Raw genomic sequence first — 255,648 nt, forward strand, 5'->3', positions numbered from 1 at the left:
CTACCCTACACAACCCCTTTGGGGTTTGTTTTGACCTGCACATTGTACTCAAGAAGTACAACCACCGGACTTCTGGCTCACAAGGTGTGTAGCATGTGACCTCTCTTCCACTTTGCATAGCCATGCAGGGGCATTCATAATCTAGCCCTAAACTGGCGTATGTAAACATTCATGTTAGCTTTGGTTTTTATCCTAGTTCCCAATTGGTGAAAAAGAAAAATAATCAATGAATCCATCTCTACTGCCAAATCAAAAAAACGCAACAAAACAACCTGTCACTATGATGGCATGTGGCAACAGCTCAAAAGAGTCAGGAAAGGAAATTAAAGACTGGCACATAACATGGTGTATAACGGAATGTAAATCCATAATGCCCTAATAAAGTCAGGACATGGGAAGGTAGTAGTATTTGTGGGGTTGACAGAAGACAGACTTGAAAACTTCCCTGTGATACTGAGCAGCTTTTCTTAACGAGAAACAGGTGCAGCTGTTTGAAGGCCGTAAGAATGAAGCAGGAATTAATACAGGGAAACCGTATGGCCTGTGGTCCGTTGGTCAGACTAGGAAGCAATTCAGAGTGTGTGAAAAATAGTTTTATTTATGTTTTCATAAAATGAGATAAATACATCAATGATTCCAGTATAAGGGACATAAAAAAACCTCGTAAGAGGAATATAACAGAGAAAAAATATTAAAAAAGGAATCATATGGTTTTAAAACAATGCCTTGTCCTGTGGGGTCTCGATCATTTATGCGGCTTCATCTCACATCAGCGTTTGTGTAATCCACTAGGATCTCAGCAGCCAAATATGGCCAACGTGACTGTAGCATGTTCAGTGCCATCCACATGCCAGTCGGGGAGTGAGATTCTAGCTCATAAAGGCAGAATGGCAGAGTCAAAAAACCCTGTACCAGAATATATAGCCAGAAAGACTATAGATCAAATGCCCAAAGAGCCACGGATGGGGACCAGCCCCGTGGCTGATGCTCTGCAGTACCATGCAAGGCCAGACCTAGGTTGGAGGGTCCCAAGGGGGATTGGTGTGCAGGCTTATTGGCAAGTGCTCTGAATTGCGACATGGGAGATAGCTATAAACTATATACTATCCCTCTCTCCCTGGACAGGAACTGTGAGGCAGCATGGAGGAGAGGAGGAAGAGGGGCTGGCATTGAACAGCTTCGAAAGCCTCCCATGCAGTCAACATCAGTAGGAGGAATGTTGGCTGTGGCCTTGAGAAGAGAGGTGTTAGGATGAGGCTGAACCTCATTCCAAGCAAATACATGAAGACTATCCCTTCCCTTGTCCCGCACAAGGATTTCTTTAAAGAGATACAAATCCTAATTAGACTGACATTCATCTGTTTCATTCACTGAGGTTGAAGCCACAGCCCAAAATGGCAGCTGGGAGTCTCCCCTAATGCATCCGTCTCCTTTTCTCTCCACCCCAAGCCTGAGAGTTCTGTTGCCCCCAGAAATGCTGTTTGATCACTGAATACAAAGGTAGTTGCACTGGTCCTGCAAGCCTCTAGAGGGTCTTTTCCAGCTAGTCTCCCTTCCAATTGCTCCACTTAACTGGTGTGAGGGGAAAAATCCTCCTTTCCTGTCGTCTAGCCTCACAAATCCAGAATACACTACAGGCACTCCAGATAATATGATCCCCTTGGGAAGTGACAAAACCTGGAGCCTTCCCCACTTCACTAGTTCTCTCCCACCTCTTCTCCCCTACACTCACTGGCCTGGCTATGCATTTCCTGGGTCTCAGAGTGCCTGCCTGAAGATGAGCTCCTTCAGTTGATCCAGCCTGTCATCTCTCAGTGCATCTCGGATGGAGTGGAAGAAGCTGAAGTAGTGCTGAAAGTTATGCATCATGAGCAGGACACCAGCCAACAGCTCATTGGTCACCAGGAGGTGATGGACGTAGGCTCGACTATGGTTCTGACAGCAGTAACAGGTACATCCGTGCACCAAGGGACCAAAATCATCCCGGTACCTAAGAAGGTAGAGGGGGTAAAAGGGCAATGGGAAAAAAAATTAATTGCAAGTAGTAGGGAGCACCCATAGTTACCACGTAGCAGCTGTTTGGTGGCCTGAGTCAAAAGGTTTGTGGGTTTCAGTCCAGCTCTTTGGGGTGTGTAGTCTGATGTGGTCCCCTCTGACACTAACTGCATTGCAAAGAGCACTACATGCAGGTTCATGAACTGAGCGCAGTAAAGCATTGTTTTAATGCCAGTTGACAGGCTATGTGAGCGGTGATATTATAGCCACACATGAAATAAGTCATAACAGCTTTGCCTGCATTACTGTATGGTATTATTAAATCAACAAATTACTGCTTTTAAAGTCACACCCCCACTGCATCACAACACACTAAAATGAACGGATAGACTGGGGAACAAGGGAAATAAACACAGTTTCATTCATGGATATAATGTGAGAGCAAACATTAAGGGCCTGACCCAAAGCCCACTGACATCAGTGGGAATCTTTCCATTGACTTCAACGGCTTTTGATTCAGGCCCTAGTCCAGTGGCTCTCAAACTTTTGTACTGGTGACCCCTTTCACGTAACAAGCCTCTGAGTACAATCCCCCTTATAAATTAAACACACTTGTTTATATATTTAACAACATTATAAATGCTGGAGGCAAAGCGGGGTTTGCAGTGGAGGCTGACAGCTTGCGACCCCCCCCCATGTAATAACCTCACCACCCCCTGAGAGGTCCCGACCCCCAGTTTGAGAACCCCTGCACTAGCTGAACAGAATAGTGGTTGCAACTAAGTGTGTTCTGAGGGTGCTACACCGGTGATATTTTAATCATTTTCCACATGGGGGACCTTTATATCCACCTCTGAAACGCAGGATTCTCTGGGATGGCAGATTTCATCATCGCTACGTTCACCATTTGTGTAGTGGTAACATAGCTGATATTATGGCGGGTGGAGGGAGGGAGAGAAGGAATATAGGCCAATATGTTCAGAAGTGTGGGTGCCTCCATTTTTGGTGCCCAACCTGAGACACAAAAAAGGTCTTGATTTTCAATGGGTGGGGGCTCAGCCACTAGCTGAAAATCAGCACCCTTCAATGAGTCTCAAGTTGGCCACAACATACTGTGAAAATTGCCATAGGATTTTTAGTAACTAAATGGTCAGAACCTTGGTTGTAAGTCATTTGAAAGATGACACATTCAGCAGTGCATTGCCCCCCCAGTATCAATCTGGGGCATTTGTCCAATACCAACTCAGAGGGAAGAGGGCCACCCATTTAGTGACCAACATTTCCTGCAACGCCCTAACCGTTCAGTGGATATTCCGTCCAGGTGTGACCCTGCATGGAGGATGAAATCACAGCTCCAAGTGTGAAGGCTACAGAAACTATTTAAAAGCCACCACACACAAACCCACTTACCTTTTCTCCTTCAAAAATATCTCGAACAAAGTTATTTCTGGGTCAGCTTTTGAGGTTTCATTTATGTCTTTTTCAGTGTCATTTTTTCCTGCATCCTGGATCCCATTTTGTTTAATGACTGTAACAAAACAGTATCACTTCATCAATAGGCAGAAGCAGACAAGTAAAGGTGAAAAATATTCTGACAAGAGGCATCTCAGCTGCCCCTTGTTACAGACTGAACTTCCATCTCCATTATCTTCCTTTAATTATCATACAACAGTTAAGCCAAATAAATTGTAAGTGATCAAACTCAGATCTAGAAGAGTGAGGTGGGAGGGACTCAGCTAATCTGATAAAAATTCAGAACTGAAATAGCTGCACAATTTTTTGCTGATCTGAGTTTAATTCCTTTTATTAAAGTCATTAAAAATCCTTGCAGTCTAAATTGCATTTTGTACAGTGTGTGATCACCTGGATTACTGATATTTTTAACTTAACGTAAGAACAAAAGAACAGCCATAATGGGTCAGACCAATGGCCCATCTACCCCAGTATCTTGTTTTCCAACAGTGGCTGGTGCTAAATGCTTCAGAGGGAATGAACAGAACAGGACAATTTATTGAGTGATTCCTCCCCTGTTGTCCAGTCCCTGCTTTTGGCAGTCAGAGGTTTAGAGAACATGAGGTTGTGTCCCTGACCATCTTGGTTAATACTCATTGATGGACCTGTCCGCCAGGTAATTATCTAATTCTTTTTTGAACCCAGTTATACTTTCGGCCTTCACAACATCCCATGGTGATGAGTTCCACAGACTGACTGTGTGTAGTGTCAAGAAGTACTTCCTTTTTCTTGTTTTAAACCTGATGCCTATTAATTTCATTGGGTGACTCTTGGTTATTGTGTTATGTGAAGTGGCAAATAACACTTCCTTATTCACTTTCTCCACACCATTTATGACTTGATAGACCTCTATCATATCCCCCTCAGTTGTCTCTCTTCTAAGCTGAACAGTACCAGGCTTTTTAATTTCTCCTCATATGGAAGCTGTTACATACCCCTCATCAATTTTGTTGCCCTTTTCTGTGCTTTCTACAATTCTAATATCTTTTTTCAGATGGGATGACCAGAACTCAACACAGTATTCAAGGTGTGGGTGTACACTGGATTTATTTAGTAGCATTATGATCTTTTCTGTTCCTTTCCTAATGTTTCCTAAAATTTGGTTAGCTTTTTGGACTGCCGCTGCACACTGAATTGATATTTTCAGAGAACTATCCACAATGACTCCAAGATTTCTTCCTTGAATTGAAACAGCTAGTTTAGACCCCATAATTTTGTATTTATAGTTGGGACTATGTTTCCAACATGCATTACTTTGCACTTATCAACAATTAATTTCACCTGCCATTTTGCTGCCCAGTCACCCAGTTTTGTGAGATCACTTTGTAACTCTTTGCAGTCCACTTTTGACTTACCTATCTTAAGTAATTTTGTATTGTCTGCAAAATTTACTCCCTTTTCCAGATAATTTATTAATATGTTAAACAGCACTGGTCCCAGTACAGATTCTTGGGGGACCCTGCTATTTATCTCTCTCCATTGTGAAAGTTGCCCATTTATTCCTGCTCTTTGTTTCCTGGTTTTTAACCAATTATTGATCCATGAGACACCTTCCTTCTTATCCCATGACAGCTTACTTTGCTTAGGAAATTTTGGGGAGGAACCTTGTGAAAGGCTTTCAGAATGTCCAAGTATACTATATAACTAGATCACCTTTGTCTGTGTGTGTTGACCCCCTCAAAGAATTCTAACAGATTGGTGAGGCATGATTTCCCTTTACAAATGCAGTGTTGATTCTTCCACAACATCTCAGTCACACAGATGAGCACGATAACTCTGTTCTTTACCATAGTCTACTATAGTTTCAATCAATTTGCCTGGAACTAAAGTTAGGCTTAATTGCCAAGATCACCTCTGGAGCCTTTTTTAAAAATCAGCATTACATTAGCTATCCACCAGTCTTCTGGTACAGAGGCTGATTTAAACATTTACATACCACAGTTTAGATTTAGATTCTGCTGGAGTTGACAAGGGATTCATGCGCATCCAATCCACTTTTTTGCAGTTGCTGAGTTTGATTTTTTTTTTTTTTTTTTTTTGGCTGAACAATTTAAGTCAGAAAGTCTTGACTGTTGTGGCAGCGATAATGCAGTTATGGATGAAGGTTCCACACCTGGATTTTCAGCAGCACATAACTTTCACAAATCATTACCTTGGCATCTGAAATTTCTCAGGCTTGCTCTCAAGTCAGAGGGGATGTTTCTGGGAAATTATTACTATGATGTATTATTTGCATTGGGATAGTGCCAACGAGGCCATGTCATGGACCAGTACCCCATTGTGCTAGGCACTGAAGAAACACAGAAAAAAAGAGGTCGTCCCTGCACCCAAAGAACTTACAACCTAAGTATAAGACATGAGACACAAGGATGCAGATGGGTGGAGGAGGGAGCACAAGGAAACAATGAGACAACAAATGTGCTGAAAGTCTATTCAGCTGGTTTGAATTACCCAGGCATGAAAAATAAAACTAGGATTCCAGCCATTAAGAGAACTGTAAGATACTTTTTTGTACTAAAACACTTATGTATAGGAAGGATGACAGTCTCTCTGCATTGCTCAGACATTTGGTGGGACCATGTGTAATACCAAGCCTTTACTTACTCATTTAAGCAGATACCTTGTGTCATGGGGATTTGACTAACCTGCATTATTTTGGCAGCATTTATATTAATCAAGGGAGCAAACTGGGTGAAGGCAAGGAAAAAGAACTGCCCAAGAAGACTGGCTTCCCCAACACCTCCCAGCTGGAGAGGGAGAGAAGAGCTACATTACACACTGAATTTGACACTGCCAGGCCTTCAAATCCCATTGAAATGTATAGGCCCAAGCCTGTCCTGCTGACAGTAAGGGCAATTCTGCCATAGACTGCAGTGGGCGCAGGCCCAAAGGGAGAACCAGGGACTCAGCACATGACAGGATCAGGCATACAAAGGCTTCTGTTCAATGAACCTCAGAGGATGTATAACCATGTTTTGGTTAACTGGATTTGGAAAACCCAGGTCCTAAATTAAGGTCTCAAGTTCTCTTTGCTTAACTTCATCCCAAGTAATTTCTCCCCTGGAACGAGCAGGACTCAGCTGCTTTTCTCTGACTTCAGTGGTTGTAATACTTTTTCCCATGACAAATGAGTTACATGGAAGATGACTGTGGAGCATGAATTATGTTGGGCATGATACCACTGTTACATCATCTTACGATCACAATGGCAAGGCTATCATGAAAATCTACCTGCAGCTTCAGGGTCAGGATTGTAATTGTAGCTGAAGGATAGGGCACAGCCCCGCTCTGTCACCTGGTAGGGAAAAAAGCTCTCAAACACGTCCACTCCTCTTTCAATGCACTCGAGTACCTCGTCCGGCTTGCCAATACCATGAATGAGTCTAAGAGAGAGATAAAACAATATAGGTCCAAAGTGTACTGAATGGAACTTACTGGGTCATTGCAGTCTCTCTCCAAGGAGAGGACACAGGTACATAGGAATTGCCTTAATGGATTAAACCTGAGAGTCAACCAGTCCAGCATCCTGCCTCTCACGGTGACCAGCACCAGATGCTTCAGGAAAGGTATAAGAAACCCCAAGAGTGGAATACACTAGAATGTGTTTCAGCCAGTGAAAACAGTAACATGTGAGCCCTACAGTTATTAAACAGGGTGAAAGTTGACACACGGTCTATCACCAATCATGAGACCATGCTTCTCTCACGTCCCATCTGTCTGGTATACAGCAGCACAGTTGAATTCCCCTTACCTCCCAGTGCCCACTGTTCTGCCTTTGTTTAGACCAGTCACAAATTAACTCAAGAATAACGTCAAAACATTATAAATTGTGTTTAAAGTGATTTGGCTCCCTCAACACCCATGTACAATGATTCTATCTCACGATCCATCTCACACCTTACGTTCTGGGTCAGACACTTTGTTGCACATTCTATGCCCTGGGTAGCAAATGATTACCAGGTACGGGGATTTATTTACTACATGGGACTCCTAACTAGCAAAGCACCATTCCATGTGTTGGAGGATCCTTTTGAACTCCAGCAACAAAGTCACAAATCCACCCCAAGGATGGTGGGTGGAGTTGGATTCCCAAAACCGGAACCCACAAACACATAGGTAACGTGAGTGACTTTACTTGTGTGTAGTCCTCCTTAAGGCAGTGGGACTATTCATGCAAGTAATGTTACTCGTGTTTACAGAATTGGGTCCTCAGAGCAAAGAAAGGAATTCATACTTATTTCACCCTACTGTTCCATCACGGTGCATAGGAGATAATCGACAGCTGATCCTGAGTAGAAGGTATTTGGAAGGCTACGGGAGTAGATTCCAATAGGTGCAAAGGGTATTAGCAGATGATACATCTCAGCGGGGAGGGGGAAAGGGGGGAGAGAAGCACATATTTACTTTATAAAGTGTTTGGGATCTGTCTGCATGAAGAGGCACTAATGTGAAAAGTCACTGTGGGAGGGCTCAGTTTTCCTCCCCCTTCCTCCCCTCCCCATGTCCAGCTCAAATGTGCCCAGTTTACACAAGGGGATTTCCTTTTAGCTGATTTTCCTAAGAGGCAATTTCCCCCCAACAGCCAGCACTATCAACTCCCCCGGGACTTGGCAATCCAGCTGGGCTCTTCCTGCCTCTTAAGCCATCAGTGGTAACACAGATACTGCTCCTGTCCTAATTTAGCTGGCAGCTTTGTCGAGGATGGGTGAGGCAGAAGAGAATATAATAGTCGTGCTTCCCCCAGGTGCACTGGCTGTGCTGACAACAGTAAAAGCTAATGTATGGCCATGAACAGATCACTAGGAAAATACACAGAGACTGAGAAGTGCAGTAATAAGGTGCGATTTTTAGTCATTTTTCTGACCATAATTACATAAGATCTGTATGAGCACAGAATGTGGATAGGAAAAGCTTACAAGATGATTTTGTTACATTCCTTGCTCCAGATAGGAAGAAAAAGCTATTTAATAGTTAAACAATGAGTACTTATTATACATGTGATCAACTCCCTGACTGCAATGTTTCTTACAGAGGGCAAGGGTATACAACCTTTCTTGCAGATGCTGAGATTTCTAAGAATGCTCTGGTTACAATGAGAAGACAAAACCTTCTAAGCAATAGGTTTAGGCAGCATCTTTCATCCTAAAAGATCCCAAAGGGCTTTAGAGACTATGTACATAGGCTATACTCCTTCACCATAGAAAAGCAGCCATCTTTGGAGTGGGACACAACACCTGTTCTTCACCAACTACACAACACATTTTTAATAGGGGCATCCGTACACGTGTGTGTGTGTGTGTGTGTGAAATAGCTTCTACAACTAAATGTAAGAAAATGGGATGTAAGTACCAAGTGAAATTCAAACAGGACCCCCAGGGCTAACACCTTTACTCTTATAAAGAGCGGTCAGGATCACTTGTCTGAAACAGAGAAGTAAACTATTTGATAGATGAGGTGGATGTACTTGTACAGTCACTCAGGTTAGCTGGACTAATGAGACTCTACAGCTCATTGGGGAACCTATTTAAGGTAGCTTGGATGGCAGCAACATGAGCTATGGAGAGCTCCAAACTCCAGGTACCTCTGAGCAAGAGATAACTTCAAGGCTAGAACCATGCTCCTGCATTTCCCTTCCCTTTGATCACCATAAACTCAGGGTTCAAGTCTTGGAAGGTGGCCAGGACAAGGGGGTCCTGAGAGGGAAGCTCAGCCACAGGAGGTAGCAGAGCGTGAATCATTCTCCTCAGGAAACACTGGAAAAGACAGCATTCACTGAGTCGATACATGAGCTCCATAAGAGCCATAGAAGAGTATAAACGAGGCATCTGTGTTTACCCCTTCCTCCCAAAAGACTCCAACTACACCATCTTAGCACTCTTCACATGCACTGGATTGTGTTTTCTGGACCCTCTGGCATGTTTATAAACATTTTTGGGAATCTTGAATGAGGCACAGTTCATACAGGCAATGTATAAGTGTTCCCCATCCTCATCTGCCAATGCCTGATCTGCAGCCCCCCCGATATTACAGTCTTCTGAGAGGAGACAGCTACAGCAAACCAGGTCGGAGTTTTTACTAGGTGGATAAACATTCACTGCAGATTGCAATGACATGTTTTAGCTATGTTCCAAGTTAGTCATGATCCACAGAGGCCAAAGGTGAAGGGCTCGTACCAATCCCACCCAGGATTCTGTCTAGAAATAGGTTTGAACCCAAACTCTGAATCCTCCCCAAAGGAAGAGATCACATCCATACTGTGGGCTGTTCCATATTTCTCACCCTGTACCAACTATTCCTTAAAAGTAAAATTGGGGTCATCAAAGTCAGTATTTAAATAGCAAAGGACTCAGAATTTGGCTCACTCAAGAACCTTCACGAGTATAAATGAATTACTGTGGTCATTACCTACAGTAGAACACATGGGTTTTGATCTGTCCCCCCTTAAATCTGACCTTGGTTTATCCTCGGGCAGCTCCGCTGTGACAGAGGCTATCAGTTTCAGCTTGGTCTCCTTGGCCATGGCTTGTCCCTGAAAACCATCCAGCAGGAAACCACCCACAGGTCGCTTGGCAGTCTCTTTAGCCGACCTGAGTCTCTCCTCCAACACGTCCCCGCCTTCGATCACTCCAACCATCACACTGCCCTGCAGCTCCTGGCCCAGGTGAAAGTTGCAAATATAAGAGAAGTGCACTTCCCCAAACAAAGCTGTTCCAGGAAAGCCCACCACCACCCAGGAGTTGGTGCGTTGGCACAGAGTCTGGCCACTTGGCACTCTACATTTGCTTCCTGGGCACCGCTGGGTTCAGTGGTAGTTGAACCTTCCTTGGATGTATCAATTAGGACCGAGTAGGACGTAGTGTAGTCTAGGGTTTAGAACAGGGGAATATGAAGGTTCTGTTTCTGATGCTGCCAGCAACTCATTTCATCTCTGGGTCTCATTATCTCCATCTCCCATAAAGAGACAATATGACTGACCCAACTTGGCAACCTGCCTTGTGTTTCTTAGGCAAACGCACTAAAGAAATGTCAAGTATCAATGCAGAACACATTAGGGAGACCCTACCCCAATGCCTTACTGCGACCATGTCTGTCACCCACCACTATGCGTATCTCATGGCGTTTCAAGGGATTTCTAGCATCAGTTCCTGGCAGCCCCAGGCTAGGTCTCCTCGTTAGTCCAGGTCCAGCCATGCCCCCCAACACTAGGAACAGGGGAAGTCTCGCAAACCCACTGGAAGGGCTAAGGAGTAGTACTGACGAGTCCTATTCAGTTCCCCTCAGCTAGGCGGACTGTGGTTGCAACACAGGGCTAGACAGGGTTAACGCTGGAAAAAATAAAATGGAAAGGCAGGGTAGGTGGGATCTCTGATTTCTGAACAAGGAGAAAATCCTATCCCCTGCTCTACCCAGGAATACAATGTGATTCTAAAGGATAGGAGACCACTGTTCTGTGAAAACAGAAGGAATTAAAAGCCATGGAGGCTGAACTCCTCCTCACTCCTAGAGGTTAGTCTGTCTGGGTCAAGGGTGAGGCACAAGGACAAGGGCAGCATGAGGGAAGTTTGCTAGGCTGCTGCCCATGTTATACCTGTGGATAGCCTAAAGACTTCCATCTCCACTCCAACCCTAAAATCACTCAGGTCTAACCCCACTGTGCGCACTAGGTGTTTTTTTGCTCACACACTGGGACCTTCACAAGGCTCAGCACACACAGAAAAGCAGCTGCAGTGCTGTTGCCCCTGATACATTTGGACCTTACCGGTGATTTCTCCTGCAGCTGAAGGCACTCATCCAGGAAGGAAAGTGAACGGTCCACAGACTTCTTGGCCCGCTTTCTGGAGGTTTCACCAGAAATAGTGCCTCCATCAGAGAGGCACTGAAGCCAATCTGGCTGGAGAGCACGCTGCATGCTCATGAACTTGGAAGCTGTCATTTCCATTCGCCCTCCATATCCCCATATGGACACTGTCTGTCAAACGCAAGCAAAGGGAACACAGGGATGGATGTTAATTGAAGAGGTTAAGAGACCTTTCAGGGGAACAATTGGTTCTGGTAAAATGCCTGCCACTGCAATAACATTCCCTGGACAAACTCTCAAAGGGACACAGCTCAGAAAACCAACCGCTTCTAGCATAAGGCATGAAGGTCCAGTGGTTTGAGCAGGGGACTGGGAATGAGGAGTACTGGGTTTTCTTCCTGATTCTGACACTAACTCCCTGTGAGACCTTTGGCAAGTCACGTCATCTAATGCCTCAGTTTCCCCATCTTTACAATGGGGATGGCAACACTAATCTACCTCCCAGAGATGTTGGGAAACAGGCTTGAGAGCTGAAGTGACTTCCCCAGGGTCATCCAACAAATCAGTAGCAGAGCAAGAAAACACCTAGATCTCCTGACTCCCAGCCTGTGCTATACCCCATGAATAGTTGCCAACTATGGCAAAAGGAATTGCAAGTCATTTTGCAGTGCCTACACAACAGTGAACTTATACATACACACACTCCTGAGGGTAATTCCATCATTTCCCAAGTGGTCAGATGTGAGGCCTGAAATTAAGTTCTCTCACATGTTTTCCCATTCTTCCTAGTATGTCTGTGTGTGTTGGCCTTCATCTTCCATTTTCATTATTCTCATACTATCCCATGTAGGCTTTTTATATTAGGAAGATAAAGCACTGGCCCAACACGGTCATTCTTGCATGCAAGCTTCTGAGCAAACAAAGGCGTTGGTCTTCAAGTGCCAGCCTTCTTCAGCTTCACGCATGGGCCTGAACGAGAGTTCAGGAAGAGTTATTGAAGCCATCACCACCATGGGCATAATGTATTTCATCTCTTTCTGTGGAAAATGTAATTACGCTGTCTGGGCTGCCTGGCAATTGCTCCAGCTGAGTTGTTATTGTTCTTGCTACACTTGTGATCTTAGGTTTTTAATGGACACCCAAGTAATTTAGGCCTTTACATTTAAAAAAAGAGGATTTTACAAAATCTAACATGAATACATGTGTTTTCATGATTTTGTATTACTTTTTTGGTTCATTGAACAGCTTTTCTGAATTTAAATATAAAATTCACTCTTCTGCTGCACTGGAAACCCATAATAATCAGCATTGTGTTAGTGCACAAGACCCACAAAGTGAAACTAATCAGATTTGTTTCACTTCTCAAGGTGATGTGGAAAATGTAAACACAGTTTTGTTTTTTTACCAGAATGGCTATTTTATTTAATAAAACTAAACCATGCGGAAAGAGATGGCCCAGATGACTGGTGAAAGACTACAGAGCCTCACACCAGAGGTTCAAATCCAACCCGGGACATTGATTCTGCAAAGCAGATCTTTATGACTAAAGTCTCAGTAACTTTAAAGAGACTTCATACCAGGGTGGGCATCTGCCAGTGCAGATCCAGTTACAGTATCGGGCCCTAACAGCCTGATCTTATTCCCTTTGAAGTTAAAACTACCACTGACTTCAATGACAGCAGGATCAAGCCTTAAGTGAGTAGCGACAAGAAGTTGTTGCCATTTGCCAACATTGTAGCTTGTGTGAAATGAGTAGGGTGGGATTCAGCCCAGTTCCCAGGCGTCCTCTTCACAAAAATCACCACCACAAAAAGAAAAAATAATTATCCCCTTTTGTTGACACCTTCACCAGATACTTCCAAGACTGAATGGTTCATGAAAATTAAACTCCCTCCCGCAGCCCCTCAGGGGTGGCTTCCCTATGGTTGAGGCACGACAGTAAGCAGTAAGGGCACAGCAGAGTGTGTGCAAGGAGCCTGAACTGCTGCTGTACATTATCTGTGAATATACACAAAACTTCCTACTCTTGGGCACTCACGTCAGCACCTTCCACTAGCACTAAGTTTCCCTTCACGTGGTCCTCCTGAATGTATGGCTGTACAAGTGAGACTCAACATATGATGTGGTCTCCTAGGGCTCCATGTTTATTGCCAATAAAACTGGAGAAAATTTGCTCAATTTACAAGCCACGACTTTTTAACTGACCTATAATCAACTGCACATGAATCCAGTCTGCTCATCCATATTTGCGTGGCCCTACAAAGTCAGCAGACAGGACAAGAGCACCCAGGAGCAGGTCTGGTGCATAAAAAAGTGCCTCTATCAGACCATACCCCCACTTTAAACCCCAACGGAAGATGGTGGGGAAAATCTGGACATTGTATCCTAGCATACACTGGTTCACTTTCCTATAACCCCAAAGACGGCATTCTGTAGCTGCTAAGCAGGGCACACACAATGGCATCTAGGAGACATAAGTTTTGTGAGGTTTAAGTTGGACTCCTCATAAGCTTTTACACTTGCTGTACCTTGTTGTTGTTGTAGCCAGGTGGACAGGGGGCACCGGGGTCATGGAGAGAGCAGTACAGCACTGACTCTGGCATACCTGGAGGCACAACAGAAAAATAAATGTCAGCTGTAATCTTGTAGACCACTACGGCTATGTTGGCAACTTGCTAAGAGATGGCTAGGAATTTACAAAAAGGGTAACCCAGGAATAAATGCACACACCTGACATCTTCGTCAGAGACAGACATGGCTTGTTTGATCTCCATAGCAACAACACATTCAGTTGGACAGCTCTGTCCACATTCTACTAGTTACAGGGAGGGGCGAAGAAAAACACAAGAGTAGCATTATATAACACCACAACCTATGTGTAGCCTTTGGACTGTTTACTTGATTAATGCTACTGCTGCCAAAAGTAAACCAGACGCAATGACAGCTGACTCACTTGTCCGCTGAATGAATGCTCTGGGGACATCTGAAACTTGACATCGTCTAGGCTGGGTGACATAAACAGTCTCAGACCTGGAGTTTAAAGGAAGGGCAATGTATACACCAAGATAGTAGAATGAGCTGTAGCAATGAGAGATTTATGATCATTTCACAAGACACAGAACAAGCTAGATGCAATGAATGCAATAAAGGTCTCTGTTTTATAGATACTGATAGAGATTTTTCAAAGCCATCTAGGGCAGTAGTTCTCAACCAGGGGTCCGGGGCCCCCTGGGGGGGCACAAGCAGGTTTCAGGTGGTCCTCCAAGCATGGTCAGGGTTAGACTTACTGGGGCCCAGAAAGCCAAAAGCCTCACTGCATGGGGGTGAAGCCCAGGGCCCTGAGCCCCGTTGCCTGGGGCTGAAGCCAAAGCCTGAGCAATGTAGCCTCGTGGGGGGCTCTATGGTGTGGGGCCCCAGGCAATTGCCCTGCTTGCTACCCCTACCTGCCCTGGCTTTTATATGCAGAAAACCAGTTGTTGTGGCGCACATGGGCCATGGAGTTTTTATAGCATGTTGTGGGGGCCTCAGAAAGAAAAAGGTTGAGAACCCCTGATCTAGGGGATTTGATGCACAGGCTGGGACTTCCAAAGGAGCCCAAGGAGTTAGGTACCCAAATGCCACTGAAATTCACTGGGAAGTGAATTTCACCTAATGTCCTTAGACTCCTTTGAAAATTCCAACCATAACTTCCACTACAATTAATGAAAATTGTCTAAATCCTCTAACTGGGCATTCTCTGCACTCAGAACTCCCTCCAGTAGGCATTTTGGGTGCATAAAGAATGCAGAGTCAGGTCTTTACTCACATAAATATATTCCTAATCAACACAGGGGACATGACAAATTTGTGTATATACCATAAAAAAACTACATCAGGAAAACTCAAAGGTTGCAATGTTAAGAATTCTAGAACCAGGAAATGCCACAATTAAGGTTTCATGTGCAAACAACTCCTTTAAGGAGTCCTGGGGACCACAGAGGATAACACTGGTTCAGTGCTGCTAGATGACTGTGATGCAGTGGGGAAAGAGGAAGACAGAAAGTGTCTGTTTGTCTAAGGTAGATAAGTGGTGCCTTGGTGAAAGGCCCTGGAGCCCTTACTTCTCTTTCCCTGGCTACCTGGGGGGTGAAGGGCACAACTGGTCTAAACTCCTGTGTGTGTTTCTTCCTGAAACAAAAGGAGCATTCCTGTAGCCAGCCAGCCACCATGGAGCAAAGCAAAAAAAGACGGAGAACAAAGGGAGCAAAATAAGGAGAAGTTTGGTGGGATAGGTAAATGTGAGCTCCCCACTGGTCCGAAAGGATGGCAAGATTAGTTTGTCCACATTCTTAAGCTTGCCCTTCAGGGATTTCTGCAGGCTTGTAACATGGTTCCTTCCCCAGACAGCCACCCAAAACAGTTCCTTCAGTTAACAGAACAGATCTGCTCTAGTGACAGGAATACCCGTCAAGAGATCCTACCACTTTTCTAAGTGAGACTGACTGTTCTGTGCTGCTCTGCACTGCTGAGGCTGAATGAGGGCTTTGTATTAAACTAAACTGATTTTGTTTTGTGGGTGAAATAACCTAGCCCAGATCAGCAGGGACCTGAAAGCTGTTACCTTCTGGGGACTGCATGAAGAAAGATGTTCTTTGTATTGTTTCTGGTGGGAGAGGTGTTAAAAAAAAAAAAATCGCCAAAAAAATCATCACAAATGGCACTTATTAACACTCAGCACAGATGTCAAGGACTGAAAAGTCCAGGGATACTCAACTCCCTTCTTAACCCAGAGTTGGGTCCCTCCAAGTGAGTGCTGAAGCCCATTGCTGGAGCGTTGTGGGGGAAGCTGTAACTGTGAATAAGAGAACTTCAGTTTCTATTGTAGTGAGTGTAATAGTTTACAACTGCATTAAATCCACTTTGAATAGAAAAAAAAAAAGAGCTTCTCACACAACTCACTTGGGATCCACAACAGATTTGCACTCAAGTTTCTAGGGATGGACAGTTTGTCCCCTAATTCATTGCACCAAGCAACATGGAAGTGTAAAGGATGCATTAGATGGGATCAGACTACATCTAAACACACACACAGAATTTTACCTATAAATTTCCCAATTCCTTCCTTATATTCCTCCATGACCTCGTGAAGTTCTACCCTGTGTCCAAACATAAAAGAATACACATTAGAAAAAAAAATAATGAGAATGAACCTGCAGAGAGGACTGTGGATGAGCTAATTCCTCAGTATGTTAGAAGACACACTCCAATCTTTGCAAAAAGAGCGTGAAGTTTCAGCCACAGAATGGAGTTGGAGGAATGACATAGTCACTACACCAAATCTCACAAGATCTTGTTGCTCCTGTACCTGCAAGATGGAGCTGTCAATATAGATAAGATTCAGGCTTCTTCACTAAGTGTTGTCCAAATTTGGATTAGACTAGATAATGGTAAAGAAACCTAAACCCTGTCTACACTACAACTTCCACCATTAGTACCACAGTGGATCTGCACAAGTGAGGAGTTACAGGTCCCGTTTTTGTCAAGGTACATGCAGCCTAAGAATACAACTTTTAGAATTAGATTAGGGTGATGAGAGGTTTCTCATTAGAGAGTTTTACAAAAAGTCATAAAGAAACGGGGAAAGGCCATTTACACCATCCTGTTCACTTTTCAAAAAAAGGCTTCCCCTTACATACATCTGCTCTTAGCTCTCACCTACAATAAATGCGCAGCAACCCATCCATCCTCAAGAAATCCAACCATAAGGTAAAGAGTGTGATGGTCAGCATCTTGGCCAACATACCAGGGACTGAATCAGGGACTTCCACTGGTAAAAATCATGAATGGCTACATCTTGAGCTAAAATGCCAATACTCTCTATCTGGGGCTGTAACAGTCTCACATCATGTGGTCTGAGGTGAAATAGCTGTATCTCTATAATTTCATTGTCCTGATGAATTTTAATGAGGTAAGTCTGAAACCCTTCTGGTGAAGCAAGGAAGTATTGTTTCTTCTTTCCAATGGAGAAACTGAGAACACAAAGCTGTTTTCAGGTAAACCTACAACTTTGGGACAAGTGATTCAGACCCTGGATCTGTGTTAGAGCCAGACAGGAGTGGCTGGCTCAGCAAGACAGGGTGCTGGAGTCCTGAGCTGGCAGGGAAAACAGAAGCAGGGGTAGTCTTTGCACATCGGGTGGCAGCTCCCAAGGGGGTGCATTTAGCCGTATGGAGTGGAAATCCATCAAGCTATATTAGGGTTACCATACGTCCTCTTTTTCCTGGACATGTCCGGCTTTTCGGCACTCAAACCCCGGTCCGGGGGGAATTGCCAAAAAGCCGAACGTGTCCAGGAAAATGGCGGCTCTGCTCCTCCCCTGACTCTTCGGCTCTGTTTAAGAGCCGAGCTGCCCGAGCGCTATGGGCTTCAGGCAGCCCCCTTGCCTCCGGACCCCAGCCGCCAGGCGGGCACTTCCCCTCCCGGGTTCCGGCGGCACAGGGTCCGGAGGCATGGGGGCTGCCCGAAGCCGGTAGCGCTCTTAGAGCCGGGCTGCCCGAGCGCTACCAGCTTCGGGCAGCCCCCATGCCTCCGGACCCTGCGCCGCCAGAGCCCGGGAGGGGAAGTGCCCGGCTGGGGGCGCAGAGTCTGGAGGCAAGGGGGCTGCCCGAAGCCCAAGTGCTACCGGCTTCACGGTTTGCCGGGCAGCCTCCAGACCCTGCGCCCCCGGCTGGGCGCTTCCCCTCCCGGGCTCCAGCTGTGCTGGGCTAGCGCCGGCCGGGGGCACAGGGTCTGGGGGCTGCCCGGCAAACCGTGAAGCCGGTAGCACTCGGGCAGCCCTTTCCCCATGGCTGGGAGTGGGAGGGAGGAGGGGGCGGAGTTAGGGCGGGGAAGGGGGGGCTGGGGCGGGGCTGGGGAAATGGGCAGGGCCAGGGCCTGTGGAGGGTCCTCTTTTTTTATTTAATAGATATAGTAACCCTAAGCTATCTGCATCCGAAGAAGTGGGCTGTAGTCCACGAAAGCTTACGCTCTAATAAATTTGTTAGTCTCTAAGGTGCCACAAGTACTCCTGTTCTTTTTGAGAACACAAAAGCGGTGTCCCAGCTAGGCTTGATACTCACAGAGTTGAAAGCGTGAGCTGTACAACAGCAGGAACCCCTTTAATTGCCGGCAGTGTGTCATGGGTGAGGTGTGGTGGGGATCCTGTTTTGGTATACAGTAGGCAGCCTGGAAGCTCCATGGTTTGAACCCCATTCTTGCCAAGGTTTGTCAGTGTCCCAAGACGACACCCACTGACCACTTTGGAGAGACTCAGCTTCATCCTGGTTAACTGGTAGGCAGCGTCCAGGTCCTTTAAAGAAAGATATTATTTAGGTAGGTCTTTCTCCATCAAGATTTTGGGTTAATATTTGTATCTGTAAAAGCTTAGTAATTGATGGAAATGGAAAAGTAAATTGTTTGTTTCTAAGGCTACTGGGGATTCTAATACACCTGCAATGGATCCATTAGTAGCAGTGGGGGAAGAGGTAGCTCACAAGAGAGGTATTATGGTATGAACTTTCACTCAGGAGACAAGGGTGGATACAAATCTATGATTTTTTTTTTAATCGAATTTTTTTGATAGGTTTTTTCCTCAAAAATAATTTTATCTAAAGATAGAGATATATATTATAACTCAAAGATACCTCATCATGTAATAGGGATTATGAATTCTAATTCTATAACATGAGACAATATATTTATGTAATGTTTAAGAAAAGTGTTGTAAACGAGTTCCAATAGTTCATGGATTAGGGACCCAATCTTACGGGGTTCCAGGGGGCTTCTGTATAGATTATTTAGGTTAATCTTTCTACCTACCCGATGGGACTCAGCGCTAAGTCTAGAAGATACCATCAGAGATGCTTAGTTTTGCAATTCTCAAACTGTGGATGTGTGTCTCAAGATAACATGCTTGTTAACAGCAAAAATGTTTTTAAATAAATAAATATAGAGAGAGGTGAGAAATAACAGACCTCAACCCTACTGTCCCTCTGCAAATCTGCATACACAGAGGCAATCCCTTCTCTCTCTAAAAGGTGCAAAGTTTCAAAAAGTTCAATGAATAGAAGATTGTTGGAGGCAGAATAGATCTGGACAAGGTGAAGAAGTCTGAAGATAAATATGAGAAGGGAGGGACAGGCAGGACAAACAAAAGTGAAAATGTTTGAGCAGCATATTCCAGAAGTCTTGAGGTCTTTCTGAGTGTAGCCTTCATTCATTTGAGATCTACCATACCATTCTCTCACTAGAAGGGAAAACCAATAACGGCAGCAGGCCATAAAAGAGACCCAGTTTGGGTCTTATCTATCTCTGAGTTGTGAGGAATATGTATTAAGGTTATAACAACCAACAAGAATGCACTTTTATGTAGAAATCCATGATTAAATTGAGTCTTCCTGACTAGTGATTTAAACCATGATATAAATCAAATCCAACCTGCAGGAGATCCTTGATCTGATCCTAATTCTGTCGCTGTGTGACCTTGGGTAAGTCACTTCATTTCCCAGTGGTGCCATCTCCTCTCCCACCCTTTGCCTGTCTTGTCTATATAGATGGTAAACTCTTCTGGACAAGAACTGTCCCTCACTGTATTTGTATAGCAGTTAGTGCAATGAGACCCATGTCTTTACTGGGGCCTCTGGGTGCCAATACAAATTATTATTATTAATATTTAGATTAGTCAAGACTAAGGAAGATTATGAGGAACTTAATCCAAGATAGTACAATGGCAGATAAAATTCTGTGTCCATAAATGCAAGGTAATGTACATTGGGAGTAATAATCTGAACTATTCACAAACATGGTAGTGGGGAGGGGAAGATTCTAAGTTAACTGTAAACACCCAGGAAAAAAGATCTGGGCAGTTCAAGGAAAACCTCTGTTCAATACATAGCTGTGGTTTAAAAAGGCGAATAAACTGACTGATAAAGGAATAGGATAACTTGGGCAGAATTGCTGACTTGTGATTTTTAGGTATCACAATTTGATGTAAAAAAACCAGGAGTACTTGTGGCACCTTAGAGACTAACAAATTTATTTGAGCATAAGCTTTCGTGGGCTACAGCCCACTTTATCGGACGCATAGAATGGAACATATAAGAAGAGTATATATATATATATACACATACAGAGGATAATTAATTAAGATGACCTGTTACCAGCAGGAAAAACACTTCTGTAGTGATAATCAAGATGGTCAATTACAGACAAGAGGCGTAAGGATAGTTATCATATGGAAAAAGATTCAAGTAGTGTAATGACTCAGCCATTCCCAGTCTCTATTCAAGCCAGAGTTAATGGTATCTAATTTGCAAATCAATTCAAGCTCAGCAGTTTCTCCTTGGAGTCTGTTTTTGAAGCCTTTCTGTTGCAAAACTGCCACCTTCAGGTCTGTTTCTGAGTGGCCAGAGAGGTTGAAGTGTTCTCCTACTGGTTTTTGAGTGTTATGATTCCTCATGTCAGATTTGAGTCCGTTTATTCTTTTGCATAGAGACTGTCCGGTTTGGCCAATGTACATGGCAGAGGGGCACTGCTGGCACATGATGGCATATATCACATTGGTAGATGTGCAGGTGGATGAGCCCCTGATGGCGTGGCTGATGTGATTAGGTCCAGTGATGGTGTCACTTGAATAGATATGTGGACAGAATTGGCATCGGGCTTTGTTGCAAGGATAGGTTCCTGGGTTAGTGTTTTTGTTGTGTGGTTGCTGGTGAGTATTTGCTTCAGGTTAGGGGGCTGTCTGTAAGCGAGGACTGGTCTGTCTCCCAAGATCTGTGAGAGTGAGGGATCATCTTTCAGGATAGGTTGTAAATCTTTGATGATGTGCAATTAATTAGCCTCTTAGAGCTGGTATGGCATCTTCTCTGTGTATATATATATATATATATACATATATATACACACATATACACATAAACACACACACACACACTCTTCTTATATGTTCCATTCTATGCATCCGATGAAGTGGGCTGTAGCCCACGAAAGCTTATGCTCAAATAAATTTGTAGTCTCTAAGGTGCCACAAGTACTCCTGTTCTTTTTACGGATACAGACTAACACAGCTGCTATTCTGAAACAATTTGATGTGTACCCCAATATTCAATATTGATCATGAAAAAAAAACTGGAATTATGCAAATCCCTTAGAATCTCAACTTTCATAGAATATCAGGGTTGGAAGGGACTTCAGGAGGTCATCTAGCCCAACCCCCTGCTCAAAGCAAGACCAACCCCCAGAGAGATTTTTACCCCAGTTCCCTAAATGGCCCTCTTAAGGATTGAGCTCACAACCCTGGGTTTAGCAGGCAGCCAATGCTCAAACCACTGATCTATCCCTCCCTCTTTAAAACTTTCATTTTAAGAAGTCTATTTCTAGCCCTCCAGAAAAGAGTTTGAAAATGGGAACCCTGAAGGTTCACAACTCAGAAGACAGGTGGGAACAGAACTCCCCCACATACATTTAGAGCTCGTGACTTTTAAGCCAGTCTCCTGATATGGGGGGGGGGGGGAGGAAGAGACGCAGGAATGGACATTTGAACGCGTGGGGATGACAACGCTGCAGGTGGAGCAGCCCGAGTTTCCACCAGGCCTTGCCACGCTCTTTCGCGCGCCAGGATCCGAGTCCCCCGCGGCCTTTTGCCACTTTCCTGCTATTTCATTTCACCCCCGGGGGGAGCCGGGCGGGTCTCGGGCCCTGCGCTGGGGGGGCGGGAGTTGCGGAGCGAGCCCGTCCCGCGCTCACCCCACAGCGGCGACTGCTGTCGCGCGGGCCGGGCCGGGCTCCCTGCCTGGGGCGCTGGGACCGGGCGGGGGGGGTCGCAGCCCCGCTCGGGTTAACTGGCCTCGACGACCCTGTCGTGGTACCGAGGGCGGCCGGGCCCAATGCGAGTGAGCGGCACCGAGGCGGCGGAAGAACAGACCCAGCCGCCGCAGCGCCCCCTCCCCCCTTTACCTGGCTCGGGCCAGCCGCCTCCGTCGCATAAGCGTCTCTTCCCGGGTCCAATCAGCATCCGACGCGTCATCACTGAGGGACGTAAGAGATCCTTGTCGCGAGGACGGGGGTAAAGGTGGCTGCGCCGTTGCCATAGAGAAGCGACCCTCCCGGCGCGGTGCATTCTGGGTCTTGTAGTTCGTGCTGATCCAGGTTTCCGTGCTCCCCGTCCAATGGGGAACTCCGTTTCCCACAAGGCTCCTCTCCCCCCGTGTGGCTGAGGCGGGGTGGGGGTGAGGATGCTGCTTCTGTCCGAGCCTTGGTAATGGCCTTCCCAGCGCCAAGGTCCCAGCTCTATCGCTGGCAGCGCCTCACCACCGCGGCCAGGCCCAAGGTAACGGAGGGGGCTTGTCAACCCTCCCCCCCGTGTCCCCAGCGCCCAATCCCGGAGCCTGCCCGGGGGCTCTCGCGGGGGTCACCAGCAAACCCATGGGGCGCCCCCGGTCACCAGCGCCCAATCGTGTTCCACCCTGGGGTCACCAGCGCCCAATCAGGGGGCTCCCTGGGTCACTGTCAGCCCCACGCGGGGCGCCCTGGCCAGCGCCTGCCAATCAGGGGGCTCCTCTCCCTGCCACCCGGGGTCAGTGCTGCTCAGCAGAGGAATCTCGGGGGCAGGCAACTGGGGCCCCTTGGGATCCCTGCCCCCGGCCTCCCTGTGGCGGGTCACGACCCAGGGTCTATGGAGGCCAAAGCCGGCAGGTGCCCCCTGGGCTTAGCTTTACCCAACTAGGGCATGTGGCCAAGCCCAGGCCTTCAGAAATCACGAGACTGGCTTAAAAATCATGAGATTTATTTTAATAGTAACAAATGTGGGTTTATTTTTCTTTGCCTTCGGGTTTCTGAGTGTTTGGGTTCACTGCAGTCATGTTTTCAAGCTTTTTTTGGCCACCATTAGGACTGGAATCCCTCATATTTTTGAAATGAGAGCAGAGATTCCTGTATAATCACTTGACTCCAGGAGCTGGGGCTTTAAGAAAAACATGAAATATAGTGAGGCATGTGATAACATCTCAGGAGTTGGCAACACTGTCAGCCCCAAACCAATGACACGGTGGATTTTAAAAAACAAGAATGGCAATTTTTAACTGGCAGTATTATTACTGTTATTGTTATTTGAATTATAGAGGCCCTTTCCAACCAAGATCAAAGTCCCATTGTCCTAGATGTTGCGCAGTCCCTGCTGCAAAGAGTTAACAGTGTAAATAGACAATACAGACAAAGGGTGGGATAAAAAGAAATATCTCCATTGTACAGATGGGAAACTGAGGCAAAGAGTGATTAGTTTCCAACCCTGCAAAGGTTTACAAATATACTTAATTTTAAGCATGTGAGTAGTGCCAGTGAAGTCCATAGGAAATCTGTGGCAGAGCCTGGAATTGAATCCAGATCTTAAGTCCTCATCCAGTGCTTTAACCACAAGACCGTTTGATTCAGAAATGAATGAGAAACATGGGGAGTTGTTTGAGGATGGGAGTAATATTTCTGGAGAAAGAGCACAGGCTTTTTCATTGTACTCAAGTGACTGGCTCTAGGCCTGGAAACATTAAAATGAGAGTTAAAAATGAGCAAAAAAGTATTTTGAAGTTAACATTTTGCATCTTATTTCCAGCCAAATTTTGACTCTGGTAATGTGGAGCACTGGATCAAGGTAAGGTCATTTGCAAATGAACTTGTGAAACAGAACAGTAATTGAGTCAGGGAACATGCAGGCTCAGTGGGATGGAAGTGGGACAGAAAGCCTTTCAGTCTTATGTTTGCATCCAGTTCAGGTTGACTGTGACAAAATGTTGGTACCATCTGATCATTGTTTGATGGATTCTAGGGAGTAAATTGATGGGTGTCTGGTTTCCCTATGTCTACAACAGGGGTTGGCAACCTTTCAGAAGTGGTGTGCCGGGTCTTCATTTATTCACTCTAATTTAAGGTTTTGCGTGCCGGTAATACATTTTAATGTTTTTAGAAGGTCTCTTTCTATAAGTCTATATTATATAACTAAACTATTGTATGTAAAGTAAACAAGGTTTTCAAAATGTTTAAGAAGCGTCATTTAAAATTAAATTAAAATGCTGATCTTACGCCACAAGCCTGCTCAGCCCGCTTCCAGCCTGGGGTTCTGTTCACCTAGGCCGGCAGAGGGCTGATCAGGGCCTGCGGCCGGGACCCCAGACCTGGGGGTGGGGTTCAGGGCAGAAGGCTGGGGTGTGTGTGGGGGGGTTCAGAGATCAGGGCAGAGGGCTCGGGGCTGTGGGGGGTGCAGGGCAGAAGGCTGGGTATGTGTTAGGGTGTGGGGGGTTCAGGGCAGAGGGCTGGGTGTGTGGGGGGGTGCAGGGCAGAAGGCTGGGTGTGTGGGGTGTGGGAGGTTCAGGGCAGAGGGCTGGGGGGTGTGGGGCAGAAGGCTGAGTGTGTGGGGGTGCAGGGCAGAAGGCTGGGTGTGCGTTGGGGTGGAGGGGTGCAGGGCAGAGGGCTGGGAGGTGTGGGGGGTGCAGAGCAGAAGGCTGGGGGTTTGGGGGGTGCAGGGCAGAAGGCTGAGTGTGCGGGGGGTTCAGGGCAGAGGGCTGGGAGGTGTGGGGGGTGCAGGGCAGAGGGCTGGGTGTGTGTTGGGGTGGGGGGGTTCAGGGCAGGGGGGTGGGGGGTATGCAGGGCAGAAGGCTGGGGTGCTCCCAGCCCCCTGCCCCGGGCGGCTCATGGCAGGGGGCTGGAAGGGATATGCCCTGTTCCACCCCCTTCCCCCAGGCTCCATGCCTACCTCTCTCTGTGTCTTCTACGGAGCTGTGTGCACGCTGCCGCTCTTCCCCCTCCCCCTCGCTAGGGCCATCAGCTGATTGGCGCAGGGAAGGAGAGGGGTAGGGCTGGAAAGCACCACACTGGGGGAAGAAGCGGGGGACGGGGGAAGCTTGGTTGCCGCAGAACCAAGCTTCTGCCTCCTGTCCCTGAGAGCAGTGGGCGGGGGGCTGAGTGGAGCTGGGGGCCGGGACCACGGCAGGGAGCTGCGTGCCACTCAAAATCGGCTCACATGCCGTAGGTTGCCGACCCCTGGTCTACAACATGCGTCTGCCACCACAGCTGGTAAACATCAACATACTAATGACTATAACTTAATTATGTATGAATCAAGTATCTTCAGACATGTCAAATGTAATAAGTCCATGAGGAATGTGAAGTTTCAAAAGAAAGCAAATTTTTGTGGCAGTCCATGTTCCTTTTTGTTGTGATCCTGTTAGTACTTGGTTGAACCAGTGAGTACTTGGATAAGATGCATCCAGAAAAAATTAGCTAACTGCAGAATGTGGTTTTCATGATTCAGTAGATGGTACTGTTCATTTAGAGCCCATACTATGCCAATGTCTGGCAAGATGCACAAGGTCTCTATGCTACTGGTGGTGCCTTCTTTTGTGTGAAATGTAAATTTGAGGTCCAGACTACTAGTGATTGTTAAAAAATCCTGTGAAACTGTTTGCAAGACTGGGTGTTAAACTCAAGTATCCTGGCCAAATTCCAGTTTGGCAATTACATTCTGCTTCCCTGCATTTTCCCAGCAGTTAGGCCTGCTTACAGTATTCTGTACATCCTATCCTGCACTGTTGTGAAGTGTCACTGTGGGTTGTCAAACAGCTGCCACATTCCAGGTGACAGCAGTTGCATGCAGGTGACAGCACTTGCATGATAAGAGCTCCCCTTAACATTTTGGCATGGGCTTATAAAACACGGATCTGTCTGCCCCAGCCCTACTTATAACACATCTCTGTTCCCTGTTATTACCCTGCTATGCTAAGAGTCAGCCTGAGAATTTGGGGGAGGGATTTCATGATTGCTTAGGACATGCTTTGTTATAAAAAGCATGTGTGAGTGTGTTTAGGTCCTTCTGCTATAGAAGTGACACCCCATTGTGCTTGTTTCCTCAATCCTATTGATTGATTTATGTTTTCAATGCTATCTTCACGAGGTCTAGAAATGCATTATTTTAAAAAACAAAAGCTGAAATTTTCTGCTACCGTTTTAGCTCCTCTAACACAGAAGGGCCTGCAGCTTGGGGTCAGTGGGGGCCTGGGGTCAGTGGGGGCCTTTGGCCAGCTCAAACCCCAGAGCGTGAAATGTTCCTTAGATACAATCTGTAAAGCCCTTTGTCCTTTTTCAGGGTGAAAGGTGCTATACTGATTCAAGACTAACTATTCATTTTCAGTGATCTGAGCATCAGAAGATTTTATGTAATCCTTCTCTCCCCTCCATTATTTATCTTAAAAACAACCAAATGGGATGTGCCTAAATCTATCTCTGTCCCAAACAAATCCACCACAGCCTCTGGCCTGAAAACAAACCTCAGAAATTTCCACCCCATGGGGTAACATTTTTTGGAAAGTTATAAGCACCTAAGGACAGGATCTGATCACGTAAGTGCTATCTCAGCCTTATCAATAGCATCATGCCCATGACACTGTAGTAATGCTTTGGGCTCCAGTCCTCTCTCTCTCTCTATATATATATGTATGAATCTTATTTCATGCAGCTCCCTCTGAAGTCAGTGGTGCTCTGCACACATGCAGGGGTCCACTCCTCCAGAGTATCTTACAGGATCAGGACCTGGAATCTGTAGCGTTTGAAACTGAATATGCGCAAGTTATAAGAAATGTTTTTCTTCCCTTATATATTTTAAAGCGAGTGGAACAAGCCTCCGAGTTTGCTGTTTCTGAAGCTTTTTCCCTTAAAAAGTCAGCTTATCCTCAAAGGCCAAGTGGTCCGGTGGTGGATCTGGAAACAGTAGAGCAGCTGCAGGATCATGATGAGGCTTATGCAGAAGGTGAGTTTGAATAGCACTAGCCCAGAGCTGCTTAAAGGAACCCTATGAAATCCAACTGGGCCAATGGGTAGATTTGTGTATCACCAGTCTTTTTCAAAACCTGAGACCAAATAGAAATATTTCATAATCTGGGTTAGATTTGAGCTCGTTAATCTAGAGCAGAAAGGCCTAATGAAAATCAATGGCTGGAAGCTGAAGTCAGACAATTTCAAATTAGAAATTCACATTTTTGACAGGGAGGCTGATTAACCATTGAAACAAACTACCAAGGGAAGTGGTGGATTCTCCCTGAAGTCTTCAAATCAAGACCAGATGCCTTTTTGGAAGATATGCTTTAGTCAAACACATGCTATTGAGATCCATACATGAATAACGGGCTGAAATTTTGTGTTATACAGGAGGTGGGACTAGATGACCTAAATGATCTCTTAAAATCTATGAATAATTTTATTTGATTTTTCATTCCCATTCTTTTTTTCCCCCAAATAAATAAATGTTCCTTGTGCAATGTTGCATCCCAAACCCTGCAGAACTACAAATCTGAAACTTAAATGTCTATAAGCAAAAGGGAAACTGTCTTCAATTATTTCTGTTGTCCAAAGTGAAGGAAATGCAAAAGTTAAACTGACAGTAAAAAGAGTTGGAAGCAAATTGGATTTTTATAAATATTTATTATTTTGCAGCACCTAAAAATGTGCTAGGCACAGTACTGAACAAATAGAAAGATAAGGTCTCAGAGTTCTCATTCTAATAAATTCAGTCAGTTCTTTCACTTGCAATAATATGAGGCACTATTAATAGCACAGATGAATAAATCTGTGTACACTCTGATTTCTGTATATAATGTCAAATGTCTCTCACAGATGGAGCAAACTCTCTGCAAGTGTCTAAAATATGAAAGATGCCTTCTTTTTTTCTTCCCCTGCCTTTGTGTGTTTCTTCTTTTTACATATAGTAATCTGAGTGTTCCAGAACTGCCTGTAAGTCTTTTATCTATGCACCACAATTATAATACATAAGAATATTGATTATCTGCAGTCACCCCACCATGTTAAGAAACATACTGATAAGGAAAGTGTTAAAGCTCATTTACTCCAAATATGAGGAGTCTGCACTCTCTTGTCCAAGAATGACACAGCCTCAATAAAATAAACTGACTTCTGTTTTTCTTATTGAATAAACTTTGTTATTGTTGTTGTTAAACTGGGCTAATTATAGACTGAAAGTTGGAATAAAAGGACTTGAAAGGGATTAAAAAGCCTGAGTACTTGTGTCTTTTTTGTTTTTTGAACTTTTATAGAGTGTTTAAAGAAGCCTACAAAAGGAAATTTTTGGTAGTGGTGTTTGTTTTTTTAAAAGGTTGCTTATATTTTTTCTTAGAAATATGTGGAATGCTAAGTTATATCCTCCATCGTTTTTATTGTATAACTTAGTTGCAGTACCAGAGAGACTTGGAGTGAGTGCTTTCTTAGTTCTTAATTAAAGGAGTAGGGTTTTGTATTTTTTTAAAAAAAAGCTTTTCTTCCAACTGTTTGTCAGGCATTTGAGTTAACTAAGTATTAGCAAACAAACCATGGCCTCATTTCTACTACCAGACTTACATATGGTTTTAGTTTTATGCCCATATGTAGTCCTGTTGAGGCTACATGTACATATTTGCAGGATCAGGGCCTGAGTGAAAAACTAAACGTTTTAAGGAGTCAGTTAAACAAAAAACACTTCATCTATCAATCAGGTTTCACCTTATTGGTATCCATGAGGTCATGATCTTAATAGTTCTCTTGTTGTCCAGAGAGTCTTGCAGGAAAAACAGACTGGACAATTTTTAATGCATATAACACAAAGAGAAATAAAAAAAACCCTCCACCTTTCAAGCCTACTCACATATCAAGAATGGGAGAGGTGGGAAAGCACCAACCCAATGAGTTTTTCCTTTACAGATCACCCTTCAGTCATTTTAAACAAACTGCATAGCACATTGCATAACGATCCTAAGAGGACAGAGTTTTGCCGTCCTACACTTACTGTGATATTTCTAATCCTAGTAAAACCCTTGATCCCTTTCTCGCTGTAGCCCAGGAGCTGCTCAATGATTGGATGAATTCCAAACTGAGACTGGAGCTAGAAAGTGACCAAGAAGAGAATGTTGGCGATGCTGCTGCTGACTCTACCCCTGCTGGCTTTCTGAAGTACGAGAGATTTGATGGTGAGAGCACAACAAAACGTTTCTTAACTTATTTTTAAAGACTGTTTGGGGATAACAGTGGTTAGTTCATAGGCTTGAAAGCCAGGAGTGATGTACATCCCAAAGTAATAGTCTCCTTAGGAACAACCAGGATCAGTAGAGCCCTTGGTTTTTCCCAGCTCTGACATTAACTTGCTGTGTGACATTACAGAAATAAGCCTAAAACTCTTTGTGCTTCATTTTCTCCTTATGTAAAATGGAGATAATATTTCCCTAAATCAGAAGGGCTATAAGGCTTGTAAAATTTGTGCAACAGTTTGAGATCCTCAGATGCAGGGCAGTAAAGATTGGGAAAGTATTATCATCATCATCTAAACATAGTGAATTTGAGACTGCTTTAGATTCTTGAGGCTAAATGGAGTGCAAGCAATATGGCTTCTTTCATCAGGATTACATTCACAAGCTGGGCAGTTTTCTGTTTAATCAGTTTATGCTTGATGGCGTTAGGCTCTGGGGTTTGTTAATTACAAACTAGTGTGAGATGATCTGGATTCTTTGTTATAGATTTGTGTGGTTATCTGGAAAAAGAAATGGAAAGTACCACTGTTCAGGATTTTCTGCAGCATCTTCTGCAAAATGAAGTGGTAGATAGTGGGATATTGGAAGACCTCAGGATTGAAGAAATCAAGGAAAAGAAAAAAACAAGGGACCCACGAATTACCATGGAGCTAAGACACAAGCAGGTGAGGAAAAGGCAGTACCTTGAAACTGATATGAGGAAACACTCTTTTTATGTAACATATTAACTTGTGGAACTCATTGCCACATGATATAATTGATGCAAACAGATTAGGACAGTTCTCAAAAGGTTTAGGCATTTCTGTGAATGAGGATAGCATTTGCACTAGCTCAGGGCTGTAATATCCATTTCCAACATGGATCTGTGCACTCCAGGAATGGACAGCAAGTGACTGTTCTTTGCTAGCCTCCCTGTTCAAGTCAGGAGTAAGCAGAGTGCTAATTGCATCTCCCTATTCAGTAACCAACCTCTTAAGCATTAAGGTCTAATCCTGCTGTTAGTACTCATCTCACATACCTGGGCAAATGGGTGGGGGAAGAAATCCTTTACCCAGGCTGCAAGGTGGCTATGTAGCTGTTCTACTGGGCAATTTTAGCCTATTTGCTGAAGTGTCCCTCTATGCTGCCATTTACCTGGCCCTTTTATGACAATGCACACAGAGGACCGCACAGCGTGGGGCTCTGTTCTACATATGGGATGCTGATTTCACATCACCCTACCTCTAATCCAGCCCTCCATTTGAACTGTGGAGCACTGATGTAGGGTCCGGGCCCTAGAAATCATATGCAACTTATACAGTTGTCCTGTAGGCTTAGTACAAGAGATTCACAGATAGCTACAGTGTCCATCATACTCTGATTTCAGAGGGAAATGTTCAGTCATTTCTGATTTTTAATGCTTCACCTTGCAATGGCATCAAAGGGAGTCCGTCCTACAGTTTTAAACCTCCTGTGCTCTGGGGCTGTGTGCCCCAGTTACTGGTCTGGTGGCCTTTGTTGTGCTTCTGCCACCATCTATTTCAAATTGTGCTTGCTCTGAAAGGCCGTCTACATTCTGCTTATGCTTTAAAAAAAATTTTAAAAATGAGAGGGTAGCACTGGTGGAAGCTACAAGACTGATAGCCCAAAATGCTGATGTCTTCATAAATCCACAGAAGAGTGTACACCACAGGCAGCAGGGCAAGCTTTCCCCACCAAAATACCTCAATCCTGCCCTAGGAGTTCCTTAGCAGTGTTTGGCTCTCGATTTCTGGACGTAGAATCCAGAAGGAACCATTGTGATCATCTAGTCTGATCTCCTGTCTAACACAGGTCATAGGACTTCTCTGAATGAATTCCTGCTTCAAGTCCAATAGCTGTGCTTAAACTAGAGCACATCTTTTAGAAAAACATCTAGTCGTGATTTAAAAGTTTCCTGTAGTGGAGAGTTCAACACACCTCTGGAAACATGTTCCAGTGGTTAATTACCCTGACTGTTAAAAATGTGTGCCTTATTTCTAGTCTGAGTTTGTGTAGATTCGACTCAGATTGCATTAGCTCTTTGGGCCACAGCATCACCCTGAGAGGTCATGTTCCCAACATGACCCCCAAGTTATAGCAGCATCTGTGAGTAAAGCTTTCTACCATCTCTGCTGGATTAGCAAGCTCCGTTCCATGCTGGTGGATGAAGACCTGGTCTCAGTTATTCATGCCTCTGTCACTTCACAGCTGGATGACACTAATGCAGTATAACTGGGCTTGAAGCCTCAGCCCTTAGGAAACTCCAACTAGTACAGAACGCTGCAGCACATCTCCTTAGTACACAGGCTACTGTGAGCAAATCAAGCCTGTCTCCCTTCTCTCTCTACACTGACTTCCCATAGACTCTTGAATCAAGTGCAAGGACTCAGTCCTCAACTTCAAAGCACTCCATGGCCTGGGCCCAGGATATCTAAAAAATCGTCTAACACTTTGGGACGATTACCATGGTCAACAACTACACTCCTCTGGCACAATGGAACTCTCAAGACCAAAAGTAAAGTTTGTCGGCCTGGGAGACAGAACTTTCTCTGGGTCTGAGACTGTTGAATGGACTCACCCAGGAACTAAGAACTATCGCAAACTTCACCACTTTCTGTTCCAAGTACAAGGTGTAGTTCTTTGACCTTGCCTTCTCTAATATAAACACATAGCAATGGGTACATTTAATTAAAAAAAAAAACATTATACCAGAACAAGACACTTCACTGCACATGCATTTCCCCCCAGGGGAGAGGATGACAGAAGTGAAGTCATGTTGCTTAATGCACAACTGGAAGGTGCTCAGATGTTATGGCAATGAATGCGGTATAAAAACCTATATAGACTAGAATAAAAGTCTTTTTCTGAGTACCTACTTACCGGGATAGAATCCCCACATCCTACAAATATGACCTCCGCTCTGTTTCTTGGTATGTGACCTTACATTTGGATATATTAAAACGTGTTTGCTTGTGCCCAGCTATCCAAATTGCTCTATAGCTGTGGCCCATCCTCTTCATTATTTACCATTCTGCCAGTTTGTGTATTAATCTGCAAATTTATCAGTAATGATTTTATGTTTTCTTTTAGGTCATTGATAAGAGTGTTAAATAGGGTAGGGTGAAGAACCAATTGATGCAGGACTCCACTAGAAACACCTGCTCAATGATGAACCTTGCTTACAGTTACCTTTTAGGCAAATTTTAAGTCATTTAAGGGGTGCCATATTGATTTTGCATTTTTCTATTTTCTTAATTAAAATGTCATATGGTACCAAGTAAAAGGCCTTACAGAAGTCGAAGTATATTACACTAGGGGGCTCACACTCTGTCTGTAGGTTGACCTTATTGCACACCACAGGCTCCCCTTGCATGCCTCCATTCTGTCCCACAAGCTCCCTGAGTGCCACCTTCCCATCCCCCCTCTATTTCAGGGACTCCCTGACACCCTCTACCCTTCCTTGCCCCTTTCCCTCCCTTGCCCCCACACCAGGCCCTCCATTCCCCCACCATGCCAGGGGCTCTCGGGTTCCAGCTGCAGGGCTGTTTAATTGCGGGATAGACTTTCTGGCTGGGGTTGCAGCCCAACCTCTGGGACCTGCACTGCAATTAAACAGCCCCTTAGGCTGAGCCCAAGTCAGCTGGCACAGGCTAGCCATGGATGTCTAATTGCAGTGAAAATATACACTGTGTATCTCTTCTTTTTCTTCTTCCTAAAGTACCTTTCTTCCTCCCAGAATGGAAGGGATGGGTGCACAGCTGCTGTCTTCCCCACCCCATGGAGCAGGCTTTGAGGAGGCTGGAAGGAAGTCTCCTTTTCTTTCCTCTCCCTCTGGCTGAGCATCCATCCCAAAGCTGTTCCACAGCTCTCAGCAGGGAGAGTAGTTATTTCTCAAAGTGTCAGCATGTTAAATTCTCTTGGGCGGACAGGCAGAGTTGAGATGGGGTGGTGTTATGCGGGAAGCTGTTGTTTGATCTATAGACCATTGCAGAGGTGCTTGAAGCTGTGGCTGTGCTAAAGAGATGGTAGGGGCTCCATATGTCTTCCATTTTCCCTTTTTGGTTTTCCTGATTTTCCTTCAGAAGCAGTAGGGTTCTGCCCATTGATGCCTAGAACACTTGCATACATTTTGGAATTGATCATTATTGCATTACATATATGCAAACACAGAAATGTCATTAAGTTGAGTGCAGTGTTGTAGCTGTGTTGATCCCAGAATATTAGACAGACAAGGTGTGTGACAAGGTTTATTGGACCAACTTCTATTGATGAGAAGTTGAGCTTACACAGAGCTTTATTGAGTTTACACAGAGCTCTTCTTCAGGTCTGAGCTCTGTGAAAGTGCGAAAGTTTGCCCCTCTCACCAACAGAAGTTGGTTCAAAAAAATATTGCCTCACCCATCTTGTCTCTCTCAAGAAAGTTGAGTGTATGGCCTCACAAGCTCTGCCCATCAATACAACTACCTTTATCAACCAAACTTGTAACCCTCCAGGGTGATCAAGTTAATTTGACAAGATCTGTTTTGCATAAACCCTTGTTGATTGGCATGAATGATATTACTCTCTTAACACTTTATTAATTGAGTCCCATATCAACCATTCCATTACTTTGCCTGGAATAGATGTCAGGCTGACAGGCCTATAATTAGTCAGGTCATTCCGTTTATCCTTTTTAAATATTGGCACAACGTTCGCTTTCTTCCAGTTCTCTTAAACTACTCCAGATTTCTATGACTTATTAAAAATCAACATTAAAGATCCAGAAAGTTCCTCAAACTTGGATGCAAGTTATCTTATGTTGTATCATATTCCTTATGTTTCTGATATACTTAAAAATATTCTTTACTATCCTTAACTGTTAATTTGCCATAGATTTTGCTGTGTATACTTTTGCTTCCCTTACCAATTTTCTACAGTTCTTCGCCTTTAATGTGTTATATTCATTACTGTCAACTTCTCCTTTTTTTTCCATTTGTTGCATGTAGTATCTCTTTATTGCTGCTTTCACTTTCCCTCAAAGTCAAATGAGGCTTTTTGGGCATCTGGTAGAGTGGTCTTAGGCAGTTCCTGTTATCATTCACTGTTTTCAGTTTAAATTCTTCCTCCCAGCTGACTTGTTTCATAATTGTTTTCAGCTTTCTGAAATTGGTCCTATTAAAGCACCAAATGTGTGTGTATGTGTATAAGTAATCCCAGAGTATCCACGCAGAGGTCACTCAATGAGGGTGAACTGCAAAGAATGGGCAAGACAATTCCCAAAGCGGGTGGATATTCCAATACTTAGGTTTACCAAACCAGCACAAAACAGCTTCTATAATACCTTACTGGTTACCCGGAAACAAACAGCTCAGTTCCCTTAAAGCAACCCAGCCTCAGGCATCCATCCAGACACCCAAGTCAAATATGATGAGGATTACTGAAAATCTTATCCCAAGAAATAAGGACACATTACCTCCCAGGTTAATTAATATTCCAGATCTTATCCAAATACACGCTTACAGCCAATTCTTACTAACTAAACTAAAATTTATTAAAAAAGAAGAGAGTATTGGTTAAAAGATCAATATTCATACAGACATGAGTACAATTCTGAGATCAGTTTCATAGTAGAGATGGTGAGCTGTGTAGTTGCAAAGAGTTCTTTCAGAATTAGTCCATAAATTATAGTCCAATGTTCATATTCAGGGTGAACCAGATTAGGACTGGAGATCTCAGCTTCTTGGCTTAAGCATCCCCTGCATGAAGCATCAAGCAGATCTGAGATAAAAAGGATCAGGACCTAAGGGATCTTTATACAGTTCCAGGCTTTCTCTTGACAGGTCGGAGTCCTTAGGCGAACAATAGGCAATCATGGAGACTTTGAAACACATTTCCTAAGCATCACCAGTAATTAGCTGCATGGATTAACATAAGGCAATTACTTGTTTTCCACCATTCGCAGGTGATTTGCTATACATTTCAAAGAGAGATGAATACAGCGATACCCTATGTTTTCAGTTCATTTAAATGTTAAGATTTCCTTTTGATCTCTGAATTAACAGAATACATCATAGACAGGGACTGTTTGATCGCATTGTTAACCTCCAACAATATATATGTAAACACACAAAAACACAAACATTATCTACCAATATGTTCCTAAAGGTTGAACTTGGGTCAAATAGCCTGCAAGCTGCTTAACACTTTCTGGCCATGCGTCACATTTTGTATAAGATTTGTTGCAATTATATAACAGTGGTAGTAACAATGATTTGAATGGTCGTGCTTTAATCAGATAACGTCACAGTGTATATACAGACATATACACACACTACTGGTTGGGATTTTACTCTGTGAACACAAGTGTAATCAAGTCATGATCACTTGCACCTAAGCAATAACTAATTTTCACTAGCTCTGTTCAGAATTTGACTCCTTTGACAAGACTACCACCAAGGGAGATCGTGACACTGATTCAGATATTTGATTACATCAGTTTTATACTGGTATAACTCCACTGACTTCAGAAGCATTAATCCTGATCCCCCGTGACAGAGGTGCCATCCCTGTAACCCTCTTATGACATGATATGGTGCTGCAGCCGTTCTGCTTCAGTTTCCCCAACAGAGTTTAGCACTCTTCAGTTAAGAATGTGGCTTAGCCCTACAGCCAAGTCACTGAGGGAGTTTTAACACTTTCCAGGGTGGCAGAGTCCTCAAGTCAAAGTCCAACATAAATACAAACCAAAAGAACCTTCAGCCCATTGGGCTCAGCATACAGCCCCATTGCTTTCAGGCTGACCCCAGCTGCAGCAGCTTGCCTTAATGCCCAAAGAGGATGGATCTACACTGTTCTCAGTGGTAGCAGATGACAGAATAAGGAGTAATAGTCTCAAGTTGCAGTGGGGGAGGTTTAGGTTGGATATTAGGAAAAACTTTTTCACTAGGAGGGTGGTGAAGCACTGGAATGGGTTACCTAGGGAGGTGGTGGAATCTCCTTCCTTAGAGGTTTTTAAGGTCAGGCTTGATGAAACCCTGGCTGGGATGATTTAGTTGGGGATTGGTCCTGCTTTGAGCAGGGGGTTGGACTAGATGACCTCCTGAGGTCCCTTCCAACCCTGATATTCTATGATTCTATGTTTAAATCACAGTCAGGATCAGGCCTATCCTCCCACAGGGAAGCTCTAGCAGACCATAGCCTCCAATCAGCTCCTGGCTACAACCAGGCTTCTCACACAATACAGAAGCTGCCATTCTGCTTCCCTCTTTTTAACTCCTCTTTCCAGGCCTGACTCAAGAACAAGTATAGCAGGGCGGGGTTCATTGTAGACACTGCAGCTTGTTAACCCCTTCCTGACCAGTATGGGGTTAACATACCCCATCCCACTCCCCTAATAGTGTGCCTAAGAACACAATCATATCCAGTTAATGCCAAATATAGAGATGATAGCTTCTTTATTATCATCATCATCATCACACCCCAGAAGCCCCAGCCAGGGACCAGGACCCCACTGTGCTAGGTACTATACAAACAATGAACAAACAGACAATCCGTGCCCCACAGAACTTACAGTCTAAGTGTAGGACAAGGGATAGGTGGAATTGGACCAATCAATAGGGAAGTACAATGAAAGAATGAGATTTTGTGTGGTGTGGCCATCTGTGTATTGGCAACCTGATTGAGATCCACCCTCTCAGTTCAAAGAGACTCCCAGAAGCCTTTCTTCAGATGATATAACTCTTGTCACTACCGCTGCCTTGACTCATTGCTGTGTCTTGATTCCCAGGTTAAAGAAAACTGTTTAAGGCGTCAGAAGGAGCTAGAGCTCCAGAGACGAGAAAAGACCCTGAAAAAATTAGCCCTGGCTGAGGCCAAGCAGCGAGTGCAGGAGGAGAACAAAAGGCAGGCTTTGAAGGCCAGGAAGGAGGAGGAGGAGATCCAGCGGGAGATGGTGAAGCTGCGGAAGGAGATGGCAGAGAAGAGGCACATCATGGGAGAAGCACGAAGAATGTAAAATGGGGTGGGGAGGGAGAGTGGAACTCAAGCTCCATCTAGTCATTTGGGCTACAGGGCCTATGAACCCCAAATGATAGGGAATTTCTTCAGTCGTCAGCTTCTGGCTGCAGTGAGCTCTCTAAAAATAGAAGACAGGGTAGTTTCAAAGGAAATCTGCCTCCTGGGGCCCTGACCTCTCATAACGTATATATTTTTAAATGACTAATCCTGGAGGCAGCGTCATTACTGTCTCTAGTTACATTACTGTCTCTAGTTACTTCACAGAAGCTGACAGATTGAAAGAAGGAATCAAATGCCGACATCTATCAACTTGTACACGTCAAAACTCTGGCATTTAAAATTGGAGACATCCTCTCTTTAGAGAGGGGAAAGAACGTGCCTGTCCGATGGAGCTCAAAGCTCTGCAGAGGCAGAGTCTTTGCTTCTGCTGAGCTTAGGAGCTCCATAGGGCTCATACCTTCCACAGTGCTGCAGTCCCCAGGGGGCACTGCGATGGCCACTTATCTCCATAGGCATCTATGAGATCCTAGTTCTCCATATGTGCTTTCTTGACATCCCAATTCCCTCTTACTGCTGTTTACTGGAACCCCTTCCTGACTGTGTTGAATTTGTGTAGCTCATGGGCACTGGGCACCCAAATCCCAATGCTACCCCTGTTCTCGATAAAGGCTGGGCTTCAGTAGCTATCATCTGTCAAAGCTACAGAGGTCATTCTCACAGGATTGGTTCGGAAGGGGGTGAGACCCATACTGAAGTACTCCCTTTATTTACTGTCTACCTTTGGTTCTTGGTGTTTGTCTTACTTGCAGAGAGAGGAAGAGGCAAGAATTAGAAAAAGCTCAGAAATTGGCAGCGGTGGGCCTGTCTCACACTACACCAAAGACCCAGAAGCAGGAGAAAGAGGAGAAACAAAGGAGATTGCAAGAGCTGCTGAGCAAGATTCACAGTGAAAACCAGAGAGTGAGCATCCTCCTCCTATATTTAGCACTCTGAGCCAAATTCTGCCCTCAGCTATGTGCTCACGCAACTCTCACTGAAGTCAAAAGCCCTGGCTGCCAGGCCTTCTGCCTCCTCCTGAGTGTCTTGTGTAGGGAGAGTAAGATAAAAGATCCATTGAGAGAGAAAGTAGAGAATGGCTTGGGGAACTGTTTCCTAGTGGTTAGAACAGGGAACTGGGAGCAAGGGACTCCTGAATCCTAATCCTTATTCTGTTGCTGGGTGTCCACGGGCAAGTCACTTAATGTCTCTCAGTTTCTCCAGTGGGGCTTCAAAGGGAGTTGTGGGTAAAACTTCGCTGTTGGAGCAGTTGTGGGCAGAGAGCAGCCCAGTGTGATAGATCAAGCAGACACACAGAGGGTGCCTTGAAAAACTCATGTTGAGATCCTCACCCCCAGTCCAGCCCTTCAGCATGAAGTAAAAGGTCTAAACTGGTATAAAGGGGCCCTAAAAGACCCACTTCTGCTATAAGCACTGTGGAGCCAGCCATAGGGCTGCCCTTTGAGGACTCCCTCATTCCTTGGCATAGGAAAGGTTGGGAGCAGGCTGAGGCAGGCCAGGGGGTGAGGTCACAGGATGTGCGGTTGTGGAGATTCCATGAAGCACTGTGGCCCCTTGGGGAAGCTCCAAGAGCAGTGGTGGGCAACCTGTAGCACGCGAACCGCACGTGGCCCATCTGGGTAATCTGATTGCAGGCCACGAGACATTTTACTGACGACCGTCTGCAGCTACGGCCCCTTGCAGCTCCCAGTGGCCATGGTTCGCTGTTGGACATATGCCCTGAGCACTTTCTCCCACCCCTCATAATTCAGAAAAATAATCCAGGACAGGAATGTTGACTGGCCATGAAGTTTCAGGTTTCCTGCAATGGCACATAATAAACCTGTCTCCTCACTTCTTAATGTCAAGTTATAGTTTTAGGTGATGCAACTTGGTTAAAACAGCCAATAGGAAACAATCTGTCTTACAGACTTGCCTGCCGAGACCAAATACACTTTGTCTCATGAAACACAGATGCAGGCACAGGAACTTCTATGTGTTTCCCCAGACATTTCCCTTGCCATTTCTGCTAACTGTCAAAGACAGAGTTTGCAGAGTGGAAGGGAAAGTCTTAAACAGCAAGACAAAGTCTGTGCTAAAAATTTAGGTTTATTAAACATGTGGAAATGAAAAGACCCTTTTGTATTGAACACCCTATAGAGTGAGTAAACATTATAAGGAATAAGGTTCCTCGTGTGGCAGCATGAATGACCCCATAATATATTTTTAATTAATATAGAAGGAATCATCACTTACATCATATATACCTTAAGCACATTTAATACAGAAGAATCCCATAGCACTCAAGTTGAGAAGCCCGCTATCCCAAAGGATCACTTTGTCTATAACTCAAATGCTACTGCTGCTGGAGGGAATGTGCACAGCAACATTACACCACAATTTAAGACAGGGAGCGAAGAGTCCAAATGAAACTACAGGGGGATTTATGACTGGTATAATCTGAGCTGTACATTTTCAAGGGCAGAAACTACAGCTGAGCAGAGATAAGCAATAATGAATCCTTCATTATTAACTTAAGTAGCTAGCGTGTTGACATTTTGTCCTCTTCATAATTCTCTGTTTGGATTTCCATGTCTGAGAATGTTGATACAATTAATACAGTACATTATGCCAGAAGAGGAACAGCTGACGAATTGTTATGAGCTGACCCACTTGGAGGATCAAAATGAACAGCATCTCCAGTGACAGGGCTAGAATTAAGAGGTAGATTAGATAGCAAATTGCTCTTCTGTCCAAGGTAAATCACTCCTAGAGGTAGCCAGTATGATTACTCCTTGGGAGAAAACTTTAGCTTCCCAGTGATGACAGTGAGTCTAGGTCACATTGTAAATTTTAGGACTGGGAATTGTCCCGTTTGTGCTTGGTCTTTAAAGAGCAGCTTATAGTTTATGGAGTAATTTGAAAAAGTTCTACATAGAGGGCAGTCTTCTCTAGAATCGTATGCTTTCTAGATTTAAGGACAATCCTGATTCTAGAATTTATATTTCTCTCTCATGGTTTATTCCTTTTTACTTGTAAATTGAGCACATTTTGCTTTGGAGTCACCTTGAAACAATAAACATGGAGTCCCGTGATGCTATTTTTACAGTCAGTTTTCACAGTAGAACTGCACAATAAGCATTGCTCTCTTCACATTAGTTCTCCACCCTCCGGAAGTGTTTGCTGTGGGGGTTTGAAGATATAAGGTTATTCAAAAGGAAAGGCCAAGAGAAGGATTGTGAGGATCAGCATTTGTGTGTTGAAATGTTCTTGCTCACTGGCTCTATACACCTTTTCACTGCAGTGCCTACAGCAGCATTTCTCCGCTTGGTACAAATTCATTCTGGATCATAGGATTAAAATGGGGAAAGCCAGGGCGCTTGCTGACTGGAAGTGCCAGCTGAAGGCCCTGCGAGCCTGGAGGGATTATACATGGGTCCAGAAGTTGAAGCAAGAGACTGAGCAGTTGGAGACTCATCTCAGGGATCAAAACAGGTAGTGGCCCTTAGCCTATGGAATGCCTCCTTCTCACACAGAAGCTAGCAGCCTTCAAACAGAGTCTAGTGCTAAGCGGAGGGTTGTGAAATGGTATGGTCTGTTTATGAGTGTGTGGAAAGCCTTGTTTCTAGTAAATCTACACGTCACCTGCAGTTGGAGACACCATGGCATAGACTGAAACAAAGCTGGATCTGAGCAGGGACTTGAACACCTCTTTCCAACAACCTCCAGTTTCTCTGTTTGGGTGTCCTTCATGGAACCTCTTTCATTGGCTCACTCTTTCCTCCAGGCCCCAAGCACATGAAGAGCCAAATTCATCCCTGATTAGTCCACTCATCGATTGGAGTTACATCAGCGATTAGTTAGGCCTGATACCTTCAAGAAGGAGCTTGCTGGTTGGACTCCCCATAGACAGCAGCATATTTTGCAAGTGGGGCTATCCCTCACCTCCAGACAGCTGGAGAGGGCAACAGTATATCCCTTTTACTCGTCTTATAGCACAAAGATAAGAATGGATGGGGACTGTAAAACAAGCAGGAAAATATATTTAAATAACTATATTTAAATAGTTGATGGTTTTCAAAGTCTTCCAGAATCAAGTGATATCAAGCAGAACTCGGAAAAATATGAAATCTTATGATCTGTTCTGGATTGCTCCACCCATTTGGTAAATGCCACCACCTGGCAAGACAGTGTTGCCTAATGGATAGAGCACTGGGATGGGACGCAGGAGACCTGGGTTTTTAGGCCCAGCTCTGCCACTAGCCTGCTGGGTGTCCTTGGGCAAGTCACTTCAGGTCTTGGTGTCTCCATTTCCCCATCTTTAAAATGGAGATAATGACACTCAGTTCTTTTGTAAAGCCCTTGGAGATCCACTGATGAGAAGTGCTAGATAAGAGCGGGGTATATTCATTTTAAGCAGGCTAGGAGAGAGGCCTGTTCAATGTCTGTTGTTAATGGAAGTGCTTTATTTTCCAGGAAAAAACAGTTGGCTATTGAGCATAATCGGAAACAGGTTTTACGGAGCTGCTTTATAGAGTGGCAGCTCTGGAGCCGAGCCGAGGCTGAAAAGAGAGAGCTACAATTGAAACAGGAGGAAACTAGGAAGAAGATGGCGCAGCTGCTGGAGGCAGCATCAGTGGGGAAACTTGGCACAGACGGATCATGGGATGTCGGCAGGACCAGGATGAGACAGGTGACCCAGAATCAATCTGTGAGGCAAGAGGAGGTAAATTTCTTTCCCATACGGTTCCTCATCCCAGTCCCTCCCACAGTGATTAATCATAGCTCTAAAAGTTAACCTCTGTGGTGTTTTATGACACAGGAACGGGCACTCTCCTAGTGCAGCTTCATGCACCTGCGATGTCACGTGCACATTCCAGCAGTAGTTCAGGCACTCTAGAAACAAGTCTTTAAAGATCAGAGGTGGATGGGAAGGTAGTAGACTTCAAAAAAATAAATCCGCCTCTTGTGCTTTCAAAGTATAATCCCACCATATATCGGCTACCAAATTGAGGCATGCGCCCTCGGGATCTCTTTTGAAGGGAGATTAAAGTCACTTTTTTTTTTTTTAAATGACTCAATATGCCAAAGAACCATGTAGGTTGACTAAAACCAGGGTATTAGAAGAAAGTGCTCAATTCTGCCCTTGGTTAAACAGAGTGCAACCCTCTCGACTTTAAAGAATGCGAGAGCTGAATTTGGCCCAGGAAGTGTCCAGGTAATGCACATCAAAGAAAAGAATAAGTGTGTGCACAATTGGATTGTAAACTGTCGGGCAGGACCATCTTCCTTAGGTGTGTATCGTTCCTAGCATAATAGGGCCCTGATACTTGATTGGGGCCTCTAGGTGCTACCATAATATAGATAAAAAATGAATATATACTCCTGTCAGGCCAGACTTTTCCTTCACTTACACCAGTGTAACTTCTGAGCTCAGTGGGGTTGAATGGGGATAAGTGAAAGCAAAATTCCCCAGTTCCATCTTTGCAACCCCAGTGGGACAGTTTCTTCACAGAGATACACCATTCTAATGGGAGCATCATGTTTGTAATTGAGGGCAGAATTTGGCCTAGGAAGTAGATCTGAGTCTCAAGTATTCCCTAATCATACAATTCTAAGAGGGAAGGCCACGTGTCTTAAAGTTTGGGCCTGGTTTGTCACTATGCTCTAATTCTATGACCGTGTAACTACTTTAATTTCAGTGCAGCTCTGTGGTGTAAAGCCAGAGTAGTATCATAGTGAATCAGTCCCTTTTACGTTTTCCTTAATTAGCCAGATAGATTGGTCCTGTAGACCACCTTGTCGCAGCTGTGTTTCTTTTAATCTTAGCCTTAATGCCTAATCAGAACACCTCCGTCCAAATAAGATGGCATTAACGTTGTTTGGGTTTAGACCCTCTCACTGAATTAATATCCCCTGTGTCATCAACTGCATTACAAAAATTCTGAGCCACAAGGCCTCCCCACAAGAATCCTGTCTGATGCCCCAGGAGTACATACCAGCCATAAACCAGATGGACTTGGCCAGTTCAGGAGTCTTGGATGGTGTAGAGCTACTTTGTAGCTTCTGTACCTCCTCCCACCCTGGGACAGAACTACTATTGGTAAGAATTGTATCGAGAGTACACACCTGAGGTTACCCTGCCTCTCAGACTGATTTCACGGTTGCTCCATTCAGAAAAATGCTCCTAGCTCTTCAAGGGCAGCAGAGGTCTTGACTTCAGTCAGTGCAGAATCCTTCCCTTGCAGGTGACTGAAACGCCCCTTCTTCAGGAGGAGCCCATCAATCCTGTAGAACCCTGTTGTCGGGGTGCTGGTCAGACCCCCAGTCTTCATTCATGCAAGAAGCCCAAGTATGCCTGGCAGGTTACCCTACAACATGCTGCTGTGAATTCACAGGATCACGCCGAATCCAGTAATCAAACAGTCAGTCCCATACAATGGTTTGGGGCACCTGGCAAAAAAGTGGCCCCTGCCTTCAGGGGCCACTTTGAGCATCGCCATGCCTTCCAGCAGCAGCTGATTGAGGAGCAGAGGAGGCAGCTTCAAAAACAGCAAGAGGTGATCCTCGAACTGCAGGGAAACCAACGGCTGAGGAGGGCTAAGCAAGAGGCGGAGCAAGCCACAGCTGTCACCATGGCACTCAACAATCCAGTCCCAAAAACTAAGGAAAAAATGCTGAAGAGAGGGGCTCCGTCAAGCTGCAAGAGTGTGTCATCTTTAAGGTACAGCCACCTTACTGAGCCATAGTGTGGGTGGACTGTACTATCCAGAGCACCTTACTCCTGTTCACAAGCCGAACAAGGTCATTTGGGTCAGCACTTGCATGGTAGACCTCCACGTAATGCCTCTGTGCAGCTGAAAGTGGTGTTAATGGTGCACTAGGTGTTGCTCTTCCTTTTGAGCCAGTCCCAAGCCTGGTGTTAGCTGGGCCAGATCCTTGATGCTGCTCTGACTGTTTTGCATTGCCCCAAAGGCATGTTAAACTTGTAAGGCACCTTGGGATGCCAAATGCTCTATTGTTGTTAAAGATAGGAGCAAAGTGGATTTATTTAGTACAACAACACTATCAGTACTTTGTGCTTCTGTAACATCCTTCAGCCAAGGATCTTAAAACACTTCACAGGCGCTAATTACTTGAGTCTCACAACCCTCTTGTGATGTAGGAATATGTCATTAATCCTGTTTTACAGATGGGGAAACTGGGACCGAGAGAGGCTGCGTGATTTCCCCAAGGTCACACAATGAGACTGCAGCAAAACAGAGAATAGAAACCATGAATCCCAACTCTCACCCTTGATTATTATACACAAGGCCTCCTTGCTATGGAAGGTGATGATACTAGTTTCTTTTTTCTTTCACTTCACAGTTCACCTGTGCCTTTGGAGCCAGAGAGCACAAAGACAGTGACCCAAAGCAGGAGGAGCTCAAATCTGACCTCAGCTCATCCCATACTGAAAGGTATCGTTCTGCTTGGTAGTAAAGGCCATTCCTGCCCTCTTCCCATAGAATAGCATCTCTTTCCTGTCCACATCCCTCCTCCATATGGGTGTTCAACAGTGCATGAGCAAAACCCACTCAATTCCCTCCCAGCAGGATCAAAGCTACTAAACAACAACAGGATGGATTGCTTTAAGCGTGCACTGGCAGCTTGTTACAGGGTCTGGCCCTTTAATATCCAAGTCAGGCATTTGGAGCATATGGGTCCTTGCAAGTTCTGTGGTTTGTGGTCAGTAAACCAAAGTGAGTGGTTGTCCCCAAAGACCATGCTCGATTTTTCCACAAGAAATTATAGAGCTGGCATCTTGTTCACTTCACACTTTATCCCTTTCACTGCAGGCTATAGCTGTAGAGACAAAAGCTATCTGGCTTCCCTTCCCATTTGCCATCCCATGTGATTTCACACCCTTCCCCCCTGCAGTCTATATCAAGTGGTGTGTAAATGTCATCAGAGATCAGGAGGTTGCATTTATTAAAGCAATATCAGGTTTCTTTAACCATTCCCAGGGCCTGTGCGTTGTATAAACTTAGGTAAGCCCTTAACCAGCTTGAAAGGTTTCCCAAAATGTAGCCATAGTAATATTTTAAACATACCAAGGAATAACAAAAATACAGTAACATAGTTTTTTGGCTGTGGTGCCTGCCTGGCTGCAGCCTTTTCAGCACCCAAGTGTGTCTTCAGCATCTTTAGTGCATGAGCCTAGATATTCCACAGTTTGCTTCACTCAGGGTATGTCTACACTACGAGAGTAGTTCGATTTTACTTAAATCGAATATGTGGAATCGATATTACAAAGTCAAACGTGTGTATCCACACTAAGGCCTGGCCTGATAGGAGACGCCTTTGCTCTACACTCCTCAAAAGTGATGAGTTTTGTCCTAAGTACAAAAAGACAAAGTGTCCAAGGATGGGACTGAATAGATTCACTCTCCCTGTGGTAACTGAAAACGGACTTACAAGGCCGGAGCAGAGAGAGAGAGAGAGTTGCCAGCATGACAATGAAGAGTCAATCGGGCACGGTCCCTAGGTTTTACTCTTCTATGCTCAGGCCAGCCACAGAAAACATACCTTGTCACCACGTGGCTGGCACTTTAAAAGGAGATGGGTCTAAGCCAGGGCTTAATTTGTGCCAGGGCTGAGCCCCAGCACCGCTAGGCATCCCAGTTCATAGCCCCGGCACCTCGGGGCTGAGCAGTTCGTAGCCCCGGCACCTCGGGGCTGAGCAGTTCGTAGCCCCGGCACCTTGGGGCTGGCTGCATCAGTTATACATGTAAAAAAATTGCTTGAGCCTCAGCACGTCTTTCATTATAAATTAAGCACTGGTCTCAGCCCCAGGTGTGACATGGCCAACTGTACTGCCCAGGTGGGGACATGTGACCGGTGGGTCATGTGATTCAATAAGGGCCTCTTGGATAAATGACAGAGAGGCCTGGATAGAGGGGTGACCCAGAGGTAGCAGGGGAGAGAAACTTCATCAGTGGCCCAGCTGCTGAGAGCAGCTAGGCTCTTGCAGGGACCCTGAGAAACCAGGAAAGCAGCAGAGGGGTTTGCCTGATGACCTCTTGGAGCCAGAGAATTGGACAAGACAGGCAGAGGCCTGGGTAGGAAAAGCCTGGGAGTGGCTGCTTCAATTATTTTTAGACCTTAAGGATGGTTTGAATTATTCTGAACTTTATGTTAATAAACCAGACCCCAAGAAGGGCTGCTCTTATTGGACATGTGACAAGAGTCCAGGAGGGGAAACTGAGGCAGAGTGCCACAGAGCTGCCACAAGGGGGTGCTTAGGAGGCAGCTCTTGCTGCAACCTTCAAGAGACAGCCTCTCCATCCTACAATGGCTGGGGCTGTTATCTCCCTTACCAGTAAAAACTGGCAGTACTCATCAGTCAGACTTTGAGAACAGTCCCATGGAGGATTTTTTTCCCTTGATCCTTCTGTTTGGGTGCAGAGGTGCAATGCAATCTCCAAGAGACCTGGACAGATTGGCTGGTGAGAGAGAGGACTTCAGGATGGAGCTCTTCATGTTATTCTGACTCTTGGGGTATGTGTTCAGTTATTGAGATGCCACTGCTTCTCACACGCCTTTTGTGAGATCATTTGAAATGCAGCACTCTCATTGGTCAGCAGAGAGGGTGAAATCATCATCAAGGTGTCATAGTGCTCATGACCTCATCTCTCCTGTATGTTCTGTCAGGGCTAGTCTTTGCCCCTCAGTGTCAAGAGTGAGGCAGTGACAGGTGCAGTCAACAACCAAAGGCAGTTCAGTCTTTTTATCACAATAAAGAAATTGCTTCCCCAGTTCTGCCAGGGATTTCCCAGCCAGGCGGTTTTGCTGTTGGAGATGGGCCCAAGTCAAATGGATCTGGATTTTGATCCCCTCCTTCAAAGACTTGCGGGGGAGGAGGGGGGATTGGTTCAGCCGCATCTCTAGTTGATACAGTGATAACAACAGAGCAGGGCAGTGGGAACCATCAGAAAAGCATCTCATCTTCCAATAGGTAAGTGCAATGAGTCACTGGACTGTACTTATCAGGAGTTAGTAGGGAGTGAGGGAGAGAAAGAAGAGGCTCACAGGTCTCCCTGAGATCTGACTAACTGATATACCCATAATAAACACTAGAGATGAGACTGGGGTGCTAAATTCAGATCCAGATTTCAAACACCACAGTGTCTGAATCCTGGGTATGGTTGGATTCATTATAGGGATTGCGGGGGTGAGGGTGAACAGCTCTGAAATTCTGGTCCAGATCCTGGTTCAGATTCCAAACCTCCCCAGAGTTTGGGAGTCCTTTGATCTGTGAATTTGGTTCAGGCCCCTCCCCAGTTAGTACAGCCCGATACTGGCTGAAATGGGGCAGCTTGAGAGAAAGTAAGAGACACGGGTAATGACCGAGGTGTTAAATCTATGCAACACAGCACAGAAAGGACCCATGGGCTGAGGGGACTTGATGAGTGTTGATACATTTCTGCCAGAGAACAGAATAAAGAGCGAACAGGAATTATTCACGGCTTCACATGGTAGTAGGAGCAGTAGCAACGGCCAAAGCCAAAGAGGGGGATACAGAGCTGAGACACTAGGGAAACATATTAACAGTGATAGGGATTGGTTATTGGAATGAACTAGCAGGGGCAGTTCCACCAGTGCAGAGATTCATGAACAGCTGAGGAAAGGCTTTAGCACAAATGGCATTCGGGTGGGATTTTTAATAGTCCCTAAGTGAGGTAGGAGCATAATCAAAATCAATGGGACTTGTATCCCAGGGCACTTTTGCAGATCCCATCCATAGTCATTAAGCAGGCTTCAGACACGATGATCTATTGTCCATAACTCTTTATCAATGTTTTTCTCTCCTTTTCTCATGTATAGTTTTCTCTCTTTCATACAGTTCCTTTCCTATCTGTCTCTCCCTTCATGCCTGTCTTGAACTTTCTGGCTTAGTGGATCTTCTATTCTATATTAGTTTTTGCCTCTTTTTAATAATTGCAAAGCATCTTGGTTAAGATTAATTTTTTTTTTTTTTGGCCCGAGGATGTTTCCTGGCCCTACTGTGCATGATTTTATGGACTCCGTTGCCTTGAATGGAACCAGAAAACTAGTTGTAAAAGGAAGAACAAGGATTCAATTCTGGTGGAAGTTGGGTGGTTGAATAGACAGGCACAAATAGTGGACTGGGGAAATGCAGCAACCCCATAGGGGAGCTGTAATTCAAAAGGGCTGTCTCACTGGGGATGTCACATTGGCGATGGCACCATATTTCTATCACTGTCTTTCATGTCCCAGGCCCTTGGGGTCAGGCTGGGGGATAGGGAGGCAGAGCCAAAACCACGCCAACTGTACCATTTTGCTAGACTAATTAAACTTCTCTGCACAGGTCTCGCAATGACAAGCATCTCCAACCGACAAAGAGGGAGAGGCACAAAGTGCTGCAGCAAGAGACTGGGGCCCATAAGCAAAGCACCCCAGGCCCCTCAGGGCAGCACCAGCCACTCTCCACAAAGAACCATCTCCCACTGATGCATGTTAAAGGGAATCAGGTGCCAGGACTCTGGAAAGTGGATGCTGAGAGATCTATGGAGCACAGGAGCTGGATCTAGCCAAAATAAATGCTGCCTTTCCCCTAAGGGGATTTCCTGCACATGCAAATGCAGGTTCAGGTATTACTCAGCTGGGAAGGAGGGGCATGGTTGAGAGCAGTGGGTCTGGAAGGTAACTTCCCATCTGGTGTGATCTTAGGGGATGGTCTGGAGGAACAAACTAAGATGGCCTGTATTGTTAGAGATGGAATAACATTAGTCCCAAGTGGCCTAGAACAGCCTTGGAGCTCCTCTGGGCTAAGCAGATGGCACCAGCTTATCCTTATTTGTGACCGTAGCAATGGTTAGCATGTGGAACTAGATTTGGAGTCTGAGGAGAATCCAGCTGTAAGTACCTACCAAAATCCGTGGTTACTTCCTTTGTCCTATGGTGGTACTGCAATGGAGTGTCCACCTCACACAAGGCAGAGCAGATTATTAGGACAGTTAACCTGACAGGCTGCAGCTGGGGGACAGCCAGGACTGAAAGACTAATTGATGATGAAGCCCAGTGGGGCAGGGGCAGGCTGAGCTTGTATACAGCCAGCAAGCTGAGACCAGAAGGGGGCTGCAGAGAAACAGTCTGCAGTTGTTCTCTGGAAGAAGGGAGGTGTGTTTGGGGCTACACAGTCTGGCGAGAAGTCAGAGGGGGAAATAGCCTCTAGTTACTCCCCGTGAGAAGGAGTAAGGGCTGGTAAACCCAGAGAAGGGGGGCCAGAGACTAAAGCAGGGAAGTAGGAAGGCATCTAGGAAAATAGCAGCAGTGTCTGTGAGCAAGCAGACTGTAGTTGCTAGACATGAGGTCCCTGGACTAGAACCTGGAGTAGTGGGTGGGTCTGGGTTCCCCACCAGCTGCTGGAAGAGTAGCAATGGACCTGCCCCTGGACTGGAAGACTGTCTGGAGCAGCATAACAACAGCTGGTCCAGTGATATTTTGATACTGTAGAAGGGGAGGACTGTACAGTGGCCTGACCGGAAGGCTCAGCCACGAAGAGGAAGAGGGAGTTCTGGGATGGGAGGAGGAGCACGGTGTGAGCAACTGTGGGAAGTGGGGGCATCAGACCGGAATAGAGCCAATCCCCAGACATGGCCACCAGATGTCCCCGTGGTGAGTAACGAACCCTGTGACAGGTATCAAGTATCAGAGGGGTAGCTGTGTTAGTCTGGATCTGTAAAAAGCGACAGAGTCCTGTGGCAACTTATAGACTAGCAGACGTATTGGAGCATACGTCTGACAAAGTGGGTATTCACTTATGCTCCAATACGTCTGTTAGTCTATAACGGGGGTCGGCAACGTTTGGCACGCGGCTCGCCAGGGTAAGCACCCTAGCTGGCCGGGCCAGTTTATCTACCTGCTGACGCGGCAGGTTCGGCCGATCGCGGCCCTCATTGGCCGCGGTTCGCCGTCCCGGGCCAATGGGGGCGGCGGGAAGCGGCGCAGGTGAGGGATGTGCTGGCTGCGACTTCCCGCCGCCCCCATAGGCCCGGGACGGCGAACCGCGGCCAATGAGGGCCGCGATCGGCCGAACCTGCCGCGTCAGCAGGTAAATAAACTGGCCCCGCCCGCTAGGGTGCTTACCCTGGCGAGCCGCGTGCCAAACGTTGCCGACCCCTGGTCTATAAGGTGTCACAGGACTCTTTATCGCTTGTGATAGGTATCGTAGATTGCTCTATGTTGTCTGAAGAACATCTGCTATTTTACACTCTGCAATGGAACAGGTCTGAGCAGCACCTGATCCTGCATTGTGTTCTCTTGATTATAATTTTAGTCACTGGGATGTCTGTAGAGAAACACCCATTAATGCTGGAGAAGTGCTTACCCGCCTAGAGCAGCAGAGAGTCTGAGGCCTGGTCTACACTAGGAGGTTATGTCGAATTTAGCAGCGTTAAATCGAATTAACTCTGCACCCGTCCACACAACAAAGCTATTTAGTTCGACATAGAGGTCTCTTAAATTCGACTTCTGTACTCCTCCCCAACGAGGGGAGTAGCGCTAAATTCGACATGGCCATGTCGAATTAGGGTAGGTGTGGATGGAAATCGACGTTAATAGCTCCGGGAGCTATCCCACAGTGCACCACTCTGTTGACGCTCTGGACAGCAGTCCGAGCTCGGATGCTCTGACCAGCCACACAGGAAAAGCCCCTGGAAAATTTGAATTCCTTTTCCTGTCTGGGCAGTTTGAATCTCATTTCCTGTTTGGACATCGTGGCGAGCTCAGCAGCACTGGCAACGATGCAGAGCTCTCCAGCAGAGATGGCCATGCAATCTCAGAATAGAAAGAGGGCCCCAGCATGGACTGATCGGGAAGTCTTGGATCTGATTGCTGTGTGGGGCGATGAGTCCGTGCTTTCCGAGCTGCGATCGAAAAGACGGAATGCAAAGATATACGAGAAGATCTCAAAAGCCATGACAGAGAGAGGATACAGCCGGGATGCAACGCAGTGCCGCGTGAAAATCAAGGAGCTGAGACAAGGGTACCAGAAGACCAAAGAGGCAAACGGACGCTCCGGATCCCAGCCCCAGACATGCCGTTTCTATGAGGCACTGCATTCCATCCTAGGTGCGGCCGCCACCACTACCCCACCACTGACCGTGGACTCTGAGGATGGGATATTGTCGACGCCCGCTTCCTCGGAGATGTTAGCGGACGGGGAAGATGAGGAAGGAGATGAGGAGGACGAGGCAGTCGACAGCGCTTACAACGCTGATTTCCCAGACAGCCAGGATCTCTTCATCACCCTCACCGAGATCCCCTACCAACCGTCCCCAGGCGTTAACCCGGACCCAGAATCAGGGGAAGGATCAGTCGGTAAGTGTTATAAACATGTAAAGATTTATTTTGAACAGAACATTAATATTAACAGTGGGTTTTTCATGATTACTTTGCCCTAGGCGCTTAAAGTTTTAGTCTTTGGCAGTGCAACTACTGCCAAAAAATCTAACAATGTCCGGTTTATCATGATTGGTTTGCCCTAGGCGCTCTACTGTTTAGTCCTTGCCAGTGCAGCTACAGTAAAATTCGGTCCATATGTCCGGGGATAGAGCTGAAATCCTCATGGGACATCTCCATGAAGCTCTCCTGGAGGTAATTGGAAAGCCTTTGCATGAGGTTCCTTGGGAGAGCGGCCTTGTTGTGTCCTCCGTAGTAGGAAACGTTCCCGCGCCAGGCTAGCAGCAAGTACTCCGGGATCATTGCCTTGCAGAGCATGGCGGCATACGGCCCTGGTCTTTGCAGGCTTTCACAAAGCATGCGTTCTCTGTCGCTCTCTGAAATCCGCATCAGAGTGATGTCGCTCATGGTGACCTGCTTTGAATTAGGGGAATGTTAGTATTGGGACTGCTTGCCTGTTCCTTTACAGAACTGTAACCGGCGGTTTACAGCCATGCGGTGGAGGCGGGAGAGGGGCAGCATACAGGGATCTTTCCCGGGGACAGCCCCGAGGGGGTGGGACAGGGGCAGAGTTCATGCTTGCCGGATTGCTGGCAGCAGGAACTGGCCAACGCTAGGAGCATTGCTTTGAACGTGAAAGTAGGGCAGTGCTATTATTACAGTTTTAAGCTGCCACAAGTCTACAGCTTACCATGTCAGCCTGCTACCCAAATTCCGCTGTCCGGCCGCGCTTGTCTGATCTGCACTGCAAGACCCCAGGCACTGAATGCGAAGGCCGAAAATTCGACCTTGTCCTGAGTGCGCATGTGATAGGTGCTGTGCATGGTCTTGTTCACAGAGAAAGACTATGTTCTTTGTTCACCAAAAAATTTATCTTTCTGAGGAATTCACTCCCTTTTTCCCATCCCACAGCTGTGACTGTCTCCCAACCTACCCTGGCATCACACTCCCAGAGGCTGGCGCAGGTTAGGCGTAGAAAGAAAAGGACACGGGACGACATGTTCTCAGAACTTATGGGCTGCTCCCGAGCCGAGGCAACCCAGCAGACCCAGTGGAGGGAGAACATGTCGCAATACCAGCGAGCACACAGCGAACGGGAGGAGAGGTGGCGGCAGGAAGACCAGCAGGCGACTCAAACGCTGCTTGGACTAATGAGGGAGCAAACGGACACGCTCCGGCGCCTTGTGGATGTTCTGTAGGACCGGAGGCAGGAGGACAGAGCCCCGCTGCAATCTATCTGTAACCACCCTCCCCCGCCACAAAGTCCCATACCCCCCTCACCCAAAGTACCAAGAAGGAGGGGCAGCAGAGTCCGTCAAAACTGTCACTCCACCCCTGCAGACTGCTCAAGTACCAGAAGGCTGTCATTCCCCAAAATCTGATAAGTCCTTTCCTTCCCGCCTCACCCAAGCTCCCAATCCCAGTTTCATCCCCTAATGGTGTAGTTGCTAATAAAAAATAAGTTTCTGTTAATTACTGTTTCCATCATGGTTTTTTTAGAGGACAGTCTGTTTGAACGGGGGGAAGGGAGTTGGTAATTGGACAGGACAGTCACCTTTACTAGGGTACAGAAAGTCACATAGCCCCCCCACACACACACACAGTCCCGAACAGGAGGGGTGGCAGGCTCCATTGAAAAAAACAGTCCACCAGTGCGGACCACTCTAGAAGTAGGAGCATGTCATTCCTCGAGTTTAGAAGCGTCCTTTGCATCACTACACCAAACCGCTCCCCACCACAGTCTGCGTCCCAGTTTCAACCCTAGTAAAGGTGACTGTCCTGTCCAATTACCAACTCCCTTCCCCCCGTTCAAACAGACTGTCCTCTAAAAAAACCATGATGGAAACAGTAATTAACAGAAACTTATTTTTTATTAGCAACTACACCATTAGGGGATGAAACTGGGATTGGGAGCTTGGGTGAGGCGGGAAGGAAAGGACTTATCAGATTTTGGGGAATGACAGCCTTCTGGTACTTGAGCAGTCTGCAGGGGTGGAGTGACAGTTTTGACGGACTCTGCTGCCCCTCCTTCTTGGTACTTTGGGTGAGGGGGGTATGGGACTTTGTGGCGGGGGAGGGTGGTTACAGATAGATTGCAGCGGGGCTCTGTCCTCCTGCCTCCGGTCCTACAGAACATCCACAAGGCGCCGGAGCGTGTCCGTTTGCTCCCTCATTAGTCCAAGCAGCGTTTGAGTCGCCTGCTGGTCTTCCTGCCGCCACCTCTCCTCCCGTTCGCTGTGTGCTCGCTGGTATTGCGACATGTTCTCCCTCCACTGGGTCTGCTGGGTTGCCTCGGCTCGGGAGCAGCCCATAAGTTCTGAGAACATGTCGTCCCGTGTCCTTTTCTTTCTACGCCTAACCTGCGCCAGCCTCTGGGAGTGTGATGCCAGGGTAGGTTGGGAGACAGTCACAGCTGTGGGATGGGAAAAAGGGAGTGAATTCCTCAGAAAGATAAATTTTTTGGTGAACAAAGAACATAGTCTTTCTCTGTGAACAAGACCATGCACAGCACCTATCACATGCGCACTCAGGACAAGGTCGAATTTTCGGCCTTCGCATTCAGTGCCTGGGGTCTTGCAGTGCAGATCAGACAAGCGCGGCCGGACAGCGGAATTTGGGTAGCAGGCTGACATGGTAAGCTGTAGACTTGTGGCAGCTTAAAACTGTAATAATAGCACTGCCCTACTTTCACGTTCAAAGCAATGCTCCTAGCGTTGGCCAGTTCCTGCTGCCAGCAATCCAGCAAGCATGAACTCTGCCCCTGTCCCACCCCCTCGGGGCTGTCCCCGGGAAAGATCCCTGTATGCTGCCCCTCTCCCGCCTCCACCGCATGGCTGTAAACCGCCGGTTACAGTTCTGTAAAGGAACAGGCAAGCAGTCCCAATACTAACATTCCCCTAATTCAAAGCAGGTCACCATGAGCGACATCACTCTGATGCGGATTTCAGAGAGCGACAGAGAACGCATGCTTTGTGAAAGCCTGCAAAGACCAGGGCCGTATGCCGCCATGCTCTGCAAGGCAATGATCCCGGAGTACTTGCTGCTAGCCTGGCGCGGGAACGTTTCCTACTACGGAGGACACAACAAGGCCGCTCTCCCAAGGAACCTCATGCAAAGGCTTTCCAATTACCTCCAGGAGAGCTTCATGGAGATGTCCCATGAGGATTTCAGCTCTATCCCCGGACATATGGACCGAATTTTACTGTAGCTGCACTGGCAAGGACTAAACAGTAGAGCGCCTAGGGCAAACCAATCATGATAAACCGGACATTGTTAGATTTTTTGGCAGTAGTTGCACTGCCAAAGACTAAAACTTTAAGCGCCTAGGGCAAAGTAATCATGAAAAACCCACTGTTAATATTAATGTTCTGTTCAAAATAAATCTTTACATGTTTATAACACTTACCGACTGATCCTTCCCCTGATTCTGGGTCCGGGTTAACGCCTGGGGACGGTTGGTAGGGGATCTCGGTGAGGGTGATGAAGAGATCCTGGCTGTCTGGGAAATCAGCGTTGTAAGCGCTGTCGACTGCCTCGTCCTCCTCATCTCCTTCCTCATCTTCCCCGTCCGCTAACATCTCCGAGGAAGCGGGCGTCGACAATATCCCATCCTCAGAGTCCACGGTCAGTGGTGGGGTAGTGGTGGCGGCCGCACCTAGGATGGAATGCAGTGCCTCATAGAAACGGCATGTCTGGGGCTGGGATCCGGAGCGTCCGTTTGCCTCTTTGGTCTTCTGGTACCCTTGTCTCAGCTCCTTGATTTTCACGCGGCACTGCGTTGCATCCCGGCTGTATCCTCTCTCTGTCATGGCTTTTGAGATCTTCTCGTATATCTTTGCATTCCGTCTTTTCGATCGCAGCTCGGAAAGCACGGACTCATCGCCCCACACAGCGATCAGATCCAAGACTTCCCGATCAGTCCATGCTGGGGCCCTCTTTCTATTCTGAGATTGCATGGCCATCTCTGCTGGAGAGCTCTGCATCGTTGCCAGTGCTGCTGAGCTCGCCACGATGTCCAAACAGGAAATGAGATTCAAACTGCCCAGACAGGAAAAGGAATTCAAATTTTCCAGGGGCTTTTCCTGTGTGGCTGGTCAGAGCATCCGAGCTCGGACTGCTGTCCAGAGCGTCAACAGAGTGGTGCACTGTGGGATAGCTCCCGGAGCTATTAACGTCGATTTCCATCCACACCTACCCTAATTCGACATGGCCATGTCGAATTTAGCGCTACTCCCCTCGTTGGGGAGGAGTACAGAAGTCGAATTTAAGAGACCTCTATGTCGAACTAAATAGCTTTGTTGTGTGGACGGGTGCAGAGTTAATTCGATTTAACGCTGCTAAATTCGACATAACCTCCTAGTGTAGACCAGGCCTCAGACTCTCTGCTGCTCTAGGCGGGTAAGCACTTCTCCAGCATTAATGGGTGTTTCTCTACAGACATCCCAGTGACTAAAATTATAATCAAGAGAACACAATGCAGGATCAGGTGCTGCTCAGACCTGTTCCATTGCAGAGTGTAAAATAGCAGATGTTCTTCAGACAACATAGAGCAATCTACGATACCTATCACAAGCGATAAAGAGTCCTGTGACACCTTATAGACCAGGGGTCGGCAACGTTTGGCACGCGGCTCGCCAGGGTAAGCACCCTAGCGGGCGGGGCCAGTTTATTTACCTGCTGACGCGGCAGGTTCGGCCGATCGCGGCCCTCATTGGCCGCGGTTCGCCGTCCCGGGCCTATGGGGGCGGCGGGAAGTCGCAGCCAGCACATCCCTCACCTGCGCCGCTTCCCGCCACCCCCATTGGCCCGGGACGGCGAACCGCGGCCAATGAGGGCCGCGATCGGCCGAACCTGCCGCGTCAGCAGGTAGATAAACTGGCCCGGCCCGCTAGGGTGCTTACCCTGGCGAGCCGCGTGCCAAACGTTGCCGACCCCCGTTATAGACTAACAGACGTATTGGAGCATAAGTGAATACCCACTTTGTCAGACGTATGCTCCAATACGTCTGCTAGTCTATAAGTTGCCACAGGACTCTGTCGCTTTTTACAGATCCAGACTAACACAGCTACCCCTCTGATACTTGATACCTGTCACAGGGTTCGTTACTCACCACGGGGACATCTGGTGGCCATGTCTGGGGATTGGCTCTATTCCGGTCTGATGCCCCCACTTCCCACAGTTGCTCACACCGTGCTCCTCCTCCCATCCCAGAACTCCCTCTTCCTCTTCGTGGCTGAGCCTTCCGGTCAGGCCACTGTACAGTCCTCCCCTTCTACAGTATCAAAATATCACTGGACCAGCTGTTGTTATGCTGCTCCAGACAGTCTTCCAGTCCAGGGGCAGGTCCATTGCTACTCTTCCAGCAGCTGGTGGGGAACCCAGACCCACCCACTACTCCAGGTTCTAGTCCAGGGACCTCATGTCTAGCAACTACAGTCTGCTTGCTCACAGACACTGCTGCTATTTTCCTAGATGCCTTCCTACTTCCCTGCTTTAGTCTCTGGCCCCCCTTCTCTGGGTTTACCAGCCCTTACTCCTTCTCACGGGGAGTAACTAGAGGCTATTTCCCCCTCTGACTTCTCGCCAGACTGTGTAGCCCCAAACACACCTCCCTTCTTCCAGAGAACAACTGCAGACTGTTTCTCTGCAGCCCCCTTCTGGTCTCAGCTTGCTGGCTGTATACAAGCTCAGCCTGCCCCTGCCCCACTGGGCTTCATCATCAATTAGTCTTTCAGTCCTGGCTGTCCCCCAGCTGCAGCCTGTCAGGTTAACTGTCCTAATAATCTGCTCTGCCTTGTGTGAGGTGGACACTCCATTGCAGTACCACCATAGGACAAAGGAAGTAACCACGGATTTTGGTAGGTACTTACAGCTGGATTCTCCTCAGACTCCAAATCTAGTTCCACATGCTAACCATTGCTAAGGTCACAAATAAGGATAAGCTGGTGCCATCTGCTTAGCCCAGAGGAGCTCCAAGGCTGTTCTAGGCCACTTGGGACTAATGTTATTCCATCTCTAACAATACAGGCCATCTTAGTTTGTTCCTCCAGACCATCCCCTAAGATCACACCAGATGGGAAGTTACCTTCCAGACCCACTGCTCTCAACCATGCCCCTCCTTCCCAGCTGAGTAATACCTGAACCTGCATTTGCATGTGCAGGAAATCCCCTTAGGGGAAAGGCAGCATTTATTTTGGCTAGATCCAGCTCCTGTGCTCCATAGATCTCTCAGCATCCACTTTCCAGAGTCCTGGCACCTGATTCCCTTTAACATGCATCAGTGGGAGATGGTTCTTTGTGGAGAGTGGCTGGTGCTGCCCTGAGGGGCCTGGGGTGCTTTGCTTATGGGCCCCAGTCTCTTGCTGCAGCACTTTGTGCCTCTCCCTCTTTGTCGGTTGGAGATGCTTGTCATTGCGAGACCTGTGCAGAGAAGTTTAATTAGTCTAGCAAAATGGTACAGTTGGCGTGGTTTTGGCTCTGCCTCCCTATCCCCCAGCCTGACCCCAAGGGCCTGGGACATGAAAGACAGTGATAGAAATATGGTGCCATCGCCAATGTGACATCCCCAGTGAGACAGCCCTTTTGAATTACAGCTCCCCTATGGGGTTGCTGCATTTCCCCAGTCCACTATTTGTGCCTGTCTATTCAACCACCCAACTTCCACCAGAATTGAATCCTTGTTCTTCCTTTTACAACTAGTTTTCTGGTTCCATTCAAGGCAACGGAGTCCATAAAATCATGCACAGTAGGGCCAGGAAACATCCTCGGGCCAAAAAAAAAAAAAATTAATCTTAACCAAGATGCTTTGCAATTATTAAAAAGAGGCAAAAACTAATATAGAATAGAAGATCCACTAAGCCAGAAAGTTCAAGACAGGCATGAAGGGAGAGACAGATAGGAAAGGAACTGTATGAAAGAGAGAAAACTATACATGAGAAAAGGAGAGAAAAACATTGATAAAGAGTTATGGACAATAGATCATCGTGTCTGAAGCCTGCTTAATGACTATGGATGGGATCTGCAAAAGTGCCCTGGGATACAAGTCCCATTGATTTTGATTATGCTCCTACCTCACTTAGGGACTATTAAAAATCCCACCCGAATGCCATTTGTGCTAAAGCCTTTCCTCAGCTGTTCATGAATCTCTGCACTGGTGGAACTGCCCCTGCTAGTTCATTCCAATAACCAATCCCTATCACTGTTAATATGTTTCCCTAGTGTCTCAGCTCTGTATCCCCCTCTTTGGCTTTGGCCGTTGCTACTGCTCCTACTACCATGTGAAGCCGTGAATAATTCCTGTTCGCTCTTTATTCTGTTCTCTGGCAGAAATGTATCAACACTCATCAAGTCCCCTCAGCCCATGGGTCCTTTCTGTGCTGTGTTGCATAGATTTAACACCTCGGTCATTACCCGTGTCTCTTACTTTCTCTCAAGCTGCCCCATTTCAGCCAGTATCGGGCTGTACTAACTGGGGAGGGGCCTGAACCAAATTCACAGATCAAAGGACTCCCAAACTCTGGGGAGGTTTGGAATCTGAACCAGGATCTGGACCAGAATTTCAGAGCTGTTCACCCTCACCCCCGCAATCCCTATAATGAATCCAACCATACCCAGGATTCAGACACTGTGGTGTTTGAAATCTGGATCTGAATTTAGCACCCCAGTCTCATCTCTAGTGTTTATTATGGGTATATCAGTTAGTCAGATCTCAGGGAGACCTGTGAGCCTCTTCTTTCTCTCCCTCACTCCCTACTAACTCCTGATAAGTACAGTCCAGTGACTCATTGCACTTACCTATTGGAAGATGAGATGCTTTTCTGATGGTTCCCACTGCCCTGCTCTGTTGTTATCACTGTATCAACTAGAGATGCGGCTGAACCAATCCCCCCTCCTCCCCCGCAAGTCTTTGAAGGAGGGGATCAAAATCCAGATCCATTTGACTTGGGCCCATCTCCAACAGCAAAACCGCCTGGCTGGGAAATCCCTGGCAGAACTGGGGAAGCAATTTCTTTATTGTGATAAAAAGACTGAACTGCCTTTGGTTGTTGACTGCACCTGTCACTGCCTCACTCTTGACACTGAGGGGCAAAGACTAGCCCTGACAGAACATACAGGAGAGATGAGGTCATGAGCACTATGACACCTTGATGATGATTTCACCCTCTCTGCTGACCAATGAGAGTGCTGCATTTCAAATGATCTCACAAAAGGCGTGTGAGAAGCAGTGGCATCTCAATAACTGAACACATACCCCAAGAGTCAGAATAACATGAAGAGCTCCATCCTGAAGTCCTCTCTCTCACCAGCCAATCTGTCCAGGTCTCTTGGAGATTGCATTGCACCTCTGCACCCAAACAGAAGGATCAAGGGAAAAAAATCCTCCATGGGACTGTTCTCAAAGTCTGACTGATGAGTACTGCCAGTTTTTACTGGTAAGGGAGATAACAGCCCCAGCCATTGTAGGATGGAGAGGCTGTCTCTTGAAGGTTGCAGCAAGAGCTGCCTCCTAAGCACCCCCTTGTGGCAGCTCTGTGGCACTCTGCCTCAGTTTCCCCTCCTGGACTCTTGTCACATGTCCAATAAGAGCAGCCCTTCTTGGGGTCTGGTTTATTAACATAAAGTTCAGAATAATTCAAACCATCCTTAAGGTCTAAAAATAATTGAAGCAGCCACTCCCAGGCTTTTCCTACCCAGGCCTCTGCCTGTCTTGTCCAATTCTCTGGCTCCAAGAGGTCATCAGGCAAACCCCTCTGCTGCTTTCCTGGTTTCTCAGGGTCCCTGCAAGAGCCTAGCTGCTCTCAGCAGCTGGGCCACTGATGAAGTTTCTCTCCCCTGCTACCTCTGGGTCACCCCTCTATCCAGGCCTCTCTGTCATTTATCCAAGAGGCCCTTATTGAATCACATGACCCACCGGTCACATGTCCCCACCTGGGCAGTACAGTTGGCCATGTCACACCTGGGGCTGAGACCAGTGCTTAATTTATAATGAAAGACGTGCTGAGGCTCAAGCAATTTTTTTACATGTATAACTGATGCAGCCAGCCCCAAGGTGCCGGGGCTACGAACTGCTCAGCCCCGAGGTGCCGGGGCTATGAACTGGGATGCCTAGCGGTGCTGGGGCTCAGCCCTGGCACAAATTAAGCCCTGGCTTAGACCCATCTCCTTTTAAAGTGCCAGCCACGTGGTGACAAGGTATGTTTTCTGTGGCTGGCCTGAGCATAGAAGAGTAAAACCTAGGGACCGTGCCCGATTGACTCTTCATTGTCATGCTGGCAACTCTCTCTCTCTCTCTGCTCCGGCCTTGTAAGTCCGTTTTCAGTTACCACAGGGAGAGTGAATCTATTCAGTCCCATCCTTGGACACTTTGTCTTTTTGTACTTAGGACAAAACTCATCACTTTTGAGGAGTGTAGAGCAAAGGCATCTCCTATCAGGCCCATAACCCAGCTTTCTCCACTCAATAAGAGATGCCCATCTTAATACCTTGGGTAGGAGCTTTGCTATGATACATGCATCAGGCCGACATTTGCTGAGAGGCCTTTTTAGCTTATGCTCTCTCTCTCTTAGTTCTTGCCGTTTTAACTCTAGCACTACATGGTAAGCTGTGACTTTGAACAGTAGAAGTCAAAAATCAGCCCAATCACTCTGCCATGGACCAACCTCTGGTCTCAAATCAATTGTTCACTCAGATACGTGAACCCCCAGGGTTTTTTGTGATCTTTGTGATCCCAGATCTGATGGGTGGAAGCTGACCATCTAGGCAGGGTTTATTTCCAATGTGAGGTCTCTCTTCTGCTGGCAGAGGCTTCAATGGACAAGCACATCCATTCAGTAAAAACAAAATTGCAAAGACATGAGGCCTTCTGGGGGATTGAGTCTCCTTTTGTATTAGTTACCCAGGTGTGGGTCATTTTTGCTGACTAGCTACATGAGACTGTTGTGGATGCTGGAATAATTTATAATCACATTGAATGATGCCCCAAGCACTGCAAGGAAGCATTGCGTATCTTCTCAAGCAAAATCAGTGTGAACACTCTGCTACACCTAAACTGGCCATTTCCAGGAATGGAGAAGGGCTGCTTGTAGAATGTCCTGTACCATTATATTGAACCTGCACTCTTGTACTAGCTGCTCAATATCCTTAGCATAGTGGTTCTCAAACTTTTTTTCCGCAGACAACTTGAAAATTGCTGAGGGTCTTGGCGGACCACTTAATGATCTTTCCAAATGTTGTTTGTACTGTTAGCTAACTATTGTAAAACGCTTTGGATAAAAGCTCTCTATAAAAAAAAACCTTAATAATAATTAACTTTTTTTGTTCTACAAATAAATGCACACAACTCATATTTTAATATCAGTAGTCTTACCTTTCTAATGCGATGGGTGTGCCCTCTCTCCTCCGCCACGGCAACCCCCAAGCTGATGCTGGGAAGGAGGGGGGTCTCTCCCCGGCAGCCACAGCCCTGGAGCTGGGGAAAATCGCCTCTTTCTCTGGTCACTTCAGCTCTGCATGTCCCAAATTCCCCCCACTCCTTCTTCCCCCTCCCACTTACCCCCTATTCCCTCCAAGGCCACCACCTCACCTTACATGTGCATCTTCTCCAGAGTCCAGGCACCTAATTAGTGGAGCCACATCTGCATGGCTCCATTAATTAGGTGGGTGCCCTTCATTCTCTTGTGTGCCGCCGCCCAGGCGCGCACCTTAGAGGGAACTATCCGGGAACCACCTGAATGGAGCTTGGCTATAGAGCTTCTTACTAAGGCCATCGTGTGTCTCATAGGGATGGGAAAGAGGAAAGGAACAGATTCTCTGCATTTACCTCCTTAAAGGTTCTGTGTTACAGAAACTCTTGCCATGGCTCCTACCAGAGCCCATCAATGTTGCTCTGAGAGGTGGCCACAGGGGGTCAGTCATAACCAATGTCAGGCACTCCCAACTCTTCCCACAAGTCCTCCACTGCACTGCCAGACTGAAGAGCTGGTGGGACCCGAGCTCCTCAACACTGACCGTGCCAAGCCAAGCTTGAGTGAGAGTTTGGAGACAGAACTGCACATTTGTCCTGTTCCCAAACTGCTACCATGGCCTTGTAGCTCGTATATACTAATCCTCGTGTCCCGTTGGTCCTAATTCTCTAGCCATGGAAGAAAGAGCAATTCACCGAGCAGAACGGAGGAAGGAACTGGAAGAGGCCAAGAGAAAAAGAGAGGAGGAGAAACTGGTAAGTAAAGCCGAGAGTTAAACTGAGACACCTCATCTGAGAGTGTGGCTGTGAAAGGAAGCCCCTCACAGTCAAGTACAGGGAAAAGCACCTCCTTCATTTACATGATGAACTTGAGCCCATTGGTAAGTGTCTGATAGACACCCCAAAAACGGATAAAAAATCCTATCACAACAGGACATCCCCCACACACAACCTGGTGAGTGATTGACCTCCCTGCTGGAGCACTGAAGGCACTCATTTCCCCCCACTTCTGCCCCTCTTCCAAGCCCCTCCATCATGCCTATTAACCTTCCAGCCAAGGAGGAATGGGTGGGATTCTCTTCAGAGCCCATCAGTTCCATTACCGAATGGTCCGCATGGGTCACCATTGAGTGATGTGAAATACTAGACTCTCTGCTTCTCTTCCTCCTGGGATGAACATGCTGCATCTTCAGCACTCCTAGAAATAAGAAATCTCTTATGCATCCGGGGAGAGTCCCTGAAAATCCTGGGCTCATCCAAAGTGTCACCATCTCTTCACCTGCCAATCCGTCTCTCCCTCCACAAGGTTCTTAAACCTAAGGAAAATGGTTGGATTTCTGATTTTTGTTATCACAGACAGGCTCAGATGGGGTTTTTTCCCCTGCTCCACCCATTTACATGCAGCCAGGTGTGTGTTTTTTTCCTACCTTCCTCTGTAACATCAGGACGACACAGAGCTTGACGGACCTTTGATCTGATCCAGTACAGCAAATCCTAGAGTTCTTTATTTAGTAGCAAATGTCTGCCAGCAAATAAGGATGATTTACCATGTATGTGTGTGTCTGTGTAATTAATGTGGTTAGCCCCACTCTACCCCGTGGAAAGTATTTTCCAGGATCTCCAACCTGTGTATCCTCAGGCACCAGTTTCAAACAAATGCCTGGAAGGTTAGAGGCAGGAAGGGAGTTGTTTAGATGTGAATTATCTTATTATAGGGGAAATAAATCCTGAAAGTCAGAAGATCAGATAATCCACATGAAATCCTGAGCCCAGCTGCTTTCAGATGAAGCAGCATCTCACCAAGGACCTGAGTTAGGTGGAATGGAAGGAGGCCAAGCCAGTCTCCATGGTTCTTCTATCACAGGTGCTCTCGTGGGTTTATAGTCTCTGCTGGAAACTGTCATAGATGTTCCTTTGACAGAGGGGCCCTCTTAAATGCAACCAACTGTTACTATAATGCTGAGGTTGCGATGTTAGTTCAGAATCAGGATCCTCCAGAAAATGATATTTTGCTTCCTGTGGGAGGGAAGTGGGTAGAAGAGGCTTACCCAAACCGTAGAGAAGGTTTTAAATGGTGGGCAGGCCAGAATCCAGATTGTTTCACTGTGTACCCAAATAGGTTTGCCCATCTGTGACTGACACGCCTTGAGGGCTTAGGCAGTGTGGTTTTTGGTTCTTTGATGTGTGTGCTCAAGGTGACAGCATTGTTGAATTGAAAGTGATTGCGCTACAGAAGGTGTTGGGAGATGGGCAGTTTGTGACAGGAGAGGGTGAATACTTGGAGAATGGTGCTGGGCTGGGTGTGAATGTTGCCTCAGTGGAACAACTTCCTTGATTTTTAGAGTCCGTGGCACATCAGGGAAATACAAATTGAGCCACCATAACACTAACTTCATGATGGTTTCGTGTGGGAGTAAAAGTAGAACATCCCAGAGCATAGAGGCAGCCTGTGGAACTCAGGGCTGAGTGAGAAATGGGGGCTGGATAACCTTCAATAATGTGTAAAGTTATTCAGTACCAGAGAAGGGTTGTCAAATGCAGTGTTTCAGACTGTACAGCGATCACTTGCAGGAAGCAGTGTCCTTCCCCACCCTAATGTACATCATTGCACAACAGTTGCTGGTCACTGCTAGAGGCAGGACTCTCACCTTGCTGGTCTTCTGTCTGAATGTCCTTTGTTCCTGTGAACGTTCAAATGTGGTGAATCTGGTTTTATCCCAGCCATGTCCTTCTTTCCAAGGTGCAGCTGAAGGCTGAAGAGGAAGAGCGTCAGAGGAAGGAGGCTGCTGAAAAAGAGGCCCTGCTGGAGAAGAGGCGGGAGGAGAGGAGACAACAGAAATTGGTGCGCAGAACACTGCATGCCTCTGCCCCACAACCACGACGGTAGAGAGCAAAAGCCATTACCCTCTGGCAACTGTTCAGTGGCCAGAATGAAAAGATTTGGGATCTCAGTTAGTGTACTGGTGTCCACAGAATAAAACCCACTGTCACTGTTGGATGCTCCCTTACTGGCAGTTTCAACAGAGGCGAGGATTGAATGGGTTGTGGACGCTGCACTCATTGTCCAGTTGATGGTCCCTGCAGATGCTTTGTCAGGTTTGAGGTGCATCAATGAGGCGGTGTGGGGGAAGCCTGCACTGTGACTGGCTCTGCTGTATCCACACCTCGTTCTGGGTTGCTCTTTTCATTCATGTCCTTATACACCAGTAACAAATATGTAGCCTAAACTAAATAAGCCCTAGAAAGAGTTCTATAGTGTGGCAGCTTCCCCCCAAAGAATGGAAATATCTCCTCTCGTACACCAGCAGTTTCTGCCAGGCAGGAACTGCCACCTTAAGGCTGTTGCTTGGGAATGAGCTGTGGCAATAGCCCAAGCAGCAAGATGCTTTTTAAATCCCAGAGATATGCTTCCTCTCTCCCATTCAGTGACCTAAACACTGCTGTAGCACTTCAGTGTAGACACCTCCTATGCTGACGGGAGGGGTTCTTCCATCAGTGTAGATAATTAACCCCCCCGAGAGGCTGTAGCTAGGTCAATGGAAGAATTATTCCGTTGACATAGCGGTAGCTACCCAGGGAGCTCGGTCAGTATAGGTGTGTCTCTCGGGTGTGAATTTTTCCACACCCCTGAGAGACAGAGCCATACCGATGTATACATGTGCTAGATTCTCCATTCCTTTGACATACAAGTTGGGGGTGACCTTCTCTAGTACTGTGGTCATTCTTCCATTTGGTTTCAAGCCTTCATGATTTCTTGAGGGAGACTGTTCCCCTTGCTCCACACAGCCATGGTTGGCTCATTCCAGTGGCAGCGGGTGCGTTTGTATGTGTCAGAGATATTTGGCCACCTTGTGGTAGTAACTAAACAAGCTGCAGATTCCTATTTCTGGCCAGGTCAGGATCCCCATCTACTCACTGTCTGTGGTTATGTGCCTTACCATCCATCTCACCCCAGATGAGTTAAACTGCTGCTCTTTGAATTGCAGAAAGAACTGGAGAAGCAGAGAAGGCTGGAGAAAGAGCAGCAGCTCCTGGCAAAAGCCAGAGACCATTACAAGAAGGTCCTGCTGAGAAAGAAGGGGCTGGAGCCCTGGAAGAGGCTGAGGGACCAAGCCAAGGAAAACATGGTGGTAAAATGCCTACTGAGGACAAAACCGAGGAAATGGGCTCTTGAGAGGGGAAGAGAAAGGGAGGACGCAGCAGCCAAATGGGTTGTGGGGGAGAAACTGGTAATGGACTCTGAAGTCAGAAGGAGATAGAAAAAACTATGGACTGACTGAGTCTCTCCCCCTGCAAGAGCAGGGCACTGCACCCTTCCTTAGTCCCTAAGGTGCCACAAGTACTCCTGTTCTTTTTGCGGATACAGACTAAGACGGCTGCTACTATGAAACCTTCCTTAACAGAGGATGTTTCCAATATTAAATTCACACAGCAGTGGATCCTCAAAGTATTTAGGTATCTAACACCAATTAATTTCAAGTACCTAAATACCTGTGAGGGTCTGTGCCTTAGTGCTTTGGAAAATTTGACACTAGAACTATTTAATCTGAAAGGAGAAGAGCAAGAGGAGACATGGTAGTTGTATATGAAATAAAGAAGGACAGACAAAACCTCAACCGGGTGCTCCCATGTTCCTGCGTACAAGAACAAAATGTCACACAGTGAAATAAAGACAGTAAATTCAAAGCTGATGAAAGCAAATAATTTCTGATTAGCATGCAGTTACCTGCAATACTCCCAGGATTTGAGGCTGATAGTGTGGTAAGGATCAGTGTGACATTCTGAGTAAGGAGGACATCTGCAGTTATACAAAGACAAAAATGACTCGCAGTCATGAGGGGCTTTCAGTCCTCACTCGTCAGGCCACAAATTTATCAGCCACTTGGTCAGAAAGACATATACAAGCCAGTGTAGAGCGTGGCACAGTTGGGCATGGTGCGTCATGGGACCTTTTACATTAAAGCTGCGAGGTGGTTTTGCAGTGGAGTTTCCATGGCTGCGGCCCTACAACATATTTATTTAGGTAACTGGCCCTTTTCTCTCCCTCCTAACTCTGCTCAGGTGGCACAAAAGCACCGCTGCTCGGGATTGCAAAGGAAGTGCCTGCTGGCCTGGCTGCGGCACGTCCAGGAGAGCCTCGCTGAGAAGATGGCTCGGGCTGAGGAATTCTCTTCCCGCAGGTTACTCAGAAGGGGGTTCAGGAGCTGGTTAAAGGTGAGCCCAGACCAAAGGGGAGGGGATGTTACTAACCCAACCAACTGCTCTCACACTCCAAACCCAATTTCACAGCCTACCACATGCACCCACGGGCTCCTTGTGAGCCTTGCATCACATGGACATTGCATGCTGCCTGGTGTGTCACACTGACCTCCCTTTCACATATGTCACTTGCCTCCTCAGCCCCTTTTTCTCTTTTCCCCATCCTCATCACCCCTTAATCCGCTCTGCTCCCTTCCTCCCCTTATCACTCCCCTTTCCTATTGCTCGTCTTCTCACCCTTTCAAGCCTCCTCTTGCTCCCCTCAGTCATTACCCCTTTATGCCACTGCCTGTTGCTCCTCCCTACCTGCCTTTCTCATTCCCATGCCCATTACCTTCACTAGAGGTTTTCTTGATACTCTTCTGTGGTTGTTTAGTGGGGAGGCCAGGAGAACATGCTTACCTCTTTCCCTCTGTCCATTCTCCAGTACAAGGATATTATCTCTGCTCTGGAAGAGAGAGCTAGCAGGCTCTATGCAGCCTCCCTCAAGAAGAAGTTGTTGTGGGCATGGTTTGACCTGCTCAACGAGGAGAAGAGTGCATTATGGGAAAAGCAGAAGATCGCAGCTGAGCACAATGATAGGTAAACATATTCCCTGAGTGGGAGTTCTTCTTACTTGGCATGTGTCTACCCTGTGGGACATTTTTGAGTGTTTGGCCTTTCCCCTTCAACCCACTATATTTAGACAATACCCTGCTGTTCTCTTACGGGTGAAAGGGAACTCTTGCTTGTGATGTTCTGGTCTCACAATATGCACGGAGCTGAGAGTGGGTGCAGAACATCTGAGGTAAGATGGCTCCATGCAGATTGGAAAAGGAAGTTTTTGGTCCTTAATCTTTTCAGCAATTCTGAATTCCCTGGAGGAGGGGCAGGGAGAAGATGATGAACGGTTGAGAATTTCAGAGTCAGTCAGTGGATCTGGCCACACAGCTCCTGTTAAAAAGCCAGCTTAGAAAAAAATGTTAAGTACAGTGATAGTGAGTGTATGGGAATAACATTGCAGGGTTTCCAGAGCTGTTCTTCTTGATGACCTTGCAGATTGAAGGGCTCAGTTTATGAATCCAAAACCGATTAGCTGCAAACGCCACTTGGGATCTGAGAATCCAGATGGTTCTTCCTACCTCTTACCCATTTCTGCAGTGGGAACTCAGCTGACTGTTTTGTGGATGATGAATGAAGCTGAATAGATTACAATGTACTCTCCCATAGCTGCGTTGTAGTGCAGGTTTAGCGGGACATTTGTTATAGTCAGTACAGTGAAGAGTTAAGTCTCAAAGTCACTGCAGGAAGCAGAGAAGTCAAATCCCATCCCCCCTTCTAACTATAATGGCATTTCAGCTGTGTAATAAACGTGGGATCGGTGCAGACAAGCTCCATCACTGGCTCATGGGAAGAGTCAATGAAATCAACATGGTTTTTGGTTTTAGTGTGCAAGTTTAGCTCACACTCCTGCATAGTTTAATGCTGAACCTGATTGACAGGGCTAAGGTCGGGATGGTGCCTGGTTATCGGTGACAGGCACAGTGAACTTGAGGAGAATCCAGAGAGACTAGAAGTGAAGTGACTAGGCCTGCAAGCCATTGAATTGCACTGAATGAGGCTGCTCTTCTCTCTCACTCCTTCCATGAGGGAGCCTCCCATGAAGAAGCCACCTTCACCTCCTCTTTCTCAAGGACCCTCGTTAGCCTTTATAGAACACCTTTCTCTTCAGAGCACTCAGCAAACACTGACTAATGAATCCTGCCAGTGAGACGAGTGAAATCTGGAGGGAAGGCAAGAGAGAAGGGCAAAGTGTTAGTATTCTGGGTTGACTGACATCTGTAATTAAACTGCCTGCACTGGAGAGTTTTAACCTGTCACTGCCCTGACTGTAGCAATAGAGGGGATGAATCCTGGGGGGTCTCTGGCTGCTCTAGAATAGAGCGGAGGCTTTTAATGGCCATGTGTGATGGCTCTGTCCATTTATCTCTTTCCCTCTCCCTTTTTTAAAGGAGAATAACACTGACCATGTTCAGGGCCTGGAGGCAGTACCCAGCACTGATGAAGGAAGAAAGAGAGAAAGAGTCAAGGAGAGAGCAGCTACGCAAGAGAGTAGCCGAAATTCTCCCTGACTTCCGAAGATGACAGGAAGGACTCTGGGCAACGCTCCCTCCTTGATGAGCAGAGTGGACCTAAGTGGAAGGATTCAGCTAGTGATGTGAGCTCACCCCTGTGAATGACAGGAGCTCTTCCTGGTTTGGTGCAGTGGGGGCAAAGGGAGCGTTCTAGGGCCCATGGCCACTTGTGTTTCAAGCGCCACTTTTAACATTCAGTCTAACCTGAGGAAGACAGTGAAAACTGGACTGTTGGCGTCACTCTCTAGCCACTAGGCTGCTTTCCCACCGTGGGAACATGCCAGAGCAACACCCCGTCAGATGGGCAGTGAGTGGGGCTAGAGCACGAGAATCAAGGCAGGATAAATTCCAGGCCAGATGCAAACTTTGCTTCCAAACCTCCCCCGGGATTTTTGCTGCCTTTAGCATAGGGCTGTCGAATTGAGACACTGTACTTCCTCCCTAAGGGACAGGAAGCGCAGAACCAAAATGTGCCTTTTTGTGCTGGAGCAGAGCCCTGGATGCCTTTCTGTTGTCAGTACTCTCGCCTTGTGGTTTGACACAATGTGGCTGTATCTGCGAATAAATGAATGGAGTCCTTTTACCCTCAAAGATAGCTGCATCCTTGAACAACCCATGTCCTGCTAAGCATTACACAAAGCCCTGCCCACATGAGTAACTATTACTAAACCATTGTGTTGGGGGAGGAGAGGGAGGCTAAACTTTAGAAGCAGGTGTTTTGCCATTGAGTTAGCTAACAGGATTTGAAACACAAACATAACACTTTGTGTAGACACTTGAACACCGTTAAAACCTTTAGTTGGTTGACCATCGATCCTAGCAGCGAGTCTAAATTATAGCACAACCAGCTAACTCAAGTGTATAGGCATGAAACTATCTACGCCTGGTGCTGAGTGGTGTTTCAAATCATGGCAACTAGGTCCATTTTTTAAAAAGCCCCATTTTTCCTAGTCTGTTCCTAGTGCCGCCAGATCCTTTGTTTGTATCCACACATAGGCCTTGTCTAGACTAGGATTTAAAGATGTATTGTCAGTTAGATCAAGCTAGTTACCATGATCAGATAACTTCTAAAATTCTAGTCCAGAACAAGGCAAACTGAACTTTAGCATAAACTAAACCGGTGGTGTTGAAGCCTGGGCTCCCCCCAGGTTAATTTAATTCTACCAGTTTAGCACATGCTGAAGTACAACTTCCCTTGTCTCGATTAGAGGTTTAGAAAATGTTTGCTAGACACTAGCTAACATGAGCTACCATCACCCCTTTATATCCTAGTCAAGATTAGGCCTTAACATGTCATAGGGTTGCAAGTGAGTTAAGAAATAGTGCACTAGCCCACTGGTTTTCAAACTTTTTTTCTGGGGACCCAGTTGAAGAAAATTGTTGATGCCAGTGACCCAACTGAGCTGGGGATGAGGGGTGTGGGGGGGGAGGGTCAGGGCTGGGGCAGAGCATTGGGGTTTGGGGTTGAGGGCTGCAGGGTGGGGCCCAGGATGTGGGAGGGGGCTCTGGGCTGGGGCAGGGAGTTGATGTGCAGTGCTCTGGGCTGGGGGTGCAGGCTCTGGGGTTGGTATTGAGGGGTTTGGGGTGCAGGAGGGGCTCCGGGTTTGCGGGGGCTTAGGGCTGGGGCAGGGGTTTGGGGTGCAGGGGAGGGGCAGGGCTCTGGGCTGAGGGGTGCAGGCTCTGGGGTGGGGCCAGAGACGAGGGGTTTAGGGCACAGGAAGGGGCTCCGGGTTTGGGGGGGGGGGGCTCAGGGCTGGGGCGCAGGGTTTGGACACGGGCTTACCTCGGGCGACTTCTGGTCAGTGGCGCAGCAGGGGTGCCAAAGCAGGCTTCCCGCCTGGTCCAGCTCCTAGGCGGAGGCAGACAAGTGGCTTCATGCGACTCTCGCCCACAGGCACCACTCCCACCCCACCCAGTCTCGGCCAATGGGAGTGCAGAGCCAGTGCTTGGAGCAGGGGCAGCACACGGAGCCCTGTGGCACCCCTGCCTAGAAGCCGGACCCGCTGCTGGCCACTTCTGGGGCACAGCGCGGTGTCGGAGCAGGTAGGCACTAGCCTGCCTTAGCTGGGCAGCACCGCCCACAGGCCTTTTAACAACCCAGTCGGTAGCGCTGACCAGAGCGACCCAGTGCCTGACATGCCATGACCCAGTACTGGGTCACGACCCAAAGTCTGAAAAACGCTGCTCTAGCCTACACATGGGGATTTGGTTAGTACAGTTGTTTAAAAAAGTCTCCTGTCTATATTAGTTGTGATTGCTGCGCCTGCTGAGATCTATCTGCTGGGGCATTCTTGCTAGCAGTCCTCAGCTCTCAACACCCGAGCAATGGAGACAGGCAGTTGGGAGACTGGAATTTGCTTCTCTCTCACTGCTGTAACAAAGCTGGAAACAAGGGCTCCTCTCTTCTCAGGCTTTTGCCTGCTTGGGTGCAAGGACTGACTGGAGAGCAGGGTGAGTTACAAAGCAGACCCTCTACCATGACAGGCAGACAGGTTCTCAGTTCTATCCTAACAAGTTAAGACTATCATTCCCTAATTTTCCCTCCCACAGCCTACTTCCCAAATGCTAAGGAATGCAAGACATGCCTGTTGCCCAAATCTTGGTTCCAGACCTGACTGTTGTCAAGTCATGTGGGCACTTTGCTAGCAAAGGAAAGGAGTTGGAAGTGTGTGGATGGAGGATAGGTGAGTGTGGTGGGAGATCAGCTGGAAGCAGTAAGGTCAGATTGTGAGAGAGAACAGCAGCTGGAAGGGGGTTGGGGCATCGCTTGCGTATGGGGGAAGAGGGTGGGCACTGCAGAAGGGATAAGATCTCCTTTGGAGAAAGATTAGCAGATAGGGGACATGAGCAGAGGGGAAGAGCAGAGGACCAACCTAGCCAGCTTCAATTCCTCAATCCAATTTGCAGACTCCCCTCCACTCATTGGTGCATTCCTGGCTAATGTGTGATGATAGAACAGTAGCAGCAGTGTTTGCCTGTTGGTGCACACTGGCCCCCGCTGAAATCTTGCCAGTGCAGTCTCTACATACTAGGATGCATTAGAGCCGGCCCTTCCGTTCTCAGGTTACCAGCTTCCTTTTTATAGAGAGAACATTTTAATCCTCTCTCATCCGGCTGTCTTCGTGCACCAGTCAGGAAGTTGCCATGTGGGAACGGTATGTTCACCTGCTCCCCCCTCTAAGGCTGGATTCTTGGTATAGGTAAAATTGCAGTTAGTGCGATGACAAAGGCAGGGTCACATTGAGTTTCTCATCAAGATAGAGCTGCAGGCAGCTGGCAACAGGACAGTTCAGGGCTTTAAAGCTTGAATTGATGCAGAATTGAATGGTAGAAACCCATGTCCTTGAGATTATGAGGAAACACTTGAGGAAGTTCAATCCTTTTCCCTCTGAGACTAGGAGTGATGGGACCAGGCAATACCAGATGTGATGATGGTGTTGTGCTATGGCTGCTTACTCACTGGGAATTGGGCCGACTCCCTCCAACATCCAAATTCATTTCACAGCCACTAGATGGGGGTAGCTTTCAGTCGCTACTGACCTGGCTGGATTTGAATAGAAATGCCGATCTCTGTAACCCAGTACAATTGGATGGAAGCATTCAGTTCATCTGCACTGTAACATAGTATAAATTAACCAAGACCACTCTATAGATAGTTTTTATTTATTTGAACTCATAATTACACCTCTCTGCAAATGCTGGGCATGTTACAAAGTGGCCACTCAATACAATCCTTTTAATAAAGCTCACACCTACAGCATTTCACATTTATTTAGGAAAAAAACATCAAGTTAGAAACAATTCTTCTTTCAGACCCTGTATTTTTCATTTTACTATTAAAACCATTTCCCGAAAGATGTAAACTCTTGGGAAGTCAGATTCCTGATTTCAGGAAGGATCTCACCTTGTCCCTTGCAGGGTTTTCACTTGACAAACATCCTTGTGGTGGAAGAAAGTTCTAGGGAGCAGATACCTCCATTGAAAACATAGTAGAGATAGGGAAAATACATCCATAATCACACACACATCCTGCTCTAATGAGGCAATATGCATTTATACAGAGAAGAAAGTCATAGAGCATGTGATTATTAAGACACTAGGCAGAATTCATTTGTCTAGAGAAGAAATTTTACAGCACATGATTTTTTTAAGACACTTGAAAGCAGTCTATTTTGAAGGGGAAAGCACCATTACAGCATGGAGTCTGAAATGTAATTGGAATCTCTGGCATTTCTTGGTCAGCAGTGACTTCAGTCATTTGGGTAAAGGTGAGAGTCAGGAAATGGTCTTAAAAAAAAAAAGTCACTTGTCTACCAGAGCATGAATGCGAAATTGACAAGTGGCAGTTATGGCAGAGTGCCAAGTTGTCGCTCATACCATGCATCTAACTGGGTAACAGCTTTCACTAAATTCACCAAAAAGCACACTGGTATCTGCAATTCTAGTAGTATTAGGACAGTCCTACCCCTTTAAAATTCTTCCTGGTCTGTAAAGTGAATCTCACTCAATAGCACAGAAAGTCTCTAAAAAGGATGCTAACCAGAGTGGGATATAGAATCAGAATATCAGGGTTGGAAGGGACCGCAGGAGGTCATCTAGTCCAACCCCCTGCTCAAAGCAGGACCAATCCCCAGATTTTTACCCCAGTTCCCTAAATCGCCCCCTCAAGGACTGAACTCTCAGCCCTGGGTTTTGCAGGCCATGCTCAAACCACTGAGTTATTTCCCCCCCCCGCCCTTTTTTTTTTTACATTTCAAAATGTTGAGGCAGAAAACCAGGAAAAACAATTTAAAAAATTGCTAGAGTACCCAGTCTTTTACCAGCTCTAGACATGCCTCTTCTGCTGCTCAGGAGAGCCTTTAAAGGGCCAGAATGGTAATGATTTCTTCATTGTTATGTGTATGCATGACAATTTACAGACAAGTAAGTGGCTACTCCCTGCCCCAAGGAGCTTACATTTAAGCATCTGTTGGACCCAGCTGGGTGCCCACCCTGCAGCTCATCTGTCAAATGCAGCATGCTCCCCATCTATCATTACTCACATGACTATCCCTCACCAGCCTGCCTTGCTTTACTGCATCTCTATCCCTTTTTCACAGCCCCAAGACACTCTCTTCATGTCCAGTACTATGGTGGATTTTAACATTTTGCTGCAAGTTTGCCCACCCTTAGTCAATGAGACAAGGTTAAAGCAAAGAATGTGAGATAATCCATGCTCAGTGGAAATGAAAAAGGGGGGCATTGCCTTCTTGGACTTTCTGTTGCACTGAGTTTACTCAAAGGAAACTCCAAACCCAAGTAAATCTGAAGCTCATGCTGTTTTGTCCTCTTCACGGTCATACTTCCTGCTATTAGTATTTATTTTGCTATAGTGCCTAGGAGCCCCAGTCATAGACCAGAACCCCATTGTGCTAGGCACTGTAGAAACACAGAGCAAAAAGTTAACATTGTGCTTTCCCCCTCCAAAGACATTCATGAGGTAATCCGCTCTGAGGAAGACTAGGACTGTAAACAAGAAGGTGGCCATTTAAGAGAGTGCATTTGCCACCAGAGTGCATTCTATGGCCACTTAGAACTTCCATGCAGTAGGAATAGAATTCAGATCCTCCTGCGGCAACAACACAGGCCTCTAACCATTTGAAGCTCTGTTTGGGCCCGACACGCAGTTGAGCAGCTCCAATTCCATCCATTAGATGGCACTGGTAAACACACTAGTTCAGAGTTTTATTCCCACTTCACAGAGGGGTGAACTGAAGCATGGAGAGGTTAGGTGACTTGCCCAAGGTCCTGGTTCCTAGTTCTGTGCTCTACACCACATGCCCTCTGGTGGCTTTTTTTGTGCCCAGAAGGCAACATTATCTCAACCTTTCCAAGTTCCCAACAGGACAGGTTTGTGAGAGATCACTGCATGACACAGAACCCCTCCATCTAGGCTCCCCACAGCTCCTCTAAATGTATTTCTGCTACAGACACATTTGCAGTTAAGTAGCATCGAGGCAAGCTCTTGATGTGAGCATAACTCCAGTCCCCAGAGAAGTCAGATCATCATGCTCATCCCCTGGCATGATTATTGTGATCCATGTGACTGCTTTCTCATTGAAATGGGGATAATAAAGGGCCAGAGGTCTCCACATCTCTTGATTTTCTTCTTTCCTTCCCTCTGATTAGAGACAGGTTTCTCCCTTTTAAAGTGATCACAAAAAGGGGACTGCACCATTCAGCAGCTCTTTCCATGTCACTGGGCTCCAAGCACAGCTGTTCCTAAGGCTCATTAATTATGCTCTGGGGCACAGAAGTTGCCACTTTAGCAAGCAACAGAACAGTGCAAAGAGGGGCATATCGACTTCAACTTGGGCATTGTATCATGAGTGGGTATGGTGATGGTGAAAGATGACAGACCAGCAGACTGGGGGCTGAATGTACAGTAAGATGGGGAGGGAAAGCTTGCCCTGCTATCTCTCCTCCCCCCCCTCTCTCTTTGGTAATACACTGTATCAACCCTCCCCTAAAGAGATGACCTCTAAGCAAGGAGAGGGGAGTTCAAGTCTCCAATCAGTCTTTGGTCTGTCTGCCACCAAGGGGGCCACTCAGTGACTGTTTTTGTGGAGTGGACACACAATAATTAGAGTGAGATTCCTCCCAGCTCAGCCTATGCATCTCAGTCCAGATCTACAATACTCCAATGCTCTCCGAGCCCAGGGCTTATCTAGCCAGGCATATCAAATTACAGTGGTGTTTACAACACGCACAAACAGGGCTTGGGATAAGATCTGCCAAATGACATCAGTTGTGATTTCAGCTAAAAGTGGAACCCACCTATGTGTGGTTGAGAGGCAGGTGCACTCAGTCCTCATGGGCCTCTAGCAACCCCACTGTAACCCCCGCCAACAGTTTCATTTGCGAGACACAGTGGGGGAGGTAATATTTTTCATTGGATCAACTTCTGTTGGTGAAAGGCATGGTTTTGAGCTTCCACAGAGCTCTTCTTCAGGTCACATGAGCTTGAAAGCTTGTCTCTCTCACCAAAGAGAAGATGATCCAATAAGATATTACCTCACTCACCTTGTCTCTCTAATATCCTGACTATACAACACGGCAACCAACATTTTCATTCATCAGTCTTCTGTGAGGCCAACAAACCCTCCGCTCATCCCCAGGCCTCCGAGTGGAATCTTGCCTCTCCAGTTCCTTTGAGAAACAGGTCTACTGGGGGTAGAGCACATTCTCAATGATTGCGGGAAGAGAGATCTGGGCAGCTGTACTTCAGCTGTGAGCCATCTCCCAGGAGTACTATTATTCCTCTCTCATCACAGGGAGGGGTATCACAAGCCAGTAGCAGCAGCAGACAAGGGTCTATTTACTTCCCACCTGGGCCACTGCCCCAGAATGAGTAACAGCTACTTGGGAACTTACAGCTTTCTTACTTGGAAAATATTTACCAGCTGTGTGATGCTAGCAATTGCTAATGGAACAAATATATTTCAAGGGAGTCAAGCCCTTGGATCAACTCAGAGAAGAAAAGGGAAGAAATCACTGGCACATAGAGGCAGGACCAGTCCTCCCCCTCACACACAGATGGAATAGTCCCTTTGGGGAGGGCTAAGAGAGGACAGGACCTCAAACAGCCCTATACATGTACTGCTCACAAAGGCACTTAAGAGAAGCACTAACAGCTGATGCAGCTTTATGGATAGGATGGAATGGAAGATTGAAAAATATGCCCACAAGAGAGAAGAGAGGTCCTAATTGGTTCTTGAAGCTACCATGAGACAAAGCCCCTTTTAAACATCTTCCCCTTGGTCCATTATAATTGCGATTCTGTCTCTTGGAATAGCTTGCTCTTGGTACACATAGTTCGCCTCATCAGCAGAAGGCATCACATCATTTGTGAAATGCTGCACATGGGTAAGAGAGGGGAGTCTGTCCTGACCCCTGCAGTGTCCAGCCGAGGCCTGAAGCCTGGCATTTGATTATCTTGGCTCTGAAATCCAGATGTGGAGTACCCACATTCTCAAAGTCTTGTGCTGTTGTTAATCTTGCTGAATTCTGCATAATTTCTCTGTGTGGAGGCAGGTGGGGGAGGAGTGTGATTTCGTCTCCCGGTTGGTGCATATGGCTTAATTCATTCTGCACCCTACTTTTGACCTCTGGTGTACGAGAGCTGTCTGTACTTTAATGCCTCTTAAGACACCGATGATGGGCCCAGCCTCCAAGTCAGTAGGGAATAGCAATGGGATCCCTGTGGAAGGAGCCATTCACTTCCACAGAACATCACTGCGATCAGTGGGAAAGGGGGTTCATACAATGTCTTCAGCAGAGCGCTGAGGAGTGGGTGACCCCAGGGTCAAGAACTGGCCCCAGTTGTACAGGAAGCCCCGGTTATACTTGCCCGTGTCTACCACAATCCCGCCCAGAAGCCTGCGCCCGGTGTCCTCCCGCAGAGCCAGCCGAGCTTCCCTCTCCGTCACGTTGTAGCTGATGTTCAATAGCTGGATGAGGAGGATGTAGCCCATCCCGGCCGTTACAATGACACAGTACCACACACACGTGAATGACAGAGCAGAGCTGGCAGTGGGGAAAGAGATGGGAAGGAAGCCATTTAATGTGGGCACAGCTGCTTTAATCTGTAGCTTCGGAGATTTAGAGAGAGATTTCCCCTGATAACAGATCTCCCTTCTGTCCCTTTCCACATCTGCTACAACAGCCCCTTTCATCAGATGATCCCAAAGGGTTTTACAGACATTAAAGCCCCACAACATCCCTAATAATGATGCTTAGCACTTACACAGCGTATACATTTCCAATAATAATACCCAGCTCTTGTACAGCGCTTTTCACCAGTAGAATGCCATGTGTTTTACAAAAGTCAGTATCATCTTCCTTTTACAGGTGGGGAAAGTGAGGCCCAGATTAGGGACTAATCATCCTCATAATAAAACTAAGCTCTCATCTAGTGCTTTTCATCAGTAGATCTCAAAGTGCTTTACACGGGAGGGCAGTATCAATATCCCCATTGTACAAGTGGGGAAACTGAGGTCACCACCATAGCCAGGATTTGAACCAGGGTCTCCTGAGTCTCAGTCCAGTGTTCCAGCCTCTAGGTCAGCACCGTATAAACATTAATGTTTTTGTCACTGTGCCTGGGAGAGAGGCAAGCACTAAGACCTTTTTATAGCTGGACAAACTCATGCACAGAGATGTGAAGTGACATGCTCAGAGTCACACCAGCAAATCTTCTGTGAAGCTGGATAAAGGACCCAGGAAGTCTGACTCACATTCTTCTGCCCTAACCACTAGATCACACTGTTTACAATCAAACTCTAAGGGGAGCTCAACTTATACAGTCACAGTCGGGGACCCACCAGCCCTCATTCCCTGTCTATTCACTGGATCTAGACACTCAAATGCTCTAGACACTAACAGCCTCCACTCTCCCACACCAGTTGCATGGGAGTAGAAGGGGGTGAGCTTTCAGGGTAGCTTATAAAAAGCGCTACACTATGACGGCCAACCTCCGCATGGCGGCAACCAATTGATGTCCTGACTGACAAACAGCTTGGTCTGGTTAGGTCTCTGCTGCAGTCACAAACCCAACCTCTCCATTGCCCTCCCACCTCCTCTCCTACAACTCAACCTCTTTCCTTCCCTACATCTCTGCCACTCCCCAGCTATACCCCACCCAGTAACCCCCCAAACTCTTGGACCTGGCATTTCATCTGCCAACCTCCCTGACCACTTCCTTGTATATTGAATTCCTTCTCCCCACCCCCGACCTTGTCTATTTAGACCACATCTGGGTAGGAAAATTGCATGCAGGGCCATGAACATAGGGCAGGGGGTGGGGTGCATGAGAGAGTGCGGGGTGTGGGAGGGGGTGCAGTGTGCAGAAAGGGGCTCAGGGCAAGGGGTTGGAGCACATAAGGGGTGTGAGGTGTACTAGGGGGCTCAGGGCAGGGGGTTGGGGTGCAGGAGGAGTTCAGGCTCTGGCCCAGGTTTCCTTGAGCAGCTCTGGGGTGGCAGAGGCGCACAGCGGGGCTAAGGCAGACTCCCTGCCTGCACTGGTCCCGCACCGCTCCCAGAAGTGGCCGGCACCATGTCCCTGCGGCCCCGGGGGGGGGGGGGGGGGGGGCAAATGGGGGCGCGGCAGAGGGCTCCATGCACTGCCCTTGCCTGCGGGTACCTCCAGCCAATGGGAGCTGCAGGGGGCAGTGCCTGCAGGAAAGGGCAGCGCACAGAGCCCTCTGCCCCCCACTTCACCAGGGGCCACAGGAAGGTGGAGGCGGCTGCTTCTGGGGGGGTGGCACGGGGACAGGGCAGGCAGGGAGCCTGCCTTAGCCCCACGGCACCATGGGGGTGGCAGTCCCACGGGCCAGATCCAAAGCTCTGACAGGCCAGATCCGGCCCACAGGCCGTAGTTTGCCCACCCCTGATTTAGACTGTAACCTCTTCAAAGCAATGGCTGTCAGCTACTGTGTAAGCCGTACAGGATCTAGACCAAAGGGGAGCCCATCCCAATGGGGGCTTCTAGGTGCTACTGGATAATAAATAAATACTGGAACCATGGGACAACACAGAGGCAGTTGGGTGGAAGGAGGGTCTGCAGAGCTGGTGAAGGGGTGGTGGGATGCAGCCAGGCAACATGAGGGCTCCTGAGCACTGGAGAGGCAGCGGAAGGGAGCAGGTGAGGGTCTTTGGAGGGAGCCAGAGAGTAAGAAGAGAAGTCTGGGGATTCAGACACCAGGGATTGGTGGAGGGAGTCAGATGAAGAAGCTACAGTTTGGAAGACTCATACACTGAGGATGAGGTGAAAGGACAGAGCAGGAGGGACAAGCACGGAGGGGTAGGATGGTCTTGTGTTTAAGGCAAAGGACTGGGACATAGGAGAACTGAGTTCCAGTCCTGGCTCTGCCACGCACTGGGACCTTGAGAAACTAACTCTGTGCCTCAGCATCCCTTGCTGTAGAATGGGGACAGCACTTCTCAGGCTCCCAGGAGTTGTGAGGATAAATTCATTGTTTGTCAGGCACAATGCAGGCCACAGGAGATGGACTGGGGCCTCCGGAACTGGAAGCAAATAACAGGTGGGAACTGAGCTACATGATCTGACCTCTGAGGAAGGACCCAGGTCCCCACCCCTTGCCCTGTCCCCGAGAAGATTTCTCACCTGTAGTCTGCATAGGTCTCTGGACAGTAGAACAGCGCTATGAACATATTTTGGCCCCTACAGATGGTGTCCAGGGTCAGTGTAATTCCGTAAACGGAGGTGAGCAGGAAGAGTGATAGCGCAAGGATAAAGGCTCGGTGGTTCCGCTCCCCTACGCAGTTGTTAATCCTCCAAAGGAAAGAACATTTTATAAAACTTTTTTTTTTTTTAAGTAAAGAAAAAAGTGTCTCTCTCTCCCTTGACTGGCAGAGAATTTGGCTCCAAGGTGTGTCTGTATAATACACTTACCACAGTGCACAAAAATCCACTCAAGGGCACAGGCTAGTAGTTTAGGCCAATACTGAAGGAAATGTAAAAACAGCATATTCAGATGCTGCCAGTATCAATATAGCTCTGGGAGAGCCTCCCGCATCCTGTCGATTGCCTGCTGGAAGGCTCTTAGCCTTTCCTAAAAGCCTAAGAAAGATGATGTCTCCTTGCTTGATATGGCTGCACACCACCATCCCTGGGATCTCGGGCTGCATTTACACTGGTAATTTTAGGGACTCTCCCCCTGCTGTTGTAGCACCAGTGCAGCTCCAGTCGTGGAAGCAATTGCAGGAGTGCTAGTGTATCACAACATTTATACCTCCTTGGAGCACGTTTAAACATCATGGTGGTAAAAAACCTGAGCCCTTTCTTACATCACTAGCACTCCCCTCAGTAGAACTGTACTGGTTCTACAATCACAGTGGGAAATTTCCCTAAAACTGTCATTGCAGACAGAGTAGGGGCCCAGAGACCAAAAACTGGTCTTGAAACAGATCTCCGACACCAGAGTTGGCTAGTTATCAGGTCACCCTACTTAGGACAAATGACAGCTCTCTGTACCAAGAGGAAAGGCACCAAATCCAAGTGGTAGCCCTATTTGGTAGCATCTGGATCAAAGAGCAACAACTTCTTTAACCTTAAATAACAACCTCAGAAGTCTGTGGCACCTACCAGACACAGTGATGGTCCAGTCTCCTTACACATATGCCACACAACCGGCAATGTCCAGCCCGAGGTGGCCTAATCAGCTGACATTTGGTGCACCAGTCCTCCTTTGCTTTGTCTAGTCCCTCGGCCAACATTCTGGAATAGCCCTTGGCATCATCGTTCTTAGCATGACAGCTGGCAATGCCAGACACAGCCGCTCCATGAAGCCCATTGGAGCTCCCCAGGACTTTCCTGTTTGGCAAGCCATTGCTGCCTTGGCATGGTGATTTGTCATTGCTCATTTGGCTGGCAAGGTAGCCAGGGTCTCTCTTGGCTTGAGACAGGGCCACAAGCATGAGAATTAGCCCACAGGTGAGAATAACCACCTGCGTGTACCCCACATGGCCTCGCGGAACCACTTCCCGGAGAAACACATAATACATGTACCCCAGAGAGAACAGTCCCAGGCTCAAAAAGAAGAGAGTCCGTCCCTTCCTCCTGTGTGTGAGGTAGTAGTACCACAGCACCACCACAGGAAGGGATGTCAGAATAACAAGTGCCAACAGGAAGTGCAGAGCTGCTACGTGGAGGAAGACTGGCAGCAGGACGAGTGGTGGGAGCAGGGCGATATTGATCTTTATGGCCCCCTTAAGCCAGGGAATGCGGAAGCGATCCAAAATGGTGTCTGCAATTCTCTCTAAAGTCCCCGGGGGCAAAGATTTGCACGTCAGCCACCTGTTAGGGAAAAGCACAGATTTTGCTCTCATACATGAGACACTTCTGTGCTGTTTGCTCCCCTCTTAGTTCAATCTCTCCTTACAATCCATCAGAACCCACAAGATTCAATCACTTCACATCAATCACATTGACTTTCACTCCCCATTTCCCTTCCCATTTCTTTAGCCTCTTCCTATTCTATGCCCATGTGATGTAGCCTGTAATCTTTCTGGGACAGGAACTGTGCCTTTTTAAAGAAATCTCTAAAGTCCCATGCAAGGTTATTCTATTAATAATATTAGGCCTTTACGCTCTCTAACTTCTGTGATTCCATCTACCCACTTCAACAAAATCTAGCCCTGATTCAGAAACCAGCTGAATAGCAGCTGTGAAACTGACAAGAATCAAGTCTGGGTGTCCACAGATCTCTGGCTCTGGGGCAGTCCACACTGTGGCACTTACCCTAATGCTGCAGACCCTGGAAGTCCTGGGTCTCTAGCAGCCCTGCATGCGAGCTGGCAGGAAACCAGGCAGGCAGCAACCCTGCCTGTGGTTCAGTGAAAGTTCTTTGAACCCAGTAGGTTTCCACAAAACATTTTGGGTTTGACAAATGAGAATTTTCTGATGAAATCCTGTTTTGCCTGGAAATTCCCAGCCAGCTCTATTGCCCCAGCCTTTATCCTAACTGGGCAGAAGGCTTTTGACATTCCCGAAATGGCCAGGCACTTGTCAACTGGCACAGACAACCACTCCTATCGGACAGGGAGATGTTTAAAAGTGCCAAATGTGTAGAGTGGGTTTCCAAAGCTGAGCCTGACCACACAGTGCCCCATTCTAAAGAAGCTGGCGGGGGTGGGGGGGAGACACTCAAGATACCATGGTCATGAGCGTGGTATGAGCCCCCCTATGTGAAGGCAGATTAAAGACCAGGCTCTTTACCTTTCACAGCCCTCATCGAGGTCCTCGCAGTCACAGAAACAGGCCACTAGATGGTTCTTTTCCCCCGTCCGGTCAATGTACTCGCAGCAGCAGAGCGGCTCCTCCATCTCGGACCCTTCGACCTTTTCCCTCCTTTTCCCGGGTTTCCTGCAGCTGATTCCTCAGGCAACTGTGGCTCCCGCTTGCCCTGGCCAGCATGAGATGGAGACTCCCGCGGGGAAGGGTCCAGGGACCCGGCTATCCCGGCACTGCCGAAGTTAGGAGCCGGCTCTTTCTGACACAAAAGCAAGACGTGAGTTGAAAAGGGGCTGCGGGGCCAGGCGCGGGGCTTCAGGGGCAACTCATCTGCTCCCTGGCTTAGACCAGCAGCCCCGGGGCCCCACTGCTCTGGCTCGGGCCAGCCCGTCGGAGGGAGAATGTGGGGTCCCAGGTGCCCCCTGAGCCCACCCAGCTGCTCAGCCCGTCCTGCCCCGGCCCCGCACACCCACCAGCCCTGTTCCGCCCGAGCCCCCCTCCTCCCGCGCCCCACTCGCCCCGCACACCCCGACCCCCCTCCCTCAGGAGAGCAGCTGTGATTGGCTACGCCCCCCGCAGGCGCTCACCCCCGTCACTCACCTCACGTGAGCGGGGCGCGCCCCGCCGCCCCTCCCGGCTGAGGGTGGGCTACAGCAGCGCCCGCCCCCCGCGCCGCCACCTGCACCCGCTGCTCCCTCGCCTCGGCCCTACCGCTTCCGCACAGCCTCGCCTCCCATGCAACGTCAGCCGGGACGGCCCAATGCCGACACGGGCGGGGCGGGGCCAGCCATGACGCCACGGCAGAGGCCGCCGGCTTAAAGGGCGAGGAGGGCGGCGACAGGTGGGGGCGCAGCCTGGCACAGAACGCTGTGCAGACGCTACGTCACAGAGCCGGCCGCGCGCGTGCTCCCTGCCCCGGCCGGTACCCGGACAGCGCCGCACGCGCGGCTGTAGCTTTGCCCGGCCAGGCTGGGGCGCTCCGCTCCGCTCCTGCCGAGCGAGCCCGGGTCGGGCTGGAGGAGCCGCGAGTTCCTCTGCGAGCCAGCGCCGAGGACCCGCCCCAGACGTTGCATCGGTTTAACTAAGCGGGGTACGTGGCCCCGGTGCAACTCCGCGGGTGGACGCTACCGCTGCTGTCAACAGATGGGCCGGTGCTACGCACGCTTGCTCCGGTTTAACGTCGCTGTATCCTCGCACCGCTGCAGGCCCCGCTAGTGACTTTGCGCCTTTCAAAAGGGGAAGGAGCTGCCCAACAAAATAGCAGCTGATAAGCAAGACACAGCACGGTCCTGCTGGTACCGTCTTGCCAGGGGCAGTTTGCAAAATCAAAACTGTTCAACAGATGGCTGGAGACATCCGACGGCCCGGCAGCTGCAACAGAAAGGAGCAACTACAACTATCGTTCCTGCTCAATACACAGGCCTGGGAAGTTCTTGGTTCCATTAGACATTCATAGTGACAGCATAGTGTGGGTGGGTAGGTAATGCCTATGGCCCGAAACTCAAACCAGAGTATTTCAGTCAGTAGTAGACAACCACCAGTCTTGCATCCTAACTGCTAAAAACTAGCTGCCTTTACTCATGTGCTTACAAAAAGAAAGCTGATGCTCCAATACATCTGTTAGCCTATAAGGTGCCTCAAGACTCTGTTGCTTTTTACAAAAAGAAAGGCAGGCTGGCCACATGCAGGGTCAGCTTTAGGCTGATTCAGCCGATTCCACTGAATCGGCCCCGCGCCTAAGAGGGCCCCGCAGCTATCCACCCCACCCCAGTTCACTTCCCCTTCCTTCCCTCCCCCTCCCCTGCTTCCCGCGAATCAGATGTTCACGGGAAGTCTGAAAACAAGCAGGGGCAGGCGGCAGCAGGTAAGCTCGGGGGGCGCAGTCCCGGCCCAGCACCCCCGGCCCTGGCGGCTCTGGCTCGGGCCCCAGTCGCCAGCCCAGCCCCGCGGCCCCGGCCGAGCACCCCCGGCCCAAGCGGCTCTGGCCCGGCTCAGGCCCCGGGATGCCGGCCCCGGCCCAAGCAGCTCCGGCCTGGCTCGGGCCCCGGGGTGCTGGCCCCGGCCCGAGCGCGCCGGCCCGGTGCAGGCTGAGCGGCCCCAGCCTGGACCCAAGCCCCGCGATCCCAGCTGGAGCGTGGCTCAATTCCTGGGGGCAGGGCTTGCCACCTCTTGCTAAAGCCGGCCCTGGCCACCTGCCAATACAGAAGGAGCAGTAAATAATGCCTATAATTGTCACGGACTTGGCTCATTCCAGCGAGTAGATACAGAGCAAGGCACTGAACTCACACTTTCTTTGCCACACAGTGCTATAGGTCTGCAGCACCATCTACACTACAACTGCATCAGGGACCTGGTAACAACTGTGGCCCTTTGGTTGGAACAGCTCTAGTTTGCAACTCAGACAAGACCATAACTGTACTAGATAAAAATACTTATAAAATACTCAGCATCCCTTCTATACTGGAAAATAGACTGGGTCAGGGACAATTATAACCAGGTCCCCGACACAGTTCATAGTTGTAGTGTAAACAGGACACTGGTTTTTACAGGATATAGTTCTATTTTAAAGGAACTCTAAAATACAATATACACTGGTCAGTAAATGGGTTTGTAGCACAGTTCATACTGGTCAGGGAAATCGTGGCCCTTTCTCCACTACAAAACAGCCATCTTTCACATACTTGTAATCTAGCCATATTATAATATAGTTGTTTCTTGCTTGTGTGAACATAAAACCAAACCCATGACACAGCCACATCAGGAAACCACCTTTGAGGGTTAAAATACATATATAATGTGTTGTTTTGCTGTCCACAAAGACATGAAAACCATAACACAGCTGGGGTACAAGCATGTTTTTCAAGCATGATTATACATGCCAGTTTCTCTAGTGTAGAGTTGGCAATGTTGTAGCAGCAGCCATGGTTAACCCTAGTTTAGGGTTTTTAGGAAGTTGCTAACAGGGCTTCCCCAACCAATATAAGGGCCTCCTCAATTTTTGTTTTCTAATCTGGTCCTTTCCCAATGTCTATATGTCAGACCATTTGCAAAGGCTAGAGATAGCAGAGACAAGACAGCTTCAACACTACTGGGCATCACACCAAGGACTCAAGGAACAATTTATCCTGGAGTGCTGAAATTTCATTAGGCAAGCTGAACAGATGTGGTGGGGTAGGGTGGGAGGAATTACCACAGCCCATCAGTATGCAGAACAATTTAATAAGAGATTAAACACAGAGCTCTTTCACTGTGAGTGAAACAAAAAAATACAGTCTTAAAAAAATAAATATGGGTATTTCAAACTGCTGACTTGTTTTACACAGTATGTATGTCTGTGAAGGAGCATATGAATACCCTGGCTATGTGAAACCACTACCTGCTGTTATTTCTTTACAGAACATCCCCTGTCCTGCCCCTGCTGTAGCTTAGTGCCAATGATTCTTCAAATCAATATAAAAGAGTTCAGATTTCATTAGATACAATCATTGCTGTGCTGAGGTTGCTCTTCTCTGTAATTTGCACATCACAGTTACACAGTACAGTACAATGTTCTCACTCATTTATACCTCTGGCTTGTTCATAAGAAAACCACATATATGGGTGTGGTGGGGAGAGATTCTCAGAGTTACAGGACCTCAGAACTTGCCCTGTTTTATCCAGAGGTCTTTATTAGCTGCACCAGCAGCTGCTGAGCAAAAAATAGTAAAAAGTCCTGAGACAACAGAATGTCAAAACCCCCACCCTCAAACAGACAGGCAGCATCTTCATTCTCATGACATCTTGAGTTGTGGGCGTTGATAATGTTAACTCTCAGTCTCATCACTCTTGGTCTTGTTCAGGTGATCAAAGCTTCTCTGAAGCATAGAAAGGGAGCTCTTCAGCTGTGGAGATACAACCCCCAGTCCCCCAAAAGGATATAAATTATGCTGCTGCAAGGATAAGATGTAAATGTTTTATTTTTACATTCAGAATAATTCCCTCCCACCCTTTCATATTAACAGTAGTTTGCCCTAAATCATTTATATTACAGCTGCTAAGCAAGCACAGTACTCAGCATAGACTGTCATTTCTACGTAGTTACAGAGCTGTCCTAAGTTCTGTTACCCTGCTGGACTATGCTGCAGTAGCACTGGCTACATTGCAAGAAAGAAACCATCACATTGTCATTTTTAACCTAGTTGCTGCACATGGCAAATACTGAAAGGAACACGGCAACAAGATGTGCCCTGTAATAGAGGCATGATGCCTTCAGTGTGCTTTAAGGCACAAGGGCGAAGGCAGAAAACTGCCAGCACGCAGAAAGGGCACAATATTATAGCAATTTAAAGTGTACCTTGACTTGCACAGGAAAAAAGTGGAGGGTGATTTTTTTTTTTTTTTTTTTTTTTAAGATAGGAAATGTGAAATTCTCACTCAATATATTTCAATATCTAATTTTCTATGTTCTTTAAAAATACCATTTTAGCTATTTGGAATTAACTACTGTCAGAATGGTAGGAAGTTAGGAAAGAGGAGAGTCAGAGTCAGAAAGATAAGAAAAAAAAATATGGGGAATCCGCTTCTACTTTATGAGATTTCCATCACTCATTGATAGAGATACTTTTGTAACTGTGCTAGAAGTGGTTAATATCAGAGCAGCAGCAATTTATGGGCAGGGTACACCTGTGAACAGGGAAGAACAAAAACTACCATTGTCTCGTGATTTTCCTTGGGAGCATGGGGAAAGGTTGATTAAGCAGCTGACAGGCAGGAGTAGCTTGGAGCTCCTCCACAGTTTCTGTACCCAAACAGACTCTTCTATCCCATTTCTATGATTTATAAATAATTAAGTTTAAAAGGTTAATAGGCTAAAAAGTAAAAAAATAAAATCAGTCAATTTTGCAATCTTTCATTTGCTAAGCCATGGCTTCTCAATCCAGCGGTCTGCACCCTCCTTGTTTTTATAGCTCAATGGAAGTGGGGCGGGTCCCCAAACTTTTTCTTGTTACAATATAGGGCCATGGTATGGAAAAGTTTGAAAACCACACAGGGCCGCCCAGAGGATTCAGGGGGCCTGGGGCAAAGCGCGGGAGCTGCGGCGCTTGTACAGACCCGACGGCCGTCCGGGTCTTTGGCGGCATTTCAGCAGCAGGGGGCCCTTCAGTCGCTCCGTGTTTTTGGGAGCACTGAAGGGCCCTCTGCCGCCGAAGACCTGGACTGCTGCCAGGCCAGGGCTCGCGGGGTCCCTGCGGGGCCCAGGGCAAATTGCCCCACTTGTCTCCTCCCCCCCCGAGCGGCCCTGAAACCACAGCGTTAAGCAACTGGAGGAGCCTGGAAAGGAGGAAGGACGAAAGGAATGATCCCACAAATATCTGCTCTCCCTCAAACACCCTCTAACAGATATTTTAAAAATGTGGAGTTTTTAATATAAATACTGAAATGGAGACAGAGCCAAATATCTGCACACTGATGCCACTGCAGGTGAAGCCAGCTCATCTTCACCTGTTGCCATCTTACATACACATAGAGCAAGAGGGATGACCAAATAAAAGCCTTTGGCACCCTGCACAAAAAAAATCCTCAGAGGAAATTGAGCAATTGCCCAGTGCTCTTAGAAATAAGAGAATGGAGCCATTCAAAAGCAATCCTATCTTAACTTTTCCTGGGTTCACAAATGCACCAAAGCCACCTCATAACCAACATCAAAGGTATTTGATAGATGTAAAAGGATCAGCACGGACACTTGCTCTTTGTCCATTGCAAAGGGGAGATCACAAAATAGTAGAAACGTAGGACTGGAAGGGACCTTGAGAAGTCATCAAGTCCATTCCCCTGCTCTGAGCTAAGACCAGGTAAACCTAGACCATCACTGACAGCTGCTGTTCCAACCTGTTCTTAAAACCTCCAATGATGGGGATTCCACAACCTCCCTTGGAAGCCTACTATAGAGCTTAACTACCCTTTATAGTTTGAAAGCTTTCCCTAATAGCTAACCAAAATTTCCCTTGCTGCAGGTTAGGTTCATTACTTCTTGCCCAACCTTCAGTGGATATGGAGAACAGCTGATTCCTGTCCTCTTTATAACAGCCCATAGCATATTTGAAGACTGTTATAAGGTCCCCCCTTTGGGTTTCTTTTTTCAAGACTAAAACAAAACAAAAAACTAAGCATATTTAACCTTTCCTAGTAGATCATGTGTTCTAAACTTTTTATCATTTTTGTTGCTTCCTCTGGACTCTTTCCAATTTGTCCACATCTTTCTTAAAGTGTGGCACCCAGAATTGGACAGAGTACTCCAGCTGAGGCCTCACCAGTAGAGCAGAACAATTACCTCCTGTGTTTTACACACAACTCCTGTTTCTACACCTCAGAATTATATTAGCCTTTTTCACAACTGTATCTGAGGTCCTGTCCACACTGTGGCTTGTAACAGTGTTTGAAACCATTGCCAAACAAGCGTATAGCCAACAGCCTCATTTATGATAATCTACCAGCAAGACCAACGCAGTCTCTCTACTATATTCAAGCTTAAAATGAAACTGACAACAGTCAAGGAAATCTGTGGTCTCCAGATAACACCAGAGTTGCCTCACCAAAACTTTCACCAAAACAAGGGAGCAAAGTTAGAAACAAAGATGTCATTGGAAAGGATTATCCATATCAAGAGGGGGGTTCTTAAGTGTTGGCCTAAATCACCAGTTTGTGAGATGCTGGTGCCTTTCCTGCCTGATGGTCTCCCACCAACAAGTGGACCAAATATTCTTCCACTAGGATTTGTAGTTCAAAGCCCCCGGGGCATCCTAGAACTTCACTGAGCAAGACAAGCTGAGTTTCAGCCTGAGAAGACTTCTTGTTTGTCTCCACTCCTGCATTGATTGCTCTCGGAAAGGCAGCCAATCCAATCTGAATCCAATTATCTTGAGGTAGCCAGATAACCCCTCACAACATGAAATTTTCCACTGTGTATCCAAGTCCACTCTTCTTACAAACACCTTTCATTTGGAAACAACTTGAAATCCAGTGGCTGTATGATACTTCCTGCCAGGACTTTATCGCTAGGCCATACTAGGATAGAAGCAAACTCAAATATACCTGCCTACGTTCCCTTTTTAAGCATTTTAGTATGATATGCCTCAAGCTCCTGGATTCCCAGAGTTATCTATGCTGGCAGATGATTTCTGCCTTAGCACAGGGTGATCCAAGGAAGCAGAACTATACATTATGGGAGAAAAAAAATTTAAAGGAAAATTTAGACAATGAAATTTTGCCATTTGTTAGATCTACCAGGCTGTGGAACAGTCTCCTAAGAATAGTGTTGAAGCCCATTCGTAGGAAGCTGAACTAAGCAAACCAATGGGCACGTTCTCTAGGGAAGAATCCACCACTGGCAGGAGGAGGGACTAAATTATTCAATAGATGTGCTCTGCTTCTAATTTTTATGATTCTTCAAAGTGCAATGAATATATCAAATCAATGTTTTTTTTTCTATTTCTTCTTCTGCTTGGCCAGTGCTCTAGGCAAACAGAAATACAGAGTGCTCAGGAAACAGGCAATTTGTATAGAAAGACAAATGAAGCCCGGCAAAAGAAAAGGAGCAAAGCCTGAAAATGTTGCCACTTTCTTTACACACCGTGCTGCAGCTTTATTCTTCCTGAAGACAGGCAGCCACAGACCGACTCATTTATTTCACAGAGCAAGACACTTTTTAAAGGGGATTTTAAAACTTTTGAAAAATGACCTCTATGTTTTGTTTCCTCACTGCTACCTCAGAAGCAACAAAAGCCTGTGTGGGGAGGAAGCCTACCTGTTCAAGCATTGCAATAGAGTCTTGCAGCACTCCCTTCACCTGCTGAACCTGTTCCTTGTCACGCTGAGGGATATCCTCTCTGGACACCATGTCTGGGGCTAAGCTGAAAAGGGAACATGATGAGAAACATCAATACCATGGAATAAATAGCTGTACATCCATACGCAGCAAGCACTGGTCTCTGCCTGCACTCATTAGCACTTTTCAAGCCAGGACCACATTAAGACTGTGTACAGTTACATTTGAAACTATGTTACCTCTTTCTTAGAGATGTTGCCTTAGTGCAATTATATACACCGGACACTAAGAGGGAACATGCATGTAATTAAACTGAATTCCTCAGGCTTCTAAACAGGAGTAAATTCCTCCATATGAAGTTGAAGTGATCTAGTTCTTCTACCAATCTTATATTGCAAAGGTCTGTCCTAACACAAATTAGCAGGATTGTCATTCTCTGTCCCTGCTAAAGATTAGGTTAGATTTTGAAACTCTGTCTTTCACTGCTATGTCCAACAGAGGTGAAGCAAGACCGGTGTCAAGGTCTGCATTAAACAAATGGAAGAGGGGTAGCCAAAGGCATCATAAAGTCATGAACATATCAGCCCTCCCAATAAAATCCTTTAAATATAGAGATACCAGTTTCCAAATTGTCTCCTCCAAGTCAGATACACAAACCTGGTTCTTGAGAATCTCAAGTCCGTTTGCAAACATTGTAATGCATTTAATTGGATAACGTGAACAGTGTTTGAAGATGTAAAGCACAACAGAACTGCTAAGTGTTAAATTACACCACATTCCAAAACTGGTCACTTCATCCTTTTAAAAAGTGAGCGGGACATGAACTTTGAGACATTTGTACCTTGCAGGGATCAGCAGAAAGGAGGAGGCTGTAATTAAGTGTAGATCTCCATGAGACAAGATGGAGAAATACAGCAGGGTAGACTGTGCAGAAAGGGGCAGGCTAATCCTAAAATGTCTTGGAGAGGGAGAAAGCCAGTGGTGCAATGTGAAGCCATTTGCTGGACAGCAGTGTCAACTGTAAAATGGCTACAGGTCACAAAAGTATTTAAAAATTTGCCTCCTGAAATTTGCTTGTTATGAGTCCAGTCCAAGTTATCAGGTTCTTATATCTGGATGAAGACGAGGAAGAATTCAGTCAGAAATTCACTCACTTTAAAGACTTCTCATCCTGAAGGTGGACCCGGTAAAATGACTGAGCTGCACGCTCTATCTTTGATAGTTTAAGGAAGAGAGTCACATTCAGCAAAACCAAGAGCAGCAAACTGTATAAAGAAAATCAGACTGGTTTAATCATTGCTTATCATTTTGCTTCTGCAGCATTACTAGGGCCATGATGGCCAGAATGAGTAATGTTCTATCCTCTCTGAACAAACCCTCAGGAAAGAACCTGAGAAAGCAACATGCGGGAATTTGAAGTATCAAGAGTATCTGAGTGGGATATATTAGGCTGTGAAATAGTCTTTCAAAGGAAGTGGTGGAAGTCTCATCCTTTGACATTTTTAAGACTAGAGTGGATGAATACTAGAAAATGTAGCGTACGAACAATCATGAATTAGCAGTAGCAGCAGACTAGTTCAACCACTCAGCTTTTTCATTCTACATACCATGCAGTAATTGAGCTCCTCCCCTGGAGTCTTCCTCCCATTCCCCTGGCTGCTGGGATCGCAGGGTGACCACCCTAATCCCTTGCCCCTAAGGCCAGCCCTGATTAGGACCCCACCCCACTGTGCTAGTGCCATGTAAACACAAAGAAAGAGAGAGTCCCCTTACAATCTAAGAATGATGAGCAACAAAGGGTTTTACTCTGAAGACTACTAAAGACGACTCCACTAGTGGCCCATATACCATAGGCTTGAGAAGCACTGGACTGCATGAATAGCCTTTTCCTGCTTCCATATAGGTGTAAATAAAATTAGCTCTCAGACATCAGTCAAATTGTGGTTTAACATCAGTGAGTACTTACAAGATGCTCATTACCACAATGATGGCTGTGGTCTTCCTTGCAGCATCCCTTTTCCTTCCTGTAGGGCATGGAAAAGATCAGGTTAGAAATGCTCAACATTAACTCTCCTAAATAGGAGTCTACAATGCACAACAAGTGGTGGATTAGATGGCAGCCCCAATGGACAGACACACCAGCTGTGTGCAGTTTGGGATGCCCATTTATGCACATAACAGAAACTATTTCTCTATCCATCCCAATGGAGGAATCAGCTGGAGAATCAAGTTTACATGTCCATCTCTTATGCTAATGCAAAGCAGTGCTGTGAAGTATGTTCCTGAGTTTGGCCTGTTCTACACTTAAAACTTAGATTGACCGAGCTATGTTGCTCAGGAGTGTGAAAAATTCATGCCCCTCAGAAACATAGTTACGCTACACTAAACCTTGGTGCAGACACTGCTAGGTCGGCACAAGAATTTTTCCATCGACCTAGCTACTGCCTCTTGAGTGGGTGGATTTACTAGAATGACAGAAAAACCCCTTCTGTAACTGTAGCAAGTGTCTACTCTACAGCAGCACAGCTGCAGCTTGGCTGTGTAGACATACCCTTAGACAAACCAGCTCCCAGTGGGTACTCACTTCCACATGCCTACCCGATCACATTGCCAATGCCGCACACCAATAACCATTCCAGTCTCTTTTCTTGTCTATCGCACCAAAAATCAACCTGGTTTCAGTAATTATCATCCTGCAGAAAACACTTTAAATTCAACGGAGTGCAAAACCGCTCCCCGTTGGACACCTTTGGGAATCTGATATTGGCATACGGCAGGATGAAGTGTACATTTCCTCTCAAACTGAAAGAATGTCACCCACCACCACTGACTGGTTAACCTAGAATTGTGTAAGTTACCTGATCTCCTACAATAGTTCCTAACATTGAGATTTTCTGGCCTGGCAAAGGGACATACATTCAGGCTGCCACATGCAAGGAGACAAAAGTACTTGCCTGGAAAGCTGGAGCAGTGGTGGCAGATTAGGAATGTGGGAATTAACACAATTACATATGCTATTAACCCAAGCTCACTCTGGTATTCTCAAGGGCTTTTTTCCTGGTTTGAAGTCTGTGTTCTCAGTTCAGTGGTTACTATTTAAGTTGTTTCATATAAGTCAGAGTTCTCTGGCACTCAGTGCACAAATGTTCCTCTTCTCTTTCAAAGTAGTTACTGTACACCATGACTGATTACAAGTCAATCTGTCATGTCTAGTGGTAGGAAGGGGCAACAGTGCTAGATCAGCTTCGGTGCCCAGAAACGACGGAAGCAGCCAGGAGATTGAAAAAGAAGTCAATTAATTAAAAATACAAAACAACAAGAAGATTTAGGATGATGAGTCCAGAGGGCAACTGTAATATTGGAACCATTTCAAGGACTGCATTCAATTACCTGTGTAGTTAAAGTCCAAAAATTAAATGCTCTGGGATTTTGTGTAAGTTCTTAAAATCAGGTTGCATTGCTCTTCCTGTGCAAGCTTTGTGCTGGGTTTAGAGTTACCTTGGAGCAGAATACATTATAGATTGCACTTGAGTTCAGCAGATGCTTGTCACTACAAAGAGGATCAGACATGCTCCAGATCCTGTATAGCCAAGCTTTAGTAATATAAAATAAACATTAACTATTAATCCAGCTGTCTTTACCTAACTGGGTCTAACCAATACACATCGTGGCATCACATTTGTTCTGTCTTATTAATTAAACACCCTCTCTAACACACACGTTTGGACAAGCAGCTGAAATAGAAAAGATGCTGCTATACCCACCTACTATGTTGCCCTGGGCCTCTAGTCCCATGTTCCCAGAAGAGTGCTGTGAAGAACGCTTAGGAAGCAGCTCTGCCACATTCCGGTGTAAATGCCGTCGTCGTCTTCTTAGGGCAATAAGTTTCCCAGGATCTTCTATAGATTGGTTTATTGCATATTCTTCCACTAGCAGATCTGATTCTACAGTTGAAAATAAGTATTTATTTTTCCCTTCGCTTTTCAAATGGAAAGTTCACATTATCTGGCTATGATAGAGACAATACTAGGCAAGGCACACAAATCAATAGAGGCTGTTGTCTTCTAGAAAATATATATGATACATAAGAGATTCCTTAAACTGTGTACCATCGACTTGTACTAACATCATTACACTCGATACTTTACAGGTATGAAATATATACTTTTCCAGCACAGTACAGCTTAATGTATTTGCTAAGCACTGTTGCTTTCTTTCTCATAGTTACAACCAAGGAAGCACGTTGATTTAAATGGGAAATCAAATTAATGGATTTTTTTTGTATCCTCACACCTCCTTCTTGGGAGCTGACCCCCATCCCCAGGGCACAAGACTATTGATTGCTAAGAGGAAAATTTTTGTAGGAGCCCTTTGATAACATACTGGAAGCACAATACAGTGGCACCCCAGAGTTAGCAGTATATTGACCTAGGGGATCCTTTGACTTGAAGGAGACACAAAGAGAATCTCACACTTTGTACATTTATTTCTAGGAGAATCAGTTTCATGACCACTAAAATTTACCAGATCCAACCACAAAAAAGATTTCACCCTGTTACTACAAAAAGTAAATCCTCACCAAGTTGTTTGAAATTCTCCTCTATCCCGCTCCAGGTGTTCTTCTCAATTAGAGACTTGATGAGGCCCCATGGCTGCTTTTTGTATTTCACATCTGTGGAAAGCCTGCAACAGCACAGAATGGAATGGTAAAGTGAACGATAAATGTTAAAGTTAGTGGCTGTCTATAATCCAAAACAGTCACTATTATAAATAGGTAAGACATTGTCAGTTGGCAGCACTCACACTGAAAAGGTGGGGATTAGACATGGATAAAGAAAAACTGTAAACTGCCTTGCAGCTAGAGCTCTGTGGGAACTTGAATTTCCATTTCACAGGACATTCCACAATTTCAAAATTTGCTTTAGTTCCCAATCGCAATTTATAATGTTTCATTTCGACTTTGACTTTTTTTAATACACACCTCTACCGCACTATAATGCGACCCGATATAACAAGGGTTCGCATATAGCGCGGTAGCAGCAGGGCTCCAGCGGTGCTTTAAAGGGTCCGGGGCCCCAGGCCCTTTAAATCACCACTGGAGCTCTGCTGCCCCTACCCCGGGGCCGTGGCAGCAGGGCTCCATCGGCGATTTAAAGGGCCTGGGGCTCCCCGCAGCGGAGCCCGGAGCTCTTTAAATCACCGTAGGAGCCCTGCCGCCCCTACCCCAATATAACGGGGTTTCAGCTATAACGCGGTAGGGATTTTTGGCTCCCCACAGGGAGAGGTGTAATTTAAAATAAATTTCAAAACAAAAAAAAGTTAAAATGTTCCTTTCTGAAAATGTCAAAATGGAATGTTTTTGACCTTATCAAAATGCTTTTTTCTTCCCCAATTGTTTTAAACAGACTTTTGTTGAAATTAACACGTTCCCTTGGGAAGTTTCTGGTTTGATGAAACAGAATTTTCCAACAGAAGAAACTTTATCAGAAATTTTTCTACCAGCTCTAATTATAGCTACAAATGGTGTTACATGCTGTATTTGCTATCGTCCAACACATACACTCTACATGCATTGCTTGTATATCCCTCTCCCCTTGAGATGTTATGATCACCATACATCTGTATAAAGAGGACCAGAGGGGTCTCCCTTCAGAGCCAGTCAATGCTGCTTCGTAGGCCAGGTTTACACTACAGACCTATATCAATATAATTGTATTGCTCAGGAGTGGGAAAAATCCACTCCCCTGAGTGATGTAGTTATACCGACCTAACCCCTTATATAGAGAGCATATGTTGATGGGAGAGCTTCTCCCAGACATAGCTACTGCCTCTCAGGGTGGTGAATTAACTATGCTAACAGAAGAAGCTCCCCTGTTCGTGTACTAGTGTCTTCACTAAAGTGCTGCAGTTGCGCTGCTGTAGCACTGTACATGAAGACAAGTCCTTACATTAGCTAGAAAGCTTGCTCAAGGCATTCAGTTTTCCCCAGGCAGAGAGTTCACCTGTTTCCCTTCATACTCCCAGTGCCAAAGATCCCAGCCTAAAATCATACCCAGGTTTCCCACACAGCAGTGTTGAGCATTAACTGCTACTAAACCTATTCTCTTACACAGTGTGCTTCAGCTCCAAAAAGTGACTATAAAAATGGTATTAGGAGGGTTCATGTTCATTATCTCTCAGTGTTTTTCACATCAAATGTGCTCAGTTTACAAGATGATTTTCATGACACCCAAGTCTGCAAAGTCAGCTTGGGATCTGAGATTCAAGCTGGTTTCTCTTTCTCTTGAGCACCATCACCACTAGTAGAGGTGGTGCAGGCCAAATTCCACTTTCACTTACACCTGGGCAATTTAATAGCTTCAAGTTATGCCTTTGGCAATGACAACTGTGCAGGAGCATGCACAGGTGTAATTTGTTGGTACTTGGTAAACAATTTCATGTAGCGTTCCCAAGGAGGAGTACAACCCAGCTCATTCTCTTGAAACTATGTTGGCTGTGCAGGTCACAAGAGTAAAACCTTATTTTTGTCACTAAAAGCCACCAGAGCTGACTAATACTTGCAGGAAACACATACAATGAATAAGAAGGGGCCATTTTTACGTATTTCTCACAATGGAACCACACTTCAAGGGAAGAAATTTGTGCAAAGAAATTCAACTTTCCCATGATGTAGGCACCTCTTTTAGTAAACACACCTCAGTGCATACAACATGGCTCTCCCGCCCCACCTGCTGCACACCACTCTGGCTCACCGTAATCTGCATTTCTGATTGGATGTGCGGGTGATGAAGTATCTGTTCACAGTGTAGAAGTAATCATGGTATGGGACATCATGTGTCAGCACCTCTGCATCTACCCAGTAAGACTGACCTTTCTGGCTCAGTTTATTCAGGATCTACCCATAAAAAAAGAAGGGGAAAAAGACATTTTAAATACACAGTCTCAGTTCTCTTTCCTTCAGTCTTTGGGTTCATCATGCCAGCAAAACTACCACCTAAAAGCTACTGGCAGTAGGGAAAGAATCTGAAAGAGTTTGCGAAAATGAGACAGGTGGAGAACTCATGATGGTCACAGATAGGGGTCGGGGCTTGGCAACCACTGTCCTTCCCACATTGCCAAATGGGAGAAGGCTCCTAGTTAGCTCCCAGCAGGACAGGATGATTTTGGTATGAAAGAGGAGGAGAACCACTGGTCTAAAACTCTCAGCATGGGCCTGGGGGCCAGGAACTCCTGAGTTCTAGTCCTGGCTCTGCCTCTATCTCACTGTGTGATCTTTGAATAGTCATTTCACTTGACTGTGTCTTAGTTTCCTTGTCTACAAAATAAGGCTCACACTTACTCCCGCAAGGACTGTGGGGAAGAAGTGAGGTTTACGAACCTCTGTGAAGATGAAACGCACTACATAAGTGTTTATTAAAGATGAGGAGGGCAGCTGACCATCATCACAAATGACACATTTAACTGCTGAGCCACATTCAAACTCCTAAACTCTGCTGTGTGGTCATCACTGTAGCAGATACTGAAGTGAGAGTTTCTCTTATTTTGGCACACATTGTGAATGCACACAGTACCTGCTTTTCTGTTGCAGTTGTGTACTTCCCAGCGAGCGGATTGTTAATCATTATAGTGTAGGTGAGGGTCCTCAACTGATTGCCACTGCCGTCCATATTCCAAGGGGTCGATACAGCATCTAGTCACAAAATGTATAATTATTAATGTCCAACAATTTACAGGGAGCGGTCTCAATCCTTAACTTGGTTGAAAGTGGTTTCACAGTGAACAGGTTAAAGGTCTGCTCCTCTCCTTCGTGAGTTCCTGTATGTTTACTATGTAACGCAATGTAGAATCAGCTCATGTTACTCACTGAGGGATGCCAGAGAGCCTGATTCTCCCTTGCTTTGCACATCTTGTGTCATCATTCACACCTGTGAAATGTCACATCCGAAGAAGTGGGCTGTAGTCCACGAAAGCTTATGCTCTAATAAATTTGTTAGTCTCTAAGGTGCCACAAGTACTCCTGTTCTTCCTTTTGCGGATACAGACTAACACGGCTGTTACTCTGAAACCTGTTAAATGTCAGTGACTGCAAAACACCATCACTCTGATTGGAGACCATTTCACACCAACTCTGAATAGGTGTAAACAAGAACACAAAGGTAAGGAAATGGAGAATGGGGCCTGAGTGTTTAGAGGTCAGAATTCGGAAGTGTGTTGGAGGAGGAGGAGGGAATACCTCCACACACACACGGTCTTGTCACTTTCTGCTTGTAACTCCTTTCTTGCTTTTGGACATAGGAGTTTTCCAGTGGAAAGGCCAGCCTGGAACCAATCCAGATGGTTGGTAATTTACAGGAATAGGGAAAAGTGACAGAAACACTGACCAGTATTTCTGGACTCTCATGTCTGCTAGATGCTAGAAGAGCAGAATAGACCATGGGAAAAATTAAAGAAAGGCTTTAAATGAAAAGCTACACTGTGTTCCATCTGCCTAGGATGGAGGTTATAAAGTTCATTAGCATTAGTGAGATAGCTCTTGCTGATTTGCCTTAAAATCTGACACTGAACAAATATTACTCTCTTTTGGACTTTATCTTCTGTTTCTATGATCTCAATAAATAAAATTTACTTGCCCAGAAAATTAAAGCCTGTGAGTGTTAATTTAGGAGGATGCAATGATTTATTCTACGTGCAAACTGTATGAACTTTACTATTACTTGAATATAACATGATTTAAAAAAAAAAAAAAACTATTGAGCCAATACCCTAATCAATAAAGCAGAGACTTTAAATAATTTAATATGTGATTGATTTTAATGTTGTAACATTAATATGTACTGTGAAGGTTCTACTCTGAAAAGTGAATGTAAAGAGGGTATTGTTTCTGTGTTCATTGTCTCAATAACTCCAGAACAAGCACACTCATTTTATAAATAAAAAATGTTTTTCTGACAGTCCTGAACACACACCCTCCTCTCTAAAAGTCAAGCTCATTTTTTTTTTTGACTCTTGTATAAGCATTATTATTTTACAGCACCAAAAACATGCTAGACAAAGTGCAGCACAGATAGAAAGATATGGTCCTTGCTCCAAAGAAATTAAGATTTGATGTTATCTAGGACATAATGAGTGGAGTTAAAACAATAAAGAGGGTGTGGGGTGAGGACACACATAGGTTATAGTGATAAAATCCATGAAGTTAATCAATCTAATCTTGTACACACCTTGGTAGTTCAGTTAGATTTCTTTTCATTTTGAAGAAGAAAGATTTTGTAAAAAAGATCCTGCCATTATTACTCCTGGCCAACCCTATTACCGTCACATTCTTCCCTCAGTTACACTTGTGCTAGCTGTTGTCAGTGAGGTAGTATAGATGTAACTGATTAGTCCTGTCACTGGAACATAGCTAGCAATTCTGATGCTGATGTAGTAGGTAGAAGAGACTCCAGCTCATTGTCCTAGAGCTGAACTTGGCAAAAAGAAGTAAAAGTGTAAACACTTATTACTTCGGTCAAAGCTTTGAGTCTTAACACACACAGGGAGAAGGAAAGGGCCAGGTTTACGTAGTCATTTTCAAAGCAGAACCTTATCTTTAAAAGCAGGTTTAATTCCCCCTTTATGGGCAGAATCTGCTGAGCTTTGGTTATTCATCTCCGACTACATTAACACTTCTCTCACCAAGATTGAGAATGTAATTTTTTCTAGCATAAATCTTTACATGAATTGAAAGGGGAAACTATATTACCTACTATATTCCTGGTGTTGAGAAATCTCTGCATGAAATGAGAATTGGTGAAAAGCATCTCAAACATCTTGTCTGCGCTGATATTGAAAACTCTATTAATAAAGAGTCTCCCGTGCAGGTCATTCTCAGGGACAGTCTCCTTGGCTGATAAGGAAATGGAGAGGAACAGGTTAAGGAAATGGATGGGACCCATCATCTGCCAACAGTAAAAAAGACATTTTAATGCTTGATCCTCTGTTGTGGCTCAACCAATAACCAAACATTAATCCACATGTCTCTTCCACTCCCACAATCCTAACAGCACAGTATTGACCATTATGAGACAGCCTAGAGCTGGTCTTTCAACCAGTCCCATCACCTGTCCTTTCACCAGTACTTTTCCATGTAGAAAGCCTCAGTTGGTGACAATCAGTCCCTTTCAGCAGCATCACTTACTCCTTCAATAACATGGTCCCTGTCAGGTTAAAAATCTTTCTTAAATGCGTTACCAGCCCTCCTAGACCCATCTGAGGGGATTAGAATAGAAGGAATACTATGTTATTGATTTACTTGTCACTATTTACTCTAGGCCAGCTATTTGCATTGTATACATCACTCAACCTAGACAATGTAGTCAGGGTGGTTTTCTAGTCCAGCTGGTTTTCAGCTTGCCATACTCTTGCAGGATGCTACAATGTTTGCTGTGTAAGTGCTGCAGGAAACTACTTGTAAAACATATTTCATTGGCTTTTTTTTTTTTTTTTTTTTAATTTGGAAAAAAATATTGCCCCTAACAAAAAATACCTTCCTCACCTACCATGTGTGTCTGTATGAAGGGCATATGCTCCCACCCTGTAATCCTGGGTCGGGCACTGGTACCTGCCCTACCCTCATCCCCCATTAACACAGAGCTGTGAGGAGATGCTTTCTCCTGCTCCCGCATCCACTGTCCTGCTGTCTCTATGGAGCCCCAGTGCTGCTCCACTGCGGAGTTTCATTCTTTAGCTACTGGGCTACTTGCTTTTGCCTTCACTCTTTGCTACCAGGCAGGAATGAGCTTTTGAGGTTTCAGATATGATAGCAGGGAGGGGGGGGGAGGAGGATGGTTTAAAGGGAGGCTGGTGTCCTTGGCAGCTCGTAATCTATTCTCTACCTCCCCTCCCCCATGCCCTCCCCCTGAGAATGCTTTCAGCCAGCTAGTATTCTAGTCCTGTATCTGTCCTATTCAAAACTTCCAGTTGTGATACGCAGACAAGTGACCCAAACAAAAATCACCTTTATGATACCATCACATTTGCACTTCTGGGGTCCCAAATTCAAAGTTGAATGCCCTATTTACATCCTAAACAGGAGACTAAAATAAGGTTTACATAAACACATGCACTTCTCTTCCTGTGATATGTTCTGATTACAAAATATGCTTTTCCAGTTGTAAGTACAGGGTAGACCAGAAGATCAAGATCATGTTTACAGAGATGCCCATTTAGCCAACCAATTCTGTAAAGCGATTACTCACTATGGTAAGAATTTTTCTGCACTGGAATACATTACAAGGAGCCAGGACGTCAGGGAGTGTTTACAGCCTACACAGTGACATTTTTCAGTGTTTACTCTGGGTAGAGTTCCACGTAAATGCCATCGGAGCCCGGACTCTGGGTGAGCTTTACATTTATCATGTTAGCTTATACAGCTTTAACATCTAACTCTAACCCGCTTCTTGCCTTTTGTACTGCCTATTTACCGTCCTCATAGAGAGAGAGCAAGCTTTATACAGTTTGGTATAAACATCCATTTTGAACAACCGGGTGCAAGCTGATCTACAGGGAGTCAGATACTTTATTTTAACATCTCCCAGAAAAAAAACCTACCTAAAATTTGTTGGTTTGTCTGGGTCTATTCACACAGCAGTGGGGGAGAAACACTTTTACATGTGATTATACAAACCCAGTAACTTTGTCAGAGATTTGGGGGCAGAAACAGTACCTCTAACTCACTAACTCTCTCTTTCTCTCACACACACACAGATAGATAGATCGAGACTATATTTATTAAAGGGACACTGTCAATGTAAAATGCTGGTTAGCGGTGATTAATTAAGGATGATATAGACCATTTGAGGATTCCTAACCAGCATAAGTAATATGAGTTGTTATGCACCAACAAATTTTAGGTAGGTTTTTTTTCTGCTCTTCCAGTCCTGGGCATGTCCTGTGCTGGACCATGTAGTGATAATTTGTCATAAGCACATACCCCGTATGTGGGCACCAAACTCATTTTACTAACATCCTGGATCAGGCTTTGAAATAAAGATTCTACAAGTGAAAAGTTAGTTTGCTAGCCTAATGTATCACTCTAGCTCCTCAGTTTTTAAGCCTGTAAGGCAAGAATATGGAGTGCAATTGCATGCATATTTTGGCCTGAACAGATTACATGAAAAATAAAAATTACATTGTATAACCAAAACCTAGCATAAACCCATCACCTCAAATGTCCTGGTTCAACTTGGAGACAACAGCCTGATTCTCTGGTACCCAGTACTTTATGTGGTCATTCACACCAGTGCAAAGTGAATATAAAATGCTACCACTTGGACTTGGTAGCATTTGCAATACTTTGCACCAATGTAAATGACAACAGACTCTGCTGGACAATGCGGAATCAGACCCATTACATTATAAGGTTTCCTATAAGGTTTGCTGCACAAAATTAAATAAATAAATTTAAAAAAAAGAATAAAAACCCCCTAATCCCTCATCTACAGGTTAGACAATTGGGAAGACATTCAAAATCTAATTGCTCTCCTTTCAACCAATGCCTCAGCTCAAATCCCATTAACTCCTAACAGCAGAACAAGAAACCCAAAATAATACATGCCAGAGCAATGAACTCTGAAGAAGCCAAACTGACAAGCCCAGGGCATATCAAACAAATGAGAAATTGATTTCTACTCCAATGGAAAAAAATATATCAGCCATACTGTATACACAGAGACACCTGGCAACCAGAAACAGCTGGGGTAAAGATAAGGAACCAAACAGATTTCCACTCCACTGGAAAAATATCACCAACGTTGTGCACAGAGAACAGAGCCCTTGAAACAACTGGACTCAAAATCATGGAAACCTCTTCACAGACAGGAGGGTGATAGAACGAATAAGCACAATTATGCAGGCCAGACATGCCACATTTTAGGATTGCACCAGTTATATTAGTCATGTTTGGGCTGATAACTCACATGATCGATCTCATCTCAAAAGTGATATTAATTTAAAATTTTGTGTATGATTTCTGAGTCAACACTGAAAGGAAAACCCTGTTTTCCCACTAATAAAAAGCTTCAATTTTTTTTTAAATTTTAGATAACTCAAATAGATTTTAAAACTTCAAAGCTATAAGCATTTGACATTTGTATACTAAACACAGAATATGCTTTTAACAACATTATAAACAATGTATTGAGATACACAGCTCCTGTTTCTCATGTGTACTGTGGATCTGGAAACACGCACACCCAAACAAATGCAACTGCACTTATTTCAGTCATCCCAAATTTCAAATGTGTGATCCCACCTACCTGTGAGAAAAATCAAACATTCAGTGCACTTACTTGGCTCTCACATCACACATTCAAGCAAACACTTGCGTAGAGACAGTTATATTCTCTCTTTCATCCCAACCCTCATTTTTAAAAGTGGAAATTAAATCCAAAAAAGATAATTAATACGTGTGTCTTAAGATTTTAAACAAAGAATTCAAGACACTTACAGCTGTCCCTCTGTTGTACATAGTTAAGTAACTGAAAAGACAGGCTAGTCTATTTTCTGTGTACCATCTTAGGGTTTTTTACTGCTGCCCGTCATGGTACCATGTGGGTGCCTTCCATGTAAAATTGCTAACAAAAAGTGAAGTCCCTGGAGTCATATGCAGTCTCTGGCACTTCTCCCTTTCTGAGGTAAACACCATTTGGGATTGGGGGTTTCATTTTTTATTAATTAGATTTTATTAATTTATTTTTGAGCTTTGTTGGGGTTTTTTGGTTACAAGGGAGTGTCAATATTGGGCAACCACAGTGATCTGGGTTATGTTCCTGACATTGTCACAGATGCATTGTGTGATCTTGGACAAATCTCTCCCTGCTCTCTGACTCAGTTCCTCTCCCCTCCCTCCCAGCCCACATCTTTACAATTGGGATAATTACTAGAATTAAATGGAAAACAGGCACTGTTCTCTGTGAAAATCAGAGAGAAAAATCCCCTTGTGAAAATGTTCCCATTGAAAAAGTTTCAAAAATGTGCGGAAACGCTTTCCCTCCCACATGCTTTCTTGTTGGGAAAAGCTGGAAAAGTCAAAAAGTGGGGAAACCCCCCAATTTCAAAACTCTAAAACTCCCCCTCCCCCCCAAAAAAATTGTCATTTCATAAACATTTTGGAAGATGAATTTCTGTAAAAAGATAAGGTTTTGTCAAAAGCTATATTTTCTGATGAAACCAAGTTTGGTCAGAAAATGTTCAAGCAGCTCTGACATATAATTTCCTCCTGGGGGATTGTAGAGTATTTTGAGATCCAGATTACAGTCATGTTACGGCTCTCAGTTGGATTTCTAAATGAGCAGCTATTTACCTTCTTCCTCGCTATCTGAGGCACTGCTCTTCTCCAGAAGATTCTCATTCTCGATCGGCTCCAGGGACTGTGCTGGGAGCCTGTGTCTCTCTAGCTTAACTGGTTTATTTTCTGAAGGCAACTGAGGGCTCCTCTTGTCCTGTTTCTCATTTTGGGATTCCTCCTGCTCAGACCCCTATGGGAAAAGCCATCAGCAAATGGTATAATTGACTGTAATAACCTTCATAAACATTTTATATACAACCTTAGTTAAAAAAAAAAGTTACAATTGACAAGTGTAAACAAACTAGCTGTCCAAATTCTATTTACCACTTACCTGGGGCAAGTACTGCCCCTAACACTGGACTGTGAAATTCCTTCTCTGGATCCAGCCTCCCTCATCTATTTATATAGCTCCGAGGCAGATTCTGCCAAATGGGAGCTTTCAGCTGAAATCAGTTCCTAGCCACTATTGCTGTGAAGATAACCTTTCAAGAGTGAAATGATGCAGCACCATTTGAGACACTCAAAGGTGTGAATTATCCTATCAATCCTATTGACTGACTGACTCCTCATGACTTGACTCTGAACCCGAACTATGGCACTTGTGGGGCCAGACTATTCTAGAAATTCAGGCAAGCAACTGCACACCTAACGAAATTCAATAAAGACAAATGCAAGGTACTACACTTAGAAAGGGGAGGGGGAATCAAATACACAGCTACAAGATGGGGAATAACTGACTAAGCAGTAGTATTGCAGGAAAGGATGTAGGGGTTATATAATAATAATAATAATAATAATAATAATGGAGATATTCCATCTCCTAGAACTGGAAGGGACCTTGAAAGGTCATCGAGTCCAGCCCCCTGCCTTCACTAGCAGGACCAAGTACCAATTTTGCCCCAGATCCCCAAGTGGCCCCCTCAAGGATTGAACTCACAACCCTGGGTTTAGCAGGCCAATGCTCAAACCACTGAGCTATCCCTCCCCCCCCAGCTAGGATCACAAATTAAACACGAGTTAACATGATTCAGTTTCAAAAAAGGCTAATATTCTAGAGAGTATTAACACAAGTGTCGTATGTAAGACACGGGAGTTTATTGTCATGGTCTACTCAGCACTGGTGAAGCCTCAGTTGGAGTATTGTGTCCAGGACTGTGATCAATTGTTCTCCATGTCCACTGAAAGTAGGACAAGAAGTAATGAGCTTAATCTGTGGCAAGGGAGATTTCGATTACACATTAGGGAAATCCTTCTAATTATAAGGATAGTTGAGTTCTGGAACAGGCTTCCAAGGGAGGTTGTGGAATCCCTGTCATTGGAGGTTTGAGAACAGGTTAGACAAATACCTGTCAGGGATGATCCTGTATCAGTGCAAGGGACTGGGCTAGATGACCTCTTGAGGTGCCTTCCAGTCCTACATTTCTATTGTTCTATCATTCTAATTTGCATACATTTATAGAGATTGGGCATGCAAATCTGCTAACTGCAAACAACACAGCCAAAGAAAGGGCAGGAATGGTGGTCCTCCTACTGGTATAGTTCCTACATAAGAGCCATATTCTATCCTCAGTCTCTGTGCAAACTTCTCACTATCTTCAGTGGGACATTGGTTGTGGATCAAGAGCACTATATGGCCTTAAACTTTGTAGCTCTGATGTGTGGCGCATAATGTGATCAAGCTCTCTTCCTACATGATTTTAACTCATCTGTCTTACCACCATATTGGAAGATTAATTCAGTACTGATTCATAAGGAAGAGCTCATCTACGTGAACCATCATCACAATTTTCTGTAGCACTCGAATGTTCCTTTGCGGTCTGTTATCAAAATGTAGACCTGACCTTACATATCTTGGGTGATTGAGAGATTCAAAAGTACAAAGCTGGATGGCTGAAAGGCATAAAAGCCAGCACTGAATTTGTGAAGTCAATATAAAAAGGCAAGGTATTTCCAACACCAAAATAAAGGGAAAATTGAATTACGGAAGCAAATTAATCAGATACTGGTATTGAATCGGAAGCAATTAGTGAATTCCATGCAACACAATGTAGTGCAAAGGAAGAAGTAGGACAATGGGAGGGGGGAAAAATAATTCAGTGCATCAGTATTTCAGCATCAAGATTCTCCAGTCTGGGTGAGGAGAGTGATGAAGCAGCCATTTGTGGCAAGCACTTTTTGTGCAGATAGCAGACAAAGGTCCTATCCATCTTTCCACACCTGATACAGATACAAGGAATTCTTATTCTGATGGTATTTTGACAGAGACCATGGATTTGAAGAAGACAGGGGAGTTTAAACCACCCAAGGCAACGGGTTAAGCATGACACTTCTGAGAAGAAAGCCCTTCCCAAGACATACTGGCCAACGAGAGATTTTTTTTATGCATGCATGACATATGCCTTATAAACCCAGATTTCTCGTACCTTTCAGCCATAACACCTAAGACAAGGGCTAAAGAGAAATATTAACTTTAAAAAACAACAACACCTGCCACTAAAAATCAAAAAGCAGTAGGAGGCACATACATAGTCTATTGGTTCCATGGATCCTCAAGAGGAGCTGAAAATGTACAGTGAGGGAGGTGGTGTCGTACATCTCTTTGAAACCCCAAATTTGGCACCAAGCTTGGCAAACCTTCTCCTAAGACTTTCTTGGTGCTACTAGTGCCTAGTAGAGTCCAAGAATGGGGATCAGTGCATGCAATTTTTGTCAAGGAGAACAGCACCATGAGTCTTGATGGCTGTGCACCAATTTCTGGCGGCAGGGAAAATTAGGCAACAGACTGGTGTATACTGTTAGATGCACTGTGCTTTAAAAGAAAACCACGACTGATGGTGCACACAAAGGCTGCACACTTTCTTTTAAAAAAAATTAGAGAGTTAATAAAAACAAAGTCCTAGTTTGTCAAGCAGAAACAAACATTAACTGTGGGATACAAAAGCCCTTGAAATGTTCTTGAGATTACATTATATCAACTATGAAAGTATTAGAATGTATCACTAAAGGTTAATCATAGTAAAACTGAAGACAGACTTGAATGCAGAGATGGCTGTTCAAGACCCTGGGGCAAGTCCTGTTTGCAGAGGTCTGACACTGCCCGCTCTCCCTCCCCCCAAAAACTCAAGTGGGATTTGTCATAAATGGTGATGAAGTTGCAATACTCTTCATTCTTCCTTGAATCTTTTGCCATGGGGCTTACTAGAACCAGGCTATACTTTCCGGACCTCTCTCACTGTGAGGATCAAGGAGCCGTCATGCTGTATGCTGATGGCCTATTTCCTTATGGCTACTGAAATATTTATTATTAAATAAACTCACATCATTGTGACCTGTCTGCAGGATGCATGTAGGATTCAGAAGACATGCATTGGATGGATTTATTAATGTAACTGGAAATACCACCTGGAATAATAATGGGAGCAAAAACACTCCATTCAAAAGCACAACCTGGCAAATATTTGCTGTATTTAAACAGCATTAAAGGTGGCCTGCAAAGGGTGGGAAATGCTGTACTTTTCCCTTGTTTTTCTTCTTTAGGAAGAATAAATAAGGCATGAAATATTTTTCCTCCTCCTGCAAGTTACTGGGCTCAGTACAGGGGTAACTGGGAGAAATTCTTCAGTCTGGGTTATGCTAGAGGCCAGACTTGATGATTACAGAGGACCCTTCTATTCTTAACATCTATGAAAACAATCACAATTGTCGGCGTCTTGTTTTTCTGAGATCTCCATGGATGACTCAAATGTGTAATGGGAGCTAAAATATACACCATACATATATCACATCACATTAGTTCCTATGATGTCAAAACCCTACCAGTTCTCCATAGGTTCTTCAGGAGCAGACAAGATCTGAATTTCTCATGTGAAAAAACAAGAAGAATCCTTCAGCCCTTTATTTTTTTAATTTTCTTTTGGGGAAAAAAGGTTCAGTCCTTCTTTATACATCAAAAAGCAGCAAAAATGGAACGAGTCAGTTTTTCCCCTTTTGCAGGTCACCTCAGGTCATCATGAGTTTTCATGGATTTACTAAGATATCTTATGGCAGCAATACTTTAATAACTACTGAAACTCTCTATTCATTCTGTAATCCTGAAATATCTGCATTCTGTCACTCAACTACTCTAGCAAATACCACACAAAATGTATACCTAAATAGATCTGTCATACATTTTGTAAGTTATGCAATAATCAAATACCCCAGATTCATCTCTCTCAAACTTCAATGAGCTCAGATGCGAAGAAATATACTTCAACAAATTGAGCCTGTGCATAGGATTGGAGCCTATATTCATCAAAATGGCACTACTGGGTGAGATTTTCAAAGGCACTTTCATAGTTACAGGGTTAGCCGTAACTTTTTCCCTTGTTGGGTCTCCATTGAGCACACGCTTTCAAATGACAGGTCCTGCACCTCCACTCCTCTCAGGGTGGAATCCCACGGTTCTCCCACCCTAGGCTACAGCACCTGTTCACCATACATGATTCCTCAGCAGGCCCAAATGCATTTAGCAGTGTAAGAGACCTCCCTTTTTGAGCTGTGACCAGTACAATGCAGGGACTCAGAATAGTTTCTTTCAAAGTATTACTTATCCATAGGAACATAGCATTCTGAGAAAAGGGCTAAAACTACAAAGTCTATACACACACTTTGTCTTACCTAAAGCCTAGGTAGGTCTAACTTATCCCACACACTCCAATCTCTAGGTCAATCTGTTCCCCCAGTAGTCCAATCCTCTCTCTAAGCTCAGTTCTTTTAACAAATCCTTACACCTAGAATAATAATAGGGAAGTGTGAGGAGATTCTAATCTGGAACAAAAATATCAGGCAAGTGGGTCTGAACATAGAAATGGAAAAAAGACAATAAGAGGTTTTATGGAGCACTTTTCATTTCTAGATCTTAAAGTGCTCTATAAAGATGGATAAATATAATTATCCTCTTTGTACAGATAATAAATGTATCATTTAAGTAAAAGAAATTCAAAAGTGATCAGAACTACAAACAATCCATTTCATGTGAATGCTAGCAGCCAGCAGGGCAAAAGTCTTAAAACACTGAAAGATGAATAACTGATCTTAACCCATTCACCTCCAGATGCTAAAATCTTCTAAACTGTCCTCATCTTCACATCCTTCATAGGTAGGAGAAGGAGTGTCCTCATATACACACACTTAAGGATGTATGATTTACACATTTGTATTTGTTAAGTACAGCAAGAGAGGCTTTCTAAATACTTACTCCTGTCAGTGTGTTTCCATGGAATGGCTCTGCCTCTATTATCTGAATGATGGGTTCATGAATTTCACGGATTGCTTTGGGTAATTTTTCATCTCTGTCTCCAGAATCATCACAAATGCTGGATCTGTCCAAAGCAAAAAGATAATAAAGACAGTGTTAATTTAATTTCTTAGGATTTATGGCACCAAACTCATACTTTTGGAGATTTATTGAATTTAAAAACATGCATTACAAACCATTAATTGAATTGCCACATAAGACTGCCAGCTCAGTCATCCCACATTCAGTTCATTAACCCATCAAGCTACCCTGTCCCCAAGTGCCTGTGAGAAAACCCTGGTTTAGCAGTGTGTCTGGAAAGTTAATAAATCAAGGCTATGGTGAACCAAGGGAGAAAGTTAATGTTGTGGATGGTAGGGAGATAAAAGTATCTTAGGCCTCAAATTGAAAAGTTTTGTCCTTTTAATTATTATTATAATAGGCATTTTTCTTACACCCATCCTTCTAGCATCCTATGTCAAAATATTTTGAAGATTATACTACGAAACATTAAAAATAAACAGGCGGGGCTTTTTTGGGGATATACACATTTCCTCAGCATTTTCATTCAAAACACAACAGCACTAAGTGTTAGTGCATTCATTAATTTTTGTTCACTTTTATAAGACATGCCCATCTAAGGGCATGTAGAAAATTAAAACCACATTGTTTAAAGAGTAAAGCTGAAAATTAACAATTTTGCTCCAGGTCATTTGAAGTAGTCAAATAAACTGTATCAGAACCAGAAAGAGACACTGATAAATCCACTTTCATTGGCCAATAATAATAATTAACCAACTGTAAAATGGTGAAAAATAAAGCAGCAGTTTTAAGTGTTTCAGTTTTAATAATCTAAGACAGAGGGTCTCAACCTGGGGTTCATGAAAAGGTAGCAGAGGGTCATAATCCCTCAGCAATATCCATACTACTTACTAGGATGATGGGCCTGACTAGATTCTAGCATGGGGAAGATTGAGAATCCCCAATCTAAAGTGGCATTAGTAATACAATATGGGATTTTTTAAAAATATGACACACAATTCCTAGATTCCTTTACCTGAACAGAACCAGGAAAAGCTATGGAAACACGAGCTTCCTCTTACTTCTCCACACTAAGGGGGTCTCAGTTCTGCTCAACCTACAATAGAGCGAAGGCAATCGAGTCTTTATGCCTAGTCAGTACTTCAGCCCCTTTGCTAAGGCTGCTAAAATGCGTACAGATTAGTGCCAGTAATGGAGGCAATTTTGAAGGAGGATTTTAAGACAGAGTTGTGGAAACAGTTTTCTATTTCCATAAAAGATAAGTATCCGTAGTATCTTCTTACCTAGATTGTCCATTGTCTTCAGAGGAGGAGTAAAAGCTCTCCATCTCCTCACTGTTCAGGCCCAGCTCAGAGCCATAGCTCTGTTGTACCAGTTGCCAGAACTCCTGTTTGGTCAGTCTCTGAAAAGAGAAAGCACATTGTTGGTCAAAAGCTGCAGTGAAGAGCTACTTCTTCTACCTGTTCACAAACAGATTATTTGACCCCAGACATATCTGGATCCTTCCCTGTTATTTTTAAGAAAGCTTCTTGCCTAACAAACAGCACCCATTTTAGACCCCACTGCACTTGGTAGCCCTCTTTAGAAATATAAAGGAGACTCTCAGCTTCCATTTTTAAATAGCTAATCTTCTAGCCAAAACAGGCTTGATAACATCACCCAATATAAACTGATCACTAGAGCTGAAAATTCATGACTGGTTTTTCCTTAATTTCACAGGTTACTCCCATTCCACCCCTCCACCCCAACCCCCAAACAGCTGCCCAGAGCTGCCCTTTGGGGCTCATGAAAACTATAAAGTCACAGTCCCTTGACTTGAGCCTCATCATTCAGGCTGCCACTGTTGACAATGGGGTATCACAAATTCCCTCCCAGCCAAATTGCCTGCAGCTCAGCTGGCTTCTTCGCTGAATAACAAGACAGTTCAGCAGCTCGAGAGGTAGAATGGTCTAGTTCAGTGGCTCTCAAACTTTTGTACTGGTGACCCCTTTCACATAGCAAGCCTCTGAGTGCGACCCCCCCCTTATAAATTCAAAACACTCTTTTATATATTTAACACCATTATAAATGCTGGAGGCAAAGCGGGATTTGGGGTGGAGGCTGACAGCTCACGACCCCCCATGTAATAACCTCGCGACCCCCTGAGGAGTCCCGACCCCCAGTTTGAGAACCCTGGTCTAGTCAGTGACTAAGCACAAGGGACTGCTACATTCAAATCCCTGCTCTAAACAGACTACCTCGGTGGCCTTTATCAAGTCACTTCTCTCCATGCCTCAATTTCCCCATCTGCAAAATGAGGATGATCACACTTACCAACCTCACAGGGGAGATGTAAGGAGTAAGCAGTCAATGCCTATGATGCACTAGAATTCACCATAGTACACAAACCATAAAGCTTATTTGGACAACTATCCCTTTTAAATTCATATTTTACACACAAGGTTGTGTTAGTTCTATGAGACCGCCTACGTTGAACTGGGCATTCTAGAGAACATAAAGCAGGCAAGCTGCCTTTCACTAATTTGCTTACATTCTAGGAACTACTATTATTTGTTGTTTGGATTCAAGTAATGCCTACAGGTCCCAATCAGGATCTAAGCCTTCTTGTATGAGGCACAGTGGAAACACAGCATAGGAGACAATCCCTTCAAAGAGTTTATAGTCTAATCTAATAGAAATCGCCAACAACAAAAATCAGATAAGTGTCACTTTATGAAAGGTTAGCACAGGTTAGGGTAGCAGATCCAACAGATCAGCACTCTATCACTGTACTAAATAATAATACTGCTATTTGTTTCTAGTAATAGCTTTGAGGATGCACAGCGAAAAGCTTGTTTGAAGGAGTGATTTGAAAGTCCCCAAATCCTTAAACTGCTTCTGGGCATAGAGGTGTGATCACTGAACACAAAAGGTGGCAGAAAAATGGTTTCATAAGTCTGTCCATAAATACCAAGGCTCTCTCTAGCCACTCCCTTACTCCCACTCATCCCTGCACCTTCCCAACATGTTGCCCTCATATGTCTGAAATGCTTCCTTATCCCAGTGCAATAAAACACATCCCTCCTCTTTCAAATAGCTCCTCAAAGCCCACTTACTGTGCATCCTCAGTCTCTATAGTTTATAAATATTTATTTCTGGTAGCATCCACAATGCACTGGGTACTGAGTCCCATCATCTGGTGCTGGTAATCGGTCACAGACAAAGTAGTACTTGTGCAAACTATTGATAACAAATCACAGTGTATTTAATCACAAGCTCTTCAGGGCAGGAACTGTCCCTTTAATATGTTCGTACAGCACCTAGCACCATAGGGCTCTGAGCCTGATATGAGTCTCTAGGTGACACTGCAATACAAATAAATACTAGAATACAAACACAGATCAAGACAGGCACCTTGGGTAAATTTGTCAAAAGTGCTTAAATGACATTCAGAATTACCATGATCTTAATTCAATGTAGCTTTATTCACTTCCAAAGTGAACTCAATGAAGGTCACTAATTCTGAATAAAAGTGTCCGAACAGGGTTGAATTAATCCACTTTAATTCACACCTCCAGTTAACTCAGATTAATTTTCCTCAGTGTGCCTGTTTAGTCAAACTCCTCATCACATTTGTCAAAAGGGATTTAGGAGCTGAAGTCTCATTGTCTGATTTAGGTTTCTAAGTGCCTAAGTCACTTTTAAACATTGTACCCTGTCTGCCCCATGCTCAGTAAAGACCCCATATACCGTTAGCACTCAGCTACAAATAAATCATATGCATACAACGTTTTGAAAAGTAATATACACAGTTTAAAATGCAACTAATGTATTAATGGCCACACTTCAGTGTTTCTTCACTTGTCATGAATGTTTTCTTGGACATTCTTAGAACAGAAGAACCATCTGCTTCCCTCTCAAGATCTAAAGGATAGGACACTAGACTAGAACTTAGGAGATCTGGGTTCTTTTCACAGCTGTGCCAGTGACTCCCTTATGACTTTGGGTAAGTCGTGTAAAAGATATGTGCCTCAGTTTCCGCATGAAGCTTACACACTTCTGTAAAACACTGAGTTTTACAGATGGACAGAACTACACCTCTACCCCGATATAACGCTGTCCTCGGGAGTCAAAAAATCTTACCGCATTATAGGTGAAACCGCGTTATATTGAACTTGCTTTGATCCACCAGAGCGTGTAGCCCCGCCCCCCAGTAGCGCTGCTTTACCGCATTATATCTGAATTCGTGTTATATCGGGGTAGAGGTGTACCTAAATAGTAAGTTACTATTATCTGGTAAAAAGCAACAGAGAGTCCTGTGGCACCTTTAAGACTAACAGATGTATTGGAGCATAAGCTTTCGTGGGTGAATACCCACTTCGTCAGACGCGGGTATCTGGTACTGACAGCTGCCAGAGACAAGATACTGGACTAGACAGACCACTGATATGAGACAGTATGGTTATTCTTATGAATACACAAGGCTATTACTCTCGGGAAGGGTGAGGGGAATCTTAGAAATGTGCTCAGATACCTCCTTTATAGAAGTCCAGTGCTAGGTTTTTCATTTCATTGTTAAGAAATTGAGCCAGATTTCCCCATCCACCAATAAAATTCACACTTTGACCTGTGCTCTCAGGTATTCTCAAGAAGGGTAAGAAAAAGAGAAAGGATCCAGACACTTAACTCCATATCCATAAAATAAATAACCAGTCTCAAAGTCCATTTTCCTTGCTGAAAAGAACTCGAAAAAAGTGGGAAAGAAGGCATAAGTAGTTTATGGATGTGAAAGAAGAGTGTCATTAATGGTCTCTAAAGAAGCTGGAAACTGTGTATCAGCCATGATCCATATAGATCAATGGAATCAAACATTATGGATGAAGTAATAACGTAAGAACAATTTACAATTTACAAGAAAAATCATTATCGGTGAAAATCAAAATATCGGTGCATTAAATACATTTTAAAAAAAAGACACCATTGTTCTGCTTACTCTAATTGCAGGGTTTTGCAATAGTGACAGCAATTTAAAGATACAAAAAAGGTAACACATAAGCCCGAATATGTAGCAATCCATATATATATATATATATATATATATATATATATATATATATATATATATACCCATATACACACACACACACGATTTTTCTTATTACTATTATATCTTAAGACTTCCACAAATGCAGAATGTATTTGGAAGTTATATTTTAAAATGTTCAGCTTCAACAACTATTGATTTATTAAGGCTACTAGCAGATTTCTGATTATGAAAGCACGGTTTTTAATCACATTTGCTCTGTGTCCCTTTCAACAGAAAGTGGGGAGAACCTTACATTTTCAATTCTCAAACTCCTCACCTACTTAGCCAACTTCATATTGATGCTCAGGAAACAGGATCGCACCAAAAGACAGCAACCTGTGCTTCTGGGGTTGTAGAACTCTCCTGCATTCAGAAGTACGTAATTTCACCCCAAAGGGCTGAGTTTTCTGTGAAGCAGATGAACTCAATGGGCTGCATGGCTAACAAGCAAGTCCAAAAACTCAGAAGAACAATTCCCAGCCCATGCTAGTTTGGCTCTAATCAAGACCCAATGGGCCTTGAGCTGTCAACATGAAGACGACTCCACTACACAATGGCAAAACTCGTGGGGTAAGCAGGCTGCTTACATTGTTGTTTATTAAGACGTATCTTTGCCTTGTCGAAGATGGACTGTGCTGTTCTTTCAAACCTGTTTCTCCGTAACTTCCTGCTTGGCAGTATCAGACCTGTTCACAAGGGGGTTGGTTTGCCTGCAGAACTGGAAGTTGTGCTAGATTCCGGACCAGTTCCTAGGCCGCTCCCACTAAGGAAGCGTAGGTAAGCAGGGTTTGTTAAAGACACAGTCTGGTTTTCCTTTCCTCTCCCAGACATATTAAACTGCACTTAAAGTTCCTTTATAGCAAGAGACAGCTGGAGACAGACTTATTTAAACACATTTTGAGTTTTACAATGCCCATTCATTCAAGCAGTATTTTAAATATCTAAAGACATTAAAGAATGCCTTGAATCTAACACACTGCTTCTCAAGGGAGTGGCTTCAGAAGCTGCAGCTTTTGTCACTAATAGCTCCATTCAAAGCAGGTTAAGCCACTGTTTACTGCAAGGAGAGAACCTTCTTTTTTGATGACATTCCTGCATTGCTAGCACAGCTCTCTTATCAGGCCTCTTCATTTAACCTTTTCACTGCTGTCAGTACACGCATGTGCCACAGCATGAGTTTTAAAAGGAAAAGCAGGACATACTATGCCCAACCACACTGAAAGAGAAAGTGTTCTTGCTACCTTTATCTGTTCAGTGCTGAATTATGTCACTTGTCTATTACAGTTTAACAGCAGGCAAGTTTTTGTGCTTTACATAGTAACAATACCACCTTGCATTTTATATATAGATGTTGATCCTATACAGGATTTTTCTTCCACAGATTTCAAAGCTGGGATGAAACCAGGCAGTTCTGCTGCTAATAAAATCTTGACATCATACCACATCATCATTTATTTTATGACATAATTTACTAGAAGACCAACTTGCAAAGGTGCTAGAGAGTTTAAAAGACGAATCATACTATTTTTCATATCCCTCTACCTCACAAATCAGATTGCCTTAGTACGAGTCCAACTGTACATGGTGGGGGAGAAGAAAATATCTAATGCATTTTAAAAAGTCTCCATAAAATAGTTTTCGTATTCATAACATTGCAGTATTAAAGGACTGATATTGCAAAATCTACTAAATCTAGAAACAAAAGTCTTACACCACTGGAAAGAAGAGATTCTCAACTCTTCTGTTTATAGCTCTGGTAATTGATAATGAATGTTAAACTGGTCACTGGTCCAATATCAAATCCTGCCTGTCCTAGGATTCAGGATAGTGCAGTTTTGGGAGGGAGAAAATTATTTTTGGAGCAGGCAGTTTTGTGGTTCTTTTAGGACCTGTTTGAAGCAGCTCAGAAACATTAGATGTTATCTTAAGTATAGCTGAACTAGTGGGCAAAGTACAGGTGGAAGGGTCAAGAGAACACAAATGCATGCAATTTACTCATGACTCTCATATTAACACATTACATGTTTAAGAATGGCTCAAACAATATAGTTCTTCCTTCGGGAACAGGAGGTCACATGTTACAATCCAACACTAGCATGCGGTTCTTGATACTGTCCTACAATACTTCAGAATGAGCATGGAATGCATTTTTCACAATTATAGGAGTTTGGATGAGAAACTAAACAGACGTTCTTTCTGTGACTCTCTGCAGACTTTCAAGATAAAAGTTAATAGATTCTGGCCAGTTGTGCAGGGGAGTAGGGAGGGAGAAGCACAACAAATTCCCCTCCCTCCCATACTCCCTTGTGCCCCTGCACAAGGATGGCTAGAATTAGCCTGGGAGAATGCAGTCCCTGCTCCCAATTAGCTCTCTACAACAGCACTAGCTGCTCAAAAGGGAGTGGGGAAAAGACTCCCCCACATACCCCCATCAGCATTGAGGAGTTGGTTGGCTGCAAGGGTGGCAGAGCTATTGCTCTGGTATGTATGCCTTGGAAACATCAAGAGGAATTCTAGCTACTTGATCCCACACCCCTAAAGCTCTCTTCTGCCTCCTGCAATGTAATTGCACTCAGAAGCAATTCTGTACCCAGCAAAGGGGGAAGGATAGCTCAGTGGTTTGAGCATTGGCCTACTACACCCAGAATTGCAAGTTCAATCCTTGAGGGGGCCATTTAGGGAACTGGGGTAAAAACCTGTCTGGGGATTGGTCCTGCTTTGAGCAGGGGGTTGGACTAGATGACCTCCTGAGTTCCCTTCCAACCCTGTGATTCTATGAAAGCTCAAAATAGCTAATTGACTAAACTAAAATTCAGAGTGAAAAATAAATCCAAAACTGCTAAGGAAGAGAACTTGCAGGAGTTAAAACTGAAACCTGATTACGAGTTATACTTGTTCTGTTAGAAATCAGAAGCACTTTTGTTATGTTTGGTCAGGGTTTTAATGACATGCCTGATTAGATTTTGCTTTGCTGATTCTCCCTCAACAAAATGCAAATGGACATTTATGACACCAAGGGACTATAGGACGTGAAGCTACTAATATATATTTCAGTATCTGTGAAATTTATTATATTACGGATAGGTCAATAGTGATTCTACATTAAGACAGCATACACTTTTAAAATATTGACTAACTTGATGAGGAAATTTTCAAAATGCTCCCTTTTTGACTAATGACAGAGATAATTTTTTAAAATATTGCCACAATAGCTCTCTAATGCCATAGGCTTCCCCCTCATTCAGCTTCCCTTGCCACCATGACAATGTGAAAATCATTTTTCTCCCTCCCAAGGCATTCACAAGGGGAGACAAGCAGGCTCCCCAGTAATTGACTGGGGCACAGAGCTCCTCCGGCCCCGGGGTGGGAGCTGACAGCTCCTTCAGCCCCAGGACAGGGCCCAGAATGCGCCCCTCCAAAAACAGTGAAATTTAAATTCCTGCACATGCCCCTGTCTCCTTTTATTATTAGTAACATCAATTTTTATCCAGGATGAGCTGGATTAAGATACAGTATCCATACCCATTCCTGTAGTAGTAACATCTACAAGAAAATGTGTCCAGTACAAGAAAAATACGAGGTTGGAGTGATTGTGCACTTGAATAGGAGACAGTGAGGAATTGGGTGGATACATTGTAGTTGTCTATACTGGATGCTGGAATTGAAAAAGAGTTTGACATGGAGTTATGAGTGTGACAGTATATTCGGTTTGTAAGGGATGTGGATTTGTGGCTGATCTGGAAGTTAAATGTTACCTTAAATGGTGTTTTCCTTGAATTTTAGTGTTTGTATTTCTTTTAAACACGTTTGAGCCACCTTAACTCTAAGTTAGCTAAGATTACGTGCAGGATATGTATATAAACAGTGCAGCAGATTTAAGTCTCTGGGGGACATTCTCCTTCAATGTTATATTTGTGTACCTTGGTGCTTAGCTGCCTCTGTTTTGAAATATTAAAACGAGAACTGTGAGTTATAGGAAAGAGATCCAAAGAAGCATGTTATTTGCATTGACTCTTTGCAACAAACATGTCATTGCATTTTCAGGAAGAATCATCCGATTAAGAGTACACAAGTTGCCATATGAATCAAGCTACCTAGCAGAAGTTGCCAAAACACACCTGTATGTAGTTCAGCCTTCACCTTTGTTGTGTCTTTTCAGCTCAAGGGTTATATTGAGCTGGTTGGCAGAGGGTTCAACCTAGTTTACTTTTCTTGAGATGATGCCAATTTGTTTTCCAGAATCTAAGCCTATTCATAAAAAAAAAAAAAGTCTCTCTTATGGTCACAAAGATGACCTTAAAAATGTGAACCAAATATAAATCAATCCAGTAATATCTGCCTGAGTTTACAGATAGCCTGAAACAATAGCTCCAAAAGAGGTGTGAGCTGCTCTGCCATCTCAACGGAGTTATTAACTTTGCAGATAATGACAACATTTTAAATGTAAATGCAAGAAAAAAGAAGAATCATCATATTATGAAGATCTTCTTTGACTGGAGTCTCATTCTGGAATCTGAAGTGAGTGGAGCCTGGGAGAGTACCAATACTTTCTTCCACCCCACCCCAACTTCGACTATTGATTGGAATACTTGAAGAACCAAACCTCTGTTTCTGAAATCATTTAGCCTCCAGTGCAGGTCTTGTGCTCACTAGAGAAAGTGATCCTTAGCCTTTTTTTTTTTTAAATAGTATTGATCAGCTACATTACTCCCCCCTCCCCTAAAAAACAAAAAACCTTACCTTGTCCAGCAGTGCATTCTGCCATAAGCGGAAGATACTGAGGTAGCTTCTATCTCTAGCACTGAAGGATGTGAAGAAAAACTGTATGGAAGATAAGATGATAGCTTGCTTTATCGAATTCCCTCAAAATCATGGCCCCAGGGAAATGGATTAATACCTACAACTAGGCAGTCAATGTGATATGCAGCTATTGAGGACACTTACTGAAGCCTGTACAAAGGGCTAGATTCCCACTGTCTATACCAGGGGTCGGCAACGTTCGGCACGCGGCTCGCCAGGATAAGCACCCTGGCAGGCCAGGCCAGTTTTATTACCTGCTGACGCGGCAGGTTCGGGCAATCGCGGCCCCCACTGGCCGTGGTTCACCGTCCCGGGCCAATGGGGGCAGCGAGAAGCGGCATGGGCCACGGCTTCTCCCTGCCCCCATTGGCCCGGGACGGCGAACCACAGCCAGTTGGGGCCACGATCGGCCGAACCTGCCACGTCAGCAGGTAAATAAAACTGGTGCTTACCCTGGAGAGCCGCGTGCCGAACGTTGCCGACCCCTGGTCTATACATTATATAAAACATTTTTGTTGTTTTTTTGTGGCATCTACTTGCAAGCACTTACTCCAGTATAAAAAATGTCCTCTATATCATTTATCTGCTCCCTTAACCTCTTTCTCCCACTTGCACCTTCATGTGTCTTCATGTATCCCTCTACGCTTGCAACAGTCTCCACTTACCAGTATCCTCACCCTCCTCCTTCACACCCACTGTTCGCATGATTTTTTCTTGCTAATCTTCTCACCAAGGCCTGGCACATCATCCTTTACCTCAGGGGTTCTCAAACTGGGGCTTGTGACCCCTCAGAGGGGTCATGAGGTTATTACATGGTGGTCGCAAGCTGTCAGCGTCTACCTCCAAGCCTCGCTTCGCCTCCAGCATGTATAATAGTGTTTAATATAAACAACTGTGTTTTTAATGTAGAAGGCGGTGTTGCACTCAGAGGCTTGCTGTGTGAAATTGGTCACCAATACAAAAGTTTGAGAATCTCTGCTTTACCTAATCTGCTCTTTTGTGTTTTGCCTTGTCATTCACTGTTACTCATTCCATTTTTTAAAGTTTGTAACCTGTTCAGCACAGGGATAGAATCATGTCCTTTGCAGCAGGTAAAAACTAGTAAGACTCATGGGACCCATTATGGAACTGCAAGGGTCTCCCTTCGGTGTCAGCTATATTGAATAAGCAGCCAACTGGACCCTTCCTCAAAAACATCAACAGGCTCATACTAGGCACCTGTCACCCTGTTTTTGGCCTAACAGTTTTGTTTTTCTGGGAGGGAAGGTTACTGAAAAGGCAGGCTAACCTATTGCAACTTGCTCTTTGGAATCCCTTTGAAATTCACCCAGAAGCTACAGCTAGTGCAGAATACAGCACCCAGGAGGCAGGGAGAAGCTCCTAATTATACCAAAACCCATTACAAAACAGCCCTATTAGCATTTAGCAACTGTCTTCCAAGAATGTGTTTTATTTATAGAGGTTGCAAAACATCAAATTCCAATGCAAACCCACTCTGAAAAGGAAATCCCTAAAAATGGCATCATGGGGCCCTGTGTTTATTGTGTTCACTGATTCCACAGCAACTGTGCTCCAATAACAAGTAAAAAGATATTACTAGTTTTTAGCTCTGACTCACTGGCCTAGGCATTATCACTAGTAATACAGATTTTGCAACTGAAACTTAGCTGACAATTCTGTTGATGTTACAGAATAGACTTTGACATCCTCTCCCACAGCTGTGCTGACACTGCAGTGCTAACCCAAGTAAAGAGTAGTAAACACTTGTTGTAGTCACCAAAGTTATCAGATCTGATTGTGACACACACAGGGAGCAGATGTGTGGAGTAAGATTTTCTTTTTTTTTAAAGAAACAGTCACTTCTCTGATCATAACTGCAGTTTAAATATACAATTGGGACAGTTGCCTTAGCCAACAGGAATCAACAAATGCTCCTCCCCAGGAATTATTATGAAAAAAGGAAATACTAGCTTTTCACCTTCTCCCCTTTGGTTACGATTTGGATGGCATTTGGGATGAGCCGCGCAGTCTTCTCCTTTGTCATGAAGGTTATATCCTTCAAGGCAATAGAAATCTGAACAGAAATAGATACAAAAACACACATAGAAAAGTTATAAATCCCAGAAATCCACAGGGCACAAGACACGCAAGAGGAACTCAACATCAAACTAACCCAAGCTACTTGAATAAAGCATAGTAGATGTAGGGTGCAGGACACTAGGACCAGCCTTAAGCACAAGCATACCAAAGCCTTGTAATTCACAGCCCTGCCTAGCCCAGCTGAGCGCACCAGGACCAAATAGTGGACAACTCACTGCACCCTTACCACTCCCACAGCAAGACTAGAAGATTCATGATACAAACCCTATCCTGACAGCAAGCTGAGCCCCACAAATCTGAATACCAATCCTGGCTCCTACACTGGAGAAGACATTTGTACTCCCCCTTTTTCTGCTGTAATGTCTCATTTCTGCTAGCAGCCTGACAGATGTGCATGCAGGTACATTTGCCAAGTGGTGTGCAGCCCAGGGCATGGGTCACTTGCAGGTTTAAACTAGTGTAAATGGTGGAGTCTCTGTATCTTGATGTCTTTCAACAATGATTTGAGGACTTCAGTAACTCAGCAGAGGTTAGGGGGTCTATTACAGGAGTGGGTGAGGTTCCATGGCCTGCAATGTGCAGGAAGTCAGACTAGATGATCACGATGATCCCTTCTGGCCTTAAAGTCTACGAGTCTATAAACACTGCTGTGGGGTCTCCTGAGTTGACGTATGGGGTGCAGGCATGTGCTCTGCACATTAGTACAGGTGACACTTGAACTGCAACCATCTAGAATGTTAATAAGCAGCTCCCCAAGGTGATCCAAAAAAGAGCTTCCGTCTGGTCAGTCAGTAAGAGTTATAGCATGCTTGTTTCAGCTGGAAGCCATCTTTGCATAGCTTATACACACAAGGCCGAAGATCCAAATAGAAAAATTCCATCATGGTCTTTTGGCATTTCCTTTTAAACACTTCACCTCACATCCATCTCCGGTGTAACTCCAGCATTGAGCTCAATGGAGTAACCCCGCGAATGAATTTGACTTCTTGGTATAGACAATCTAGATCATTATGTTGAATAAAACATTTCAACAGTTTTTCTATATTTTATGTATAAACAGGCTATTTATCACTTCTCCTGCATTCTTCAAAAAGCACTGGTACTGTCTAATCCAAAAGATCTCAAACTTTTTCACAGTGTGGACTACATTTTAATTCAGAAATTGTTAACGCCTCCATCCCCTTCCACTGGCAATTGGGCAGACCACCCTTCCCTTCCCTATTCTCAACTGCATAACATCCCTGTGGCAACTAGAGCAATTGCTCTCATGAAAAAGTAATATAATTTTAGCTGCTTTTTAATGCACTTTAGGAGCTGAAAATAAGAAGGAGCCAGCACCATGTGGACATCCAGCTTTCTTCAGACCACTGGAAAGACACTGACCATAATTTCAGAACCTTTAGCTAAGATATTTTACAGAAAACATTTCTCCGACAGGGAATCTGTATTCTGCAGCAGTTCTGATGTAGGTCCAAGCTAGTCTTATTTCTAAAACTGTTAATTTGCGTCAGTGGAATCCACATGGACAGTTAATCCGTGGTGGGCTAGTGCAGGGTACATTCACATCCCCACTTACCGTGAATTAACGGTTTGTGTAGGCAAGCCCACATCAGCAGCTAAACCAAATTGCAAGTATGCAACACAGGGAATGCCAAAACAAACCAGATGAGAACAGATATAAGGGCATGGAGATCCATCTGAGTACACATAATATAATACACCCATTCTTTCATAAAAGGCAAAGTGTCTTCATGAAGAATCTTTTTTTTTTTTTGGCAGAGGATTAAAAAAGTCAAAGAGTGAAAGGGCACCTCAAGCATATGTAGGGGGAAAACCTGCAAAAAATGATATCAGATCAAGTTATCCAATATAGGGATAGAGACAATTTTGAACAGACTGATCTTAGTGTTCCATTGACTTCCAGGCTGCTCTTTGATTTTACTGTACTATAGAGATTTGTAACTCCAGTCACGGCGGCCAGCTGCCTTTTGCAGGACCAGCACCAATGGGATGCCCTCCATGATTACCATCACCAAGAAGGAGCCCTCAACCAGAAAACTTCAGATATGATCCCCCCAAACAAAAAGGGACAAGGGATTTCTTTTAAGCAAACCAATAACCAAATACACAAAATAACTTACTGTGGTCTCCCATCGGAAGATGTTGCTGTGGAAACAGAGCCAGTTTTCAGAGAGGTACAGGCGTCCCTGCAGCAGAATATCCTTCTGGAGGGCACAGGCATAATCTATACACAAAGACCAAGATGAGCTTACTCACTCATTACAGTCCAATAGGACCAACCTTATTTTTTTCCTGTAAACCCAACTCTCTTTCATTTAGAACTCAAAATTAGGGGAATAACTTTCATTACTCAAAGGAAAACTCCATAAAAATTAAACTCATATTGGGCCAAATCTAGTTTACTTTATTTATGACAAGGAATCCTGTTGATGTCCTACATCACCAAAGTCAATGGAATTATTTGTGTGATCAGGGAAAGCAGAACTCTGGCCATTGTGTATTACCCTCTGGTTTCAGGTATCTGGCAAGGCATGGCAGTCAATGAACTTCTGTTTTGCAAAGAAAATCAAGCAGAATATAGAAATTGCACTCTACAAGTCAAGCTACAGGCCACTTGAATGAAGTGGCAGAATACAAAGGCAATATTTTGTCTACTAATTCAGAATATATAAGTCAACCAGTCACACATACCACAATATAATGTATTGTACATTTCTAAGGTGAATCATTTTACACTCCTTATCATATCACAACTCACAAAGAGCTAAAAAATCCATACTTAGTAGAGATCTACATTCTGGCCAGGACACTTCAGTCAGAGGTCTTTTTCAGTCAAGGTTTCTTTTTACTTTTATTACCTATATGAAATGGCCTCTGGCTGAAATATCGCTGCTGGGAACTGCCTGTATCTTGAACAGTCCATTAATGCAGCGGTTCTCAAAGTTTTGCTTTCACATAGCCAGCCTCTAAGTGTGACACACACACACCCTTATACATTCAAAACACTTTTAAATATATTTAACACTATTATAAATGCTGGATGCAAAGCAGGATTTGGGGTGGAGGTGGATTGCTCGCGACCACCCATGTAATAACCTCGCAACCCCCTAAGGGGTCCCGACCCCCAGTTTGAGAACCCTTGCATTAATGGATCTCTATTAACAACAGCAAGAAGCTAATTCATCTCTTTACTGGTGTCACTGTGATTTAAAGAGCAGAAAGATTCACCATTGAAGCAGTAAGTATAGGATTTTCGTAAATGCCTAGTACTGGCTTCATTCCTCCCATTGAAGTAAAGGGTAAGATTCCTATTAACTACACTGAAAGCAACGTTAGGACAACATTAAGCCCTTTTGAAAATCCCACCCTAAGAATATAAATTCTATATAAATGCTAGGTTGATTTGTTTTACACATTTGAGGTATTAAATTACATGCATGAGGCTGAAACAACCATGACTGTTACGGGGACATTGTCAGGTGAAACTTGGGCCAAAATTTAGCTTTAATACACATCAACTTTTACAAACTGAGGACCGATAAAAATTTCCTTGAATTTTCCCCCCACATTCAAATGGAAACAGTGGTTTTCAACAAATTAAAATTACCCGGCAATATTTGCAAGCCCAATATATGAGAAACTGAAAGTGGAACTGACAAGAAACAAGTTAGAACAGGCTGAAAGAAATTCAAGTTAACAGGCAGCATAGCAAAAATTAAAAGAGACACTGTCCAAATCAGTCTTCTGATAGAGAAACCTTTAAATACTGTGTCTTGACTTTTAAAAGAATTCCATCTTAACCCTTTTATTAATTTTTTTATGCCCTTCTGTGTTTATAAGGGTCTTTTGGGCAGGTATAAGAACATCATCACCAAAACACATTGGGGCCATTTCTCCATCCTGTCTCCCTTCTCTCTGTATACCTGCCAACCAGCTGCCTCTTTGGTGTCAGCTTTGCTGCTACTAGTAAACACGCTTCCTTGCAGAGCTCAGGGAAGAATATGCACATGGGGATCCCCCCAGAGTAGAGCATGAGCATGATGCAAGTGATCAGCAACAAAACAATGGAACTGACTATACACAATGGGATGTCAAAATGCACAAAATAGGCAAACAGAAAATTGAGACTAAATGTTAATCCCAGTGCTAGTAACCTATGAGCCGAATTGTAAAAACAGATAAAACATTAAAGATGAAAACAAACTTTTTAATGAACTGGTGTTTTTCCAATCAGATTTTTTGAACGTTTACACTATGAAAATCTAAGGCACTTAGTTTATAGGATAGGTATGGAATCACTGTCATTTTGGTATAATCTTTATCTCTAATTCTCATAATTATAAGAATGTACAAGAGTAACTACAAAAAAGAAAAACATATTATAAAGAACAGCAGTAGTTACATTTCTGTTGATAACAATGAGTAGGTGATAACTACGTTAAATATTTGTAGATGAATAATAACTACTACAGCTTGGGTTAAAATCCACTATACCAAGCAAATGAATGGTTTTAAGACTGGAGGTCAGAAAAGGTCCTTTTAAATGAATGCTGCTCCAATGGGATAAAAGAGTAATTACATAAAATAATGACTTTGTTTGCTTCTGACTGAGGAGGTGCTATATTGCTGGGATTAGTCCATCAGCAAGTGTTTTCTTCAAATCCCAGGTAGTCTGTTCATGGCAAATATGCTTAATAGAATTTGCTTCCAGGTGGGTGAAGGTTCTAATTTCTCTTCTATAAAAGCACGTTGCCTCAAAGCAAGGTGAGTTTAGCAACACAATTCATAGCTCATGACTTTGGGGAGAGGGAGTTTTCCCTTTACTCCCCCACCACCACCACCACCACAAAAACGCCACCATTGAGACATAGGAGCTGCCCCGGCAAATGAATTTTTCACAAACCATTCGCCTGATAAGACACCTGACATAGGTGCCATGGCATATCACCTTCCAGAAGAAATGCCTTCATATTAGACTTCTACCTTATACAGTCCTTTGAAATAGCATACCAGGAAGAAGTGACAGTTCTGTGCTGCAAGTCCGTTTCTCTCCTCCCTCCGCCATGGGCTGTCTATTGCTTCAGAAAGAAGAGCATCCCAATTCTTCTCCCTGCAATCCTGACCTTCTTAAAAAACAGACTTCTATGCAAGGAGAAAGCTTTCAGGAGTCCCTCTGGACATGTGTTTGTCTGTCTGTCAAGGTAACATCTACGATCCTCTGTGCCATTGCTGCTTTCTCATGGGTGGCACAATATCTCCTGGCAGTGCCAGAAACAGGACTCATGCAATGACAACTGTGAGCAATGCTTTCTGGGACTATCTCCTGCAGAAGCCAGACAGATGGACTGATAGGCATCACTAACACAGTGCTCAACTCCCTGCCAGCCTGAGAAATGGTTGCACTTGGACACATTTTTAAAGATGCTTCACTTAAACCCAGTGTCACCTTAATGAGAAACATGATTTATTTAATTTTTTTAGGCTTCATTTGTTGAGACTTGTTTCAAGAGAGCTTTGAGTTTAGATTCTGTATTAACCCCCTCTCCTCTGTTAAACCTAGTTAGCCTTTGTTAGTTACCATTTTAAAAAATTGCCCCCCTTCATCTCCCTCTCATTCAACATCTGTTAAGTGTCTGAAGCAGCAAAATGTGAAGATGCTCCAAATGTATTGCCCATGCCAGGAAAGAGTCCAGTGGCACAAATAAAAATGTCTAGGATATAATTCTAACTCTGCTCTTTCCTCACACTCTCCAAGCCAGTCATAATCCAAACATTTCTGAGCCTATCTATTCAATATGCTGTCCCAGCACATCCTTCTCAGGATGGCCTGGCCTCTCCTTTCCCCTCATGATTGCCTGTGACAGGTGCTACCTTACATACATTCCATGGCCAATAGGTGTTTTGCCATCTATGGGAAGGATAGGAGAAGTTACCTTAAAAGACACCCCATGACCACCATCCAGAGGGGCTGGAGGCATTCCTCCAGCATAGGAGTCTACTTTTAAGGTCAGGGCTACAGGGAGAAGAGCTGGAAAGCTCTTCTTTGAAAAGCAGTTTGCTGCTAGTCCACATAGGAGGGAGGAGTGAAACTGATTCCCGTGCTATCGCTAAAGTTGTTTGACAAACACCTGCTGCTGCAACTTTGGCATTATCAACAATAATAGAGTTTGGTTGGTTTGTTCACATCTTACCTACTATGAGCCTCTCCAAATCTGGCAGATGTGAAAACTGTCTCTTAAACTCCTCACTCCTATATTTATAAGTGGAACTTGAGATCTGCAACAATGAAAGGTGAAAGGTTAAAGTAAACAACTTTATTTTCAGCTACCAACTATCTTCATACTAGCAGGAAACTAGCGATATAGTGCAAAGAACATAAACACCAGAAGACTGGAAAAGGACAGTATCTAAATGTATTTACCACTGTCATTATGCTCTGTTAGACAATGCTATGCTGCTATAAACTACAACCCCAAATTGAAATATCAGACCTGTTATATACAGCATTGTCTCAGAAATGCAGCTGCACAATGGGATTTTTGCCACTTTCAGTAATTAAACTGGTACCCTGTTTCCCCGAAAATAAGACAGTGTCTTATATTAATTTTTGCTCCCAAAGATGCGCTAGGTCTTATTTTCAGGGGATGTCTTATTTTTCAGAAATGAAAAATGCCTTATTATCGGTGGATGCCTTATTATCGGGGAGGTCTTATTATCGGGGGGATGCCTTATATTACAACGAGAGGCAAAACTGTAAGTAGGCCTTATTTTCGGAGGATGTCTTATTTTCGGGGAAACAGGGTAGACTGGTGACACTAATGACCAAAGTCCATAGAACAGGTACAAGGCAGGTACCAGAACCACCAGATTCCTGATCCTGCTCTACCTATATGATTCACCCCTTAATAAAGGGACCACTTTTAGGGGTAACAGGGTAGTTTGGTCTCCAGGGCCCCTTTAAGACTATGGGCTTGTCGGCGGATAGTGAGATCGATCTATCGGGGATTGATGTATCGCATCTTGACGCGATACATCCATCCCCGAATGCGCTCCCCGTTGTCTCCCGAACTCCCCTAGAACGAGAGACGGAAGCGGAGTCGACGGGGGAGCGGCGGCCATTGATCCCGCGCCTCGAGGACGCGAAGTAAGTCAATCTAAGTCGATCTAAGATACGTCGACTTCAGCTACGCTAGTCTCATAGCTGAAGTGGCGTATCTTAGATCGACCCCTCCTCCCCAGCGTAGACCAGGCCTTACAGCACTGCAGTGTGTACCACTGTAGTGCTTAATGAAGACACTACCTACAGTGAAGGGAGAGCTGCTCCCATTGGAAGAGTTAATCCACCTCCCCAAAAGACATTAGCTACGCTGATGGAAGAAGCCCTCCTATCCACATATCGCTGCCTACACCAGGGGTTAGGTTGGCATAACTACGTCGTTCAGGCGTGTGGATTTTCCCTGAGCGACGTAGTTATACCAACATAAGTCTGTAGGGAAGACCAAACTTGAGCCTCTCTGCTGAGGCTGCCAACAAAGGGGCCAATTGGTACTAACCATGATGGTGGTTTTTGCAATGTGGATCTAAACTTCAATAACATATAAAGAATTTTGGAATGCCTTCAGTATAAAATGGTATTGTTAAAACAAATTCTAATCTATTCCCTGTTAATAGTAAGGTGATTTACAATAAACTAAACTGCTGCTGTACACATCATCGTGTTTTAGCAACATTGCAACTGAAAGAGGAAGAACTCATCTCCCAGTGTCCCAACAATGAGATATAAACATACCATAAAAGCCTTGTTAAATCTAGTGTGTGAGAAACTTTTATTAAGAGATGTAAGCAACAACTGGCCATTGCTCTTTCTAAATAATAAAGGTGTCAACAGATGTTTGACATGTCCCATACACACACATTTCTGTACCATCGTATCAAGCAGTTCAGTGTAAAATACAATAAATCACTTTTGGCCATTTGACCAGACTCCTTTATAAATCCTTACTCCATTTTCCATGCACTATTACAATGTGCACTGTATCAGTTAACAGCCAGTTGTAGCTGTGAATTTTAAGTTTTCAAAGTAATTCCACCCCAGAGTAAATTAGTCTTTAGCTAGGAGTTATTTTTAGTAAAGGAATGATAGTGATGGCCCAAGCACATTAGCTCTAGGCATAGAATCATAGAAATGTAGAGCTGGATGGGGCCTCAAGAGGTCCTCAAGTCCAGCCCCCTTCGCTGAGGCAGGGCCAAGTAAACCGGGACCATCCCTGACAGGTGTTTGTCCAACCTGTTCTTTAAAATCTCCAGTGACGGGGATTCCACAACCTCCCTTGAAAGCCTATTTCAGAGCTTAACTACCCTTATAATCACAATTTTTCCCCTAATATCTAACCTAAATATTCCTTGCTGCAAATTAAGCCCAGTACTTCTTGTCCTACTTTCAAAGGACATGGAGAACAATCAATCACTATCCTCTTTATTAGAAGTCCTTCACATTATTTGAACACAGTTATCAGGTCCAGTCTTCTTTTCTCAAGACTAAACATGCCCAGTTTTTTTTAACCATTCCTTATAGGTCAGGTTTTCTAAACCTTTTATCATTTTTGTTGCTCTCTGGACTATCTCCACCTTGTTGACTAATATTCAATTTGTGATTCACTATATCCCCCAGGATCCTTTTCAGCAGTACTACTGCCTTGCCAGTTATTCCCCATTTTGTAGTTGTGCCATTTGATTTTTCCTTCCTAAGTGAAGGAATCCTCATGTAACCTCAGTTCTATGATTTTAACATTCCTATCTGGGACTTCTGCTCCATACTGCCAGAACTGATGACCCTGTATAAATCAAACACTGGTTGTCTGCGTATGCTCAGGACTCAAGTTCTTTAGTCAGGATGACAAGGAAATAGGTAATATGAGGTGATGGGTTGAAATGAATAGTCCTCATAAGTTAGCAAGTGCTCTTTTTTCATTTAGCTAACTGTATTTTTTTTTTAAAAAAGTCAGCAATGTTATAAATACCACTTAAGATGACTCCAAATTAAAGGGATTAAAAATATTTTTCTTTATTTTTTCAGTTTGTTTACTGAAACAGAACTTTGGGGACAGCCAGCACCCCTGGTTGATGAGCGGCTTTCATACAGCAACAGGGGAGAAAAAAACATTTTTAAAAATGAAAAAGATGTGATTTGTAAAGAAGAATTGGCAGGGGAATTCAAAGGCTGGATAGCATTTGGAAAGGAATTTGCAGGAAACTACACTTAATCAGGGCCAGCGTGTTCTACAAGTCAATGCAGGGCCGGCGCAACCCATTAGGCAACCTAGGCGGTCGCCTAGGGCACTAACATTTGGGGGGCGGCGCCCGGATCTTCGGCCGCCCCGGTCATCGTCGGCAGACCTTCCGCCGCCTAGGTCCCTGAGTCAACCCTGCTGAGATTCCTGTGGTTTCAGGGAGTCTAGGGATTTTGAACTTGATGCTTAAATGACTGCAATTTGCGCTTGTGATGATGGAGCACTAGTACACACACACACACACACACACACACACACACACACAAACAAATGTATTTACCGTCCAGTACAGTAAATGTGATGCATATAATCAAACTACAAGCGTTCTAACGCTGGCTTCAGCACCAATTTAAGGAACCACCCCTCCAAGGGGAAGGAGACGTAATGTCTCCAAACAATGAGGGAAAAGAGCTATGCAAAATCTAGATATTAGGAAAAGGGGATCAGGCAGTGGAGAAATTGTGAATGTGTCTATAGAAGGCTAATGCTTGACACAACTCAGGCAACAGCCAGGGCCGGCTCCAGGGTTTTGGCTACCCCAAGCAGCCAAAACAAACAAAACAAAAAGCCGCGATCGCGATCTGCGGCGGCAATTCGACGGGAGGTCCTTCGCTCCCAGGCGGCGTGAGGGACTGTCCGCCAAATTGCCGCCGAATACCTGGACATGCTGCCCCTCTCCAGAGCGGCCGCCCCAAGCACCTGCTTGACAAGCTGATGCCTGGAGCCGGCCCTGGCAACAGCACAGAGAATCAAAACTCTAGAGAGTCTCCAGAATCTAAACATTAAGTAACCTCAATCTCTAGGGCATTAAACCTGTTATCTCTGTGTTCCTTACCTGAGAGCCCTTAGCTGGCATATGAAATCATGTCTGTTTTTCCAATCATTTGAACAGAAGACAACAACAAGAAATCATCCTGCTTATTTGCACACTAAGCTTTTCAGACCGCTAGGAAAAACCTGCTCTGAATTCTTATCTAATCAGTCCAGTTCCACTGGAAGGAATTTAGACATTGAACTTTCTTAACCTTCTCCTTTCCTTGCTTTGTATAGCAACTGGTTCACATTCCTAGGGCTAGAATTAAGTGTTGACTTTCCAGCCACCCCAATCTTTTAAATCAGCCAGCCATAATCAGCAGGGCAAGTTGTGCTGGAAGACAAATGGGACAAATTTCCAGACCACTGGCACAAAACGGCTGGGGCTCATTGGTGCTGTGATAATACAAATAAATGAATAATATTAAAAAAAAAAAAAAAAACTCCTAAGACATTTCAACTTCTCCAAGAACTACACCTTGTATTTTCAAGCTACCATATTGTACTTTTGTTCTACAAGCTTAAGTGTAGTGAAATGTATAAAAGGCTTTCATTCTGGGCTACATGAGATGCCACAGAGGTTATGCAGAGGACAGGCAATGAATAGACAGAAGCTCTAGCATTTTATAGGGGAAGTAGATGTCTCAATTTTAGCACTATAGAGCCTGGGCATTTCTCACGGTTTAATGTCATCATCATACATGTGATATCATGCAACACCACACGAGGACAATACTATAATGAAACTAGATAGCGAGATGTGGAGACAACCTGTGAAAAACTATGCACTACCATATCACCAACGGTCTTATCAATTTTTGTAAGTATTAAAATAAATCATTGTAGGTCGGGTAGGGAATGAAGACTAATCTATGAAATTTTGTTGCCCATTATATAAATGCCCTTATGTATGCCATGCAATTTGTGAAAAAATATCAGCGGAGTTAAGCAAAGCCTAGCCGGCATTCCTGAACTAAAAGTATTACAGAAGAGACGGTTACTTCAGTACATAGTATCTTTAGGAAGCACTGAGCCAACCCATAGGCTTTCCAGATTGTCCTATTTAAAACCGCATCAGTCAGGAAATTCAGAGTCAAGGTTCCAAAAGCAACCTTAGCTCCGTCTCTTTGCAATAAAATAGAGTCTTACTAAAAGATACATTATTACCTGAAGGTATTATTCAGCAGATAAGGAACTAGAGTTTTCTATGCTGTTCTTCCAATGAGGCTCCATAGGTAAACTGAACTGTTTAAACTGCATCTTGTCCTTCTATCCCTAAGATGTAATGTTTCCTAGAAAGTGCAAAAAATCTGAACACATCTCAGGCAACCACTAGGAAAGGAAGTTACTTGAGAACATGTATAAGTCAATGGGACGACACACATGCTTAAGAACCTTGCTGAATCAGGACCTGAAGGAGAAGAGCTATACAGTCTATTGCATTTGCCTTTTTTGTTGTTGGTTGCAGCGTCCCAGAGCAGAAACGACAAACCACATCACACACTAGTGGACATCTTGTGTTCTCTGGATTTTATTTTACAGACATGAACACAAATATAAATAGCTATGAACAAAATTGTGGCTTTACCAGTGGTGACATCCCCCTCATATATCCTGATCTCAACCACAGACCCTCACACCCAACAGTGCTTTCTGTCCTTAGCACCAATTCCTGCTAAGTACTCAGGGCAGCACTTTGGGTCCCAGTGCCATGTAAAGCCCTCAGGCCATCAGCATTAGATATTCACTGCTTATAGCCATTAGCCTCACTTAGCCCTCAAGTTACAATCAGCAACGCCTGTCTTTTCATTTCTGCTCCCAGCGTCTACAGCCAAGCAGTGCTGAGCCACCTCATCTCTCCACCAACAATACAAATCCTTCAAGGTAGAGGAGTAGAAGGAACATAGTGCTGAAGTCAGCCTGCAGGTTGGAAGTAAATATGGCCTGGAGTGGTGTATTTTGAGAAGACTGGGTTGAAGAAACAGAAGAATAGAGACCAGATGTGCACCATTTCTCAGGGATAGTGAAGTGCAGGGTAATTGTTTTCATCCGGAATTCCTGGACATTGTCTAGCAATAAAATTCAGAAACACCACTTAGGTTACAATCAAACTGTATTTATCTCACCACCACCACGACACTCAAATATATATATATATATATTGAAACTTACCTAAAATCAGCATTTGAAGCCCAGTGGTTTTCCCCATGGATTTCAGTAATGAATTTCTTCCTGTTCAAACTTCTCTTACTTCAGCCTCCTTAGGATCAGACATCCATCCCTAAGTCTTTTTCAGAGTCATTGATTCCTAAGATAAAGTCCCCTCATCCTATAAGTATGGCCTACATTCTTTGTTCCTAGATGTACGACTTACATTTGGTTATATTGGAACACGTTACTTGTTTGCGCCTAGTTTAACAAACGAGCCAGATCGCTCCATATCAGTGATCTGTCCTCTTCATTATTTACCACTCCCCTACTCTGTGTCATCCACACATTTTATTAGTAATTATTTTATGTTTTCTTCCAGGAGACTGATTAAAAAAAAAAGTTAAACAAAGTAAGGTGAAGAACTGATCCTAGCAGGATCCCACTAGAAACACACCCACTCACTGATGTTTCCCCATTTACAATTATGTTTTGATATCTATCATTTAGTAATTTTTAATCCATTTAACATGTGCCTTGTTGATTTGGTATTGTTCCAATTCCTTAACATGTCATGCAGTACAAGGCTTTATAGAAGTATACCTAAGTATATCATATCAACATTGCCTTTATCAATCACATTTGTAATTTAATCGAAAAATAATGTTAGTTTAACAAAATCTATTTTTCATAAACCCATGTTGATCGGCATTAATTACATCACCTTCCTTTAATTCTTTAATAATCCCGTTCCAGATCAGCCATTCCATTATTTTGCCTGGGATTGATGTTAAGCTGACAGGCCTATAATTATTTGGGTTATCCCGTTTACCCTTTTAAAAATATTGGCGGAACATTAACTTTCTTCCAGCCCTCTGGAACGTCTTCAATTTTCCAAGTAGTATTAAAAATCAATATTAACTATTCAGACAGCTCCTCGGCCATCTCTTTTGAAACTTGTGGATGTGAGTTTATTTGGCCCTGCTGATTTAAAAATGTCTAACTTCGGTAAATGTCGTTTAACCAAGAGGAGGTAGATGGAGGCCATAGGCTTGTTTCACATAAGCCAAAAAGCTGCATGATGGTAATAACATTCAATCACTATCAACATGGGATACATGTTCAGACAGGTAACTTGTACATGAATTTTGTCCTGTTCCAACCATGCACCAGACTGTTCTTTTCTCTAGCATGTATAGTGGGTGGTTTAAACCCTCCTGGACAGGGAGTGTGTGTGCATGCTGTCAACCATTTTGTTTTTTGAAAATAAGGTGCCATCTGAGCATCTGTAGTCACCTATTACTAGATTTTCCAAACAACCATGCTTCATTTAACAGGTCACGTGAGGCACTTCTTAACCAATAAGAAGAGGGAAAATAAATATAATGCTGGAAGAGGCATCCCAGTTGCTGTAGGATCTGTAGAAGTCTGTTTACCAGAAATTTGCAGGCAATGAAGGAAATGCAAGCATATTCATAGCCACTGTAGGAAAAAGTTTAAAGAGCCAGGAGTAGGCCTTACTTACATTCATTTTCGGATCCTCTTCATTCACCCTGAGCTGCTCTGGAGAGGAGAGTCTCCTAAGCACAGGGCACTCTTCCAGCTGGCCACTGGCAGGCACAGGTCTGTGTTCTAGTGTCATTATGTCCCCTTCTCTGGCCCAGCCCCCCTCCTATTTGCAGAGGCTGAAGGAGAAACAGATTTTAAATGTTTTCAGATTATCTGTGCTGACAGAATGGCGAGAGAGAGATAGTTTACTCCTTCAGTCAGACCTGGGGTCAGGTGAGATGTTCTCCAGTAGGATTACAAAAGGTTTCATTCCAGCTACATGATTTCTGCTTTAGGAGCACAACACAGAAAATCTCTAGAGAAGGGACATTAAAATACAAAACACAAGGTGAATGCTCATGTACTAAATATTCCAGCTGAAACACAGAGATGAGGTCTCACTGCTTAGCGGCTGCGGGAGCCTTTCCCTGCTGCAGAGAGCTGCCAGAGCATTTCCCCAATGGAGTCTTTCCCTGCAGCGGGGAAAGGCTCTGGTAGAGGGGAGGCAGCATAACACTACACTGCTAAAAACAGTAGTGTAGATGGGGGATGCATTGCCTGAGCGTGTAGAGAGCCATGTAGGGTTCATACCCTCAGGTTCTGGCATGTTACTCGCTAGGGGGCGTGTAGTGTATGTACTCCACATGCTGTCATAAGTATGGAGTGTAGACATACCCCAAGAGTCCCAAACCATCAAATGAAAGTGTAAGCACTAATGGCTACCACAGATGCACAGTAGGCTATAAGTATAGGAGCATAATAATCCAAATATCAAGTGTCTGTAGAGAAGATTTTGTCAAAGAACACTACCAATGTTCCCTCTAATTTTTTCCATCTATGGGCAGAATGAATTTTGTTACGTACAGCACCAATATGGAGGTATTATGTGCATGTGTGACACCAGTAGAAACAAAAAGCCTAGATATAATATATTTTTTAAAAGTTATAGGTATGGAAGAAGAAAGAATATTAAAACAAGGAATAATTAACAAGGTGCACTCTTGAGATGTTGCTTTAATATGAACTCAAATAAAAAGAAAATTTTCAGTAGTCTTTTTCGAATCTTACGTGTATCTATTCCTTTGAGGCATAAAACAAAATTATCCATTTTCTTGACATAGGATACAAAATATTTTATCATTAGTATGTTGAGATGAGTTCCTGTCTGCATCCTGTAAAACTTGCCCATACCGGTATTGCCCTGGCCTCTTCTTTTGTCATTCAGTGTTGCACGCATTCTATAGCAATATGCATTCCCTCACCTTTTGGGGGCGAAGCCAGACTTTGAGGCACCTGCTCCCCTACTTGGTGTAAACTTTGTTTGTGGCAATCAGAAACGAACACAAACAGGTTTTGGGCCCCGTCCCCTATGACACTTCTATGATGTCATAGTTGGTACTTTATGGGCTGCCTGCCATGTGCAGGCAGGGAGAGGAGAAAGAAAAACGAATCCTGTGTATCCTGTGTACACCCGTAACCGAGCCTGATCACCTCGAAGCCTCTCTCTCAGCTCACGTGTTTCAAACAGAGTGTCTACGTTTGCCGGTCGTTATGCGTTGGTTTGTATTTGTAAGTATCAGTTATTACTAATTGCTGCATCTTTGTTTATAAATATTGTTAGTAGATATTTTAGTCATTGTCTGTTTTAAGTTTCATTAACTCTATTAGCTAATCAAACGCTGCTCCCTCACCCCTTGTAATTATCCCCAATAAAACTTTAAATTGATTCATTTTAGTTGTGTGTGTGTGTGTGTGTGTGTGTGTGCAGCTTGCATCGTGACCCATACTCTCCTTGCATCCCTTACCAATATAGTCTATTGCCACGTGCAGCCTGGTAAATAACAGGCCTGCATTTTCTTTCACCCCTGTGTGCCCGTGGCAATCCACATAGTATTGATGCATGAAATAAAATAATTGTTACACTTTCTTTATGCTTGAAATACGTTGACCTCAATGGGGGCCTCACAAATCCTGAAGCCAGGGGTTTGGCAGGGATAGGTTTGGGGATTTGAAGGGGCACCCCCAGACCCGGGGCTGCTGCATCTCTCCCCGCCACAGCCCTGCATGCCCCAAGCTCCCCCATCACTACCCCCCACTTCACCCCACTGCCATCTTCCAGGTCCACTTGTGGCTGCACCTCTGTGCGGTGTGCACGCCTGCATGGCTCTGCTAATTAAGTGAGCAGCCCTTAATGGGTTCCTGTGCAGCCGCGCTGGCGCGCACCTTGGAGGAAAAACAGCCCAACACATATCCATATAAATCCAAACCATGTCTGAAAAGTGAATGTCCATTTATAAAAATACTTTCTCAGATCAAATATTCTGGCACCATTTCTCAGCTACTGGATGTCCATTTATAATTTCAAAACAAAACAAAACCAACAACCAACACAATGAAATTGAGTGAATTTGGCATTCAAGAGAGACTGACAACATTTGTTTTTCTGAAGTGTAGTTGTAGCCAGGATATTAGAGAGACAAGGTGGGTGATGTAATATCTTCTATTGGACCAAATTCTATTGGTGAAAGAAACAAGCTTTTGAGCTACACAGCACTCTTCTTCAGGAAGAGCTTCTCTCTCTTCCCAATAGATGTTGGTCCAATAGAAGATATTACCTTACCCACACATTGTCCCTCTAACATTAGTTTTAAATAGGGTGACCCGATAGCAAGTGTAAAAAAAATTGGGATGGGGTGGGGGGTAATAGGCGCCTATATAAGAAAAAGCCCCCAAGAAACCGGGACTGTCCCTATAAAATCGGGACATCTGGTCACCCTAGTTTTAAAAGCCAGGTGTAGTACAATCAGATGCTATGCAAGCTACCCCTTACACTGCCCTGCCAACTCACTTCCATGTTGAGCATAGCACCCTCATAGTAGCCCAGTCCTGGATTCCCCACATGCTGCTCTGTGCTGATATGCCTCAGTCCTGATCAACGGTAACCCAAGTTATCCCAGCCCTGGGCCTTGACCAAGGCACCTCAGTCCTGACCTGCAGCATATTATGCTTTTCTGAAAAGCAGCTGAAGATGGTACTGGAATATTGTTGTCAAAGAGTTCACAAACAGGCACAGCTCATCACCAAATTTATTTAATCTTCTGACTCCATTGGATTGGCACTCTGATCTTTAGAAGGAAATTATTTGCACACACTCAGCTCCTCCCGCCACACAGATCTCACCAACTCCCTGGTCTTTACTAGAGCCTAGACCACAGTTTCTTAATATGGTTGCAACAACATAGGTTGGTTTCATACACATAGGCAAGATCAAACTATGTTATAACCAGGTCAGGGCACTATCATATCAAAGCACATTTCTTGAACAGTCACATTTATAGTGCAGATTACCAGAGTAATATAATTCTGTTACTTAAAAGACTAGGAACATGTTGTTAAAAAACAATGTTACTCCTGCAGGAATTCTGCACCACTGCACGTGCACAGAATTCATGTCTCCTGCAGATTTTTTTTCTCCACAGAAAATACATTGTCAGAGAAGTGCTGCAGTTACGCCTTTTGCCCACCAGGGGCTGCTGTGGCACCAGAACAGAGGGCCTCCAACTCACCATCCATAGCAGCCAGCATCCAATAGGGAGGAGAGGCTAAGTTCCTCACAGCGCCCTGCCTGCAGGGCCAGGTGATGAGGCACGGGATACAAGGTGGGGGGGGGGGCAAGAGAGCTGGGCACATGGGGCTGCTAGGGAAGTCACAGACTGGGATTCAGACGGGCTAGAGGGGGAATAGATTGGGGCAGGGGCAGAATGGGGGGTGTAGGGCCACATGGGATGGTGGTGTCCAAGTGAGGGGTACAGGGACACATGGGGATGGGGGCAGATGTGCCTGACTGAATGGGAGAGGCTGGAGTCAGCCAGGGTCTGCATGGGGAAGGCTCCCCAACTCCCTAACAATCCCTCACCCCTCCCAAAAAATCCCATTTCATACTTCTCCCACCCACACCCAACAACCCTCCAGGTTCATGCCAAGGCTCCTTCCCAGCAATTACTTCCCTCTCCCTCAGCTCCTCTGTTACCCCTGACCTCCCCCCCCCAAACCTTTGCACTGCTTCTGACAGGTGCAGGAAATATGTTTCTGCATTGTAGTTTAAATGAATTAATACGCCTATTAAGGAATCTCTTTGTCAAAAACATTTCCTGATTTTTTTTGTTTTTGTTTTCTGTATTGTTACAGACATACTTTGCTGACAGGTATTTTGAAATAAATTGCCAAATAATTGAAAGTGGCGTGATTATATGGTGTTCTTTTGACAAATAAAATATGCAGAATTTTCAAACACTGTGTGCAGCATTTTTAATTTTTTGATGCAGAATTCCCGCAGGAGTAAAACAAGCTATTTAACTAGAGCTACGTCGCCGAGCCTCTGATTTGCAGAGGATTTTGAAATTTGACTTGTTCCAAATTAGAATGAAAACCAAAAATTTCAAAATTCTCCATGAAGAAAAATTCAAATATATATATATGTTTCAGGTCATTTAATACATTTCATTTTCACAAAATCAACACATTTCATTTTGATTTTAACCTCTTATTTTGTATTCTAATTTTAAAACTTAGAAACAAAAAGTTGTTTCAAAATGAAAAATCTCAATGTTCCATTCCAAAAACGTAGAAGTGGGACACTTCAAAATTGTCTGAACTCCCCCCCTCACCCCCCATTTCTACCTAAACAAAATTCCAACAAAATCAACCCCATTTCGCAAAGTGTTTTGATTCTGATGGAACTGCATAGTCTCATGGAATAAGGTTTCATCAAAGTATCTCCGACCAGCTGTATAGTAAACCACACTGGGTTTTATTCTCCACTCAGTGTAAGTGGGATTTATGCACACAATTCTATTCATTAACACGAATAGTAGTTCAGGATTTAATTGCCCTCCCTCACCTCCTTCCTATCCATACAGGAGAGACCCTAATTAAGTACCTCGTCCTCCAGATGCAGGAGGAAACGCACTTTATAACCATAAAAGTACTTATCCCTGCTGGAAACATGGTAGTGATGCTTCAGTTACAGCTGAGATGGCATTCATGCAAACCTGGATTTAGGAGTATTATCTCTCTTGCCCTGCAAACTGTTATTCTCAGCTCAGAAGTGTAAGTTCATTAAAAAAAAAAAGTCCCAGAAAAATGTTCTCTGGCATTAAAAAAAAAAAAAGTTCAGATACTGTTGTGCTTTGAATATTCAAAACCAATTTGGATGTAGAACTTCAAACTTGGAATGTACTTTGAACTCAGGAACACTTTGTTCAGTTAAAAAACAATTGGTTGACCCAGAAATTTAGAAGCCAGTGAAAACCGCACAATGAACATGCCCTCAGTGTTACTTTTCTTGCAGACATCTGCTGTTATCCACACAGATCCCTGGCACAGCCTAACCACTTTGGCAATCCCGGCTCCATGAAAAGTAGTCCCTACAGTTCCCCTCTGTAACCCCTTTTGCTCTGAATGCTCTGATGAGACCCAACAGACCTGGCGTTATTTTGCCAATCCCAGTTGTTGCCTGTTTTCAAAGCTGGCGTACTCTTCAGGCTTCAGTGCAGGTGGGAGCGCGCACACACACACACACACACACACACACACACACACACACACACACACCTCTTTCAATGTACAGTCTAAGGAGGATATATACAAGTATGTGCCATGCTTCCTCCCCATTCTCATACAAAACACTCCTGTATCAGTTGATTTTGGGAGCCAAACCAAGTCCATTTTTAGTGGTGGAGTGGGCTAGTTTATAATCAAGTCCATCCAAACCAGGATGTCCAATCCCAGGTAGGAGAAGGGATGCACCACCACCAGGGAGACATTAGGCTTGCCTGGAGAGGTCAGTTCCCAGGCAGGTAAAGAGAAAATGCATGTTCCTCCCCCACTTACCAATACAGTATGTGGAGCTTCCAACCCCAGCAGATCTCATCTGCAGATCTTAAATATTGTCTTCATTGTTGTCTCATGCTCCCTCCCATCCATTTCTTGCATCTACCTGTTGTCTCTTCTCTTATATTTAGATTATAAACTCTTCAGAGCAGGGCCTGTTTTTTCATGCATTTGTATGCTGACTAGCACAATTGGGCCCCGATCCATTAGTATGGCCTCTAGGTGCTACCACAATATATATAAGCAAATAAATGCTTACATACATACAAAGGTTTTAATCGCCATGAGGAGAAGCATGCAGAATTTTTAAGCTCTGCATGTTACATCCACTTCATTCACCTGGGCATTTGGGCACACCAGGGTGGTGATCAAGCCCTTTTCTGGAACTTAGCCTAAAATATTCCTAATAAGACACAAGGCAGAAAAGAACACCGCTCCTTCTCCCACAGCTGTATAGCTCTGGAGGGTTAACAAAGAGGAATAGTAAGAAAAATTTATTTTAATCACTGAAGTCAATAGATGCGACTCTGAATGTGTGAAAGGAGCAGATATGTTGTATAAAAATAGTTACAGACTGTTGACCATAATTTCACTTTACTGTTATCCAAATGCCTATTTACATACACCTCTACCCTGATATAATGCGACCCGATATAACACGAATTCGGATATAACACGGTAAAGCAGCCCTCCGGGGGGCCGGGGCTGTGTGCTTCGGCAGATCAAAGCAAGTTCGATATAACGCGGTTTCACCTATAACCTGGTACGATTTTTTTGGCTCCCGAGGACAGTGTTATATCGGGGTAGAGGTGTATAACTGGGTAGTAACAATATAGTTGGCCAAAATGTACTCTGTCAAATACCTAAGTAAGTCCCAGGAACTTGTTTTTCCAGATAAACAAGGTAACCATTACCTGACTGGAATACATAGCATGCATACATAACATGGAGTCATAGGGTGTTACTAGCATACAGGGTTAGGGTTGGAGACAGAGACCTACAATAACACTACAGTGAATATTCACTGATTGCATCTTCCTTTCAGGAAGACCTCAGGCACGTGAAAATGATCTCAGCGAACAGAACTGGCAATACCAGGATGCCAGCACGACTCAGGTACGCCACGAGACTCTAGGCTACACACCAGGAGCACAGGTATTATAATTGCAATTTGAGGGTGCTTCCTGTTCATGAGATCATCATCATCTCCTCCTGGGCTGTCTGAATTCCCAGACTCAAATGTTCAAAGTGAATCAACTCCAAGGCAAAAAAAAGTCTGAGGATTTTACTAGCCCAGAAGGTGGTTAATAACAGAGTTACCAGGAAGCAGCCTCAAGTTAGTATAAGAACATTTTAGATTCATATTCAAATTTTAAATGAAAGAACAAAATTAAAAAACCCAAATGGGCTGCAAAACTACTTGTAGAAAAAGAATCTCCATAGCTCTGAATCAGTAACTATACAGTGCTTTGTTGATTGAGGCAAACCCATTTTTGTATTACCCTGCATACCCTCACTTCTTGAAAGGTGGTACAGCTTGTATAAAGTTTTCTGAAACAGACCAATGTAACTATTGAGATGGTTATAGATACCCAGGCAGTTAGATAGGATATGAGCCAGATTCCTTTGGGATTCCCAGCTAACCCAAATCTTCTTTATATAGGCTCTTTTAATAAGGAACTAGAAACCCTGCCAATTTCTGTTACCTTGAAGGCAAGGAGGAATGCAGACATGGAAATGTATGAGGAAGTTTGAATTGCTTGGAGTAATAGCATTAATGCATGTGGGGGCAATTCAAAGAAACATCAACACCACAGCTCTGCGCCAACAGGATACTGAAGAACTGCTCAGGCACAAGAGACAAACAGAGTTGGGTCATCAAAACAGCTCTCATTGGCTAATCAATAACCATAAGGTCACCACATGCTTACCAATATCTAGTAAATACTGGCATTTACCTTACCTTTACCCGGAGGCTACTTTATGTCTGGTTTTGGGACCTATCAAAGATAGTTTCAATCCAACTACTTGCTGTAGTTAGCACTAATAGGATTACTGTTGAAAATTAGTATTACCCTGGGTATTAGAGCTGTGTGAATTACTGATTTTTTCAGTTTGCTGGCAGTTTTGATAAAATTAAAAAATTGGTTTGGATCAATTTGGGGGGGGGGGGGGGGGGAGAAGGGGACACTTGGTTCCAGTCCCTCCTGCAGAATTGAGATTCAGACCTGCATCTCTCATATCCCAGGTGAGTGACCCGACCACTGTGCTATTAAGTATAAGGGGGAGGGAGAACCACTTCCACCTTCTCCTGATGACAAAATCCCTTTGTGAATCTAGCCCCCCCCAAATTGAGATGTTTTGTCTTGATATTTCCTTTTTTATTTTCATTTCAGCCAAACCAATTTATTGAGATCAACATGAATTTGCAAAATGTTTGGTCAACCCAAATCTGCATTTTTTTGGTGAAAAGTTTCATCCAAACTTTTTTTTTTGCCCAGCATTAATTACTAAGATAATAAAGAATTAGGCCCCTTAGATTGGAAACTCTCTGGGACAGTGAATGTGTTCGTATACTATTAAATAAATTAAAATTAATGCTGCATATGATGCTGTGCTATCCACTATTATTTCTTGGTGATATCATGAGAAGTTCATTCACAGACTAACCCAGTCTTCCTGCTACAGCAGGGATGGTTAACAAGCATATTGCCCACAGAATACACTCCAGCACAGACACTAGACAAGACACTGACAGCCCAGAGCTACAAATTCCACAACAAACTGTACACATGGATTAGGGTGACCAGACAGCAAGTGTGAAAAATCGGGACGGGGGTGGGGGGTTAATAGGAGCCTATATAAGAAAGAGACTCAAAAATCAGGACTGTCCCTATAAAATCGGGACATCTGGTCACCCTAACATGGAAAAAGGATAAAGGTAAGTGCAATAATAAAAAGCAACTAATACTTCCCGTTTGCACCATGTGCTATTAATATATGTTAATAGCATTTACTCCTCTTCTCTGGAATTTATAGGAACAATTATTCACTCTTGCTAACAAAGCCATCACTAGTCAAGTGTCCCAAGATACTGGTCTCTGCTTTTACAGATGGTTTGGTACTCGGTAAACATGCCTGATTGAAAGCACTGAAGTCAGTTTCTATCCAGACAGCAGTGGTACATGCTTCCCCATCCTACTTTGTCAACGTGTCACAAGCTTGACTTATAGTATAGAGACCACTTACAAGGAAGTTAGGGGTGCAGGCTCCATGCCCTATGACAGTGGTCCCCAAACTTTTTACCTCACGTCCCCTCCTTACGCCTGCCTGCCACCACCACCCCGGAGCCAGGAGCAGGGCTGGGGCTCCGGGGGAGGGAGGGGGGGACGGGATGCAGATGGGAGAAGGTGGCCAAGGCTGGGGCCACAGCTAGGGGCGGGAGCTGAGTCTCAGCTGGGGGCCAAGGCTGACAGCCGGGGCCATGGGTGTAGGACAGGTAGTGGGGCTCAGGGCACAGGGCTGGGAGCCGAGGCCAGTAGCTGGTGCCAGGGCCAGGAGCAGAGCTGGGTGGTGCTCCCTCCATGCCCCCGCCCCATGGGTGCTGGCTGGGGCCCCAGCCGTGCTACCCCAAATGTTCCTCCGCAACCCTCTACGGGGGCATGCCCCAAAGTTTGGGGACCTCTGCCCTATGACATGCTCTCTCTCTCTGTCTAACTATGGAAACCAAGCTGGCTAGAGCCTCCTGTCTTCTGATCAGGGTGGGCCAACAAGGGTATGTTACACCTGTGCTCAGCTCTCCGCGCTAACTGCCAAATGATTTTTGGTTGAAATTCCAAGTGCTTGTAAATGGCCTAGGCCCAGATTTCCTTAAAGGCTATCTCCTATACACCATCTGACCCTATGCTAGTTGAGAATACTGGAGAAGAGTGAAGCTTCAGAGAGGTAGAGGGCATTCTCAATTCCAGGTCTGCTCCTCTGGAATTCACTGATGGAAATACATTCAAGCATAAGCCTGACCATACGCATTAAGAACTGTGAGATGCATCTCTTTGCCTAGGTTTCAGATAACCGAACTGTGAAATCCTAAGCTCTTAACTGATTAACAAGGTCCCTCTCCATCCTCTGCCTTAAAGATGTAGGCCACAGGGAAGCAAAGTGCCTTTTCAGCTATTCTTTGGAACAATGATCATATTCAAGCCATGTAAAATCTGTTCAGTTTCTTCAGTGATGGGCTCCATGTAAATGATGTGTGATCATTTCTATGTATGTTTTCCACTCCCCCGCCCCCCGCACACACACACACACACACACAAAATGAGGCTATTAAAGTTGTTAACAGTCTCCATGCCCTATGGCAATAAGCTCTAGTTAAGCTAGAAAGCCATTTTGAAACTCTGGCTAGTGCAATTATAGGTTGGTGCAGGTCTAGTATATTCAAAAAGGGATGGGGGGGAAGACTTCTCCTGAACCACAGAAAACTGTAAGTTAAGGTCTTCCGAAATACATCCTCCTAGAACATCACAAGAATTAAGGGAATCATTGAGAAGAGACAGGGAAGAGATTCCAAGATTTTCATTCACAGAGAACAAAGAGAAAACTGACTAGCCCTGCGGACATGCATTTACAGCTCTATTCAGAGTCTTTACTGCATCCATCACTGCGGTATCTGACTGAGTGCCTCCCAGGAATCTGACTGAGGCCACTGTCCAACCATTATGGGGCAACAACTGTCGCTCAGCGCTATCCTGGATCAAATATACACCACTGAGGGAGAGGGTAAAGGCTTGATTGTCTTATTAAGAACATCAGAACTATCAAGTTATATGTAGAGCTGGTCAGAAAGTTATCATCAAAACATTCTTGACAGAAAATCCCATTTCAGTCCAAATTGAAGCTTTTTGAAAAATGTGTCAACTTTGACCAAAATGCCCATGGAAAATAATATGTTTGAAACAAAAAATGTTCAGTTTCAGAAAACTTAAATTTTGTTTTGCATTTTACTTTGAGTTTTTTCATTTTTGTATTACATTTATTACTTTACATTATTTCATGGTGTCAGTAGTAGTACTGCATAATATGTACTATTACTCATGTCATAATATGATAAAAACCAGACTGTTTCAACTATTCTATTTATTTTTAAATCATTAAGGGCAGCTGCTACTTAATACTGATTTACAAATCTTATCTTCTAAATCAAAGTGTCTCCTATTTCTATTTTAAGGAAACAATCTGATACTGACACAAAGCACTGTGTATTATGTTACTACTGACACATAATAAAATATAAAAATGAAAAATCATACAATAAAGTGAGAGACAATCTAAGTGAGCTAATATTTTTCACTGGACCAATTTCTGTCATCTTCCTCTATGTAGTGTAACAGTTGCAGAAGTTGGCCCAATAAAAGATAGTAGCTCACCTACCTTGTATCTCATATGCTGGGACCAACATGGGTACAAAACACTGTGAAATAAAATAATCTGAAACAAATTTGGAAATTCCTCAGTGAAAATACACAATTCCAAAACAAAATGTGGAAACCTGAAACAACATTTGCCCAAATTTCTGATTCACAGGACATGTCAAAAAATATTTGTGAACGAAGAAATTTCAAATTGTTGAAATTTCCAGCAAACTAGAAATTCTAAGTTTTGACTAGCTCTAGTCCTATGTTCATTACATAACTGTTCCAAACACATTTAACTGAAACTCACATAAAAAAATATATAAATTTATTATGTGACTATATTAAACAAAAACAAATTATATACCTCTCACCTTTCAAGTCATTCAGCTCTACCTGTGTCCTCACTGGCCCTCTCCAGCTTGTCTGTGGCACTATTCATGACTATTCTCTGCTGTGCCTGCAACCATGTATTCAAGCTGTTACCTACTACTGATTCCACCAAGATCAGATCACATTTTGTGTCTCGGGGAAATCAGTAAATGCCTGAACTAACAGCACCAAGGCCCAGTTAAGATAACCTTTTATTGGCAATTATACAGAAATCTAGAACAAAGCGACAACATGAAACAAAAGTCTAAACTAACTTGAATAGATGAATGCCATTATTATTGAAATATTACCTACATTGCATAGCAGAAAAGAACCTTTTTTGTCCTCAACGCCCAAGATGTCTGCCTCTTGATGCTGGCTCAGTCCATTGGACATATCTCAACACGTCTGTATCCACAGTTTAACTGTAAGCCCTGTAGATATAACTCTCAAGCTTCGGCAGTCTGAAATCTACTGACTTGACATTGCATCATGTTCCAGATCAGCCCAAGATGATAATTTACTTCAGAACAAAACTACATTCCTTTCTGAGTATCTGTTTTGGCTGACTCATGTTTCTTCCTATCCCACACGTGTGCAAATATTAGGCAATATTATTTGTAAATTCATCTGCCCCATTCAGATTAGTTTCCCTTCACCAACTCTTCCACTTAGGCTGTGTAAATAAGAAAAAACGGTTTAAACTGCACTTTCCCCCCTGAATTTTCCCCATCTGCTGTGACCCTCAAAATCGTCCCGGATTATGTTTTAAACATAATACATGTATAGATACAAGGGCACACAAATAAAATTAAGATGACCTCGGTACTAGAGTCCCCAACACTCCCATTTGTAGCTGGACCTCAGGATTGGACCAGGTAGTCTCCCACCCAGCAGCCTGAACTCAGCACCGATCCCCAGTGGTTGCTGGGAAATGTCAGTGAAATACCATCTTAGAGAGGGACACCAGAAACATTCACAGTTACGAAGATACTTTGAAAATGGAGACATGCTGAAAATTAAAATTTTAAAAATAGAAATTTGTGATTTTTTATGTAGCAATCCCAAGTGACATAATGGATCAATGAAGTTTTCCTTTAAGAATTTTGCTAAATAAGGTTTTGTATTTATATCAACCATAATCCCCCATGCTTTTCACTTAGACTCCAGTTCGGCAAGGTACTTACACACATAAGTAGTCCCACAGAAATAATGAGATAACTCACATGTTTAAAGTTAGGCATGTGCTTAGGTACCTTGCTGAATCAGGACCTTCATCCGTTTTATTTCCTAATATCATCTCTAACTAGATTACCTCTCACTGGACATTTCTCCAGGTTTCTAACCTATTTAGATAATACAAATTTTTGCTCTGTAGTTTCTACATAAAAATTGCTGCCAAATTTAGAACTCTCTGTCAACATGGATCGTGCAGTCACATTTTTTCTGTTTTCATGTTTTCCACCCTACTTACACACATCAATGAAAAACCTGATATCAATCATCAAAACAAAACTAAAACATGGCTGAGTTCCAAGACAGCTGTCAGCGTTCAGAATGAGTGTGGAGATATGTGGGCTGTGGGTGATAGATGGAGGGAAGAAGCTGAGGATGAGATGGGAAATTGATAGTGTAAATTGGGCGCTGAATGACTTAACTACTAATTTATTTTCTCGCTCTCTCTCTTTTTTTAGGATTTGCATTGGTGGGATGTGTGTCAGTCTAACAATCTTAACTTTAAGGCCTGGTTTACACTACAGAGTTATGTCGACTCCAGGCATTTTACATTGACCTAACTACAGAAGCGTTTACACTAAAATTTTGGTCCTGCCAACGTAACTGCTCTGTTACATCAACTTAACTCCACCTCCACAAAATGTAGAGTCAATGTTGATGTAGTTCGGTAGACACTGTTGCTTACATTGACTGTTACTGTCTTTCAGAAGCTATCCCACAATGCCCCACACTGACAGTACCATCAGTACAAGCTCTCCGGGTGAGGACGTGCACTGCCAACACAAGCAGCATAGTGTGGACACACAAAACCAATTTACTGAATTACTGCAGTGGCTGTAACTTAGGTTGACATAATTTTGTTGAGAGGACATGCCCTAAGTTTTTAGTTTGTTCAGGAACATTCCCCCCCCTCTTGAACTGCAGTAGCTCAGCGATTCTGACTGCACTAAGAAAAAAAAAAAAACCACTTTGTTTATTGTTGGGATTCCTGGATTTACTTAACTTATTCCAAGTTATTGCCAATGATATTTTTAGTAATATCAGTAATATTTTACATCTTGACAAAGCAAATCATCATGTACTAAAGCTAGATAGAGAAAATAAGAATATCCTGAACAGTTCTGGCCAAGGTAAAACAAGTTACAAAGTAGTTTGTGTACAAAAAAAGCCCCAGTCATTTATCTGTCTCTCCCGAAAACTCTTACCCGTATCAGAAAGTATGTAAATGCCCCAAATCTTCTACACATACAGGTCAAGAAAATCCTGAGTGCTTTTTTTTTTAACCTATTTTAGGATTTTCTGCTCCCACTCGTTTCTAATGACTAATCAATATGAGAAGTGACTCTAAACAAATACATCTGCTGCAGTTCTCTGCTTATCTGCCTTCCCAAAGGGACATAAGTAGCTCACCTGGCACAGACTATTTTATTTTTAAAAGAAAAGCGAGGGAAGCTATTTTGCTGCTGCTTGTTTACAGTAACAACCTTTAAGTTGCAATCAAGCCACAAATGTAAAAAGCTTACATAGAGGGGGAAAAATGAAAGTCATCTTTTAAAGTTCTCCTTCAAGTGCACTCTGGAGACCCCTACCTCCAAGGCCAAGTCTACACTTGGAAGGCTTTGCCAGTATAGCTATGCTGGTATAGTACAGAATTGGTCAATGCTACGCATGGCTCATGCGGCGCCTCATGGTCTCAGACAGCATCCGATGGTCCACGGATATCTACACTGAACACATCACTGGCCACCGACAGTACCAGAAGGCATGAGCCGGAGCGACATCGAGCATCGACTACGAGAAAGGGACTTAGAGACTTTTTCCGTTGGACCATATGAACTGGAACCATAAACTCACTGAACGTTAAATCTCACCAAATAGAGTCAATCCATCCTCATCCTTCTATCTACTCATTATACGCCACACCTGAACATAGCCATTATATGAACAACATACCCTCATATCTCAATGTCTGTACTTTGACCCGTTAACCTTTTACCCCCAATCAGGGATATTGCAGATTATGTATTCCTTATGCCATCCGATCTTAAACCGAACTTCGCACCCCTTGATAATCTGTACGTTGTTCCCTGATAACCAGAAACTTCTACGCTTGAACTCTGTACCGTTCACTTTTTTTTTTTTAAACTTCATCTTAATAAAATGTTTAAATCTGTTCTTACCTGCAAAGAGCTCCTAATGTGGACGCAGCTTATACCCCCCCAGTGAAATAAGATATACTAAACAAAGTGCATTCCCCCCCCCCAGTACAGCTGCATTTATATTAAATGTTTTTGTCAGCACAACTATGTGTGTCAGGGATCATATCCCATCAAATGCTGATTGACATAGTTATACCAGCAGACATTTGTAGTGTACATCTAGCCTTAGGTATAAATATGTTCAATCAATTAGTTCCTGTTGGTCTTAGACAATAACTCAAGTATTTCTAATGGAATTTTGTTCCCAATGGCAACACCTGGAAAAGAAAAACAAAGCTCTGAACCTAAAATTAAAGAAAAATTCTTTTCCTTCCAACCAAAACTAGATAATCTGATTCGAGGCTCACCCTCAAGAGCCTTGTCTACACTAGATTTATTTTTAAAAATCTCTCACTGTTGCATTACCACTGGCACAGTTTAATAGTGATAGATGGGGCACCTGCATTTTTATCACAGTCCCGTTTCAGTCTGTTCTGAACAGAGTTCAGCAAGGAAGTACATATGCCAGAGCCACAGCTATTCTAGCTGCACCATCACAGCAATACAACAAGACAGATTTCCCAGAAAAGTCTAATGTAGAGACAGCCCATTTGGTGAAAGTTCTAGGCCAACTAAAGAATAACCAATTTCTCCTTTTTTAGTTCTTGCTACCAGAGAGCTTCTTGAGGTGTCAGTAGTTAAAGCACTGTTATTCTTTTTTCCAAGATAACTAAACACTGCTTCCAAATAACTGCAATTACAATACACGCTACAAGCAACAAGAGCATATACTGAGGTTTTATGTTACAAAATATGCCCATGGAAATAATAAATATTTATTTATTATTTCAAGAGCCACAGCCAATATTTATTTGACCTCTCTGGATCCATATACCATCCATGTGGTCTTCTACCCCTCCCCACTTCCTTTTTTAAATATTATATCATACAATTAAAAATAAAAAAATCAGGCTAAAATAACTTGCTGTAATATGACTAGGGTTACCATACGTCCGGATTTTCCCAGACATGTCCGGCTTTTGGGGGCTCAAATCCCCGTCCGGGGGGAAATCCCCAAAAGCCGGGCATGTCCGGGAAAATCGGGAGGCTCGGCCGGGGCCTCTTTGTGCGGGGCCGGGGGCATGGTGCCGGGCCGGGCCCGCAGGGCTGGGAGCCGGCCCGCGGGGCTGGGAGCCGGGCCGGGGTCGGGGAGCCGGGCCCGCGGGGCTGGGAGCCGGGAGCCGCCGGCCCGCGGGGCTGGGAGCCGGCCCGCGGGGCTGGGAGCCGGGAGCCGGCCCGCGGCGCTGGAAGCCGGAAGCCGGCCCGCGGCGCTGGAAGCCGGCCCGCGGTCAGGGAGCCGGGCCGGGGGGCTGGGAGCCGGGAGCCGGCCCGCGGGGCTGGGAGCCGGGCCGGGGTCGGGGAGCTGGGAGCCGGGCCGGGGTCGGGGAGCCGGCCCGCGGGGTCGGGGAGCCGGCCCGCGGGGTCGGGGAGCCGGCCCGCGGGGTCGGGGAGCCGGCCCGCGGGGCTGGGAGCCGGGCCGGGGTCGGGGAGCTGGGAGCCGGCCCGCGGCGCTGGGAGCCGGGCCGGGGTTGGGGGGCTGGGAGCCAGGAGCCGGCCCGGGGGGCTGGGAGCCAGGGGTGGTCGGCCAGGGCCCGAGCCGACCCAGGCTGGAGCCGCCGGGGGCCAGCCTGGGCCGCGCCTCCTCCCCCCCACACTCCCCCTTACCTGCTTCAGGCTTCAAGCAGGGGAGGGGGCGGAGACTTGGGGAGGGGGCGGAGTTGGGGCGGGGGCGTGGGCGGGGTTGGGGGCGGGGCCCCCGGGAGTGTCCTCCATTAGGAGGCACAAAATATGGTAACCCTAAATATGACAAACAACCATCAGTCCACTAATGGAGGTACCTCAACGCAATCCAAGCAAATCTCTACCTTTCAACTCTCCGCAAATGCCTAGGAAAATATAAAATACTGAGTAAATAACATGTAAGAGGAAGCAACTGTTAACAGGCTATAATGCTACATGCTCCCTATAAGGGGATTGCCATACCAGATCAGATTGAGTGCAGTCTCTGAGTGAACAGTATCAGTCTTCAAAGGAAGGTGCAAGAAATGCCACAGTGGACAACTATAGAATAATCTGCCCATGGCAAAGTTTTTTCCTAACCCCTGCCAGTTAATGGTTGGCTCACGCCCCAAAGCATAACATTCTATATCCCTTCAATAAATTAATCCAGTCTAATGTAACTATGGGTGCGCCCATTATCCATATAAATATCAAATCCTTTAATTCTGCTCTCCTCTTGGCCTACTTAGTATCTTGTGGCAATAAGTTCCATGGGATAATTATGCATTTTAATGTATTAGCTTTAAATGTATTCCCCTTCGATTTCACCGAACATCCCCTTGTTCTTATATCATGAGAAAGGGTAAATAGAAGCACACAGTTTACATTCACTGTGTTATTCATTATTCTGTATATCTCTGTTCTGTCCCTTCTTATCTCTTCTTTAAACTACACCTATACTTGACATTTTGCATTATTTGTTTTAATGGCTTTGGCTACTGGCTCTTCAAATTCCCTCTTAGCGCTCCTCATTTCCAATGGACGTTACTTGCCATAGCACAGTGTCTCAAGCTTTCATACTGGTGACCCCTTTCACACAGCAGGCCTCTGAGTGCGACCCCCCCTTATACATTAAACACACTTTTTTATATATTTAACACCATTATAAATGCTGGAGGCAAAGCGGGGTTTGGGCTGGAGGCTGACAGCTCGCGACCCCCCCATCTAACGACCTCGCGACCCCCTGACGGGTCTCGACCCCCAGTTTGAGAACCCCTGCCATAGCATATATTCTTTTCTATTGGCTTAATTAGGACTGGATTTCCATTTGATGAAAGATACCTGGTTTGGTTCAAATAACTTCCTGAACCTTGACATTTAGCAAGACTGAATTTTTTTCTTGCGGACCTTTTCAATTTCGAGGGATACACCCTTTCTGGGATGCTTTAGGACACAACCCCATACTGAGTCTAAGAATTTTAACTTCCTTACTTTTGACTTGAAGGTAGGGTTACCATACTTAACAAATAAAAAAAGAGGCCCCTCCACAGGGTCCTGGTCCCGCCCATTTCCCACCCCAACTCCGCCGCTTCCCCGCCCCAACCCCGCCCCCTCCTACCTCCCACTCCCAGCCATGCTGGAGCCCGGGAGGGGAAGCGCCCAGCCGGGGGCGCAGGGTCTGGAGGCTGCCCGGCAAAGCGTGAAGCCGGTAGCACTTGGGCTTCGGGCAGCCCCCTTGCCTCCGGACCCTGCGCCCCCAGCTGGGCACTTCCCCTCCCGGGCTCCGGCGGCGCAGGGTCTGGAGGCATGGGGGCTGCCCAAAGCCCATTGCGCTCGGCTCTTAAACAGAGCTGAAGAGTCGGGGAGGAGCAGAGCCATCGCGGCCGGAGGCTCTGTTCCTCCCCTGACTCTTCGGCTCTGTTTAAGAGCTGAGCTGCCCCAGCGCTACTGGCTTCGGGCAGCCCCGTGCCTCCGGACCCTGCGCCACCGGAGCCCGGGAGGGGAAGTGCCCAGCCGGTGGCTGGGGTCCGGAGGCAAGGGGGCTGCCTGAAGCCCATAGCGCACGGGCAGCTCGGCTCTTAAACAGAGCCGAAGAGTCAGGGGAGAAGCAGAGCCACCGCGGGAGGGGAAGTGCCTGGCCGGCATTTTCCCGGACAAGTTCGGCTTTTTGGCAATTCCCCCCGGACGGGGGTTTGAGTGCCGAAAAGCCAGACATGTCCGGGAAAAACCGGACATATGGTAACCCTACTTGAAGGTCCTTTTGACTAGTTTTTTCACTGTTTTGAAATCCCCTTAATTAAGTGAGGTGTTAGGTTTTTATATGTTTCCTCACCCCAGGAAATTGAACGTAATTATATCGTTGGAAGATAATAAAAAAGATAAAAAGTAGAGAATCTTGGGACAGATATAACTGCTATGTTATATGCCCCTCTGTTTTTGCCCATTTATATTTGAACATTAGATTATACCCAACCAGAACCAGTTATCCAGAAGCACACACAAGCTTTAGATTAGAAATTCTGATAAAAATGGTACTCTACAACCTCCAAATCTAAAGCACCTCTGCTTTTCCCCGCATCTCTAGTAAAAATGCATTTGAGTAAACTGAAACGCTGCTATTAAAATTCTGTAGCAATAAAATAATACAAGGCATTTAAGAAATTATTTACACATTCAAAGAGCAGTACAGACATTAAGGACCCAGTCCTGAAAACTTTTATACATGTGAGAAGTCTACGCACATGAGAACTACTTACATTAGTAAGGTGATCAGGCCCTAACCAATTAATTCTCACAACATCTGTGTGAAGTAGGGCTGGTAAGTATTTATCCTCATTTTAGAGACTGCGGGACGAGTTGGGGAAAATTGGTATGGGGCATTAAGTGACCTTCCCAGAATCACCCAGGGTCAGAACAAGGAGCCGAACCCAGGAGTTCCTGACTCCCAATCCTGTGCTCATTCCACTAGATCACAATGGCTCTGTAAAATGGCAGTCACATCTGGCCTGACTTTCAGAGGTGCTGAGCACCCCCAACCCCCACTCAAGTCAAAGGACACTGCAGATTTGAAAATCAGACCAATCAGGATTTTATAGAGAAGTGCCTGGTTTTCATCTTCAAGGAAATCCTTGTACTTACCTGGAGAAGAAAAGTAGAAAAGCCTTTGGAACAAGTCAGTGGCTAGTCAGCAAAGTACAGTTTTGTGCTGCAAATATTCCAGTTAGCAGAGCTGCCATCTGTGCAGTGTTGTGTATGCTAATGTTTATGGAGTAGCCCCAAGTTTATTGCATATCCCAGATTTTCTATTGGCTAAAAGAGTGGGAAGGAGCCTACTAAAAGTCTATACCCGTCATAGAAAGCTACATCATCTTTGACTGAATGTTACTGGCATATGCTTTATGTAATGGCACACATCGTTTGCTGTGTTATCACCTACACATCTATTATGATTCACGGGAGCTATAAGAACCAGTTTATATCCATCAGCTGATAGCCAACCAGGCAAGACATTAGTGAAACATGTGATTTTCATTCCCTGGGATAGAGGCAGAAAATGACGTAAGACCATTTTAATGGCAGGGGAGTCTAATGATTTCGTTTTAGCACAGGAATGCTATTGTCTGACGTAGCTCACGACATCATTCTTTATGCCTCCTGCTGCTTCTTCATTCAATCCCCACTAATTATGCTGTCACCTTAAATTATGGGTTTTTCTTTTTTTTTTTTAAGCAAATAATTGGGAGGCTTTTTTGAGATAATCTAGGACAGCATCTGGCTCCTGCAGCGTAGGTATTGCTTTTCAGACCACAGTGGTGCCTTTCAATGGCCAAGTATATGGAACTATTATACAAGTCCCCGGTTTTAAATACAGGAAAATACTTCTATAAACAGGTAAACGTGAATTACAGGCTTAAATACATCCAGGAGTTCAGGAAATAGCAATCACAAAAAAGTGTTATTTTATTTCACTAGATAATACAGAGATACATAATATATTAGAATACCTACATAGCATCCTTCATCACAGCAAAGAATCCCCAACACTTGACAAACTACACACAGACAGCACCACTGAAATTTAACCATTTCTGAGGCAGACTGCAGCACTCCATGGATGAATGACACGCTGTACAAAAATGGGCAGGAGGGAAAATTTGGGCCTAGCTTCTACCTTTAGGCAAAATGCCACAGGATCCTAAAAGTGCAATTCCACCTGAAGAGGTGACTGTGATAGTGGCATGATGAGGTGCTGTATTTATTATTCATTGTATTACCATGGCACCTGGAAGTCAAGGGCCAGGATCCCATTGTGTTAGGCACTGTACAAACTTGTAACTCAATGACTTCAGCTCAGATTTGCCAAGCTTACAAGTAAAACTCAGATGTCTTTTTCTAAGTGCCAGACCATCAAACTGCCCCTGAGATCTGAGAGTCAAACTGGGTTTTTTCTTTCTATGAATTATCAACAAAGTTGTGTAGGCTGAATTACACAATGACACATGTGCAACCTCATTTAGCCCCGTAAACAAAACGTAGTTAACAGCTACTACATCTCGATTAGCCCTTAATTCAGGTACACAGATGCAGTTGAGCAGGCAGAATATTTGCCTGTAGGATCTTTAACATGGGTGAGAACATGTGAAAAGAAAAGAAAAGAAAAGAAAAGAAAAGAAAAGAAAAGAAAAGAAAAGAAAAGACACTAGGATCTGAGATTCACATGTATGTTTGCAGGGCTGACAGAAAAACAGGTTTACTTTTAAACTGAACAAATTTGATCTGGAGTAACGTAGGATAAACAAGGAACTCTAGGATGCATTTTGACTTTGCAAGGTTTCATCAGATACACAGTACAAAACATAACATTCTGTTTGCTTCAGCAGAGGGAAGGGCGGAGTCAACCCTAATAGGTTTAAGTTTCCAGGAGGTTTTTATTTCAACGTCAATGATTTGATTATTTAAAATATCACATTCCAGCTTGAGAGAGAGAGAGAGGTGGGGAGTGGGAAAAGAAAGATATATGCTAGAGATATGAGCATGTGACAGGGAATCAAACTGCTGACTTGTATTCCTGGTTATTCCACTGATTCACTGACTCACTGCGTGACCTTAGGCAAGTCACTTAAATTCTCTGACTCACTCTTCTCATCTGAAAAATGTGATTAATACTCTTTACTCGCCTCACATGATTGCTGCCAGAGCTGTTACAGTTAATGCTCCCAAACCTATCATTGCAGCATTGTGATTATTTACCACTCAGGCTCCAATGCCACATGGGGTGGAGCCTGAGTTACTTTGCAATGACTGAGTTCTGGAGTGAGATCCTTAGCCCCTTGGTCAGGATATTTTCCTCATAATCTAACTTTGGCTGGGCACAGTGCATGTTCCCCTCTCCTTCGTGTTGAACAGGAACACCACCAGTTCTAAACACATTATATGTGGCCCTTCCTAGGCCTCTCTGGTGCTATTTCAAAGAAATCTTCAGCAAGTAATGGGAGAAGGATTTAAATGAATGATTCTTATTGCCTGCTCTGAGGTGTGCTAAGTATTCTCTCTCTCAGGGGCTTGGCTGGCTAGTTCTTGTTCAGCTACTCAGGGTCTAACTGATCACCATGTCAGGTCAGGAAGGAATTTTCCCCCAGGTCAGATTGGCAGGGACCTTTGGGTTTTTTCACCTTCCTCTGCAGCAGGGGGGTGCAGGTCACTTGCCAGGATTATCCAGGTATATCTCACTTAATCATTTGCCTGCCATTGTGGGGGCCTTGGGCACTGGTGCACCTTGGTCTCTCCTGTTCTCTGCCTGTGGCACATACTAGTCTAGTCTCCTATGTGCTGTAATACATTAGTCTTATTTCAGTTGTTGGGTTTAGTGTGCACGGGTTGGGTAGTGTTGGCCTGTGATATACAGGAGGTCAGACTAAATGGTCCAGTGATCCCTTCTGGCCTTATTCTCTATAACCAATGGCCCTTCACTCCTTTCAGCGTTAAGTCATCTGTACAGGTGTGGCAAAATAGATGCCTACACACAGCTTGAGTCTGCAGTAGCTCTTTCTCTTATGCAGACGCATACCAAGCCTGGACACATTTTCCAAAAAGGAGGTGCATAATATTCATTTTGTGGTGAAATATAAAAGTATCATCAGACCATGCTACGTTCTCATAGCAATTGAAATTCAGCCTTTACAGAGAAAAAGTAGCAACAATAAATTTCTACAAGCATAAAACAGGGACGAGGTATGGTCTAATGACCCAACCAAGGAACTGGGAGTCAGGACTCCAGGGTTCTATATCCAGATCTGCCACTGACTTGATACACGGCATAGGGTAAATAACCTCACTTCCTTGTGTCTCCATTTATCCTGCAGTAAAGTGATAACGATAAGTTACCTATCTCCCAGAATGGGCTGGGAGGCTGTATTAATTAAAGGCTATGATGAAATTTGCATAAAAAGCACTTATAGTTTATATATAAATAAGGCATAACTTTTTAACAGTGAGGGTAATTCACCATTGGAACAATTTACCAAGGATCTTAGCGGATTCTCCATCACTGATCATTTTTAGACCAAGACTGGATGTTTTTCTAAAAGATCTGCTCTAGGAATTACTTTGGGGAAGTTCTATGGCCTGCGTTATACAGGAGGTCAGACTAGATGATCACAATGGTCCCTTCGGGGGTTAGAATTTATAACAATGAATTAAGAGAAAAAACAATCGAGTTACCCAAAAGCTCCAGTCAGCACTCCAGTTATATGGAGCGGGGGCCTGCATTTTCTCAGTACATGCACCAAGAGTCTCCTCTGAATCTGCAAGCAACTGGCGGATAAGACCATGATCCACTTCATGGATTTCCTGTGAACCAAGCAAGCAAGCATACCATGTAGTTTGATAATGGAGGGGAAAGGTGTTGGAATAAAAGTTTGCAGGCTTTATAAATAAAATCTTAAAGGGCTACATTTAACAGGATGAATGATGGGGGAACGTTTCCCACTTATTGATTCTTAACTAATGAATAACATTTTTCAATGTCAATTATATTATAAACATTAAGGTTTTATTCCCTAATGTCCCTCAACCCATTACATCAGTGTTTTGCAAACAATCAAAAGGCAGTCATAAATGTTATTTTAACCACCATTAAACTGACAATCTCAAAGCAAATTATTAAAAAATAAACTACAAAGGAATCCTTTTAAAAAAAAAAAAAAAAGAGAGGGGAGATCTGGTTTTACTGATTCCAATCTTAATTATTCACTGTCCATACACATGTACATAAACACAGAACTTCAGAAATGTCAAATTGTATTATTATTAATACTTTATTCATATATAGAGCTTTTCATCAGTCGATCTCATAGTATTTTACAAAGGTGATCCATAGCACTATTCACAGATGCGAAAACAGACAAAGAGTCAAAGTGACTTGCCCAGCAGACCAGTGGCAAAGCCAGGAATAAAACCCAAGTCTTGAGTCCCAGTCCAGGCCCCTAACCACTTAATCACATTGCCTATAATATCCAAGAATGCCTGTAAAAAAAAGACACGACACTATCACTGGGTGGCCAAACTTATTGACCCTCCAAACTGCATACGACAGTCTTCAGAAATTCGAGAGCCAGGACTCAGGGCTTCAGCCTTGCTCCTGCTCAAGCCCCGGCAGGCTTGCTCCATGGGGCTGAAGCCCTGAAAACCTCCTCCCCACTGGGCAGAAACCAGAGGCGACACGTGGGGATCACATGGGGTCACATACCCTTCCAGATTTTTGCCAGGGTTTGTTGGCCCCACTCGGTCACATGGTGCTGCCAGGCAGGGCCGGCTTTAGGAAGTGCGGGGCCCGATTCGAACAGTTTCGACGGGGCCCCGACAGGGATGACTTACAAAAAAAAAAAAAAAAAAAAACACGTTAAAAAAAACATGTGGGGCTTGTACTCACCGGGCCGCACTCCTAGTCTTTGGCGGCGGGTCCTTCACTCGCTTCGGGTCTTCGGCGGCACTAAAAGACCCGCCGCCAAAGTGCCGCCAAAGACCTGGAGCGAGTGAAGGACCCGCTGCCAAAGACCTGGAGTGCCGCCGGGTGAGTAAAAATTAAAAAGGTGCCTCTAGCCAGGGAAGGGATTCTCTGCCACTTGCCCCCCACTCTGGGCGACCCTGCCACTGGGCGCGGGGCCCTCTTAAGCGCGGGGCCTGATTCGGGGGAATTGGTGGAATTGGCCTAAAGCCGGCCCTGCTGCCAGGCCCCCTCCCTGTGCGACAGCTGCTGGAGCCAGCAAGCTGGGAGCTGTGGCCATGGGGAGAGGCAGTGGCAAACAGCTGGGAGCTGCAGGGAGAGCTACTGCTTTTGCTGCTGCCTCTCCTTGCAGAGCTAAAGCAGGGGCCCTGCCCTGCAGCTCCCAGCTGTTTGCTGCTGCCTCTCCACATAGAACTAATACCTGGGAGCTGCAGGGAGGGGCCACTGAGGGTAAGAGGGGGGCATGCCTAAGGGGGCGTGACTCAAGCTGTTGGGAGGGGGCAAACCTTTAAATTGTGCCCCCTTCCCAGCAGGCACCAGTTGTTTCTGACAGAAGCCCCTAGCTCCACTACCCTCCCACAGGGCAGAAACCCCGAGTTTTACACACACAGCTGGTAGGTGGAGAATGGGGGGAAGGTCCGTGAGCCGCACTTTAACTGTAAAAGAGCCACATAGGGCTCACGTGCCGCGGTTTGGTCACCCCTGCACTATCCCATTTTTAACAAATGGAGCTGCCATGGGTAAGGCACCTTGATCTGCTCATCAGCTCACTTTGGGGAGTGTGGGGGGGGGGGGGGAAATAAGCCCACTGATTAGCACCATACTACTCTCTGCTGGGGTTGCCTAAGGATGAGCATGGCACCAATCACAGGAGCACTCCTTACTCTGCCTGCTTTGAGGGGAAGCACTCATGTTCAGTGCTCTTGAGCTCAAGCGGAGAGGGCCAAGTGACAATCACAGGAGCTCTCCCTTTGCAATGAGACAGAATAGGGGGAACACTCAGCCACCAGGGCAGCTGCTGTGTGCCCTCCAGTAATAGGAACACCTGTCACAGAGCAATAGACACCAGCCTTCTCCACCACAGGAGAGAGAAAGATGAGATGCTCTCACCTCCCTGATGAGATGTAATGAGAAGCACGGGGTGGATGAGAAGAGAAGAGTGTTTTCTCAAAATGTCCTACATGCGCACAACCTTCATTCTAAACAGCTGGGATTCACCACGGCTATTGTCTACATATCTGAATTTCCTGACCATTGTACAATTAAAATTAAGAGGTTCTCACAGCAATCTTAACTCAGCTCCCTTGTGTGTATTCATTACAGTGAGGTCTTTCAGAGTACAGCTTGCAACACTGCTAGCTAAAATAATCTCCTTTTGGAAAGTCTGAAGCTTAGAAAGGCCATAGGACAGATCAACACTAGGCTGTGGTTTAGAACCCAGTCCAGATCGTTAGTGACCAAAAGTGGTTACTATCTGATGGATGCTCGGTGGCTATAAGAAAGGAGACGGCAGGTTGCCAGCCAGTTTCTAGTAGGCAGGAGGAAAACCATAAAACTGGCAGACTCAGCAAAGCCAGGACAGCCATCTCCTAAAGCAGTCCCTGTAGAACAGAGGCCAATCATCAGGTTAGCGTGGGGAAGCAGACATCACCACTGCCCGTGCTGTATGCTCTGTAGATAGCTTATTACAGCTTCCAAAGCTTCATTCCCTTGCATACCTTTCACCAGCACAGCTATCATTAAAAATACTTTAAAAACACATATTCTATAGATACTTGCAAAAGGGATGTGGAATATTCATGCTCCATTTCCTGTCCTAAATTTGTACAAGATCTACCCTCAGCAAAACAGCAGCTAACCAGCTTAAGCAAAGACATAACCGCCAGGATCCAGGGACCCCAACAGAACAGTGCTGTGGGAGCGAGTCCCCAGCCTGCAAGGCAAAGTCAAGTTTTGAATGTTGCTGCCTAAGAGTGGGACAAGCAGGCAGCCCATTCCCCTGAAGACACTGACTGTATGTGTGAGATGAAGTGCAGAAAGCAAGCTGACTTACTACCCCCCCATCCCCAGTCCCCATTCACAAATACAGGAATGATGAGGAAGCAAGCAAAGGAGTCCTTCCCTGCAGAGCCCTGAGTGAAGATGGACAGCCCCATGCCAATGAACCCTCACATATAGCAGAGATGAGGGGCTGCGAGCAACACCACTCCTCTTAGTCACAATAGGCCAGAGGTGGCCACACTTACTGGCCCTCCGAGCCACACACAACAACCTGCAGAAGTTTGAGAGCCAGGTCACATCTGCTGGGGCTTGGTGCTTCAGCTCCACTCCTGCTGAAACCCCAAGCCCTGGCAGCTGCCCCCCACAGGACTGAAGCCCCTAGACCCCCCTCCGTGCTGGACAGAAGCCCTTACCCCACCACAAGGCAGAGGTCCTGTCCTGAGCTCCCCCCACCCAGTCTGGTAGGCAGAGAATGCAGGGCACATGGGGGGCTTGCAAGCCACACTTTAACAATAAAAAAGCCACATGTGGCTTGTAAGCCACAGTTTGGCCACCCCTGTAGTAGGCCCTATCTAGGCAGCTTGTTGCTTTAGCAGCTGTTATTGGGTAGCTAGCTGGCAAGGGAACAATAGCCCAGCAGCTGGCATTACAGGACTCAGGATGAAGCAAACAAACTGGTTCAGCGTTGGTCTCACATACACAGAGTTTGAGGAGACTATTAAAGCTCTGGTTAAAAAGCCAAATGGCTTAAAAAACCCCCAGAAAGGAGCAGGCCCTTAGTAAAGCTAGAAAGCAAAAATTAAGAAAGAACAATCAAATGCTTACCATAGAGAGGAGAAAGAGATGTAACCTGCAAGCTGATTGCCTCGAAAATGAGCACCATAGGGCTGCAGCTGCAGCCTTATCTGCAATTTAAAGGGCCAGCAGCAATAAGAAGACTATGTGGAGAAAGGCTTCTATATATAAAAGGAGTAAACCTGACACTAAGAGAGTTAGCTGATATCTAAGTGCTATGGAGAACAAGCTGGCTAATGAAAAGAGATATGAAGCTAGCCACCTGAGGGTCAGGGCCTGATATAGAGCTTCCCTTACAGCTAGCACCTTCCTTAGCATGTTTAATATTGTATACAGGGACATCTAAATTTTTGTTCACAGCCTGAAAAATAAATCACATTTTGCCTACAGACTCCTGTATCCTATCAGTGAGTGGTTTGGTGGAATAGCTCCTTTGCATGGTCCCCACTTCCTGGACAAAGGAAAAATGTTGGTTGCCTCCCTGGCACTCTTCCCATCTCATCCCCTCTAACTCCCCAAAGCCCTCTCTGCGGAGAGAGGGATCTGCAGCTGGAAGAAAGTATTGTGAGGGGGAACCATGAGGGATGCATGTCCCACCAGTCCCAAAGAGAAGCAAAAGAGCACTGATACAGCCTGGGGGTGCCTTAACTCTTCTGTGACCCTCTCTGCAGTGGGGAAACACCCCTTAAAAGGTGTGTCCCTTGGACAATGACAGCCTGTCTCCAAAGGTTTCAGAAGGGAGACTAGGGGTATCCCAGAGCTGGTGCAGGGTCACAAAGCTTCCAGCACAGAAAGCCCTACTCTCCTGGGAATCTGGAGGGGACTATTACCATGGCCCTTGCCCCCAAAAGGACGACCCAAGAAAAACTCCATGAGGGGACCCTCACTGGGTTTTCCCATTCCCCAGCCCCACAAATAGTTTCACAGGAAGAATATGTTCTGGGCTGTAGTTCTACCAGCACACCTTCATTTCTGTTTTCTTTCACAGTTAACTCTGTAACTAGATTTAAACCTGAATAAAGTAAAATCAATAAAAAGAATTCAGAAATCCAACTTCTGTAGTGATTAAGAGCTAGGTGTTATTATTATTTATTTTATTTTATTATTTGTGTTGTTTTAGTGGTATGTGATGAACTGATCCCTAGCCGTTTAAAAAGCACCTTGGGGACCAGTTCTTCTGAATGAAAGGTCCTGTCTAAATATGGAGTGATAGTAGGCATTTTATGTCATGTAGTCCATCAATCTGATTTAAAAAATTTATTAAGATGATGTTTACAAAAAAAAAACGTGAACGGTACAGAGTTTAAGCGTAGGAGTTTCTGGTTATCAGGGAATAACATACAGATTATCAAGGGGTGCGAAGTTCGGTTTAAGATCGGATGGCGTAAGGAATACATAATCTGCAATATCCCCGATTGGGGGTAAAAGGTTAACAGGTCAAAGTACAGACATTGAGATATGAGGGCATGTTGTTCATATAATGGCTATGTTCGGGTGTGGAGTATAATGAGTGGATATGATGATGAGGATGGATTGACCCTCATTTGGTGAGATTTAATGTTCAGTGATCTTATGGTTCTGGTTCATATGGTCCAACGGAAAAAGTTTCTCGGTCCCTTTCTTGTAGTCGATGCTCGATGTCGCTCCGGTTCACGCCTCCTGGTACTGTTGGTGGCTGGTGATGTGTTCGGTGTAGAGGTCCCTGGCCATCGGATAGTGTCTGAGACCATGAGGCACCGCATGAGCTGTGCGTAGCGTTGACCGATCCTGCAGGTCTATTACACAAATGGATTACCCTAGTTTAAATGTAAAATGAATTTTAAATGCTACTCCACAGAGCCACCTATAGGGAAAAGAGTGAAAACCTGCCTTCAAGTTGAAGAAAGTAAACTTGATATATAACTGAACGATGTTTCAAAGTAGTCTAGCCCCAACATGTTTCCAGGAGAAAAACAAGGGTTATTAAACCTAATAGAAATGGAAATATGTTCATGAAATTAACAAAAATCTGTGAAAACATAACTGGATTTAAATGTTGCCCTGGTATGTTGGAAACAGAATTTTGCCAGTGCAGGGGAACAACAAGGTGAAGTAATATAGTATATGGGAATCACAGGCGCCAACTTTCTTTAACGCTGGTGGATGCTCGCGCCCCCCGGGCCCCAGCCCCACCCCGACTCCACCCCCTCCCTGCCCCACTGGACCCCTCCCCAAATCCCCACCCCGGCCCCGCCTCTTCCCCGAGTGCGCCGCGTTCCTCCTCCTCCCCCCTCCCTCCCACCGTGCAAAACAGCTGTTTCGCGGCGCAAGTGCTGGGAGGAAGCGGGGAGAAGCAGGACTCGGTGGCGTGCTCAGGGGAGGAGGTAGAGGCGGAGCGGAGGTAGAGGTGAGCTGGGGTAGGGGTCAGGGGCGGGGCAGAGCACCCACGGAGTCGGCACCTATGATGGGGATGAGAGTAAATAAAAAACAACAGTAATGACTGGGCTTAATGGTTTTTAGATTCAAGCACGCACAAGAGCTTGCTGAAGATGTGTTCTCTGAGGGAGCAATCATCATGAATTACTTTATCCGGTAAGTGTTTTGATTTACCATCCATGCTTTCCAGCTTTTGGTTACATCTACAACAGATTTCAGTTGCACCCTACACTCTGCCAGATGAATGCATCTTCTTCCCCTGGTCTCTTTCTCCCATAGCTAACTCTCTTTTTCACACTGGCTTTTATTCCTGGAATAGTCCTCTTGATCCTAGGCACTTTGGGTGAGATTTTCAACAGAGTTATGCGCTCCCAAATGGGGCCAAATGTTCAGACATGTTCAGCACCCAGCAGCTCACAGAGTGATGCTTGTGGTTAGATTTTCAAAAGAGCTCAGGATGTGCCTTGCACCCAACCTGCTGAGCTCTTTTGAAAAAAATGACTGGCTGCTGAGCTCACTTGAAAAGCTGGCCCCATGCAACCACATTCTTCTTTAAATACCTCCTGAAGCCATGAGCTCATTGGTTGAATAATACTGGGCCAGGAGTAATTTCTTCTCCACCACTCCTGCCTGACTGGTGGATTTTACTCCCTCAGGCTGTAAGTATATTAATAGCATATCCAAAATAAATAAATAAAACAGAAAAGCAACCAAGACTTGTACATAACAAAGCGTATCTCATACTGTTTTGCTGTTTTACAACCCCCATCCTTCTCATGTTCCCCGGACTTTGTCTGTCATCTCTTACCATGGTCTAATTTAGGGCCCAACCCTGCTCCCACTGAAAGCAATGGGAGTTTTGGTGTTGTGCCACCTCAGGCTGTGATCACGTCAACTTTTGGGAGGTAATATGGGCAAGCGGAAAGAATATTGGACTGGGACTCAGGACACCTGGTTTCTATTCCTAGCTTGGCCACTGGATCATCTTGAGCAAGTCACTTTGCTGCTCTGTGGCTCAGTTTCCCCATCTGTAAAACAGGGATAATAATACTGACCTACTTTGAGATGTACTGATGAAAAATGCAATGTAAGAGCTAGGTGGTTTTAATTATTATTATTATTTTGCTACTGACTTCAATGGGAGCAGAATTATGCCTTGTAAGTTGCAAATTCCTTAGCAGCATGGACTTGTTTAAATGTCTTTAAAAAGCCATTCACATCTATCATACTTGTTGTGTCTCTGGTAAAAATAGAGACTTTTTCTCCTAAGTAGACACATTTGACATGTATGTACTTTAACTATGAAAGTAGAGAAACACTCTCACTTCTCTCTCCTTTATGTATGAAGACATCCTCTAGAATCAGGTGTCTCTTTCTCTTGATTATTATCTTTATTTATTATATGTATTGCAGTAGCACTTAGGAGCCCCCGTCATGGGGCCGAGACCCCATTGTGCTAGGTGCTGTACAAACTGTAGTTAATTGTTCACTTCACTCATTGTTAAGTAATAAAATATGTAAATACATAGTAAAAAAAGAAAACATGCTTCTTTTCACTATCTGAGGTCAGTAAAATAAACAAAGAACGCGAACAGCATAATGAAAAGTAGGTTATATTTTTAGTACTTTCAGTTCCAGCTGAATATATTAATAGTAACTCAGGTAAGGCATATTCTTAATATAGGTGTGTCTAGTCAGTATCCTTATCAATAAAGACTAAAATTTCCATAATTTCAGGCAGTCGGTTTTTGGGGACCTGTCTGGAGACAACTCCAACTGATTTCTATTGGAACTGTGAGTGCTCAGCATCTCTGAAAATCAGGCCAGAAGAGGTTCAAGTTGGATGACCACAAATAGAGGGACCCAACATTAGTGGGCACATTTGAAAATACATGCCTACAAATTTGTGCCTTTAAATCCCTACAGTATAAACACAAATTGAGCAGTGTGGCAAAGAGGAAAAATTCCACCTCAGTGACCAATGGGTCAGTGAGAAGCTGCATGGGGGCAGAGATGCCTCAAACTGTGGGCGGCGGAGAGCAATGTATCAGACATCATTCAGGGGACTGGGCTTGGTGAATCAGGGAGGCTTGAAGCACAGCAGACCATGCAGGGGGCCTGAGGTATTTCAGGTCAGAGAGGAACATCCAGTTGCAGTGGCCAGGATTCATGAACTGAGATGCCGTGGGCGAGGGAGGCGTGGGATACGATGGGTCATAGGGTGAGGCTGGTGTGTGGTTATGGGAAGTATGGGATACAATGGGTATGGGGGACTGGGATTTGATAGGGAGGTGCATGGTAAGTGCTGTGGGTCTTGTCCTCCGCGACTTCTCTCCCCTAGGGTCCACAACCCCCATCCTGGCCTATGGAAGGCAACAGCCCTGCAGCCCTGTTACCTGTTGGGGACTCAGAGGAGTCTCGGCAGGTTCCATCCCCTGCAGCTTCAATCTTGGGCCCAAAGGCCTCTCCTGCCAGAACACGAGTCTCCCGCCTACAGCCCGTACGCAGGCGCCGTCTCTCCGCAATGGGCAGGGATGCTCCTGCCAACTCCCCACAAACACCTGGTGCACCTGCGTGGCCCCCTCTAGCAGCCGTTAGAGGCCACTCCGGGTTCCGCCCTCCCCCACCCAGCCAAGCTCGGCAGCCATTTTGTTTCCTTGATTATTTGTGTAAGCTAGTGGTAGCAAAAGGATTACACATGTACGTTGCACTTGCCTCTCTTTAATTAACCCCACCCCCACAGGGCACAATCCCTCCAGACTTCACCCTCCCAATACAGCCCCTCTCCCCACCCAAACCCCAAGGCACAGCCCAGGAAGGGTGCAGCCATCCAATACAGCCTCTTTCCCCTGTCTGAGGAACGTCCTCTCCTGACACAACCTGACCCCTTTTGCTCCCTCCCCCTGGGATCCCCAGCAGATCCCACTCCCGTAGCCTGGGAGCCCTCCTCCCCCAAACTTGTGTTTCTTCATCCTTTTCCTCCCCAAACCCGGCAGCGCTGCCTGTCCTGTGACAGTGAAGCCTACATGTGATCCAGCCAGAGAAATCTGCTTTTCTTGCTGCTTTCCAGGGAGGCCATTTGAGGCCTTTGCTGTGGGAAGCATTATAGGCCATAAACTACAGTGCTCTGGCAGTCCCCAGTGTCATATTACTCAAGGTGATAATGATCTCTGTGACTGGAGTCCCCACCCAGCTGCTGGAGCAGACAAGCCAGTGCCAGTATTGCTAATATCAAGCATTCAAAAATCATGAGATTGGTTTAAAAATAATAAAATCTGGATTCTTTTGAGTCTCTAGTGTTCATGTTTTCAAGCTTTTCTCCACAATCAAGTGGGCTGGAAAAAAAAATGTTAAGTGAAAGCTGAGATCTCTCATAATCCCATGACTCCAGGAGCTGGTGCTTTAAGAAAAACACCAAATATCACAAGACTCGCAATAAAATCATGAGATTTAGCAACAGCTGATCAATTCCTTGTTCTCTGGTTTAGAAATTGCTGGTATATCTTTTTTCTCAGGAGTAACAAATGTATTGGGAGATGCACAAACAAAATATGAATACAGGATGAGGTAAGCATAAACAAAACCACTGCAATAATGGTTCAGCATGGACTACTCCTTCAGGGCACACACGAGGTTTTTATGTCTCAGTACCACTTCCTCAAATTTGGTGTTTAACTCCTTTATGTGATCATCAGGATTCCTAGTTTTCTGTGGAAAAAAAAGTTCTCTGATAAAAAAACATAGAAATCCATGTTTTTTTTTATCAGAGGGGTAGCTGTGTTAGTCTGGATCTGTAAAAGCAGCAAAGAGTCCTGTGACACCTTATAGACTAACAGATGTATTGGAGCATGAGCTTTCGTGGGTGAATACCCACTTCTTCGGATGCATGTATTCACCCACGAAAGCTCATGCTCCAATACGTCTGTTAGTCTATAAGGTGCCACAGGACTCTTTGCTGCTTTTACATGTTTTTTTTTGTGACTAAAAGGAAATGCTGAACTTTAGTTTCCCTCACCACAATATATAAAGGTATCAGTTGAACACAATGTTTTATTGATATACAGTAGAACCGCATTTTTCCAAGCCTTCATTATACATATTAACCGAACCACCAGCTGCCAAGGTCTGACAGCAGCTGGGCTCCAGCTGACCGCCCAAGCCTCCACCGTGTGGGGGCTGACCACCTGAGCCCTTGCTGCTATCTGCCCCAAGCGGCTGGTGGTTCAGTTAATATGGAGAGCTGGGTAATGGAGGCTTAGATAAACGGGGGTTCTATTGTATATGTTTTTATTTTTTCACAAAATGTAAAAACTAAAGCTTCTCTGTAAAAGGCAAATTCCGCATTTTCCCGTGGCAAATGCATTTCTAGGATCCCTGACAATATTTCCTTTTGCTCATCATACAGCATCATTCAGAGCCCCCTGTTGCAGAAATACAGGCCTCCTGTTTTAAAACGTCAGTGTGGACTTCCACTCCTTCCAGTTCCGAATGATTATTTGTCAAAAGGGACAACTCTTCAGTGCTGCACCAGGGCTTGGAAGACGAAGGGCCCCCTTGTACAGCACTAGGCAGGGTTATAGAGTTGCAGTCCTCTCGAGTTCTAGGACTCCAGACAATCCAATGCTGTCATTCCTCCTCAGAGCTCTTGGGTTTCCCCAGAGAAACATGGAGATAAAAGAAAATACCTGGACCCTGCATTGACAACAAAGCTGCAAAATGAAGATTTCACAATTATTTTTAAAAGCTTAAATCATGAAAGAAAATATTGCCTTTTTCAGCTCTTTTAAAACACTTGCAGGGGACCTTTTGGAGCCATCATCCATCTGTCTAGCTATCAGCATAGTATCTGGGCACAGCCAGGGGTGCTGGAACAATTTTTATAGTGGGGGTGTTGAGAGCCATTCAACCAAACTGTAAATCCTGTATATCAGGGGAACCACTTCAAACCTGGGGGTGCAGTAGCATCCCTGGTTCCAGCACCTATGAACACAGCACAAAATTACAGCAAGAAAGCAATCACTCTTAAACCTGTAACCTCCTACATAGTATCGGGTCACCAGATTTGGGAAGCCAGGAACTAGGATATGATGTGGAGTTAGGGGAATGAGTATGTGAGAGTTTGGGTGTCATTGTCTTAAAAATGAAACCACTAGAATAGTCCACGGGTGTTTAAGAAACAGGCCTATAATAATACCAATACAATTCAATAGCACTACAGCTTTATTCCTCAATCTTTTTGTGCACCCCCCCCTCCCCCAGCCCACCCAGTACAAAAAAAAAGTACTCAGGCTCCCTTTCTGGAAACTTTTAAACGGATGTGGAACAGAATCTTCACCAGACCATAATAGTATGTTCCCATTTATCTGAAGGACATTGGGGAACAGCCAAAACCTTCAGCTATCATTGCAGAAATAGGAAAAACAGCCAGTGGGCTTCAAAAAAGCTTCACTGGGTTCACAATCCCAGAGCTCAGGGAAGAGATGCCAGCCAGGCAGCTGGCACGGTGTGTCCACCATGCAGCTGTAACACTGCCAGCAGGATCAGTGGGTACTGAGTGAGCTGTTGCAACATGTGGAGCTGGCTACTGGAGTTCTTCCCATAAAATAGTGTTGGATCTGTTCCTATGTGCGAGCCTGGCTTTACCTTCCACAAACAACAAGACAGTACCTTAGTCAGCTTTGCAGACAGGTCTGTTATTTTCAACCCGCTTCCCCATTCCCAGGGATATAACCCATAACCAAGCTTCAGTTAACCAACGGTTAACACTAACCAACCTTTGGTTAATCAGGATTTCTACTACACTAAAAAAAATACTTTGGGGGGGATATATTTTCATCACACGCACAGCACATATGGCCAGATTTTCAGAGGCACTGAGTATCCACAACTCCCAATAAAATCAATAGGAACTACGGAGGCCCAGCTGCTGAGAAAATCAAGCCAATGCTGGATTTTTTTCACTTCCATTTGGGGCTCAACAGACAAGGAACCCTCTATTGACTATGCACTCATCAGCCCCAGGTTCCGGTGCTGGTGTACACAAGTCCAAAGGAATAAAGAGAATAATTGTTGTGTTCCTCTCCTCCCCTGCATTTCGACAGCATGGAAGCCACTATAACAAGTTAAAATGTGGCAGTCATCCAGGTAGCATGCTGTGAACTTGAAGCTGTAGTAACTTTAGAAAGTGTGACTTTCGTTGGGCAGAATGCGAACTCCTGTTGCAACAGCAGAGATATTTTTTTGCCCATACAATCTGAGAGACAAAGTAGGGCAAAGTGACTATATACTTCAACAGCTATGAAACAGCAAGCTGGGAAATTCTACGTCTATGCAGTGCCTCTTCTCCTGTTCTCCTTGCAGATGGGTAAGTGCTGATCTGTTTAAACATCTTCCTTAATATGGAGGAGTTTGACTTATTTCTGAAATTTGGTTTGTGAGGCTTTTTTTTTTTTAAGCCATTCTCCCCTAAGGATTTCTCAGGATACAGAAGGAACTTTGTAGGTCAAATTCAGTACTGGATTTTGCATTGAAAAACACATTCTTGTTTATAGATCCATTCCTATTTAGCTCATAGGCATGTTTGTTTGTGTTTCATCCCAAAGGGGAAATGTATCTTTCCATTTCCATTAGTTCTCAAGAAGGCTGACTATGTACCTTCATTAGTAGAAGTTTTATGGCTTGTTTGTTTTTCTGACATATTAGCTACCCACTGTGTTCGCAGAACAGTCATAAATATTAATTTTCCAAAGCCAACCTCAGCCAAAAATTCTTATAAATTAAGCAGAGGTATATACAGTCATTTATCACTTAATTATAGAATTTAGGGGTCAGTTCCTGGGATGTGATGTGACCGTATTGCACTGGATTGCTGGCAGATCCCAGCTGTAAAGCCAACATAACCAGTTGCTGTAGTGTAGGGGAATTCTCTGATGGTGGAGACCTGGTATAGTGACTTTTTGCCACTCCCCTCCCAAATGTCCACTTAGTAGGTGTGGCCAAAGGAATGGGGGCATGACCAGGAGACCTATGCCCTCTGCCAATCTCCAGCTACCATTTTAGTTCCTTGAGATTGTTTGCATCTGGCGTAAGTTAAAGACGCCCATAGGCTGCTCTGATTTACTCCAGGGAGTAGAGTTTGGGGTAGAGCAAAAGTAAACTTTATTCCATCTTTGAGTCACCCCACCCCCTTTAACCTGCCTTGTGTGCTCCTCAGGACCGGGCCCTAGATATGAAAATCTCAGCTTTATATTAAAATTACTTATAGGTTCCCTAATGCATTCCTCCTGGCCCGAGGGGATAGCCCCCTGCACTATATTTCCCAGTGCATTGGTCAGCCTAATTTTAAGTATCTTAAAAGCAAAAAAACATAGAGCTTGTCCACCTGACTTTCACATGGCAGGTGGAGATACCCATCTCTATACTAATGAAGAGAATGGAATAAAAAGAGCTCATTGGCAGAGTCAACAAAGCATTTGGCAAGAAATATTCCTGGATGCCAACATAAGGGCATTGTCTATTTAAATATCAATGAACTAGTCACTTCCCAGTTGCGCAACATGGAAAAAAAAAGTCTGTGCTGTGACCTTCACAGTGAAGACCCAAAGTACAGCTGGCACTAAAAGACACAGACCACTCGTTTGGGTTCTTATGCTTAGTGATTAATTGCAATCTCAGTGGTGTATATTGAGACAAAGATACAGGATCACAACAGATGACAAGGTCAGATCTATCAAGGTGGAAGTAAAACTCGTGGTGACCAGCGATGATGTTAGAAAACACAATTAATGTGCAGTTATGATCAGAAAAGTGCCAATGTAAAAATGGTACCTTCTTACTCAATAAATGGAAAATAGATAGTAATCATACTGCAGATGGATATATGAAATAAGGTCTGGTCTGCACTTCAGACTTCTATTGGTATAACTATGTCACTCAGGGGTGTGAAAAATACACACTCCTGAGCAATGTAATTATATTGACCTAACCCCCTGCGTAGACAGTGCTATTTCAGTGGGAGAGCTTTTCCCGCTGACATAGGTACTGCCTCTCAGGAGAGCTCTCCTGTCGGCTTAGAGCAGTGGTCCCCAACCTTTTCGTGGCCAGTAGCACATTCATGTTTTCAGAAGAGTGTGGCGGGCACCAACAATTTTTCAAGGTTTATTTTAAACATAATTATGGAGATATACCTATCTCATAGAAGTGGAAGGGACCCTGAAAGGTCATCAAATCCAGCCCCCTGTCTTCGCTAGCAGGACCAAGTACTGATTTTTGCCCTAGATCCCTAAGTAGCCCCCTCAAGGATTGAACTCACAACCCTGGGTTTAGCAGGCCAACACTCAAACCACTGAGCTATCTCTCCCCTCAAAATTTTGTATTTGTACATTAAATAATACAAAAAACATCATCTTTAATATTACATAATATATGAATCCAGAGAGAAGCTGGAGAGACGCCGCGAGGACAGAGAACACTGGCGCCTGCAGCCCTGGAGCATTCTGTCCCCAGCAGGTGCGGGGCCCCGGCTTCTCTCCCCTGCTGGGCACTAGGCGGGCCCCGCACCTGCCAGGGACAGAGAACACCAGCACCTGCAGCCTGCAGCCCCGGAGTTCTCTGTCCCCGGCAGGCACGGGGTCGTGGCTTCTCTCCCCTGCTGGGCACTAGGTGGGCGCACATAAATGCCCCGGCGGGCACCATGGCACCTGCGGGCACTGCGTTGGGGACCACTGGCTTAGAGCATCTTCATCAAAGTGCTACAGTGGCGCAGCTGCATCGGGTTATGTGTAGATTTGCCCTAAGAGTAAGATACTCAAAATAGATAGGAAGAAAGAATGGCTATTTAATGACAAAACAATTCTGACTTCTCCTGAAAGCGGGCATGCACAGGTGCTCTCCACTCTTATTAAAGCAACAGTTCATTAGAGAGACAAGGCGGATGCAGTTATATCTATTACTGGGCCAACTTCTTTTGGTGAGAGAGACAAGCTTTCGTGTTTATACAGAGCTCTTCCTCAGGTCTGGGAAAGGTACGCAGAGTGTCACAGGTAAGGACAAGGTGGAGCAGATAGTTTAGCATATGTAGTTAGCACCTGTTCAAGGTGAAGGGGTCCATTAACATCTCTGTAGTTATAGGACAAAAAGTCTGTGGAGTGGGGCTGGGAGGCTCACATCCAGATGCAGTGTAGACACACCCTGAAGGACCTAATTGTACAGGGCTCTTTACATTTCTCCCTGACCCCTCAGTTACTGAAGAGTATCTTTTCAGCAGCTGAGCTACCTGCTGCTTTCTCCCCTAGGGAGTTCCCTCTCCTATGTTTTTTTGGGGGGAAGTGGTCAGGCAGGGCTTATCCCAGATAGTAGAGAGAGCTCCAGGAACTCCTGCTCTTCAGCATTTCCCAGACTGCAGCTGTCCCCTCTCCACCTTCACTCTCCCAAGTCACCTTCAGACACAAGTCCCTTGCACATGTTACTGCAGACTCGGTTTGCAGCAGGCCTGGCGCTACTGGGAAGGCAACGGGGACATTTGTAACCCCCCCGCTTCCCATCCTGATCCCTCCCAACCTTTTCTGCTTCCCTCCCTACACTTGGTGCTGGATCCTGGAGGAACTCTAATGGAGAGGAAGTGGGGAGTATGCTACAGAGCTGTATCTTGCCCCTGTTCTGTGAGAACAGGAGGATTCAGTCAGCAGGGGCTGCCGATCCGTCCCATTCACCAGGGCTGCCATCCTGCGGCTTCAGCATTAGTGGCTGGGGTGACTTGGGGAAAGGTCTCAACCTCCCCACATCCCACTTTACTGCTGCCAGAATTCCTCCTGCCCCCCCCACTACAGTCCCCTCCCTACCCAACCTGGGTGGGGCTGGAGGAGAGGGGTCTGAGAACTTGAGCTGTGGATTGGAGGTGGAACAGCTGTCAGGGGCACTGACGGGGAGGTGGCAGGAGCTCCCCGTACAAGGAGGGGGGTTGCCACTGGAGGTCACTAGGAAGGACAACAAGACTCCATCCTGGGGGTCAGGAGGGGAAATCCATCCCTCAGAGGTGGGCAGGGGCTGGGTGGAAATGCTGCTGGTTCCAGGGGCCGTTAATCCCCCCTGATTCCTCGGAGGCGTCTGAGTCTCAGACAGGTTCTTGTTCCCTTGCAGCAGGCGGACATCACGGCCAATGTGATGCGCCAGCTCCGTATCATGCGGCACTTGCGCCAGGTGCCCGAGGCGCTGCAGGGCCTGTGCCTCTGAGGCCACCAGCAACTCCCGCTCCCTGCTGCAGGTACTGCTCTGGCTCTCTGTAAATGGGGAGCTAGTGGAAGGGGAAATGGAGCCCCCTGGCACTCACAGAAAGCTGATTACAGAATGAGCCCGAACTGAGAGGCACCATATCCGCCCCCCTAAAGAGCCAGACTTCAGTGGTGATACAGCCCAGCTGGGGTAGCAACAGGATTGAGAACGAGGTAGGAAGTTCAGAGCAGCAAGGAAAGCCTGGAGGGGAACTTGAGAAGAGAGGTTGGAAAAGTGCAGCAAAGAGAAAGGTGCAGACCTAGCTGTTGGGTCCAGGGCCCTGAGCTGCTATCAATGTCAGGGTGGGACTGGGTTCCCCTACCGGCCCCAGAGGAGGCGGCGTACACGCACCTGGAGAGGGTTCCCAAGCCCAGCAAGGGGGCTACAGGCTGAGCAAGTGCCCCAGCGATGGCAGAAGGACTTCTGTCTGTGGAAAGACCTCTTTGGACTTTTAGTGTGAGGCAAGCTGGGCCCCAGAAGGGTGGACTAAAGGTGGTGACCTGGCCGGAGTTACCAGGCAGAGAAACTGCCGTGGTGCTGGAGCGACCATGGATGGGGGACGCTAGCCCAGCGAGAGGGCTGTGATGCCATGCCTGGCCGCTGGGGGGCACCTAACAATGAGTAGATTCATTTATGATTGGCATAGTTGGCAGGATTGAGTTCCCCCTGTGATCCGTGAGGGAAGTCTTGGTTGCTGAAGGAATCATAGAATATCAGGGTTGGAAGGGACCTCCGGAGGTCATATAGTCCAATCCCCTGCTCAAAGCAGGACCAATCCCCAGACAGTTTTTTTCCCTGATCCCTAAATGGCCCCCTCAAGGATTGAGCTCACAACCCTGGGTTTAGCAGGCCAATGCTCAAACCACTGAGCTATCCCTCCCCCAAGCAGGTGTATCAAGGGACCAAGCTGGTCGCTGGATTTCCCACTTCAGTTCCAGGGACTGGCTAAGCAGCCAAAGCAGATCTAGGGGTTTCTCCAGCAGCTCCTAGAAAACCAACAGACGCAGAAGGAAGTGCAGGTGGAGCTACAGACGCAGCAGCAGCAATACCTGTGAGAGATCCTGCAAAGGGAAATCAACCCAGGGTCTGCTATGCCCATGGACAAAAAGAGCAGAGAAGGAGAGCATGCCTGGGCTGTGCTGAGAAGGTTAGCCCAGGGAGAAGGGCATGAGAAAGTGTACAAGCGTGGCCTAATGCCAAGATGGGAGCAAGAGTTCTTTGTTTTGGAGGCAGAGAAGCAGGCCATATCAAAAGACACGGCCTGCTTAGGAAATTGCTGAGTGGCTGAACGAGGGGCCAGGGCCCTAAGAAGTTAGAAAGAAAGGAGAAGGTGTCCTCTGACACAAACCCCCATGAGGCAGGCAAGGTGGAGGTGGCTGGGGTGGCCATGGACCTTGCAGACCCTCCACCAACACACCCTGTCGGGTGCTGCAGGGAGATGAAGGACGAAATGATTGGCCCAGAGATGAAGCAGACTGGAGGAGGGACAAGCACAAGGGTGGAGCAGTCCATGGTGGGTTCTCAGACCCTGACCGAAAAGGTTTTGGCATATGCAGCGGCAGTAGCAAAAAGGCAACAGAAGACGCTAAAGGCTTCAGAATAGGCTCTGCAAGCAGCTGTTCATGAGACTGAGTGGCTGCAGGAAGAGTGTCAGGATACTGCAGAAGAGAAGGTTTGCCCCGAGCGAGCTGGCAGTGGAGCTCCAGACACTGCGCACAGGCTGTACAAGCGCGCAGCCGGTGACGGCGATGAGATGAGGAGGGATGAAGCTTGGAGAAGAATAGAACTTGCCCCCGCGTGGGCCAGGTTCTAAGGAGGAGGGTATATAACGGGGGGCTTGGCCTGTGGGCTATAAAGCCTGGAGCTAGGCCAAATGGATTACAGAGTGAGCTCCAGCTGAGGGGAAACCAGGGGAAACCGCAACAAAGGTACAGGAGCAGGCCTAGCTGTTGGGTACAGGGCCTTGGGGCAGAACCTAGAATCCAGGGTAGGACTGGTTCTCCCACGGTCTCTAAGGAAGGGGATGTACAGGGACATAGAAAGGGCTACCAAGGCCAGCAAGGGCAGGCCGAGCCAAAGTCAGGCTGAGTGAAAGACCCCAAGGGACAGAGGATCTTGTTTCAGTTAAAGACATTTTTTGACTTTTAGTTTGGGATGAGTGCGACCCAGGAAGGAGTGGACTAAAAGATGGTCGCCTGGCCGAAGGGCTGAGTTCCCAGCCAAAAACCTGCTGGTGGGCGTGCTAGCCCAAGAAATCTGTGACCCCAGGCCTTGAAGGAAGGGGCACCTATCGGTGAGTGAACTCTGTTACAAGCCCGCTTCCATTGTGGAAACAGCCTGGTATTGGAGAGTGGTGGGGATGGCCTGTGGGAGAGGATGGCTGGAGGGGTCATACAGGAGGGGCAGCAGCGTCCAGTGAGGAGATCAGGGAACGGGTTGTTTGCAGTCCTGCCACTGAGCGGTAACGTGATCCTGGCCAGGTCACTCTCCCACCTGGTGCCTCACTTTCTCTATCTTTGAAATGGGGATCATCCCGACCCACATTAAGAAAGGGTTTGATCCTCTGCTCTTGCTTGCCAAATCCCTGCCCTCCTTGCCCCACACAGGCCTCTGCCCTGTTGCTCAAACTCCCATGCACATGTTAGTGCCTGTGTCACCCCCGCAACTGCAAGGTCTCATGTACAGTCTCCTGCCAGCAAACTGAAGCTGCCACTAGATCCAGAATAGGAATTGCAGTTCCTGTGCGCTGCCCTGAATGGAGTCTAGACCCTGGGCATGGGGAAGGCCAATGCTCACATCCAGGTAGATCATCAACCTACTCCTCTGTCCCAGGAGCAGGAAGGCCTCTGCTTCGTGCTCCCTTCAGTAGCTGGAGCTGCTGAGTTGGGAATGTGGTGGGCAGAGATGGGAACAGGCCATAGGATGAATCAAGTGTCGGGGGAGACTCCCTGTGTGTGGGAGATGGTGTTGCCCCTCTGTGGGGATCCCTTCCTTGCAGATGCTGGGCTTTGGGTGCTGGACTCTGCCAGGAAGCCCAGCTCCCATCCCTAGCAGCTTGGCTGTTCCCTACACTGCTGTGCACCAGGCCCTCTGCAGAGAGCTGCTCTGCGCAAGGACTACAGAGCCTGCTGTCATCCTGGCAGGTATCACCCCAGGTTCCATAATCCTGACCCCTGGTCTCCCTCCGCTGGCAGGTTCTGAGCAAGGCCTGTCCAGAGAACATGGATGACGAGCTCTCGATCCTGCTGACAGCACCCCCCAGCACAGACAAACTCCAGTACATCTTGGAGGTGAGCAGAATGGGGAGGGGCACCAGGGGTTTTACCTTAGCCCTGGGGACTCCTAGAAAGAAGAGACTGGAAAATCCATGTTTCTATTGGATCCTTCCGAGTATGCATTCGTAATATAAACTCACTGGGTGACCTTGGGGTAACTCACTTCCCCCTTACGGCATCAGTCTTCTCCACTATCAAATCTACACTGGGGAAGAAGGACAGAAGCCCCGACAATCACGTTCACCTCTGGGTGTCTGGTCCTGGGAGCCGAAACCAACTGGACTATCTGCCCCATCACCTAAACTGCCCTGTCTTTCCCTCCTAGGGCCTTGTCCTTAGTGCTCAGCCTGGCCCCTTCCCAGCTTGTCCCTGACCTTTAAAGGACTCTCCAAGCCCCTCCTGCCTGCTTCCCTTGGGGTCTCTCTCCTGGCTGAGCACAGGCTGCCCTTCTATCTCTCAGCAGGCCTGGGTCCTAGTCACAGGCTGCGTCTTGTCACGTGACCCCCACACTTCTTCCCTTCACCCTAGGGAGCTGCATCACCTGGGCTAGGTGCAGTTGAGCTCCAACCCCTTCCCTGGCCATCTCACCTGGGACAGGTTGAAACTGGTAACCTGTGGGTAACAGTAACTGGTTGCTCGCAAAGGTGTTGAAGACACAATGGAAGAGGAAATCCTTTGGCCTGGATTGAAATTATTCCGACTGAAAGTGAATGAGAGAAAATAGGTCCAGAGTTCTCTTCCTAGCAGCAGAAAAAGTAGCGATTGATAGAGGTTCAGGTCAGAAAGGACCATTATGTGCATCTAGTCGCCCCTCCTGTATAACTCAGGGCTAGAATGTGACCCAGTAGTTCCTTCAGCCAACCATAGCATGGGACTGAGCCAGAGCACGTCTTTTGGAACGACATCCACATGCAGGAGAGCCAGCTGGCTACCAGAAAATCTCTCTTCTGCAGTGACGTGGGGTTAAGGGACACGGGGGAAAGACATGGAGGCTGTGACTAAACTTAGAGCAGGGTGGGAAACCGAGACACAGTTTGGACCTGTCTACACTACAGGTCTGTCGTGCATTTGTAATCTGCTGACCCCCACATGTTGTTCAGAGCCTATGGACAACAGAGCTCCTAAAGTGTGTTTGTTCTGTGCTTATCCCGTATGTACCAGCAGGGCTGGACGGCCTTTCTCACTGTGCTGTGGGGAGCAGCTCCTGGGTACTAAGGGTCTGAAGAAGCTCTCAAGGACTAATTTTTTAAAATAATTGTTATCAGTGAATTGGGAGAAAACATACAATCACTGCGGATAAGATTGGGGGTTGACAAAATACAGGCAGAGTGGTAATTCCTGATGGCGAGAGGGCAGTGATATACAGCGATCTGGCTCATTCGACCAGCTGGACCCATTCAAAGAAAACAAGTTTGAGCAGAGCCCAATGCAAGGTCCTATACGTAGTCACAAGGCACGCCGGCCACACCTCCAGAATGGGGACTTGGATCCAGGAAAGCAGTGACTCCGAAAAGGATTCAGGGGCCAGAGTGGAGAAGCCACTCAACATGAGCTCCCAGTGTGATGCTGTGGTGAACAGGGCTAAAGCCATCATTAGACGAAGGAGCAGAGCCGTGAGTAGGATAGGGAGGTGACACAGCAGCAGTGAGACTGCTATTGGAATACTGCCTCCAGTCTTGGTGTCCTCCTTTGAAAAAGATGGTCCTAGAAATTGGAGCTGGGGCAGCAAAGAGCCACCAAATGTTCTGAGGGCTGGAGAAAAATGCCTTCTAGTGAGCTATTGAAAGAGCTTAACCTGTTTAGCTTATCAAAAGAAGATTGAAGGGGACTTCACTGAAGTCTTGAAATGCCTTAATGGAGAGAAAATATTGGGTATTAAAGGGCTCTTTAATCGAGCAGAGAAAGGCAGAACAAGACCCAATGGCTGGAAGGTGAAAAGAGACAAATTCCTATGACAAATAAGGCACAAATATTCAACAGCGAGGATGATGTCATTTAATAAAGACTAGATGCCTTTCCGGAATGTGTTTGCCCCAAAAGTAGCTATTGTGGTAGACAGGAGGCCTGTGATGTGCAGGGGGTCAGATTAGATGCTCTAACGGTCTCTGCTGCCCATAAAGTCTACTCATTTCTGAGAAACCGAGTGTAGCATTGGGAGCAGCCTCTGCTTATTAAACAATCAGTTTGTCAGCACCTGCAGGACAATTTGGTTCTTAGGACTAGTGAGCATGGACTTGTCAAGAACAAATCATTCCAGACCAATCCTAGCTCCTTCTTTGGCAGGTTTAGGGGCCTAGTGGAGGTGGGTAAACAGTAGATGTGATCTATCTTGGTGTTAATAAGGCTTTTGACACAGTCCCATAGGACATTCTCACAAGCAAACAGATGCTGCTTAGCACTGTCAGAGCAGCTTTTGCTGGGGGATTCTCCCAGCACTTTCCAATAGTGGGAAAGTATGAAATCCCCATTTGACTGCTGGGGACAGAGCCTAGAGCGGGGAGCAACTTACCCAAAGTCCCACAGGTCAATAGGAAACCAGCAATGGAACCCAGGAGTCCTGACTCCCAGTTCCCTGCTCCAATCACTCCAGCAGAGCACACTCCCTCTCAAAGCAGGGGGACTGGACATGAGGGCCTGGTTGTAATTGCCAGCTGTGAGAGGGAGTGTGCAGCAGTGGTTAGTGAAGGGGCCTGGAAATAAGGACTGCTGGGTCTATTGGAGAGTGTCACTAGGAGCAGTGCATAAGATGAGGTGTCCTATCATGTTTACTCAGATCAGATTAGGACATAATAGAATGGCTGAAATAGTTTATTTTATTTGTATTGTATTATTTTGCAATTGTTAAGAGCAGCAACTACTTAGCTCAGACTGAAGCATCTTATCTAATTTTTGAGATCTAAGTGTCTCCTCTTTGAGTGCCACGAGACAATTTAACACATTGTGACAAAGAATTTACTTGCCACTTGTTATGATTTCAAGAAACAAACTGGTTTAGTTTGAATAGGATTTTCGGTCAGAAACGGTTTCAATGAAATTTCCCCACCATCTCGATTCCTGGGCTCTATCTCTGCCTTTCAGGGAGGGGTTTGCTGTCTGTTAGAACAGGAGTCTGATTTGGATAGGGATAGAGACCTCTTCAATGTTTTTAATGAAGTAAATACTAATGGGAATTGTGTGATCATGGGAGACTTTAACTTCCGAGATATAGACTGGAGGACAAGTGCTAGTAATATAATAGGGCTCAGATTTTCCTAGATGTGATAGCTGATGGATTCCTTCACCAAGTAGTTGAAGAACCAACAAGAGGGGATGCCATTTTAGATTTGGTGTGGGTAGTGAGGATCTCTTAGAAGAAATGGTTGTAGGGGACAGCCTTGGTTTGAGCGATCGTGAGCTAATTCAGTTTAAACTAAATGGAAGGGTAAACAAAAATAGATCTGTGACTAGGTTTTTTTTTTTCAAAAGGACTAACTTTAAAAAATTAAGGAAATTAGTTAGGGAAGTGGATTGGACTGAAGGACTTGTGGAACAGATGGATCAGACTGAACAGGTTCCAAACCTCTCGGAGGCTCTGATCTTCTAAACAGGGACGTCTGTTTTCTAGTAAAATCAGGAAAAAGAAAGGAGAGAACTCAAAAGAGGTTCCTCCTGGTGCTCACGTATGTGACCCCTAATACTCTCTCAGACCTCAAAGAGAGACCTCGAGAAGGAGACTTGCTGAAGCAAAGCTACAGGGGACTCAGAGGTTTCCCTGGCCCTGAGCCCCTGTCCTGCCTGGCTGATGTCAGCATCTCTCTGTGAGGTCACCACCTCCCCAGCACCTTTGACCAATAGGCTGAGGTCCTGCAAAAGGCCTTTGTGATGTCACTGTCACACCCACCCCTCCCCTGCAGTGCTAATGTCCTGCCGCAGGCCAGACACTTTGGAGGTTTGAGCTACTCCTTGTGGATCACCCCACTGAATGAGTGTTCATTCTAGGAAGCAAGCCGGCTAGACAGTAAAACAGCAGAGGCTGCTCCCAATGCTACACTCGGTTTCTCAGAAATGAGTAGACTTTATGGGCAGAAGAGACAGTTAGAGCATCTAATCTGACCCCCTGCATATTACAGGCCTTTCTGCACCATATGGGGCAGGCAGAGCTCTGCCTGGGCGCAGGGGGAATGGGATGGGGGTAGATCAAGGAAAGGGGGGAGGGGAATGGCTGTGAGGGAAAGAGCTCCTGTCCCAGATGAAGGAATTTGGGGGCAGAGGAAAGGACCCTGCTCCACAGAGAGGGGAGAGGGTTTCTGTGAGTGCCAGGGGGCTCCATTTCCCCTTCCACTAGCTCCCCATTTACAGAGAGCCAGAGCAGTACCTGCCGCAGGGAGCGGGAGTTGCTGGTGGCCTCAGAGGCACAGGCCCTGCAGCGCCTCGGGCACCTGGCGCAAGTGCCGCATGATACGGAGCTGGCGCATCACATTGGCCGTAACATCCTCCTGCTGCAAGGGAACGAGAACCTGTCTGACTCAGACGTCTCCGAGGAATCAGGGGGGATTAACGGCTCCTGGAACCAGCAGCATTTCCACCCAGCCCCTGCCCACCTCTGAGGGATGGATTCCCCCTCCTGACCCCCAGGATGGAGTCTTGTTGTCCTTCCTAGTGACCGCTAGTGGCAACCCCCCTCCTTGTACGGGGAGCTCCTGCCACTTCCCCGTCAGTGCCCCTGACAGCTGTTCCACCTCCAATCCACAGCTCAAGTTCTCAGACCCCTCTCCTCCAGCCCCACCCAGGTTGGGTAGGGAGGGGACTGTAGCGGGGGGGGGCAGGAGGAATTCTGGCAGCAGTGAAGTGGGATGTGGGGAGGTTGAGGCCTTTCCCCAAGTCACCCCAGCCACTAATGCTGAAGCCGCAGGATGGCAGCCCTGATGAATGGGACGGATCAGCAGCCCCTGCTGACTAGGGTTACCATACGTCCGTTTTTTCCCAGACATGTCCTGCTTTTCGGCAATCAAACCCCCGTCCGGGGGGAATTGCCGAAAAGCCAAACATGTCCGGGAAAATGCCGGCCGGGCACTTCCCCTCCCGCGGCTGTTCTGCTCCGCTCCTCCCCTCTCAGACTTTAAGAGCCGAGCTGCCCGAGCCAGCGCTACTGGCTTCGGGCAGCCCCCCCCTGCCTCCGGACCCCGAGCCACGGGCCAGGCACTTCCCTTCCCAGGCTCCAGCTGAGCTGCTCCACTCCTCCCCTCTCAGACTTTAAGGCTCCAGCTGCGCTGGGGAAGCACTGGCCAGGGGTGCAGGGTCTGGGGGCTGCCCGGCAAACCGTGAAGCCGGTAGCGCTGGGGCAGCCCTTTCCCCATGGCTGGGAGTGGGAGGGAGGAGGGGGCGGAGTTAGGGCGGGGAAGGGGCGGAGTTGGGGCGGGGCTAGGGGGTGGGGAAATGGGCGGGGCCAGGGCCCGTGGAGGGTCCTCTTTTTTTATTTATTAGACATGGTAACCCTACTGCTGACTGAATCCTCCTGTTCTCTCCAGAACGGGTCCAGCCTTGCCAGCAGCAGGACAAGCGTCCCCTGCCCATGTGTCTCAGCCCTGCCTGGTCAGACGCCATCACCCGTCAGTCCTTGGCCTCCCAGGCTGCCAGTGATGGGAGCAACTCTGGGTGGTGGCTCGGGTGACACAGACACCAGACCACTAGGAATTGGGTGCGGCCCTGTGGGACAGGAGAGTCTCGCAGAGGGCACTTGGGGGACTCTCCTGCCCTTCCCAAGTGCGATAGCACCCTGTCCTAAGAACATAAGTCTGGGATGAGGCAAAGCTTGTCATTAATTAGCCTGGCTAAAGAGCTGGGTGGAGCTGCTCCGGGGACAAGCTGGCTCACTCCTGCTCATGGAGGTGAATTCATCTCCCTTCCCAGGAGCACCTGCTCTCCCTTTCATTCCCCACCAGGCTCCTTGTGCCAGGCCAGCGAATGGCCACAGGATGGGAATGAGGCCTGGGCCCCGCCCCAATCTCCTGAGTCTAATGCAGCTGCTCACCTTGTCCCCCATCAGCTGCTGGGTTTCCCCCAGGAGGGAGTAGGTGACAGGGAAAGAGACACACACACATTTGTCCTTCTGGTTGCAGGGCTTGTGTCCTTCCAATCCCATTGGTGGCTGCACAGTGGGCAGAGTCCTCGCTGCGTGCCCGGCCCAACAGAATTGCAGGGCGTGGTGTGGAACACAGAAAGAGATAGAGAGACTCATCCTCCAGCCGGGGTCAGTCTGAGAGAAATTGGCTGGGGTCCCAGTCTCACTCTTCTAGTGGGTGCCATTTCCCAGCTGGGTTCCTTACCCCTCTGGTGCAGCAGCAGCTGGTAGAGCCGGTAAACCCCCTCCCTGGCCTGCCGGCTGATGTCCTTGGCTGCGTCACTGACGGACAGAGCCAGCTGTGCCATGTGGTGACCCATCCTGGGGAATTCCGCTGAGTTCTAATGGACGGGAGAGGGAGAGGGGACTCCATCAGCATTTTCCTGTTAGCTCCCAGTCCCCCCCGGGCCAGGACTCTCCTTCCCCTCAGCCCCTCTGCAGGAGATGCTAGAGGATAGGAGCTAGAGCCAGACCCTTAATTTCCTCTGCCCCCAAGGAAGCCTGGAGCACAGGGCTGTGGGCAGGGGCCTCCATGAGGACTTGCTTCCCCAGCTGCTCCAGGATGACAGGGAGGCATGAACCTGGAGCACAGTCCCCTTAAAAGCCCAGAGTCACCACTTAACTAGGACAAGAAGAACTTGACTCAAGCCAGGCTCACTCTCTGCTCTGACTCTGCCTCCCCAAGAGGAACACTCCTAACCCACAGCCCCTGCAGCAGCAGATCCTACAGCCCGTCGGAGCCAGCCCACCTACCCCTGGAGTCAGGAAGCTGGGGTCAGAGGTCGCTTACGTCAAACTCAGGGAGGGTGATGGTGAATCTGAGCAGGGCCGTGCTGCTCTTAACGGCCCTGGCTCTCTCTCGCGGCACCCTGGACATGATCCAGTAGTTAATGTGCTGTGGGGAAAGGAGGCATTGCACTGACTGCCCTGACCGAGGATGCCCACTGGGGGCCCGGCTAGGAGGACAGACTGGAAAATGGATCTAAGAGTGAAGGTAAAATTGCCCCCACCCCTCTCATCGGGCTCACCTCCAAGATGTAGTGGAGCCTGTCGGTGTCTGGGGACTCTGCCAGCAGGTTCCCCAGCATGGCATCCAGGAGGTCTGGCAAGACCCTAGGCAGATCCTGAAAGCAAGGGAGAGCCATGGGTCAGAGTTAGGGAAACTGGGGCTAAACTTGCCACAGGATGGGAAGACGGGTCTCTGGGAAGCACTGGTGAGGCCCCCAAACACATATCCTGGCCTCTCTCCTTCACATCCCACTGCAGGCAATTAGCAAGGACTCATGGCAGGATGACAGCTGGCTCTTCAATCCATGACTTTAGCATGATCTACCTGCACTTGGGCGGTGTCCTTCTCCATGCCCAGGGTGAAGACAGCGTGCAGGGCAGCTCGGAGGAGGTGGGTCTCCAGCTCTGGCTCCAGGGCAGGTGTCATGGTGCTGGCAAGAGAGAGGAGCCGGTATTAGACTGTGCAGTATGGGGATGGGACAGGTGAAACTGCAGGGAAATAGGCACAGGCTGGCAAGAAGGGAAACTGAGGCACCGAGCCAGGGAATGACGAGGCCAAGGTTTCTCAGACAGACAGTGGCAGGGCAGGAATAGCCCGTTCCCTGGACCCTGCTGCCCCTCCTGTATCTGATCCTGGGAGTGAGCCTCTCCCCAAAGCCATTGCAGTGTTACTGGAGTGAAAAGAACAGCCCAGCCAGGAGAGAGTGACCCTTCCCCGCACCTCTGCCAGAGGAGCCACCCTTGGGAGGTGACCTGGGAGTGGGAGGGGCAGTGACTCCCAGCCCTGGGCCTGAGCAGCACTGGGGTTAGGGGAACCGGGCCGGAGGGTCTCGGTACCTGAGGTTGCCCACAGCAATCAGGGAGTTGGCGAGGACGGCGCCGGGTGGAGAGTTATCAGGCAGCTCCTCAATGAGCTCCTGTGAGACCCAAAGGAGACAACGGAGCGTGTGAGATTCGGGCCTCACTGACACTTCCCAGCCATTACACAGCCAGGGCCCCACACAGCCAGCAGGATCCCCCCGCTCCTCCGATTCCTGCCCAATAGTGACCACTCTCCGAATTTCTCCCGTCTCTTCTCCCCAGTCTTCAGCCCCAGCAATCCCTGCCCTCTGCTGCCCCTCCAGCACCAGCCATCCCCCATCCATTGGCCTGGGGAGACCCCTGCCCCTCCCATGTCTCTGTCTTTCCTCCAGCTGCTGGGCATCGTGTCTCGCTCACCACAATCCTCTCCGCCACAGCCGCCTTGCAGCAGTGCGGCTCCAGTGTGTCCTGCCCTCTCTGCTGTGCAGCGAGACGCGGGGTGGATGGCGTGCAGGAACACGAGCTGCTGGGCCTCCTCCTGCACCCACCAGGAGTGGGGTTAGGGGAGAGAGAGCCAGTTAGCCAGGGACCTCCCTGCCCCCACACAGCAGCTGCAGGACTCAGGCCTGAATGGGGGATAGTGGGGACCCGCCCATTGTCCAAATCACCCACCACTCCACCACAAGCAGGGTCAGGAACTGGGACAGTGCCTGTGGGGGGAGGAGACCCGGCTGGTGTGTGACAGACACCCCCACCTCTGGGGTCCCAGATCATGGAGGAGAAAGGTCCCCATTAGGGCTGGTGGATCATCAGGGACAAGACCCTCTGCAGGGGGTCAGGTGCTGGGAAGGGGCAGGACAGTCTCGGTTTCAGCACAGCTGGGGAACGTTTGTACCTTTTCTCCGCCTTGGAGCTGCTCTCGGATGTTATAGAGAGCAGCCTCCTCTGTGGCCATGTCCACCCATTCCTCCTCCTCGTCCCCTGAGTCCCTGGCGGTCCCTGCACCAGGGAGAGAAGGCCTGCTGCCACTCGGGGGAAGGACAGGGGCACAGTGGGGTAATGTGTCCCCTTCCCACCTCCGGGACCCAGGGAAGATCGGGCTCCACACTCCCCCCTCTCAGTGATGCCTTCAGCCCCCAACTCCTTCAGGAGCCCATAGCAAAGAGACCCCTCCACGCTGTCCTGGACTCCCTGGGAGGTGCCTCCCCCCAACTGGAGCACCAAGGACCAAAGTGGCAGCATCTAGTGTCAGTGGGGTTCATGTGGCTCAAGCCAGACCCCTGGGCTGGGGACCCACCCCCATAGCACTGATCGAGGGCCTGGGCCCAGGGTGTTCACAGCCCCGCCCTCACCTCTCCCTGAGCCCAGCCTGACTTCTCACCTGGAACAAAGCAGCGGCGTCCATCAGCCTCGCTGCTGCCCAAGTCCCAGGCACTGCTGCTGTCCCATGGGGAGCGGGCCGAGCTGCTGGTGGTGGGACAGGGATCCTCCACCTCCTGCCCTGGGGAGGCTGGAAGGTCCTCAGTGACCGGGCAGGGCGATGCCTCCTGCTGGGAATCAGGGCTGGGCTCCTGGGGCCGCTGCTGCCCACACAACATGTCCCAGAGTCACTCTGCCCGGCTCCCCTCCTGCGCTGGGTCCTGCCTGCCCAGCCGCAGCCTGGCCCAGCTCCATTTCGACCTGGCCTCTCCCACCTCGGCGCCTGCGCTGGGAGTGGGTTTTCTCCGCCAGAAGGCTGGGCACTTCCATCTCCTGGCCTGGCCGGGAGCTCCTTCCCCACCAGTGGGGACGGAGGAGCCGCTCTGCTCCGGGGGAAGATGGCAGCTGCTTCCCTCAGGCTCTGGGGCCACCTGCAGAGCCTTCTTCCTGAACCTCCTCAGGAGCCTGGCCATCCTGGAACCCAGCGGGGAGCGGGCATGAGTCTGGGGTCAAGGCAGCCTCTCACTAACCAGCCTGTTTGGTCCCTCCCCATCCCTGCCCCAGCCAGAGCAGCTCTTCCTCCCTCACAGGGGTGCACGTAATGCAATCTACACGCACTGGCAGGAGTTCATTGCATGATCTGCTCCCAGCGTTCCCCCTCGTCACCCCTGGGGCTGCAATGCCCGGGGAGTCTCCTCCTTTTCCATCACTGGGCTCAGTCACTTTGGACAAGCAGCTCTCTCCTGCCGTCCCAGGCCACACTCCCCCCAGGCTAGAGAAGGAACAGAACCCAGGAGTCCGGACTTCTCCTGGGAAACCATTCCCCATGTCAAAGTCCCGAGACAGAGCAAGGCCAGGGCCCCTGCCGTTCCCATTGATTTCCATGCTGAGCAGCTCACAGGGTCTGGCCCAGCTCAGAGACGCTCAGCCTGGGGAACAGTCTCCCACAAGGGAAGGGCTGGGAGCCCCATTGCTGGGACCTTTCCAAACACACTGGAGACGGCTCTGGAGAAGCCCCTCCCCGGTCTGAGAGCGAGGGGCTCCTGGGAGCGGTTTGCAAATCCAATCTCCTTTGGGAGAGATTCCTTCCCCCTCTTTCTGCCTCTCCCCAGACAGACAGGGGACGCCAACGGGGAACCCTAATGCCACTCACTTGCTCTGCTGACGGAGCGATGGATGGAGGATGTTCAGTATCGTCCCTCGCCCTCCTCCTCACTCCCCAAAGCCAAAGCAGGCTGGAGAGGGTGGTGGTGACGTGAGGAGTTACCCTGCCCAGCCAGCAGGCAGGGGGATAGCACTGGGCGATCGACAGGCTGTGAAAACAAGAGTCTGTCTTATTGCCAAGGGACAGAGAAACTCGGCCAGCAGCAGGGGGTGCAGAACACTGGCCTAGTGCGGGGGTGACAGCGCCTCCGGGATCCTGACATCCCGGCACTTTACACACCTTCCTGGAGCCTCCCAACCCCCCTGGGCTGTAGGGGCTGCGACCCCAACCCCACTGATGAGAACCAGGCCTGGGGCGGGGAAGCTACTGGCTCAGGGTCACACCAAGTGTCAGAGCCAGGGATGGGACCCAGCAGTCCTTATTTCCAGGCTCCTTCACTAACCACTGCTGCACACTCCCTCCCATAGTTGGCAATTACAACCAGGCCTTCATGTCCGGTCCCCCTGCTTTGAGAGGGAGTGTGCTCCGCTGGAGTGATTGGAGGAGGGAACTGGGAGTCAGGACTCCTGGGTTCCATTGCTGGTTTCCTATTGACCTGTGGGACTTTGGGTAAGTTGCTCCCCGCTCTAGGCTCTGTCCCCAGCAGTCAAATGGGGATTTCATACTTTCCCACTATTGGAAAGTGCTGGGAGAATCCCCCAGCAAAAGCTACTCTGACAGTGCTAAGCAGCATCTGACCATTAGAGGTCAGAGCGCACTGCCCAGGAGGAGGAGTGTTTGGTTCCGAGCTGTTGGAGTACGGGCTTGCAACCATCTGTGCACACATATTATACTAATTGCATCTAGACCACCTCTCCCTAGTTTGTTTGTGAGAATGTCCTTATTAACACCAAGATGGATCACATCTACTGTTTACCCACCTGCACTAGGCCCGTAACCCTGCCAAAGAAGGAGCTAGCATTGGTTTGGAATAATTTGTTCTTGACAAGTCCATGCTCACTAGTCCTAAGAACCAAATTGTCCTGTAGGTGCTGACAAACTGATTGTTTAATAAGGAGTTCCAGTATCTTTCCAGGTATGTTAATGGATGGGAAGATGTTCTTTTTCAGGGATCTTTGACGAGAACTGGGACACAGCACCTAGTTTGTTGAGGCCATAAAATGGAGACAGGCACCTCTTCTCTCCCCCCAGCACCCCAGAAACCTAAAAGAGTGGGACTCACATCCCTCAATGGGCTTTAAAAAAGACAATGGTTACAATGTGGCCCTGACCATTTCTGGTTTCTGCAGACTAGATGTTTTAGCAAAGTTTAGAATTCCTTGGTGCTCAACACTGTGAAACTCCCCTTTCTCCTTTACAAAGGGCTTTAACGCCCCTTATCTCACCCAGGCTCTCGACTGCCCAAAGTTGGAGAATTGTCCCTGTTCCCATTGCAGAGCACACCCCACAACACACACACAGAGTCCTCCTGGTGGTGGGAGGGGAACAGAGGAAAGGACAAAAGAAGTAAGAGATGAAGAAAAAGGAGGGAGGGATGGAGGAAAAGGTAAAAGAAAAAGGACAAACCCTAATGTCCCCAGTGATTCTAAGGGACAAAATCCCAGGTGGGGAATAAAATTCGGCCACCTTAAGCTCGTGTTTTCTATGCCTAGAATTCAGCTGGCGCCAGATGCATCAGACTGAACAGGTTCCAAACCTCTCGGAGGCTCTTACCTTCTAAAAAGGGACGTCTGTTTTCTAGTAAAATCAGGAAAAAGAAAGGAGAAAACTCAGAAGAGGTTCCTCCTGGCGCTCACGTACGTGAACCCTAATACTCTCTCAGTCCTCAAAGAGAGACCTCGAGAAGGAGACTTGCTGAAGCAAAGCTACAGGGGACTCTGAGGTTTCCCTGGCCCTGCGCCCCTGTCCTGCCTGGCTGATGTCAGCATCTCTCTGTGAGGTCACCACCTCCCCAGCACTTTTGACCAATAGGCTGAGGTCCTGCAAAAGGCCTTTGTGATGTCACTGCCACACACACCCCTCCCCTGCAGTGCTAATGTCCTGCCGCAGGCCAGACACTTTGGAGGTTTGAGCTACTCTCTGTGGATCACCCCACTCAATGAGTGTTCGTTCTAGGAAGCAAGCCGGCTAGACAGTAAAACAGCAGAGGCTGCTGCCAATGCTATACTCGGTTTCTCAGAAATGAGTAGACTTTATGGGCAGAAGAGACAGTTAGAGCATCTAATCTGACCCCCTGCATATCACAGGCCTCCTGTCTACCACAATAGCTACTTTTGGGGCAAACACATTCCAGAAAGGCATCTACTCTTTATTAAATGACATCAAGAGACGGAGAATCCACCACTTTCCTTGGTAGCTTCTTCCTGTGGTCAATCATCCTCGCTGTTGAATATTTGTGCCTTATTTGTCATAGGAATTTGTCTCTTTTCACCTTCCAGCCATTCCCAACCTCAGCCAGCATTTATAGGTGACAAATCTCACGAATTGTCACAGATTGCGGTGTTACTAGAGGAGGTTTTGGAATTAACTGATAAGTCACCGGGACCAGATGGCGTTGACCCAAGAGTTCTGAAAGAACTCAGATGTGAAATTGCGGAACTACTAATTATGGTTTGTAACCTGTCCTTTAAATCAGCTTCTGTATCCATGACTGGAAGTTAGCTAATATAACGCCAATATTTAAAAAGGGCACTATTGGTGATCCCGGCAATTACAGACCAGTAAGTCTAATGTCAGTAACGGGCAAATTAGTTGAAACAATTGTAAAGAATAAAATTGTTAGACACATAGAAGAACATAAATTGTTGGGCAAAAGTCAACATAGTTTAGGTAAAGGGAAATCATGTCTTACTAATCTATTAGAGTTCTTTGAAGGGGTCAACAAACATCTGGACAAGGGGGATCCAGTGGACATAGTGTACTTAGATTTCCAGAAAGCCTTTGACAAGGTCCCTCACCAAAGGGTCTTATGTAAATTAAGTTGTCATGGGATAAGAGGGAAGATCCTTTCATGGATTGAGAACTGGTTAAAAGACAGGGAACAAAGGGTAGGAATAAATGGTAAATTTTCAGAATGGAGAGGGGTAACTAGTGGTGTTCCCCAAGGGTCAGTCCTAGGACCAATGCTATTCAACTTATTCATAAATGATCTGGAGAAAGGGGTAAAAAGTGAGGTGCAAAGTTTGCAGATGATACTAAAGTGCTCAAGATAGTTAAGACCAAAGCAGACTGTGAAGAACTTCAAAAAGATCTCCCAAAACTAAGTGATTGGGCAACAAAATGGCAAATGAAATTTAATGTGGACAACATAAAGTAATGCACATTGGGAAAAATAACCCCAACTATACATACAATATGATGGGGGCTAATTTAGCTACAACGAATCAGGAAAAAGATCTTGGCGTCATCGTGGATAGTTCTCTGAAGACTTCCACGCAGTGTGCAGCGGCAGTCAAAAAAGCAAACAGGATGTTAGGAATCATTAAAAAGGGGATAGAGAATAAGACGGAGAATATCTTATTGCCCTTATATAAATCCATGGTACACCCACATCTTGAATACTGTGTACAGATGTGGTCTCCTCATCTCAAAAAAAATATACTGGCATTAGAAAAGGTTCAGAGAAGGACAATTAAAATGATTAGAGGTTTGGAAGGGGTCCCATATGAGGAGAGATTAAAGAGGCTAGGACTTTTCAGCTTGGAAAAGAGGAGACTATGGGGGGATATGATAGAGGTATATGAAATCATGAGTGATGTGAAGAAAGTGAATAAGGAAAAGTTATTTACTTGTTCCCATAATATAAGAACTCCACTAGTAACCTCCCTCCAGCCTGACAGTTCACCTTTCAGTACGACCCGTTGTAGTCTCCCCTTTAACCAATTCCTTATCCACCTTTCAATTTTCATATTGATCCTCATCTTTTCCAATTTAGCTAATAATTCCCCATATGGAACCGTATCAAATGCCTTACTGAAATCGAGGTAAATTAGATCCACTGCGTTTCCTTTGTCTAAAAAATCTGTGACCTTCTCAAAGAAGGAGATCGGGTTGGTTTGGCACGCTCTACCTTTTGTAAAGCCATGTTGTATTTTGTCCCAATTACCATTGACCTCAATGTCCTTAACTACTTTCTCCTTCAAAACATTTTCTGAGACCTTGCATACTACAGATGTCAAACTAACAGGCCTGTAGTTACCCGGATCACGTTTTTCCCCTTTCTTAAAGCTAGGAACTATGTTAGCAATTCTCCAGTCATACGGCACAACCCCTGAGTTTACTGATTCATTAACATTTTTTGCTAATGGGCTTGCAATTTCATGTGCCAGTTCCTTTAATATTCTTGGATAAAGATTATCTGGGATCCCCGATTTAGTCCCATTAAACTGTTCAAGTTTGGCTTCTACCTCGGATGTGGTAATATCTACCTCCATATCCTCATTCCCATTTGTCATCCTACCATTATCTCTAAGCTCCTCATTAGCCTCTTAAAGACTGAGGCAAAGTATTTGTTTAGATATTGGGCCATGCCTAGATTATCCTTAACCTCCACTCCATCCTCAGTGTTTAGCAGTCCCACTTCTTTCTTTGTTTTCTTCTTATTTATATGGCTATAGAACCTTTTACACCTTTTACTATTGGTTTGAATTCCCTTTGCAAGGTCCAACTCTACATGGCTTTTGGCCTTTCTCACTTTGTCCCTACATGTTCTGACCTCAGTAAGGTAGCTTTCCCTGCTGATCACTCCCATCTTCCACTCCTTGTAGGCTTTCTGCTTTTTCTTAATCATCTCTCTGAGATGCTTGCTCATCCAACTTGGTCTACAACTCCTGCCTATGAATTTTCCCCCCTTTCTTGGGATGCAGGCTTCTGATAGTTTCTGCAACTTTGACTTGAAGTAATTCCAGGCCTTCTCCGCCTTTAGATCCACAAGTTCTTCAGTCCAATCCACTTCCCTATCTAATTTCCTTAATTTTTTAAAGTTAGCCCTTTTGAAATCAAAAACCTAGTCACAGATCTATTTTTGTTTACCCTTCCATTTAGTTTAAACTGAATTAGCTCACGATCGCTCAAACCAAGGCTGTCCCCTACAACCATTTCTTCTAAGAGATCCTCACTACCCACACCAAATCTAAAATGGCATCCCCTCTTGTTGGTTCTTCAACTACTTGGTGAAGGAATCCATCAGCTATCACATCTAGGAAAATCTGAGCCCTATTATATTACTAGCACTTGTCCTCCAGTCTATATCTGGGAAGTTAAAGTCTCCCATGATCACACAATTCCCATTAGTATTTACTTCATTAAAAACATTAAAGAGGTCTCTATCCCTATCCAAATCAGACTCCTGTTCTAACAGACAGCAAACCCCCCAAAGAGAGGGATAGAGCCCAGGAATAGAGATGGTGGGGAAATTTCATTGAAACCGTTTCTGTCCGAAAATCCCATTCAAACTAAACCAGTTTGTTTCTTGAAATCATATCAAGTGGCATGAAAATTCTTTGCAAAAATATTTTGTTGCAAAACAAAAGCATCTTCTGTGTCACAGTGTGTTAAATTGTCTCATTGCACACAAAGAGGAGACACTTAGATCTCAAAAATTAGATGAGATGTTTCAGTCTGAGCTAAGTAGTTGCTGCTCTTAACAATTGCAACATAATAAAATACAAATAAAATAGACTATTTCAGCCATTCTATTATGTCATAATCTGATCTGAGTAAACATGATAGGACACCTCATTTTATGCACTGCTCCTAGTGACACTCTCCAATAGATCCCCATCCTCCACCCATCGGGAGGTAGGTAGGAGCGGATTGTTATCCCTACTTGAAAGAGGGAGAAGCTAAGGCTGAGAAAGGAGAATTGACTTGTCTTAAGTCACACAGCCAGTCCGTGGCAGAGTTGGGAACAGGACCCAAGAGCCCTGATTTTCAAACTAACCATCGGATCTTGAATTTCAGACATTGAATGACCTGAATAAAGTGCTCTCAAGTGAGTTCCAGACCAGCAAGAGTTCATAGTAATTATTCAGCAAGTATTTTAGGAGAACTGGAATGGTAGAGAAAATAATGAACTGCAGAGAAGCAGCAAAATTTGTCGAACATATGACTGGTTATGACTATTTACTTGGTCTTAAAAGAAAACAACAGGGACCTGAGTCTCCTCCCTGTCAATAACCCCCTGCTCAGCCAATCAGGGTAGAGACCAAGGGGCAGGAGGATGAGGGTTCTCACCAGAGAGCCCAAAGGATGGCCCAGGTCACCGCTGGGGATCACTGTCTGAGCATTATTTCAACGCCACATTTTTCGGTGGACCTCCCACAATGGGAGTTGTAGAGCACCCCCCACGACACACACACACCCCTCCTGGTGGTGGGAGGGGAACGGGGAAAGGACAAAAGAAGTAAGAGATGAAGAGAAAGGAGGGAGGGATGGAGGAAAAGGTAAAAGAAAAAGGACAAACCTTAATGTCCCCAGAGATTCTAAGGGACAAAATCCCAGGTGGGGAATAAAATTTGGCCACCTTAAGTTAGTGTTTTCCATGCCTAAAATTCAGCTGGTGCCAGATGCATCAGACTCAACAGGTTCCAAACCTCTCGGAGGCTCTTACCTTCTAAACAGGGACGTCAGTTTTCTAGTGAAATCAGGAAAAAGAAAGGAGAAAACTCAAAAGAGGTTCCTCCTGGTGCTCACATACATGAACCCAAATACTCTCTCAGACCTCAAAGAGAGATCTCGAGAAGGGGACTTGCTGAAGCAAAGCCACAGGGGTCTCTGAAGTTTCCCTGGCCCTGCGCCCCTGTCCTGCCTGGCTGATGTCAGCATCCCTCTGTGAGGTCACCACCTCCCCTGCACCTTTGACCAATAGGCTGAGGTCCTGCAAAAGGCCTTTGTGATGTCACTGCCACACCCACCCCTCCCCTGCAGTTCTAATGTCCTGCCACAGGGCTGACACTTTGGAGGTTTGAGCTACTCCCTGTGGATCACCCCACTCAATGAGTGTTCATTCTAGGAAGCAAGCCGGCTAGACAGTAAAACATCACAAGCTGCTCCCAATGCTACACTCGGTTTCTCAGAAATGAGTAGACTTTATGGGCAGCAGAGACCGTTAGAGCATCTAATCTGACCCCCTGCATATCACAGGCCTCCTGTCTACCACAATAGCTACTTTTGGGGCAAACACATTCCGGAAAGGCATCTAGTCTTTATTAATGACATCAAGAGATGGAGAATCCACCACTTTCCTTGGTAGCTTCTTCCTGTGGTCAATCATCCTCGCTGTTGAATATTTGTGCCTTATTTGTCATAGGAATTTGTCTCTTTTCACCTTCCAGCCATTGGGTCTTGTTCTGCCTTTCTCTGCTAGACTAGAGAGCCCTTTAATACCCAGTATTTTCTCTCCATTAAGGCACTTCAACACTTCAATGAAGTCCCCTTCAATCTTCTTTTGATAAGCTAAACAGGTTGAGCTCTTTCAATAGCTCACTAGAAGGCATTTTTCTCCAGCCCTCAGAACATTTGATGGCTCTTTGCTGCCCCAGCTCCAATTTCTAGGACCATCTTTTTCAAAGGAGGACACCAAGACTGGAGGCAGTATTCCAATAGCAGTCTCACTGCTGCTGTGTCACCTCCCTATCCTACTCACGGCTCTGCTCCTACGTCTAATGATGGCTTTAGCCCTGTTCACCACAGCATCACACTGGGAGCTCATGTTGAGTGGCTTCTCCACTCTGGCCCCTAAATCCTTTTCAGAGTCACTGCTTTCCTGGATCCACGTCCCCATTCTGGAGGTGTGGCCGGCGTGCCTTGTTGCCACGTATAGGACCTTGCATTGGGCTCTGCTCAAACTTGTTTTCTTTGAATGGGTCCAGCTGGCCGAATGAGCCAGATCGCTCTGTATCACTGCCCTCTCGCCATCAGGAATTACCACTCTGCCTGTATTTTGTCAACCCCCAATCTTATCCGCAGTGATTGTATGTTTTCTCCCAATTCATTGATAACAATTATTTTAAAAAATTAGTCCTTGAGAGCTTCTTCAGACCCTTAGTACCCAGGAGCTGCTCCCCACATCACAGTGAGAAATGCTGTCCAGCCCTGCTGGTACATAGGGGATAAGCACGGAACAAAGGTACCTTTAGGAGCTGTGTTGTCCATAGGCTCTGAACAACATGTGGGGGTCAGCAGATTACAAACACACGACAGACCTGTAGTGTAGACAGGTCCCAACTGTGTCTTGGTTTCCCACCCTGTAAAATGGGGAGAACAAACAAAACCTTGATTAGCTCCATTTGATAGCTGGGGAAACCGAGGCACCCAGCGGTGCAGAGACTCGCTCATGGTCCCAAAGCCAGGAATAGAAAACAGCAGATCTGATAGCCAGGCCTGGGACCTAACCCTGGTTTTCCTGGCCTTGCTGCTCTAAGTTTAGTCACAGCCTCCATGTCTTTTCCCCCGTGTCCCTTAACCCCACGTCACTGCAGAAGAGAGATTTTCTGGTAGCCAGCTGGCTCTCCTGCATGTGGATGTCGTTCCAAAAGACGTGCTCTGGCTCAGTCCCATGCTATGGTTGGCTGAAGGAACCACTTGGTCACATTCTAGCCCTGAGTTATACAGGAGGGGCGACTAGATGCACATAATGGTCCTTTCTGACCTGAACCTCTATCAATCGCTACTTTTTCTGCTGCTAGGAAGAGAACTCTGGACCCATTTTCTCTCATTCACTTTCAGTCGGAATAATTTCAATCCAGGCCAAAGGATTTCCTCTTCCATTGTGTCTTCAGCACCTTTGGGAGCAACCAGTTACTGTTACCCACAGGTTTCGAGTTTCAACCTGTCCCTGGGTGAGATGGCCAGGAAAGGGGTTGGAGCTCAACTGCACCTAGCCCAGGTGATGCAGCTCCCTAGGGCGAAGAGAAGAAGTGTGGGGGTCACGTGACAAGATGCAGCCTGTGACTAGGACCCAGGCCTGCTGAGAGATAGAAGGGCAGCCTGTGCTCAGCCAGGAGAGAGACCCCAAGGGAAGCAGGCATGGGAGGGGCTTGGAGAGTCCTTTAAAGGTCAGGGACAAGCTGGGAAGGGGCCAGGCTGAGCACTAAGGACAAGGCCCTAGGAGGGAAAGACAGGGCAGTTTAGGAGATGGGGCAGATAGTCCAGTTGGTTTCGGCTCCGGACCAGACACCCAGAGGTGAAGGTGATTGTCGGGGCTTCTGTCCTTCTTCCCCAGTGTAGATTTGATAGTGGAGAAGACTGATGCCGTAAGGGGGAAGTGAGTTACCCCAAGGTCACCCAGTGAGTTTATATCACAAATGCATACTCGGAAGGATCCAATAGAAACATGGATTTTCCAGTCTCTTCTTTCTAGGAGTCCCCAGGGCTAAGGTAAAACCCCTGCGGCCCCTCCCCATTCTGCTCACCTCCAAGATGTGCTGGAGTTTGTCTGTGCTGGGGGGTGCTGTCAGCAGGATCGAGACCTCGTCATCCATGTTCTCTGGGCAGGCCTTGCTCAGAGCCTGCCAGCGGAGGGAGACCAGGGGTCAGGAGCCTGCATTAGCACCGGTGTGCCATTGACCAAGAGCTGGCTGAGGTAAGCGCCGCCTGGCCGGAGCTTGCACCCAGAAACCCTGCCCCAGGTCGGAACCCCCTCCCACACCCAAATTCCCTCCCAGACCTCACACCCGGCACCCCAACCCCCTGCCCCAGGTCGGAACCCCCTCCTGTACCCTAATCCCTCCCAGACCCCACACCCCCACCCCAATCCCCTACCCCAGCCCTGAACCCCCTCCCGCACCCAAACTCCCTCCCAGACTCTGCACCCCAACCCTCTGCCCCAGCCCGGATCCCCCTCTGGCACCCCAAACCCCTAATCTCCAGCCCAATCCCAGAGCCCGCATCCCCACCGGAGCCCTCACCCCTCCCTGCACCCCAGCTCCAGCCCAGTGAAAGTGAGTGAGGGTGTGAGAGCGAACGACTGAGAGAGGTGGGCTGGGCTGGAGTGAGTGGGGGTGGGGCCGTAGAGAAGGGCATGAAAGGGGTTGGATCAAGGGCGTTTGGTTTTGTGCAAGTAGAAAGTTGGCAACCCTACTTAAGGACCTTTGAAAAGCAGCCTCCTTAGCACCGCTCCTGATACCAGGGGCCAAGGCGCCCCCGGACATGAGAACCACAATAGGCCAGAGCAAAACGCTGCGTTAAAAATCGGAGCTCAGGCTGCCAAGCGAATGATAGCTGACAGACAGGAGATGTGGGAATTAAGGTTGTGCCTTCAGCCAGCAACTGGTGTTCATCCGTTTGCACCACACACACACCTGTAGGCAGGGCCACTATTTCCTTGTCTGTCTGCCTGTTTAGCGTCTCTCGGTCCTTACTGTGCCCATCACCGTGGTGTCTGAGTGGCAAACCAAGGGTTTGACGTGTGCATATGAAACTGCCTGACTGGAAGGACGTGGTTTGGTGTGGATCAGTGACTGCTGGGGCGATTGGTGGCAGAAGGCTCTGAGGGCCTGGCTCATTCCAATGGCTTCTATAGCTCAGAGCAGCCCAGTCTCCTGCCTGGGTCCGACGCAAACCAGGAAGTACAGGACCACGGTTAATAAGAACAGCTCAAAAGATCATTTTCGCTGACCCAGCCCTGCACAGATTTCCAGCTTAGGTTTGCATTTTCAGCAAAAGTTCTTCTTGATTATTTTCTCCCAACCCCCTTCAGCCTCCATAATAGCCAGCCACCCCGTCAGTCGCATCCTGGGGCGCTCCAGGGACAGCGTGTGTGCGTGTATGTGTACGTCTGTATATATGTGTATGTGTACATGTGTGTATGTATGTGTGTACGTGTATGTGCACATGAGTGTGTGCACATGTGAGTGTGCGTGTGTATGTGTGTACATGTACCCCAGTCAGATGTATACATCTGGATTTCCTTTGAAAGAATTTTCAAATTGAGCTGATCAAGTGCAATGGCAAAGCACCCAATTCCAACTGCCTTCGCTGCTTTAACGTACAACCTGCTCCGCTGGCACCACTGACTCCTGAAAGCCCTAACGCTCCAGGGGAGCAGGCCATGCCCTGCCCTGCCCTGGCTGCCCCGGGTGTTACCTCGGAGGGAATCGTTCCAGATTCCAATGGGTGGCAGGTCCAGGGAAGAGCCTTATCTGGGGGGAGGCTGTACCAGACCCGCCCGACCCAGGCAGGCTCCCAGGTATTCTCTGCTCGGGGCTGATAGGGCTTCTTAGCAGTTTCTCTCCAAACAAATTCCAGTTCAAGACACCTGAGAGCTCCACAGCAGGGCAGCATCCCCAGAGCGCAGCAGGGCGGGGGTTAGGGGGAGCAGTCGGTAGCAGCACCTGCCCCTCGTACGGCAGGAGCGAGAAGTGCCAGCCTCTCTGAACAGAGCAGCAGCGTTCAGCCTGGGCCAGACGTGCTGCAGTGATGGGTAAGAGCTGGCTCGGAGAGCCAGAGGGTCTGTGGGGCAGCTCTGGGCCCTTCTGCTCCGCACTAGGGCCGGGTGGGCGTGTTCAGCTAGGATTGGAACCCACCAGCACTTGTGGGTATGAATGCGGGGCTGGAACGCAACGTGGGGCGCTCCCACCTCGCCCAGGGGTGATTGGGGGGAAGGGCAGAGAGACACCTGGGCTGAGACTCAGAGGAGCAGAGACCCCAGCTCCAGGGAGACAGTCACTCCTGCCCAGCCGGGTTAAATTGCCAAGCTGTGTGACAGCACCCCCATCCCCGAGGGTTTTCCCACAGCAGGGTAATGTGCGTACTGAACGGCAGGGGTTGCCAGGGACTGGCTGGGAGAGGCCTTTGGGGATGGAGGAAGCAGCACTAAGGTACATGCCAACCTCCCTACAGAGGAGGGGCCGTGCCCCGCAGGTGTGGGGCAGGGAGCTGGGACACTGCGCGGTGGGTCATTGCTGGCCCAGGCCCTTCCTAGCTGGAGGCCGAGGCATTTCCTTCAGGTCACCTTCCACTGCAGCTTGGCCACGGGCCCCCATACCCTCTAGCCCAGCCAGGGATCCCAAGTGGGGATTGTCACGGCTGGCTCCTCCCTGCCGCCAGCAGCTCTTCACTGCCAGGGAATTCCTGAAATCCTGTGCGCCCCTCCCCCACCCACCTCCTGGGGCTGTCAGTGCCCCCCCGGACAACCCCCCCCAGAGCTCTGAGTGCCCCTGGCCAGTCCCTCCCCTCAGCCCCCCCCCCACTTCCTGGGGCTCTGAGTGCCCTCAGCCAGTCCCCCTCCCACACCCCGGGGCTGAGTGACCTTGGCCAACCCCCGTCCCTTCAGGAGGAACTCCCAGTACCCACCCAGCCCCACACCTCAGGGTTCCCCTCCCTGCAGCGCTGTGGCCATACCCCCACCAGGGCCGGCTTTAGGCCAATTCAACCAATTCCCCTGAATCGGGCCCCGGGCCCAAGCCCCGGTACGGTGTACCGGCAAGAGCCGGTGCGCTGTACCAGGGTGGCTCGGCTTCCCCAGGGGGCAATTTAAAGGACCTAGGGCTCCCAGCAGGGTCCGGAGCCCCAGGCCCTTTAAGTTGCCACCAGACCCCCACTGCTGGAGCCCTGGGGTAGGGCTGCGGGGCTCTGGGGCTATTTAAAAAGTCCGGGGCTCCCGCTGCCTCTACCAACCCGACCCTTTAAATAGCCACTGGAGCCCCGCTGCTTCCCCAGAGCTCCCGAGGCTATTTAAAGGGCCGGGGCGGTAGAAGCAGGGGAGCCCTGGGCCCTTTAAATAGCCCCCAGAGCCCTGGGATAGCGGGGGGGCTCGGGGGCTATTTAAAGGGCCGGGGCTCCAGCTGCCTCTGTTGCACCCCGTCCCCGCACCAGCCCGCACCCCCTGCCCTGCCCGCAGCCAGCCCCGTCTCCAGCCAGCCCTGCACCCCCTGTCCGCAGCCAGCCCCTGCTGCACCCCTGCCCTACCTCCAGCCCCGCCCCCCCTGTTCTGCCCGCACCAGCCCTGCCCCCCTGCCCTGCCTGCAGCCAGCCCTGCACACCCTGCCCACAGCCAGCCTCTGCCGCACCCCCTGCCCTGTCTCCAGGCAACCCCTGCCGCACCCCCCTGCGGCCCTGCCCAAAGCCAGCCAGCCCCACACACCCCTGTCTCCAGCCAGCCCCGCACCCCTTGCCCTGCCTGCAGCCAGATCCTACCTCCAGTGAGCCCCTGCCCTGCCTCCAGCCAGCCCCATGTCCACTGGTGCCCTGCAGTTCTCAGGGCAGTAACCCTGCACACCTGCTTCAATGAGGGGGGCAGGGAGCAGCTGGGACCCACACATGTGCACACCACTAGGGTGACCAGACAGCAAGTGTGAAAAATCGGGACAGGGGGTGGGGGATAATAGGATCCTATAAGAAAAAGACCCAAAAATCGGAACTGTCCCTATAAAATCAGGACATCTGGTCACCCTAGCACACCCCCAGGGAGTGGCGGCGACCCAGACACGTGAAATGGAGCTCATTAATAACCGATCAACAGCATATATGATGCAATGTACAGAATATATAATTTTATTATTTATATAGTTATGGAAAGTAAATAATACATGGAAGAAATGAAAGGCTTTTTTTTACATTATTTTTTTTGTTAGTCATCCCTGCCGAGGCCCCACCAAAAATGTTCGAATTGGGCCCCGCCCTTCCTAAAGCCGGCCCTGACTGTGTCTTCCCAAGCTATAGCCATGGATTTCACCTCCTTCCCCCTTCTAGAAGTGGGGATACAATGGGGCCCTACGTATAACTATGATGATGCCTGTATTTATAGTTCTGAAATCCTGGGAGATAAACTCTTGGTACAGCAGACTTTAATCACATGCAACCATTTTGAGAGATTTTTTTATTATCTATTACGATGCATTCTGATTATGGCCCAAGGCAGCTTTTTACAAGCAAGGAAAGGTGGCTGACTCACTGGCACCTTACTATCCCTCACAATGTTATGATACTGACAGAGCAAATGTATATCAAGGGTCAGAAAATGTGCAGAAAATATGAAGATAACTTGCATTTATAATCATTGTTCTATGTTTCCATAACACCTTTCAGATCGCTAAGCATTTTACAAACTTTCCTACCTAACTATATAGTAATCTTTTTCATCCACCACTGAAATGCAGCCACCTCTGGGGTGGAATGTGGCAGCTGTTTAACAGCACACAGCAACATTACAGAACAGTTTGGGACAGGAAGTGAAGGAGAATATCTTTCCCATTGAAATGCCTTTAATTCCAAAGTGCTTTATAGGAATCCTTAAAATATGGCCTAACAGCACTGACATTGAGCTCTGGAGTGGAATGGGGTAGCTGTTTGACAGAGAACTGTCACTGTTAGGAATAGGAAGTAAAGAATATTGTTACTAACTGAAATGGCTTTCATTCTAAAGAGCTTTATAGACTACATGTACAGTGATTACTCACTCACCACAGAAATGCAGCCACCTCTGGGGGCATGACACAGCAGCCATCTTGCGTGGTGACATGAGGCAGCACAGGCTGTATTAACCAATCTGGGAGCAAGAGAGCCTGAGAGAATCACAGCTACTGTATATATCTGGTTGCCTTAATAAAAAAATCACTTTTATATTCATTACAACTGAGTCCTGCCTCTTCTATATCACAGGGGACACAACAGCCACTGGTATGCTGTGCTACTACCACGCTGTTCTCTAGTATGTGGATTGCTACCTCACAGGCAACTGTTTTGTCTGTTGTACGGCACATTTTGTAAAGCATTTCAGAATGTAATCACCATATAACTGTTTAACATTGATTTTGTAACCAATTAGAATCTTTTACTAACAACTACCTTGTACTCTCCCCATCTTTATATCCATCTGTTGCCTCTTGTCTTACACGCAGGCTGTACGCTTTTTCGTGCAGGGCACGGACCGTCTTTTTGTTCTGTGTTTGTACAGCATCTACCATAATGGGGCCCTATGACTGGGCCCTCTAGTCACTACCATAACACAAATAATTAATCATTCTAATTATAAACTGTCATTGTGCCTCAGTGGGTCACAGCTGAGGATGCCAGATTCAGGACAAACTGCTGAGAAATTGGGCAGACTCATCCCAAACTGGTGGTTATTCTTTCATTGGATTATACCAAGCCAGTAACAAAAGTAAACTTCTGTCTCACCAGAAATCAAAAATGCAGTCTCCTTAGGCATTCCAGCCCTAGTCTCACCAGCCAAAAGCTGGACTCTATGATGAGTGGTTATTGAAAGCCAATTTAATCAAACAGGGTTCTTCTAATCCTAAAAGACCAGCCACTTAGCCAGGTCAATATATAGCTCAGATAATCTTACCCAATAATCACATTGATGCCAATCCTTTAGTAACTAAAAACTAAAAGTTTAGTAATAAAAGAAGAAGAGAGTTAATAACAGTTAATAGATCATATACATACAAATAATTGCAAAGTTCTTATATCAGGTTTGTAGCAATGATGATATACACTGCTAGCTTGTAAAGTCTCTGGTAACTTCCAAAAGATTGGAAGGTCCTTAGTACATAGTTCAAAATACTCCTTTTATTTGTAAATCCAGAGAATCAGGACAGGAAAGAAGAAAAATGGGGATATCTCAGGGGACTTTTATATCCTCTGCCAGGTGCCTGGAAATTTACCGTCTCAAAAAAAAAAAAAAAAAAAAAAAAAACCTCACAGCCCAGTTTGTGGAAAGTTACTGGCTCAAGATGGAGTCCAGAGTCACATGAGCATATCACATGTCCTTGCACACGTTGATACTCACAGCGGCAGCCATTGCCCATATTCTTGCTGAGGAATCCACAGGCAGGCTTACGGGGTGGGATGAGTTTCTTCTATGGCCCATTGTTAGAGTGAAAAAACAACAGAGGGTCCTGTGGCACCTTTAAGACTAACAGAAGTATTGGAGCATAAGCTTTCGTGGGTGAATACCCACTTCGTCAGACTCATTTGCATCTTCTCCAATACTTCTGTTAGTCTTAAAGGTGCCACAGGACCCTCTGTTGCTTTTTTACAGATTCAGACTAACACGGCTACCCCTCTGATGTTAGAGTGAAGTGTCCTTAGTGGGCCATCAACACATAGCTGTCTGGCCTCGATGTAAATCTTATCTGGTGGGTGTTACCCACGAATACAACACATGTCAGGGCCAACCCTAGCATTTTTGCCGCCCCAAGCAGCAAAAAAAAAAAAAAAAAAAAAGCTGCGATCGCAATTGCGATCGCTATCAGCAGCAGCTCTACCACCGCTTCATTCTATGGCGGCAATTCGGCTGCAGGTCCTTCGCTCCCAGAGGGAGTGACGTCCCCGCCACTGAAGGGCCGGAGGTGCCGCCCCCCTCTTCATTGGCCGCCCCAGGCACCTGCTTGCTAGGCTAGTGCCTGGAGCCGGCCCTGCACAAGTGTAAGCTACCAGTGCATAGCCAATATTCATAATATCAGATGCAAAGATAATACACGCATATAAACAGGATAATCACACTTAGCAAATCATAACTTTTGCATTGACACCTTACATGACATAATTTGTCCAAGATTTGTTGCAACTGTATAAAGTGGTAATATCAATGATATAAATGGTCATGGTCATATCCAATCATACAGCATCACATAAACACAAAAGAGATTTTGCGTGTGTGTGTATGAAGAAACCACTCTAATTGATCACTCTTAACCTGAAGACTAGAGTTTTGATTCTCCACTGCCTTGCACTTGGGGTCATCATGTTCAACTGTGCCCAGTGAGGGCAGCATGAGGGTCAAATACTACTAAAGGAGAATGATAGCATTTGACATCCTCTTAACTCACTCTGCAGTCTGTAAATGGCAACAGCAGTCTCAAGGCAATGGAAAATCAGCCCCTCACCACGTAATGTCTTGTATTCCATGATATTCTATAGGTGGTTACTGGGGGAATGGGAACTGTTTTTTAAAGAAAATAAAAAATATTTTAAATATGGATTCTAAACCCTCTACTGCTGTTTTGTTTTCGTGCTTGGCACCCCATCCAGTTGTTCCAGTTAGGCATTTCAGAGGGAAAAAATTCCTCTTGTTTTGTGAGCTGAGGTTTGTTTCCAGAAATGAGGCGCACTCAGCTGTCCCAGAGCTCGTGGCTGTTTGATACTATGATTAGCAGCCCGGGGAAATGTGGTTTGAAATCCCTGCATAGCATCTCTACTATTTATACATATAAATAGCAGCAGGGTAGTGCTGCCTCTTCTCTGGTTTTGAACATAACCCTGGGTACTGTCAATAGACTTGTTAATAAACAGATAAAAGTCTGTTGGCAGTGTTCTTGAGTACCTCTTCTGTCTTTCAAGATGCCAGCTGTCAAAACAGTGTGGGACCTTAGGATATTGTCGGATTCCAACCTTCATGCTGTTGAAGGAGAGAGACCGTGAATGGGCTGATTACCAATCATCTTTCTGTTGAGCAAACATCAAAGCAAGTCCCATCCTTGTCCTTCCTGCCATACCATGACCCATAAAGGAACTACCTAATGTTATTTAGCCCAGTAGCCTTCCTTGTTGGGCTCTCTTGGCTGGTTGAGCTCTCTTCTTCCCTCCCTTTTAATTTCTCATCTTCTGTCATTTTGTCCCCTCTCCCCTCTGACCAGTGCTCTACTCTGCCTGGTGCACTTAGAGTTGAGGGCAGTGTGGATAAAAAGCAGGTTCTCCCAGGTAGAAAGTGGGCAGATGATGTATTTAAAAGTTAATGGGAGGGAAATACGAGAGCTGTGAGAAATATTCACATTCACCCTTAAACTCATTTGAACAGAGACTTGGGCTGGAGGTTCCATGCGTTCACACACGCAATTGGGCCAAGATTTTAAAAAATGGTTGCCTAAACTTAGGCTCCTAAGTCCATATCTAGGCACCTAAGTGACCTGCTTTTCAGCTGTGCTAAGTACCTAGCAGCTCCCACTGATCCACTATTAACTAGGGTTGCCAACTTTCTATTCACACAAAACCGAATACCCTTGCCCCTTCCCCAAGACCCCTTCCCCTCTGTTGCTCACTTCTCCCCCACCCTTACTCACTTTCACTGGGCTAGGGCAGGGGGTTGGGGTGCAGGACGGGGTGAGGGCTCCAGCTGGCGGTGCGGGGTCCAGGTTGGGGCCAGAAATGAGGGGTTCAGGGTGCAGGAAGGGGCTCCTGGCTTGGGCAGGGGATTGGGATGTGGGAGGGGGTGAGGGATTCAGCTGGGGGGTGCAGATTCCAGGATGGGACCAGAAATGAGGGGTTCAGGGTGCAGGAGGGGGCTCCGAGCTGGAGCCAAGGGGCTCGGAGTGTGGGAGCAGGCTCAGGGCTGGGGCAGGGTGTTGGGGTGCGAGAGGGGGTGCAAGCTCTGGGAGGGAGTTTGGATGGGGGAGGGGGCTCAGGGCTTGGGTTGGGGTGCAGGAGAGGTGCTGGCTCCAGGAGGGAGTTTGGGTGCAGGACGGGGCTCAGGCTGGGACAGGAGATTGGGGTGCGGGCTCTGGGCGGGAGTTAGTGTGCAGGAGGGGATTCCAATCTGCGGCAGGGTTTTTAGGGGGGTGGGCTCCGGCTGGGTGGTGCTTACCTCAGGCAGCTCCCAGGCGGCGGCACAGTGGGGCTAAGGCAGGTTTCCTGCCTGCCCTGGCTCTGCACGGCTCCTGCAAACAACTGGCATGTCTGGCTCCTAGGCACAGGGGTGGGCAGGTGGCTCTGCATGGTGTGCACTGCCCGCACCTGCAGGCGCCACCCCTGCAGCTCCCATTGGCTGCGGTTCCCGGCCAATGGGAGCTGTAGAGCCGGCACTTGGGGCGGGGGCAGAATGCGGATCCTCCCTGGCTACCCCTGCAGCTAGGGGCTACAGGGACATATCAGCCATTTCCGGGAGCCACACAGAGCCAGGGCAGGGAGGGAGCCTGCCTTTTCGACTGGGTGTTCCTGGCAACCCTATTGTTAACCTCAACACCTTTCATCTTTCTCTCTGTGCAGCTGTCTTCATTTGTGCAGCAAAAGAGAACGCAATCATCACCCTCAACTCTCCTGCTACTGCTCACACAGCGGTGCTGCCCCTAGTGGTGACCACCCCTGAGCCATGGCATCCATTTGTGGCTCAGATCCCCGCCAAGGAGAAAGCCAAAGAGGGTGAAACTGTGGTCCTGAATTGCCAATTTCACAGTCCCTGGGGCCCGTCCCTGAGCAAGCTGACAGTGAAGTGGTACAAAGTGGATGAAAAGGGGCAGAGGGACCTACTGGAGAACAATGTGACTGTCTTGACAAACTACTCCAGGGCTTTCATACATGGGAACTTATCCCAAGGAGATGCCTCCCTGACTATCCTCAATGTGACAGCCAGTGATCACGGCATTTATTTCTGCCAGGTGACGCTGTCCAGTGGGAAGGAGGTGATGGGGAGTGGTACAAAGCTCAGGATCAGGAGAGCACTAGGTAATATTTTCTGTTCATTTCAATTCTTCTTTTTCCCCCCTTGAAGTTGGTTTGTGCACTAGTAGATGGAAGAGGAGGTCTGGAGCTGATACTAATTGGTAAAATAACTGTGACAGCATAGTGCATGCCTCTCAGAAGATCTTGGCCTTTGTCTGGTGAAATCTCACATTGTTTGTTTTGATAGCTTCATTAACACGTCATCCCCACAAGATGTGCTTCATGACCAATGTAGCTGCTTTTCCATCTTTCTGGGGCAGTGGAATGCATCAGTTCAGCAATAAGCTTGAATGAAAGGGACCAGAGAATGAGGCCTGGTCTACACTGCGGGTGAGGGTATCAATCTAAGTTACACAACTTCAGCTTCATGAATAATGTAGCTGAAGTCGAAGTACTTAGATCTACTTACCACGGTATCTTCACTGTGGTAAGTTGATGGCTGATGCTCCCCCGTCGACTCCTCCTATGCGTCTCACTCCAGTGGAGTACCCGAGTCGACAGGAGAGCGTTCGGCGGTTGATTTATCGCGTCTAGACAAGACGCGATAAATCAACCCCCCACTGGATCGATTGCTGCCCGTCGATCCAGTGCAAAATGTAGACATGCCCTGAGAGAAATCTAACTCACAATGGACATTATTTACCACAAAACTTGGTCCTCCTAAAACTGATCTAAATAAATCAGAACTTTAGAGGTGGAAAAGATCTATTATATTGACTAGTCCACCTCTTGGCCAAACTGTGTATCAAGCTACAGGGTTGTTCCCCATAATATATTCTCTTGGCTATGCCCACACTAGTTTTGGCATTTCCTCACCTTTCATAGGAGATTTTTGTACATTGTAATAGATCTCATATTAAGACTTTTTTCCTGAAGCTCTGCCTAATATTCGCCTTAACTCGCTTTAATTCCTTTATTCTTGTATCTCCCTTAAGCAATTCCTTTTCCTCTATTCCATGCCCTTCTGACTGTCCTTTCAGACAAATTCTTCCAGCACTTTGCTTTCCTTCTGTCCCATTTTACATGGTTGTAAAAGAGGTCCATTGCAAAGGCCTTTAAACTAGTGACACCTGCTGATAAGCTGCCTCCTCTGCATGTAGGCCCTGATTCAGCAAAGCATTCAAACAGGTGCTTATCTTAGCGCATGGGGAGTAACCCTATCACTATTCTGCAAAGGATGCTTAATTTTAAGCAGATGAGTGGGTCAATGGAATTAACTTAAGAAATGATGAATCACGGCCAAATTCTGAGGTCTAGTTTTTTTTACTCAGACAACTCCCATTGATGTCAGTGGGAGCTTTCCTAATTGAGGACTTATTTAAAACTGAGTAAGGACCTCAGTATCTGTCCTGCAGCCATCACAGTGAACAATGTTGTCCACATTTTCTAGTGCCTGGTAAATTAATCAGCAAACAGGGATGTAATGAATACCTGACCTAGGTCTGATTGTGCATCAATCTGGCAGTTTCGTTGGGGAAATTATTGCATTTCAGATGTAAAGATAAAATGCCATTTTAAGTCTGGTCTGGCCACACTCTGCTGATCCCTGACCTGTTCTCCCATTCACTTCCTTCCTCCTAAAGACATACTTCCTCTTGCTGTTTCTCCATTCTACCACCCTCCCCAGATCAGAGACCTTCTATGTCCCCCAAGCAGTACTCAGTTCCAGTGAATTCTGACCCAGAACCTCAGGATGTAACAATCCCAAAGAATGTGGAACTGTCACATCTCTACCTACCTGTCAAGTGGTGGTGGATGCCCCCATGTCCCAGTGAGAAACAAACATCTTCAGATCTTACCCCTCTTTGGTGCTGTCTCCTTTGGAAAGTTGCAGAAAAGTTACAATACTCAGAATATTGTAAAGTATTCTTTACTGTTTGCTCATACCTTACGAGTGCGTGAAGAATACAGGGGAGATCCCTATAAATGCAGCCTGATTCATAATTCACTATCACCTCACAGCATAGTACAGCCTACAGCCCTGCACTGAAACAAATCAGTGTGCAATACACTGTCTTCAGTACCCATAGTGTATTGCTGCTTCCTGCCTATGCTGAAATAAATCCACATGATCTGCAGTGGACTATACTCTCTCTTTCTGCTGTAGAGACCTGCAGTTTCTTGCCCATCAAGAAATCCATATAATTTGTAACACAGTAGGCAGCATCCTCGGCAAAATACTGTAGAAATCAGTAACTTCTCCTGTATACTATCCTCCATGGGCATATAGCTCCATGTAATATGTTTTGTGTCACTGTGCCTCTTTCCTCAGGGTTGTTTGGCATAGAAGAATCCATTGGAACAATCATCGGGGTTGTGGCAGCCGGTATAGGAGGCTTGGTGGTTCTGATTATAGTTCTAACTCCTCGGTTGAGGAAGTGTCTCCTGTGCATAAAACAAGCACCTCACCAAGGTATGGAGGAGACAGTGAATTCTCGGTTACTATAAAAATATGAGCTTCTCATAAAACACAGACAACATGTTACATGTGTCCGAAGTACCTTTAGAACTCCTGTAGATTTAGCCACTTAGCAGTCACAGACTGGGCAGGGATCATGCAAGGAACAGGATAGCTGGACAGTCCTGGTGAAATCCAGTGACCAAGACAGATGTAAGTCTGTGTCTGTTTTTCAGACAAACCTACGCTGGATGTAACAGCCTGTGTGGACACAGCACAACATTTACCTGCAAAAAACTTGGAAGGATTGCCTTGCCCGCAAACTCCCACACAAAGGTACACATTGAACAGACACAGACCATTCAGAAATACTGAGTTGTCTTCAATCCCTTCCCCGGCCCCCTTCGGTCTGAGCCACCATTCTTACCGTCACTCTTTAAGACCTTACATGGATTTTCTCCCAGTGGCTGCAAAGATCCCAGCGATACAGAGGGCCAAATTTTCAAAGCTGCTCACTCCTGTTTAGGTGACAAAAGAAGTGGCCAGATTTTTCAAAAGTGCTTAGCTAAGTGTCATAATGGGAGCTGAGCACCTTTGAAAACCTTATTTATTTGGCCAAATGGAAGCTGAGCTCTTTTGAAAATCTGGCCAATTGTTGGTTCTGAGCACTTCTGAAGTCTGGCCATGGCCACTCACACACACCTGCCTTCAAAGCAATGCACTCACTCACTCACTCACTCACTCACTCACTCACTCACTCACTCACTCACTCACTCACTCACACCTTCCTCCAAAGTGATGTGCACACACACACTTATATACCTCTTCCTCTAACGCACTCACACACATACACACCTCTTCCTCTAAAGCAGTGCTGCCACCTTATGGTCAGTCCTAGAAAGGGCTCGCAGTCCACACACTGCTCTGTTTCATTCCACTCTATTGAATATTAATTACCACCTTGGCTGCCTAAGTCAGGGGTGGCCAACCTGAGCCTGAGAAGGAGCCAGAATTTACCAACTTACATTGCCAAAGAGCAGGGCCAGCTCCAGGCACCAGCTTCTCAAGCAGGTGCTTGGGGCGGCCGCTCCGGAGAGGGGCAGCAGGTCCAGGTATTCGGCGGCAATTTGGCGGACGGTCCCTCACTCCGCCTGGGAGTGAAGGACCTCCTGCCGAATTGCCGCCGCAGATCACGATTGCAGCTTTGTTTGTTTGTTTGTTTTGTTTTGTTTTGGCTGCTTGGGGCGGCCAAAACCCTGGAGCCGGTCCTGCCAAAGAGCCACAGTAATACATCAGCAGCCCCCCATCAGCTCCCCCACCCTGCTCCCAGCGCCTCCCACCCACCAGCAGCCCTGCTGATCAGCACCTCTCCCTCCCTCCCTGCACCTCCTGATCAGCTGTTTCCTGGCGTGCAGGAGGCTGGGGGGGAGGGGGAAGGAGCAAGGGCAGTGCAGGCTGAGGGGAAGGGGCGGGAAGGGGTAGAGCGGGGGCAGGACCCATGGCAGAGCCAGGGGTTGAGCAGTGAACACTCCCCGGCACATTAGAAAGTTGGTGCCTGTAGCTCCAGCCCCAGAGTTGATACCTATACAAGGAGCCGCATATTAACTTCTGAAAAGCCACATGTGGCTCCGGAGCCACAGGTTGGCCACCCCTAGCCTAAGTCCTCTATCTGATTCTAGGAATAGCAACCCAAGTGATAGCCCCTTTTGCTTCAAGACTTTGCGTTCCAAACCACATGAATGGGTAGACTTCACTAACACATTTGTTTCTACAATGCCTATGACAGTTTTGCGGTTGTAGGATACTTGGTTGTGTTGTATTATATCCACATCGCTCACTTGTTCTCTCTTCCTTCCTGCACAGCATAACTTGAGCTGCATGGTTACAGAAAATACCAGAAGACTAAACAGTTTCTTCCATGTGTGTCATAACTTGTCACATTCTGTGAACCAAAAGGGGCAGTTTTTTAAGCTATCTATGTGTGCTGTCTATAGCTATAATAAAAATGTTTGCTTCAGTACACATTCCTGCTTTCAGTACATGCTGACTCTTTACTGTTGCCTTTACATACACAGTAGTATGGTCAACTGCCTCAGATAGCATGCGCCAGGGGTTCTCAACCTTTTTCTTTCCCCTGCAACATGCTATAAAAACTCCACAGCCCACCTGTGTCACAACAACTGTTTTTCTGCATATAAAAGCCAGGGCTGGCATTAGGGGGTAGCAAGCAGGGCAATTGCCTGGGGCCCCCATGCCATGGGGCCCGCACAAAGCTACCCTGCTCAGGCTTCAGTTTCAGCCCCGGGTGGCAGGGCTCAGGGCCCCAGGCTTCAGCCCCATGCAGTGGGGCTTCAGCTTTCTGCCCTGGGCTCCAGCGAGTCTAATGCTGTCCTGCTTGGTGGACCCCCTGAAACCTGCTCACAGCCTCCGAGGGGGCCCCGGTTAAGAACCACTGGCATAGACCAAAACAGCCTTTTATAAGAGGTTAACCTTATTATTAGCTATAGTCCTGGTTAACCTGACAACGTATCTTGGAAGAATAGGTGTATTTCTTATACATCATCCTGGATCTTTCCTTGCATTGTTGCTTGTTTTAAAAGGTAGTGCCCTCGCATTTTCAGCTACAAAATTCTTGCATAAAACCTGGCACCTGTTTCAACAGAGACTGATGGATGAGTGAAATACTCAATCTCACCAATTGCTAACTGGTACCCTCATATTGTTTGTCCTGAATGCATTCCTTCCAGGGGATCAAGGAAAGTCAATGTTCTAACCTATCAGCACCACCCAGTATAGTTTACCTTGTTCTGTTGACTTGGTTGTCATGGTGAGCTCTTGTAATGAAGGAATGTAGAGGTAGAGGAAGAGCCATTTTACAATACACTGGCCAAAGGAATTGAAGTACTCTTGAGGGTTGATTTTACACACCCAGGGGATTTATTAGGCAGAAAACAAAGGGATTTCAAGCCTTTAACAAAATAAGATAATTAAAGGCAACATTAATACTCTTACAGAAACATTCCAGATTGAGTTTGAACCTTCAACAAAGCCTGGGAGTAATTTAGCCAAGGGCTTTTCAGAGGCTCCAGGAAATCTCCCAGGTTAAGGTCTGTCCTCTGAGGTCAAGTGAGTTCCCTGGAACACAGTAGGGATTCTGTGTGGGATTTTCAACAGCACTGGACATTGGCCTAACTTCACTCCTATTGAAGTCAATGGGCATTTCATCATTGACTTCAGTGGAAGCAGAGTTAGGCCCATGTGGAGCACTTTTGAAAATCTCACCCTTTATACATGCACGCTGACGCTCCTAAAGGTCTCTCATGTAAAGAGACCACATTTTCACCTCAGGCACAAATTCCCAGGCCCTCATCTCTGGGCAGGCTCCAGTCACACAATTGGGTCTCTCTTGTGGTACGCAGGCTATCACACTCTGCTAAAACCTTCATGACTAGTCACCTACCACACTGCAGTTCCACCCAGTCTCATGTTGGATGATGAGATTAAGCTGACATCATGTCCATTCTCTGGTGCTATGACTCAAACATGGGATAGAGACCCAAAAATAAAGGACACAACTAAGAGTAGTAGAATGAGAAACTTTTACATGAGGTGGAATTGATTGCTTTAACATGAATAATGCTGTCTACAACCTCAGCTGCATGATTTAATATTTCTGAAGGCAATCATATACAGCAGAGAAAGTGGGATAAGATAAGATCTGTACAGGACAGAAGCAAATCAGGCCTAAAATGTGAAGCAGTGGAACTATACACTCTGGTGTCTCCAGGATTTGATGAGCCTATGGGTAGAAGCCATGAATGGTTACTGCCCCTACAACAGAAAAAGAAAAAATGTGACTCTCTTCTCACCTCTGAGGTTCTTCTCAGAGGTGTTCCCAGCTGTGTGAAGTGAGATGACAAAAAGAAGAGACTGTTGGTCAGGACTTTTAGAGAGACAAAAATCTGATAAATGTTCAGTTCTTGCCCTGACCACAGTTCCTGCCAGGAGTCCAGGTTCCTTTACAAAGAGAAGTGACCATGCCCTTTGGCAGCTTGTCCCCCATGACAGAGAAAATGAGGATGCCTGTCTACCCATCTCCAGGAGCCCCCATACTTAAAGTATGACTTCTGCACTTCCAGAATGGGCCATTTTGGGGCTTTGATGGACAGTGTAGCCATCAGTGGGAATTAATTAAAGACAGCCAAATAGAGCATCCCTGTGCTTTCCAAAACATATGGGGACTCAATGTAAGGCAATGTGAAAGGACAGCATGCCAGTGGCTGCTGTTGACACTTTTTCTTTCTATCTATAACTGCAGTGTGGCATTGCTGTGGTATGCTATTGGATGTCTTTGGCCCTCCCCAACTAAGGAGGTGGGTTGATCCTTAATTCCAAAGACCGAGGAGGTGCCTAACCAATCCTTTTCTCCTCCCCATCATCCCCAGGCTGCCAGAAATTCTCTAACACCACTATCAGTCTTGATCAAAGATGAACAATTTTATTACAGTAGCTTAGAAATTAGAAAAATGTCTCCAGAAGATTAGTCTTGTCCCCCAATATCTAACTAACATGACATGTGGGAGTAGACTGTCCACATAAGAAATCTGGCCAGAGGACGTAGTGTGGGTTATAAGAGGCTGTTCCCCAACACTTGGCTGCTTCTTGGTCACATTGGCACACCATTTTTTGGCATCTATCTGTCAGTGTATCTGAAAAAGAAAATGACAACAGAGGGTGAACAGTTCAAATCGGACCCAGAGCATCAGACAGTAATAGCTAGCGGCAAATTGGCAGTGTCTAGAAAACGATGCCCACCATATGATACCCACTGAATACATGTTCAACTCATCTTCCTAAGTGGTCATGAGGGTTAAGTGCCTCAGTTTTCACCCAAATTCAATGACCCTTTTTGAAAATTTGCACCTAAATCTTTTTTTAACCAGCTTTTCACTTTGTACTTATTATAAGCATCTGTAATGTGGTTACTCCTCTTCTTCCACCACTTCTCAAAAAGCTGCATATATTAAACGTTGCTTCTGTTCTGAAAGGTGACTCCGTTTACAAGAAGGTGTTTTACTCAGCTCTCAGCCCTGGAAATTCAACATGCATTTGAGAATCAAGTTGAGTTCTTTCCTTCTCAGAAACACCATAACTGGTTATAAAGCAGGGGTGGGCAAACTTTTTGGCCCAACGGCCACATCTGGGTATGGAAATTGTATGGCGGGCCATAAATGCTCATGAAATTGGGGGTTGGGGTGCGGGCTCTGGCTGGGGGTGCGGGCTGTGGAATGGGGCCAGAAACTAGGAGTTCAGGCTGCAAGAGTGGGCTCTGGGCTGGAGGTTGGTGTAGGGGGGGTGAGGGCTCCGGTTGGGGATGTGGGCTCTGGGATGGGGCTGGGGATGAGGGGTTGGGGGTGCAGGAGGGGGATCAGGGCTGGGGCAGGAGGTTGGGGCACGGAAGGGGGTCAGAGGTGCAGGCTCCTGGCGGTGCTTACCTCAAGTAGCTCCCAGAAGCAGCGGCATGTCCCCCATCCGGCTCCTATACGGCGGCGTAGCCAGGCGGCTCTGCTCGCTGCCCCATCTGCAGGTGTCACCCCTACAGCTCCCATTGGCCGCAGTTCCCAGCCAATGGGAGCTGCAGGCGTGGCGCTTGGTGGGGGCAGCGTGCAGAGCCCCCTGGCTGCCCCTATGCATAGGAGCCAGAGTGGGGACATGCCGCTGCTTCCAGGAGCCGCACAGAGCCACAGCATACATGGAGTGGGGTAAGCCCTCAACCCCGCTCCCTGGCGGGAGCTTGAGGGCCAGACTAAAATGTCTGAAGGGCCGGATGCAGCCCCCGGGCTGTAGTTTGCCCACCGCTGTCATAAAGGATCTGCAGGCCAAATTAGACTTTCAAGGGCCCCCTGTATAGCCCCTTTGTTGTTGACAGGTTTGCACAGGCATAACTGGTTGGAACTTAGTAAGCAAGTCCATTGATGGTGCTCAAGGAGGAGTGGAACCCTGCTTCCTCTTCCAGAGCTCTCCTGGCTTTGCAGGGTACAGAATAAAACTCAGTAAAAACTTAGGCCTAGAATCACAAAGGTATGTAGGTGCTGTGACACCCAGTTCACATCACCAAACTTTTAGGCACCTAGAAAATCACAGGAACACATTGCACTCTCCAAAGCCTGAGTTAGGCACCCAAGCTCCTGATACAATGAATGTAGAGAAATAGGTGCCACAAGCTGTCTAAGCCCATCTCGTGTAGATTGGCACCTATCTCTGCTGCTAGCCACTCTCAGCTGTGAACCCTCTTTGGAGGTGGGCACATAAGGCATTTCTTGCAAGAAGTGGGGATGGAGAGCAGCTTCCTCATAACTTTTAGCCCTCTGGTTAGGGCACTCACCTGGGATGTGGGAGACCCTCAGTTTATGTCCCCCTTCCATCTGATGAGGCGAAGGGATTTGAAACCTCTCACATGAATGCTCTAACTACTGTATTATTGTGTTGGGGGTGGGTGTTCCCTCAGTCTCTGCTGTTGAAACTTTTCCACTGTAGATAAATACTTAATGAGTACTTGGAGTAGGAGGCCTGGAGGCTGGGTCTCCTGCATCCTGGGTGAATGCTCAGAGTCGTTCTCATGCTTGGGTTCTCTCACTCTTGGGTTCCAATGACTTTCAGTTATCCAGAGTGCCACACCAACAGGAGCGACTGAGGGAACCCCACCTCAAAATTTTCTATTTTTGCCTTGCCCTCCCTTCTCAAGTTCTCTCTGCAGCATGCCCAGCATCTTCAGTTTATTGTGCTTAGAGCAGTTTGGCTTGGCACTTATTGCCGCGAGAGCGGACTCATACCTTTAAGCCTGCCTTGCAGCTTGCAGTATTTCATACATTTTGAGTGTTTACGGAATGCGATTCTCACATGCAGATGGGCAGAAGACAGAGCAAATCACATTCTGAAGCATGTTTGAATGGAAGAAAATGGTATCTCCATTTTTCGTTCAGCAAACAAAATTGCACGGTAGCAGCAAAAGGGGAAAAAATAAGTCCCACTGTAAAAGGAGTTTCCATTTTGTTCCTCTGTAAATATTTGTATTTATGACTCAGTGGCTGACAACAAGTGAATTATTAACCCACAGCTCAAGTATCATAGAACATCAGGGTTGGAAGGGACCTCAGGAGGTTGTCTAGTCCAACCCCCTGCTCAAATCCCCTGACAGATTTTTGCCCCAGATCCCTAAAAGGTCCCCTCAAGGATTAAACTCACAACCCTAGGTTTAGCAGGCCAGGGCTCAAACCACTGAGCTATCCCTGCCCCCCACATTGGGCAATGCAAACAGCTCCACTTTTAATTTTCCTTTCCATTGTTCAGATAAACCTCTCCAGCATTTCCTGGCATTAAATCATTCTTCCCTTTTATTTGTATTGAGTCAGCCATAACACCTCCCTGGACCAGTAAGGACTGCTGTGCTCTAGGTTAGGGCAGTTGACTTGCCCTAAGGAGAAGGCATGCAATGTTTGCATCGCTAATCTCCATTGGGGGTTATGTGAGGGAGGGCAGCTGTTAGCTGCTGCATTAGAGAAGGGCTAGTGGAGGCTGTCACGGGCCCTTGCCTTGGCTTACCATAGAGTTAGCTCAGTTCTATTTAACTCATGTTTGTTGTGTGACTGTAGGGACCATGAATCAGTGCATCCTCACACAACATTCACACCTGTGTTTGGTGCACTTACGGCTGTGCCTCACAGCCACACTATGGTTATTTTTTCCACAGCAAAAAATAGGTGTGTTATCAAGATAGCTAACCCAAAGTCAAATCAAAGTGGAGACAAGGCACAGGTAGTTTTACCTGACTGTAGCTACTACCCTCGCCCCCCACATTTGGGGTTGAACTTGACTAGCTACATCAAAATAGTCCCTCCATAGGTGAAGATCTGGAGGGAAGGGATTAAAGGAGTTTGGAAGGAGTTGAGGCCACAGAGAGAGAATCATGGTTTTAGAAAATATTTTTTAAATGCTCCTGTTCCATTTGCAGTGCCCAAGCAAAACGAATTTAAATAGAAGTGGCTCCTAATGTAAAGGGAATGGAATAAATCTAAAACACACAAGGAAAGTGGAGTCATTTCCTTACCGCACACCACAGCATTGCGTTCACAAGTCCATTCGTATCTCAGCATCTTGGGGCTGCAGCCTTCCCGCTCTGCCTTGTCATAGCAGCAGTCATGCTTGTGGCAACACCTTTCCGCAACAAAGAGATTGAGTTGTGTCTGTTACTTTCTGTGGGCTTTTCTCAGGGCATTTCCCAGTATGCAGCAGGAACTATGTGGTCACACAAAACTATTTATGACTCTATTTGCACGGGTATTTCCCTAGGCTGGAGGGGAAATTCTCTCTTGTTCAGACAAGTGTTTGATCATTACAGTGAAAAGCAAAACCCTTCAGAGTTTGTTATTAATATTCTGCAGATGCTAATGGAGCAAACAGAGGAGTGCCACTAGGCTGTGCTGCCCTTTCTCGTGTACACTTACAGCAGGTGCTTATGAACGTGTGTCATCAACACTTCTTTCTGTGACTGCTTAGTCCAGGATGTGGGCCTGATTCTCTTTTGCTCAAGGGCAGTGGATCGCCCACCGTGGGGAACATCTCCAGTGTAAGAAGCTTTCCTAGTCGGTATGGAGCTGGCGGAATGGCTCTAGGCCAGACTCCTTTGCACTCCTGGTTTAGGAGGCGTACTTCAGGAAATGGGGAAGCGGAGTAGGGCCAGCGCACTACATGCACCAAGTATTCTCAGCCCAAGAGCTGCTCTATCTTACGGCAACAGCCAAGCAGGCCATTAGTCAGGGCCAGAATACTAAAAGGTGAAATGTGACACCTTCCATGACAGTGCTTGTATTTTAGATCAGGACATTTCAGCAGAGTCTCTATCAGTCACAGATTATTAATCTGCTCTACTTCATCCCTTCTCCCCTGCAGGGCAGGGAAGGCAGTCAGGGGTCTGTCCCTTTTCCCCTCTTCCCAATAGGATTTGGGGAGCCAGCTGAGTGAGGAGAGGAGGTGAACAGGGGACTCCCAGCTGGGCATCTTTTCTACCCCATCTGCCACCTTTCTTGTTCCACCCACTGGCAGAAAACACTGGGAGCCCCAGGATCTCCCCAGCCAGACACCAGCTCCTCCTGCTGCTCCCTCTTCCCATATCCCTGCCTGGTGAGTCCACACTTCACCAGTCGGCAATGAGGAGGAGCTGGGCCTCTCAAGCCTGGGAGAGGGAGAGGAGGAGAAGGGAAGGGAACTGCTTCATTTCCTCCTACTACTCTACATCCTGATTGTGAGATCAATTGAAATACAGTGATCTCATTGGTCAGCAGCAGATCAGAGAGGGTGAGATCATTATGGGAGACACAATGCTGATGACTTCATCTCTCCACTGTGTTCTGTCAGAGCCAGTCCTTGCCCCTCAGTGTCAGTTCTCTCAATTCCACCAGGGCGTTCCCAGCCAGGCTCTGTCACTGATAGAGATGGGTCTGAGCAAAAAGATTTGGATCCCAACCTGAACTTTGACCCTAAAGAATGGGGATGCTGGGTTCCAAGGTTTTGGTTCAAGCCCATCTCTAATTGATACAGTGATAACAACACAGCAAGGCATTGCGGGCTGTCAGCAAAGCACCTGATCTTCCAATAAGTAAGTACAACGAGTCTCAGGATGGTACTTAGCATGGGTTAATGGGGATGGCTGCCCATTCCCAACTGGTCTGTGCTCACTTCCTCCGCCTGTTTGTGTAAGGCAGAAAGAGGAGGCTCCCAGGTCTCCCTGAGCGGTCACTGACTGACGTATCTGTAATAAAATAAATAGAGAAAGGGCCGAGGTGCTAAATTCAGATCTAGATTTCAAAGGCCCCAGTGTCTGGATCTCAGGTATGGGTTTGATCCGTTACAGGGGATGGGTTAGGGGGAGGAAGAGCTTTGATATTCCAAGCCAGATCCTGGCTCAGATTCCAAACCTCCACAGAGCTTGGGGGTCTTTAGATCCAGGAATTTGCTCCAGGCCCCCTTCAGACTATACTGGCTGAAATGATGCTGCTTGAGAGAAAATGCGAGACTGGTTTGGGAACTAAGGGTCTGATCCAAAGCTCACTGAAGTCAATGGAAGTGTTTCTGTTGACTCCAGTGCATTTTGGATTGGGTCCTAAGGGTGTGAGGGGATAGGACATTGCTTGTAAGTGTCTTGCAGGGAACAGTATAAGTGAGAACGGGGATTTCTCACAGCCCTGCATGGTGGCAGAATCAGGAGCAATGTCTTGAAGCTAAGGAGACAAACACTTAGCTGAAACATGGGGGAAATATACTAATACTGAGAACAATTGGAATAAACCAGTAAGGGAGGCACCAGAAAAGGCCTGTGAAGTCAGGGAGAGGAGCTTGGCAGCCGGGAGAACAGAGCAAAGAAATCCAGTGTCAGAAATAATCACTGCAAGAAATATACACTGAGGGGCCTTTGGCCCATGAGTATTTTCAGGGTCAGGATCAAAAATACTCCTGGGTGTAAACTTCATTCATGAATATCTTCAGTAATGAACAGGATCCCCATGACCTCCAGGGGCCCAGCCCCATCCCTGCACCTGTCTCCTGCCATGTTCTCCAGGGGCACTATTCCACTTGTCCTGGATCCGGCTATTGCTATAGTTTCCAAGTGGCCTGGCTCAGAAAGGGAGAGGGATTCTGCAGCTCATCTCTCTGGTCCCTTTGTCACTGTTGTCCAGGCATTCTTCTCCCACAGCCTACCCCCCACTCTGCATTCCCTGGCTGCAAGCTGGACTCCCTCTGTGTCTCCCCTACCTCCTGCTGCCTAGTTCCCTGGAACAGTGCAGGGAGTAAACACCATAATCCTACTAACTCCCCTTGTGGGGAAAGCTGGAAAGCAATGGCCAGCTACAGGGCACAGGCAGAAAATGCAACGTTGGACCCCTGTCTACTGTACAAAGGTGACACAGGCCCTCCGCAGCAGCACCACTGAACTTGGTGCAATTTAGGCCAAATGTCACTGTGACACCCTGGCACCCTAATATTCACCACTGTCATGTAATTAGGGTATGTTTTGTACAAAGTATGCCTTGTGAGGTATCATTCTAAAAGTCTTGATCTGCTAGATAGTAATCATAGAATCATAGACTTTAAGGTCAGAAGGGACCATTATGATCGTCTAGTCTGACCTCCTGCACAATGCAGGCCACAGAATCTCACCTACCAACTCCTGTATCAAACCCCTCACCTATGTCTGAGCTATTGAAGTCCTCAAATATGGTTTAAAGACTTCAAGGTGCAGAGAATCCACCAGCAAGTGACCCGTGTCCCACGCTGCAGAGGAAGGCGAAAAATCTCGTTGGATTGTATGTGCTATTCATCTGTGAAGTTTGGCTATGTATGTGTTACTGAAACATGTGAGGTTGAAAACACCCACAAGCAGCCTTTCAGGTACAACAGTAAAAAGGCCAAACAATGTTAATGGCTCACTGAGGAAATGCACACAAGCACAAGGATTACCCTAGGAACTGTGTACAATAGACATCTCTCAGAGATAGCACTGCACAATGGGAACTGTTTGACCCAGGACACAGCAAAAGAGCTTTCCAGCAAGAGGGAAGAAGATATAAAAGGTGGGGAAATGACATCATGGGAGGACCTCACTCTCCCTATAACAACACACCTGGAAACACCAGAGGAACAAAGACTGAACAGGGGGGAAGTGGTGGTCCCAGGCTAGAGGGATTTCTAGACTGTCTATGACAACCTGGGAGACCCAAGCTGCAAAGCCAAGGCAGCTTGTGCCTTAAGAATCTGCCAGCCTGTTTATCACTCAGGGTGAGAATTTGCTAATTCATATCCTACCATCTAGTATGTTAGGCTCAGTTTACGGTTTTGTTTATTTACTAAGTAATCTGCCGTGATCTGTTTGCTACCACTTATAATCACTTAATCTATCCTTTTGTAGTTTTATGTTTTAATCGAAACCAGTGAGCGTGTCTGGGGAAAATCTCAGCTTGGTTACCACAAGTGACCAAGTGTGCATGGTCATCTTCACAGTGAGGGAGAGGCGGACCGGGTGTTAAACCCATATACTGGCCAGATTTGATCAGGGCAGGATGGTACTGCTCTGGGGTCCTAAGCTGATGGTTAGAGCCAGCATGTAACTGCAGCTGGGTGTCCCCCTACCTGTGTGAATGCTGGTGAAAGTGCAAGCTTGGAGGGCTTTGCAGCTTGTCGCGGCAGCACAGTATCAGAAGGAGCCCAAGCTGGTGAATCAGCGGGCTCAGTGGTAACCCCAGATCCAGGTGGCACCCTGGGGGGAGCACATCACCGTCAAGGTTGTAGTTGCACAATCACAGGGAACACAGCAGGGCTACAGTAATAATGCAACGTCTCTCCATAAGGTCTCACAATGCGCGAGCATCGCCAACCTACAGAGGGGGAGGGAAGGCAGAGCTCTGCAGCAAAAGACTGGAGCCCATTAGCAAAGAGCAGTTTGAAAAGCCTGACCAGTATCCACAGCTCACAAAGAAGCAGGAAGTCAGAGTGTTTATCTTGTGCTATTTGGTATTGTGAGTTTTTTGTGGCGGGGACTTGATTTTTCTAAGTTCTCTAAAGTACAATGCATATTTACCGAGCTAGAGACAGTATTTTTACCAGCATTGCAGTTCACAGAACATGGATAACCTACTTCTCTGCCCTGAGGAACGTGCAAAGTAAATAGGAGAAACCCACAAACATTCCCCAGAGACAATACAATCTTCCCCCATCCCTCTCCTTCCTCTATCCACCATGTCCACACCTTATTTTTCTCCACACAATGTTCACACTTGTATCCACATTGGTAAGATAATTAGGGGAATCCAGTTTCATGCTTTAGAGCTTCAGCTGATTTTCTGCTGGGGTCAGGAAGGATTTCCCCCCCCCCTCCCAATTCACAACTGGCTGAATGAACTATCTGTTTTTTTTTCTCTTTCCTCTGAAGCATCAGATCGTAGTCACAGCTGGAGGCAGGACACAAGCCCAAATGGACCAATGGTCTGAGACAATAACTACAAATCTTCTGAACTCAGATGTGGATTAGCTGTGTGATCTTTGTTCACAGGCTCAGCATTAAACTGATGGCCAGATTTGGGGTCTGAAGGACTTTTCCTCCAGGTCAGATTGACACAAACCTTGTAGGTTTTTCGCCTTCCTCTGCAACATCGAGTAGGTTCATCTGCTAGGATCACCTGGGTCTATCACACAAACACCAGCTTCCTCTCATGACAGGGTCCTCAGGCTCTGGTGGCACCTTGGCCCTGCCTGTTTTCTGGCTGTTGCTAAGGACAGTTTAGTCTCCTGAGGACTCCACATTTTGCAGGATAATTGGCTTGGTTTGGGATTTTATGCTGACAATTTGCAATAAAATTTGTTGGGAAAGATTCTAGCATGAGGTGTTTTTATATTTGGTCATCGTTGCCGGTGACGCAGGGACATTGCTACAATGACTAGAGCTGCAGCCTCTGCAGCCAGAGATGAAATGGCACTGGCCAGTCCAATGGCTGCACCCAGAAGGAGCTGGTGAAGCTAAGGGCACAAAGGAGCAATTGTATTAATCAATGAGTGGAGCTGGTGTAGGCTGACATCATGGGGAAATGAGGGACACACAACCCTTAAAACAGCTCCCGAGGGGCACTGTGAAGGCCTCTGTGTGAACCCCTCCAAGAGGCTGCCGCGCTAGCAGAGGGGAATGTGTCCACGACATCCTGAGGTGCTGGCAGGGAAGGAGAAAGGGAAAATACAGGGTCAGAGGGACAGGGATAGGCCCAGACATCGTGATGACCCAGTGAGACCACAGCCCAGCCCAGCTCAGCTCCAGGTCATCCCAGTAAGGGTAAAACAGGGATAAAGGGGGAAAGGCGCTGGATGGGCCAGCCAATGGGCTATTTACCATAGAATTGCTCAACTCAGAAAGCAAAGGGGCCAGCCAAGGGTCACTGCAGCAAATTCACAGGAGAAAGCCCTCGGTGTTGAGAGATTCAGGGAGCACAGGAGCTGGACCCAGCCAGAATAAATGCTCCCCTCCAAGGGGATTTCCTGCACCTACAAGTGCAGGGTCAGGTATTACTGAGCTAGGAAGGAGGGGCAGGGCTAAGAGCAGTGAGTTTGGAGGGTGAGTTAAATAGAACTGAGCTAACTCTATGGTAAGCCAAGGCAAGGGCCCGTGACAGCCTCCACTAGCCCTTCTCTAATGCAGCCGCTAACAGCTGCCTCCCTCACATAACCCCCAATGGAGATTAGCGATGCAAACATTGCATGCCTTCTCCTTAGGGCAAGTCAACTGCCTTAACCTAGAGCACAGCAGTCCTTACTGGTCCAGGGAGGTGTTATGGCTGACTCAATACAAATAAAAGGGAAGAATGATTTAATGCCAGGAAATGCTGGAGAGGTTTATCTGAACAATGGAAATGGAATTAAAAGTGGAGCTGTTTGCATTGCGCCATACTTGGGCTGTGGATAAATAAATCACTTGTTGTCAGCCACTCCACTCGTATGGGTATAGATTCTCTCCACTCGTTTTCTCAGCCGCTGAGTCATAAATACAAATATTTACAGAGGAACAAAATTCCCTCCACTCATTTTGTCAAATACTGTTCAGAATGTGGAACTAGATCAGGACCCTGAGAAGAACCGAGCTGTAAGTGTGACGTTATTGACATAAACTGTGACCGTACAGATCATTGTTGCAACCAGGGTCCTATGGTTGCACCAGTTCTTATACAAAGGAGGCCAAATGGGGTGTCTATGAAAAGGTTGTAGTTTCCTGGTTATGGTTATGCTGTCTGTATGGGTGTATCATTTTTGTAGTTGAAGTTATGAATATTGGCTAAGTACTTGTTTGATTCTAAGTAGCCTCCGTGAAGAAAGCTTCTTGAGAAACACTTAACTCACAGTCGACTTTGGGAGACACCAATCCACATCTGCGCTTTCCTGGGAATGTTCAAAATAACATGTAAATAATGGCGTCGGCCTGCAAAAAGCTGAATCATTCATAGACATGTGACTTGCCCAGGTGGCTGCAAACTCCATCTTGTTGAGGGAATTTTACACAGGAGAACAAAGGGGTTTCCACCCACCAGAGAAAGACTATATAAGGCCCTGGAAACACCTCCATTTTGTCTTCTACTGACTTAAAAGATAGCCTCTCCACCCCAAAGAGATGCCTGAAAGAAATTGGAACAAAGGATAGTAACTATGGGGGTGTGAGTGATTGCTGGACCCAGACTAGGAAAGAGTCTAGTCTATCAAAGAAGCTTATTGGAACATCTCTGAGGGTGAGATTTACTTGCATTTAGTTTCCTACTCTATTAGGCTTAGACTTGCGTGTTTTATTTTATTTTGCTTGGTAATGACTTCGTTCTGTCTGTTATTACTTGGAACCACTTAAATCCTACTTCTTATATTTAATAAAATCACTTTTTGCTTATTAATAAACCAAGAGCAAGTAATTAATCCCTGGGGGAGCAAACAGCTGCGCATATCTCTCTATCAGTGTTATAGAGGGCGAACAATTTATGAGTTTACCCTGTATAAGCTTTATACAGAGTAAAATGGATTTATTTGGGGTTTGGACCCCATTGGGAACTGGGTATCTGGGTGAGAGTGACAGGAGCACTTCTTAAGCCATTTTCAATTACGTCTGCAGCTTTTGGGGGATGTGGTTCAGATCTGGGTCTGTGTTTGTAGCAGGCTAGCATGTCTGGCTCAACAAGACAGGGTCCTGAAGTCCCAAGCTGCTCAGTGGTTTGAGCATTTGCCTGCTAAATGCAGGGTTGTGAGTTCAATCCTTGAGGGGGCCACTTAGGGATCTGGGGCAAAAATCAGTACTTGGTCCTGCCTAGTGAAGGCAGGGGGCTGGACTTGATCACCTCTCAGGGTCTCTTCCAGCTCTATGAGAAAGGTATCTGACAGAGATTCATTTCTCCTTTCCTCATCAAGCAACAGTATAGATCCCTATATGGCATTTCAAGTGCATCTGCCATGTAATTACTTTTAGATCCGGACATTTCAGAAGAGAGATTTCACACAAAATATGTGTATTATGTATTATTTATCTGCTCAGATGAGTGAGGGATCTGACAGAGGTTCATGTCTCCTTCTTCCCCTTTCCTCATCTACAGTTGTTACCTTCTTACTTTGTAGTTGACTGGGGAGTCATCTAGGGGACAGATATCAGCTTCTAGGGGAGATCATTAATGCTGGTTTTATCTCTGGGGTGTTGTTCCCTTCCCCAACAAAATGGTAAAAAAAAAAAAAAATTAGAAGCCATCTCTGTGATGAATCTCTCTATTTCAGAGGGTAACAGGTCAGGACCCTCTTGTCCCACTCACTTCACGTTTGGTAGAAATTTTCTACTTCATGCCTTTGTCACTTCTTGGCTAGATTACAGCAATGCAATATACCAGGGCATGAAGCCTTCAGCATGTAGGAAATACCAGCTAATACAGAATGTTTCAGCGCATCTACTCAGCAACATGGGTTACTGCGAGCACATCAGGCCTATCCTCCGCTCAGTACACTGGCTTCCTGTAGAACATTGAATCAAGTTCAAGTCTTGGTCCTTATCTTCAAGGCCCTCAATGGCTTGAGCCCAGGGCATCTAAAAGATCAATTATTGCTCTGAGATGAAGACCATGATTTATAGCTTTGCTCCTCTGGCACAATGGAACTTGTATAATAAGAGTAAAGCCTATGCAGGAGACAGAACTTACTCAGGGGCCAGTCCAAGACTGTGGAATGGACTCGCCCAAGAACTAAGGGCCATCACAAACCTCACCACCTTCTGCTCTAACTGCAAGGTGCATTTCTTTGACTCTGCCCTCACTAACATAAATATAGAGCAACATCTCTCTCCCTCTCTCATTTAAAAAGCAAAATCAAATCAAAACACCCCACAGTGCACAATTTTCCCTCTAGCAAGAGGGTGCCAGAACAACATTACGTGGCAGATGTTAGTCGCATTTTGCATAATGCAGTACTGCAAGGTGCTCAGACACTACAGTAATGAGTGTGGCATAAGAACCTCTAAACTAGACTAGATCTAATCTACCCTTTTTGCCGCTCATATGGCTTCTTTGGTGGATTTCAGAATTGCTGTGATCCAGACTCAGAGCAATGGGATGGGACGTTCAATTCCTGCCCAGAATTACAGGACGAGATCCAGTAAGCATTCACAGAAGTTATGCATGTTCTGACCTTACGCCTAGCCATATTCTGAAGACAGAAAAAAGATCTCTCCCTTTGATTATTTGGTTCTTAAAACTAGCTCTGTGTCTGCCAAGCAAACAAACAATTAATCATATTTTATATAGAGGAAACTGCTTTATGGCCATGAGTACTAACATGTCATTTGAAAAGAGATAGCCCAGAAGGCTGGGTTTCTTTGAAATGGGGATAGTCCATAAGCATAGACAGCTGGTAAAAATATTATTTGGCGGGATGAGCAAAACTTAATAACTACTGTGCTCTCTGGGGGTGGGATGTTTGTGTGTGTGTGTGCCAAGCCCGGCTCTCTGGTGCGTATGTAGGTCCTAGTCTCTATCCTAGCCTGGTGTGGAAGGGTGGACTAGAGGGTGGGTTGGAGAGCAAGCTCACTCCACACTCACCCTGCAGTGGCGGCTCCTTTCCTGAAGGGTTGGGCCTTGCTCTCCATGCCCGTCTGTTGGCTCTCGCCAGAATTCGTAGGCGCTCACCACGTCACATGATGCACGTGTCCCTGGACCAGTAGGGCTCCTCCTCTACAACGTCCCGTCCCCTTCCTGGCCCTGGTGCCACCAGCCGCAGGCCTTTGCCTGCTGAGCTGGGCAGGCCGAGATAGATTAGGGGTGGCTGAGCCCCCTCTAGCCCTAGCCACACATTGCACCTATGTTCATAAGTGATCAGAAGCAAAGATAACATGTCTGATTCAGATCCCGCACTGGGGTAACTCTTGTCAGTTAAGTCAATGGAGCTAGACTCAGGTAAATCTTGTGAAAACAAGAAGAGAATCAGGCCCATTGGGTCAAACTCAGCCTTCGTTTACCTCCTGTGCCTATACAAGGGCTGAATTTAGCCCAGTGTGTTTTCCTTCCATCTGCACTCGCAATTTAGTAAAGCAGCAATTTCATCCCACAGATTTGTCTGCCAGATAAATGCCAGGTTTTATTCTGAGCTTGCCTGTATGACATCAGCAATGATGACCACAAGATTATTCGCTACATTCAGAATTCTAGAAACGTAATTTAAAAGCAGCAACCCAACACCTAAAGGACATTAGAATGCGACCGGTCACCTGTTACATTATAAACCTAACAGAACATTCAGACTGAGGTCCCGTTTTCCCATTGGATACTGTAGCACTTGCTAATGGCTAAGCAAAACAATTTATGCTGCCCACAATGCAACACACAGAGAAGGAAGGTTCTATTGGGTTTATAGTAGTGATGATGAGTCACAGGTTAATTATTCCCTACTTTCAGATCACCTTGTTCCTGGTTTTCTTTCTGAAAGTTCAGAGGCCAAGATCAGAGGGAGGGAAGAATTAGCAGCAGCTGGCAGATGGGTGAGAGGTGCTGGCCATGTGGGTGGAGGTGAAAGGCGGAGTGGTAATTCAGGAGCAGTGAGGATAGGAGGAGCAGCCCATTGGTGGAGGGCCTGACCTGAGTGACAAGAGAGAGGAGGAGGAGGGGGAGTAAGGAGCCAGAAGACAAGAGAAAAGGAGTAGTAGTGAGGAGCCAGAGAAAAGGAAGGAGCTAGAACAGCAGAAAGGGAGAGGAAGGAGCAGAACACAGGGAAGAGGAGAGTAGGCTGAGCTGGAGAAACAGACAGAGACAGCAAAGAAAGGGCTAATGAGAAGAACCAAATGCAATCAGTGTCAGCCAGCAAGATTACAGGCTGGCTGAGCACTGGGCAACAGGAATGAAAGATGAATACAAACCTCTACTAGTTGGAAACTGCTTATTCATAAAGTATGTGCTAGAAAACCTGCACTTAAGGATATAAGCCGCTCTGACTGGCTAACTCCTTGCCCAAGACAACTAGAGATTAGGAGAACAATGCAATGAGCAAATGTCACTGTGGCAATAGGTTCTGTTTGCAATTTTAGAGGAACAGATTCTGTCCTTTTTGTTTAATTCTTTGTGTCTTGCAGAAGGCTAGATGGCTCATTCACATAGGCCCAGATCCTCAAAGGGGTTTAGGCTCCTAACTTCCATTGATTTCAATCAGTATCTCACAGAATCAGGCCCTTAGTTAGGTGACTGTGACTCGAGTCCTCTGCATGCTCATTGAGCTTAAACAGCGATATCTGAAGTTCTGGGAAATTCACAAAACATCCAGCAGAGTGCGATGGGGAAGGAAGTCTATTGACCTTTACCTACAGGAGATGAGCACTACTTGTTCATTTCATTGTAAGAACAGAGAGGCTGGAAGGAGGAGGGGGGAAATGTAATGACTAGAATAGCACATCAAAGCCAATGTTTGAAACCAACATTTTTAAACGAGTTGCTCCAAAATATGCCTTTTTATAGAATAAAAAATGTCTATATTTAGACCTACTTTAATATTTAGACAGTGATGACTGATTTTATAATGGTGTCAGTAGCAAAAGCAGAAATGTTTAAAGGATGAGTCATTTTAAACATTTACTGCTCAAGGAAGTTGGCTTTACCACTGTATTTCTGGTGTTCATTATACTTACAATGGGAAATACTGCAAAAGCCGCGTTCATCGTCACTAACACGGCATGATGTGCTGATTTTTGTAATGGCGTCATCAGGGAGAGGAACCCGGAAGATTTCTCCAACAAATATGAGAAGGAAAATGTTTAGGGCCAGATCCAGTGGAGCTATGGAGCTGGTTTATATCAGCTGAGGAACTGACCCAGAATTTCTGGGGGCCTACAAAATAATTTTCTGGAACCAAGCAAAGCAGGCAAGGAGTATTAATATCTGTAGTTAAAGGGTTACATTTAAATTTGCAAAAGTGGCCACTAATTTTGGGTGCCTCCACTTGTTGGGTCCCTGATTTGAGCCACTTAGGGTGAAATTCTGGCCCCTTTGAAGTCAATGTCAAAACTCCCATTGATTTCCACGTGGCCAAGCTGTATAGAAAAATTGCAAGTGCCGGCAACAGCTGGATATGTTGGTAAAGCGCAGTGAGTTATTTACTAAATGGGCTGATATCACTTGCCTTCTTTCCTGAAGAAAGAAAAAGGTAAGTGTAAGAGCCACCCTGCTTATTAATTTTAGATAAGCAGATGGAATTGTGTGGCTAACTTGAAGGTGCAGAGATGGACTGCAACGTGAGCAAAGGTTTTCTATAGCAAAAGGATCAGAGCTCACAGGCATTCAGACGGATCACAGCCTATCAGACAAAATAATTAAATATACGCCAGTCAGTGTGCATAAGAGAAGTAAAAGTATTGCAGTGGAATAGGAGCAGGGCTGGCTTTAGGACCTGTGGGGCCCAATTCCGCGGTCCGGGTCTTCAGCGGCACTTCGGCGGCAGGGGGTCCACTCTGCGTCTTCCGCGGCACTGAAGGACTCCCCACCACCGAAATACCGCCGAAGACCCCGGAGCACCCCCCCCCGTCACCGAAGACCCCCGAGCAGAACCACCCCCGGGTGAGCCTAAGGCGCGGGGCCCTCTTACCCACGGGGCCCGATTCCGGGCAATCGGGGGAATCGGCCTAAAGCCAGCCTTGTTTATAGGAGCATTGCCTCCTGCTTTGCAAATAAATAGCTCAACATCTTCTCAACAAATACAAAAGCCAGAGAAGGGAGAGAATATTACCCCATTACAATATACTGTTCCGCCAAAATCATTTGTTGGTTTAATCTAGTAAACAGACGTGGGGTGAAGGCAAGGAACTTGAGTCGCTCCTGCACCAATATGGGATTCTCTCTTAGGAGAGGAAAAGCAGTGTTTCCACTACTGCCCTTCCCTGTGTTGCCAAGCATCCACTCACCTTGGGTGCGACCCCTTTTCAGTCAGCACCACCCACTATACTGGTTACCCCCAGTAAGTGAAGTTGCACCAGTTTTGGGTGGCCACAACCTGGTCCCCTAGTGGAATCTCTGTCTCCAGGGAACTCTGCCACCATTCACCAGAGGTTAAAAGTCCTCATGAATATGCTGGGCAATACCGCTGTCAATGTCCATGCGACATACACTTACAATGGTGTCTGTGTTACCACATTTTAAATTAAGTTTCTGGTCCCAAACCAGGCCTAATTTTCTTTTGGTTTGCATTTGGTAAAGGGGTCAATGGGGTTTTATAGGGTTGCCAACTTTCTAATTGCACAAAACCGAACACGCTTGCCCCGCCCCTTCCCCCCTCTTCCCTGAGGCCCCGCCCCTTCTCCAAGGCTCCTCCCCTTCTCTGAGGCTCCACCCCTGCTTACTCCATTCCCCCTCCCTCTGTCGCTCGCTCTCCCCCACCCTCACTCACTTGCTCATTTTCACTGGACTGGGGTAGGGGGTTGGGGTGCGGGAGGGAGTGAGGGCGTTGTCTGGGGATGAGGAGTTTGGGGTGCGGGAGGGAGCTCTGGGCTGGGGTTGAAGGGTTTGGAGTGTGTGTGTGGGGGGTGCTCTGGCTGAGGCAGGGGGTTGAAGTGTGGGAGGGGGGTATGGGCTCTGGGCTGGGGATGCGGGGTCCAGGGTGGGGCCAGAAATGAGGGGTTCAGGGTGCGGGAGGGGGATCCAGGCTGGGGAATGGGGTTGGGGTGTAGGGGGGTGAGGGTTCCAGCTGGGGGTGTGGTCCCTGGGGGTGGGGCTGGGAATGAGGGGTTTAGGGTGCAGGAGGGGGTTCTGAGCTGGAGCAGGGGTTTGAGGTGCAGGAGGAGGCTTGGGGTGCAGGCTCTAGGAGGGAGATTGGGTGCAGAAGGGGATTCGAGGCAGGGTGTTGGGGTGCAGACAGGGTTTGGGATGCAGGATCTGGGAGGCAGTTTGGGTGAGGGAGGGGGCTCAGGGCTGGGGTAGGAGGTTGAAGTGTGGGAGGGGTTTCAGGGTGCAGGCTCTGGGTGGCGCTTACCTCAGGCAGCTCCACACAAGCGGCAACATGTCCCTAGGGAGAGGTGCGGCCAGGTGGCTCTGTACACTGCCTCCACCCACAAGCACCGCCCCTGAGCTCCCATTGGCTGTGGTTCCTGGCCAATGGGAGCTGCAGAGCTGGCGCTCAGGGTGGGGCAGGGTCAATGCAAGTAGACCCCATGGCTGTCCCTCCACCTAGGAGCCGAGGGACACGTTGCCACTTCTGGGAGCTGCGCGGAGCCAGGTAGGAAGCATGCCAGCCCCGTTGTGCCGCCAGCTGGACTTTTAACAGCCCAGATAGCAGTACTGATTGGAGCCACCTGGGTCCCTTTTCGACCAGGTGTTCCGGTCGAAAACTGGACACCTGGCAGCCCTATACATGGATGTAACTGAGGGAAGAATTTAGTGGAGAGACCAGAAGTATACATGGACATATAAGTGATGTTCTTACCAGTCCACTTTATCTTTAGGCCAGCCTCGTCCTCCCAGACCACAGTAGCATCCGTAACCTAGATACGCCAAAGCATTGCGTCCTGTGCCACAGGATATGGCTCCTGCTAATTCAATGAGTCCTCTTGTATGCAAAGAATGGGTTTTCCCCAGTGCGCCTTTCCAAACTGCAAAGAGAGGATGTTGTTTCACACAGGGTTTGCACAACACCTTTAAGGATTTTCATTGCTGATTTCTTTCAAATTCCCACTGCAAATTTTAGGCCTTATTGTGCGTTTGGGCCCAGTGCACAAACACACTGCCACTTTCCTTATTATTCCTTATTAGTGTTGTATCATAGTAATATCTACAAGCCACACAGACTGTAAAGTTACACCTTTATCAGCAATGGAAGGCCTGCGTCATTTAACAGTCACTGAGTACATACAATAACATTCCATTCCCGATTTTGAAGAGGTGGCAGCTTTATTAAGGTAATATTAAAGGTTATATCCACCTTCCATTATAAAGCCTTATTTTAGGGCCACCCCACTAATTTTGGCCTTAAAAAATTCAGATTTATTCTGAAGGCAAAGGAGAATGTGCCTGCATAGTTTGAAGCAATCTCCTTAAACCATTTTTCAGTTGCAGGCCTTTAAACAATACCCTGATTTGAAACACTTATTTCTATCTTGTATCCCTCCTATTCAAAGTTGCGCCTCTCATAGACTGCAGTGGGAGGTCAGAGGACTCACCTCTGAAAATCAAGCCTCTTATTTGGATGATTAAATATGGATTTTGGTGCCTAACATGATGATGACAATAGCAGCAATTAGTACTGTTTTCACTTATTGTGATGCCTCAGTGCACCTATCCATTGGTCTGGTGCATCATACTAACAATTAGCATTAGCCCCTTCCCATACTTTCCACCCACCTCCTCTGTTCTTCAGTTTTCACCTCTCTCTCTCTCCATCCATTCATAACCACTCAACCCACCCCTAAGGTAAAAGCTAAAATAAACGGATGGATTTTTCAGCATTCTTCACTCAAGAGTGGGATCATATTTCAGAACCAAGAACCCCAGACTGAAGTTGCCTGGCCACTTATTCCCTGCTGTTTGAATACACTTGACATTTTCAAAGTGCTGTGCAAACATTGACTAATCCCCTAAACCATCCATGTGAGGTAGGGACTAGATGCTATTATTAAGACCATTGCTTTCCTTTTAAAACCTGCAGTTCTAATCCTTCTTCCCTGCGTGTATCATATGCCGTAGCTTTCTCTAAGGACTTGATTCAAAAGCCCATTGAAGTCAATGGGAATCTTTCCCCAGTCCTGAAAAGTTAGAGGTTCATTTCTTCAGAGGAAAAAACGACCTCATAAAGTAACAGAATAGTAAGCATTAAAATGATCAAGAACCCTCTGACAAAAGTGCAACATCAGCATAAGCACAATCAAGGAAAAGACAACACACTGAATCTTTTCCAGCATTTTAGGTGACCGTAGCAGCCTTTTTCAGGAGGAATTCCGTGCACTGATGTTAGTGTTTTACACAGGCTTCTTACTGTTTCTCATGCCATTCCCTCTGGGATTAAATACACATTCCTGAAAAAGTAACAACTTCTCTTTACTAAACACTACCCTGAGTATTCAATTTTTTTTAAAATGGTAAAAGCAAACAACAGCTCAGTTATTAGGAATCATAGAGAAGACCCTATTTCCCTGCTAGAAGTGCCAAGTGAATGGGGGTAAGAGACAGGTTCTTCTTTCAGTTACCTTGGGGTATATCCAGAGTAATTCCACTGGAATTAGCAACATTTCTCTGGATTTGCACCCAGATAACCTATATCTGGATCATATCCAGCATGTATGGGAGGGAGGCTGTTTCTTTCTCAGAAATATGCATACAGTCCCGGAAGAACATCCCCGAGAAACTATGATCTATAACAACATCACAGTTATTCCTGGGGGACAAAAAGAACCCCAGTGAACTGAGCCTGAGTGAGCTGCTTTAGAATCTGCGCTCCCCCTGCATTTAAAACACAACAGGGGGCAGTGCAGTGTCTGACGTTACTATTTCTTTTTTCTTTTCTTTTTTTGAAAACTGATTAGATTTCAATTTGACATTAGTATCCCTGTATGGTTCTGAAGTCAGCTCTAACTTGCTTGCCTTGCAAGCACACTATACATTCAGTTGTACAGTTAGCAACCTAAACAGTAATTGAAATGACTCTTTATGTGTCAATGAGTCAACACTGCTGTGAGATCCTTGGAAAAGCTGGAGAAACCCCACAGCAATCTGAATGTAGCCAAATGGCACATCGGGAGTACTTTCAATAACTACTAACTGTGCACTTTCATCTGTTTTGTATATGAAATCAGACTGAGTTAAGATGGATCTGACAACTTAAACTTTCCTGTTATTTCCGGTGTTTAAATTGTCAGCCTTTATGGTGCATTAGTACAGGATTTTGCACTTAATCGAACTGTACTGCACTAATGATCACAAACCTTAATGCTACCTCAGTGTTTAGGGGCTATAGAATACAGCTGTGTTTTTATGAAGGGATTTGCGTTTTTAACTCCTTTTTTTTCTTGAATGTTAGATGAATTGGAAACAATTTGCTCAAAAGTCACTGGTATAAAGAAAAGGGGTGAAACTGAAAACAATATTTCAGAGAAGAAAAGTCAACACACGAGGCTTTTCAGAATAAAACCGGAAACTTTCTAAATTAGACGAGAAAATAAAACATGTTCCTACAGTTACAGTCTTACAGAATTAGCATGGAAATGAATCAGCCCAGGCACAAAATATACTCGGACTTCCTTTACCGTGATAATGAGAAAATGAACGATAGTTAACTCACTGATCCAAATGCCAATGATTTGCCTTGGGCAAGTAAAACTAGGCAAGGCTAATACAGTACATGGGCTGTCAAAGTGAAGGGGGAAGCTGCCCTGCACACAGAGTGGGAGAAACAAGAGGGTGGCAGAGATATAGGTGCTCCCAGGGGTCCAGCAACCGCAGCTGTACAGAATTTGTACTCACCTGCCTGAAGCACCAGCAGCACCAGCAGCCAGAGCCCCATTGGGAAGTTAGAGGGTTGTCAGCGCCCAGTATGCCTCTCCCTTTCTAACACTGTCTTGTGCACTCAGCCTGAGTGGCTGGGGTGTCCCTGCAGAGCTGCTCTCAGCTGGTACACCAGGTGAACCAAGGCGTGGGTGTCTATAACACTCTTCCTAGGCTGCTGCTCCCATATCTGCTCCAAAGTTTTATATATACATACACAAACACACAAAAGTAAGACACTCTCCTCTGAAATCTCAAGTGCCCTGTGCGCTGAGCCTGCTGCACGGTCCTTTCCCCTTTTTCTGCCAGCAGGGCTCTGTGCCTCTATTTGCATATCATTCCTGTAGGGAGGGGCTGCTGGAAGGGAATTAGACTGGCACAGTCTCTTACAGACAAGTCTCTAAGCTTGTGCTCCTTCTCTAAGCTGTTTGCCTACAGACCCCAGTTAACCTCCTAGCTGCTTCACAGGAGAAGTCGGAGTCCTGGCTTCTGTGACCTGGACTTTCAGATTTTGATAGCTGTGGTGTAGCACAGTGTGTGTGGGCGTGGAGGGGGGGGCTTTTCCTTGGAGATAATCCCTTTTTGTTTAACACTGAACATATAAAACTATAAAATCTGACTGAAATATCATTTAAGGCAAGTGTCTATATAAACCAACTGAGTTTATTCTGGGCCATGCCACAGCAAAATATATACCCAGCCCATTTGTTCTAAACTGATCTAACTAGCTAACTCATTTCTTTAGTGCTATCCATATGCACCCTTCAGCCACAAGAACAAGCCATAGCTTCTCAGGAAGAAAGTCCTTCTATCTAGTCTGCTCCTACTGTCTTGGGATTGGGAAGATGAGATGAGCTGGGTTGAGATGACTCGAGCTAGGAAATGAAGCCATGACAGCGTTTCAGAGTCTTCTCTTAAGAACCCCCAAAAGCAGGGGAAGGTAAGGTGGGCAACATAATTCACTCCATTATTTTGTCCACCAATTAAGCCTCATATCTACCATGAAGTTCCAGATCCACATCTTCTTGTTGATGAAGATCTTAACCCAGTCCTTGAGTTATATCACTAGGTCTTTTCGTTTGGACTAGTTCACTCTCTGTGTCTGGTTTGCCTGCACTGTTTATAACATTTTTTACTGAAGATAACTTGACCTACTTTTCATGGTTAATTCTCAAGCAGGCAAAAAGTTAGAGGCTCAATTGTCACAACATTGGGAAAGCAGATACCGTGCATCCATAGCCTGGGGGGACTTCAGTATCTGCAGGGAAGCCATTTCCAGCAAGCTGGCTCAGGATCTCTTGTCCACCCTGGTGACCATGAGGATTATCCCAAGTCGTCTCACACAGCGAGATGCACCCTGGACCTAACCTTTGCCTTTTGCAAGGACACTAGGGGCATAGTAAACATCTCCCAGTTGTGCTATGATCATTACCTACTTTTCAGGTGGAGGTCCAGGCAGTGAAGTGCAGGAACTACAATTGTGGCTAGCCCCAGTGTGGGGTGCAAACATTTGGGGGGCAGGGAGTATCAGAAGGCTCCTTGCATGCGCCTGCATGGGTCAGCTAGAATCGTCCTTAGTTTTCATAATGCAGGCAGATTTCAGCAGCACCCTAAGAAAAGTTTCTTACGTAAACCAGTACCACCCTGTTTGATTGTTTCAAAATATTTGCTTGCTAACTGTAGTCAAAGCAAAGGTCACTGAGCCATCAGAGTGCTGCCTTTAATTGAGAACAGGCTGCTTTGAAGTATAAATATTTTTTGCCGCGTAGGTCTGTGTGGAAGTGTACATAACAGGCGTTTTTATTGATATGGGGACAATCAGCCCACAGAGTTGGTTAAAATGGATTTTATTAATGGCAGCTGAAATTCTACACTCTTGGGAGAGTGTGTGTGTGTGTAATCATGATGTTGTAAATACTCTCTCTCACTCAAGCAATGGCGATTGGCCAAGATGGTCAGGGATGCAACCCCATGCTGTAGGTGTCCCTAGCCTCTCACTGCCAGAAGTGGGAATGGACTACAGGTGATGGATCACTTGATGATTGCTCTTTTCCATTCATTCCCTCTGAAGCATCTGGTATTGGCCACTTTCAGAAGACGGGATACTGGGCTAGATGGACCATTGGTGTGACCCAGCGTGGCTGTTCTTATGTTTTTATGTAAAGCAGTAACCACTGGGGAACATCATTCCAAAGCAGTAATCAGTGGGGCACATGTCCCTTATGCAGAACCAAAAATTGGCTGAATGGCCCTTTTCTGTAGTCTAAGCTCCATCTGTCCTCAAATGCAGTCTGTCGGTCAGAAGAACCATAACTTCTCTCCCAGCAATTTTAAAAATAAATTTTTAATCCTACTTTTAGCAGTTGCTAGTCAGTGTTTAACCCTTCAAATCCAACCCAGCTGGCTGTGTGTATTAGAGCTGCTGAGGTTTTTGGTAGGACTGTGCCACTGCAGTTTGGTTTGGATTCCTAAAATGCTGGGTGCTGATAAGAAATTGGGCTCTAAGCAATGTGTAGCGTGTCTGAAGAAGATATCACTGAATCAATATAAGGTAGCCTTATGTGGACACAAGTGCAAACCTTGCACTGATTTAAAGTGAGTAGCTTGGATGCACTCAATCAGTAGTGCTCACTTGCGCAATGCACTCAAATGAAGCACCGTCGATTGAGTGCCCTAATGTAGATGACATCTACGTGATGTGTGCCCTTAAACCACAGAGACTAAAATGGGGCTGAAAACATTGTCTTAATCTATACTGACTGTGCTTAACATGGGTTCAGCTATACCAGTCACTAACACTCTTTGTCAATAACAAGCAACCTGCTGAGTCCTTGGGGAATGTCGCTCTCTGCAGCACAAAGCAATCACATTTGGTTTTAAAGATCTGAATTCTTTTATTCTGTCATTTAATAAAACTTTCTGTTTTAACTAATATTTTAGAAGGCAACAGATTTTACTACGCTTTTTTCACCTTTGATGATATTTTTCTCTAGATGAGTGAACTCCTGGCTGGCAACTTGTTTAATGCTCTACCATATGATGATGATGATACCTCTAAGAAATAATATTTTCTTCCTCCTACAAATGATGTTTTCTCTAAGATCTTGTAACAGGGTGAGCACTCACCTCTCATGAGCGGCCCCCCTTTGGCCAGTGATATGTCTACAATCTCTGCTTTGGAATGGGGCGGTACCCACCTCTCATGAGCGCACCCTTGGCAGATGGTTTCTTTGGCAGGTCTTCAGTGACTCAGTCCTCTGGCTGAGTCACACACACTGTCTGGAGGCACACACACTGTCTGTACCTTCTGGGGTATATGGTCTTTTTTTTCCCCCACAGCCCTGGCATGGAGCTGTACTGCCAAGACTTCCTCCCTGGAGACTTTGTCTTCTATAACAGTCCAACAGGGGCCCACCATAGCACCCTCATTTGGAATGTTCCTTTTGGCAGCCCTCCCTGGGCTCAGTCTTTAACTAGATCAGCAGGGCCCATCACAGGACCTTTGTTTGGTCTGACTAGGCTCTAGGTTCAGTCCTTGCTCAATCCCCGCAGCCAGCAAGGCGCTCCTTCTTAGCTCCCCCAGTCTTCCACAGCCGTCCTGGACTTAGTCTTGCCCACACTGAGCTGTCCATGGTCCTGCTGCTCTTCCACCCAGCCACGAACCTGTATTCCCTCTTTCAGCTCCAGGCAGCAACTGACTGCTCTGTTCCTGTTGCTCCTTTTTATATGGCCCTCCTTGTCCCTTACTGGTCACTCCAGCAGCCCCTCTGATTGGCTACTTCCCCAGCAGCCACTCTGAGCTGCCTGGAGGACTTCTCCTCTGCTCTTTTTTGGGGTGGGTTGAGGCAGGGCCACGAGGCCTCCAGCAGGGGGCCTCCGGACGTAGTCCACCCTATCAGAGATCTGCTTCTGTGTTCCCTGTAAGCTGCGTGGTTAGGCAGCTGCCCAGGAGAGATTCAAGTGCCATGCAGCTGATTAGCAGAGCGTGCACATCCGGCAGCATGTGTTCATGTACCCCTCCCCAGGCTACTTTGCAGCCACATTGCTCCTGCAGCTACTCCCGGGACCCTCCTGCTGGCTGTGCAGAGCCCCCCGCTGATGTGGGAGTATGGTGATGTCAGGGTGTCCCCCTTTCCTCACCCCTGTACCCCATCTCCGCAAAGTACGGCAGAAGGGACAGCCGGGCTCAGGACTTGGAGCTGCTGTGGTCTGAGGTCTGAAGACTCCAGCCTCCGGGCAGTGAGTGCCTTTCTTAAAGAGACAGTGCACTGTCTCTGAAACTTCGCCAGCAGCCAGCTCACACAGTCTCTCTCTCCCTCTCCCTCACACACACACACACACACTCTCTCTCTCTCCCGCTGCCCACGTACCCCATCTCTGCAAAGCGGGGGCAGGGGAGACAGGGCTCAGGACAAAGCAGGAGAGCTTTCAGTGAGTGCCTTAAAGGGACAGCACACAGTGTCTCTCAGAAACTTCCCCAGAAGATAGCACACACACACACGCGCACACACACACACACATGCTGTCTCTGTGATACACACACACACAGTCTCTTTCACACTCACCTCCCAACACATACTTGTATTACTGTTGTTGTTACTTCTTGGTGCTTCCTACAATGCACATATATTCTCTGTAATTTTATTCTTTTAAAGTCTGTTATTTTAGTGTTTTGACTGGTCTATGCATTTCATAATTTTTATTTCTCTTCCACTTAAATTTAATTCTTTGAGTAATGAGATCTAAAATGCCTAATCTGTCCTGGCTGCCCCAGGGCCCGCCCCCACTCCACCTCTTCCCCAAGACCCTACCCATCTCTTCCTGCCCCCACTCCACCCCTGCCCTGCCTCTTCCTGCCCAGTTCTGCCCCCCTTCCCCGAGTGCACCACATCCTTTCTCTGCCCCCCTCCCCCCAGCCTCCTGCACACTGTGAAACAGCTGTTCGCAGCAGGCAGGAGGTGCTGGGAGGGAAGGGGAGGCGCTGATCTGCGGGAGGCGCTGGGGGCGGGTGGGGAGGAGCTGATAGGAGGGCTGCCGAGGGGGCTCCATACAGAGTCGGCGCCTATGCCTATGGTAACTTTTAAAAAATATATATTATATCTAGGTTTTTTGTTTCTACTGGTGGCGCACATCCACACATACCTTGGTGCACATAACAAAATTTATTCCGCACATAGATGGAAAAAATTAGAGGAAGCATTGATCTGCTTTGCCAGATCCTTCCTGAAGGCCAGAGAGGAAATATCCTCACCACTATTATAGTCTGTATATTCACCCCAGCTATGGGATTGCATGATGTCTAGGGATTAGAGTATCTTATGGCCAGATCATGCCCTGCAGAACTTCCCTTTCCCATTATTCCTGTTCCCACAGGTGCAGTTACAGATTCCTTATCCTTAGTGGTGTGCAATGGTGCTAAATAAAATTAATTTATTCTAATAGTTGTCTCTTATCTAGCAGCTTTTTGACTGTGGAGCTCAAAGTTCTTTTCAAAGGAGGGTAAATATCCCCACTTCACACATGAGGAAAGAGATGCTGAGAGAGGACATGACTTGCCCAAGCTCACACACAAGGTGAGTGGCAAAGCTGGGAATAAAACCTAGTGCTCCTGACTGCCATCCCAGTGCCCTAGCCACTGGACTGTTACTATTATTGAATGCTAGAAATGTAGGGCTAAAGGAGACCTCCAGATGTCATAAAATCCAGCCCTCTGGTCTGAGGCAGGACCACGTAAACCTAGACCACCACTGACAGGTGTTTGTGGAACCTGTTCTTAAAAACCTCCAATGACAAGGATTCCACAACCTCCCCTGGAAGCTTATTACAGTGCTTAACTATCTTTATAGTTAGAAAGTCTCTCCCCCACCCCAAGCCCAATATCTAACCTAAATCTCCCTTGTTGCAGATTAAGCCCATTACTTCTTGTCCTACCTTCAGTGGACATGGAGAACAACTGATCACAGTCCTCTTTATAGCAGCCCTTAATATATTTGAAGTCTGTTATCAGGTTCCCCCTCAGTCATCTTTTCTCAAGACGAAACATGCCCAGGGTTTTTTTTAACCTTTCCTCTTGGGTCAAGTTGTCTAAAACTTTTAGCATTTTTTGATCTTCTCTGGATTCTCTCCAATTTATCCACATCTTTCCTAAAGTGACATCCAGAACTGGACACTACTCCAAAGGAGGCCACACCAGTGCTGAGTAGAGTGGGAAAATTACCTCCCATGTCTTACATGTGACACTCCTGTTAATATACCTCAGAACTGCATCGCATTGTTGACTCGTATTCAATTTAACGCAACTGTAACCCCAAGATCTTTTTCAGCAGTACTACCACCTAGCCATTTATTCCCCGTTTTGTGCTTGTGTGTTTGATTTTTCCTTCGTAATTGTAGCACTTCGCACTTGTCTTTATTGAATTTCATTTAGTTGATTTCAGACCAATTCTCCAATTTGTAAAGGTGATTTAGAATTCTAATCCTGTCCTCCAAAGTGCTTGTAACCCCTTCCATCTTGGTATCATCTGCAAATTTTATAAACAGACCCTTCACTCTATTATCCAAGTCATTAATGAAAATATTGAATAGCAGCCAACCCAGGACTCACCTCTGCGAAACCCCATTAGATACACCCTCCCTATTTGACAGCGGACCGTTGATAACTACTTTTTAGAGTAGCCTTTCAACCAGTTGTGCACCAGTCTTATATTATTTAATATAGACCACATTTTCCCTAGTTTGCTTATGAGAAGGCCATGTGGGACTGAGTCAAAAGCCTTACTAAAGATCAAGATTTATCACATCTACTGCTTCCCTCCATCCGCTAGGCCACTTACCCTGTCAAAGAAGGAAAATAGGTTAGTTTGACATGATTTGTTCTTCACTAATCCATGCTCACTATTCCTTATAACCCTATTATTCTGTAGGTGCTTACAAATGGATTGTTTAGTAATTTGTTCCAGAATCTTTCCAGTTATTGAAGTTTTATAATTTTCCACATCATCTTTGTTCCTTTTTTAAAGATGGGTAATATGTTTGCCTTTCTCCAGTCCTCTGGGACCTCACCATCCCCCATGAGTTCACCAAGATAATTGCTAGCAGTTCCATGATTGTGACAGATATGGCAATTTCTTGCAGTATCCCGGATAAACCTGATTTAATTAAGTTGAAGTAGCTTAGAAGTTGATTATATTAATGTAATGGCGTCAGCACTCACAGGACAGTGTGGTTAATTAATACCCCAATTCTTTGGCACACAGACACAGAAGCCAAAAACCAGCCTGTCTGGGTAAAACCCGGATGGGTGGCAACCCTATTTAAAGAGTGCAATGGGATTTCTAATGACCCTCAATGCCCAGGACTTATCCCATCAAAAAGACAACACCCTCAGCAGCACTTAAGCCCACGGAAAGAAATTTGGCACCCCAGTACACCATGTTTGCTGGGACTTCCCCCCTTTTCACCCTAATACAGATGTTGGGGTGGCCCTGAGTTCAGGACCTCGGTATAATTGTTTTCTCTCTCATCAAGCATGCCGGCTCAGCACCCTAGTACCATTCTGGGGCACTGGGGTCTGTATTGCTGCAGAAAGAAGAGTACTGAGTCATTGAAGCTATTTCAGCAGGTATCAGAGGGGTAGCCGTGTTAGTCTGAATCTGTAAAAAGCAACAAAGGGTCCTGTGGCACCTTTAAGTTAAACTCTGAGCATGTGGGCAAGACTCACCAGCCAGCACTCAGGAAAGAATTCTCTGTAGTAACTCAGATCCCACCCCATCTAACATCCCATCACAGATCATTGGGCATATTTACCTGCTAATAATCGAAGATCAATTAATTGCCAAAATTAGGCTATCCCATCATACCATCCCCTCCATAAACTTATCAAGCTTAGTCTTGAAGCCAGATATGTCTTTTGCCCCCACTGCTCCCCTTGGAAGGCTGTTCCAGAACTTCACTCCTCTAATGGTTAGAAACCTTTGTCTAATTTCAAGTCTAAACTTCCTAATGTCCAGTTTATATCCATTGTTGTCTTAGGATATATGAATGCCAGAACCGGCTGAATTGGATTTGAACTGGTATTTGAACAGAGTTTACCAAAAGAGAAATCAGATAATGGTGTGTGTCTATTAGAATTTGCTTCCACACCTGGACTACTTTTAATGGCTACCTGATTTCAGCACAAGAATTCCCATAAGTATACATTTCAATATCTGTTGGGCAACATTTTAGTTTGGAAACCCTTGACTAAACTTATCCAGGATGTACGTATATTTGGGAGTGCTGATTTTGCTCCAGAATCTGATCATTGACTCCTAATAGCAATAGGGATCCTCTGTTTAATAAAGTTCCAAAGATGCGTATCTGCTGCATCAAAATACTTCATTGTTAATAAGCTTCATGATGAATTGATCGCTAAGAGTTACATGGTAGTGATTTGCAATAAATATTCTATGTTGGGTGACCAGCTGTCTATCATGGAAGAATCTATTTTGGAATTCTATCACTGAGAGTGTTGAAAAAAACTAGGACTAAGAAGAATGAAAAAGTAATGTTGGATTACAGATAATACCATTAAATTATAGGAAAGAAGAAAAGAGGCACGGTGCAAAATGGGCACACTGGAAGATCAGAGCAGAGTCAGTGAAGAGAGGAGGAAATGGGCAACAGAAGAAAAGAAATGTCTAGAATGAGCAGTGGGCCAGTCAGAATGATTGTAATCAATAGTGGAATAGCATGGTGCAGCGTAATGAAGAAGCCTCTGAAACACGTGAGCACAAATGTATATTTGAGACTTTAAAGGTCCTAACTGGACATCCATTCTTGCACCTTCTGCCAGTTAAGGACAAAAATGGGAAATGCTGCCAAGATACTGATGCACAATTTAAGCGTTTTTGTGAATTAATGAACAGATCGCCACCAAGATTCAAATGAGAACTTAATCCAAAATGAATCCAGCAGAAAACAGGCCAGTGACATTAAAGGAAGTGAGGCTTGTGGTCAAACAGTTCCAAAATGATAAAGCACTTGTCTTGACACTATTTCATCAGAACTGCTAAAGAGTGGAGGCCTGGATTTAGTTCACTGGCTTCAGAGTTGTCTAGAAAGTTTGGGAAACTGGTCACAGCCAGAAGACTGGATAAGCAGCCGTATCATCCATTTTTTCAAAAAGGAAAGGAGTCAACTTGCTCAAATTATTGGTGAATAATGCTGCTGTCGGTCCAGGGAAGGTGTTTACAATACATATTACTGAACTAACTAAAATACTGTCTCAACCCAAAAATGAGAGACAACCAATGTGGTTTCCAGACCGTTCATTCTGCAACCCATACTATATTTGGTCTGCGGAATGTTACTGAAAAACTCCTAGAGAATAGAAAGTTAACATGCATTTATAGACTTTGCAGCTGCTTTTAACTCAGTACATGGATCAGCACTTTGGATACTGTGATGCTAGTTTGGGGTGCCTGAGGACTTAGTGTGCCTAGTGGAGGAACCATGCCATGGTATATTTAACTGTGTGAGGGTCAATGATTGTATTACAGACTGGTTTTCAAGAGATTCAGGGATCCACCAGGGACACATTCTCTCATCTATGTTTTTTAATGTTCTAATGGACAAATGGATGACAAAGCTGATGAGGCCAAAGTAGAAGGTGTGATCTTTAAAGATTCATCCTTAGAGGCTCTCAAGTATATGGATAATATTGCCTTACTTGGAGACACTACTGACCAACTACAGCTAATACTAGAACTGTGGAAAAAAAGCAGAATCTATGGGATTTAAGATCAATGGTGATAAAGCCAAAGCTATGCATGCTTCCTATAAAACAGGAACAAATGACCCGCTGATGCTGAATATAGATGGCAATGAATGACCTACCAATGCTGCATGTGGGTGGCAACATTGAATGAGTGAATAGTTTTATCTATCTGGGCAGTTAGTTGCAGCAGGAGGTTCTATAACCTATAAAGAACTCAAACATCAGATCAGTCTTGCATCAATGACATTTCAGCATCTTCAAAGACCTGTTTGGGTGACAAGATGTTTGTGTGACAACTGAGATAAAAGTATTCTGTGTGGTATTGATGACAACACTGTTGTATGGATCAGAAACATGACTGTTAAAAAAGAGCTGAGGAGAGGAAACTAAACAGTACTCAGTGACAGAAGTTATGGTGTATTCTTAACACCTGTCAATTTGATTTTGTTACCAACAAGGAGATATTTAGATGATCCCAGCAACTCGCAATCTTGCACCAGTTGAGAACAAGAGAGCTGCAGTGGTGGGGTCATGTCCAACATACTGGAGAAGGTATGCTTTTACAGAAGGTCTATAACGCTGAGGTTGAAGGAAGTAAGGCATAAGGCTGACCATGAAAGATGTTGGAAGATACAATATTGAGGAATTTAAAAAGCCCAAATCCTCCCACACTGACTCTTGCTGAAGAAAGAAGACTTGCCAGGGACCGTTCAAGATGGAGATCCATTCTACATGCAACCCTGGATACATAATAGTTATGTGAATCTGCTACTACTGTTCCTATATTTTCCCCTTAAATTACTGTTACTTATCTTCAACCTTCACTCCACTTTAAAGCACATGGGGAGTTTCCTTCCATTTATAAAAAATGTTGATGAACTGATCAGTGACAGGAGTCCCTTTGGAGTCTGCAAGCTGCGCAGAGATTTTTACATTTCATAAGGATTAACTCTGCTGCTTCTTGTCCTGACTGCCAACTCCATTTCTCCACAGTCTGTGTTCTCGTCATCACCTCTCCATACCTCAGTCATATACCAGGTGGAGAATAAGAACATCAGAATAATAGAATGATCATACTGAGTCTAACCAATGGTCCCTCTAGCCCAGTATTCTGTCTTCTGATAATGGTCAGTGCCAGATGCTTCAGAGGGAATGAATAGAACAGGACAATTATCAAGTGATCCGTCCCCCGTCATCCAGTCCCAGCTTCTGGCAGTCAGAAGCTTAGGGACACCCAGAGCATGGGGCTGCATCCCTGACCATCTTGGCTAATAGCCATTGATAGACCTATCCTCCATGAATTTATCTAATTCTTTTTTGACCCCAGTTGTACTTTTGGCCTTCACTGGCAATGAGTTCCACAGGTTGACCATGCATTGTGTGAAGATGAATTTCATTTTGTTTGTTTTAAACCTGCTGCCTATTGATTTCGTTGGGTGACCCCTAGTTCTTCTGTTATGTGAAGGGGTAAATAACACTTCCTTATTCACCTGCTCCACACCATTTATGATTTTATAGACCTCCATCATATCCCCCACTTAGTCATCTCTTCTCCAAGCTGAACAGTCTCAATCCTTTTAATCTCTCCTCATATGGAATCTGTTCCATCCCCCTAATCATTTTTGTTGTCCTTCTCTGTTCCTTTTCCAATTCTAATATATCTTTTTTGAGATGGGGCAACCAGAACTGCACATAGTATTCAAAATGTTTGCATACCATGGATTTATATAGTGGCATTATGATATTTCCTGTCTTATTTTCTATCCCTTTCTTAATGGTTCCTAACATTCTGTTGCCTTTTTCAACTATCACAGCAATTTGAGCCAATGTTTTCAAAGAACTATCCACAGTGACTCCAAGATCTTTCTGGAGTGGTAACAGCTAATTTAGACCCCTTCATTTTATATGCATAGTTGGGATTATGTTTTCCAATGTGCATTACTTTGCAACACTGAATTTCATCTGCCATTTTGTTGCCCAATCACCCAGTTTTGTAAGCTCCCTTTGTAACTCTTTGCAGTCTGCTTTGGACTTAACTATCTTGAGTAATTTTGTATTGTCTTCAAACTTTGCCACCTCACTGTTTACCCCTTTTTCCAGATCATTTATTAATATATTGAACAGCAGTGGTCCCAACCTCTGGATTTATACCTTAGTGTCCCATAGTTGGGTCAACACTTCTAGTCATATCCTGCAGCTGATACCATCTGGGATGTCCTGATCATTTATGGACCTGTGAGTGACATTTCAGAGACTGAAAACCTTTACACAAATCAGATACTTATTTATTGGATATATTTATTTTTCAGTGCATATATCACAACTCCTTGGTGCACATAAATACAGATTAAAAAACAACAACACATCAAAATATAACTAAGCTCATTGCCTGCAAAAAGAAGCTAGTGCCACAACCCTGGAAAGATACGTGTGTGACGGTGCACTACATCTGATGTTATGAAAATAGGCTAATGAGTGTGAACATAATGTAACTGGAATATGCTTCATGCAAAAGGTCTCTTGTAAGGTATCATTACAAAGCTTATAATTTACTGAGTGTGGTAATCCTATTTGTATAAATGTATCACTCTTGTATCTGAAACTAGAAATATGAAATATAACTGAGGTCCTATTGTAATTATGCAAAGTGTGGACCATTAATGGTGGCTTGGAATCTTGATGGCTCCCATTAACTAGGACAATTGGTTGTAAATGGCTCTGTTTACTTGTAAGTATTCCTGTATACCTGTGCGCTGGCAAGTGGGTAATGAAATCTTACAGTGACATGTGACCATGTCAACTGAACTGGAATCCATCTCTAACCTGGTGCTTTTCCATTTAGAAGGAGAGGTGGGAACCCAGAGAGGGACAAAGAATTCCCGCCTTGTGCGAAAGATATATAAGGGAGTGGAACAGAACAAAGAGGGCTGCAGTCATCAGAAATCCCTTAGCTACCACCTGAGCTGGAACAAGGACTGTACCAGGGGAAAGGATAGGACCCAGACTAGGAAGGCGTCCAGTCTGTGATAGAAGCTTACTGGAACATCTGAGGGTGAGATTTTATCTGTATTAAGTTTTCTTACTGTATTAGGCTTAGACTTGCGTGTTTTATTTTATTTTGCTTGGTATTTCACTTTGTTCTGTCTGTTATTACTTGGGACCACTTAAATCCTACTTTTTATATTTAATAAAATCACTTTTACTTATTAATTAATACTTGGGGGAGCAAACAGCTGTGCATATCTCTATCAGTGTTCTAGAGGGCAAACAATTTATGAGTTTACCCTGTATAAGCTTTATACAGAATAAAACAGATTTATTTGGGGTTTGGACCCCATTGGGAGCTGAGTATCTGAGTGCTGGAGACAGGAACACTTCTTAAGCTGTTTTCAGTTAAATCTGCAGCTTGTGGGGGATGTGGTTCAGACTTGGATCTGTATTTGCAGCAGGCAAGCATCTCTGGCTCAAACAAGGCAAGGTACTGAAGTCCTGGCAGGAAAAACGAGCTCAGAGCTAGTCTAGGCACATCAGATGGCAGTCCCAAAAGGGTTTCTGTGATCCAACCCATCACAACGTGGAAAGCAGAAACTTTGCCCTCCAGTTCTGGGAAAATTGAGCTGAATTTTACCCAGATACTGATGGAAACACAGCCCAAACCATCTCACTTGTAGAGTCATTGTCCACATCAACATTAAAGTTACTCAGGGTAATAAATGACAGTGACTCCAACAGCAGGCCAGAGAAGAAGTCCATTAACCAGGGAACTGTAGATTTAAGGGAATCCTCTGTACAGCCCCCCAACCATGCAGTGCTCAGCTCCAACAGGTAAAAAACACCATTTCAAGGGGCTGAGGAGATGGTTCTGCAGCCTCTTGAAATAATGCCTCCATGAAACTAAACAGCAAACAGCTGATATGCAGCACCAGCTGAGCACTGGTGAGCAACTCGTGCCTCACTGTCCACACTCCTACCAGCCAGATAGCCCCCCCAGTATCATCCAGCCAGGTCTCTATAGTAAACGTAAAGTCTTCTCAATGATTACATTGTAGATTTAATCAATGACTAAATCAAGGTCAGTGTAAATTTGCATTTTTATTTGTGCAGGTAAACTTCTAGGAGCAAGAAATGACTCTCGGAGGATTAACAAGGAAACCCAGTCAGTACAGAAAGGTCCCACCGCAACTCACCTACATGTTCCTCCAAGCCTGTAATGCCAGCCACCCGTACCCAGTCAATGTAGAAAATGCCCTCTCAGGGCTTGTCTTCACTACTAAATGTTACTGTGTTTGAACATGCATGGGAAAAACCAAGTTAGCTAGCACAAGTCTGAACACGACTATGTGATCTGTGTGGACCAAGAAAAACTGTGTCCAGCACGACATCTGCTAACTGGGCTTAGACCTGGAGTTTAATCATGGTCAGCTGCAAGAAGAAGAATGCAATTTGATATGGCCTTAATTATGGTTAGCTGATGTAATGCTCAGTGTGATTGGTCCTGATCTACATTGACTGGTGAGCTATTGTGACTGTTCACAACTGGCTTCAATTGGGGGGAAATTCTGTAACATAGACCAGGCCTACACTGTCTCCCTGCTTGACTGTCTTATTTTATCTTTTGGTGCTCATTACAGCAAGGAGAGGATTAGGTCTGGGAGGGAACACCCAGCTTCTTGGGTTGGAGGCTAGAGAAGCTGGCCTGGTTCCCCTCACAGCTCTGCTATGGCATCTCAGCCCTGACCCACAGCTTCCGCTGCTATACAAGCCCTGGATTACCTTCACCTAGGGTTACCATTCGTCCGGATTTACCCGGACATGTCCTCCTTTTGTGTGCTAAAAATAGCATCTGGGGGGAATTTGTAAAGCACTCACAATGTCCGGGATTTCCCCCTCCCCCGGCAGAGCGAGTGGCTGGGAGGGCTGCAGGAAAGACCCGGGCTGGACTCCGGAGCAGCTTCCTCCTCCCACACCCCCCCCCCTGCATTCTGAGCCGGCCGGCAGCTCCTCCTCCTGCAGCCCGCTCCGGCAGCCCTGTGCAGGGCCAGGGACCGGGTTTTGTGTTGTGCAGGGGAGCTCAGCCATGTGTCCGGCTGGCACAGAGCCCAACACCCTGTTCTGAGCAGCAGGGTAAGGGGGGGCAGGAGAAGGGACAGGGAGGTTCTGGAGGGGGCAGTCAAGAAACGGGGGGGGGCTTTTGGAGGGGAGTGGAGAAAGTTTTGGGCAGTCAGGGTACAGGTAGGGGGTAGGGTCCTGGGGGGCAGTTGGGGGGGGTCTTAGGAGGGGGCAGTTAGGGGACAAGGAACAGGGAGTCTTAGGTAGGGGGTGGGGTTCTGGAGGGCAGTTAGGAGCAGGGGTCCCAGGAGGGGGCAGTCAGGGGACAAGGAGCGGGGGGTAGGGGGCTGGGAGTTCTGGGGGGGAGCTGTCAGGGGGCAGGAGTGGGGAGAGGGATCGGAGCAGTCAGGGGACAGGGAGCAGAGGGGTTTAGATGGGTTGGGAGTTCTGGGGGGGGGCTGTCAGGGGGTGGGGAGTGGTTGGATGGGGCGTGGGAGTCCCAGGGGTCTGTCTGGGGGTGGGGGTGTGGATAAGGGTTGGGGCAGTCAGGGGACAAGAGGCAAGGAGGCTTAGATAGGGAGTGGAGTCCCGGGGGGCAGTTAGGGGCAGGGGTCCCAGGAGGGGGCAGTCAGGGGACAAGGAACGGGGGGAGGGTTGGGGGTTCTGGGGGGGCGGGAAGTGGGAGGGGCAGGGGCGGGGCTCGGGCGGGGCTCCTCCCGTCCTCTTTTTTGCTTGTTGAAATATGGTAACCCTACCTTCACCCCTCCACAAACTCTCTGTGCTGGCTGGCTAGTAGGGGCCTGTAGCTACACAGACCCCTCCATGTGCTGTTTTGGAGGGAAGTGGTCCCTGCTGGGCTGCAGCTGAGACATATCACTCCTCCCCCTGTGCTACCCCGGATCTGGCTGAAACTGACAGCACCCCCCCGCCCAGCTGCTGGATTGTTTCCCTTCTCCTTTTGCTCCCCATCCCGTGGAAGTGCCTCACCCAGACTCACCACTCCTACTGTCAGCACACCGGGGAGTGGGTGCAGCAAGTCCCTTGTGGTCTGTGCACAGCAGGCTGTTTCCATCAGAGACAGGGATCCATCCCCTTGTGGACACCAGCTGCCATCAGCACTCGTGGTAAATCACATCTGCTCCAGCTACAGTGTAGACCAGGGGTCTCAAACTCAAATGACCATGAGGGCCGCATCACCGACACCCACTCCTTGCTGCCCCCGCCCCCACTCCACCCCTTCCATGAGGCCCCACCCCTACCCCACCTCTTCCTTGCCCCCATTCCAACCCCTTCCCCAAAGTCCTCACCCCAGCTCTGCCCCCAGGTGGTGCAGGAGGGGTGTGGGGTGTGATGGGGGCTCAGGGCAGGGAGTTGAGGTGCAAGAGGTGTGTAGGGTACGGCGGGGGCTCAGGACAGGGAATTAGGGTGTGGGGTGCAGGACAGGTGAGGGTTGCAGCAGGGAGTTGGGGTGTGGGATGTGGCAGGGGCTCCAGCCAGGGGGTTAGGGTGCAGGAGGGGTGCGGGGTGTGATGGGGGCTCAGGGCAGGGAGTTGAGGTGCAGGAGGTGTGCAGCAGGGGGCTCAGGGCAGGGAATTGGGGTGTGGGATGCAGCAGGGGGTCAGGGTGCAGGGTGCGGCAGGGGGCTCCGGACAGGGGGTTGGGGTGCGGGCTCCGGCCTGGCACCGCTTACCTAGAGCGACTCTAGGGTGGCAGCACCTCACTGAAGAGAGAGGCTCAGGACTAGGGCAGAAGGGCAGGGGAAGGGCAGCCTGCCCTGGCCCTAGTGAGAGGGATACTAGGACCTGCCGGAAGCCGGCAGCCTGCAGAGTGGAGCGGATTCAATGTGTGCTGCAGGCTCCGGGGCAGTGAGGAGGCAGCAAGTGGGTGCCGGGAGACACTGGGGGGGGGGGGGCAGACATTGGGGACCAGCGCACTGGGAGCTTAACAGGCACAGACAATAACTCGGGGAGGCAGGGGTGAGGGAGTTTGGCGGCGACAGGAAGTAGGGGCGGGGCATGGGGAGCTCCACGGGCCGCAGGGAAGTACTCCGGGCTGCCGCTGTTTGAGACCCCTGGTGTAGACATAGCCTCAGGCTCAGACACCAGGTTCCAGGGGACCGGCAGCTGGGCAGGCACAGGAAGCTCCCTCCAGCAGGACATCCACTCTCTCCTTCCCTAGGCCAGGGCTTTCTGCTTCGCTCTAGAAATGGGAGAGTTTAGCAGCTCTATGGTTTAACCCTTTAAGTCCAGAGATGGTAAACGTAAAATCGTAACTGCTGGCGAATGGTCCCAGACTGGGATTTATGTTACTAGAATTTTATGCCCAACACACAACAAAAAGTTCTATTTCAAATATATAGGATACTGCTACCAGTGAAGAGAGTTAATATTAAGGATACAGACAATTGTGGGAGATAAGAGGCACAGAAAGGCTCCTTGACTGATGTGATTTTCAGTATCACTCAGTGCTTTGGGTGCTTGCAAGAGCTCAGATTTATTGCGTCTGGTTCCAATGCGCTGTACAGCAACAAGATGTGCACAATACCCAACACCATATATGCTTTAGCAATCCCCAGCCATTAAAGAATTCTGAAAGAATACAGTACAATCAATATTGTTCTTTAGGTGACAATTTCAAATACTTTTAAAATATGTTTACCATTTTAAAGTCATAGATTTGTAGAGATTGGTTTGTTAGAAAATATATTAAGGGTTTTTTTCCTTCATAAATAAAATGATAAACTCACTGTATTTTGTATCATTTTTGCAAACAGTAAGATACGAGGCAATATTCTCCATCCATTTCAACAGGATGAGAAGGAAGAAAGAAAGTTGATAAAAAAAATTTCCCTGATAAG

At 46.2% G+C, this 255,648-nt stretch overlaps 8 protein-coding genes and 1 long non-coding RNA gene across 21 annotated transcripts; 3 read left to right on the forward strand and 6 right to left on the reverse strand.

Moving 5' to 3' along the window:
• Positions 1–575: 575 nt before the first annotated feature.
• Positions 576–22,342, reverse strand: QTRT2 (queuine tRNA-ribosyltransferase accessory subunit 2). 4 transcript variants are annotated; one of them, XM_054043775.1, is made up of 11 exons: positions 22,280–22,342; positions 18,403–18,632; positions 16,385–16,440; positions 14,259–14,335; positions 14,036–14,117; positions 13,834–13,910; positions 11,267–11,476; positions 9,960–10,159; positions 6,739–6,890; positions 3,406–3,523; positions 576–1,990 (listed from the first exon to the last, which is right to left on the reverse strand). In XM_054043775.1, the coding sequence occupies exons 2-11, from the start codon at positions 18,600–18,602 to the stop codon at positions 1,759–1,761; spliced, it is 1,404 nt and encodes a 467-aa protein (XP_053899750.1). In that variant the 5' UTR covers positions 18,603–18,632; positions 22,280–22,342; the 3' UTR covers positions 576–1,758. The 4 variants fall into 4 exon arrangements, with proteins under 4 accessions (XP_053899750.1, XP_053899759.1, XP_053899767.1 ...); XM_054043784.1 differs by lacking the exon at positions 22,280–22,342 and adding an exon at positions 19,760–19,779; XM_054043792.1 differs by lacking the exons at positions 14,036–14,117; positions 14,259–14,335.
• A 192-nt stretch (positions 22,343–22,534) lies between these two features.
• CCDC191 (coiled-coil domain containing 191) lies at positions 22,535–70,710 on the forward strand. Of its 2 annotated transcripts, none has more exons than XM_054043761.1 (17): positions 22,535–22,652; positions 23,928–23,966; positions 26,972–27,113; positions 29,188–29,319; positions 29,863–30,041; positions 37,142–37,338; positions 38,181–38,331; positions 40,712–40,902; positions 41,884–42,133; positions 43,656–44,131; positions 44,776–44,867; positions 63,009–63,091; positions 65,076–65,177; positions 66,322–66,465; positions 67,397–67,549; positions 68,022–68,176; positions 69,586–70,710. In XM_054043761.1, the coding sequence occupies exons 1-17, from the start codon at positions 22,584–22,586 to the stop codon at positions 69,716–69,718; spliced, it is 2,688 nt and encodes an 895-aa protein (XP_053899736.1). In that variant the 5' UTR covers positions 22,535–22,583; the 3' UTR covers positions 69,719–70,710. The 2 variants fall into 2 exon arrangements, with proteins under 2 accessions (XP_053899736.1, XP_053899727.1); XM_054043752.1 differs by having other exon boundaries at positions 22,536–22,652; positions 37,142–37,365; positions 69,586–70,709.
• On the forward strand, positions 51,388–53,179 carry LOC128845317 (uncharacterized). The gene is made up of 2 exons (XM_054043855.1): positions 51,388–51,792; positions 52,786–53,179. Exons 1-2 carry the CDS (start codon positions 51,390–51,392, stop codon positions 53,070–53,072), a joined length of 690 nt encoding a protein of 229 aa, XP_053899830.1. The 5' UTR covers positions 51,388–51,389; the 3' UTR covers positions 53,073–53,179.
• LOC128845313 (myb/SANT-like DNA-binding domain-containing protein 2) lies at positions 53,893–56,190 on the reverse strand. The gene is made up of 2 exons (XM_054043840.1): positions 55,280–56,190; positions 53,893–54,286 (listed from the first exon to the last, which is right to left on the reverse strand). Exons 1-2 carry the CDS (start codon positions 55,854–55,856, stop codon positions 54,000–54,002), a joined length of 864 nt encoding a protein of 287 aa, XP_053899815.1. The 5' UTR covers positions 55,857–56,190; the 3' UTR covers positions 53,893–53,999.
• Positions 68,754–83,959, reverse strand: ZDHHC23 (zinc finger DHHC-type palmitoyltransferase 23). Of its 2 annotated transcripts, none has more exons than XM_054043830.1 (4): positions 83,486–83,959; positions 81,854–82,564; positions 80,873–81,040; positions 68,754–69,356 (listed from the first exon to the last, which is right to left on the reverse strand). In XM_054043830.1, exons 1-4 carry the CDS (start codon positions 83,590–83,592, stop codon positions 69,311–69,313), a joined length of 1,032 nt encoding a protein of 343 aa, XP_053899805.1. In that variant the 5' UTR covers positions 83,593–83,959; the 3' UTR covers positions 68,754–69,310. The 2 variants fall into 2 exon arrangements, with proteins under 2 accessions (XP_053899805.1, XP_053899794.1); XM_054043819.1 differs by lacking the exon at positions 68,754–69,356 and adding an exon at positions 73,351–78,273.
• Positions 83,960–86,699: 2,740 nt separating this feature from the next.
• On the reverse strand, positions 86,700–164,297 carry GRAMD1C (GRAM domain containing 1C). 8 transcript variants are annotated; one of them, XM_054043867.1, is made up of 18 exons: positions 164,236–164,297; positions 160,125–160,253; positions 129,128–129,212; positions 125,057–125,160; positions 122,794–122,889; positions 120,756–120,836; positions 112,234–112,352; positions 110,870–110,993; positions 105,646–105,820; positions 101,047–101,190; positions 98,876–98,994; positions 98,057–98,199; positions 95,884–95,987; positions 95,069–95,248; positions 93,271–93,328; positions 92,459–92,569; positions 91,284–91,389; positions 86,700–87,381 (listed from the first exon to the last, which is right to left on the reverse strand). In XM_054043867.1, exons 1-18 carry the CDS (start codon positions 164,236–164,238, stop codon positions 87,304–87,306), a joined length of 1,959 nt encoding a protein of 652 aa, XP_053899842.1. In that variant the 5' UTR covers positions 164,239–164,297; the 3' UTR covers positions 86,700–87,303. The 8 variants fall into 8 exon arrangements, with proteins under 8 accessions (XP_053899842.1, XP_053899851.1, XP_053899861.1 ...); XM_054043876.1 differs by lacking the exon at positions 164,236–164,297 and adding an exon at positions 136,713–136,872 and having other exon boundaries at positions 160,125–160,210; XM_054043886.1 differs by lacking the exons at positions 160,125–160,253; positions 164,236–164,297 and adding an exon at positions 133,062–133,132.
• An 8,605-nt stretch (positions 164,298–172,902) lies between these two features.
• LOC128845352 (uncharacterized) lies at positions 172,903–214,430 on the forward strand. Its single transcript, XM_054043943.1, has 4 exons — positions 172,903–172,984; positions 209,585–210,040; positions 212,310–212,450; positions 214,299–214,430. Exons 1-4 carry the CDS (start codon positions 172,918–172,920, stop codon positions 214,301–214,303), a joined length of 669 nt encoding a protein of 222 aa, XP_053899918.1. The 5' UTR covers positions 172,903–172,917; the 3' UTR covers positions 214,304–214,430.
• On the reverse strand, positions 188,135–200,234 carry LOC128845361 (uncharacterized). The gene is made up of 3 exons (XR_008446649.1): positions 200,071–200,234; positions 198,790–198,903; positions 188,135–188,189 (listed from the first exon to the last, which is right to left on the reverse strand). It is a non-coding gene; the product is annotated as an uncharacterized LOC128845361 (long non-coding RNA).
• A 2,481-nt stretch (positions 214,431–216,911) lies between the features above and the next one.
• Positions 216,912–238,298, reverse strand: LOC128830547 (phospholipase A2-like). Its single transcript, XM_054016400.1, has 4 exons — positions 237,965–238,298; positions 234,936–235,101; positions 220,543–220,649; positions 216,912–217,144 (listed from the first exon to the last, which is right to left on the reverse strand). Exons 1-4 carry the CDS (start codon positions 238,002–238,004, stop codon positions 216,996–216,998), a joined length of 462 nt encoding a protein of 153 aa, XP_053872375.1. The 5' UTR covers positions 238,005–238,298; the 3' UTR covers positions 216,912–216,995.
• Positions 238,299–255,648: the final 17,350 nt, after the last annotated feature.

The sequence above is a fragment of the Malaclemys terrapin genome, chromosome 1 (genome assembly GCF_027887155.1).
Source record: "Malaclemys terrapin pileata isolate rMalTer1 chromosome 1, rMalTer1.hap1, whole genome shotgun sequence".
In the NCBI taxonomy this organism is placed as follows: Eukaryota; Metazoa; Chordata; order Testudines; family Emydidae; genus Malaclemys; species Malaclemys terrapin.

Bases quoted from the DNA above. Each gene is read 5' to 3' on its own strand.
- QTRT2 (XM_054043775.1), bottom strand. From the start codon at position 18,602: ATGAAGCTGAGTCTCTCCAAAGTGGTCAGTGGGTGTCGTCTTGGGACA. The intron at 16,441-18,402 runs GTGAGTATCAAG...GTTTGGACACAG, and splicing joins CAGCTCACGCTTTCAACTCT to GGTAGAACTTCACGAGGTCA. The intron at 6,891-9,959 runs GTCAGATTTAAG...TCTCTCTCTTAG, and splicing joins CTGCCCGAGGATAAACCAAG to ACTCATTCATGGTATTGGCA.
- CCDC191 (XM_054043752.1), top strand. From the start codon at position 22,584: ATGGCCTTCCCAGCGCCAAGGTCCCAGCTCTATCGCTGGCAGCGCCTC. The intron at 44,132-44,775 runs GTACAGCCACCT...TTCACTTCACAG, and splicing joins AAGAGTGTGTCATCTTTAAG to TTCACCTGTGCCTTTGGAGC. The intron at 68,177-69,585 runs GTAAACATATTC...CCTTTTTTAAAG, and splicing joins GCAGCTGAGCACAATGATAG to GAGAATAACACTGACCATGT.
- LOC128845317 (XM_054043855.1), top strand. From the start codon at position 51,390: ATGACAGAGAGAGGATACAGCCGGGATGCAACGCAGTGCCGCGTGAAA. The intron at 51,793-52,785 runs GTAAGTGTTATA...CCCATCCCACAG, and splicing joins ATCAGGGGAAGGATCAGTCG to CTGTGACTGTCTCCCAACCT.
- LOC128845313 (XM_054043840.1), bottom strand. From the start codon at position 55,856: ATGCAGAGCTCTCCAGCAGAGATGGCCATGCAATCTCAGAATAGAAAG. The intron at 54,287-55,279 runs GTAAGTGTTATA...CCCATCCCACAG, and splicing joins ATCAGGGGAAGGATCAGTCG to CTGTGACTGTCTCCCAACCT.
- ZDHHC23 (XM_054043819.1), bottom strand. From the start codon at position 83,592: ATGGAGGAGCCGCTCTGCTGCTGCGAGTACATTGACCGGACGGGGGAA. The intron at 82,565-83,485 runs GTAAAGAGCCTG...TTTCCCTAACAG, and splicing joins CTCGATGAGGGCTGTGAAAG to GTGGCTGACGTGCAAATCTT. The intron at 81,041-81,853 runs GTAGGTGCCACA...TTTCCTTTGGAG, and splicing joins CTGGACCATCACTGTGTCTG to GATTAACAACTGCGTAGGGG.
- GRAMD1C (XM_054043867.1), bottom strand. The intron at 98,200-98,875 runs GTACTGTGTGCA...TTTTATGGGTAG, and splicing joins CAACTGCAACAGAAAAGCAG to ATCCTGAATAAACTGAGCCA. The intron at 87,382-91,283 runs GTAGGCTTCCTC...GTATCTCCACAG, and splicing joins CTATTGCAATGCTTGAACAG to CTGAAGAGCTCCCTTTCTAT.
- LOC128845352 (XM_054043943.1), top strand. From the start codon at position 172,918: ATGAAACAGCAAGCTGGGAAATTCTACGTCTATGCAGTGCCTCTTCTC. The intron at 172,985-209,584 runs GTAAGTGCTGAT...CTCTCTGTGCAG, and splicing joins CCTGTTCTCCTTGCAGATGG to CTGTCTTCATTTGTGCAGCA. The intron at 210,041-212,309 runs GTAATATTTTCT...CTCTTTCCTCAG, and splicing joins CAGGATCAGGAGAGCACTAG to GGTTGTTTGGCATAGAAGAA.
- LOC128830547 (XM_054016400.1), bottom strand. From the start codon at position 238,004: ATGGGGCTCTGGCTGCTGGTGCTGCTGGTGCTTCAGGCAG. The intron at 220,650-234,935 runs GTAAGAACATCA...TGTTGCGGAAAG, and splicing joins CCTAAAGATAAAGTGGACTG to GTGTTGCCACAAGCATGACT. The intron at 217,145-220,542 runs GTAAGGAAATGA...TTTCTTTTTCAG, and splicing joins ACGCAATGCTGTGGTGTGCG to ATACACTGACAGATAGATGC.